General features: G+C 44.1%; 11 protein-coding genes, 1 long non-coding RNA gene and 1 other non-coding gene across 21 annotated transcripts; 11 read left to right on the top strand and 2 right to left on the bottom strand.

Annotated features, from left to right (window-relative positions):
• Positions 1 to 14,221: 14,221 nt before the first annotated feature.
• On the top strand, positions 14,222 to 21,104 carry LOC133420871 (uncharacterized). The gene is made up of 6 exons (XM_061710748.1): positions 14,222 to 14,326; positions 15,425 to 15,478; positions 18,523 to 18,870; positions 18,964 to 19,038; positions 19,133 to 19,258; positions 19,341 to 21,104. Coding segments are annotated over exons 1-6 (678 nt in total). The 5' UTR covers positions 14,222 to 14,325; the 3' UTR covers positions 19,415 to 21,104.
• A 2,950-nt stretch (positions 21,105 to 24,054) lies between these two features.
• LOC133420875 (butyrophilin-like protein 2) lies at positions 24,055 to 44,455 on the top strand. 4 transcript variants are annotated; one of them, XR_009770649.1, is made up of 4 exons: positions 24,055 to 24,189; positions 42,477 to 42,549; positions 42,860 to 43,219; positions 44,095 to 44,455. XR_009770649.1 is itself a non-coding variant. In XM_061710754.1 (4 exons), exons 2-4 carry the CDS (start codon positions 42,501 to 42,503, stop codon positions 44,289 to 44,291), a joined length of 609 nt encoding a protein of 202 aa, XP_061566738.1. In that variant the 5' UTR covers positions 24,055 to 24,189; positions 42,477 to 42,500; the 3' UTR covers positions 44,292 to 44,455. The 4 variants fall into 4 exon arrangements, 2 of the variants coding, with proteins under 2 accessions (XP_061566738.1, XP_061566739.1); XR_009770650.1 differs by having other exon boundaries at positions 42,857 to 43,219; positions 44,098 to 44,455; XM_061710754.1 differs by having other exon boundaries at positions 42,857 to 43,219.
• An 18,724-nt stretch (positions 44,456 to 63,179) lies between these two features.
• LOC133420873 (uncharacterized) lies at positions 63,180 to 74,538 on the top strand. Its single transcript, XM_061710750.1, has 4 exons — positions 63,180 to 63,271; positions 64,561 to 64,616; positions 72,872 to 73,234; positions 73,669 to 74,538. Coding segments are annotated over exons 1-4 (624 nt in total). The 5' UTR covers positions 63,180 to 63,269; the 3' UTR covers positions 73,872 to 74,538.
• Positions 74,539 to 98,785: 24,247 nt separating this feature from the next.
• LOC133420868 (NACHT, LRR and PYD domains-containing protein 3-like) lies at positions 98,786 to 141,353 on the bottom strand. The gene is made up of 12 exons (XM_061710740.1): positions 141,304 to 141,353; positions 135,122 to 135,254; positions 134,844 to 135,041; positions 134,605 to 134,721; positions 133,970 to 134,048; positions 131,167 to 131,374; positions 128,780 to 130,562; positions 128,311 to 128,484; positions 121,622 to 121,795; positions 121,253 to 121,426; positions 101,927 to 101,973; positions 98,786 to 101,796 (listed from the first exon to the last, which is right to left on the bottom strand). Exons 2-12 carry the CDS (start codon positions 135,208 to 135,210, stop codon positions 101,264 to 101,266), a joined length of 3,576 nt encoding a protein of 1,191 aa, XP_061566724.1. The 5' UTR covers positions 135,211 to 135,254; positions 141,304 to 141,353; the 3' UTR covers positions 98,786 to 101,263.
• A 14,951-nt stretch (positions 141,354 to 156,304) lies between these two features.
• LOC133419942 (uncharacterized) lies at positions 156,305 to 159,218 on the top strand. The gene is made up of 3 exons (XR_009770571.1): positions 156,305 to 156,419; positions 158,630 to 158,751; positions 158,829 to 159,218. It is a non-coding gene; the product is annotated as an uncharacterized LOC133419942 (long non-coding RNA).
• A 3,495-nt stretch (positions 159,219 to 162,713) lies between these two features.
• On the top strand, positions 162,714 to 162,785 carry trnah-gug (transfer RNA histidin (anticodon GUG)). The gene has a single exon. It is a non-coding gene; the product is annotated as a tRNA-His (tRNA).
• Positions 162,786 to 165,052: 2,267 nt separating this feature from the next.
• LOC133420402 (tripartite motif-containing protein 16-like) lies at positions 165,053 to 167,639 on the top strand. The gene is made up of 2 exons (XM_061710092.1): positions 165,053 to 165,715; positions 166,638 to 167,639. The coding sequence occupies exons 1-2, from the start codon at positions 165,053 to 165,055 to the stop codon at positions 167,637 to 167,639; spliced, it is 1,665 nt and encodes a 554-aa protein (XP_061566076.1).
• A 4,335-nt stretch (positions 167,640 to 171,974) lies between these two features.
• LOC133420791 (uncharacterized) lies at positions 171,975 to 178,826 on the bottom strand. The gene is made up of 3 exons (XM_061710616.1): positions 178,760 to 178,826; positions 173,306 to 173,665; positions 171,975 to 172,665 (listed from the first exon to the last, which is right to left on the bottom strand). The coding sequence occupies exons 1-3, from the start codon at positions 178,806 to 178,808 to the stop codon at positions 172,472 to 172,474; spliced, it is 603 nt and encodes a 200-aa protein (XP_061566600.1). The 5' UTR covers positions 178,809 to 178,826; the 3' UTR covers positions 171,975 to 172,471.
• A 4,754-nt stretch (positions 178,827 to 183,580) lies between these two features.
• On the top strand, positions 183,581 to 186,150 carry LOC133420225 (tripartite motif-containing protein 16-like). Its single transcript, XM_061709839.1, has 2 exons — positions 183,581 to 184,243; positions 185,149 to 186,150. The coding sequence occupies exons 1-2, from the start codon at positions 183,581 to 183,583 to the stop codon at positions 186,148 to 186,150; spliced, it is 1,665 nt and encodes a 554-aa protein (XP_061565823.1).
• An 8,121-nt stretch (positions 186,151 to 194,271) lies between these two features.
• LOC133420212 (NACHT, LRR and PYD domains-containing protein 12-like) lies at positions 194,272 to 235,317 on the top strand. 4 transcript variants are annotated; one of them, XR_009770588.1, is made up of 13 exons: positions 194,272 to 194,369; positions 195,674 to 195,806; positions 195,889 to 196,086; positions 196,214 to 196,327; positions 196,962 to 197,040; positions 197,263 to 197,470; positions 198,062 to 199,832; positions 200,128 to 200,301; positions 207,042 to 207,215; positions 207,411 to 207,584; positions 229,596 to 229,642; positions 229,773 to 232,291; positions 232,372 to 235,317. XR_009770588.1 is itself a non-coding variant. In XM_061709820.1 (12 exons), the coding sequence occupies exons 2-12, from the start codon at positions 195,718 to 195,720 to the stop codon at positions 230,297 to 230,299; spliced, it is 3,555 nt and encodes a 1,184-aa protein (XP_061565804.1). In that variant the 5' UTR covers positions 194,272 to 194,369; positions 195,674 to 195,717; the 3' UTR covers positions 230,300 to 235,317. The 4 variants fall into 4 exon arrangements, 2 of the variants coding, with proteins under 2 accessions (XP_061565804.1, XP_061565805.1); XR_009770589.1 differs by lacking the exons at positions 229,596 to 229,642; positions 229,773 to 232,291; positions 232,372 to 235,317 and adding exons at positions 219,627 to 219,818; positions 219,933 to 220,340; XM_061709820.1 differs by having other exon boundaries at positions 229,773 to 235,317.
• Positions 235,318 to 238,507: 3,190 nt separating this feature from the next.
• LOC133420724 (butyrophilin-like protein 2) lies at positions 238,508 to 243,605 on the top strand. Of its 3 annotated transcripts, none has more exons than XM_061710505.1 (3): positions 238,508 to 238,594; positions 238,906 to 239,268; positions 243,239 to 243,605. In XM_061710505.1, exons 1-3 carry the CDS (start codon positions 238,546 to 238,548, stop codon positions 243,430 to 243,432), a joined length of 606 nt encoding a protein of 201 aa, XP_061566489.1. In that variant the 5' UTR covers positions 238,508 to 238,545; the 3' UTR covers positions 243,433 to 243,605. The 3 variants fall into 3 exon arrangements, with proteins under 3 accessions (XP_061566489.1, XP_061566488.1, XP_061566491.1); XM_061710504.1 differs by having other exon boundaries at positions 243,236 to 243,605; XM_061710507.1 differs by having other exon boundaries at positions 238,544 to 238,594; positions 238,909 to 239,268; positions 243,236 to 243,605.
• A 7,093-nt stretch (positions 243,606 to 250,698) lies between these two features.
• LOC133420330 (tripartite motif-containing protein 16-like) lies at positions 250,699 to 253,673 on the top strand. Its single transcript, XM_061710010.1, has 2 exons — positions 250,699 to 251,361; positions 252,678 to 253,673. Exons 1-2 carry the CDS (start codon positions 250,699 to 250,701, stop codon positions 253,671 to 253,673), a joined length of 1,659 nt encoding a protein of 552 aa, XP_061565994.1.
• A 13,709-nt stretch (positions 253,674 to 267,382) lies between these two features.
• On the top strand, positions 267,383 to 270,003 carry LOC133420224 (tripartite motif-containing protein 16-like). Its single transcript, XM_061709838.1, has 2 exons — positions 267,383 to 268,084; positions 269,002 to 270,003. Exons 1-2 carry the CDS (start codon positions 267,422 to 267,424, stop codon positions 270,001 to 270,003), a joined length of 1,665 nt encoding a protein of 554 aa, XP_061565822.1. The 5' UTR covers positions 267,383 to 267,421.
• Positions 270,004 to 288,358: the final 18,355 nt, after the last annotated feature.

The raw sequence follows: 288,358 nt of genomic DNA, 5'->3' as shown, positions 1-288,358 counted from the left end.
TTTTTCGTGTAAACGAATGGCCAAAACGCATGAAAACACCACCATTTTTGCTATGGGACAAGAGATAAACAACACCGGTGCCTTCAGAGATGGTATGTTAGTTCAGTGTTTCCCAACGCTGGTCCTAACGGCTCTTGTCCTGGATGTTTTAGATCAGTGGCGGTCAACCCCGGTCTTCAGGGCAGGTAAACCAGCTGAGCTGAGGACCAGGGTTGAACTGTGATGGATGCTACCCTGCTTCAGCACACCAGATTAATGGTCCTCATTAGCTCGTTATCCAGGTCAAGTCTGATGACAGTCGTGTCTATCAGGGTGCTGATGAAGCAGGGAACCCTCCAAGACATGCAGGACTGCAGCTCTCTAGGACCAGGGTTTCTGACTCCTGTGCTACAGCGAAGGTCAGGGTCTAATTTTAGTCCTTGAGGACCAGAATTGAAGACCCAGAGGTCAGAGAGGTCACATGGTTGAGTTTTACTTCCTAAAATCAGACAAAGGACACATAAACCATTTAAAACCTGCAGGACAGAGGGCCCCGAGGACCAGGGTCACTTTTTTATTTCAAAGGAAAAAGAGCAACATACCTGTCACTGTCACAGCCCAGAGCAGGATGAGCCAAACAAAAACTTGAAACATCCTCCAGAAAACACAACTGCAAACACAAAAACAATAGCAAGGTTGCTTTATTGCTCGGATGTAATCATCTCCTTTAACTACTACTACAGGTTTGCACCTTTATTTTAGTCTCACAAAACATTCTTGTTTACTTTGACTTCTTAGTTGACTGAGAGTTAGTTTCACAGAAAACAGTAACCTTGGATTTACATTCACGTACATGATACAGAGAAAGTATCACAACTGAACAAAAGTAAATTAAATTATACTTACAGAAAAAATGTAATACATGTAACAATACAAACGTAAATTGTTGAATTATCAGGACTGTACCGATTATTTTCTGATATTCCAACTGAACTTTTGTATGAAAATAAAGAGTTGCATCTTATATTCCTGAAAATAGACAGCTTTCAATAGATGTATTACATTAATTCAGTTTTCTAGTTACTCACCAGGGCAGAACAGTTGCACTCAGCGGCTGCATGATGTCAGTAAAGCAGTCTGATATTCTCCCCCGATGCACCAAAACACCTGAAACAGTTGTTTACAGTTAGTCCATGATCAATCAATCAATCAATGACTTTATTTGTCCCCAAGGGGGCGATTAGTTTCGCAAAAAAAAAAAAAGAGAAGCACACAATGGGTAAATATACATAAAATACACATAATAAATTACAATAATATAGACCTAAGCTTCCCCCACTACCTTTTCACCCACTACCTTTTCCTTCCTGCATTTAAAAGAACAATAGCGGAGGGAACTGTGGCCGGGTGGAGAGGTTGACGGGACACGCACCTGTGTCCCATCCACCTGAGTGGCTGCCACGCCTCCACCCGGCCTGCCTTTATAACGCAGAGCTGGAGAGCAGAAAAGGGTCGGAGGAGCTGCTGTCATGCGGTGTGCTTCTGCACTGTGTTGGGGTGTTGGTGATTTAACAAAATAAAAAGGGTCTGCACGTAAGCTCTGTGTCTCTCCATCCTTCGGGCGGGCCCCCGTGGCACGCACCCTGCCACAGGAACAAAGGAGTGTTTGTATCTGTTAGTCTTTGCAAAAGGGAGTCTAAGCAGTGTACCTGATGGTAGAAACTGAAACTGTTGATGTAAGGGATGTGAGCAATCAGACAATACGGAGTTTGCCTTCTTGATCAGCTGTTTGTTATAAAAGATCTTGTAATTTTTGTTGAGCCGACCCGATGATTTTACTGCTTAGACTGACAACCTTATTGAGCAAGTTTCTGTCTTTGACTTTTAAAGATTGAAACCAACAAATGAAAGAAAAAGTGATGACAGATTCGATGAAAGAACGATAAAACATAGACATCAGGGAAGAATCCACCTGGTATTTAGAAAGTTTTCGGAGACAGAAAAGGCGCTGCTGGCTTTTCTTATATAGCGAGTCTGAATTTTTCCCAAATGACAGTTTGTTGTCAATAATAGTGCCTAAATATTTGTAAGACTCAACTATTTCAACTTCTTCGCCCTCAATCACTTTTCTTACAGGAGAGGGCTGCACGCGTCTGAAATCGATACACATATCCTTCGTCTTAAAAATATTCAAAGATAAAAAAGATTCCTCGCACCATTTTAAAAAGTATTCAAACACAGGACCATGTGAAGTCTCAGTACTTTTCAGCAGGCTCACTAGAACAGTGTCATCTGCGAACTGATGTATGATGTCTTTTACCTCCACAGATCAAGACAATTATCAGTTTTAACTGTAAATTGACATGTTAACTAGGGCTTGGCAATTATAATTAAGTAAATTATCGTAATACTTTGCTGGCCGATTCGATATCCAAAATTTGAATATCAATTTTTTTTTTTTTTTTCAAATAATAAATCATGTTTCAGACGGGTAAATCCAGTGTGACTTTATCGTATTATTGGGATTAAATAATATTGTTAATTTTCATTTCATATTGTGTAAATTATATTAAAAAAAACATGCAAATATGTCGTAACTTTATCTTATATAGTTACAATAAAACGGCATTAATCAGGCCCTGTTTCCACGTAGCAAAAACTGTGGCGTTTTCATGCGTTTTGGACGTTCATTTACACTAAAACGAAGCTCAAAGTCATCAAAAATGATAATTTCTGAAAACTCCGGCCAAAGTGGAGATTTGCAAAAACTCTGTCTTCACATTTGCTTGTAAACGGAGAGAAACTGACATTTAGGCTTCAAAACGTCACATTATGCAACAGAAACGTCACCAGCGTCATGCGTGCGACCTGTATTTACAATTTGTTTGGCCACTGTCAATATTTTCTTGTATTTTACCCGTTTTATATTCTAAAGTCACACTTAAAAGTAACTCCACTTCGTCACTCCAAACGAAAGAGTCTCGTTCCATTGTATTGTGTTCATCATGTCTTCAAATTGATATCCTATGGTTTCTTTTTTTCAGACAAAGTTCCGACTTCTTACCTTCCGTCTGACAGTTTCGGCGGTTCTCCTTCCTTCCTCAGTAAGGAAGGAAGGAGGAAGGCGGGAGAACCGCCGAAACTGTCAGGTGGAAGGTAAAAAGTCGGAACTTTGTCTGAAAAAAAGAAACCATAGGATATCAATCTGAAAACATGATGAACACAATACAACTATTACGCATAAATTATGGAGAACAATGCGTCAAAGACTTTCGCCGCATCGAAGACACTCTTAGGAAATTAGCACGCCAAAGAAACCACCTCAGATTCAACCTCCGCTGTAAAGACGAAGGCACGGACTTACAGCAACAGCTGGAGAATTTTAAACACCGGTACCCCCAGAGCAAGGAGACGGAGGAAAAAATAGACGAGCATTTCAACAAAACACACGAAGAGGAATTCACAACCACAAAAAGACGCCACATAAGGAAAATACATTTGCTGATGGAAAAGGCTTTTTGCACGGCAAAAAGCGCAACAAAACACGCCGGTTAACGAAAAATGGATACAGAACGCGTCAAAATACACACTGACAACAGACGAACGGAGTGTGTTGTCTAAAGGACTCAACTACGCTCTTACACCCAAACACATCCCATATGAAGACTTCATACTGGCAACATAACTGGCATGCAAAAAAATACCGGACCAAGGGAAAAAAGCAGCACTACGCAACGAGGTAGCAGGCATTTTAAAACCAGCGCGACCACCAGCCAGGAACATCACCATGGAGGAAGCAAGAGCCATCAATTCTTTAATGAAAAATAAGGAAATCACCATTTTGCCGGCGGATAAAGGAAGAACCACAGTCATCATGGACAAGGAAAAATATGAAAAGCAGATGCAAGACATGCTGAATGACACCAACACCTACGAAATCCTCAAGAAAGACCCAACAGAAGAAAAGAAAAATAAACTCAAGGCGCTGTTAAAACCACTACTAAATGATAATAAAATAAACAAGCAAACATACAACCATCTGATACCCACAGCAAGCATCACACCGCGCATATACGGCACGCCAAAAATCCATAAAGCAGGAACACCACTACGCCCAATAGTGGACAGCATAGGTTCAGTCACATACAACTTATCAAAAGCAATTGCAGAAATAATAAAACCCATGCTAGGACAAACAGAACAACACTGCAATAACTCAAAAGAACTGGCAAAAGAACTTCAGAACATCAAGGTGGGCCGGGAGGAAATATTCATATCACATTACGTCATTTCACTTTTCACCAAAACACCAGTACAAGCAACTTTGGAAATTGTGCAAAACCAATTACAGAAGGACAGGAAACTCAAGAAACGCACCAACTTCACCACCCAGGACATCACACGGCTACTTCAGTTCATTGCCACATCCACATACTTCACCTTCAGGAATCAAATATACCGACAAAAAGAAGGCTTCGCCCACTGTCAGCCATAATGTGCAGCTTTTTTATGGAGGATTTGGAGGAAAAAGCCATCAAATCAGCACCCGAAGTGCTCAGACCCACGCTGTGGAAAAGGTACGTGGACGACATCCTGGAAAAAATAAAAACCGGTCAATCACAGGAACTTACAGCCCACCTCAACGCAAGAGACACCACCGGAAGCATTCAATTTACCCATGAAGAAGAGACAGACAGCACCATCGCATTCCTGGATATAAAAATACACCACACAGACAGCGGAGGTATCAAAATAAAAATCCACAGGAAACCCACCCACACCGATCAGTATTTATTATGGACATCAGAACACCCCACAGCTCACAAGATGTCAGTCATCAGAACTTTACACGAACGCGAACATGAATCAAACAAGCATTAAAAGCATGCCAATACCCACAGTGGGCCATAATAAAGGAGCAGAACAAGTGAGGAGGAAAGAAACGGAACAGAAAAAGAAGAAAAACAAACCCACCAAAAAGACCGAGGACAGAGGAACCGTGACTCTACCGTATATCAGAGGAATCACGGAAAAAATACCGAGAACCATGCAAAAATACAACATCAATACACCGATCAAACCGCATAAAAAACTCAGACAGCTGTTAGTGCAACCAAAGGACAAAATAGATCACAACAAAAAATGTAACGTAATATACAAAATCCCCTGTCAATCATGTAATAAATCATACATCGGAGAAACAGGAAGGAGTTTCAACACAAGAGGAAAAGAACATCAAAAGGAATGTGAGAAGGAGACGGGAAAAATTCACACAAGAGCAATAAAAGAAAAGGCATTGCAAGAGACCCACAAGTCAGCCATAACAGACCACTGCAAAAGGGAAAATCATATCATGAACTGGGACAAGGCCAGAGTCATCAGCACTGAGGACAACAGACACCAGCGCTGGATTATAGAGGCCATAGAAATAAGGAAACAAGGTCAACATACTATGAACAAGGATGAGGGAGCGTACATGCTCTCTCACACATGGACCAGCATCTTGGAGGGAGGACAGCGGGGGGCGTGGCCGACCTGTCAAACCTGACCTGAGGTTGTTCACGCCCTCATAGTAAAAAACAGCTGATAAGGACGTTGTGACTTCCCATCACGTGACACTCCGAGGAAGGCGGGAGAACCGCCGAAACTGTCAGACGGAAGGTAAGAAGTCGGAACTTTGTCTGAAAAAAAGAAACCATAGGATATAGTCTGTCTATCTATCTATCTATCTATCTATCTATCTATCTACACACACACACACACACACACATATACATGTGTATATGTATATATGACGGTTTGCCTCCGCAAAGTCCATATATTTCTGATAATGTACACCTCGAAGGGCATTATCCCACGGTCACTTACCAAAAAACTATATAGTATATATACTATAAAAAATATTAAATCAGTTATTCATGCTTTAATGTGTTTTCAGTTGAAATCATTAGTTTTATAACAAGCCACAGCTGAGCGGCTGAGCGGACTATTTAATCTCTCGTCTGCAGCCGTTGTAATCTGGTAAATTACAAAGTTTTTAACAAGCCATAACTGGTTTCCTTGGTAACGGGAGTTATTCTAGTCCGCTCACCTCCACTTGGCTATTGTCTTTTCTCTCCTCTTCTGCATCCCAGTCATCAAAATGGTTAAATTCACCAAATAAATTAAAAGAAATTACAAAACCTCACGTCGCCGTCCTGCGGTAGCCGGAATCTCCGTTGCCGTGGTTACCACCTGGCAGTTGATCCAGCGCAATGATAACAAAGTTATCAGGCAACTTGACCGAACTTGTTTTCTAGGTGTAGGTTATCACTTATAATCTTATAAAATCAAATCTATTCAATGGGCTGTTATTGTCACATCAACTTGCTGTTGCTGAGAGTCGTGTGTGTGTGTGTGTGTGTGTGTGTGTGTGTGTGTGTGTGTGTGATAAGAGCAGCCTTCTCCTCTCGCCCCCCTGCCCCACCTGTCAAGGAAGTATGTGAGAATGAGAATGAGACATCTCCGCACGTGTAGACAATGTTGGTAATCTGCGTGAGGAGCGCGGGGTTTGGACGATGCGCGATACGTCTCTAATGCTCTGTCGAGTTGCTTATTAAAATCAAGTTAACTGAAGACAAAGTTCTCATTATCACTTGACCCCCCGCCTCCAGGCGAGAGAGAGGCGGGGGGCGAGGGATGATTCCAAGGCCACACACAACTGCTTCAAAATAAATTGTATTTCATTCATAAAAATAATAATATCTACCCACATGTAATGAATTTGGTTATGTGAAACATTTACACAAATAAAAAAAAACGGACAGTGCAGAAGAACTTCCCTGACCTTCCCTCAAGGCCATGACTCTGCTTGAGCTGCTTACTTTCATCAATGACAAAGAGCTCGCAGAAATCTACCCCGATCTGTGGACTGCACTCAGAATTGGTCTGACGCTTCCAGTGACAGTAGCGGAAGCAGAAAGGAGTTTTTCCAAGCTGAAGCTTATTAAAACATATTCTAGGTCCACTATGTCACAGGAGCGTCTCTCTGGACTCGCCATGTGGGGAAGGTGGCTCAGTTGGTAGAGCGTTCGCCCATGAACCTGAAGGTCAGTGGTTCGAACCCTAGTTCCGCCTGTGTCCACCAAAGTGTCCTTGGGCAAGACACTGAATCCCCAGGTTGCTCCCGGTTGTCAGGCCAGCGCCGTTGTATGGCAGCTCCGCCGACGACCGGTGTGGGAATGTGTGTGTGTGTGGGTGAATGTTTGCAGTGTAAAGCGCTTTGGGGCTGTAGGAATACAGCTGGAAAGCGCTATATAAGTGTAAGCCATTTACCATTTGCCATTGTAAGCCATTTGCCATCATCACCATCAGTCATACAGTTGCACAACAGATTTCATATGATGATGTAATTGATGATTTTTCTGCAAAGAAGGCTAGAAAAGTCAAGTTCTAGTTTACCACTTTACACCTGTTGTGAAAGGGTGAAAGAGCCAAGTTAAAAAATCTGCTACAGTCTAAGCACACAGTTCAGATTATGTCAATAAGCATAATTGTATTTTTTTTTATTTATTCATTTTATTTCATTCATTATTTATACATTTGAATGTGTGAAGGATTAGTGTAATTTACACACGGGTTTTTTTTATAGGCCTACACATTGTATTTCATTGATTTGTCTTATTAATTTATTTATTAAAGATACATGGCTGTGCATTAATGGGACAGTTAGCCCAGGGCGCAGAAGTAGCCAGGACCACCTCTGCCAGTTTCACTCATTGCAGTCAGTTCAGATGATTGCAATGAATACAAGTTTCTATTTATTTATTTACAGTTTTTCACAATTGTTTAAACACATTTCCTGATAGACTACCTCACTTTCTCAAAACTCTAAACACAAATGACAAAACTCACACACAAAATGCAAAATCCTACACTTCTCTTGCAAAAGCACACTCTACCCTCAAAACAGTGTTAACTCTTCACTAAATGGTATTTCCTTCTCAAATGCCAAACACATACATCATTTGAGTAGACATTTCTAAGCACCCACTGAACACTGATGTGCAGAATGGAAGACACTATAGTATGAATGGAAAACACTATATGAATGTCTCAGTAGAATCATGCTTTTGTTCTGCATGTTCAGTGTTACACCTTCTGCTGTTGGATGGAATATATCACCATATAGTATTCTTATGTATAGGCTACTCAAATAGAAAACAACACACAATTCTTTACTGTAACAACAAATACGTCATATTTTACAGTATGTAAGTAGAGTAGAAATGCTAGAAGAAGTGCAGTGTTGTAGGGGCCAAGGGTGGCATGGTGATGGAGGACGCCGTGGTGATTGAGCAACATTTATTTATTTTTCTTCTCATGTAGTTATTTTGTTTTGTTTTTTCAAATCTTGCACTATAGTGGTTACATTGTGTTACTGTAAAAGGGACAAAGACAAAATAAGCTTTGGCTTCAGTCTACACCTTTTGGTCCTTGTTTGATATACATGTAAAAAAAAAACAACTTTGTATTGACTACTGACTTCTATAACGTGACCAAATAAACATATCAAATCAAATCAATCAAATTGATGGCAGCACACATTGTTATGTTCCCTCCACGTTGGCCAGGGACCTCTGTGATGGCACGCTGGCCGATGATATTCCTCCCTCGGTGCCTTCTTTTTACAAGGTTGAACCCGCTTCATCAATGAATATGAATTCAATGGCAAATTGCTGGTTGCATATTGCACAACAGCCTTTGGAGTTTAGAAATGTGACTGACTGTGTGTTCTGTGTGAACAGCAAGAGAGGGAATTCAGGAAGAGTGTGCAGGATATTGGGAAATGTGTGTAGTGTTGTGAGAAATGTGTGGTATGGAATGGGAATTTGAGTCTAGAGCAGTAAATGTGCTTGGAGTTCAGCAGGATTGGTTTAGCCACCTGAAACTTCAGGTTGTGCACATTGTGTCTGATGTTCCAATAAATGTTTTTAAACAATTGTGAAAAACTGTAAAAGGCACACTTTATGGAAAATGTACTCTTGAAAGGTTTGTGCATGAAAGTGCAGCATGTTTCGCCCGCAGGAAACATAAACCAGTCTAAGTTTCTGCACATACGCTTACATATAAACTTTATATTCATATTCAGACATTTAAGCGTGTGAAGAGAAGCAAAAATGAGGATTTCAGACCAGTGACGCAATACAAAGTCGATAACACGCCAAAGGGATCCCAAATAAAGTGAAGATCCGTTTCTTTTTTTTTTTAACTTTGATGTCACATGTATTTGAATTGGGTCACATTCGTCACATTTAGCACTTTAAATGATTAGATCTGACTTTTCCTGATGAGAAGGTTTGTTTAGACAACTCCCTCCTACCACAATCGTGTCTTGGAGTAAATGACAGTTACCTACCTGGAACATGTGCGTAAGAAACGCGCTCCCTTCAAAAACTTTCCCCAAACTGTCTCATCTCGCAGTTTCAGCTTCACGTCCGAGTCCGCGAGCAAAGCTCGGACCTGCGACGGATCAATCCTCCCGCAAAGGTCGAGAAAACAAGAAAAAGCTTGAAAAGAACCCAGGTGTGTGAAAACGCCCCTTTTTTTCAAAAGGAGGAAGTAAGGGGCCGTTTCTTCTTTTATCACGTCATTCACAGCAAGACTGAGAACAGCGCTGATGAATTCCTTCAAGGTCAAATAGATTAAACTTTTCTTGAAAAATCCCAACTCAATTTGGAAAAACTGAAAAACTTTATTACTGCCCATGTGTTTAATGTATTAGGAGGACTACATTTTCTGCTCAGGTGTAACTACAATATTTCCAAATTACCTATGAATCTATCTAACTTTCACAGCCAACTTCTACTATCCTGGTCCATGATGTACACCAGGGGCGATTTTAGCATCAGAGCTTTGGGGGGGCTCAGCCTACCAAAGTTCATGGACCACAGAACCCCTAGGGGGGTCCGGGGGCATGCCCCCCCGGAAGAAAAATTTGTAGATTTTAAGTAAAAATGGATCAATCTGGTGCACTTTGAGGTCAAAATGAAGAGACTAGATCTATGAAGACCTATACACATCAATATCTTCTTTACTGTTCTGTGGTTTTACAGCGATGAACAAATAATTGTTTCCCTATATATATTCTGCATACAGGTTATGGTAGAATTTTGCTTGCATAAATAATACCAAAATCACTTCAGGGGAGACTCAAGTAAAGTAATATTTTGCTTTGTAGGCAAAAGTAAAATTAAATCAAATCAAATGGAACTTCCTAACTTATTGGCTGGAATAATATTCCGACAAGATAATAATATACTGTAAGCTAAAGCAGGAGTTTGCAGTCAACTAGTTGAAAAGCAGCCACTTGCGATTCTGAAGGGCTTAATTTCATTCAGAAGACAAGAGACCCGTTTGAAAATATGTTCTTCACTTATGCCCATATTGTTTCTCAAAAGACATTGCATCCATTTAGACCCGCTTTACTGCGAGCTAGCATGATGGCTGGCTGGCTTGGTGTGTCATGGTAGCCTTGCCAATCGTCACCTGTCTGGCAGGCACATGACAAGTTATTTTGTTTAGCTACTACAACGGTATGCGCTAATTTGCACATCAATATGCGCTAATTGAGTAACTAACGACTCTGACTGCTCAATGCTCACCTCACAGTCTCATCATGAGTGGGGACTGGGGAGAATGATTGTTGACTGTAAAAGGCTACTTCGTTGTGTGTGTGTGTGTGTGTGACCTGTGTGAAGTGAAGGGATTAGGCACATAGATGGAGGAGGGAGCGCCTGGCAGTAGCGGTTCTAGAAACTTTTCGGGTGGGCTGAGTCAGGGCCCCCTTGGTGGGATGAACCCCCCTAAATGTTTGTCAGCACACCCTAAGAACATAGAGGGGGGAACTCACACACAGCGCATTGAGTGGAATCAGAAACTGCTAGTAATGACCACCAGAGGGGAAAAAAAAAAAAAAAAAAAAAAAAAAAAAAAAAATTGTCTCTATTTTTTTGGGGGGGCTGAGACTTCTTTTGGGGGGGCTCAAGCCCCCCCAAAAAGGGCCTAGTGGCGCCCCTGATGTACACACACAATTTATCTCCCACAAATATTTCATTTGGAACAATAAAGATATTAGATTCAAAAACAAATCTTTATATATTAAGAGATGGGTTGATAATAATATTTTACTGCTTAGTCAACTATTGAATGATAATGGTCAGTTACTCAATTATGAAGAATTTCTTTCAATCTATGTTTTTCCTGTTAGAATATTCAACTGTGTTTGATGCAGACGGTGCTAGAAAGTTACTGTGTTTTGCTCCTAAAGCTAGAAATTGTAATATTCCAAGTTTTAATTCTGATGACATCTTTGTTGGTAATATTTGCCCTTTACTAAGTGATAAAGCTACAAATCATTGCATTAGATATATTATACAGAGAGATATTGTTTCTAAACCTGCAGCAGTTTTCTATTGAATAACTTATATAATGAGATAGATTGGAAAAAAACATGGGTCTTATCAAGAAAATGTATTATTACAAACAAAGTAAGAGAAGTTACTTTTAAAATACTTCATAGATGCTATCCAGTCAAGACTAATCTTATTAAATATAAGATAAACATTGATACACTCTGTTCTTATTGTGGTAATATGGATGAAACAATATCTCACTTATTCTGGAATTGCACATAATATGATATAATTAAGGATATAATGTAATTAATGATATAATGATATAATTTTGATACAAAAATATGGTATTTCCTGATTTTTTTCTCCTCCTTAAACCTCAAGCCTCCTATTTTATTTTGAATATAATTTACTGTCCTTAATTTGTAACTGCATTTTATCCTAAAGTTTTGTACCTTTTCTGTATATATCTGTCAATAAAAAATAGAATATATATTATATTTATTTTTATATTATATATTATATAATATATAATATAAAAATAAAAAACAAAAAAACAGCGCTGATGGAATGTCGTATACAACATTAATACACAAACAAACAATCATTATCAAGCATGCCTGGGTTTTCAGCAGGACAGAAAAATATTTAATAAAATAAAACTTACTCAGTAAAAATTTTGAAAAGTTTACATAGATCATAAGTTTCACAGCAATCACAGAGGGAGGAGATTTATTGTTTAATATATGCAGACAGTTCAAAAAAAGTTTGGTTTCTTACTAGAAAATGTAGAAATGTTTATGTAAGATTTACATAAATTAATTATCAGAATCAGAAATCACTTTATTTCGCCAAATGTACAATGTACACAGGAATATAACCTGGTAAAAACAGCCTCACTGAGCAATAAAATAACAAATTAGAAGATGCCTTAATTTAAGAGGGTGGTGGCCTGGGGGGAAAAAACTTAAATAAAATAAAACTGGGAATTCAGTTTATTATCATATTCAGTGTAACCAAACCAAACATTTTTCCAGCATAAATGAAAGCGGGGGTTAAATATGAAAACTGAAAGCGTGTCGGTTGTTTGACCGAGACGAAGGTTTCATTAACAGTAACAGTGAATACAAGTCACCTCAAAGTCTTTCTGAAGCCTTTGATTAGTCGGGTAAAATCTATGAAGCATCTTAAAGGACATTTCTTTGACCTTGTTGGTTAATAAAAACTAATTAAGTCAGTCAAAGTCCATACACAGCAAGACATATTTCATAGTGCTATAATCATGCCAAATATTCTAACCAAAGATTCTACTCATTGCACTAATGGAAAATAACAGATAGTACTACCATATCAATGACTCTGAAATAATAATTAAATAGTTAAATAGTCTTCCTACCATACTTCATGATGAAGGGGACTTATCAAAAAAAGTAGGAAACACTTCATGTCATAATTTTCCTATCCTAAGTTGGGGCTGGTCTGTTAAAGAACCAAAATTATATCCAAACATATACCCTCAAACAAAACGGAAACAAAACCAACCTAACAAAACAAACAGACATAAATGGTGGGAAAACCCCACTTAAAACAAACAAGGTAATGAAACAACACAAACCATTGCACTCAGATCTTATCATTGTCACTACGCCTTACAGACCTACGAAATTCTTAAAGTCAAATTCTATATGAGATTGCCATATTTTTAAAAAGTCTGAGGATCTGCCTTTACTCTTGTAATAAATATCATCAGGTGTAAGGTACACTAGCTTGAGAGTTCATTCCACCAGTGGACTAATACTGGGGGTTTAGATTCTTTCCAATTTAAAGTTATACATTTCCTGGCTGCCAACAGCAAGATCTATATCTGCATTGATATTTGTTCCACTTGTCTGACATACTAGTAGACATAAATGAGGTGACAGAGAGACAAATACATGTAGACATTGAGATATCAACTTGGTAACAGAATTCCAAAAAAAGGAAAGTGCAACGATTGAAATATATGACAAGTGGTTTAATGACGAGTAAGATTTGTACATAGACTTATCCTTTTTTGTGTATCTTCTCTCCTTATTTGCTTGTTTTGTTTATTTCTTCTGTTTATTGGTTTGGTGATTTATCCTTTTACCCTTCTTGTCGTAACTTTTATTGTATCTTTTTTTATATCTTTAGCTGAGCATATCTACAGTTTTTGTTCTTCGTTTTAATCTTAAATAAAGTTGTATGAAACAAAACATTCAGTTTAAATTGAATCTCCAACATCATCAACATCAACACAGACGTTTGACTTCAAAACATCCCTCAGGTGCTGCATGTGACGTCATAATATCTACAATTGTGAGGTAAAGCGGTGCAAGATGTCCTTGTGAAGCCCACTGCATAAACACATCAACAGTTCATCACAAGGTTTCATGTTGTGTTGATGAACCTTTGTGTACAAGTTCAACCAAGTAATAAATCTTATTTCATTTGGTAAAACAAGATAAATTAAATCATGTTGAGTGAGTTAAAATGTTCTATTAAATACACATTTTAGCCCACAGATGACATTGTTTTGTGTAGATTCAGGAACATACACGGGCCTAATTCCTTTATTTTCTAAAACCATCTGCTGGAAGGATCATGGGTCCGACTCCTGGAGCGTAACTTCAGCATCTTCAGCAGCCTGGACACCTTCATAGGTGGTTCTGCCCTGGAAGCATCAAATCCCCCCCCCCCCCAACAAGTTCCTCCATCACAAGAACAAAATGTACTTACAGACTAAACAGTAGTTCCAAAGTCTGGTTTGTCAACTAGATCCTCCTTAGAAAAACATTTGCAGCCCCTCCCACTTCCAGGTAAACAGGCTGCAGTCGTTCAGACACTCAACCTGCAACTCAGTCGCAACGTTTATTATGGTATATCATCAAATATAAAATGGAATAGCTACAAACAAGTGTATCAAGTTCAAACAAGTGAGTAACTTTCTAAAATGTCTGTTTCTCCATATTGATTCTTATGTGTAAATCAGCTGTGCTTTACATCTGTGTTGATACCTGACTGAAGATTTGACATTAATTCACTGGGGCTCATGGAAAGGGGTCCAACCTTAACGGACCCGATCACGTCGAGTGTCCAGAGCTCATCGTTGGGTTTTACTTACTTTTTTGTCAAATGATTTTTCAGCTCAGCTCAGCAAAGCAAAGTAAAACAGAAAGTATCACAAAGCAGAGCACATAAAGGTAGAGACGTAAACGTTTAGCTTCGACATAGACCGCTAAAAAGTGGGACTGAAATGGGGGATCTGAAGCAAAATAACTAGATTGAACTTTGTAAATCTGCAGAAACAACAAAGACATGAAGCGGATGTCATCTTTGTTTGCGTTTATAACTTTTAAGTGTTTTTGAGCTTCACTTGTTTGTTCACATTCCTGCAGTCCTGATGGTGTCTGAACGGGAAGTTTTAAACTCAAAGTTAATCATCAGATTGATATGCATGTCTGTTGGTGAGACATTGTATCAGGTTGTGTCGATCAGTGTTTTGCAACCTGCAGAATAGTGGGCCCTGAGGACCAGGAGTGTCCACCCTGGTCTAAAACCTGCAGGATAGTGGTCCCTGAGGACCAGACTGTCCACCCTGGTCTAAAACCTGCAGGATAGTGGTCCCTGAGGACCAGACTGTCCACCCTGGTGTAAAACCTGCAGGATAGTGGTCCCTGAGGACCAGGACTGTCCAACCTGGTCTAAAACCTGCAGGATAGTGGTCCCTGAGGACCAGGACTGTCCACCCTGGTCTAAAACCTGCAGGATAGTGGTCCCTGAGGACCAGGACTGTCCACCCGTTTTCACCTCTTATACCTGATGTGAATGACTCATGATTATTTTCAAGGTGCTTAAATGAGGTATTTTAAATATGTGCAGACACTGACAATAACTTCTTGCTTTAAAAAGGCCTTTTAGAAATGAATCCTTATATATTTTAAATCTATGTCTGAAGAAACCTGGGTTTTGCTTTCACTCTGGTTCACGACGCCCAGAACTTCTGTCTAATGAAGATGTGTTCTGTGTCACAGTGACAGAACTGAACTTCATCCTTGTGTTCGTTCACGTGATGTCTTCTGGGCCTGGTGAGTCAACCATCAACACACTGGAGGTACAAAGCCTCTGAAAAATGTGTTTGATTGTTCCTGTTGTGTACTGAAGACATTTTGAACAAAACAAGTTCTGGCTTCTCTCGTCAAACACCAGCCAGTCGCAGGATTCACCACTTTAACAGAAATGACCACGAAACACACGTCCATACATATACGCGTACACACTTGTCCATACATTTACACACGTATACACACGACCATACATATACACGTACACACACGTCCATACATATACACGTATACACACGTCCATACATATACACGTACACACACGTCCATACATATACACACATACACACTCGTCCATACATATACACGTATACACACGTCCATACATATACACGTATACACACGTCCATACATATACACGTATACACACGTTCATACATATACACGTACACACTCGTCCGTACATATACACGTACACACACGTCCATACATATACACGTACACACACGTCCATACATATACACGTACACACACGACCATACATATACACGTACACACACGTCCATACATATACACGTACACACACGTCCATACATATACACACGTATACACACGTCCATACATATACGCGTACACACTCGTCCATACATTTACACACGTATACACACGACCATACATATACACGTACACACACGTCCATACATTTACACACGTACACACACGTCCATACATATACACGTACACACACGGCCATACATATACACGTACACACACGTCCATACATATACACGTACACACACGTCCATACATATACACGTACACACACGTCCATACATATACACGTACACACACGTCCATACATATACACGTATACACACGACCATACATATACACGTACACACACGTCCATACATATACACGTATACACACGTCCATACATATACACGTACACACACGTCCATACATATACACGTACACACACGTCCATACACGTACACACACGTCCATACATATACACGTACACACACGTCCATACATATACACGTATACACACGTCCATACATATACACGTACACACACGTCCATACATATACACGTACACACACGTCCATACACGTACACACACGTCCATACACATACACACGTACACACACGTCCATACATATACACGTACACACTCGTCCATACACGTACACACACGTCCATACATATACACGTACACACACGTCCATACATATACACGTATACACACGTCCATACACGTACACACACGTCCATACATATACACGTACACACACGTCCATACATATACACGTATACACACGTCCATACATATACACGTATACACACGTCCATACATATACACACGTATACACACGTCCATACATATACACACGTATACACACGTCCATACATATACACGTATACACACGTCCATACATATACACACGTATACACACGTCCATACATATACACGTATACACACGTCCATACATATACACGTACACACGTCCATACATATACACGTATACACACGACCATACATATACACGTACACACACGTCCATACATATACACGTATACACACGTCCATACATATACACGTACACACACGTCCATACATATACACGTATACACTCGTCCATACATTTACACACGTATACACACGACCATACATATACACGTACACACACGTCCGTACATATACACGTACACACACGTCCATACACGTACACACACGTCCATACATATACACGTACACACACGTCCATACATATACACGTATACACACGTCCATACACGTACACACACGTCCATACATATACACGTACACACACGTCCATACATATACACGTATACACACGTCCATACATATACACGTATACACACGTCCATACATATACACACGTATACACACGTCCATACATATACACACGTATACACACGTCCATACATATACACGTATACACACGTCCATACATATACACACGTATACACACGTCCATACATATACACGTATACACACGTCCATACATATACACGTACACACGTCCATACATATACACGTATACACACGACCATACATATACACGTACACACACGTCCATACATATACACGTATACACACGTCCATACATATACACGTACACACACGTCCATACATATACACGTACACACACGTCCATACACGTACACACACGTCCATACATATACACGTATACACACGTCCATACATATACACGTACACACACGTCCATACATATACACGTATACACACGTCCATACATATACACGTATACACACGTCCATACATATACACGTACACACACGTCCATACATATACACGTACACACACGTCCATACACGTACACACACGTCCATACACATACACACGTACACACACGTCCATACATATACACGTATACACTCGTCCATACATATACACGTATACACTCGTCCATACATTTACACACGTATACACACGACCATACATATACACGTACACACACGTCCATACATATACACGTACACACACGTCCATACACGTACACACACGTCCATACATATACACGTACACTCACGTCCATACATATACACGTACACACACGTCCATACATATACACGTACACACACGTCCATACACGTACACACACGTCCATACATATACACGTACACTCACGTCCATACATATACACGTATACACACGTCCATACATATACACGTACACACACGTCCATACATATACACGTACACACACGTCCATACACGTACACACACGTCCATACACATACACACGTACACACACGTCCATACATATACACGTACACACACGTCCATACATATACACGTACACACACGTCCATACACGTACACACACGTCCATACATACACACGTACACACACGTCCATACATATACACGTATACACTCGTCCATACATATACACGTATACACTCGTCCATACATTTACACACGTATACACACGACCATACATATACACACGCCCATAGATATACACACATACACACACAGACGTTTAATAAAGACTTATGTCTGTTTGTCCTGCAGGGACACATGCAGTAAAAGCAACTAAGGTGGTCTATCTTGCGGCGGAGCACGACAACATCGCCATCAGTTGGGACTTCCATGTCCAGACTGATGTATCTTCCACCACCTTGAACTGTATTGAGATTTCACATCATTCTAGGATTCTGTTTCTGATGGTAAGGGGGGATGAAGTCGCAGAATCTCAAGATCCTCAGTTTAGAGGACGAGTTCGTTGTGACAAAGACGCTCTCAAAGATGGTCAGATTAAGTTCAGACTGTCCAGACTGACTCCAGAAGACTCTGGAAGTTACGTCTGTAAGCTGACACACTTTGACCGGACACTAAGAAGAACAGCTGTTCAAGCTTCTGGTAAGTTTACACAACTCAAACACATCTGTTGTTGGTGTCTTCAAGTTACTGTGTGTCTAATGTACCAAATATTAACACAGATGTCTTCTGCAGTAAACTTGGTCTTGAATGTGGACAACTCTCCTTCAGCTCAGAAACCTCCACCGTCAAGACCGATGGTCACTAAAAGTGAGTGAGATGTTACCCCCAATAACTTTTATAAATGTTCCCTCTGCTGAAAACACGGTAGAAACACAGCTTTTGTGATTGTGTTTGTGTTCAGAGCCACCTACTGAAGCACCATCAACAGACATGAAATGGGGTATGGTTCTAGCGATTCTTGGACTAGTTGCTGTTGTTGGACATTTGTCCTGTTGTTTGACAACTTTTTGTAGACGATATAACAAGGGTAGGTGTTCCTTATTGTTATCAACAGACTTATATATTACACATCTTTCAATGTTTAAATCAACTTCATATGTTTTGTAAAGATCAACGACAGGATAACAGGCTTCAACAACGGGACGCTCTCATCGACCTCCTGATCAACGTCAACACGCCCTGATCCAGACACTCCTCTGATGACTCCACAGACCAACCAACAGGCAGAGGACAACTTGGTTGAGGACTGACTAGAAGTCAGCTGTCTGATCTTTGATCAGGTTTGACTGACTCAGTGTTTCTTAATTCCAGTCCCTGGGACCCCTGGATGTTTTAGACCAGTAGTCTTCAACCCAGGTTCAATTCAATTCAATTTTATTTTTATAGCTCTATTACAACAAAAGTTGTCTCTAGACGCTTTCCAGAGACCAGAACATGACCTCCGAGCAATTATTACATAAACAATGGCAGGTAAAAACTCCCCTAGTGGGAGAAAAACCTTAAGCCAAACAGTGGCAAGAAAAACTCCCCTTTAGGATGAAGAAACCTGGACCAGGACCAGGACCCTCCTGCCGGAGGCCAGACTGGGGGGGTCGGCAGGCCAGGGCATCAGCAAGCACACAGCAGACATCCACACAGGCAGGTGGAAGCAGCAGTGGGGTGATCAGAGTGGGGGACTGCAGGCCAGCAGCTCCTGAAGCTCCGGCCTGCAAACATGCACAAAAGAGAAAAAAGGGGGCCAGCACAAGAAAGTACAGGAAGGATGGACAAAAATGATGGCTAGGAGATACTTATAATAAATAAAAAAATGGAAGAGGAGAAGAGAAGAAGGAAAGAGGAGAGGAGAAGAAGGGTGAGAGGCACCGCCCAGCGGATCATGTCGGTGCCCCCCTGCAGCAGAGGCCTATAGCAGCATATCTACCATGAAGCTATGTTTGAGACTAACTATTATAGTCTTGTTCTATAGCTGCAGCTATGACTACTGACTCTAACACACTAGACTTTACACAAACTAGAGGTCCTGGAAATATACTGTCCTGGATGTTTTAGATGTTCTCTGTTTCAGCACAGCGGATTTTAATTAATGGACTTCACAAGTTTGTCATTAAGGTTTATAAAATTAATTTGTATGAGGGTGTGTTACGTAATACAGGGAAACATTTAAAACATGCAGGATAGTGGTTCTCCAGGACCAGACTTGGCTATCCCTGACGTAGTCTGTGTCATTTTGCAATAGACAAAAAATTGGATTTACCTCCCTTTTCAAATGACTTAACCATTTGGTTTCAGATGCCATTGTGAAAATCCAGCACCTCCATATGTAGTTTATATTTCAGGTCTAAAGGAACAAATTAAATAGATAATAGAATATTTTGGGATAAAGGACTCAGTGAGTGAGTCATACAATACTAAATAGTTTAAACTTTTATACACCACTCAGGGAAAGTCTTCGAATTAAAACTTTTCTTCTACATGCCTTTCGAAGGCATGTAGAAGAATATTCTAAGATGTATTTTTCTTTAAACTTTTGTAACCTTTAAGAATTTTTACACATAATGTTTTATTTGTTTTGCCCCGTTAACAAATAAAACATGAAATGGGCAGCAAAATATGATGTTCACATGTGGACGCCAGGTCTCCGGGGGTTAAGCTAGTCTTGATTGATGATGTAATTTATTGAATCTTTCAACTGTACTGTAATTGTTTTAGAAGGAGCTGCTGTGTTCAGTCATCCGTTCCTAAGAACACTCAATGTGCTACTTACTGTCTTAATTTGACATTATATCCCCGTATGTTGTTGTATATATGCACTGTACAGATATATTTTTCTATCCTTTGATAAAAATGTTTTTGACATTTTTTATGTTAATGGTATTACAAGTACATATTTAAAGTCTCTTTGTACAACTGTAAATAAACATTTTCTATCCAAACTGCAGTGATTATTAGTTAGACAACAATACTTTTATTCTTTCTGTGCGTCAAACATGTTTTTCTAAGTTTATTCTTGCACTGAAGTATCAAAGTATATTTGTAAAGTAAAAGTGAAAGCCAGCGTAGCTAGTTTTGCTGCCGTTAACTGTGCAAACATTCAAACGTGTCCGAACTGGTTTCAGCCAGTCGGAGGCCGGAGGCAAAACGACAGAAAACCTTTAATCATTCAAAGATAAGTACAGAAAACCGACTGCAAACATCTTAAAGCTGTAATATTCAACGAGGATGTGATGAAACATAATTTATCAGAAGATAAACAAAAGCAGAGCATGATTTAAAGTCAACCTTCAAAATATAGAAACATCATGTGACTTATAAAACAACTCACCTTTATTAAAAATGAAACTGGATCCTACTTGAATGATGTGTCTGCACGCACGTCATCATCGGTTTGACGCTTCAGGTTTAAACAGGAGTGGACGTAGCAACCTCCAGGTAACCAATCTGAACTATTGCAGGAAACGTGTCATTGTGCGCTCCAGCTCTCACAAACCATCACAAGGTCCAAAGTAGCGCCTGCTACAGCTGGAACATCACCGACGACCAGCGGAGGCCTCCAGCGGTGAGGCTTCCCTGGATTGAGGTCCGTTGTGGAGAGGAACTTTAGACTGAAACACGTGCAATAGATCTAATTCAGTTAAATTTAATTCTAAAAAAACTTTATTTATCCCAGAAGGGAACAAATGAAGCAAGATTTTGCAGGAATCAGCGGTTAATTTAAGTACCACAAGTTGCAGTATCTTTGTCATCTGTACAGCACTTTTATCCTGATCTTTGTGAATCATATTTTTAATCTTTAAAGTGGAGAAAATATGCTTTATTTTGTTGTGACTCATCTTAGATACAACTGGAGGCAAAAAAATAGAGGAATTTATATTTAAGTTTGTTAAAATTTTAAGAATATTAAAGTTTTCTGTTTATTATCAACACTAGGGACGAGAATTTATACAATTTTTATGATTCCCATTCCATTTTTATTCTACGTAACGATTCGGTTCTTTATCGATTCCCTTATCGTTTCTCATTTGGGGAAAAAAGGACAACAATGAGGCAAATGGTGCTAATATGATAGGCAGTGTTCGTTAGTTAAATAGTTACCAGCAGAATTATTAACTAAGGACTAGGTAACATTGCTGCTGCTGCTGCTGCTGCTGCTGCTGCTGCTGCTGCTGCTGCTGCTGCTGCTGCTGCTGCTGCTGCTGCTGCTGCTGGCTTGAGAATTACTGATGTCAGTCCGGAGTGGATCGAAAACGCGACATTCATTGATTATTATTGCTGCTGTGTGCACAAATGTGTTTGCATGTTGGTAGTATTTCCTCCCTTTGATGGAATATTGACTTGGCAAGTATTGCAAGTTGTCTTGTTGTCGTCTTATTAACTGAAATGTTACCGGACTGTCGAGTGTTTGATCACTTGGGCTACTATTCTACTACTCTACTATTGACTGCTGGGTTACGCAATGTGCGCGATGAAATCGTTCGTTCCCACTGGAATCGAAAAGGGAATCGTTTACAAAATTTCCAAACGATTCCAAGGAATTGGAACACTGGGAACTGGTTCTGAACAAGAACCGATTATCGATTCCCATCCCTAATCAACACCAACAACAACCCCCACCACCCTCCTCATTTGCTTCAATATAACCTGACATGTTTGGTTCCATCTCCATTAGTGACCACCAGGGGGAGCTGGTGGCCCACTAATGTGGTACCTACATGTTTCATTTCTGGACTGGTCATCAGTGATCTCGGTGGGCTTTCGGACGTCTCAGTGTCTTACTCACCATACGCCTTTGTCTCTGGGGAACCCCGGGTTGGTCCGTTCCTGAGACTAGACCAGGGACCAGTTATGGGTGAGGCAGGTGAGTTGTGCTGCTCCACCTTTCTCTGTGTGTCAGGTGAAAACCTGCAGTTACACAATATTTCCACTAGTGCTGATTGGTTTTACAATCAGGAGTTTTAGGTAGAGATTTCCTGATTCATACTATGATATCTTAATCCTCTGGAGGAGGGGTCTTCAACCCTTGTCCTCGAGGGCCGGTCAGATTTGACTGGTGAGTCCCGCCCTCAGCCCACCCCCCCCCTTTAGGACGCTGCTCCAGGTGGGGGAGAGCACCATCTTCTGACTCTGATGAAGGTGAAAGGAATCGCCGAAACATGTCAGGTATTTAAAAAACCTTAATATTCTTGTCCAACAAAAAGAATCAGCAAATTAAATTGTAAAGCCGTGGAAAAAAAAAAAACTTTATTAAATTGTAGCTGCATTTGATTATTATTCTACATCACACAGACAATCACGAATGTAAACAAGGCATTTACAATTTAAGAGTAGATAACCTTACCTGATGTAAAGCATTTTTTATTATGTCCTAATTCCAGTCACCACGTTAACTCTCCTGCAGCCACAGACGCCGCCAGTGCTTCTTTATTTTGCCGTCAGTTTTATTCACAGGTTTCATTAGGGGTCGTCTTATTTCTGTTAGTCTTGGAGGACAAAAATCACTTCCCTTCAAACAGCTGAATTCTTTTTCAATGTTTCCAGCAAAACATAACAAATATCGGACCAAAAGTTTTGGACAACAGGTGTAACTGTTGCATTATTCACAAAACAGAAAGAACATTTCATATCAATGTCTCATCTTGGCCCCTGTTGACGTAAACAGTCGTCGTCATGTCATGGACTGTTTAAGTCTATGTGCGGTATGATGCAGGGAGGTATTTAAGACATGCAGGCATCAGAGCTGGGAAACTGGTTACAGTTAGAAAACATTCCTGGAGATATAAAAGCTACAGAACACTGATACTTTCAGTCTGATAAAGGGGCTGCAGCCTTGGGGAGAGATTTCCTCTCACCTCGCTGTAATCGTTGTTTCTCAGATATAAACGGTGTCAGAGTTTCAGCTTCTCACAGTTTGGTCAAATATTTCAAGTTCAGGACTGCTCAGCCGCACAAAGAAACATAAATGTAAGTATTTTGGATCATTGATAAAGATTTACTCACCAACGGTAGTTTGTTGATATAATTATGGAGCTTTACTAACTAACTTTGACCCTAACTGCTCAGTAATGGACCACATCTTGTAGTAACCTGCGGTTCTGTACGTGTTTAGTTGCTTCTGGAATTATTATTTTTTTAAGATATTGTGTGGCTCCAGTGGCCCTTTATTCAAGTTGCAGACAGGGAGGGGGTAGAGAGAGAGAATGGGGATGACATGCAGGGTGCTGCAGGAGGACTGTAGCCTCAGTATATGAGCCGCTTGCTTAACCCACTGCACCACCGAGCGGCTCACGGTTTGTTGCTTCTGGACTTTTAAGAGACAAACGGAGGAGGGAGAGGGCAGTTAGTGACAGATACTGGTTGCTGGGTGGTTGTTGTCGTGTTTACAGCTGACAGGAACCAGTTCAGTTACAATTAAGCTGCAGGTTATCATCACCTCTGTCCATAATTTCACGGAGAATCAGACATAACAATAGTTTAATAAACTCAGTCATGTGACAGAAATACAACTTTAGAGGCAAGAAAACGTGTTTCTGAAACGCATGATTTCCTCATTGGCAACAATCTAGACAACGATTAAACTGGAGTTTCAAATCCAAGTAAACATGCACGAGTTGACAATCGATTATTGAGTGAGGTGTGTTCGACTCCGCAACACTAGGTGGTGCCACACGCACTTTCACGTGGACGTTCTTCTGGTACAATTAGTAAACAAGCACCAAGGAGGACAACAACATGCGAAAAAATGGACGCTAACAAATGTAGCAGCTCTGTAAATGTTGTACATACTAAGCTGATCATGTTGTAGGTACGATGCAGCAAAGTCTTCCTCTTCTTATTCTATTACCATGTTGTTGTGATGCCGTGACTGTTATTATTCCTGCTCCCGCAGCTCGTCACTTCCAGAAGGGGGAGTCCTGGGGCGGTCGCTAGTTTGGTTCAGCGTGGGTTGGTACACATGCTGGAATAAATCGGATTCGGATGCATTACCTGGCACTACAAATTCGATCTCAAGAGCTTCATTTCGGTTCGACTACAGCCCGGCTAAAGTGTATACGTGGCTTTTAAAACTTCGATATCGGGACGATTAAAGCAACAATTTGACTTTCTGTTTGTGCATGTAAACGTACTGAGTGTCTGTTGTGTTTATTCAGTTTTATCCAGCAGGGTGTATGTGTCTCTAAAATATGTCTGCTCTCTTTAACGTCACATTCTCATCTTCTGCTCCACTTTCCTCCAGAATCACATTCAACATGAACTCACTACAACTATTTCACATCTTCCTATACATTTAAAGTCGTCAGTTTGAATACCAGTGAGGGCTCTCGAGTTTTTAAGTTTGCTTGGAGGGAGTTTTTAAATATTTTTGGGGGTGGGGGTGCACGCATGGAGGAATATGTAATTTAGGGGGGGAGTCAAGGGAAATTGATTTGTATAATACAATTCAACAACAGGGGGATTCACGGTTTAACCAAATAATAATAATAATAATAATAATAACAACAACATTTACAGGATTCAAACTTGAGGGACTTTACCCAGCAACAAAAAAGGCTGTGTGTTACGGATGTTTTCTTTGAACCCAAGCACACGACACCAAACCGGGTTAAACTTTAGCCAAAACTCACGGTGTGGTTTAATTGAAACAAAAAAAACTTCCTCACAGGGAACTTGAAAATCACAAGGAAAAGGCAGCCAGCAAAGAACTAACCAAACAAAGCTAACAAAGCTACAAAATGAACTAGCACCGAACAACTCTTTTACAATCTCTTTAACCTCCTTTGATGAGCTGACGAGCTGCAGACCCGCGGAGGCCTGAGAACTGGTATGTTGAGTGTGAACTTGTTGGAATGCACGTGTCTCACGCTCACTGATTTAGATTAGATTAGATTAGATCTTTATTGTCATTGTTCTATAACCACGAAATGAAAGTAAATGAAAGCTAAAAAATAAATAGATACCGTATATACCGTGTGAAAAGTTGCCATCTACACACACATATGGCGCGCCGCCTTACAACAACACACATACAAGCATACAAGGGTGCGTATTTAAAAATAGAGCGGGAGCAAAACTGAGTTTGATTGTGCTTTATTTAAGTCTTTATTACAAAGTACTAACATTTTTTAAATCACCAATGAATAATCAAAAATTAAAACAAGCGTCATTAATCAAACCCATCGTTCCTCCGCTCGGTGTTTCTAAAAGCGCTCCCGCGAGGGAGCCGCAGTGAGAGCCCCCGACAACACACATTCGGCGCACTGCGCTATTGGGCGCGCTACACATTTTGAAAAAAAAAAAAGATGTTTATATGCGCCTAATGGTCGCGAAAATACGGTAAATACTATAGTATAAAAAACATTTACACACAACATAAAATAGAACAAATAACTGATTAAAACCAATAAATAATTGAAAATAGCCTCCACATGCAGACAATCCCTCATATCAGTTTGTACTTTTTTGATAAGATTGAGTTTTGTTACAGATGTAGGATAAAATCTGTCTCTGAATCGGGTTGTTATTGTTTTTATTTCTCTGTTCTGTGTAGCCCTCGTTTACTCCTGAATTACTTGAGTGGGCTCTGAGTTCTTTTACAGTGTACTCTTACTAAAAACTTGTAATTAAATCTATTTCTAATTATTGGGGTAACAGGACAGTATATTTGGAAGTAACTCTTAATACTCAAATGTGAAAAATAGAAACTTAACTAACAGGTAAAGTCACCTTTCACCTGGAACTCAGGTTACCTTCACAGACAGTCAGACAGGGAAACATCACGTACCACTAAAATACATATTACTAATTTTTAACTTTTGTAAATTTGTTTCTAAACCTTTAGACAAAATATTTATTTAAATGAATGAGAACATAAAATTAATTAGGGCCCGAGCACTTACAATTCAAAGGCCTTATTGTATCTGTAGGAATTTTTTTCTTTCTTTCTTTCTTTCTTTCTTTCTTTCTTTCTTTCTTTCTTTCTTTCTTTCTTTCTTTTTTTTTTTTTAATTTTTCAGACGAAATGAGGGTCTTTTTTCCCCCTAAACGTGCCCAAAAAGTCACCAAATTTTGCACCAAGCCAGGCATTTGGAATTTGATTAGGGGTGTAACGATACACTAATCTCACGATACGGTACGATACACGATATTGAGGTCACGATTAGGGCTGAACGATATGGACAAAATTTCATATCTCGATATTTATGCCAGATATCTCGATATCGATACGATACGATATGACTTCGGTTCGGTGAAAACCCAGCATTTTTCAGAAAAATAAAAACATCAGAAATCAAAAGAGTGCAGTTTTATTGATTAGAACTCACTGCCAGTCGTCAACATTAACATAAAGTCACTCAATAATAAATAATCAAAATATTTTACTGTAGCTCCGCTTTAACGATAAATAACCAATGCAGTTAGAGTTGGAGTTCAGTACATGTTATTGATTGGACGCTGCAGCTGAACGGACTGTCACAACATCACTGCAGTTTCATGACGAAGTGAAGACGGATTACAGATTAAACTCATGTTTCACTCCCAGGTTTCATATTTGATTTATTTTCTGTTTCAACAATTAAATATCTAAAAATGTTAACTTTCAATCTGATCAACAAAAGAACCAGAAACAACTTTCTTAATTTATTACTGCGCATGTGCAATCCCCCCATTTGTCCAATCCTTGTTTTTCAGTATCCTCCAACGAATAGGAAATGGAGAAAAGAGTTTTCCACTCGCTGTTTTAATTCCCAATTTCGATTTTCAAACACATCAATGAATTTTTTATTATCAAAACAAAAGATGGGGAACGGATTATTTTGGTTTATTTCTCTATTTTTATTTTGTAATTTCAAAAAAAAAAAACGGATGGCTGCGAAATACACGTCGCAATTTTCACCAAGCACGACTGTCACAACACCTCGCTCTGGTCGACATCATCCTTTCTAAATCCAAAATACCTCCAAATAATGGAGGATGATTTATGTTTTGGCACAAAATTAGATTCTGCACTGCCACCGGCCGCATTATCATCCGCATTCGTCTCCTTTCTTCCGTTTGGATTTCTCCGCTCTTCTCCGCTCTCCTGTGCGTGTGGCTGTGTGCATCTCAGTCTCCCTCCCTCCCACCCTCCTATGTTTGTCATTGGTTGGCTTCAGCTGTCGATCAACAGCAAGCATGAAATAAGCTTTGTGGTTGGCTGGCCGTAGTGGTGCGTTCAAGGGCAATCTTAAAAGTAGTGTTTATGGAGACTTCTCGAGCTTTACAAGCAGGGCGAGCGGAAATATATCGTTTATATCGTTGCTTTTCCGTTATTAATGTCTTGAATGTTCATATCTCGATATAGATACGATAACGGTATATCGTTCAGCCCTAGTCACGATAACGATACGATACGATATTATAGCAGTATTTTTTTAACAACCTTGAATAAGGAACATATGACTGGAAAAAATTGTCTTTTATTTGAAAGACACAAAATACAAAACAATGCTGTACGTTTGCTCTATTGTTACAGTTTGAAATGCTTTATAACTTTTTAAGTTTTAAAGAGAAAGCCAGGCCAACCATTTTCCACAAACTGAACTAAAAGTAAATGTCAGGTTTGCATTATGCATCTTCAGTAAACATATTTTGCCACAAACTGAATAGTTTCTCTCATGTATGATTTGACTTTTTTTTATTTCTAATTTAACAACTAAAATTAAATAAATAAATAAATAAATAAAAGTAAATAAATACATACAATTTTGCATCATAAAAAAGATTGATTCATGCTCACCTTATAAGTGTAAGAGGAGATTTATTTTTGTTAAGAAGTTTATTTTGGTAATTCAAGGTTCATTATTTTATAAATATATTCTTTATATTCTGATGTAAATCAGGGACTATAATGACACCAATCAGTTTATCTGTAGTTGTTAATATGTTTTAGATTGGGCGGAGTGATACAGCACTAGGTGCTGTGTTGATGCTCTAAAATCCTACGCTGTTGAGCGGACATTAAAGTACACTGGAGCTCAGCAGAAGTTGCCTGCGTGTTTATCCTACTCACGACCAGAAAAAGGTTTAATTTAATAAGGTAAGGCTTAACTCTACACCAGCCTTACATTAGTAAAAGTTCAGAGCTCAAAACGGGACTGTAAAACGGGACTAGTTTCTTCTGAGCTGAGTAAGATTTTGGTCCGCGGGTCGAGGTGCGGTCGCGGTCGGATGCGCGTTTCTAGTCAACACAATAGATTAATATTAATAACATAATATCGCGATACACTTTGTCACCTCCACGACACGTATTGTGACGTTTTTGTGTCGCGAAATTTCGTGGCACGATATATTGTTACACCCCTAAATTTGATATTTAATGGTTTGCATTAATGGGCGTGGCCTAATGTCTCAACAGCGCCCCCTGTCACGATTAGTTAAACTGGCGGACCCAAAAGCAGAACACAACAAAGTCAAAGTCCAAGGGTGTGTATTAAAAAAATGCAGGAAAAAAGCAATCCGGAGGGCAGCGGGATTCTAGTGTGCCGGTGAGCAGGCTGAGGCTGAGTGGCAGGTAGGCAGGCAGGCAGGCAAGGCAAACGGCTGGCGGAGATTCTCTGAGGAGGAGAAGGGCAGGAATCAAAAATCACGAAGAGCACAAAATCTGCACTCACTAACTAAACTGGGGTTACCTTTGTAACCCAGAGTTTTCCAAAAATGCTATACTAGGAAATATACTGGACAGGTAGACTAGAAACGTTACCACGCACTAGGGTTGTGAAATGATCTGGCATCGGCGCCGCAGGATCTCCAAACATTTGTAGACTGGGGATGATTAGCTGACGCCAGGCAGGTGAGGAGACGAGGGAACTGGAACCAGGTGTGCCAAGCTGAGAGCTGGAGCCAAGCCTATACGCCCACAGAACACACACAAACAAATAGACAAGACACAGACACTGACAGACTGTGACAGGGCCCCCCCCTCAAGGGACGCCTCCAGGCGACCCACCAGGCCTGCCCGGGTGACTGCGGTGGAACGCAGAGACGAGGGAAGGGTCCAGGATGAAGCGCCGAGGCACCCAGCACCGCTCTTCAGGGCCGTACCCCTCCCAGTCCACCAAGTACTGCAAGCCCCTCCCACGACGCCGCACATCCAGCAGCCACCGGACCGTATAGGCAGGGTGGTCATCAATGACGCGGGGGGGCGGGGGGGGGGACATCAGGTGGAGCCAGGGGACTGGATGACACAGGCTTCAACTGGGAGACATGGAAGGTGGGATGGACCCTCCAGCGAGGAGGCAACCTCAGCTTGACCACCGAAGGATTGATGACGGAAATGATTTCATATGGACCAACATACCGGGGCGAAAGCTTCTTGGAGTCCACCTTCAGGGGGAGGTTTTTGGAGGAAAGCCACACCCACTGACCTGGTTGGTACACAGGGGCTCTGGACCGGCGCCGGTCAGTGTATCGCCCATTTCGCTCCACAGAGCCGAGGATTGCCGAACGAGCATCTTTCCACACCTTGCGGCAGCGCCGCATATGAGCCTGGACAGAGGGAACGGAGATGTCGTCCTCCTCCGCTGGGAACAAAGGCGGTTGGTAACCCAGGGACCCCTAGAATGGCGACATTCCCGTGGCCGCTGTTGAGGAATTTATCAAACCAGTTCAGAAGTCCGCTTTGTGGTTTTATGAGGTTTTATTGAGCCGGCGGTGAGCACGTCTACACAGACCAGGGGTCTGGTAGAAATGCTGACCTCGAGTGACGTTGTAATCAGATTCTTATACAAGGGGTTTAACAACAAAATGCAGGAATACACGAATCAGGCGAGAGACAAAAAGTAATTTACAGTCGGATGTGAATCGGGCCAAATGTCATTATCAGACATTTGGCATGACTGTCACAGACCTCCAAATCACCCCATAGGGTGCTCTCTTGATTAAAGTCTGTTTGAACCAACTTCCAGGTGTCGGGATCTGCCCGGGGGGTAGGAAGTTGGGTAGAAAGTTGGAGCTACCTCAAAAGGTCTTGAGTCCAGTTCAAAGCCCTGCAGGAGGTAGGACTGGGGCAACCTGCCCCTGCAGGGGGGCCAAGCTGTCACAATTCTTTATCACCGCACAGGACAGGGAGTTGTGGGCATACTCAACCCAGGCCAAGTGGGTGCTCCAGGAGGAAGGGTTCTTGGAGGCAACACAACAGAGCGCAGCTTCCAGGTCCTGGTTGGCTCGTTCCGTTTGTCCATTAGACTGGGGATGATAACCAGATGTCAGTCCCTTGGAGCTTCTGACAGAAGCTCCAAGTGCTTGACAGAAAGCTTTCCAGACCTGTGACACGAACTGCGGTCCTCTGTCCGAAACCAAGTCAGCCGGGATGCCGTGGAGACGGAACACGTGTTGCACCAGGAGGTCAGCTGTTTCCAATGCCGTAAGTAACTTGGGAAGAGCCACGAAATGTGCAGACTTAGAGAACCTGTCCACTATGGTAAGGATAACAGATTTTCCCTGGGACGGAGGGAGCCCGGTTACAAAGTCCAGAGCAATATGGGACCAAGGTCGACTGGGCACAGGCAGTGGACGAAGTAAGCCAGCAGGAAGTTGGTTGGAGGACTTTCCTCGGGCACACACAGAACAGGCGGACACAAAGGCACGAGTGTCGGCATCCATAGCAGGCCACCAAAAATGGCGCTTTAGTAGGGACAGGGTACGGCCAACCCCTGGGTGGCAGGCAAACCGGGATGTGTGTGCCCAGGACAGGACTTGAGAGCGGACAGGGTCAGGCACAAAAAGGCAATCATCAGGGACATTACACGGTTCAGGGTGGTCTCGCTGGGCTCCTCGAACCATCCATTATCTATACCCGCTTTATCCTTTTTCAGGGTCACGGGGGTCTGCTGGAGCCTATCCCAGCTCATTTCAGGTGAGAGGCAGGGGTTACACCCTGGACAGGTCACAAGTCCATTGGTTCGCTCCTCGAACTAATGACTCAATGTCCCAAGTCACTGCAGCCACAATACAGGATGGGGGTATAATGGGCTCCGGACTGGGGCGGTCCTCAGAGGTGAATTGACGGGACAAGGCATCCGGCTTGACGTTGCGGGAGCCTGGGCGGTAGGTCAGCGTGAAGCGAAACCGGCCAAAGAACAGAGCCCACCGGGCCTGACGAGAGTTAAGGCGTTTTGCAGACTGGATATAGGTCAGGTTCTTATGGTCTGTCCAAATGATGAAAGGGTGTTCAGCTCCCTCAAGCCAGTGCCTCCATTCTTCTAGCGCAAGTTTAACAGCAAGTAGCTCCCGATTTCCCACGTCGTAATTGCGTTCGGCGGGCTCGAGACGACAGGAAAAGAACGCACATGGGTGGAGCTTCTGGTCTTTGGCAGATCTTTGAGAAAGGACGGCCCCCACCCCTGACTCAGAGGCATCAACCTCGACGATAAACTGGCGTGAGGGGTCAGGGTGGATGAGTACAGGAGCTGTGGTAAACCGTGTCTTTAGTTCTTTGAAGGCTGCATCAGCCTCGGTGGTCCAGGTGAAAGGGTTGGTTGGGGAGGTGAGCCTGGTGAGGGGTTCGGCTACACAACTATAGTCCCTGATGAAACGTCTATAGAAATTGGCGAACCCAAGGAAACTCTGTAGACGCTTGACCGAGGTTGGTTGAGGCCAGTCAACGACTGCACGCACCTTTTCAGGGTCTGCCTTCACCTGGCCACTCTCCACGATGAATCCCAGGAATCTAGTAGATGGAACATGGAATTCACATTTCTCCGCTTTTATGTAGAGCTTGTTCTCTAGAAGACGCTGAAGCACCTCTCGGACATGACCCACGTGTTCTTTTAGGTTCCGGGAGAAAATCAGGATGTCGTCCAAGTACACAACGACTGTTCGGTTAAGCAGGTCACGGAGAACGTTGTTGACCAAGGCTTGGAACACAGCTGGGGCATTCGTTAAGCCAAAAGGCATGACAAGGTACTCGAAGTGGCCGAGTGGTGTTTTAAATGCCGTCTTCCATTCGTCTCCAGCTCGGACTCTAATTAAGTGGTAAGCATTACGGAGATCCAATTTGGAGAAAATGGTGGCGCCTTGTAGGGGCTCGAAGGCAGAGGCAAGTAGAGGTAAAGGGTATTTGTTTTAGACGGTGATGTTATTGAGACCTCTGTAGTCAATACAGGGACGTAAAGAGCCATCTTTCTTGCTCACAAAGAAGAAGCCTGCGCCCACTGGGGAGGATGAGGGTCGAATGATGCCGGCAGCCAATGAGTCATGGATATACTTCTCCATTGCCTCCCTCTCTGGACGAGACAGGTTGTATAACCGGCTGGATGGCAGGGGAGCTCCAGAAAGAAGGTTGATAGCACAGTCATAGGGGCGGTGCGGAGGGAGAGACAAAGCACGTTGCTTACTGAAGGCTTCACTTAAGTCATGGTATACTGGAGGTACATTGGAAAGGTCTGGTGGCTCAGAGATAATAGGGGAAATGGTACCCTCATTAGGAGAGCGAGCAGACCGCAGGCAGGTGGAATGGCAGTGGGGACTCCAGCTCACGACTTTACCCGCGGCCCAGTCAATAAGAGGATTGTGCAAAACCAGCCAGGGCTGACCAAGGACTATGGGAGCGTGTGGGGACGAGATTATGTGGAACTGGATCTGTTCGTGATGATTGCCTGACACCAGGAGGTGCACAGGTTCGGATCGGTGAGTGACTTGAGCGAGGAGGCGACCAGTCAGAGCATTGGCCCTCACAGGTGAAGGAAGCGGCTCGATGGTTAAGCCCATTTGAGAGGCAACACCCGCATCCAGGAAGTTTTCATCTGCACCAGAATCCACCAGAGCAAACAGGGACAAGGATTGAGATTGCCAACGAAGAGTAGCTGAGAACTGCATTCTGCACAAGGGTTTGGGGGAAGAGACAGCCTGGCTCACCAGAACCCCCACTGTAACTGGGGAGCCTAATCTTTTGGCCGCACGGGACAGGTAGCAATGAAATGGCCAGGATTGCCACAGTAAAGGCACACCCCTGTGCGCCTCCGGTGAGTGTGCTCTTCTGGTGTAAGGCGGGCTCGACCCACCTGCATGGGCTCCGCATCTGGAGGACTAGGGGTCAAGGCTTGTGACACGGGAGGTCTGACCTCAGCTGGTGGGTCTCTGCTACTGGGAAAAGACCTAGGAGGAATTGACTCGGCTTGCCACTGGGACATTTGGTCAGAGATGTTGATGGCAGTTGTAATGGCATCATCTAGAGAGAGCTGCCCATGTCTAAGTGCAATTTCCCTCCCAATGGCACGGCTGAGCCCATTTTGAAAAGCTGTGAGTAGGGCTTGGTCGTTCCACCCCGACTCCACAGCAAGGGACCGGAATTCAGAGGCAAATTCTCTTACTGAGCGCCTGCCCTGGCGAAGTCTCAGAAGCTGTTGAGCTGCCTGCTGTCCTCGTATGGGTCATAGACTCGCTTGAGTTCAGTGACAAGGGCAGAAAAGGATTGGACTGCAGGAGAACGCTGCTCACGGAGGGCATTGAAATAACTGAGAGGAGGACTGTAGCACGGCGAGTGCTACGGGGCCCGACCGACAGGATAGAGAGGACACAGAGTTTTGTGCAGAACCCTTTATTGCCAAACACCCAGGACACACGTGCACAAGCACAGCTTCACTCAGCAGCTTCAGCTTCAGTCTGACCAACCGTCTCAGCAGCAGCTTCTCCTCTTATAAGGCTGGCAGGGTGGAGAGGCTGACGAGCCACACCTGTGTCCCGTCAGCCTGAGTGGCTGCACCTCCTCCACCCTGCCACACACCCCCAACGCCAAACTCGCGCCGGGGCTGCTCCCCGGGTCCCGCCGTCTCGGGAGCCGTCGCTTGGCGGCCCGCAGCTTCTGCCTCTCAGCTGCGGCGCCACCAGCTCCTCCCGCACTGCTGCGGCGTACCTCAAGCGTGGCGCAGGGGTGGGTCGCTCCGCGGGCATCAATGCCGCCAGCACAGCAAGCTGCTGCTCGCCCTGGTCCTGGAGCAGGGCGGCCAGGTCCGCCATGGCATGGGCGAGCGCGTCCAGGGTCCCCTCCGTGCCTCCCTTCTCCATCCCGTTGGGCCCCACGTTGGGTGCCAGTGTAGCACGGCGAGTGCTACGGGGCCCGACCGACAGGATAGAGAGGACACGGAGTTTTGTGCAGAACCCTTTATTGCCAAACACCCAGGACACACGTGCACAAGCACAGCTTCACTCAGCAGCTTCAGCTTCAGTCTGACCAACCGTCTCAGCAGCAGCTTCTCCTCTTATAAGGCTGGCAGGGTGGAGAGGCTGACCAGCCACACCTGTGTCCCGTCAGCCTGAGTGGCTGCACCTCCTCCACCCTGCCACAAGGACCCTCCAGTAGATTAGCAGTATAGGCTATCTTAGCTTCTTCACGACCATAGCGAGACGGTTGAGCTTCAAAGCTTAGCTGGACTTGGGTTAAAAAGTCCCGACAAGTGTTAGGATTGCCAGAGTACTTAGCTGGTGGGGGGATGTGTGGCTCTGCATGAGGAACAGCGGCAGAAGCTGGAGCAGCAGGTACGGTTGGAGGTGCCTCAGGAGGTGGAGCTTTCGCCTGCGATGCAATGGTGAGAGCAGTAAGCTGGTTGGAGATCACAGTCATCTGATCAACAAGTCTTTGAAGCAGTGAATCATGGTTGCCTAAAAGCTGTCCCTGATTAGCAACGGCCTCCTTCACCCTACCAAGTTCCACTGGGTCCATATTAGGCCAGATCGTTCTGTCACGATTAGTTAAACTGGCGGACCCAAAAGCAGAACACAACAAAGTCAAAGTCCAAGGGTGTTTATTAAAAAAATGCAGGAAAAAAGCAATCCGGAGGGCAGCGGGATTCTAGTGTGCTGGTGAGCAGGCTGAGGCTGAGTGGCAGGTAGGCAGGCAGGCAGGCAAGGCAAACGGCTGGCGGAGATTCTCTGAGGAGGAGAAGGGCAGGAATCAAAAATCACGAAGAGCACAAAATCTGCACTCACTAACTAAACTGGGGTTACCTTTGTAACCCAGAGTTTTCCAAAAATGCTAAACTAGGAAATATACTGGACAGGTAGACTAGAAGCGTTACCACGCACTAGGGTTGTGAAATGATCTGGCATCGGCGCTGCAGGATCTCCAAACATTTGTAGACTGGGGATGATTAGCTGACGCCAAGGAGGTGAGGAGACGACGGAACTGGAACCAGGTGTGCCAAGCTGAGAGCTGGAGCCAAGCCTATACGCCCACAGAACACACACAAACAAATAGACACAGACACTGACAGACTGTGACACCCCCTAGAAAACTTTGTACCTCAAGCCCCACAACGGTTTGATGTACATGCACAAAAATCGGCACACACCTGTATCATGTCACAACTTAAAGAAAAGTCTCTTGGCGCCATGGCCGAAACCCAACAGGAAGTCGGCCATTTTGAATTAATCGTGTAATTTGGCGCAATTTATGCCATTTCTTCGGCCGTTAATATGCCCCGAACCGTAACGTGCACGTGTAACGTGTGTTATACATCAAAATGTGTGTCTACATCCTGCGACGACTACTTTTCTCAGTTTTTCTCAGTAGCAACGATAGACGCCAAAGAGCGCGCCCCCCCTTCTTCTGATTGGTCGATATTTGATAGTTCCTACTTTCTGCCAACTTTTGAATGGTTTGATATAGAGAGTTGTGGGTGGTGTCATCCGCTAAATGTCCAGACCTGAAGAATCTACATGCAAGTCATACAAGCACTTCCACTGCAGCCTGAACGTGCACAAGGGTGCGAGGGCCCGGTCGTCGCTGCTTGCAGCTTTAATTATTTTTAGAACCCTTTGTATAACATACTTTTACTCAATGTAGCTTTTACACCATGTTTTTGTTTAATTACCGTCTACCTGGGGACAGCAGTGCAGACAGAGAGTGTCCAGGGTGAGAAGTGTCCATTGTGATCTGTTTTGTGTTTTTAATGCAGCGGTCGCTCCAGTGGGGGGAGAGAGCAGCCCATGATTGTTTAGCAAATGGTTGTTTGACAAAAAAAGTAAATTATAGGAATGAAGTTCATCTGTTTCTGTTTGGGTTCAATGTCTCATTCAAGTGAGAGAAATGATGAAGTCCTGAACATGTTCTGTGGAGCTGCAGATGTTTGATCATCAGATACTTTCTGATTAAAGATTTCAGCCTGTAATTCACTCACACGTGTGTCAGTACCTGGACTTGTGAACGTGGACTTTGTAGTGATGTTTTAAAGGTTTATATTACAGATTTTAGTGAGAAACAGGATTTTGTCTCACTGCTTCAAACTGTTTCTTTTCACCAGTTTTTTTTTTTTTTTTTTTTTTTTTCAGTTATGATGTTGTCCTGATTTTATTAACATATGAACAAGACCATATAACCTGTATTGATTTTTTTTTTTTTTTTTTATATATATATAAATAAGTAAACAAAATTTAAATAAATAAATAAATAAATAAATAAAAAAAATAAATAAATTAATTAAAATAAATAAAAAAAAAACGGGGGGTAAAACTTAAAGAGTTAAAAGGCGCACCTACCAAAATTAGTGAACATAAATAAGATAAGTAACAAGTAAATAAGTAGTAACAAAGACAGAAGGGGTAGTCACATGATATCAGGGTAACAGCTTGTTGCATATCAGAACCTGGACATGTACCTTTCAATGTCAGGCCATGCCAGACCATAAAGCCCGCTCCGAAGAGCTTGAGCACCGTTGTCCCCAATATATTCTAGAAAAGGGTCCCAGATGCGAAAAAACAGAAACGGTTTGTCCTTGAGCCAGAAGCTAATAGCTTCCAAAGGGATGAGTTCTATAACTGACCGGATCCATTGCGAGACTGTAGGAACAGAGTCTGAAATCCACTTGAGGAGAACACATCTCCTTGCACTGAACAGCAGCACCTTGAGCAGCTTCATCGAAGAGGGACAGAGGTTCAAAGGCACAGATTGTACTCCCAAAATACAGAATATAGGTTCTAAGGCAAGTGTTTTTTTTAAATATAATGTTGATTTCTTTAACTTCTTTGGTCCAAAAGTCATAATAAAAGGACATTCAAAAATACAATGGAAATACAGACCATCAGCAATTTTACATTTGTTACAGTACTTGGAAAGCAATGGATTGAATTTATTACGTTTCATGGGTGTGATTTGAAGCCTATGTATGACCCTAAATTGCAGTTCCCTGGCTTTGTTAGTAAACAGGCAACCTGCGGAGCTTAACCAAACATCGTCCCCGTAGCCACCCTCAAATCAGTTTCCCAAAGAGACCTGGCACAAGCTGTGTTTTCACTATTTGGGATTGACAAAGCCCTATAAAACCTGGAAATTAGTTTTCTAGTGTCCGGATTTTGGATGGCCTTCTCCACAGCTGAGAGACAAAACCCTTTAGGATGTGAGTTAATAGCAGAGGTGATAAAGCTGCGTATCTGCAGGTATCTAAAATGATTATTCTGCGGGAGATTGTATTCTTCTCTTAATTGACTAAAGGACATCATAGAGCCGTCCCTTAGCAAACCAGCTACCGTCTTTATACCTCTGCTGGACCACATGGAGAAAGCCTGATCTATCCGGCCAGGAGGGAAGTCCGGGTTCAGGTGGATAGGTGTGAGGAGAGAGATGAAGCCTTCCCGGTTTTCAAGTTTCCTCATAAGTTTCCATGCTTTTAAAGTATTCTGCAACAAAAAGTTGCCTCTTATATTCAGCTGAATCCACTTCTTAGACACGTACAGAATGTTGCGGAGAGGAATAGGGGACACTGGGGCCGCTTCTAAAGTGAGCCACGTCGAGTCTGGGTCCTCTCTAAACCACTGCCATAAATAGTAACCTAAACATGCGATCTGGTAGCGTTTAATATCTGGAACCGCTAATCCCCCTTCCTCGAAAGGGCGCTGTAGCGTAGTGAGTTTTAATCTAGCCCGCTTATTTTTCCAAAGGAAGGAGGACAGTGAACTATTCAGAGCCGAAACTGATTTCCTTGTTAGAAGGGCCGGGATCATTTGGAAGGGGTACAACAACCGCGGAAGAATATTCATTTTAAAGAGGTTCACCCTACCCAGAAGGGACAGTGGCAGAGATGTCCAACGAGCCAAATCTTCTCTGATCCTGCGAATTAGGGGAATACAATTAGCTTTGTACAAACCAGAAAGGGATGGGGTTATGTGTATGCCCAAGTAGACAAAACCTGATGGGGACCAACGAAAAGGGACAGAGCAATTTAAAGACCAGGACATATTGGGAGTCAGCGGCATTGCTTCAGATTTAGAGTAATTAATCTTATAGCCTGAAAATTGGCCGAAAGAGTTAATTATCTCAACTACCCTTGCAATGGAAGCCTGTGGGTTACTAGGATAGAGGAGGACGTCGTCTGCGTAGAGGGAAATTTTGTGCCGCGTAGGACCCACCTCTATACCTGTCACTAGCGAATCCATCCTGATGGCCTCCGCCAGAGGTTCTATAGCAAGAGCAAACAGGAGGGGTGAGACTGGACAACCCTGTCTGGTGCCGCGCCTTACTGCGAACGCAGGGGACGACATGCCGTTCGTTATAACTGAGGCCCGAGGGGCGGCATACAGGAGCGATATCCACCTGATAAGGTTGTCACCTAAATTAAATTTTGAGAGAGCATGCATCAGGTACGGCCATTCAACCCTGTCGAAGGCCTTCTCTGCATCCAATGAAATCACAAGAGATCGGGCCTTCGACTGTGCCCCATGCTGAATAAGATTTAGGAGCCTTCTCACATTATTGCATGAGTTACGACCCAGAATGAAACCAGTTTGATCCACTGAAATAATATCCGGAAGGACACGCTCAAGCCTTCTGGCTAGTATTTTAGCGAGTAGTTTCCTGTCCACGTCTAGCAATGCAATTGGCCTGTAAGAGGCACAGTCATCTGCAGATTTACCTTTTTTCAAAATTAATGAAATGTTCGCGTCCATCATAGTATTGGGAAGAGTCCCAGAATCAAAGGAGTAGGTCAACATACTAAGCAAAGGATCTATCAGCATATTCTGAAAAACTTTGAAAAATTCAGGTGTCAGGCCGTCCGGTCCAGGGGCCTTATTATTTTGTAATACATTAATAGCCTCTATAACTTCCTGTCGGGTAATAGGTTTATTTAGCAGCTCTTTCTGTGTATCAGAAGCTTGAGGGAGTTTAATACGTGAGAAAAAGTTATTCATTAGAGCCTCCGAATTGCAGCCTGATTCCGAATTATACAGACCCTCATAAAATTCTAGGAATGAGTTGTTAATATCTTAGAATTATGAACTCTTTTACCAGATCTGTCTTTTATAACCGGGATGGCTTGAGAGCCAGTCTTTGCCTTAACTAGATTTGCCAAGTATTTGCTCGCCTTATTCCCAAATTCATGCATCCTTTGCTTGGCAAGTAACATGGATTTTTGTGCCTCTTTGGATAGAAGAGTGTCTAGAGCTGCAGCAGTGGCATCAATCTCAAGCCTTAAGTCCGCAGATGGGTTGAGGTTAAATTCTCCTTGCAGCTTGGATAATGTTTTATCTAGTTTTTGTTGTTCTGCTCTCAGTTTTTTCTTCAAATTTGCAGAGAATGATATAGTGAAACCACGGAGAACAGCCTTGGCGGTCTCCCAAAGCAAACTAGGAGACACACCCGGGTTGTCATTTTCATTAATAAAATGTTTAAACTGTTCAGTGAGATATACTCTAAAGTTTGGGTTTTTAAGAAGATGGTTCGGAAACCGCCACTGTCCCCTGGGGCGTTGTGCCATGCCTGACATGACCAAAAACACTGGTGAATGATCACTAATAATAATATTACCAATTGAGCAGGAAAGCACCCGGTGAAGTGCAGATTTAGGAGTAAAAAAATAATCAATTCTAGAGGAGGATTTGTGTACCCTGGAATAAAATGTATATTGTCTGTCAGTCGGATGAAGTGTCCTCCATGTATCAATAAAATTGATATCGCTACTGCATCCGAATAAGGACTGGCCATGCCCCTCGTTAGATTGTACTGTTTTACTGGACCTATCGAGGCGGGGATTTAGGCAACAATTAAAATCACCAGCTACTACAGAGGATTCAACTATCCACTCAGAGAATAAGGAAAACACCTCAGTAAAAAAGTCAGGAGAGCGAATGGGGGGGGGCATAAACATTTAAATAAGAGACTGCATCCCCATAAAGTGTCCCTTTAATCATAACATATCTACCTGAGGTGTCAGCTTTAACCTCCACCTCTGTCAGAGGTAAAGACTTATCAACAAGAATGGCTACACCTCTGCTCCTGGAAGTAAAAGAGGAGAAGTAGACCTGGCCCACCCACTCTCTCTTTAATTTGGAATGCTCATTATCATCTAAGTGTGTCTCTTGAATTAGAGCTATCTGCACCCTCTCTTTTTTTAAATAATTCAGTATTTTCTTGCGCTTAATAGGGTCATGAATCCCATGGACATTCCAGGTACACAGTCTTATTGTTGTATTATTAGCCATAACCCCAGACAGTGTATGCAAGAAGTCTGTCTAGATACCCAAATGTTACACCCATACACAACATATAACGCCTTTTGCTCAGATAAAAAAAAAAAAAAAAAAAAAAACCGTGTGGAGAGAGACAAAAACAAAAACAAAACATCAACTAACCCTCCCCCTCCAAAAACCAGGCGTCTAAAAAACCTTACACTGTGCATCCTATCAGCACTAAACCAGTGCTCCAAGTGTAACAATATATAGTGACAAACTTGCAAAACACCGTAACAAGAACCAACTGTATGAGCACAAAATGTAGCACTCACCACCCGCGATAGGATATTGGCAGCTCCAAAACTGATAGGAACCGTTTTAATATAAGTCCCACATGCTTTGAGCCGCCTGAGGTAATGCCTGCGCGGCCGTTATGAGGCAGCAACAAGCTGCGAGTACGTGGAGAGTCATCCCGTAGCGGCAGCACCGGCAGCCTGGCCCGCCGAGAGCGTCGGGGCTATAGTCTCCGTGTAAAACTTCTCAGCCTCCTCCGGTGCAACAAAGCTGTATCTCCCGCCGTTGAATGTTACCTGCAGCCGAGCTGGGAATTGAAGACCATATCTGATCTGAGCCTTTTCACCAGTTTTAAAAAGATTCTCTCTGAAGCGACGGAGGACACAGGTTTACATGGACACTAGTTGCAGCGTCATCATCTGACTTTTTTTACTGTCCATCTGATCAGAAAGGAGGTGTTGGATGAAGTCACACTGTAGATGTTTGTTGTTGTAGCTGTAAAGTGTGAACTTTGACCTCATGTGTGGGCGACTCTCCAGCTCTGTGTCCCTCACAGGGAGAAGATGATCTGCAGGATCCTGCTGCTCATCATCCTCACATCACATGTCTGTGGTCAGTTTAAATATTCACTTTATTAACTTAAACACACTTTAACATCACTAACAGATCCACGACTCAGAGCTCTCAGTCCTTATATCTATGTTCAGTTTATTACATCATTTTTATCTATAGAATCAAGTTATAATTTAATAAAAGTTGTTTTTCCAAATATGTCATTGTGGCTGATAAAAGAGCTCTGACAGCTCTAATACCACACTCACATTTTAGAGTTTCACATGAAGTACGTTACTGGTTTAAAAGTACAAAAACTACAGAATTGTGTCAACATTCTCCTCTCTTTCCCTTTCTGTCTCCTCAGCAGCAACATTTGTAGTGAATGTGACACAGAGCTCCTATCAGACAGAGGAGAACCACAACATCACCCTGGAGTGGACCTTCACCCCCAAACCTGGAACCTCCTCCAGACCTCCTGACATCTACTGTGAACTCAGAACTTATCTCAGACCCTTAGTCCTGTTTCTTGTGGTGAACGGAGTTGAGATGACCTTTTATCACGATCAACAGTTTAGAGGACGAGTCCAGAGCGACAGAGATGCTCTGAGAGAGGGACGACTAAGACTCCACATGTCCAGACTCAGGACTGAGGACTCAGGACAGTACTGGTGTAGACTGGACACAGAGTCTGGATGGGGGTCTGCCAGCTGTGAAGTCCTCGTCTCTGGTAAGTCCTCTCAGTAGAAGTTGATGAAACAGATGATTCTCACTGTTGGACTGACTGTGGTCTGAAAGTGGACCTGAGACACTGGAACCAACATTCACCACTGTGTTATGTAATGTATGTGTATCAGGAAGTTTCTTAGTAGAAGTGGATCCTTCGCTAGAGCCCCTAGTTTAACTATGTGAGTGTACAAAAACTGGATAAAATTGTCTTTTTGAATATCCATATCAGTCCAATACACTCACTCACTCATCTTCTCCCGCTTTATCCGTTACCGGGTCGCGGGGGCAGCAGCCTCAGCAGGGATGCCCAGACTTCCCTCACCCCAGACACTTCCTCCAGCTCTTCCGGGGGGAGTCCGAGGCGTTCCCAGGCCAGCCGAGAGACATAGTCTCTCCAGCGTGTCCTGGGTCTTCCCCGGGGTCTCCTCCCGGTGGGACATGCCTGGAACACCTCCCTAGGGAGGCGTCCAGGAGGCATCCGGTACAGATGCCCAAGCCACCTCAGCTGACTCCTCTCAATGTGGAGGAGCAGCGGCTCGACTCCGAGCTCCTCCCGGGTGACCGAACTCCTCACCCTATCTCTAAGGGAGCGTCCAGCCACCCTGCGGAGGAAACCATATTGCAGTCCAATACAAATGTTGGATTTGTGTCCACAGCAGCCATGAACCGTCCTCCTCACGGTGACACTTGTAAATCCAACAGAGGTAAAACAGGAAGGACAATCCTGCACCAGCATCCCTTTTAATCCACTTTTTGTACACTAACAAAGATGAAATTGTCCTGATTTTTCCGGTTCAACCTGAAGCAGTTGTGTCATTAATTCTGGACATGAACTGATTGGAAAACATGTGAATTTTATTGTGACTTCTTTTTCAGCAGCTGCTGATCTTCCACCTCAGACACCAACGATGATCCCAGAACAAGAACCTCAGGAGACGACCAGATCCTACGATGAAGCAGGAGTTGTTGCAGCAGCTGCTCTTCTTTTTTTATTTTTTATTTTTATTTTATTTTTTTTAATTTTTTTATTGAGATCAATAGCCAAAGTAACAATGGTACATACATCTTCATAACTATTTTGAAGAAAAAAAAACAATAGAACGATCACTACATTCAGTGACCGTGGTGTACCAAGTATCACTAAAAGAAAATCACAAGTCAAAGATTTTTTTCCCTTTTTTTTTAACCCCTCCAACATAGAAACATAAAAATAAAATAAAAATAAATGGATATAGTGGATGGATAAGAATTAATTATGCAAAAAGAAAAGAATAGAAAATAAATAAATAAAAAGAAAATAAAAATAAATAAAAAAATTAAAAAAAAAGAAAACAGCTCACTAAACTATTACTCTAAACACCATAATGTAAATACACACCCACACATAAATAAAATTGCAAAAAGGAAAGAAAAAGTATATGAAAACACCTGAATGAGTGCCAAGCACTAACAGGCACCTCTAAGTGGGTAACACTTTTAAGTTTGAAACATGGGATATGAAATATTGCCATCTTTGATAGAACCTTTCAGTACTTCCACGACTAGAGTACCTGATTTTTTCAAGTTTCAGAAAAGACATCATATCCTTAAGCCACATAGAAATTGAGGGACTTACAGCAGATTTCCAATGTAACAATAATGTACGCCTTGCTATCAAAGACATAAAGGCCACAACATCTCTCTGGGCTGAGTTTAAATTCAGTGAGGAATCCGGAATCCCAAATATGGCGATGGTAGGAGAGGGCTTCAGATTCATTTTAAAGACCATAGAGATAGTCTTAAAATAATTCAACCAAAAATCATATAAGCAAGGACAATGATAAAACATGTGGCCAAGGTGACAAGGAGAGCACTTACATTTATCACAGATATCGGGAACTCCAGGGTAAATACTAGCAAGACGAGCTTTAGAGTAATGAGCCCTGAAAACTACTTTAAACTGAATCAAGCTGAGGCGGGAACAGGAAGATGATGTCCTAATACGGCTCAGAGCTTTGTCCCAGGTCTCCTGATCGATTTGTATTCCCAACTCTCTCTCCCATGAATTTCTAATCTTGTCACTGGAATCGTTGTTTAGTGTTAATATAAAATTATAGATATTAGATATAAGCCCCTTTTTGTGCGGACTGTATGAAATAACACTCTCCCAGGTCTGTACTGAAGGTACAGTGGGGAAATCAGGAAATGATTCCGAAACAAAATTCAGAATTTGAAAATATCGAAATAAATGGGACCTTGGTAACTCATAATTTGAAGACAGATTGGTAAAGCTGTCAAACTGTCCGGAAGTGTATAGATCTCTAATTTGATTAATAACCTTGTCTTGCCAAATTGAAAACCCAGAATATAAAATAGAGGGTGGAAACAGATGATTCTTGGCCACAGGGCCTGAAGCAGAGGCAATCAAACAATTGTGACAACGTCTAAATTGAAACCAGACTTTAACTGTGTTGAGGACCACTTGATTATCTGTATATAGTGCAGGTTTTGCAGGCAACGAGGAAAAAATAAGAGCAGGAATAGAAGACCCCCTGCAAGATAGCAATTCCATTCTGCACCAGGCGGAGCTAAATGATTTTAACCAGTAGCAGATCTTTTGTATATTAGCTGCCCAATAATATAACTGAAAATTGGGCAGAGCAAGTCCCCCGCTGAGTCTGCATCTCCGCAGCAAAGACTTACGAACTCTAGCTGGTTTCCCATCCCAGATAAAACCGCTAATAATTTTGTTCAATGAATCAAAAAAAGATTTTGGCAGAAAAAGAGGAATTGACTGAAATAAGTAAAGGAATTTGGGTAAAATATTCATCTTAACGGCATTAATCCTACCCAAGAGGGAAAGAGGAAGATTACACCATTGCTGCAAATCAGAAGTAACTTTTGCAATGAGGGGGGAGAAATTAGCTGATGCTAGGCCAGATAATGAGCGTGTTGCGTTTATACCAAGATACTTAAATCCATTTAACTTAAGTGTAAAAGGTAAATCAGACTGTTGGAGATCACATGCAGCTGAGTTTATGGGAAAGCACTCACTTTTGTCCAAATTCAGTTTATAACCAGAAAAAGAGCTGAAATTATTTAAAATATTCTGGACATTAGGGACCGAACTCAATGGATCCGACACATAAAGCAACAAATCATCTGCATATAGGGATAATTTATGTACAGTTCCATTTCGGATGATCCCAGTGAATGAAGGGGAAAGCTCAAAGTGATAGACAGGGGCTCAATTGCAATTGCAAAGAGCAACAGCGATAATGGACACCGTTGCCTGGTACCACGGCCAAGGGGAAAATAGTCAGAGAAGATATCATTTGTGTGGACACTGGCTTTTGGGGATGAGTATAAGAGGCGGATCCAGGAAATAAATGTATCATTAAATCCAAACTTTTTCAAAACAACAAACAAGTACTCCCACTCCACCCTATCGAATGCTTTTTGGCATCCAGGGATACTACGATTTCGGGAACATGAGAGCATTGCTTTGAATAGATTATATTGAAAAGAGTGCGTGTATTGAAAAATAATTGACGTCCCTTAATAAAGCCATTTTGCTCTTCAGATACGACCAGTGGTAGAACCCTCTCCAAACGAGTAGCAATTACCTTGGCTAACACTTTTACATCAGCATTCAACAAAGACAACGGTCTGTAAGAACCACATAATGTCAGATCTTTATCCTTTTTATGAAGTAAAACTATAGTAGCCTGTGACAGAGTCAGTGGTAAAATACCTCGTTCTAATGATTCATTAAACATTGCTAAAAGTAAAGGAGCCAATTTTCCAATACATTTTCTGTAAAACTTGATGGGAAACCCATCAGACCCTGGAGCTTTATTTGATTGCATTGCTTTGATAGAATTTGTTACTTCAGTGAGGGTAAGTGGAGAGTCCAAGCCACTGGCCACCTCCGAACCAATAACAGGGCCATTAAGACCATGAAGAAATTAATTCATGTTTTTTCAGTCAGTAGGAAATTCTGATGTATATAGAGAGGAATAAAATGATTTAAATATAGAATTGATTTCTTTGGGGTCTGTTGCAACGACACTTTGGGTTAGTTGATGTGCCAATAGGCGGCTAGCTTTGTCACCATTCATAATATGAAGCCCGACTATGTAATAACAACCTTTCCGCTTCTTTGGTTGAAATTAAATCAAATTCTAATTGTAAATCAATCTGGTGTTTATACAGCTCAGGAGTAGGGTGTAAAGCATATCTTTGGTCTAAATTACCAATGGCAGTAGTCAGTTCGGCCAACCTCGCATTGCGTCTCTTATTCGAAAATGAGGAGTAATATATGATCTGACCTCTTAGGTAGGATTTAAGTGTTTCCCATAGTAATGAATATGAAGTAGATTCATTTTTATTAAACAATAAAAATTCATCGATTGAGTGAGAGATAAAATCACAGAATTCCTTTTCCGCCAATAGAAGAGAATTGAACTTCCATAGAGATGGACTGTATTTGTGAAACCCTAATATCTAACAGTAGTGGTGCATGATCCGATATAATTATACTCAAGTAGTCAGAGGAAACTACACAGGAATTTAAAGACTGATAAATAAAAAAAATGATCAATCCTGGAGTAAGAATGGTGTACCTTAGAGAAAAAAGAACATTTTTGTACAGATGGATTGCAGGATCTCCAGGGGTCAACCAAGCCATTACGATTCATAACATCAGAGAATGCTTGAGACATGGAAGATATATTCAGACTACGAGGATTGGAACGATCTAACGCTGGATCGAAGACACAATTCAAGTCGCCTCCAAAAATTACCAAATGTGAATTCAAAAAAGGTATTTTACTCAGCAGGCTATTGGCAAAACCAGCATCATCAAAGTTTGGGGCATATACATTGACTAATAAGACTTTTTTATGCATCAACAACCCTGCAACTATGCCATACCTGCCATTCTTATCAGCTATGACATCGGTGGGTGAAAACTGAACTTTCTTAGTGATTAGAATAGTGACTCCTCTGGATCTGGAGTTGAACTCTGAGTGAAAAACTTGACTCACCCATGGGCGCTGCAACCTATGATGGTCTTTAGTCTGAAGATGAGTCTCTTGTAAGAAAACTACAGAGGACTTTAACTTTTTCCAAGTGTGTAAATACCTTCGACCTTTTTACTGGATGTCCCATGCCCTTGATGTTCCAACTAATGAAACGAAGAGATGTGCCTGGCCCAGCAATATCAGAACTTATAGTGTTATTACTCATTTAAGAACATAAAAACACACACACACATATATATATATATATATACAGATGTGGTCAGTGTTGTTACTAAAGTTAAGATTGCTGTCAATAAAGGTACCTAAATATTTAAAGTCTCCTACTACCTCTACAGTGTGATCCTTGATTGTAAGGGGCTGCACAGGATCTTTTTCCAACATGACAGGTTCCTTTGTTTTCGTCACATTAATCTCCAAGAAGCTCAAATCACACCAGTTATGGAGAGAAGACACATGTCATCTATATGTCTCTCACCAACTGTATCCCCCTTCTTACAGTTTTTCTTGATTGCCTAAGCATGATTTTCAAAACAGGGCCCGTGGTTTCAAAACACTACACACAATTAGCACAACAACACACCAAATTAGCAAAACACTACAGATCCTTTGCAAAATTAAACACGCTTGTAAAAACTATACACTTCTTTTTAAAAACCACACTTTGTTACCATATGAAACAAACACGTTTCACATTACTATACTCTGTTTGCACGAGTTACACTCTGCTGTGATAAACCTAAAACACTTTTAGCACTTCTACGTCCCTATGATTAGAGTAGGCTACTATCAACAAAGTACAAATATACAGTTTTTCTTGATCGTTTTGGCCCATTTTTCCATTCACAGTTTACTTTTTCAAAACAGCTCACACAAAGCCCTTAACAGAAGCTGAAATAACCAAAACACTTTATGATGTTTGCAGAATGACACCACTTTCTCAAAACTTGTCACACATCCATCAAAAACAAACTTTTCCATCAAAACCTAGAATTTTTTCTCAATTGAACATGTGTGTTTTCTCATTTATTTACTGTAACGATGGATAACAAAATTGAAACCACAGCTATCAATATCAACTTTTGTTCAACACCCTCATAGTATTGACTATTTTACAACTGACAACATACTACAATTTGGGTTTTGTATTGAGCACTCTAACTTAGTTATATAACTTAGAAATATACTGTCACAGAGTATTTACAGTAAAATCAGAAAATGTGTATACAGTAAAATATTGTAGATCTGTTTTTGTATTGCTGAAGTTCCTGTCAACACCATTGATTTACATTTGTTCTACTGTGTACAAAATGTCAAGATTCTGACAGAAAAATATTTATTGCAGTACTTGTCATATGCACATACTGTAAGCAATCAAAATGACAGGGTTCAATATGCAGTACAACAAAGGTCAATTCTCAAAGAAAGTACTGTAAATGAAACACAATCAAATGAAACCCTGTAAATATGAAAAAAAAAAAAATACAGGAAAATTACGCATTGTCGACACGGGCCTGACGATCAGGCCACATGTTCTCGTCCACGTCCTCCTCGATCCATGCTTGGTGTCAACTTCAAGCTATTGACCTCTTTACTGTAATAGGTTGAGGACTACTTGCTTTGTTTTGCAAAGAGAGTTCACACAGGTGCTGATAATTTTTTAGAATTGAGAGAGCAGTTCCAATTGGCTGCTACAAAGTGTCTGCAATGTGTTGCCATGGTAAATCAGTTATGTTTTGTGTCTCTTTGTGAGAAGTGTGTTAACTGTTTTGAAAAGTGTATTACAGTAAAAGTCAAAGAAAATTGTGTGAAAGCAATGAGAAATAGTTAACCGATTCGCCAGAGAGGACTCTTGCTGTGCAAAGAAGGTGTGAGCATTAGATAAAGTTGACCCATGATGTGAAAAATGTGTCAAAGCAATCGAGAAAAACTGTAGTCTTTCTCTGACTCTTGTGCTTGGAGACCAATGAGCTCACCTGCTGCTTTCTATAGTGTAGATACACCTGATTGGTGTGTCTACATTTAAGCAAACAAGTGTTTGCACACCTGATGACTGTGTTGAACCAACTGGTTGGACGGTGTGCTAATTTGACAGTCAGTGCTTTGGTATTGCAAAGAAGTGACTTTATGATAGATTTTTGTGTCTAATGTACGTTTAGTGTGTTTAGTGTTTTGAAAATCACTGTGTGTAGAGTTTTGCAACAAGTGTGAGGTTGACAATGTGCTTATAGTTGTGCAAATATGGGCTGATGTTTTGCTTCTTGAGTGTAAGGTTTTGCTAATAGTGTACTACTTTTAATTTTAGTGTGTAAGCAATAGAAAAAAACTGTAAGTAGAATATTATATATAGTAAAAATAGTATATTCTCCTAAAGTGTCCTTGAGTACCTTGAAAGGTGCTGCTAAATAAAATGTATTATTATTATTATTGTTATTATTAATATCAGAGCTCTTATCATCAGCCACAATGGCATATTTGGAAATATATATATATATATATATATATATATATATATATATATATATATATATATATATATATATATATATATATATATATATATATATATATATATATATATATATATATATATATATATATAATAGAATAAAATAAATAAATAAATAAAATAAAATAAATAATAAAAGTGAGCTGAGTTAAAACACCCTCCCCCCCAAAACCCTGAACAAGTACACCCATACTTCTCCTGATGACACAGGGCCACTTGACGCCCTTTTTAATTGTATTTTAGATATTAAGTCATGGATGGCAGATAATTTCCTACGGCTCAACCAGGACAAAACAGAGGTTTTAGTTATTGGTCCTGAAGGCCAGAGAGAGAAACTTTTACCAAAACTACAAGATTTTAAACCTTCGCAATGCGTAAAGAACCTGGGTGTTATTTTTTACTCTGAGCTCACTTTTATTCCACACATAAAGAATATTATGAAGATAGGTTTTTACCATCTTAAGAATATAGCCAGAGTCCGCCCGTTTCTCTCTCAGGCCAGCACGGAGGTGCTGATGCATGCTTTTATCTCATGTCGTTTAGATTATTGTAACGCCCTGCTCTCTGGTCTTCCTAAAAAGAGTATTAATAACCTACAGCTATTACAGAACTCAGCCGCTCGCGTGCTGACGAGGACCAGAGGGCGGGAGCACATTACACCTGTTTTAAAATCGCTGCATTGGCTCCCCGTCCGCTTCAGGATTGATTTTAAGGTTCTTTTACTGGTTTTTAAGTGTCTTAACGGTCTTGGGCCATCTTATTTATCTGATCTGCTTTTACCGTTTCAACCCTCACGGACCCTGAGGTCCTCTGGCACCGGCCTTTTAACCATTCCCCAAACCACGACCAAAACCCACGGTGAGGCTGCATTCAGCCATTATGGCCCCTCTTTATGGAACAGCCTGCCAGAGAATCTCAGGGCCGCAGAGAACGTTGATATTTTTAAAAGGAGGCTCAAGACACACCTTTTTAGTTTGGCCTTTATCTGATCTCATTTACCTAGTCTTTTTAGCTATGTATTGTGTTTACTTCTTTAGCTTTGTTATTATTTTTAAAACTTTAATCCATTTTAGTGACTTTTTATTTTATGTTATTTATTATTCATCTTAAGTCTTGTATAGATTTCTCTAAAATGTTACACTTTTAGGCATCTTTTACTTTCTTTTAATCTTTTAGTTTTTAGCTCCAGTGTTTCCTCAGGGGGGTCGTTCACACTGGGAGGTGTGTCTGCTCTGCCCATGGGGGTGTCGTCATGGGGGTCTCTCAGGCCTGGGTGGCTGGGGGTGGGACTCCACCTTCTGTGTGGGGTCTGCCCTGGTCTGTCCGGGTTGGGGGGGTCTCTGTGGCGATGCTCCTTGTGGTCATGGTCGGTGGAGCCTCTCAGTGTGGACGGCCACCCATAGGTAGTGTTTCCTCACCTGGATCGTTAGTGCTAAGCCATGTCACCAGTCCACTTAGTGTGTGTGTGTGTGTGTGTGTGTGTGTGTGTGTGTGTGTGTGTGTGTGTGTGTGTGTGTGTGTGTGTGTGTGTGTGTGTGTGTGTGTGCACATGTGTATGAGTGTGAGTGAGTGTGTGTGTGTGTGTGTGTGTGTGTGTGTGTGTGTGTGTGTGTGTGTGTGTGTGTGTGTGTGTGTGTGTGTGTGTGTGTGTGTGTGTGTGTGTGTGTGTGTGTGTGCACATGTGTATGAGTGTGAGTGAGTGTGTGTGTGTACGCGTGGGGGGTGGGGTCGTATGGGATGTTTTAAATTGTGTTTTTGATTGTTATTTTATTCTGCATGTAAAGCACCATGTGTTGCATTTATATTGTATGATTTGGTGCTATATAAATAAATAAAGTTTAAGTTTAAGTTTACTAGCCTTGTCATTAACTAGTTGAGACTTCACCGATTTCAGTTCAGACTTGATAGGTAACAAGGCATCACCGAGAACTTCTTGCTGCTCCTTTTTTATGATTCCAGCAAATTCCTCTTTCAGAGAAGCCATTAAGTCCAGTTTTAGGGCATCGGTGTCCATACTGGGCGGTGACGTGGCTGATTCGGATGCGGCGGCCTGTGAGCACGGCTTCAGGTGCGTCTGAATAGTGCGGGATTTACCCTTTCCCGTCATTGCAAAATGCCCAAAAAAACTATCAGTGGGCGCAACGTGTAACCAACAAGATAAAATGATAGGTTGAGTTACAAAAAAGCACAACTGGATAACACTTATAATAGAAATTGGCAGGAGCCACCGAATACACGTCCTACTTCATCAAGCGCTCGGCCACTCCCCAGCAGCTGCTCTTCTGATTATTTATGTTAAAGTTTTGGTGAAAGAAATTGAGAAAAATTACCTGCTTTTTTGTCTCAGAGAACCCTCGAGGAGTCGTACACAAGTTTCTGATGAATCACAACGTGATGATTTTAATCACAACTGAAAATGACTCCTTTAAAGCAGCACAACGTAACTTTCAGCTTTTGTTGAGTTTGGCGTCTCCTTTGGACAAAAGCGGTAGTGCTTTACCAGTAGTGTGGCAGGGTTCCTACCATGCTCCTCAAAGTTACATAGTGCCAGTGAAGGCGATACAGACCCCTCAGACCATGACAGAGGTTCATTAAACCTGTTGGAAGTTGATGTACCATCACAATGACTCTTGAAATATTATATTAAGGTGGAAAAGTTACGTAGTGTCGCTTTAACATCTGGGGAGCTGCTGGAGTCTGTCCCAAGACCCCGTCCACACGTAGCCGGGTATTTTTAAAAACGAATATTTCCCTCCTCTGTTTATAAAAAAATTTGCATCCACACGTAACCGAAGATCTGCGTTTTCGACCACTTCATAAGCATTCTAACCTGTAGATCATCTGCACCTCCGCGGCTCTGCGGGCTCCGCGGCTCTGCGGGCTCCGCGGGCTCCGCGTCTCTGCGGGCTCTGCGGGCTCTGCGGGCTCTGCGGGCTCTGCGGAGCCGCGGGCCCTACACCTAGGGTGCGCGTCGCCGCGTACCCTACGGTGTAGGGTACGCCGGAGCCTCTGTGTCGGTGTAACGCAGTAAGCGGTGGTCAAGACCAGAGACCATTTATTTAATAAATAGAGAACAGATGCTGGATCATCTTGGGTTCTGTAGTAAACAAAAGGCGCACGTCAGAGCAGATTTGTTGTTGTTTTGGCGCATAATGTGACGTTCGAAAACGCAAATCTCCGGTTATGTGTGTCCACACGCATCTACATAAACAGAGTTTTCAAAAATCTTCACTTTGCCCGGAGTTTTTTTAAACCTTCGTTTATTTGCGTTTTCGTGTGGATGACAGGTCAAAACGGAGGAAAATATCTCCGGTTTAGCAGATATCCGCAGATATCCGGCTACGTGTGGACGGGGTCCAAGTCTCCGAGGGAAGAACCTCCACAACACGGAGAACATGCAAACTCCACCTAAAAACCTGCTGGGAGTCGAACCAGGAACCTCGTTGCTGTAAAGCAGCAGTGCTGACTTCTACACCGCTGTGCTTTTCAATCATTGTTCTTCCTAAAAACACGCTGTGATGCTGCTTCTTCACCGTTTTACTTCATATCAGTCATTACTGTCAGATATCTTTGCTCTTTACTCTAAACTCTCTGTTGTCATGGATACTAAAGTACCAGAATATCAATATAATATAATATCAGAATATAACAGTATCCATGTCAGCAGGAATAAATGTTGTTTCCAGTAGTTCCTGCTTGGGACCTCAAATGAGGAGGACAGTGAATAGTATTCATGTTTCCTGATGTGTTCAATATACTTTGTTGTTTAATATTTCTCTGTATTGTTGTTGCCATGACAACTCAATTTTCATCTGGAGATTATGAATATTTTACTTAGTATATAACTATTTCTTTCTCTTGTTTTAACCTTTTATAAAAACAGCATTACATCATGTTTTATTGCAACACAAATACACAAAATTAATCGTTTTTAAATAAACCCTGATTACAAAAACGTTGTTACGCTGTGTAAAATGTAAAATTAAAAGTCTAATTATTATCACATCATTCTGTTTCCTGTTTCCATGAAAACATGTTAATAGTTGTAGTTCTTCCAGACGTCCAGCAGATGGCGGAGTTTTACACAGACGACTTTATTCCGTTTTATCCAACTGTGATGTGGAAGTGAGTCCTGCGATGGACACGTGACCTCAGTGGCGGCCTTTGGCATCAGGGGGCCCTTTTCAATATTTAATATGGGGCCCTATTTATTACTATATTTGCCAGCTATGTGTCCTGCGTCCGTGACGCATTATAAACTGAAAGAACGCATGTACGCATCCATGCGTGACGCATGGATGCGTACATGCGTTGGTGTTAGTGGGCGGCAGCCGCTGCTGTAGTCGGTGCATGCTGGACCAAAGAAAGAGGTCACTTTCGGAAGACTACTGTTACCTTTCTTAATTTCCAGTCCTATCTCCGAACCGTAGTTGGGAGAGCTGGTATTTAAATACGGTTTCTGGCTCGTTGCTGGTAACCGGTGGTTGTCTAGGAGTCCGGGGAAAGTGAAGGAAAAAAGGACGGAGGAAAAATACTGTCCGTGCAACGTCGCAGATTTATTACAAACTTGTAAAGAGCAAACAAAACACGTGAGGGCCGACAACTGAAAGCTAACGGAGGACACACTGAAAAGTAACTGAACACGTATACCGGTCTTCCACACGCGCACACCTGCATCTCCCTCTCTCTCCTCCGCTGCACCCACTACGTCTCACACACACACACCCGAACACAGACACCGCCTTAAAGGGGACCGGCACCACTCTAGTATGTTCGTTTCATTTTTCTTGGATGTTAGCTGGTTAGTTTAATGGCGAGTAGTGATTTATTATTGTGTGTTCCTTGCGCATTTTTTTTTTTGTCAGTCAGTTGGGGGCCCCCTGGTGGCCGGGGCCTGTTTCAACTTAAAACGGTTGAAACATACGTAAGGCCGCCTATGCGTGACCTGTCCAGGTGTGCGCTGACTTTCCCCCAAAGACCCGGATGAAGTCCAGCAGATCTTTTTGGTCCTGAATTGAAATGATGGATGAGGAAAGTTAAACTGCTGCATTCTTAACTCCCACCAAGAATACAACCATTGTACGTCTCTGTTTCCCTTGAAATCTGCCCCCGACTGGACAGAACCAGAATCAGAAAAAGGTTTATTGTCAAGTACGTTACTGGACAGAGGAGGGATTTGTTTTAGCGTAGTTGCTGCAAAAGATTTTTCTATATAATTGTGTACATGGTAAATAATATATACATGGTAAATAATATATAATATATACATGGTGGGGGGGGGCGGCATGATAAATAATATAAACATGGTATATAATATAAACATGGTAAATAAACATGGTAAATGATATAAACATGGTAAATAATATATAATATATACATGGTGGGAGGGTCCTGGAGTCGTACCGGTCCTGGAGCGACGGCAGATTGCAGCCGATCACCTTCCCAGCAGACCGAATGACTGCCCTTGTCCTCGGTTGTAGCACCCTGGTGCATGATGGTCCACAGCTGTCTACAGAAGAATGGAGAACGTCACAGCCTCTGTGTTCTCATCCAGATTGTTGGCAGCCCTGAACACATCCCAGTCAGCAGAGTCCAAACACGCCTGGAGATCCTCCATCGATCTGCTCATGACAATCACATCTGGAGCCTGAATTACTTCCTGGAGAAAATCTTTTCTCTCAACTGTTTCCTGTTTCATCTTCGTCTACATGAACCATTTTTATTGAAGATATGAAATATATTGAATATGATACGTTTCTCCCCAGATAATTAGAAGATATTTATAGATAATACAATGAGACTGAGGTTCAAAGACAAAATAAGCAGCTTTATTCATCTTTAATGGTCATTAGGTTTCAGTTTATTGACACATTAAAATAACTTTATTAAAGTCACTTTGGGTGAAAAAATAATCCTGGGCAGAGAAAACCTCCACGGAGACACAGGAAGGAGCCACCAAAACAAACTCAAACATAAAGATGAACTGAAACTAAAATCCACATGTTGAGCAGCTGTTTCTGGAATAACTTCCGTCTACTTCAACTTCATGAGCTCAACAGAGGCTCCACGATATGAAAGCCAGAGTCCAGCGTGGAGCGGCTGGGTGAAGGTGGTCTGGACTCTGTGGAGGAGGGTCATGGTCTCAGAGACGCTGTAGAAGGACAGAAGACCAGCTCCGTGGTCCAGGTACACTCCAACTCTGGAGGAAGGAGGACCCGAAACACGAGTTTTAACAGGAGAAGTGGAGAGGAACATTATCTGCCCCTGAAAGAGGCGAGACTCATCCAACTAAAAGTGTTTAGTGAGGGGGGGGTTCTCCTGTAGATGGTGATGTACTGGAGGTCTCTCCAGACCAACAAGGGCTCGTTAACTCTATCTATCTATCTATCTATCTATCTATCTATCTATCTATCTATCTATCTATCTATCTATCTATCTATCTATCTATCTATCTATCTATCTATCTATCTATCTATCTATCTATCTATCTATCTATCTTTCACGCGTCAGTATTTTACTGTTCAGGTGAAATAAAGAACCACCGGGTTACAAGATGACAGATCTGCTGACAACAATGGGCAAATATACCTGGGGTTATTATGGTCTGTACGTAGTTTATCCACATGAACATTTTAGTGAATAAAAGACAGTTACAAGTTTACTTCTTTTACCAACTAATAAACAGCAGACTGGTTGTTCTGGCACCAGCTGATTGAACTGAACTGAACTGGGTTGAAAACATAAAGGAAAACACATATTTTGATGCAGAACCTCTTTTATTATTTATCTTTGACCTGATATGGATTAAATATACAAATGAACATCTAAAACTGCTTCATGACAAAGTGTTTCATCAAACTGGTCCAGAGCAGAGTCTCCATGAACAGAGAAACAACAGGAGACGGAAGCAGCAGTGTCTCCTTGTGTCCACTAGAGGGAGACTAAGTCTCTCCAGTCAGACTAGATGTTGATTCTCGGAGCTGGAAAGTCTGAACTTTGGTCTCATCTACCCCTTTTACACCAAGCTGGTTCCAGGGCTGGTGCTAGTGCTGGTGCTAGAGCCGGTTCACGGTTGGTTCTAAGTAAGAACCGGTTGAGAACCGTTTGCTTTTACACAAGCTGGTGCTGGCCAGCAGCTGGCCAGAGAGCCACGTCATCACGTTACTGTATACGTCACCATTTCCCGGTACAATTAGCTTAGCTGTTAAATAAATAAAACATAATAATATAAACCTAATGGAATACTGTAATCCAAGTCTGAATGAGTAGATGCTCCCGGGGAGCTGCGATGCGGAAGCGGGCTGAAGGCTGGAGGAACCACGGATCGAGCGGGCTGGCGTCCCCGCGAGCTGGGACACGGGCTGGGAGGCGTCCCCGCGGGCTGGGACACGGGCTGGGAGGCGTCCCCGCGGGCTGGGACACGGGCTGGGAGGCGTCCCCGCGGGCTGGGAGGCGTCCTTGCGGGCTGGGACACGGGCTGGGAGGCGTCCCCGCGGGCTGGGACACGGACTGGGAGCGGGCTGGGAACCCGCCGATCGAGCGGCAGCCTCGCGTCCAAGCCCGCGGGGAAGCGTCCCAGCGCTGGAACGCTTCCCCGCGGGCTGGGACGCGGGCTGGGAGGCGTCCCCGCGGGCCATGAATTTTTATTAAATAAATGGATGTAATAATAAAAGAGTCTGCTAACTTAACCGCCGTCTTCAACGCTCGATCGGCGGGCTGAAGGCTGGAGGAACCACGGATCGAGCGGCGGGGGACGCGTCCAAGGGCTGGAACGCTTCCCTGCGGCCACTGACATTACTGTTGATGGATTGTACCGTAGACCACTGCTGCTTCTGTTTTACATCCATTATTAAATAAATGGATGTAATAATAAAAGAGTCTGCTAACTTAACCGCCGTCTTCAACGCTCCGTTGTTTAAAAACGGCGCTCTTCCGTGTTTATTCTGCTTCGGCTGTTCAGTAACACCGTCCCCAGCCCCGCCCCCAGCCCCTGACGTAAGCACGTAGCCCCCGACGTAACTTGGTTCTTAAGTTGGACCAGCAAAGACTTGGTTCTTGTGTAGCACCAGTTTTGAGAGCCAGGAGCCGGTGCTTAGGCTGTGTAAAACCAAAGAACTGGTGCTAAGTCTGGCTCTAGCCCAGAACCAGCCCTGGAACCAGCTTGGTGTAAAAGGGGTATCGTGACTCTCCAGCTCTGTGTCCCTCACAGGGAGAAGATGGTCTGCAGGATCCTGCTGCTCATCCTCATGTTTATGACTCTCAGGCTGTTAGTTTATGCTGTATTTATAATAATAATAATAATAATAATAATAATTCATTTTATTTGGAGGCGCCTTTCACGACACCCAAGGTCACCTTACAGAATAAAAACACAAGAAATACAATTAAAAATACAATAAACATCCATACAAGCAACAATACAAATAATATAACAGTAGACAAACAAACTGGTGGGAAGTAGTGCGTGATGTCCGGTTATAGTGAATGGGCAAGTTTGAACAGGTGGGTTTTGAGTTGTGTTTTGAATGTGGTGATGGAGTGTATTTGTTTTATGTGTGGGGGGAGGGAGTTCCAGAGTCTGGGTGCCGAGCAGCTGAAAGCTCGGGCACCCATGGTGCTAAGGTGTGAGGTGGGAGTGTAAAGGAGTCCAGCAGAGGTTGAGCGGAGGGTGCGGGAGGGGGTGTAATCTTGCAATAGGTCAGAGAGGTAAGTGGGGGCTAGGTTGCGAAGGGGAAGGTTTTTGTAAATGATACTGTATTGGACTGGGAGCCAGTGGAGTTGGATAAGAACGGGGGTGATGTGATCAGATGACTTGGTGCGGGTGATGATCCGGGCGGCCGAGTTCTGTATGAGTTGCAGTTTGTCGGTGAGTTTGGTTGGGAGGCCAGTGAGGAGGGCGTTGCAGTAATCAATACGGGATGAGATGAATGAGTGGACCAGGATTTCTGTGCTGGATTGGGACAGTGCTGTTCCAATCCAAATCAATCTTTCCTGCACGCTTCAGGGTCCTGGAGGCGTGCAGGTCCTGGAGAGATGGAAGATTGCAGCCAATCACCTTCTCTGCAGAGCGGATGATACGCTGCAGCCTGCTCCTGTCCTTTACAGTAGCAGCAGCGTACCAGATGGTGATGGAGGAGGTGAGGATGGACTCAATCATGGCCATGTAAAACTGCACCATCATTGTCTTTGGCAGGTTGAACTTCTTCAGTACATCCTCTGCTGTGCTTTTTTGATGAGGGAGGTGATGTTCAGCTCCCACTTGAGGTCCTGGGTAATGATGGTCCCCAGGAAGCGGTAAGACTACAGTGTCTGCTGGGGACCATACTGGTACCATTTCAGCATAACCGCTGTCAAACATCTCTGTGAGGAAAGATGTGTACTCTTTCTGAAATTTCTCATCCTTTCCAAACCTGCGTTTCAGGCTCTGGATCAGCTGTTCTGCAATACAACGGTTAATGGACATGCTGGGATTGTTTTGCTTGAAAGGTAAGTCTAGGTAGTGGTGTCCATCTTTCATTTTTGCAGATTGATTCATAATATCCATTCATTTTAAATCTTCTCTGGAGATTTCTTCTGTTTCCATGCTGGCTCTTTCACCCCTTTTACACCAAGCTGGTTCCAGGGCTGGTTCTAAGCTAGAGCCAGACTTAGCACCAGTTCTTTGGTTTTACACAGCCTAAGCACCGGCTCCTGGTTCTCAAAACTGGTGCTACAGGAGAACCGACTCTTTGCTGGGCCAGGTCTAGAACCGCTTTACGTTGGGGGCTACGTACTTACGTCAAGGGCTGGGGGCGGGGCTGGGGGCGGTGTTACTGAACAACCAAAGCATAGTAAACACGGAAGAGCGCCGTTTTTAAACAACGGAATGTTGAAGACGGCGGTTAATTTAACAGACTCTTAAAATCTAACGTTAAAATGGATGTAAAGCAGAAGCAGCAATAGTCAACTTGCTGGATCGCAAACTTTTGCTGTCCAAGAAAGGCTTGAGAAGCCAGCATCAACACTTGGGGTGCGTCCCAATACTCCCCCTCGCCCTAGGCTCTGCGTTGATGTACGCGGCGACGCGCGCCGTACGCCGTAATTTCTTAACAGGCGTAGCTACAACTGATAGATTTCATCTATTAAACCAACATTTATCTTCCTAAATTCTTTTTTTCATCCAGCGTAATTCTCAACAAAGCTGCAGGTTTCTCCCCCGGGAAGACGGCGCAGGTTGAGCCGGCTGTGAGGAGCTGCTGTGCCCCGAGGCTGCCGGTTTTGTGCCGGATTCAGCACCCCTGCCGTGAAAAGCACCCCCTCGTCGTACACACTGTTTAGCGTCCAGTTTTGTGTTAATGATTCATGTTTAAATGCGCTCATGGATTCCACAATAGTCATACTTTCCCACAATCACAGTCACAGATAACAAAAATCGGGTAAATGGTTATTGATGTCATTAATTAATAGCCTGCTTACTGTGTTATCTTCCATAATATTTGTAAATATATATAATATAAACTCCTAAGTATGTGTTTGTGTGAGTGTGTATATATAAATATATTGAACTGTCAGTGTGTTGTTTTTTTTCTTGGTCTACTTATCATTGAATATAAACTCCTAAGTATGTGTTCATGTGAGTGTGTGGAATGAGAATATAATTTTTGTCATTGTGTGTACGACGAGGGGGTGCTTTTCACGGCAGGGGTGCTGAATCCGGCACAACACCGGCTCTCAAGTCAAATTTCTTAACAGGCGTTATTTGGATACACTGAGCCCAGGTTGGGGATCTTAAAGGGTTACTTTACCTGAAAAAATATTAAAACTTAATAAAGTGCCATATTAACAGCGCTACAGCTGAAATTAAAACAGCTTTTGGCTCTCAGCTTCCTGATCAGGGTGGGGATGAAAACGAGGGGGAGTGGTGACGTGATGACAGGGCTCTCTGGCCAGCTGCTGGGCAGCACCAGCTGTGTAAAAGCAAACGGTTCTTACTTAGAACCAACCGCAAACCGGCTCTAGCACCAGCACTAGCACCAGCCCTGGAACCAGCTTGGTGTAAAACGGTAGTCACTGAAGTCCTGATTGTACTGTTTAACCAGTAGCTCCTCCACAGAGGAGGATTAAGGTAGTCATGGGCCCCTAGGCTATTTTTTCTCTGAGGCCCCCCTTATGCATCATGTTCTCCCAGAAAAAAAGTAATTTTGTGCCATGTGTAACAGTGCACATGGCAGTAGCACTCATTTACTATAACAGCCTTTAGCTGTAACAAAAATACTACAGAAAGCATTTTAAAGTAAATCTGCAAGCTTAACAAATGTCAAGCTTTCTCAACCAAGACACATCTGCTGCAGCACACACACACACACACACACACACACACACACACACACACACACACACACACACACACACACACACACACACACACACACACACACACATAGATACCGGAACATTCTTTTAGACATTCAACTAGGTCTTGTCTTTGAAATGTTGATATTGCAGCGATTTAAAGTCATTTTGAGAAAGAAAATGAGTACAAGGAAGTAGCTGTGACCACTTTTTGGCTAGTTGAAATGTACATTTTATGGGTTGTGTTAGTCATTTATAGGTATTTAAAAAAAATAAAGGGAACTAGGCGAGGTTGTAATCTGTCAGATATGATGCTTCAGGATAAAGACCAGTCATTTTGAGTCAGAATACATTTTTGAGTTAAAAGTAAGGAGCTGCAATCATTTTTTGGCAGGTAAAAAGACCCATTTTGTCTTTAAAAGAGTTAAAAGTTGTCCTGTGAGCTCTAGTATTTACTGTATATATGAAGCTCAAGAATGAGATCAAGTCATATTTAGGCAGAAACAACTTTTCATTAACTGCATTTGGTCTTCAATCAATTTTTGGCAGGTGAAAATGCCTATTGTGTGTTGTAATGGTCCTTTAAAAGAGTTAAAAGTTGTCCTGTGAGCTCTAGTATTTATATATGAAGCTCATGAGAAGCTCAGATAAAGAAAAATGCAGTCATATTGCAAAAGTGATCATTTCTTTATTGAAAACACACCCATAAATCACATTCATTATAGTTTCCAAAGACAGGGCTAAACAAAGGCATCAGACATACCAAGCACATGTAGAGACATGTCTATCACGTCATTGTCACGCCTGATTTCGCTACAAACTACACTTTCTTTTGGGCACAGATGTGATAATTACGTAACAACAAACGTTACACTTTCTAAGACACATACCTTTGCTATAATTGCGGACGTACAGGTGTGTGTATCTGCATATTATGACCGTTTAATCCGCTCAATGGGCTGTTGTCGCTCAACGGGCGGCTGTGCGCGCTCCCGCGGCCGCAATCAGATTCTGGCAGAATCACTTTTTAGCACGAGACCTGTTGGCACGACAACGGCAGTCAAGAATCTACTTGACTTTCGACTACTTTTCTCTCGAGACACGGAAAGGACAACACCACAATTCCAGCCTCTCTGAACACTTGCTGTTCACGTGTGCTTTTCTGCTCCATCACACAAGGAGACCTACAAATGTAAGTATTTTGGAGAATGTATTCATTGATTGGTATTTGTTCAAACATGAGTTTATTTTTACGAGACTTTCATTAAAATGTTTTAAACTTTGTTAAAGTTTACTTACTTTGACACTAAACTGCACAATAATTCAACATGTTTTTAACTCAGTCATGTGACAGAAACACAATTTAGAGGCAAGAAAACGTGTTTCTGAACTGCATGATTTCCTCCATATCAACAGTTTATTGTGTTTATTCCAGTTTTATCCAGTAGGGTTTATGTGTCTGCTCTCTTTAACTTCACATTCTCATCTTCTGCTCCACTTTCCTCCAGAATTACCTTCAACATAAACTCACTACAACTGTTCACATCTACAGTTAAACTCCTCAGTTGAAATACTAGTAAAGTCTTGTAAAACAGGTTTTCTTTGTTTTTATCTTAATGATTTGAAGGTTTGAATGAAATCATCACATCTTTGTGCCAGTGCGCCGGGGTTCTCTCGTTATTATTGAACTATTGAACTAAGTTTAGCAAATGAAGCCAACATGACGACCAAAACCGGGATTCTAAAGTAAGATTTATAATTTACTGACCTAGTTGGGGCCGTAATAATCAGTGTATCATTCGCTCTTTCTATTTATCAATTGATAAAGAATTAAAGAGTGCCTTTTTATTTTGTTCATCGTATATTTTAATCTAACACAAAAAAGTAAAAAATTCCTGGTTTATCATATTAAAATTGTATTAATGTCTTTTGTGCAGTTTAGAGTCTCGTTTTGATGACAGTTGGCTTGTAGCTTGTTGTTTGTCTCAGTGGTTGGACAGAAAAACTTGCATGTCCCTCCTCCTCCGTCTCAGTACTTGTTCCATCACATTAGAGAGATGCAGCATCCCAAAGGTGTTATGCATGCTGCAACAAAGTGTGCGGGGGCGTTTTGTTTTTACTGAAAATAGACAGCAAACCTGAACTGACTGGATTTACAGAGGCTATTTCATTAGACGTTTGTTATGGGTGGTATTAGAGTACCACCTATTGGATGTTTAGTGTAACTGCACTTTCCGTTAGGCCTGGCAACCTCCCAACATGCTTTGCACTGGTGCTACTTTCATTGTACAGTGATCTGAGTCGACGCAGTAAACTGGCATATATTAACAAGCTACAAGTGTGCGGTTTCATCTTTAAACAATGTTATTCTGTAAATCATCTGTTTCCGTTTGGGTTCAATGTCTGATTCAAAGTGAGAGAAATGCTGAAGTCCTGAACAAGTTCTGTGTGGGTGACTCTCCAGCTCTGTGTCCCTCACAGGGAGAAGATGATCTGCAGGATCCTGCTGCTCATCATCCTGACATCACATGTCTGTGGTCAGTTTAAACCTTCACTTTATTAACTTAAACACACTTTAACATCACTAACCAACCCAGTCTCACAGGAAAACGTGGTACAGGCTACGTTGGTCCACAATGCAAAACGTGGCAATGTTTACGATTTGCCCTCCTAAAACGTGAGATGAGAACGCATTCCGTGGCCCATTCATTTTAATGGTTTCTTAGGTTTCGTTTCTGTCACGTGACTTTCAAGCTTTCGGCTGTGGAGGAAAAATAAAATTGCTGCCATTTCTTTGATTCTCGGTCTAAATTGCAATATTTTAAGATAGTTTCGCCATGAAAAGCAGATTTTATCATATTCATAGCAAGAAATATTGAAATTTCACAATATTTGTGTGTCTGCTTACCTCACGTCGAGCAACTTTTTTTTTTTTTTTTTTTTTTTAAACTTACTCCTCTTCCGTGGGTCTCTCGCGGTAAAAACTTCTTCTTATAATTACCCGCGGCCCATTCTGACACCATGTGTTGTCTGTCTTAATATATATGTATATAGCACACGAGGCGTGTAGCTGGTCTCATCAAGACGTTTATCTGGCTGCCATGGCAACAACAACTGACGCTTTGAGCTGGCGTGCTGCTGTAGCTACTGCGCATGTGCTAAGCACCTAGGGCATGCTGGGTAATGGAGTTCCTACACAGTAATCCATACAAAACAGGAAACCAAGTGGCTTATATGCTATTTTAATTACTTTTAATATTAGGTAGTTGTGTGAACTGTTAAGATATTATATTTTGTATAACTTTAGATTATATTATTTCAACATAGAACAACATAAAACGGCTTTTAGTGTCCCCAGGGTGAAACATTTCTTCTTTGAATTTCAGCACCCCAGTGTTTTTGTGAGACAACCCGGAAATTATTGCTGGCTCCAAAAAAAAGCATGTTGTTTTTTTATTATACCTTTTATTTGACAAGGCAATCACTAAATTAATTAATTTTATGCTGCGTAAATGCAACCTATAAATAATTATCCATACATATATGTTCCTTAGAATATATTGGACACTGGACAATGTAAACCTTTTTTTTGGTAATTAATTATTTCTGGCTTGACAGCTCGCCAGATCGTTTAGTGTATGTGGTGGTTTTATTTTGGAGGGGTGCAGCGTAAGCAATAATATTAAGACTTATTATTTTATCCGAAAACAATTGCCTTTTTTTTTAGGCGCATAACTTACTCGAAAAGTTGTGAAACTTGGCACGCACGTCCCATGTGGCGAAAAATTACGTATTCTAATAGTGTCAAAAAGGGGCGTGACCTAATGGCTCACCAGCGCCCCCTAGAAAACTTTGTGCCTCAAGCCCCACGATACGGTTTGACGTAGATGCACGAAAATCGGTACACACTTGTATCATGGCGCAACTTAAAAAAAAGTCTCTTGGCGCCATCGCCGAAACCCAACAGGAAGTCGGCCATTTTGAATTAATCGTGTAATTTTGGCGCAATTTATGCCATTTTCACGTGTCGTACTTTAACGAACTCCTCCTAGCAGGATCGTCCGTTCGACATAAAACTCGCTCAGGAGACACAAAAGACGTTAACCATGAAAAGTTATCAAAATCGTGATTTTTCGTGAAATGGCGTGGCCGTGGTGCCGCGTCAAACTTCAACACTAAACAGGAAGTGATACTAGTAGCTGATTGGCCGATATGTGATCCTCATCATCATCATCATCATCATCATCATCACCACCATCACCATCACCATCACCATCATCCTCATCACCACCACTGTCACCTTCATCATCACCTTCATCATCATCATCACCATCACCTTCATCATCATCACCATCATCATCGTCGTCATCGTCGTCATATTCATCATCATCATCATCATCGTCATATTCATCATCACCGTCATCGTCATCATCGTCATATTCATCATCATCATCATCATCATCACCTTCATCATCATCATCAACACCATCATCAACACCATCATCAACACCATCATCATCATCATCATCCTCATCACCTTCATCATCATCATCATCATCATCACCATCACCTTCACCATCATCACCATCATCATCATCATCGTCGTCGTCGTCGTCATCGTCATCGTCATTGTCGTCATATTCATCATCATCATCATCGTCATATTCATCATCATCGTCATCGTCATCGTCATCGTCATCATCATCTTCATCACCTTCATCATCACCATCATCAACATCATCATCATCACCATCATCATCATCCTCATCATCCTCATCACCTTCATCATCATCATCATCATCATCAATTGGTGGAAATTGCACGCGCGATGTCCCGTTCATCGCTGCCTGCAGCTTTAATTTCACTTATGTTTACAACATGTAGAGTAATTAATTGGGCAGCGAAGCCTCTGTGTTTTTATATAGGTTTGTCGAGTTGTTAATAAAGTCGATCACATCGAAAAGTATAGGTCCGATCTGCACCAAACTAACGTATGTCTGTTCAGGGGATGCCCCCAAACAACATATAAAAAATTCAGACTCCTAGCTAAAAGCGTTAGTGAATAGGCCCCATTCCATTAGTCAGGAGGCTCTCAGACCTATACGATTCTAAACCCTCCTAACCAGCCAGGACGTTTTGGAGGAAACACTGTTGCAGAAGTCATAGAAGTCTGAATTCTATATGTTGTTTGGGTGCATCCCCTGAACAGACAGACGTTAGTTTGGTGCAGATCGGACCTGTACTTTTCGATGGGCGGGGCTTTGAAACTTCACCTTTTCCAACATTTGAACGGACGCCGTTGCCACAAAATTTGACCAAACCAAGTAAAACTTGACCTGTGGCCTCCATATGGGGCCTTGATTGGGCTTGCCAAGTCTCAACTCTGTGAACCCTCTGCAACGCCAACTAGCTCTGTGGAAGTTGTACAGCCACGGGACCAAAAGATCCTAGCAAAGGTCCTTCTGCATTGCAACATAGTCAAAAATCAGCCTCCCAGCTCAAAGCGCAATTATTCAAAAAACACACAAAAAAAGCCCGGAAAAGGCACCACACACGGTGACCTTTGGCACTTCCGAAGGTCGCACGGGTCTGGACCTCGGCACAGTGGATGAGAGTCACCTCCTGATACAGAGTCTAGAATTTCAGACTCCTAGCTCAAAGCGTTAGTGAACTGTGCAAAAAATAGACACGAAATAGGCTTTGCAGGCCCGAAAAAGCAACACATGCGGTGACCTTTGACACTTCTGAAGGTCACACAGATCTGAAACTTGGCACAGTGGATGAGAGTCACCTCCTGATACAGAGTCTAGAATTTCAGACTCCTAGCTCAAAGCGTTAGTGAACTGTGCAAATTAGCCACTATAACAAAGAATAATATATAAATAATAATAATGTCATAATCTGTGTATATATCACGACAACGGATCACATTGACTTTGCATGGTACAATATCTGTGGTGCTCACACGGAATTATACCATTTTCCGTGTATATACAGTACCACGGAAAATAGTGGTGAGAGGTCATGGGCATTTCACAGATTTTCAAGCTGGGGGCTGGGCCTTTTAAATCTGTTTTTATTTTTTTTTACTTTATTAACAACTCGACAAACCTATATAAAAACACAGAGGCTTCGCTGCCCAATTAATTACTCTACATGTTGTAAACATAAGTGAAATTAAAGCTGCAGGCAGCGATGAACGGAACCTCGCGCATGCAATTTCCACCAATTGATTATGATGAAGGTGATGAGGATGAGGATGAGGATGATGATGATGATGGTGTTGATGATGATGAATATGATGATGATGATGATGATGATGGTGTTGATGATGATGATGATGATGATGATGATGACGATGATGACGATGATGAATATGACGACGATGACGATGACGATGACGACGACGACGATGATGGTGATGATAATGAAGGTGATGGTGATGATGATGATGAAGGTGATGATGAAGGTGATGGTGGTGGTGATGATGATGATGGTGATGATGATGAGGATCACATATCGGCCAATCAGCTACTAGTATCACTTCCTGTTTAGTGTTGAAGTTTGACGCGGCGCCACGGCCACGCCATTTCACGAAAAATCACGATTTTGATAACTTTTCATGGTTAACGTCTTTTGTGTCTCCTGAGCGAGTTTTATGTCGAACGGACGATCCTGCTAGGAGGAGTTCGTTAAAGTACGACACGTGAAAATGGCATAAATTGCGCCAAAATTACACGATTAATTCAAAATGGCCGACTTCCTGTTGGGTTTCGGCCATGGCGCCAAGAGACTTTTTTTAAAGTTGCGACATGATACAAGTGTGTACCGATTTTCGTGCATCTACGTCAAACCGTATCGTGGGGCTTGAGGCACAAAGTTTTCTAGGGGGCGCTGGTGAGCCATTAGGTCACGCCCCTTTTTGACACTATTAGAATACGTAATTTTTCGCCACATGGGACGTGCGTGCCAAGTTTCACAACTTTTCGAGTAAGTTATGCGCCTAAAAAAAAAGGCAATTGTTTTCGGATAAAATAATAAGTCTTAATATTATTGCTTACGCTGCACCCCTCCAAAATAAAACCACCACATACACTAAACGATCTGGCGAGTTGTCAAGCCAGAGATAATTCATGACCAAAAAAAAGGTTTACATTGTCCAGTGTCCAATATATTCTAAGGAACGTATGGATAATTATTTATAGGTTGAATTTACGCAGCATAAAATTAATTAATTTAGTGATTGCCTTGTCAAATAAAAGGTATAATAAAAAAACAACATGCTTTTTGCGAGCAATAATTTCCGGGTTGTCTCACAAAAACACGGGGGTGCTGAAATTCAAAGAAGAAATGTTTCACCCTGGGGACACTAAAAGCCGTTTTATGTTGTTCTATGTTGAAATAATATCATCTAAAGTTATACAAAATATAATATCTTAACAGTTCACACAACTACCTAATATTAAAAGTAATTAAAATAGCATATAAGCCACTTGGTTTCCTGTTTTGTATGGATTACTGTGTAGGAACTCCATTACCCAGCATGCCCTAGGTGCTTAGCACATGCGCAGTAGCTTCAGCAGCACGCCAGCTCAAAGCGTCAGTTGTTGTTGCCATGGCAGCCAGATAAACGTCTTGATGAGACCAGCTACACGCCTCGTGTGCTATATACATATATATTAAGACAGACAACACATGGTGTCAGAATGGGCCGCGGGTAATTATAAGAAGAAGTTTTTACCGCGAGAGACCCACGGAAGAGGAGTAAGTTAAAAAAAAAAAAAAGAAAAAAAAAAAAGTTGCTCGACGTGAGGTAAGCAGACACACAAATATTGTGAAATTTCAATATTTCTTGCTATGAATATGATAAAATCTGCTTTTCATGGCGAAACTATCTTAAAATATTGCAATTTAGACCGAGAATCAAAGAAATGGCAGCAATTTTATTCTTCCTCCACAGCCGAAAGCTTGAAAGTCACGTGACAGAAACGAAACCTAAGAAACCATTAAAATGAATGGGCCACGGAATGCGTTCTCATCTCACGTTTTAGGAGGGCAAATCGTAAACATTGCCACGTTTTGCATTGTGGACCAACGTAGCCTGTACCACGTTTTCCTGTGAGACTGGGTTGCACTAACAGATCCATGACTCAGAGCTCTCAGTCCTTATATCTATGTTTAGTTTATTACTTCATTTTTATCTTTAAAATAAAATTATATATATATATATATATATATATATATATATATATATATATATATATATATATATATATATATATATATTTCCAAATATGCCATTGTGGCTGATAATAAGAGCTCTGATATTAATTTATAACAATAATAATAATAATAATACATTTTATTTAGCAGCACCTTTCAAGGTACTCAAGGACACTTTAGGAGAATATACTATTTTTACTATATATAATATTCTACTTAAGAAGGGGGATACAGTTGGTGAGAGACATATAGAGGACATGTGTCTTCTCTCCATAACTGGTGTGATTTGAGCTTCTTGGAGATTAATGTGACGAAAACAAAGGAACCTGTCATGTTGGAAAAAGATCCTGTGCAGCCCCTTACAATCAAGGATCACACTGTAGAGGTAGTAGGAGACTTTAAATACTTAGATACCTTTATTGACAAAAAAGTTTGTTTTACTTCTGATAAAGCTTGAACGCTCTCGGGAGGAACGACATCTGGTGCCTTTTTGTGTGACTCACAGGTTGTGTGAGTTTCCTCCCATTGCGTAGCGTAGTGTGTAGCGACTTGTACTTGCAGACAGGCAAGACACAGAGAAACTTAAGTGGTATTGATAAGGAAGAGATTGGGAAAAAAGCTGCTAGGATAGTAAATTATCCTAATCACCCACTCTGCAGCGAGTTTAAATGACTTCCCTCGGGTAGACGGTACAGTTTACTAAGGCTAACCGTAACATATTTAAAAACTAATTCATTCCCAGCGCCATTAAGGCTCTGAATGAGGGCAAGTCTCGGTAGATAAACCTGTATTTTATGTACATGCCCTTGTTGTTCCTCGTTTTTTGCCACTAAGATGTTTTGCGTGTAAATGTTAAGTGTTTGTTGCTGTGTCATGTTACTGTTGTTTTTGTATTATGAGACAAAAGACAAATCTCCACTTGTGGACAAATAAACCAACTAACTAACTAACTAACTAACTAACTAACTAACTAACTAACTAACTAACTAACTAACTAACTAACTAACTAACTAACTAACTAACTAACTAACTAACTAACTAACTAACTGACTGACTTATAATAAATAAAAACAGAAAAAGAACAATAGAAAAACAAAGAAGAGATTATAATTGTGTGTGATGTGAAACAGAAGTGTTTGGAGTCTGGACCTGAACTGGGTTCATGGTCACTTTTCCAGATGTGGGGGGTCAAGAGCTGCTCTCCGTGGTGCTGAAACGGGGGGAAGACAGAGAGGTGGAGGGAGGACCTGGGAGAGAGAGTGGGGGCTAAATACGAGATCAGAGCAGTGTGTGTAAGGGGGGGGGGGGGGGGGGGGGGGGGTCTGGGTTCTGGGTTCTGGGTTCTGGACCAGATGGAGTTTATGGAGAGATTCAATAGCTGTGTGTGAGGAACCAGAGCGGCCTCCCCTCGTACAAGGGGACAAGGCAAAACTGGACCTGGGTGATGAGGTGTAAAAAACCCTCGCAGAGCGTAGAATGACAAAAAAATAAAGCTTTTTATTTTATGTAAAAAAAAGCACAAAGACATACAGGGCGAAGGGCAAAATCAGTAGTCTAAAAAAAGGCACAATGGGGCATAGCCTCCCAACAAGCTTCCTCCATTCAGCAGACCCTGCCCAATCCTCCACTCTGCCACACACATTAAAAACAGGTCAGGTGAGAAGGGGAGGGGTTGCTCACTTTCTCACACTTCCCTCCCCCTCTGGAGTCTCGCCAACCCCGTTGCGAGACAGAAAATCAGCCACTTCCTCCGGTTGCCGGCTGCTTCCTCCCGGTTGCCGAGGACGCTTCCTCCCGGTTGCCGAGGACTCTTCCTCCCGGTTGCCGAGGACGCTTCCTCCCGTTTACAAGCCGCATCCTGGTCACCGGGTCTCCAAGACTCCTGGTCACCGGGTCTCCCAGACTCCTGGTCACCGGGTCTCCCAGACTCCTGGTCACCGGGTCTCCCAGACTCCTGATCACCGGGTCTCCCAGACTCCTGGTCACCGGGTCTCCCAGACTTCTGGTCACCGGGTCTCCCAGACTCCTGGTCACCGGGTCTCCCAGACTCCTGGTCTCCGGGTCTCCCAGACTCCTCCAAACCCACGGCCTCGCTTCACACCTCTTCTCTCCAGTTTTTCAGGTGGCGCCAAAGATCCCACCACTGCCACCAAATGTGAGGAACCAGAGCGGCCTCCCCACGTACAAGGGGACAAGGCAAAACTGGACCTGGGTGATGAGGTGTAAAAATCCCTCGCAGAGCGTAGAATGCCAAAAAAATAAGGCTTTTTATTTTATGTAAAAAAAAGCACAAAGACATACAGGCGAAGGGCAAAATCAGTAGTCTAAAAAAAAGGCACAATGGGGCATAGCCTCCCAACAAGCTTCCTCCATTCAGCAGACCCCGCCCAATCCTCCACTCTGCCACACACATTAAAAAAAAGTCTGGTGATGGTGAGAAGGGGAGGGGTTGCTCACTTTCTCACACTCTGATACCACACTCACATTTTAGAATCTCACATCAGGTCCTTTACTGGTTTAAAGGTACATGTGTCAACTTGCTCCTCTCCGTCCCTCTCTGTCTCCTCAGCAGCAACATTTGTAGTGAATGTGACACAGAGCTCCTATCAGACAGAGGAGAACCACAACATCACCCTGGAGTGGACCTTCACCCCCAAACCTGAACACTCCTCCAGACCTCCTGACATCTACTGTGAACTCAGAACTTATCTCAGACCCTTAGTCCTGTTTCTTGTGGTGAACGGAGTTGAAATGACCTTTTATCACGATGAACAGTTTTCAGGACGAGTCCAGAGCGACAGAGATGCTCTGAGAGAGGGACGACTAAGACTCCACATGTCCAGACTCAGGACTGAGGACTCAGGACAGTACTGGTGTAGACTGGACACAGAGTCTGGATGGGGGTCTGCCAGCTGTGAAGTCCTCGTCTCTGGTAAGTCCTCTCAGTAGAAGTTGATGGAACAGATGATTCTCACTGTTGGACTGACTGTGGTCTGAAAGTGGAGCTGAGACACTGGAACCAACATTCACCACTGTGTGTTATGTAATGTGTGAGTGTCAGGAAGTTTCTTAGTCGAAGTGGATCCTCTGATAGAGCCCCTAGTTTAACTTTGTGAGTGTACAAAAAGTGGATAAAAAGGTCTGTTTGAATCTCCATATCATGTCCTCCTCACGGTGACACTAGTAAATCCAACAGAGTTAAAACAGGAAGGACAATCCTGCACCAGCCGCCCTTTTAATCCACTTTTTGTACACTCACAAAGATGAAATTGTCCTGATTTTTCCAGTTCAACTTGAAGTAGTGGTCTCATTAATTCTGGACATGGGCCGGAAAACATGTGAATTTTATTGTAACTTCTTTTTCAGCAGCTGCTGATCTTCCACCTCAGACACCAGCGATGGTCCCAGAACAAGAACCTCAGGAGACGAAAAGATCCTACGATGGAGCACGAGTGGGACGAATAATTGCAGCAGGAGTTGGAGTTGTTGCAGCAGCTGCTCTTCTGATTATTTTTGTTACAGTTTTAGTGAAGAAAAGGAGAAACCCTCAAGGAATCATACACCTCTGATGAATCACAACGTGATGATTTGAGTCACAAAACTGAGCGACTGCAGGACTCCTCCTTCATCTGATTGGAGGACAAGAAAACTAACTGTCATTGTCCTGAATTTGGGGGAGGAACCAAATTCAGGAGATCCAGAGCTAAATAATTATTTGATCAATAACTACAACTGATAATTTGTAGAGTTATTGATCAAATAAAACCTGCAGGTCTGTGACAGATGTTACCTGCACATCTGGACAAACCTCTGATCTCCTCAGCTCTGACTTCACTAAAGTATTTAGTGACATTATTATCATCCGTATTAGTGATGCCACAACAACGGATTCAAAATCACCAACTCTGATCCTATAACAATAATAATAATAATAATAATTAAAGCTGCAAGCAGCGATGAACGGGCCCTCGCACTCACGGCCACCGCCCCCCATAAGCATATCAGAAATGACACCACCCACGACTTCCTATGTTAAACCATTCAAAAGTTATAGCAGAAAATAGGGACAACCAATCAGAAGAAGGGGCGGGGCTAATTTTCATCAATTATGGTCAAGGACTCAATACCTAGTCCCATGACACCACCCACGACTCTTTATGTCAAACCTTTCCAAAGTTATGGCAGAGAAAAGTATTCTAGGGGGCGCTGTTGAGCCATTTTGCCACGCCCATTAATGCAAACCATGAAATATCAAATTTATCGCCAGGCCTGGCTTGCATGCAAAATTTGGTAACTTTTGGAGAAGTATCAAATATGGACCAATCAGATGAAGAGGGGGCGTGCTTTTTGGCATCTAGCGTCGTCACGGTAACACTTTTGAAAGAGAAAAGTAATGCGCATAGTCGCAAGATGGAGACGCACATTTTGAGGTCTCACACACCTGGGGGCACGTTACGGTTCGGGCCGTATTAACTGCCGAAGGAATGGCATAAATTGCGCCAAAATTACACAATTAATTCAAAATGGCCGACTTCCTGTTCGGTTTCGGCCATGGCGCCAAGAGACTTTTCTTTAAGTTGTGCCATGATACAGGTGTGTAGCGATTTTCGTGCATGTACGTCAAACCGCATTGTGGGGCTTGAGGCACAAAGTTTTCTAGGGGCACTGTTGAGCCATTAGGCCATGCCCACTAATGAAAACCATTAAATATCAAATTTATCGCCAGGCCCGCCTTGCATGCAAAATTTGGTGACTTTTGGGGAACTATCAAATATGTACCAATCAGATGAAGGGGGGCGCGCCTTATGGCGTCTAGCGTCGCCACGGTAACACTTTTGAAAGAGAAAAGTAATGCGCATAGTCGCAGGATAGAGACGCACATTTTGATGTATAACACACCTGGGTTCACGATATGGTTGGGGCCGTATTAATTCTCAAAGGAATGGCTCATATTGCTCCAAAATTACGCGATTAATTCAGAATGTTCAAAATGGCCGACTTCCTGTTCGGTTTCGGCCATGGCGCCAAGAGACTTTTCTTTAAGTAGCGACATGATACAGGTGTGTACCGATTTTCGTTCATGTACGTCAAACCGTATTATGGGGCTTGAGGCGCAAAGTTTTTTCTGTCTGAACCAATCAGATGAAGGGTGGGCGCGCTTTTTGGCATCTAGCGTCGCCACGGTAACGCTTTTGAAAGAGAAAAGTAATGCGTGGTGTCGGAGGATGGAGACGCACATTTTGATGTATAACACACCTGGGTTCATGTTACGGTTCGGGCCGTATTAACGGCCGAAGGAATGGCATAAATTGCGCCAAAATTACACAATTAATTCAAAATGGCCGACTTCCTGTTCGGTTTCAGGCATGACCCCAAGAGACTTTTCTTTAAGTTGTGACATGATACAGGTGTGTACCGATTTTCGTGCATGTACGTCAAACCGTATCGTGGGGCTTGAGGCACAAAGTTTTCAAGGGGGCGCTGTTGAGCCATTTTGCCACGCCCATTAATGTACACCAAAAAATATCAAATTTTTCGCCAGGCCTGGTTTGCATGCAAAATTTGGTGACTTTTTGGGCACGTTTAGGGGGGCAAAAAGGCCTTCCTTTTGTCAGAACAATAAGAAGAAGAAGAAGAAGAAGAAGAAAAAGAATTAAAGCTGCAAGCAGCGATGAACGGGCCCTCGCACTCACGTCCACCGCCCCCCATAAGCATATACGAAATGACACCACCCACGACTTCCTATGTCAAACCATTCAAAAGTGATGGCAGAAAATCGGGACAACCAATCAGAAGAAGGGGCGGGGCTAATTCAGGCCATTGAAGGTCAAGGACTCCATACAGAGTCTGATGACACCACCCACGACTCTCTATGTCAAACCATTAAAAAGTTATAGCAGAAAAAAGGGACAACCAATCAGAAGAAGGGGCGGGGCTAATTAAGGCCAACGAAGCTTAAGAACTCATTACAGAGTCCCATGACACCACCCACAACTTCCTATGTCAAACCATTCAAATGTTATGGCAGATAAAAGTATTCTAGGGGGTGCTGTTGAGCCGTTAGGCCACGCCCATTAATGCAAGCCATGAAATATCAAATTTATCGCCAAGTCTGGCTTGCATGCAAAATTTTGTGACTTTTGGAGAACTATCAAATATGGATCAATCACATGAAGGGGGGGGGCGCGCCTTTTGGCGTCTAGCGTCGCCACGGTAACACTTTTGAAAGAGAAAAGTAATGCGTGTAGTCGCAGGATGTAGACGCACATTTTGATGTATAACACACCTGGTTGCACGTTACGGTTCGGGCTGAATTAACTGCCGAAGGAATGGCATAAATTTAGCCAAAATGACACAATTTATTCAAAATGGCCGACATCCTGTTCGGTTTCGGCCATGGCTCCAAGAGACTTTTCTCTAAGTTGTGACATGATACAGGTGTGTAGCGATTTTCGTGCATATACGTCAAACCGTATTGTGGGGCTTGAGGCACAAAGTTTTCCGGGGGGCGCTGTTGAGCCATTTTGCCACGCCCATTAATACAAACCATGAAATATCAAATTTATCGCCAGGCCTGGCTTGCATGCCAAATTTGGTGCCTTTTGGGGAACTATCAAATATGGACCAATCAGATGAAGGGGGGGTGCGCTTGTTGGCTTCTAGCGTCGCCACGGTAACACTTTTGAAAGAGAAAAGTAATGCGTGTAGTCGCAGGATGGAGACGCACATTTTGATGCATAACACATCTGGGTTCACAATACGGTTCGGGCTGAATTAACTCTTGAAGGAATGGCATATATTGCTCCAAAATTACGCAATTAATTCAGAATGTTCAAAATGGCCGACTTCCTGTTCGGTTTCGGCCATGGCGCCAAGAGACTTTTCTTTTAGATGCGACATGATACAGGTGTGTACCGATTTTCGTTCATGTACGTCAAACCGTATTATGGGGCTTGAGGCGCAAAGTTTTTTCTGTCGGAACCAACCAGATGAAGGGTGGGCGCGATATTTGGCGTCTAGCGTCGCCACGGTAACGCTTTTGAAAGAGAAAAGTAATGCGTGTGGTCGCAGGAGGGAGACGCACATTTTGATGTATAATACACCTGGGTGCACGTTACGGTTCGGGCTAAATTAACTGCCGAAGGAATGGCATAAATTGCGCCAAAGTGACACGATTAATTCAAAATGGCCGACTTCCTGTTCGGTTTCGGGCATGACGGCAAGAGACTTTTCTTTAAGTTGTCCCATGATACAGGTGTGTACCGATTTTCGTGCATGTACGTCAAACCGTATCGTGGGGCTTGAGGCACAAAGTTTGCAAGGGGGCGCTGTTGAGCCATTTTGTCACGCCCATTAATACAAACCATTAAATATCAAATTTTTCGCCAGGCCTGACTTGGGTGCAAAATTTGGTGACTTTTTGGGCATGTTAAGGGGGGCAAAAAGGCCATCACTTTGTCAGAAGAAAAAAAAAAAAAATAATAATAATAAAAATTCCTGCAAATACAATAGGGCCTTCGCACTGCAAGTGCTCGGGCCCTAATTAAAGCTGCAAGCAGCGATGAACGGGCCCTCGCACTCACGGCCACCGCCCCCCATAAGCATATCAGAAATGACACCACCCACTACTCTCTATGTCAAACCATTCAAAAGTTATAGCAGGAAATAGGGACAACCAATCAGAAGAAGGGGCGGGGCTAATTAAGGCCAAAGAAGCTCGAGGACTCATTACAGAGTCCCCTGACACCACCCACGACTCTCTATGTCAAACCATTCAAAAGTTATAGCAGGAAATAGGGACAACCAATCAGAAGAAGGGGCGGGGCTAATTCAGGCCAATGAAGGTCAAGGACTCCATACAGAATCTGATGACACCACCCACGACTCTCTATGTCAAACCATTCAAAAGTTATAGCAGAAAATCGGGACAACCAATCAGAAGAAGGGGCGGGGCTAATTAAGGCCAAAGAAGCTCGAGGACTCATTACAGAGTCCCCTGACACCACCCACAACTCACTATGTCAAAACATTCAAAAGTTATAGCAGGAAATAGGGACAACCAATCAGAAGAAGGGGCGGGGCTAATTTTCACCAATTATGGTCAAGGACTCAATACCGAGTCCCATGACGCCACCCACGACTCTCTATGTCAAACCTTTCAAAAGTTATGGCAGAGAAAAGTATTCTAGGGGGCGCTGTTGAGCCGTTAGGCCACGCCCATTAATGCAAACCATGAAAAATCAAATTTATCGCCAGGCCTGGCTTGCATGCAAAATTTGGTGACTTTTGGGGGGGCGCGCTTTTTGGCATCTAGCGTCGCCACGGTAACACTTTTGAAAGAGAAAAGTAATGCGCATAGTCGCAGGATAGAGACGCACATTTTGATGTATAACACACCTGGGTTCACGTTACGGTTCGGGCCGTATTAATTGCCGAAGGAATGGCATAAATTGCGCCAAAATTACACAATTAATTCAAAATGGCCGACTTCCTGTTCGGTTTCGGCCATGGCTTCAAGAGACTTTTCTTTAAGTTGTGACATGATACAGGTGTGTACCGATTTTCGTGCATGTACGTCAAACCGTATTGTGGGGCTTGAGGCACAAAGTTTTCCGGGGGGCGCTGTTGAGCCATTTTGCCACGCCCATTAATACAAACCATGAAATATCAAATTTATCGCCAGGCCTGCCTTGCATGCAAAATTTGGTGACTTTTGGGGAACTATCAAATATGGACCAATCAGATGAAGGGGGGCCGCGCCTTTTGGCGTCTAGCGTTGCCACGGTAACACTTTTGAAAGAGAAAAGTAATGCGTGTAGTCGTAGGATGGAGACGCACATTTTTATATATAACACATCTGGGTTCACGATACGGTTCGGGCCGTATTAATTCTCGAAGGAATGTCATATATTGCTCCAAAATTACGCGATTAATTCAGAATGTTCAAAAAGGCAGACTTCCTGTTCGGTTTCGGCCATGGCACCAAGAGACTTTTCTTTAAGTTGCAACATGATACAGGTGTGTACCGATTTTCGTTCATGTACGTCAAACCGTATTATGGGGCTTGAGGCACAAAGTTTTTTCTGTCTGAACCGATCAGATGAAGGGTGGGTGCACTTTTTGGCATCTGGCGTCGCCACGGTAACGCTTTTGAAAGAGAAAAGTAATGCGCGTAGTCGCAGGATGGAGACGCACATTTTGATGTATAACACACCTGGGTGCACGTTACGGTTCGGGCCGTATTAACTGCCGAAGGAAGGCATCAATTTCGCCAAAATGACGCGATTAATTCAAAATGGCCGACTTCCTGTTCGGTTTCTCGACATGACGCCCAGAGACTTTTCTTTAAGTTGCCCCATGATACAGGTGTGTACCGATTTTCGTGCATGTACGACAAACCGTATTGTGGGGCTTGAGGCACAAAGTTTTCAAGGGGGCGCTGTTGAGCCATTTTGCCACGCCCATTAATGCAAACCATTAAATATCAAATTTTTCGCCAGGCCTGACTTGCATGCAAAATTTGGTGACTTTTTGGGCACGTTTAGGGGGACAAAAAGGCCTTCCTTTTGTCAGAACAATAAGAAGAAGAAGAAAAAGAAGAAGAAGAATAATTCCTACAGATACAATAGGGCCTTCGCACTGCAAGTGCTCGGGCCCTAATTAAAGCTGCAAGCAGCGATGAACGGGCCCTCGCACTCACGGCCACCGCCCCCCATAAGCATATCAGAAAAGACACCACCCACGACTCTCTATGTCAAACCATTCAAAGGTTATAGCAGAAAAAAAGGACAACCAATGACAAGAAGGGGCGGGGCTAATTCAGGCCAATGAAGGTCAAGGACTCCATACAGAATCTGATGACACCACCCACGACTCTCTATGTCAAACCATTCAAAAGTTACAGCAGAAAATCGGGACAACCAATCAGAAGAAGGGGCGGGGCTAATTAAGGCCAACGAAGCTTAAGAACTCAGTACAATGTCCCATGACACCACCCACGACTTCCTATGTCAAACCATTAAAAAGTTATAGCAGAAAAAAGGGACAACCAATCAGAAGAAGAGGCGGGGCTAATTCTGGCCAATGAAGGTCAAGGACTCCATAAGGAATCTGATGACACCACCCAGGACTCTCTATGTCAAACCATTCCAATGTTATAGCAGAAAATCAGGACAACCAATCAGAAGAAGGGGCGGGGCTAATTAAGGCCAACGAAGCTTAAGGACTCATTACAGAGTCCCATGACACCACCCACAACTTCCTATGTCAAACCATTCAAAAGTTATGGCAGATAAAAGTATTCTAGGGGGCGCTGTTGAGCCGTTAGGCCACGCCCATTAATGCAAACCATGAAATATCAAATGTATCGCCAAGTCTGGCTTGCATGCAAAATTTGGTGACTTTTGGAGAACTATCAAATATGGACCAATCACATGAAGGGGGGGCGCGCCTTTTGGCGTCTAGCGTCGCCACGGTAACACTTTTGAAAGAGAAAAGTAATGCGTGGAGTCGCAGGATGTAGACGCACATTTTGATGTATAACACACCTGGGTGCACGTTACGGTTCGGGCTGAATTAACTGCCGAAGGAATGGCATAAATTTCGCCCAAAATGACACAATTTATTCAAAATGGCCGACATCCTGTTCGGTTTCAGCCATGGCTCCAAGAGACTTTTCTTTAAGTTGTGCCATGATACAGGTGTGTAGCGATTTTCGTGCATGTACGTCAAACCGTATTGTGGGGCTTGAGGCACAAAGTTTTCCGGGGGGCGCTGTTGAGCCATTTTGCCACGCCCATTAATGCAAACCATGAAATATCAAATTTATCGCCAGGCCTGACTTGCATGCCAAATTTGGTGCCTTTTGGGGAACTATCAAATATGGACCAATCAGATGAAGGGGGGGTGCGCTTGTTTGCGTCTAGCGTCGCCACGGTAACACTTTGGAAAGAGAAAAGTAATGCGTGTAGTCGCAGGATGGAGACGCACATTTTGATGTATAACACATCTGGGTTCACAATACGGTTCGAGCTGAATGAACTCTCGAAGGAATGGCATATATTGCTCCAAAATTACGCAATTAATTCAGAATGTTCAAAATGGCCGACTTCCTGTTCGGTTTCGGCCATGGCGCTAAGAGACTTTTCTTTTAGTTGCGACATGATACAGGTGTGTACCGATTTTCGTTCATGTACGTCAAACCGTATTGTGGGGCTTGAGGCACAAAGTTTTTTCTGTCTGAACCAACCAGATGAAGGGTCGGCGTGCTTTTTGGCGTCTAGCGTCGCCACGGTATCGCTTTTGAAAGAGAAAAGTAATGCGTGTGGTCGCAGGAGGGAGACGCACATTTTGATGTATAACACACCTAGGTGCACGTTACGGTTCGGGCTGAATTAACTGCCGAAGGAATGGCATAAATTGCGCCAAAGTGACACGATTAATTCAAAATGGCCGACTTCCTGTTCGGTTTCGGCCATGTCGCCAAGAGACTTTTCTTTAAGTTGTCCCATGATACAGGTGTGTACCGATTTTCGTGCATGTACGTCAAACCGTATCGTGGGGCTTGAGGCACAAAGTTTTCAAGGGGGCGCTGTTGAGCCATTTTGCCACGCCCATTAATGCAAACCATTAAATATCAAATCTTTCGCCAGGCCTGACTTGGGTGCAAAATTTGGTGACTTTTTGGGCATGTTAAGGGGGGCAAAAAGGCCATCACTTTGTCAGAAGAAAAAAAAAAATAATAATTAAAGCTGCAAGCAGCGATGAACGGGCCCTCGCACTCACGGCCACCGCCCCCCATAAGCATATCAGAAATGACACCACCCACGACTCTCTTTGTCAAACCATCCAAAAGTTATGGCAGAAAATAGGGACAACCAATCAGAAGAAGGGGCGGGGCTAATTCAGGCCAATGAAGCTCAAGGACTCAATACCGATTCAGGTGACACCACCCACGACTCTCTTTGTCAAACCATTCAAAAGTTATAGCAGAAAATAGGGACAACCAATCAGAAGAAGGGGCGGGGCTAATTTTCACCAATTAATGGTCAAGGACTCAATACTGAGTCCCATGACACCACCCACGACTCTTTATGTCAAACCTTTAAAAAGTTATGGCAGAGAATAGTATTCTAGGGGGCGCTGTTGAGCCGTTAGGCCATGCCCATTAATGGAAACCATGAAATATCAAATTTATCGCCAGGCCTGGCTTGCATGCAAAATTTGGTGACTTTTGGAGAACTATCAAATATGGACCAATCAGATGAAGGGAAGGCGCGCTTTTTGGCGTATAGCGTCGTCACAGTAACACTTTTGAAAGAGAAAAGTAATGCGCGTTGTCGCAAGATGAAGACGCACATTTTGATGTATAACACACCTGGGTGCACGTTACGGTTCGGGCCGTATTAATTGCCGAAGGAATGGCATAAATTGCGCCAAAATTACACAATCAATTCAAAATGGCCGACTTCCTGTTCAGTTTCGGCCATGGCGCCAAGAGACTTTTCTTCAAGTTGCGACATGATACAGGTGTGTAGCGATTTTCGTGCATGTACGTCAAACCGTATCGTGGGGCTTGAGGCACAAAGTTTTCCGGGGGGCGCTGTTGAGCCATTTTGCCACGACCATTAATACAAACGATGAAATATAAAATTTATCGCCAGGCCTGCCTTGCATGCAAAATATGGTGACTTTTGGGGAACTATCAAATATGGAGCCATCAGATGAAGGGGGGCGCGCTTGTTGGCGTCTAGCATCGCCACGGTAACACTTTTGAAAGAGAAAAGTAATGCGCGTGGTCGCAGGATAGAAACGCACATTTTGATGTATAACACACCTGGGTGCACGTTACGGTTCGGGCCGTATTAATTCTCGAAGGAATGGCTCATATTGCTCCAAAATTACGCGATTAATTCAGAATGTTCAAAATGGCCGACTTCCTGTTCGTTTTCGGCCATGGCGCCAAGAGACTTTTCTTTAAGTTGCAACATGATACAGGTGTGTACCGATTTTCGTTCATGTACGTCAAACCGTATTATGGGGCTTGAGGCGCAAAGTTTTTTCTGTCTGAACCAACCAGATGAAGGGTGGGCGCGCTTTTTGGCGTCTAGCGTCGCCACGGTAAAGCTTTTGAAAGAGAAAAGTAATGCGTGTTGTCGCAGGATGGAGACGCACATTTTGATGTATAACACACCTGGGTGCACGTTACGGTTCGGGCCGTATTAACTGCCGAAGGAATGGCATAAATTGCGCCAAAGTGACACGATTAATTCAAAATGGCCGACTTCCTGTTCGGTTTCGGCCATGTCGCCAAGAGACTTTTCTTTAAGTTGTGTACTGATACAGGTGTGTAGCGATTTTCGTGCATGTACGTCAAACCGTATCGTGGGGCTTGAGGCATAAAGTTTTCAAGGGGGCGCTGTTGAGCCATTTTGCCACGCCCACTAATGTAAACCATTAAATATCAAATTTTTCGCCAGGCCTGACTTGCATGCAAAATTTGGTGACTTTTTGGGCACGTTTAGGGGGGCAAAAAGGCCCTCCTTTCGTCAGAAGAAAGAAAGAAATAAAGAAAGAAAGAAAAAAGAAAAATTCCTACAGATACAATAGGGCCTTCGCACTGAAGGTGCTCGGGCCCTAATTAAAGCTGCAAGCAGCAATGAACGGGCCCTCGCACTCACGGCCACCGCCCTCCATAAGTATCAGAAATGACACCACCCACGACTTCCTATGTCAAACCATTGAAAAGTTATAGCAGAAAAAAGGGACAACCAATCAGAAGAAGGGGCGGGGCTAATTCAGGCCAATGAAGGTCAAGGACTCCATACAGAATCTGATGACACCACCCACTACTCTCTATGTCAAACCATTCCAAAGTTATAGCAGAAAATCGGGACAACCAATCAGAAGAAGGGGCGGGGCTAATTAAGGCCAACGAAGCTTGAGGACTCATTACAGAGTCCCATGACACCACCCACGACTTCCTATGTCAAACAATTAAAAGGTTATAGCAGAAAAAAGGGACAACCAATGACAAGAACGGGCGGGGCTAATTCAGGCCAATGAAGGTCAAGGACTCCATACAGAATCTTATGACACCACCCAGGACTCTCTATGTCAAACCATTCCAAAGTTATAGCAGAAAATCGGGACAACCAATCAGAAGAAGGGGTGGGGATAATTAAGGCCAACGAAGCTTAAGAACTCATTACAGAGTCCCATGATACCACCCATGACTTCCTATGTCAAACCATTCAAAAGTTATAGCAGAAAAAAGGGACAACCAATCAGAAGGAGGGGCGGGGCTAATTAAGGCCAACGAAGCTTAAGGACTCATTACAGAGTCCCATGACACCACCCACAACTCTCTATGTCAAACCATTCCAAAGTTATGGCAGAGAAAAGTATTCTAGGGGGCGCTGTTGAGCCGTTAGGCCACGCCCATTAAAGCAAACCATGAAATATCAAATGTATCGCCAAGTCTGGCTTGCATGCAAAATTTGGTGACTTTTGGAGAACTATCAAATATGGACCAATCACATGAAGGGGGGGCGCGCCTTTTGGCGTCTAGCGTCGCCACGGTAACACTTTTGAAAGAGAAAAGTAATGCGTGGTGTCGCAGGATGTAGACGCACATTTTGATGTATAACACACCTGGGTGCACGTTACGGTTCGGGCTGAATTAACTGCCGAAGGAATGGCATAAATTTCGCCAAAATGACACAATGTATTCAAAATGGCCGACATCCTGTTCGGTTTCGGCCATGGCTCCAAGAGACTTTTCTTTAAGTTGTGCCATGATACAGGTGTGTAGCGATTTTCGTGCATGTACGTCAAACCGTATTGTGGGGCTTGAGGCACAAAGTTTTCCGGGGGGCGCTGTTGAGCCATTTTGCCACGCCCATTAATTCAAACCATGAAATATCAAATTTATCGCCAGGCCTGGCTTGCATGCCAAATTTGGTGCCTTTTGGGGAACTATCAAATATGGACCAATCAGATGAAGGGGGGGTGCGCTTGTTGGCGTCTAGTGTCGCCACGGTAACACTTTTGAAAGAGAAAAGTAATGCGTGTAGTCGCAGGATGGAGACGCACATTTTGATGTATAACACATCTGGGTTCACGATACGGTTCGGGCTGAATTAACTCTCAAAGGAATGGCATATATTGCTCCAAAATTACGCAATTAATTCAGAATGTTCAAGATGGCCGACTTCCTGTTCGGTTTCGGCCATGGCGCCAAGAGACTTTTCTTTTAGTTGCGACATGATACAGGTGTGTACCGATTTTCGTTCATGTACGTCAAACCGTATTATGGGGCTTGAGGCACAAAGTTTTTTCTGTCGAACCAATCAGATGAAGGGTGGGCGCGCTTTTTGGCGTCTAGCGTCGCCACGGTAACGCTTTTGAAAGACAAAAGTAATGCGTGTTGTCGCAGGATGGAGACGCACATTTTGATGTATAACACACCTGGGTGCACGTTACGGTTCGGGCTGAATTAACTTTCGAAGGAATGGCATAAATTTCGCCAAAATGACACGACTAATTCAAAATGGCCGACATCCTGTTCGGTTTCGGGCATGACTCCAAGAGACTTTTGTTTAAGTTGTCCCATCGTGGGACATGTATCGTGGGGCTTGAGGCACAAAGTTTTCAAGGGGGCGCTGTTGAGCCATTTTGCCACGCCCATTAATGCAAACCTTTAAATATCAAATTTTTCGCCAGGCCTGACTAGGGTGCAAAATTTGGTGACTTTTTGGGAATGTTAAGGGGGGCAAAAAGGCCTTCACTTTGTCAGGAAAATAATAATAATAATTAAAGCTGCAAGCAGCGATGAACGGGCCCTCGCACTCACGTCCACCGACCCCATAAGCATATCAGAAATGACACCACCCACAACTCTCTATGTCAAACCATTCAAAAGTTATAGCAGAAAAAAGGAACAACCAATCAGAAGAAGGGGCGGGGCTAATTCAGGCCAATGAAGGTCAAGGACTCCATACAGAGTCTGATGACACCACCCACGACTCTCTATGTCAAACCATTCAAAAGTTATGGCAGAAAATCGGGACAACCAATCAGAAGAAGGGGCGGGGCTAATTCAGGCCAATTATGGTCAAGGACTCAATACCGAGTCCCATGACACCACCCACAACTCTTTATGTCAAACCATTCAAAAGTTATGGCAGAGAAAAATATTCTAGGGGGCGCTGTTGAGCCGTTAGGCCACGCCCATTAATGCAAACCATGAAATATCAAATTTATCACCAGGCCTGGCTTGCATGCAAAATTTGGTGACTTTTGGAGAACTATCAAATATGGACCAATCAGATGAAGGGGACGCGCGCTTTTTCGCGTCTAGCGTCGCCACGGTAACACTTTTGAAAGAGAAAAGTAATGTGCGTCGTTGCAGGACAGAGACGCACATTTTGATGTAAAAAAAACACAAAAATTGCTGACAAAAAATTTCATCATAGGTACAGCCAGGCTCGAAGTCTCGACTTCTGGCACCAAAGATCGTAATGCTGTGGCTGAGCTATGTCTCAGTTATCCCTTTCACTTCGACTTACTGGCTTAAGAGAGACCAACATAGCGATAAAATGTCTGGAACTTTTTTTTCCAAATTTTTTAAATATTTGTAAGGTATAAATATTAGTAAAACACTACTATTTTTATTACTTTTTCTGTAACCATTCTACCGAGGTTCTAACCGGGCTGAGCACGGGTCTATTTCTGATGTCACCATATTACAGGGAGCTGATTGGTCGGGGAGCGGGGCCGTCATCACCCTACTCGCCACTGATTGGTCGGGGAGCGGGGCCGTCATCACCCTACTCGCCACTGATTGGTCGGGGGGCGGGGCCGTCATCACCCTACTCGCCACTGATTGGTCGGGGGCGGGGCCGTCATCACCCTACTCGCCACTGATTGGTCGGGGGGCGGGGCCGTCATCACCCTACTCGCCACTGATTGGTCGGGGGGCGGGGCCAGCAGACGTTTGAATCAGGAAGAGGGACTCTCTATGTCAAACCATTCCAAAGTTATAGCAGAAAATCGGGACAACCAATCAGAAGAAGGGGCGGGGCTAATTAAGGCCAACGAAGCTTAAGGACTCATTACAGAGTCACATGACACCACCCACGACTTCCTATGTAGAACCATTAAAAAGTTATAACAGAATAAAGGGACAACCAATCAGAAGAAGGGGCGGGGCTAATTCCGGCCAATGAAGGTCAAGGAGTCCATAAATAATCTGATTACACCACCCACGACTCTCTATGTCAAACCATTCCAAAGTTATAGCAGAAAATCGGGACAACCAATCAGAAGAAGGGGCGGGGCTAATTAAGGCCAACGAAGCTTAAGGACTCATTACAGAGTCCCCTGACACCACCCACGACTTCCTATGTCAAACCATTCAAAAGTTATGGCAGAGAAAAGTATTCTAGGGGGTGCTGTTGAGCCGTTAGGCCACGCCCATTAATGCAAACCATGAAATATCAAATTTATCGCCAAGTCTGTCTTGCATGCAAAATTTGGTGACTTTTGGAGAACTATCAAATATGGACCAATCAGATGAAGGGGGGCTGCACTTGTTGGCGTCTAGCGTCGCCACGGTAACACTTTCGAAAGAGAAAAGTAATACGTGTAGTCGCAGGATGGTGACACATATTTTGATGTATAACACATCTGTGTTCACGTTACGGTTCGGGCTGAATTAATTCTCGAAGGAATGGCATAAATTTCGCCAAAATGACACAATTTATTCAAAATGGCCGACATCCTGTTCGGTTTCGGCCATGGCTCCAAGAGACTTTTCTTTAAGTTGTGCCATGATACAGGTGTGTACCGATTTTCGTGCATGTACGTCAAACCGTATTGTGGGGCTTGAGGCACAAACTTTTCCGGGGGGCGCTGTTGAGCCATTTTGCCACGCCCATTAATGCAAACCATGAAATATCAAATTTATCGCCAGGCATGGCTTGCATGCCAAATTTGGTGCCTTTTGGGGAACTATCAAATATGGACCAATCAGATGAAGGGGGGGTGCGCTTGTTGGCGTCTAGCGTCGCCACGGTAACACTTTCGAAAGAGAAAAGTAATGCGTGTAATCGCAGGATGGAGACGCACATTTGGATGTATAACACATCTGGGTTCACGATACGGTTCGGGCTGAATTAACTCTCGAAGGAATGGCATATATTGCTCCAAAATTACGCAATTAATTCAGAATGTTCAAAATGGCCGACTTCCTGTTCGGTTTCGGCCATGGCGCCAAGAGACTTTTCTTTTAGTTGCGACATGATACAGGTGTGTACCGATTTTCGTTCATGTACGTCAAACCGTATTATGGGGCTTGAGGCACAAAGTTTTTTCTGTCGAACCAATCAGATGAAGGGTGGGCGCGCTTTTTGGTGTCTAGCGCCGCCACGGTAACGCTTTTGAAAGAGAAAAGTAATGCGTGTTGTCGCAGGATGGAGACGCACATTTTGATGTATAACACACTTGGGGGCACGTTACGGTTCGGGCTGAATTAACTTTCGAAGGAATGGCATAAATTTCGCCAAAATGACACAACTAATTCAAAATGGCCGACATCCTGTTCGGTTTCGGGCATGACCCCAAGAGACTTTTGTTTAAGTTGTCCCATGATACAGGTGTGTACCGATTTTCGTGCATGTACGTCAAACCGTATCGTGGGGCTTGAGGCACAAAGTTTTCAAGGGGGCGCTGTTGAGCCATTTTGCCACGCCCATTAATGCAAACCTTTAAATATCAAATTTTTCGCCAGGCCTGACTAGGGTGCAAAATTTGGTGACTTTTTGGGCATGTTAAGGGGGGCAAAAAGGCCTTCACTTTGTCAGGAAAATAATAATAATAATAATTAAAGCTGCAAGCAGCGATGAACGGGCCCTCGCACTCACGGCCGCCGCCCCCCATAAGCATATCAGAAATGACACCACCCACGACTTCCTATGTCAAACCATTCAAAAGTTCTAGCAGAAAAAAGGGACAACCAATCACAAGAAGGGGCGGGGCTAATTCAGGCCAATGAAGGTCAAGGACTCCATACAGAGTCTGATGACACCACCCACGACTCTCCATGTCAAACCATTCAAAAGTTATAGCAGGAAATAGGGACAACCAATCAAAAGAAGGGGCGGGGCTAATTTTCACCAATTATGGTCAAGGACTCAATACCGAGTCCCATGACACCACCCATGACTCTTTATGTCAAACCATTCAAAAGTTATGGCAGAGAAAAGTTTTCCGGGGGGTGCTGTTGAGCCATTTTGCCACGCCCATTAATGCAAACCATGAAATATCAAATTTATCACCAGGCCTGGCTTGCATGCAAAATTTGGTGACTTTTGGAGAACTATCAAATATGGACCAATCAGATTAAGGGGGCACGCTTTTTGGCGTCTAGCATCGCCACAATAACACTTTTGAAAGAGAAAAGTAATGCGCGTAGTCGCAAGATGGAGACGCACATTTTGAGGTATAAGTCACCTGGATGCACGTTACGGTTCGGGCCGTATTAATTGCCGAAGGAATGGCATTAATTGCGCCAAAATTACACAATTAATTCAAAATGGCCGACTTCCTGTTCAATTTCGGCCATGGCGCCAAGAGACTTTTCTTTAAGTTGCGACATGATACAGGTGTGTACCGATTTTCGTTCATGTACGTCAAACCGTATTATGGGGCTTGAGGCTCAAAGTTTTTTCCCTCTGAACCAATCAGATGAAGAGTGGGCGCACTTTTTGGTGTCTAGCGTTGCCGCGGTAACGCTTTTAAATGAGAAAAGTAATGTGCGTCGTTGCAGGACAGGGACGCACATATTGATGTAGAAAAAAAAAAATTGCTGACAAAAAAGTCTGGACACAGCGGGAATCAAACTCTGATCTCTGACTCCAAAGACGGGAACGCTCTGGCTGAGCTAAGACTCAGCTTCTCATTTCTATTTGACCTACTGACTTAGTAAAGACCAACATATCGATATTTAGTATGTAAGTCTGGAGCTGTTTTTTCTAATTTTTTTAAATATTTGTAAGTTATAAATATTAGTAAAACCCTACTATTTTAATTATTACTTTTTCTGTAACCATTCTGCCAAGGTTGTAACCGGGCTGAGCTGGGAATATTTCTGACGTCACCACATTACAGGGAGCTGATTGGTCGGGGGGCGGGGCCGTCATCACCCTACTCGCCACTGATTGGTCGGGGGGCGGGGCCGTCACACCCTACTCGCCACCGATTGGTCGGGGGGCGGGGCCGTCATCACCCTCCGCGCCACTGATTGGTCGGGAGGCGGGGCCGTCATCACCCTACTCGCCACCGATTGGTCGGGGGGCGGGGCCGGCAGATGTTTGAATCAGGAAGCGGGAGTCAGCGCGAGAGCGACTGGCGGCTCGTGGCGATTTTATTATAAAAAAGGGACAACCAATCAGAAGAAGGGGCGGGGCTAATTCAGGCCAAAGAAGCTCAAGGACTCATTGCAGAGTCCCTTGACACCACCTACGACTTCCTATGTCAAACCATTCAAAGTTTATAGCAGAAAAAAGGGACAACCAATCAGAAGAAGGGGCGGGGCTAATTCAGGCCAATGAAGGTCAAGGACTCCATACAGAATCTGATGACACCACCCACGACTCTCTATGTCAAACCATTCAAAAGTTATGGCAGAGAAAAGTATTCAAGGTGGCGCTGTTGAGCCGTTAGGCCACGCCCATTAATGCAAACCATGAAATATAAAATTTATCACCAGGCCTGGCTTGCATGCAAAATTTGGTGACTTTTGGAGAACTATCAAATATGGACCAATCACATGAAGGGGGGGCGCGCCTTTTGGCGTCTAGCGTCGCCACGGTAACACTTTTGAAAGAGAAAAGTAATGCGTGGTGTCGCAGGATGTAGACGCACATTTTGATGTATAACACACCTGGGTGCACGATACGGTTCGGGCTTAATTAACTCTCGAAGGAATGGCATAAATTTCGCCAAAATGACACAATTTATTCAAAATGGCCGACATCCTGTTTGGTTTTGGCCATGGCTCCAAGAGACTTTTCTTTAAGTTGTGCCATGATACAGGTGTGTAGCGATTTTCGTGCATGTACGTCAAACCGTATTGTGGGGCTTGAGGCACAAAGTTTTCCGGGGGGCGCTGTTGAGCCATTTTGCCACGCCCATTAATGCAAACCATGAAATATCAAATTTATCACCAGGCCTGGCTTGCATGCCAAATTTGGTGCCTTTTGGGGAACTATCAAATATGGACCAATCAGATGAAGGGGGGGTGCGCTTGTTGGCGTCTAGCGTCGCCACGGTAACACTTTCGAAAGAGAAAAGTAATGCGTGTAGTCGCAGGATGGAGACGCACATTTTGATGTATAACACATCTGGGTTCACGATACGGTTCGGGCTGAATTAATTCTCGAAGGAATGGCATATATTGCTCCAAAATTACACGATTAATGCAGAATGTTCAAAATCGCTGACTTCCTGTTCGGTTTCGGCCATGGCGCCAAGAGACTTTTCTTTTAGTTGCGACATGATACAGGTGTGTACCGATTTTCGTTCATGTACGTCAAAGCGTATTATGGGGCTTGAGGCGCAAAGTTTTTTCTGTCTGAACCAATCAGATGAAGGGTGGGCACGCTTTTTGGCGTCTAGCGTCGCCACGGTAACGCTTTCGAAAGAGAAAAGTAATGCGTGGGGTCGGAGGATGGAGACGCACATTTTGATGTATAACACACTTGGGGGAACGTTACGGTTCGGGCTGAATTAACTTTCGAAGGAATGGCATAAATTTCGCCAAAATGACACGACTAATTCAAAATGGCCGACATCCTGTTCGGTTTCGGGCATGACCCCAAGAGACTTTTGTTTAAGTTGTCCCATGATACAGGTGTGTACCGATTTTCGTGCATGTATGTCAAACCGTATCGCGGGGCTTGAGGCACAAAGTTTTCAAGGGGGCGCTGTTGAGCCATTTTGCCACGCCCATTAATGCAAACCTTTAAATATCAAATTTTTCGCCAGGCCTGACTAGGGTGCAAAATTTGGTGACTTTTTGGGCATGTTAAGGGGGGCAAAAAGGCCTTCACTTTGTCAGGAAAATAATAATAATAATAATAATAATAATAAAAATTCCTGCAAATACAATAGGGCCTTCGCACTGAAGGTGCTCGGGCCCTAATAATAATAATAATAATAAAAATTCCTGCAAATACAATAGGGCCTTCGCACTGCAAGTGCTCGGGCCCTAACTAGAAAATTTCTGGAAATTTTGATATGGGCATGCCCTACCGCCCATTCGACCCCTCTCGCTGCTTTGGTTTAGGGCTGTAGTGTTTGTGTTCGGGGTGGTTCTATGTCAGTTTGAGGTGTTTACGGTTGTATTGCATTCATTCCTGTGCTCCCAATAGTTATTAAAGGCGTGCGCTTTTTGGCGTCTAGCGCCCCCCACGGTGACACTTTTGACTGAAAAAAGTAATGCCCATCGAGGCAACATGGAGACGCATCTAACGATGTATGCCATGCATGGGTGCACGTTGCGGTTCAGGCTACATTAATGGATAGGTTTTTGTTTCACCGTGGTAAAAAAAACCATCCGAATGAATGGGGCCATTTGGCATGGATTTTGACATAAAATTTCCTTAAATAACAGCTTCATGAAATTTGAATATGTTGAAGTCCTCAGCGTGCCGAGTCGGGGAACATTTGTAGGATGTCTCTACGATAATCTGTTGCCTAGCAACAAGCGTCCAAAGTCAAACGGAAATAAAGAAAAAAATGAAAGGTCATTATCGCAAAAAGTGTAATAATTGGCATAATGAGCTTGGACGGTCCGTTAGTGCCAATCGGGCCGAGTGTTTGAAAGTTTGAACGATGTCTCTACGATAAAGTCTGGCCGAGCAATAAACGTTCAAATTTTTGCCTTTTTTTTTGCTTTTTGGCATCTAGCGTTGCCACGGTAACACTTTCGACTGAGAAAAGGAATGCCCATCGAGGCACGATCGAGACGCATCCAACGATGTATGCCATGCATGGGTGCACGTTCCGGTCTGGGCAGCATTAACAGATGTTTTATTCACATGCTCCCCCATACAAATGCATAGGTTTTTGTTGCCATGGTAACAAGCTCCATAGGATAGAATGGGACAATTAGGCTTCAATATCTCAAAAGCTGTAAACGACAGCGTAATGAGACCTTAGTATGTTGTAGTCCACAGCAACCCGAGTCTTTTAATGTTAAATTAAAGTCTCTACGATATCGTGTTGCCGCGCAACAAGCGTCCGAAATTCCGTTAGCATCAAAATGAGCAAAGTGGAATACCTCAAAAACCGTAATAGCAAGCTTGACGAGACTAAAATATGTTGCAGTACAAAGCGTCCCGGGTTTGTCAATGTTGTAATGATGTCTGTACGATAAACCATTGCCTAGCAACAAACGTTCAAAATAAAAGGGATTTTTTTTTTTAAATTGAAAGTTAAATATCGCAAAAACCGTAATGACTAGAATGATGAAGTTGTATGGTCCTTTAAAGACTATCGGGCCGAGTGTTTCAAAGTTTGAACGATGTCTCTACGATAAAGTTCGGCCGAGCAATAAGCGCGTGAATTTTCGCCTTTTTTTTTGCTTTTGGGCAACTAGCGTTGCCACGGTAACCCCTATTACTGAGAAAAGTAATACCCATCGAATCACGATGGAGACGCATCCAACGATGTATGCCATGCATGGGTGCACGTTGCGGTTCGGGCCGTATTAACGGACGAAAAAAAGTGCGGAATAAGAATAATAAGAAAAGGGAAACCTTTTCTGTATACCAATATATCGCCTTCATTTTCATGTTTTTCCTCATTTTTTCGGGCGTGTTTTAGTTTTTGGGGATTTTTTTTTCCCACATCCGAGCGGGGTCATGCTGTACACCCGCTGGTGTGACGTGGGACTTTTGCGACTTTAGCTTGTTAGCAAAATGCTAGCAACATTGCCCTTTGGGCCATTCTGGACGATTGCAATATGGTCATGCCATTACTTGGCATGCCCATAATAATAAAAATTCCTGCAAATACAATAGGGCCTTCGCTCTGAAGGTGCTCGGGCCCTAATAAAAATTCCTGCAAATACAATAGGGCCTTCGCACTGAAGGTGCTCGGGCCCTAATAATAATAATAAAAATTCCTGCAAATACAATAGGGCCTTCGCACTGCAAGTGCTCGGGCCCTAATAATTCCTGCAAATACAATAGGGCCTTCGCACTGCAAGTGCTCGGGCCCTAATAATAATAATACATTTTATTTGTATAGCGCTTTTCAAGGCACTCAAAGACGCTTTACATTAGTCAAAATCCTTAAAGGCAATACACATAGGACAATTACATGGACAGTACATGAGGACACAAAATGACACAGGACATTAATCACACATAATACAACAACAGAGTGACGGATGGACCGGATGTTGTTGTGGTAAATCACGTATTTATGTGAAAAAACGTACCCAAAATAATTTTCAATTTAAAATGTATTAAAAACATGCTCTACTTTGAAGAATCAACATTCTGTTTTTAAAAAAACAGCAACATGTGAAAGATTTAATTAAATAAAAGTATATTTTTTTTACATTTAAATGTGTCATTTGTTTGTCATGTGACTCGTCAACATCCAATAATTCTGTCACATTAATAAATCCAGCTGCTAAAATATCTGTCTTCTAGTTTGAGGGAAGACAAAGTTAATAATTGATATTTACTGATTAACTTGGACGTTTATCAGTTTCTTGTCAGTCATCATCACCATCATCATCATCATCATCATCATCATCTGAGTTCAAATAAAATCTAAACCTAAATGTGATAATAAAACGCTCCAAAGCCTCACGTCACCCTGAAGCCTGAATTATGGTTTCCTCGTTAAATCAAGGCAGAGCTTACAGCGTAGGTTACGCTGCACTGAGCACCCTGCGGGGTAGGCTACGCCATAGCCTGACGTGCACCTCCCAAAAAAGGGAAAAACGTGGCAAGGAGGCGACGCAGATCAAGAGGGCTGTGATTGGTTTTCTTGGTAGCAACACATTTCCGGTTCCGGTTCATGAAGCAGTAGTGAACTTTCAGCGCTCTTTTCTTCATGTGTGTGTGATTTTTTTTGCTTTGGTTTTTTGCACAATAGGGGCCAAATCCACAAAAGGATTGCGCGGCTTTTGCTGCGGCTAAACCGGTGCAAATGAGACAAAAAGAGAGCGTCTAATTCACAAAGCACCCGCAAAGGGCGAATTGCACCACAAACTGCGCTGCCAAGCAAATAGTGTCATGGTGCGCCTGTGCCATTTGCATGCAAGTAAATTAGGTAATATTCATACATTCGGCGCAAAATTGCCCCCTTTCTATGCAAATAAGCCTCATTGCAAAAACCGTCTAATTCACAAAAGCCAGCGCTATTTGCCACACGCAAAAATAGTGGAGCAAATACCGTCTTTTCGAAGCGTGTATTAAACTGCGCGCAAACTCACTCCTCACTCCCCCTCTGTCTCTGTTTCTCTCTCTCTTAAATATCATTCAAGCCTGTGTGATACTGAATGATATTAAGGGTGAAATCTACAGTCAGACATGACTGTAGACAGTCAGATCAAGTTGGGTTGTGGACTTATCTCGGATTTAAAAATAAAAATAACAGGACGGAGCTCAGGATTCATCCATACAGTAAGGGGCTGCTTTATTACAAACAATTCCACCATATAAACATATAAATCTAGAATGTGTGTGTTTAACAGCTGACCTGTAGGTGTGTGTAGCAAAACAAAGAACATGAATTACCGTCAGATCCTGATCTGATCCCGATCCGGTGTTAATGAAGTGACCGGTGCTGTGCCTTGTGCGAAAATGCGCACAGCCTCTTAACATTTGACATTTCATTAGCTTATGTCTTACATACAAAATACTAGAGAAGTACAAATACGTGAAAGTTGAGGCTGTTGTGCTCTCTGCAGTTTTCATTATGGACCAATCTGTGTGCTGAAATATGGAGAACACTGGAAACAGCTCCGCTCACTTACTCAGACAAGGGAAAATTGCACTCAGCTGCAAAACTTTATGGGCGTGTTTGCGCCGGTATATCATTAGAGCAAAATCTTTTGTGAATAGGACCTTAAAGCGGGGTAAATTGCGGGCGCAATTCACAGCGCTATTTGCGGGCGCAATCTATTCTTTGTGGATTTGGCTCCAGTTCTCCTTATCTCTTTGATTCACTGTGACCGGAAACTCTGACCACTACTGGACAGAACCAGAATCAGAATCAGAAAAAGGTTTATTGCCAAGTACGTTACTGGACATACGAGGGATTGTTTTGGTGTAGTGGCTGCAAGAGATTTTTCTAAATAATATATACATGGTAAATAATATGAACATGGTAAATAATATAAACATGGTAAATAATATAAACATGGTAAATAATATAAACATGGTAAATAATATATATATGGTGGGGGGGGGTAAGAACGTGCGTAAGTAAGAACATTCCCACGCAAAGTATAGAATTTATCAACATGTACCTGTGCGCAGAAACGCGTGTAAATGTAAGCACAAATCCGACCATGCGTACACACAAAACCTAGTGGTAGAACAGTGAAACTACAAATAGAACCCATTAAAAGAGTCACAGTGTTCAGCGATCTCAAACTTCACACATGTTCCTCGTTTCCTCTAATTAATAAAAATTCTCCATTAGTAATTTAGACATTTTGAATAATTGGTGTGACAAGCTATAAAAGACAGCTTTGGCAGGACGACCTGAAAAGAAAATACAAGTACCATGGCTTATCTTGCAGTGTTGGAGGATTTGCGCTCCGAGGGAGCGCATTTTCAAAGAGCGCGCTGATCTGTTGATCTGTGAGAGCACGGAGTGGCTGCTCAGCAGGTACCGCTTCCCCAAAAACATTCTGATGGATTTATGCCGTGATTTACAACCTACTGTATGTTGGAGCGAGAGACAAAACGCATCCCAGTCACATCCAGCTCCTGTCGACCCTGGGATTTTTTGCCACCGGAACATTTTTGGAGACATATTTCGCAGCCGACACTAAGCAAAATCATGCCGGCAGTGTTGGATGCAATAATTTCTCTGGCCCTAATTTACACCCAGTTTCCATAAACACATGACCAAGTCGAAATTAAACGAGGATTTGATGCCATCGCCGGATTCCCAAACATAATTGGAGCTGTAGATTGCACCCACATCGACATAAAAGCGTGGACATGAAAGGATTTAATTCAATCCATGCACAAATAATCTGCGATGCAAGTATGTCTCTGTCAAACGTCATTGCCCCGTGGCCTGGAGGAACGCACGACTCATTTCTTCTGCAGAACAGCTCTGTTAGTGTTTGCACCTCCAAGCAGGAGCTTTTGACTCCAACCAAATCTTAATTTATATGGATAATCTTCCAATAAATATATCAAACATGGTCAACATAATTATTTTACTAGGTAAATATCACATACATAAATGCAAATGGAATAACAGCAAACCCTCCATTGTACATCTGAAAAATGAATGTAAACTGTATGTGTTTCATGAAGTTTTAATTGACTCAACAACGTTTTGTCCCTTTTGCAGATCGAATTTCAGCCAGTTTAGAAGGCATCTGATTGGTTCTTTCCCTTCCTGCCAAGCCTCTGGTCTTCTGACCAATCCGAGCCATTCGGTGCGCAAATAACTGATTGGTTGGAGTTTTTACAGGATTACAGCTTTCAGAGAGGATTGATTTTTTTCTTTCCTTTTTCTGAACACATTATTCACTGGCTACTCTTAGGATGGAAGGACCATTTCACCCAGTATGACAATAAATGTTTTTGAATACGATTGCAATTAATACCTTTAACTAAATACTTAGTTTCACTGGAAAGATTTAGATTTAACTTTTACGTGTAACATTAATGTTTTGATCTAATCATTTAATATATTTCTAAGTGAAGAAAAATGGTTATAAATGTGCTAAAAAGTGACAATTCAAAAATCCACAAACTCTAACAAGATCTATACAGAATGTTAGAAGATGTCCCGACATAAACAACTTCCTGCAACTGACTCGTTTTTTATAACACACTTTTAATTTAATCAGTCTTTTTTACTGGAAAAACTGAGAATCCGCCTCCATTTCTATCCGAGTTTCAGACTATAAAGCTCGATCTAACATCCATCACATAATATACATGTTTACATAAACTGTTCTGTTACAGCAGATTTAATCCGTTGAACTTTTTCATTTTTCTTTTGCAGCTTATAAATAAAAGTCTATGTATAAACACATTCACGTTCTCTGGTTTTATCTTTAATGAACAGATGTTAAGATGAGTTTTTAAAGAGTTTGTTTGAGCACAGAAGATGAAAAATAGTATGTGTGTGTGTGTGTGTGTGTGTGTGTGTTTTAAGTGACGTGTGTTGTAACTTAGGCATTCACGTTACTTCATTACCACTGCATCATCCACCAGCAAGCAATATATGCAAAAGTTGTGAAACTCAGCAACAGCATCTGCTGGAGCTCATTCCTGCCAGGCTGGAGATTCACCTCATGCAAGGCCTCGAGGTGTTTCCCTCTGCATGTCTTATAGGACTCTCGACCTACACTGGGCGGCCTGGTGATGGCGGCCACAACGCCGGGTGAGGGGTGTCATCTCAGCAAATCCCTCTCTATACCTCCATTCAGTCTCCTCTATCACAGCGGGGGTTCCTGCAGGGTGACTGACAGCCTGTGGGAGGGTCTACCCTTCATAATCTTCCATCAGTCTTGGTTGTAGCATTCGTCTGTATGGACGTACATCTTCACTTGGGGAACATAAGACATTATCACTTCGTAATGACCTTATTCGGCTCCAAGGACCATATGTTTTGGAAGCTTAATGATTAACAGTTGTACACTGGCTTTCTCTGTATTTTAATCGTGAAGCGCGTGTTTCAAGACTTAAATGAAGATGCAGGAAGCTGTCAATTTCCTTTACAGAGCTTTAATCCAGTCTAGAGAGTGCACTTACAGATGTGGTGTGTGTATGTGGTTCTGGAATAAACCAAAGAATAATAGAAATCAATAAACAGCAATAAACACATGTTTAAAGGAGCATGAGGCAGGATTTATGAAAAAAATGCGTATACGTTTTAAGTTTTCTAGTAATAATGTCAGATGAAGCGTTCCAAACCAAAAAGAATGAGCCCTCTAGTGTATCTCTCCGTTGCCTTGAACAGGGTGTGTGCTGCAAAATGTGCTGCAATTCGGTCCCGAATTTCCCGCGCTGGGCTGCGGATGTGACGTCACATGACGCTGCATGAGCGTTCTCGGCGGCGCACGAGTAAACATTGGATACGCGTTTGAGTCATGGAGGCAGCTTCAACTTGAATTGGGACTGAAAACAGATGCTGACATGGCTCATTTCCTACTGACCAGGTAAGATAACATTGTAAGTCATATTTAGAGCTTGATTTGAAAATCACATGAGATTACACACATGCCGGCTTCGCTGTTGGCTGCAGGAACCCCGACGGTCGTCGTGGCGCTAACGAGTCTCATTTCTTATTCTTGCCTCATGCTCCTTTAACCCTAGCACACAATCCAAATAATAATGTTATTAGCAAGAACATCATATACATGAGATACTATGCATGATAGGATACTATCACATTTAACTGGAAACAAAGAAAACAGTCAGTGACATTCAGATAACATAACTAACTTTTGAACGATTAGTGAAGTAAATAACTGCTGGAAATACTCACCAGCAGACTTATAAAATATAACAACAAAGAAGTGCTTCCAATAAACAACAATATAACTTATGTTTCTCTGGACGCACACTGAACCACAAGCATCAGATTCATGACACAAAGTAATATAACAGCTTCATCCACATCATCCAGCTTCTCATCATTGTCTCTTCTTCTACCACGATAAGCAGCACTCAGGGGGTCGAGTGCAGCAGCCCCCCCTGGTGGCTGGATGTTCTTAAATCAACCATCTGTCATGAAAACCTTCAAAACAGTGCTACATATTTGATTATAAGTACAAATGTGGGACTTCATGAAGTGTTATGGGGGTTCATTCTGCATTAATGGGACGTGATTTGAAGATGTTCATGAGTTGCTACTAAAATGTTATATAAGTGATCATTTGAAATTGGAACAAACTAAATGGATTAAGAATAAAAAAAATTTCGTGTTGAAATATGTTTCCGAGCATGATAAATCAATTTGATAATTATTTTGAGGAAATGTTGAGGCAGCACTTTTAATCAGTGAATATCAAATGTTGTCATCAAAGGGGAACTTTATTCAAAAAGTAGCCCTTCTAGGTACAGTGTAAAATCAACAAGGCCGACCCCCGGGACCCTGAACATGAAGAAGCAGTTCTAGAAGATGGATGGATCATCTTAATCATCTTGGTGACAGCTCACACATAAACAAACACTTTACCATGACAGAGACCTGATAGTCCAGTAGTGATGTCATGGTTGGAACAGGAAGTGGGTGTGAATAAAGACCAGGATGATCCCTGGCTGCACAGCAACCTTGTGCTCAGATCTGTCAGCAGGTTGTAACTTCATCTGGGCTGATTGCAGCTCAGTGATTCCTCTCTGACATCACAGTTGGTCACATGTGCAGAAAACTACCTGCATCTGACATGAACTGAATGATCTCAGCTGATCTGAGCTGCAGAGAAACAACATGCTGCTGTTCACTGTGAAGCTCTGACTGGAGACAGACAGAAGAACAACATGTGGATCCTGGAATAACGGCAGCTTCCACCTTTAAAGGACCGGAAGAGGAAGAAGTTTCCAAGGAATCATTCAGAACAATTTCACCAACATGTGATTCAGGTGTTCTGATGGAAACAGAGACAGACGTGTACAGACTCAACTATCTTTCCAGCAGAGACAGTTTCTCTGACAGGAGGAGACTCTTGAGACTGAACTCAACACAGAGACACTGAAGAACCAGACCAGAACCCGAACCCGAACCCAGGATAGAGAGGTTCAGTGAATGTGGTGTTGAAGGTGTGGAGGGGGATCAGTCTGTCAGAGAAGATGCTGTAGAAGGACAGAGTTCCAGCAGGAACGTCCACATACACTGCTACTCTGTCAGAGACTGAGGAAGAGGAGGAGGAAGATGTTACTCTGTTATTGTGACAGACAGAGTACCCACCATCAACATAACAGTTCAGGCTCCAGGAATGATCGTTCCCTCCAAACATACAGTCATCAGAGTTTCCTTTCCTGCTGATTCTTCTGTAACTCACTGATATATGAACTACTCCGCTCCACTGGAACTCCCAGTAACAGCGACCCGTCAGAACTTCTCTACACAGCAGCTGAGGCCAGACATCAAACCTGTCTGGATGATCAGGATATGACTGATACTCCTTCACACGTGTCATCTTCCTGTTGTTGTCAGACAGTTTGATGTTGTTCTGGACTGTGTTTGTGTCAATGTTGAGTTGACAGGAATCTGATGGAGAGAACAAACAACCCAGTTGCAGTTATTATTGATCTGTCATTGATTATTGATGGACTCATGAATGAGTGATGTGTCAGTGTGAAGATGGTTGAACGTGTGAATGAAATAAAAACACACTTACACTTCCTCAGATCTGGTTTCAACCATCGTTGTCCAGCAGGCTCCACCCTGAAAGGAGGAGGGGGGTCAGACCAGCACAGTCTCTTTCAGCAAACATGGACATTACATGGCTCTCACACACGAATGAAGGAACAGTCCAACACTTGGACAGATGCACTTGAATGCAGCATCTCTGAAATCCTGTCCTGTGGTCGTCACTTTCCAGCACAGTTTCAACACATTTTTTTCATCTGATTTCTGCTAAATCAGCAGCAGGAGGAGATCGTGTCATGGATGAGTGAAGGTGCAGCTGTTATTGTGCTGTGATGGGACTGAAAACCACACTGCTGTGGTTCTGGGATGTTTACTGGGTCAAGTATGGCTCAGTTTTGAACTGCATCAGCTCTGCTGCAGCACCAAGTCAAGTCAAGTCAAGTCAATTTTATTTATACAGCACATTTCACATTACAAGCATGGACATAAACAAACAAATAAACAAAATTACAAGTTTACAATAACAGAAATAGATAACGAGTATGACAAGAGAAAAAAACAATAATAACAACCATAATTCCATTTTAACAAAAGTGCAATCACCCTGTCAACCATGAGTTTAGGCAAACGCCTGTGCAAAAGGGAAAGCTTTTAGTCTGCTTTTGAAAGTGGGCACTGTTGGAGCAGACCTAAGTTCCTGTGGCAAGGAATTCCAGAGAGTGGGACCGTAGTGACTGAAAGCCCCATGAGCAGATCTAGTGTGGATTCTAGGAATGATTAGAAGACTCTTATTTGATGATCTAAGGCAGGGGTTCTTAACGTTTCTGACCTTGGGGCCCAATTTTTTCAGTACAGAGTGGCCCGGGGCCCATTAAATATTAACACTGTATAGCAGGGGTATTCAACTAAAACATTAAGAGGTCCATTTAGAGAAAATTTACTCAAGCGAAGGTACAGAACATCATAATATGTATATATATATATATATATATATATATATATATATATATATATATATATATATATATATATATATATATATATATATATATTCAAGTAGCCTCATAGTTGTATCAACATCTGCATCTGACTGTTATATTAAAAAAAGTACATATTTGCCACTTAACATGTGTAACTTGAATCAAACATATTTTTTTCTCTTAAAAATAAAATAGATTTTATTTTATTTTTCAAATGCTATCTTATTTTATTTCTCTACCAGCAGTTTGAATTTCAGCTTTTCTTTGTTAATTGTCTCAACACATTTTTATAATAAATGAATATAAACACGTCTTAACAATTGAACAGTTTTGCAGTTTCTCTTTCTTCCCCTCTTTGAGTTATGCTTCTTCTAACGACGGAGCCGCCACCCGAGCGGCACGACCTCCCCGGCCGCGGGGACGCGTCGGGATAAATGATCACGCCGCGCTCGCTCGCTCTGGGCGCAGACCCAAGTAATCGATCCCTAATCCTGGCGGATCTAAACCTACTCTGTGCAAAATGAAGGATTTTCTCTGTAAATACACACCATTTCTCTTACTATTACACGTACAGCTAGCTGAGGGTCTTCTCCTCATTTGGTTGGGAGTTGCTATGCAGTCCGGCGGCCCACGCGGCCCACAAGTACAAAACAGAATTTTTTTGCGGCCCACTAGATGGCGCTCGCGGCCCAAGTGTGGGCCGCGGCCCTATGGTTAAGAATCACTGATCTAAGGGATCTGTCCGGAATGTATTCAGTCAGCATGTCAACTATGTAGGAGGGAGCTAAGCCATTCATAGATTTAAAGATAATAAGAAGTACTTTAAAATCTACTCTTTGTTTAACAGGGAGCCAGTGAAGAGAGGACAAAACAGGAGTGATGTGTTCAAACCTCCTGGGGCCTCATTTATCAACCGTTTGTACGCACAGATCTGTGCGTAAAGCGTGCGTACGAGCATTCCCACGCAAAGTATGGAATTTATCAACCTGTACCTGTGCGCAGAAACGCATGTAAATGTAAGCACAACTCCGACCATGCGTACACACAAAACCTAGTGGTAGAACAGTGAAACTACAACTAGAACCCATTAAAAGAGTCAGTGTTCAGCGATCTCAAACTTCACACATGTTCCCCGTTTCCTCTAATTAATAAAGATACTCAATTAGTAAATCAGCAGATAGTGTGAATAACTGGTGTGACTGCTATAAAAGACAGCTGTGGCAGGACGATCTGAAAAGAAAATACAAGTACCATGGCATATCTCGTACTGTTGGATGATTTGGAGGATTTGGAGAATTTGGAGGATTTTGAGGATATGGAGGATTTGGAGAACCGTGCGCTCCGCAGAGAGCACGTATTCAAAGAGCGCGCTGACCTGTTCAGCGAGAGAACGGAGTGGCTTCTCAGCAGGTACCGCTTCCCAAAACATATTCTGATGGATCTATGCAGCGAATTGCAACCAATGTTGGAGCGAGAGACAAAACGCAGCAAAGCCATTCCAGTGCACATCCAGCTATGTCCACCCTGGGATTCTTGGCCACCGGGACATTTCAGAGAGAGATTGGAGACATATGCAGCATTTCGCAGCCGACAATTAGCAGAATCATGCCGGCAGTGTTGGATGCAATCATTTCTCTCGCCCCAGCTTACATCCAGTTCCCATTCGCACATCAGCAACAAGTCGAGATCAAACTAGGATTTCATGCCATCGCCGGATTCCCAAACATAATTGGAGCCATAGATTGCACCCACATCGCCATAAAAGCACCATCACGCAATTAATTCAGTTACGTCAACAGCAAAGGCTTTCATTCAATAAATACACAAATAATCTGCGATGCAAATACGTCTCTGACAAACGTTGTTTCCCGGTGGCCTAGAGGAACGCACGACTCATTCATTCTGCAGCACAGCTCTGTTGGTGTGGACCTCCAAGCAGGAGCTGTTGAGGATGGCTGGCTTATTGGTGAGTGTTGCAACATTTCAAAATAATTTTCTGGGCGTTGTATGGCTTATTATAACATCTCTATAGGTGATCGGGGATATCCACTAAAGCCATGGCTGATGACCCCCATACCCAACCCGAGGACCCCGCAGGAGCAGCACTACAACCGGGCCCATGCACGCTCAAGAACCGTTGTTGAACGCACAATAGGTCTGCTAAAAGGCCGATGGCTGTGCCTGTCCAGCGCGGGGGGGACACATAGGCCTGAAAAAGTCTGCAACATCATCTAGGCTTGCTCTGTGCTTCACAACTTAGCCATGAAAAACAAGGTGTCCCTCTGCAGGAACCCCCCAGAGCAGACGAGCCCATGCCCGACGCAGAGCCTTTCCCACCCCCTAATGCCGCTGCCATTCAAACGAGAGAGAGGATCATACAGGGATATTAAGTAAGTCTGTATGGAGCCAGATCAAGGCCAAAAGTTTTGTGATTGAAAAACTGAGATTTGAACCTGAAAATTCAAGTTTTGATCATGAACTTATTTTTCTACTGTTTCTTTTTTTCAGTATCAGATTCTTTTTTCAGTTTCAGATCACAAAGAAAGGTACATGATCAAAACTTGAATTTTCAGGTTCAAATCTCAGTTTTTCAATTACAAACCTTTTTGCCTTGATTTGGCTCCATAGGTCTGCCTGTTAGCCGATCTTTAAAAAGTGAGAGATTTCGGATCGAAGGTCTGCGTGGGAAAATAATGTCAACATCATTCAACATTTTTTAGTTTATTTTTTCAACATCTGCGCTGCGCATGCAGCAATCTGTTTCAGAGATTCGTTCATCTGAAGTAGGGTGTTCGATATGGTGGTCAGTTGATCCCTTATTTCGTTGACGGATCTGGTGGTGTTGTTAGGTTAAAAAGTCATCAACATACATGAATTAACTTAGAAAAAGACACCGGAGACTTATGGAATGATTTTCAATGGCCTTCTGCAGAAGGTTGGAGAGGAATCTGAGGAGCTGTGGGCAACACGGCCCTTCTCTTAGAGCTCGTCAAACTTCTCCCAACTGGCTGTCTGCAGAGCTGGCGCTTTTATTCAGTAAGCTGACAGGAAACTTGACCATATTTGGAACAGTGAATGTATAGATGGTCAATTGACAAAAACAGGAAACAGATGGTCACACAGACATGGTATCAGATGATAGTTGAAAAGTCACACCTTATGACTTTTCAGTTAGTAAGTAACTTATCTGTGGTGTGCAGAGCAACAGACATCCTTTTAGAATTGGTCAAGGGGGTTTTGTTGTCATGAGATGGTCTTAAACCCTTAAAGACAATGAGACGGCTGTCAGACGACCCCCCTGAGTCTCTCCAAGGAAGTTTATCTGTTTAGAGCATGTGATGGGGGTCTTGGAACAGATGTGCCTAAAAACAATGGTCCATTTGACCAACCAGGAAGTCAGCAGTTTTAACCTCCTGCGTGGCAGGCGAGAATTCTACCACTGAACTACCAATGCATGTCATGAGAATAACAGGCAGTTTTCTAATTCTGATTCTGGCAGTTTCACAATGTTAAACTTGGATTAATCTCACATTTCCCTCCTTTTTTATCATTTTGAAACTTCAACAGTGTCATCATAAACATACAGGTAATGAAAACACAGAGAAGTACAAAGACAGTAATAGTCGGAATCGGAATCGGAATCTCAGTCATTATGTCAGCATGACTCAGTAATGAAAAAGTCTCTTCCATTCCTCGGACTCCTCTCCTAGTTTGTTGTCGCAAGTCAGTTTGGCTAGTCATATTCTTCAGGCTGGGCTGGCGAGATAGGCATCAGTTGATTTCTTCCGCGGGCAAAGGTTCGAGTACCGCCCGACTTCCCGCACTACTCGAGCCTGGCACGTTTCTCCGCTAGCTTTCACTGCAACTGGTGAACGCAGTAGATCATTCAGCAGCCTTTACTGCTGCCGGTGCTGTCGGTGTCCTGATCTTGGACAGCAAAAGGGCCCGTCCTGACGGGTGATGACGTTTCACCCCTCGACTCAGGATCCGGTTACCCAGTTTCAGCAGTTCCTGCTTTAGGAGAGGGAGAGAGGAAGAAACAGCAGCGTACAAGAAGACGATTCTCATGTACAGTTCGACTAATGGCCGTCATTCAGGCCATGGCTTTCTTGAGCCTTAACTTAACAGGCCATTAGTTCACTCCAAGAATCAAATCCATATGAACAACTTCAAATGGATAGGTCCTTTCATGTTGTATCTGCAACATGTCGGAAAACTCCTACTAAAAATTTTTTTAAAGGGTATTTAGTATTTAATCCTCATGATGTATCATATGTACCCCTACATACTCCCACTCCCTCCTGTTGAGCCATAGAAACTCCCTTATGGCTCAACTTAGCCACCAGGTGGAACAACTTCCTTGGAAGCACTGGTCTGCTTCACAGCATAATTTTGCATGCCGACAGGGGTGGGGGTTTTGTTGTCATTAGACCCCCTCCTTATTGACTTCTCCCTGGAAGAGTCAGGCTGCCAGAGTCAGGCTCCCCAGATAAGTGGCCCTCCCACTTCTTGACCTTCGCACCCTGGCAAGTCTGCAGGTCTGACTCAATGATTCTCTAGGGTTGGATATCTATGTCCCTCAGAGATCCCCCCTCCCATCACCAGATTAGATGGGGCAAAACCTTTAAAATTCTGTCTCCCACCGTAGATTAGACTACAGAATTTCTCATTGAAAAACGTTGTGGGTTATGATCTTATTAAAGTAACACCACATAAAAACTGTCAGTGCAGCAACTCTTCTGCAACGTAAACAGTAGGCTTCAGTGAACTTATATATATATATATATATTGTATGTATAAACAATAATTCACAGTCACAAAACATCGGACTTAAAGGAGCATTCTATCAAATAATGTCTTCTCAACTGTTGTTGAGCTCTATTTTCCCCAAATCAAAAAGAAATGCCAGAAAATTGTCAGAAAATTGTCAGAAAATTATCAGAAAATTATCAGAAAATTATCTCCAGATAAATCATGAGTACTTATAAAAGTCTTCAGGAGATTCTTAATCTTCTGTTTGCATGCTGCAACGCAAATGCACGCTCTTCTATGAAAACTCATAGAAGTCTTAAGAAAATTGTGGGATAAATTCCCATGCATAAACTACACATAGACAAAAACCCACTAACATTAAACACAACTTCAGATCATCTGCATGTGGGTTTGTGTATCAGTGCAAATGTGTAAATTACTTCTCCTCAAACTAAACTAACCAAACTCAATTGGTGCATTTCAGATGAACTCCCAAACTAAATGGTAGCAACACTGATCACAAATGTACACATTTTCAGTGTGAATAGGCTAGTATGCACTCAGAGTTCTTCTTTTCTAAAAAGATTGTTCAACGGGTTTGTTTCTCCTGCATATAATCCGAGTCAAATACAGTATTACAAAAGTAATCTGCAAATTAAATGGTGAATTAACCCAATTTAAAACTTCTATGATTCTATGCCCTCATTCAGGGCTTAAAATGATAGAACAAACTATATTTCTCCATTTTTCTATGTTTTTACCAAGAGGAGAGCTCAAAACCCCCCTTCTTCCCAACAAACACAAAAAGTTCTCCCTCAGACACAGAGCCTTACAGCCGCTCGTAAACCGGAGCATGCTTTCACACACACACAGACACACAGCTTCAGCCGTTTGTATTATTTTAACAAAACCTTCGACAGAGAAGCTCATACGAATTTAAACTTTTTACCTCTTAACATATTATCTTATAATATCCAAATATATTCTAACATGTTTCTTCTATTCAACCCCTAACTAATATTTTGTGCTACAGGCAGACCCAAACAGCCCCTCCTCCTCTATTGGAGGAACAGGCTGCATCTCCAAGCACCATAAAATCTGCTCAAGCAGATCACGATCTGAATGAGGACTTTTACGTATCTCACCTTTCTGTCTTTATTCAATTTTTCATTTTAACGCACAACTATGAGGTCAATAGAATCATATTTCTCTTTCTCTTAAAATGACAGAAACTTTCAGCTGTTTACACACACACAGAGACACAGAGAGTTGCAGCTTGACACACACACAGAGAGTCACACACAGACACAGACTTCCTCATGCTGCAGCCTGCAGCAGCCCCCACTTCTCCCAAAATCCATCCTCTCCTCACAAGTTCGCAATTTTCTTGTTTCTTCTTCTAGTCTTAAATTAGTCCATTTACTTCTTTTTAGGTTCCCTATATTATTATTTCGCAAGATTTGTCTCCATTTTCTTAAGTTTGAGGACGTCTCCCCATCAATTAAGCATCTTTTAGAGATTCTTTAAGCATAAATTTCAGCTTAACCACGCCTCTGCTATTTTTCGCCAGTTATTTTCTTTCCTAAGTTTCTCTCAGAACACAAGTTTTCCTTTTTCAACAGTTTGGTTTTAGCCTGATATTTAGTGAACAACTTAAATTTTTCCTCTCAATTTTAGAAACCCCACATTGAACAGACAGTTTTCCTGTCATAAACATCAGACAAACATTAGACAAACATTAGACAAACATAAAACACAACCATTAAAAATCATTTCCAAATAGAAACCCCTTCTCGTAATTCTGTACTTTTAAAGTCCCAGACTTCAAAAGCCGGTCCCCGACCGAGTTAGGTGTTGGTCTTACGCACTGCTCTTAGGCAGTATTTTTAGAGGCCTCTATGCCTTCATAAAAATCGTGTCCCCGACCCGCCGCCAAACACCGTTTTCGCTAACCTCTTGTTAGTATACACAGAAATTTCACTCAAAAAAGGTCTCTCACCTAGTCTCCTAGTGCCTTACCCTGGCTGGGAAATCTCGTCGTCTGGACTCTGGAACAGCGCAAGATCAACCTGGCCCCGTCCCTGAAGTCGGGAACCGGCTGTCGACAGATTTTGGATGGCCCGTTGAATCTTACGCCACCCCAATCGTCGCAGCTCGAGAGATCCTGCGGTTTCGGCACCAAAATGTTAGGTTAAAAAGTCATCAACATACATTAATTAACTTAGAAAAAGACACCGGAGACTTATGGAATGATTTTCAATGGCCTTCTGCAGAAGGTTGGAGAGGAATCTGAGGAGCTGTGGGCAACACGGCCCTTCTCTTAGAGCTCGTCAAACTTCTCCCAACTGGCTGTCTGCAGAGCTGGCGCTTTTATTCAGTAAGCTGACAGGAAACTTGACCATATTTGGAACAGTGAATGTATAGATGGTCAATTGACAAAAACAGGAAACAGATGGTCACACAGACATGGTATCAGATGATAGTTGAAAAGTCACACCTTATGACTTTTCAGTTAGTAAGTAACTTATCTGTGGTGTGCAGAGCAACAGACATCCTTTTAGAATTGGTCAAGGGGGTTTTGTTGTCATGAGATGGTCTTAAACCCTTAAAGACAATGAGACGGCTGTCAGACGACCCCCCTGAGTCTCTCCAAGGAAGTTTATCTGTTTAGAGCATGTGATGGGGGTCTTGGAACAGATGTGCCTAAAAACAATGGTCCATTTGACCAACCAGGAAGTCAGCAGTTTTAACCTCCTGCGTGGCAGGCGAGAATTCTACCACTGAACTACCAATGCATGTCATGAGAATAACAGGCAGTTTTCTAATTCTGATTCTGGCAGTTTCACAATGTTAAACTTGGATTAATCTCACAGTGTCCTCCTGGTTCTGAATCACTGCCTCCGACAGCATCCTCACCCTCCCAGGGCGCACCCAAGGCCGCCTTAATGCAGGGCTTACCTGGGTTGAAAATGGGACCGGAGTCCCGTCAAAATAAAGATGTGGACAAATCAGCATCGGAACGCCAATATAAGCAGCAGAGAAGATTTTTCTCATTTCAAACGCAAACTCAGTAACTTCTCCAAACTGGGCTTGGTGAAAAATAGACTCGAGTCACCTCACACTGATTGAGCATGACATCCTGCGTGATTTGTATTTTAAGGACATTATCAAGGCCTTTTCTTCAACCAGGCGGAAGCACTTCTAAAAAGGTAGGAAAGTGCTGTATTAATTGCTAGCTGGTGCAGGTTTTGAATTGTTGTGGTTGTGCAGTGAAATGCATACCGTATTTGCTTATATGTTTGTCATTATACTCAAAATCTTCCATACTGTTTCATCTTTTATACCTGGCTGGCATTAAGCCATGTTGCTATCCATGGTGCTGAATGGAGTGTGCATGTGTGTCTGTGCAGGTGCATGTGATTGGTTCACAAGGCCCGCCGAGGCCAGAGGGGGGAGTTATATGTTAATATATATGTTGTTATATATATGTTATATGTTTCTTTACAGTCTATGGTTAAACCTGAACATGGAACTTTATTTGCATCACAGACCTTACTATGCAGGTTTAGTTCAACATTATTTCTGTGTCCAGTCCAGCTGTCAGTTCAGCAGCAGTCTGTATTTTACAGTTCTGATAAAAAGTGGAAGTGATCCCAAAAATACAGCTTTACTGTGTGTTAATTATATTATATGTACATTTTCACACATCTTGGTTTGCTGTGTGTGGTTGTTATAAAAAGTGTATTTTGTGTTTATACTCAAGTGATACGTTAAGACGTTAAGACTATGTAAGTCGAGGGGCTGGGGGGCCTACAAAACCTCTTATCCCCAGGGCCTATCATTAGGTTAAGGCGGCTCTGGGCACACCGAATGGGTTCTGGATGACCCTGGCTGCTCCTGTTCCTCCAGCTCCTCCTCCGCCTCCGGCTCCTCCACCGTCTCCGGCTCCTGAGCGCAGGCTGGACTGGCTTGAGTGTCTGAGTTATTAAAGAAGCATCACATTGTTGTCACATTTATTTTGATTCAAATTCACACATTAAACTGTCTAAATAAATGTTTGTGAAACACCTCAGCTCAGCTTTTTATTTTACCTGCAGTGTGACTTGTTGATGGTACAGCTGGTGGGAGTGTGTTTGTGTCTCCTCCGGGAATTATACCACACAGTGCTGTGTCCCCGATGATGCTGGCAACACGGGTATCCATCGCTGACAGCTGCGTTGTTGCCTGTCCTCCGCCGGTTGCAGATGTCTCCTGTTTATGGGCTGCGACGCGTTTTTTGGCACCTCTTTGCCATGATTTCGGTGAGGGGGAGGGACTCAATTCACGCATTTTTGAAGGGAGTGTTGCTGCCATATATGGTTAATTGGAGGAGTTTCTGTATGCAAATGACCCTCACCCGGTGCGAGCACGGCAGGTAAGCACAGGTGGGATTTATCATCACTGATGTGCGTACGACCAGTGTCCGCACGTTTGATTAAATCCGGATTTTTTTGTACTTACACACATTCTAAATTTCATTCCTACGACAGAATTTAGAACCTTTTCTACGAACGGTTGATAAATGAGGCCCCTGGTCTTTGTTAGAATTCTGGCTGCAGCATTTTGAATAAGCTGGAGTTTATGTAACACTTGCTTTGTTAGTCCTGCAAAAAGTGCATTGCAATAATCTAATTTACTGGAGATAAAGGCATGAACCAGTTTTTCAGAGTCTGATTGTGACAGAAAGCATCTTACTTTAGATATATTTCTGAGGTGATAGAAGGCAGTCCTGGAGACATTTGCTATGTGTTTCTGGAAGTTAAGATCAGCATCTAAAATAACACCCAAGTTTTTGACAAGCTCACATTGTTTTACTGACAGAGGAGTTAATAGAGGGAGAATATGTTGCCTCAGAGCACTTGGACCAATTAAAATAGTCTCTGTTTTTTCTTCATTTAGCTGTAAAAAGTTGGGTGCCATTTAATACTTGATATCTGTAATGCATTGAATGAGGTCATTGACTGGGCTCAAATGATCGGCAGTAACAGATACATATAATTGTGTGTCATCAGCATAGGAATAATATTGAATATTATGATGCCGAATGATGGACCCAAGTGGTAACATATACAAATTGAAAAGTAGGGGACCTAGAATTGACCCTTGTGGGACTCCATATTCAATGCTGACATTATCAGATTCATAGCTGCCGACGGAAACAGAGAAAGATCTACCACTTAAATATGAAGAAAACCAGTTAAGAACTGAAGCCTCTGAGGCCCAAACACTGTGCAAGGCACTGAAGTAGAATGACATGGTCTAGAGTATCAAAAGCTGCACTAAGGTCGAGCAGTAACAGAATAGAGACTTTGTGGTTGTCTGTGTTAATTTTCAGATCATTGATAACTCTGACGAGGGCAGTTTCTGTACTGTGATTTTTTCTAAAACCAGACTGGTAGACATCAAACAGGCTATTATATGACAGATACCTGTGTAATTGTTGGTAGACAACCTTCTCCAGAATTGTCCTCAGGAATGGAAGGTTTGAAATAGGCCTTTAGTTCTCAACAGTGAAAGGATCAAGGTTACTCTTTTTTATCAATGGTGTTTGTGGCAGGTTGGAGAGGTGGATGGGACACGCACCTGTGTCCCATCCGGCTGCGTCGCGAAGGATGGAGAGACACGGAGTTTCGTGCAGACCCTTTTTTATTCTCACAACACCCACATGTGCACAAGCATCACCCAGGACACAGCTCCTCCGACCCCTCGCTGCTGTCCGGCTCCGCCTTATAAGGCAGGCAGGTGGAGAGAACCAGCCACTCAGGCGGATGGGACACAGGTGCGTGTCCCATCCACCTCTCCAACCTGCCACAGTGTTATAATAGCATGTTTGAGACCTGAGGGAAAGATTCCAGACTGTAGGGAGGTATTTACAATTTTGAGTACATCATCACCAATACAGTTAAAAACATCTTTGAACAGTTTAGTGGGCATAAGATCAAGCGAGCAGGTCGCAGAGCTCAGCTGTTGTACTACTTCCTGTATGTCACTGCACTGAGTAAGGGTGAAGTTGGAAAGAGTGCTGGCACTGCGGTGCTGAGCAGAGGGAGAGGGGTCACGTCCACCAGCTATATTATTCCTAATGTTCAGGATTTTAGATTTGAAGTATAATGCAAATTCATTACATTTATCAGAGGAGTGGAACTCAGTGGGTATTGGTCTCGGAGGATTAATAAGTTTGTCAATTGTGCTAAAGAGAAACTTAGCGTTATGTGAATTGTCCGTGATGATTTGAGAGAAGTACTGCTGTCTAGATTGTTTTATTTCTTTGTTATAAGTGCTGAGCATATTTTTATAGATCTTATAGTCAGCCTGCAGTTTGGTCTTGCGCCATTTGCGCTCGGATTTGCGGCAGTTCCTTTTAAGGGCCCTCACTGTTTTCACATTCCTCCATGGTGCTTTTGTCTTGCCAGAAATTTATTTGGTTTTAATAGGCACTATATCATCCATAATTTGCGTCACTAAACAACTAAAGTCATTCATCAAGTTGTCACATGAAGACAATGGAGATGGAGTAAAGTCCAGGTTAGAGTAAGAGTATGGCCCAAATAGTCTAGCAGTGTTGGTATATTTAGCAATAAAGCTACCAGCTGTGTCAGCAGCAATGGTGCGTCTTTTGACTAGTTTTGACCCAGGTATAATTTTAGTTGTCCAGGCAACATTAAAGAAGATACAAAAGTGATCAGAGGTCCCAACATCAAGAGTACACTCAATCAAGAGTGTGCCCCTGATTATGAGTAGCCCCAGTAGTATGTTGTATGAGTTCAAAAGAGGATAACAGTTCAATAAAATGGTTGGCAAAGTGATCATTGGTACAATCAATATGAATGTTAAAATCACCAGAAATAAGTATGTAGTCATATTCAACAGTAATTTGGGATAACAATTCGCTAAATTCAGCTATAAAACCTTTTCTGAGCCTTGGAGGACGGTATACGGTTAGAAGAAGACATGGATAAGCAGGTCGAATAGCCAGAGCTCAGTACTCGAAAGTAGAGTATGAGCCCACATGAATGGTTTTACATGATAGAAAGTCTGAATATATAGTAGCAACACCACCACCCTTCATATTAGTCCTGGTACTATGTGAAAATGAAAACCAGATGAGCTGCAGCAGCTCCATCTGCTGAAAGATCTCTGCTCAAAGTGTCATGGAAAAAATCTGACATTATTTGAAGCTTAACCAGCGAGTTTCAGGAGCAGGACCACGCCTCAACCACGCCTCTTCCAGCACCACGCCTCTTCCGGCATACCTTCAAATACTAACCTAAACCTCAGTTCCTCTTCGCTCTCGTTCTCTGCACGCTCGCTCTCGTTCTCTGCACCGGAGCCGCAAGCACGTCAACGCTACTACACACTCTCGTACCTCTAAGATAGTTACTCACCCATTCAGGCATGGATCTCGTGTTGCTATCGCTATTGGACGACGATCTGATTGCAGGGGATCACCAGCAAACACCAGCGGATCAAGATTCGGAGGAGGAAAACTTTTCAGCCGTCGCCGTGCCTGAAACACCGCTCTCCCGGGCCCGACAGCCGCCCAGGAAGCCGGCAAGCCGGTCAAGCTCCGTCTCCTCAGTGGTCCACATCCCGCCCGGTTAATCTCTCCTGAACATCCAGGATTACTGCAGCTCACCCGTGATGTCCTCCCCATCTCCTAGCCCACCTCCGTCATCGACGAGAAGAGGACACGGACAATCCGGAGCAGCCAATCGCCGTCGTCGCAGGTCCCCGACTCCTTCTCCTACAAGGCTAACCCAAGCCCCTCGCTATCGACCCGACAACACAGGCTGCACAACCCGCCGGCAGTCCCAGCGTCACCACGCTCCATCGAGAAACCTCGCCGGCCGGCCTTGCAAATATTTCGGACTGGACTGTCCCCACCCTCCAGAAAACACTACATGATAAAAGAATCCCTTTTCACCGCACGGACAATAAAGCAAAACTTTTCAATCATCCCATGTCAGCCTGCCATGGCCACAGCTCCGCCGACGCCAGTTCTCTTCCGGATGACATCATCACGCAAACTTTGACGGCGCGCCGTGACGTCAACGCATTAAAGGGCCAGTCCAACCAAACCCTCTGGTTCAACAGCAAAAAACTCATAAACAGAAGCAAGGTCAAAAAACCATCAGAACAAGTAATACCATGGTTTTAGGTCAATTACCTACTTCAGTAAGAGCACACAGCTTCATCATTCCTGGACCTTCAACCTCCTATCTGGATTTCCACCCACACCAGCAGTCTCCTTCCTCCTTCCTCAAGGTCCCTGGCACCGGGATGCCAGCGCCCCCCGCTGCCCACCACCAGCAACTACAGCAGCTAGATCTGGCCGGGGTTTATGGCACCGGGATGCCAGCGCCCCCCCCGTTGCCCACCTCCAGCAACTACAGCAGCTAGATCTGGCCGGGGTTTCTGGCACCGGGATGCCAGCGCCCCCCTCAGCTCACCTCCAGCACCTACAACTGCTAACTTCAGCGGGGGTTACTATCACCGGGATGCTAGCACCCCCCTCAGCCCACCTCCAGAACCTACAACAGCTAACTTCGGCCGGGGTTACTAGCACCGGGATGCTAGCACCCCCCTCAGCCCACCCCCAGCACCTACAACAGCTAACTTCAGCCGGGGTTACTAGCACCGGGATGCTAACACCCCCCTCAGCCCACCTCCAGAACCTACAACAGCTAACTTCGGCCGGGGTTACTAGCACCGGGATGCTAGCACCCCCCTCAGCCCACCCCCAGCACCCACAACAGCTAACTTCGGTCGGGGTTACTAGCACCGGGATGCTAGCACCCCCCGCTATGCTCTTTCAGCAGCCTCGACTGCCAGCGGTAGAGGGGGCTCTTGGCGCCGGATTGCCTGGATCCTCTGCTTCCCAGCTCCGTCAGTCTCAGCAGGTTACCTCGGTGGGAGCCACCGGCATCGGGATGTTGGTACCCGGCACCCCCCGCATTTTGGCCCGGTTTCCTTCCTCGACCCGTTCCGGCCCCGCAGGCAACTACTCATTTCGCCCTGTCCACAGCTGGTACCGACGTCCGTCATCCCGGCGCTTCTGCTTCCCGCCCTTCTCCGGTTCCGGCCGGCCTGCGCAGACAAATCGTGAAGGGTGGCTACATTGATCTTGCACTCCTCCTCGTGCCTTCCCTCCACCGACCACCCGCAGACGGACATCTTGAGGACCACGAGGGGTGCCTCCGCTCGGGGGGAGGGTCATCCACCCGTTCAGGGGAGCTCACGCCGACCGAGCTTGCATGCGCTTCTCTCTTTGCAGGGACGTTGTGTGTTCCATCTTTCCTTCGCGTCACCAGGAACTGGACGGCTGCTTGTCCAGCGTCCTCGGTCTGGCCCTCCGCTTCGGAGGCAGCGACTTTCGTCAGTGCCACATCCACTTCCCTTCCGAGGCTGCGGCTCGCCTTCATCAATTCGGCGAGGCCGCATGCTGGGGCGCACTGGACACCGAGTCGTGTGGCCGCATCTTCGCCGCCCGCACAGCCCTGGCATGCTCTTTGTGCGGTGCGCCGTCACACCCAGCTTCGTCCTGCTCCATTCCTGCCCACGCTGGGCCTCATTCCACCCGGGCGAGATTTTCGGCTTTCTTCCGGCTGTCAGTGGCGGCGCCGGCGCCCTTGCTTCCAGCGCGCACATCGTCCACCCCATCTGTTGGCATTCCGGCGGCCAGGGGCGTCGGTGCCGGAGGCGGGCCCGTCGTGCATCAAGGAGGCCGCTCTGTTTGTGGTGACTTTAATGATGCTGGCTGCAGCGTGTTCCAGTGCCGCTTCCTCCGCGTCTGCTCCTGCTGCGGCGGTGGGCACGCCCACCCCGCCCGCCCGCGCGGCCCAGCTTTGCGGAGGCTGGGTGAGCATCTCTCTGCACCTATTGGCATTCCCGCTTTGGAGGTGGCGCTCCGCGGTCGCCCCAGTCCGTGCTTCATTGAGTTCCTCGTCAAAGGGTTCAGTGAAGGTTTCCAACCCGGCATTGTCTCACTTCCGTCCTCATCTTTTGGATGCAAAAATCTACTGTCCGCCATAAACGAGCCGGAGTCAGTCGATCGCTTGCTCGCCAAGGAAGCTAAAGAAGGCTCCATGATCGGCCGGTTCACTCATCCCCCCTTTCCGAACTTTCGAATCAGCCCTCTCAGCATTGCAACCAGGAAATACTCAGGAAAGAAACGTATCATCATCGATCTCTCAACGTCTCATGGCAGTTCCATTCCAAGCATCACTAGCCTGATTCCAAGCGAAGACTTCTCCCTTCACTACGCCACCATCAATCACGCCATCGCCCTCATTACACTCGCTGGGAAAGGGTCGTGGCTCTCAAAAGTGGATATCACCAGCGCTTCCAAGGTTCTCCCCATTCACCCAGACTTCTGGCAATACTTCGGCGTCCGCTGGCGAGGTGCATCTCTACTTTGCAGTCAGGCTCACCTTCAGCTGCAAGAGCAGCCCCGAACTTTTCGACACCTTATCAGAGGCCCTCTGCTGGATCCTCTCCAACAGCCACGGCATCCCCTTCCTCGTCCATCTCTTGGACGATTTCCTCGTCGTTGCCCCTCCCTCGTCGCCACCCGCTTCTGGCCTGGTCACTCTGACTTCCGTTTTCTCCGAACTCGGGGTTCCGTCGTCCGCTGGGAAAGCGGAGGGCCCCCCCACTTCCCTCGAATTCCTCGGAATCACTCTCAATACAGATCTGTTTCAGGCTTCTCTTCCGACCGAAAAGCTCAACCGAGTCAGTCTTCTCATTTCCAATTTCCTCTTGGCCCCAGGCTGCACCGAATGCCGGCTCCTCTCCCTCCAGGGCCACCTCAATTTTGCCATGCGCATTGTTCCTCGAGGGCGGGCCTTCATCTCCCGCTTGCTGTCCGTCGCTTCTGCTGTCCCGTCTCTCATGTCTCCCATCTCCCTAGACGACTCGAGCCATGCCGAGCTTCGTTTGTGGCTTAACCTCCTTGCCACCTGGAATGGGATCACTTTCTTTTATGATGACCAACCGGCTCACCCCCACGACATCAATCTATACACCGATGCCGCTCCTTCAATCGGTTTTAGGGGTTTCTACGATGGCAGATGGTTCGCAGCAGGATGGCCCTCAGAGCTTGCAAACGAATACCACATGGCTTCTTCCGCTCTCTATGAGATCTATCCCATCATCTGTGGCCACAACGCCTCGACCGAACCATAGATCATCATCGTCATCGTCATTGTCATCGTCATCGCACAACGCATCGGCCGAACCATAGATCATCATCGTCATCGTCATCGTCATCGTCATCATCTTCATATCAATAAATCGTGGCCGCCATTCTCTGGGGCCACGAATGGTCCCGCAAGTCCATTCTCATCTACTCAGACAACCTCGCAGTAGTCGACATAATCAATAAAGGACGCTCCAACCCCACATCCATCATGCCGTTCATGCGCCGCCTAGTCTGGCACTCAGTCATACATCAACATATCCCTACAACGCATCGACCGAACCATAGATCATCATTGTCATCGTCATCGTCATTGTCATCGTCATCGCACAACGCATCGACCGAACCATAGATCATCATCGTCATCGTCTTTGTCATCGTCATCGCCATCATCATCGCCATCGTCATCGCCATCATCATCGTCATCGCCATCGTCATCATCTTGATATCAATAAATCAGTGGCCGCCATTCTCTGGGGCCACGAATGGTCCACTCAGACAACCCCGCAGTAGTCGACATAATCAAAGGACGCTCCAACTCCACATCCATCATGCCGTTCATCCGCCGCCTAGTCTGGCACTCAGTCATACATCAATATATCCTCCGTGCAGCACATGTCCCTGGTCACTCCAACACCATCGCTGACTCTCTTTCTCGTTTCTCATTCCAGAACCAATCAATCAGGTTCACCAACACCAGTCTTCTACTTCAAAGACCAATCACCACTGAATACTTTCGAGACCCTGGCCAACTACTCGTCATTCCGGAAAACACAGAGCACATCTTTGACAGATCCTCTTTTCGTGTCCGAGTCGGGACAAGTCGTCACCAGATTCTGGTTTCACCATCACTTCCGTCATATACTCTCCTTATCTGGCATCTCTCCCACGCACTACTCCGGTCACTCCGCCACTTAAGCCTCCCGCAACGGTATCCCAGAGCACCTCATACAGCTCATGGGCCGTTGGTCCTCCCAAACTTATTATCGCTACGTTCGCTCAGATCTTAGCGACCTCAGATCCGCTCAGTCTCATCTCCTTAAATAATCCACGGTTTTGGGGGTCCGTCGTTGCCCGGGCGCTGCGGTGGATTCCCTACCAGCTTCCCCACAACGCCTCGACCGAACCATAGATCATCATCGTCATCGTCATTGTAATCGTCATCGCACAACGCATCGACCGAACCATGGATAATCATCGTCATCGTCATCGTCATCGCCACCATCATCGCCATCGTCATCGCCATTGCCATCATCTTCATCAATAAATCAATTAAACGTATCTCGTTGATGGCATGGTCCTTGCTAGTGAATTGAAGCTTAACCAGCGAGTTTCAGGAGCAGGACCACGCCTCAACCACGCCTCTTCAGGCACCACGCCTCTTCCGGCATACCTTCAAATACTAACCTAACCCTCAGTTCCTCTTCGCTCTCGTTCTCTGCACCCCTCCTCCCCACCCCTTTCTCTTCTCCTTCTTCTCTCTCTTTCTCTACCTCATAGATTCCTAGGGGGTCCGTCGTTGCCCAGGCGCTGCAGCGGATTCCCTACCAGCTTCCCCACAACGCCTTGACCGAACCATAGATCATCATCGTCATCGTCATTGTCATCATCATCCTCATCGCACAACGCATCGACCGAACCATGGATCATCATCGTCATCATCATTGTCATCGTCATTGCCAACATCATCGCCATCGTCATCGCCATCGTCATTATCATCATCATCAATAAATCAATGAAACGTATCTTGTTGATGGCGTGGTCCTTGCTAGTGAAATGGTTTGTAACAAGAGGCCAACAGCTGGAAGGAACAGGATGAGAAGAGGGGGATATAAAACATGTGGCAGCACGGTGGCTTAGTGGTTAGCACTGTTGCCTCACAGCTAGAAGGTCCCGGGTTCGACTCCCTTTCTGTGTGGAGTTTGCATGTTCTCCCCGTGCTTGCGTGGGTTTTCTCCGGGTACTCCGGCTTCCTCCCACAGTCCAAAAACATGCATATTAGGTTAATTGGTGATTCTAAATTGCCCGTAGGTGTGATGGTGAGCATGGTTTGTCTGTTTATATGTGGCCCTGTGATTGACTGGTGACCTGTCCAGGGTGTACCCCCTGCCTCTCACCTAAAATGAGCTGGGATAGGCTCCAGCAGACCCCCGTGACCCCGCAAGGGATAAAGCGGGTAAGATAATGAATGGATGGATATAAAACATGTAAATGCGGATGAAAGGGTCACATCTCTCTTGTAATGTATACCTTCTTCTAACAGGACTAGCATTCACATGTCGGGTGCAGGTATCTGTATTTTACTCTGTGCAATTAATAAAAGATGATGAGCCACAAAACAACACGATGGAGAGTCCAGCACACTGATGTCCTTCTGTCTTCCTACCTGAGAGTGTCCAGTCTCCAGCGGGGATGCCTCAGTCCAGTAGACAAAAACTTCACTACTGACTCTCCTGGATGGTTGCAGCTCAGGTCCAGCTCTTTCAGGTGGGAGGGGTTGGAGCTCAGAGCTAAGACCAGAGAAACACAGCCTTTCTCTGAGATCAGACAGTCTGAGAGCCTGCAGACACACAACACGACACACATACAGAGACTCTGAGAGAACTGCTCTGAGACTAAAGCTGACTCTGTCCTCGTGTTCACCTGATGATGGCACTGAAGGAAAAGTCAGAGGATCAGCAGAAACACATCAACAATCCTTCAATATCAACCACAGTTGTAACGGTCAACAGCCGAACACTTGGTGGATTCTGACCTGAGAGACTCCAGGTGACAGTGTGGACTCTCCAGTCCAGGACACAGCTTCATCAGTCCTGAATCCTGCAGGGGGTTGTTGCTCAGGTCCAGTTCTGTCAGACTGGAGGACTGAGAGCTGAGAACTAAGGACAGAAGTGGACAGATGTTCCCTGAGAGGTTACAACCACTCAACCTGCAGAGGAGATTAAAGAGAAATGATGGGGTTATTTTGGAAAGTTTGTGTTTAACATTTCATGTACAAGACAACTCAAAGCGCTTAACATAAAAACATTTTCAAAAATGACTTGAAAATGTAAGAATTTAAAAGCAGTAATTAAAGACAGACATTTCCCCCTCCTTCCCGATTCGTATTCGAGACGAAAATGGGCGGAGAGCAGAGCTCAGCAGGAGCTGGTAACCCGTTGCTGTGTTGTGGCTGCAGCAGCTCCACACATAACAGACGTGGGCAAAAGATCGCTAATGGTTTAACATTTCACCGCTTTCCTGCTTGGAGGCAGAACCATGGAGGCCGAGTATCTGAGATAACAAAGAGTCGTCGGCTCGGTTGGATCACGGCTGTAACGACCAAACATAACCTTCCACAACCTTGCACAAACACTCACACAGACCGGGGTCGGATCATTCATATGGGTTTTATTCCCCACTTCTCCAGCTAAACGCAGTTGCTGGCCAGCTCTCTGCGGTGCGATCAAGATAAGCAGCAGTCTTCAGATAAAACTATTTTTTTGAGGAAAAAATATTCACTCTATTTGTAGCTGCAGAAGAAAAAAATAATCTCACGAGGAAAACAAAAATATTGCTCACGCCTTGGAGCCTCTTCCGCATAATATAGCAGTAAAAAAAAAAGATAAGAAAAGTAAGAGTAATACAAAACATGTACTGTATGTTATACTAATTTATTGAAACAAATGGCGAGTCAAACATTTACCAAAGCAGCTGCCAAACACTCCTAAACAAGGTAGCCTAAGACGTCGGTTGTGCAGAACTGCGGCAGTAAATCCTCATCGGAGCTCCACTCTTTGATAGGGATTTCATATGAACCCAAACCGTTAATAATCATTATTCTCTCCATATACCGCTCCCTGGCTTCCTTGTTTAAGGTATCCCGGTAAATTCCAGTTCCTTTCCAGCAGTTTAACATCTTTTTTTTTGCGTTCCGTCTGTTCTGTTGGTGAAACAGAAAAGTAGTTTTGAAAGTCCGTCCTCATTTCTCTTCATTCGCTATCAAAACAAATGCACGCGACGGGGACAGGATCTTTCCGGCAGTACGCGCTGGTGCTCATGGGAAATGTAGTGTTCTTTCTGGTAAAGCACTACCGCTTTTGTCCATAAGAGCCGCCAAACACAGCAAAAGGTTCAAAACATTTATTAAGAAATTACTCTGTGCTATGCTTAACTATGGGTGATGTTTGATAGAGCAAGTAACAGAAGTGAAGGTATTAGGGGATGTTGTAGAGTCAAATGTCCTGGAATAGACAAGTTGACCAATGATTTGATTAAACAGGTGATACACGCATCGTTCTTGTCAAATGTAGATTATTGCTCTGTGATTATTGCGTAGCGGTGGGGCCTTGTCTCTGACCGGAGGGGGCCTTGGGGATCTATGGGGGGGTTACTTCGTGGCGGCTGATGGGGGGGTTGTGGCCTCGGCGTCTCCGGTCCATTCCGGGGGGGGCTGGGCTGTGGGTGTGGGGGTCCCACTCGGAGGGCCCGGCTCTGCCTGGGTAGGGGGTGGCTGTCTGCGCTGGGGGGGACATTGCTGCCTTGGTCCTCCGTCGCTGGGCGGGGGCCGCATGCCCCTGCGTCTGTGGGGACTCTGGGGCCTCTGGGGTGTCCGCCGGGGTGGCCCCGGGGGGGTGGGGCCAGGTCCAGGTGGCGGGCCTCCCCTGGCCGGGGGGTGCGCGGGTGGGCGCGACGGCGGGGTGGAGTCATTCTCCGGTGTCTATGTCTTATGTCGTCAGTATGAAAGGAGGAATGCTGAACCATTTCCCCCTCCGCCTGGGGACTCCGGCAGCGCCGGGGGCACCCATGGAGGTGCGGTGGGGCCACCGGTGGGGCGGTGGCCCCACCGCACCTCCATGGTGCGGTGGGGCGGGCCGGCCCCCGTCGACTAAATGGCCGGTGGGGGAGAGTGGGCGTCTTTCCAGGACCGGCTCTGCCGGCCCTGCTTCCTGGCTTCTTGCGAAAGTATTTGGCCCCCTTGAACTTTGTGACCTGTTGCCACATTTCAGGCTTCAAACATAAAGATATAAAACTGTAATTTTTTGTGAAGAATCAACAACAAGTGGGATACAATCATGAAGTGGAACAAAATTTATTGGATATCTCAAACTTTTTTAACAAATAAAAAACTGAAAAAGTGGGCGTGCAAAATTATTCAGCCCCTTTACTTTCAGTGCAGCAAACTGTGTCCAGAAGTTCAGTGAGGATCTCTGAATGATCCAGTGTTGACCTAAATGACTAATGATGATAAATGGAATCCACCTGTGTGTAATCACGTCTCCGTATAAATGCACCTGCACTGTGATCGTCTCAGAGGTCCGTTTAAAGCGCAGAGAGCATCATGAAGAACAAGGAACACACCAGGCAGGTCCGAGATACTGTTGTGGAGAAGTTTAAAGCTGGATTTGGATACAAAAAGATTTCCCAAGCTTTAAACATCCCAAGGAGCACTGTGCAATCGATAAAATTGAAATGGAAGGAGAATCAGACCACTGCAAATCTACCAAGACCTGGCGGTCCCTCTACACTTTCAGCTCATACAAGGAGAAGACTGATCAGAGATGCAGCCAAGAGGCCCATGATCACTCTGGATGAACTGCAGAGGTCAGAGGTCACCTACAGCTGAGGTGGGAGACTCTGTCCATACGACAACAATCAGTCGTATACTGCACATTTCTGGCCTTTATGGAAGAGTGGCAAGAAGAAAGCCATTTCTTAAAGATATCCATATAAAGTGTCGTTTAAAGTTTGCCACAAGCCACCTGGGAGACACACCAAACATGTGGAAGAAGGTGCTCTCGTCAGATGAGACCAAAATCAAACTTTTTGGCAACAATGCAAGATGTTATGTCTGGCGTAAAAGCAACACAGCTCATCACCCTCAACACACCATCCCCACTGTCAAACATGGTGGTGGCAGCATCATGGTTTGGGCCTGCTTTTCTTTAGTAGGGACAGGGAAGATGGTTAAAATTGATGGGAAGATGGATGGAGCCAAATACAGGACCATTCTGGAAGAAAATCTGATGGAGTCTGCAAAAGACCTGAGACTGGGACGGAGATTTGTCTTCCAACAAGACAATGATCCAAAACATAAAGCCAAATCTACAATGGAATGGTTCACAAAAACATATCCAGGTGTTAGAATGGCCAAGTCAAAGTCCAGACCTGAATCCAATCGAGAATTTGTTGAAAGAACTGAAAACTGCTGTTCACAAACGCTCTCCATCCAACCTCACTGAGCTTGAGCTGTTTTGCAAGGAGGAATGGGCAAAAATTCTCGATGTGCAAAACTGATAGAGACATACCCTAAGCGACTTGCAGCTGTAATCGCAGCAAAAGGTGGCACTACAGTATTAAATTAAGGGGGCTGAATAATTTTGCACACCCAATTTTTCAGTTTTTAATTTGTTAAAAAAGTTTGAAATATCCAATACATTTCATTCCACCTTCATGATTGTGTCCCACTTGTTGTTGATTCTTCACAAAAAATTTAAATTTTATATATTTATGTTTGAAGCCTGAAATGTGGCAAAAGGTCACAAAGTTCAAGCGGTCCAAATACTTTCGCAAGGCACTGTATGTATTTTAATTAGGGCCCGAGCACCTTCAGTGCGAAGGCCCTATTGTATCTGTAGGAATTCTTCTTCTTCTTCTTCTTCTTCTTCTTCTTCTTCTTCTTCTTCTTATTGTTCTGACAAAAGGAAGGCCTTTTTGCCCCCCTAAACGTGCCCAAAAAGTCACCAAATTTTGCACCCAAGTCAGGCCTGGCGAAAAATTTGATATTTAAGGGTTTGCATTAATGGGCGTGGCAAAATGGCTCAACAGCGCCCCCTTGAAAACTTTGTGCCTCAAGCCCCACAATGCGGTTTGTCGTACATGCACGAAAATCGGTACACACCTGTATCATGGGGCAACTTAAAGAAAAGTCTCTTGGAGCCATGGCCCAAACCGAACAGGAAGTCGGCCATTTTGAATTAATCGTGTCACTTTGGCGCAATTTATGCCATTCCTTCGGCAGTTAATACGACCCGAACCGTAACGTGCCCTGAAGTGTGTTATACATCAAAATGTGCGTCTCCATCCTGCGACACCACGCATTACTTTTCTCTTTCAAAAGCGTTACCGTGGCGACGCTAGACGCCAAAAAGCGCGCCCACCCTTCATCTGGTTGGTTCAGACCGAAAAAACTTTGCGCCTCAAGCCCCAGAATACGGTGTGACGTACATGAACGAAAATCGGTACATACCTGTATCATGTCGCAACTTAAAGAAAAGTCTCTTGGCGCCATGGCCGAAACCGAACAGGAAGTCGGCCATTTTGAACATTCTGAATTAATCACGTAATTTTGGAGCAATATATGCCATTCCTTCGAGAATTAATACGGCCCGAACCGTATCGTGAACCCAGATGTGTTATACATCAAAATGTGCGTCTCCATCCTGCGACTACACGCATTACTTTTCTCTTTCAAAAGTGTTACCGTGGCGACGCTAGACGCCAAAAAGCGCGCCGCCCCTTCATCTTATTGGTCCATATTTGATAGTTCCCCAAAAGGCACCAAAATTTGCATGCAAGCCAGGCCTGGCGATAAATTTGATATTTCATGGTTTGCAATAATGGGCGTGGCAAAATGGCTCAACAGCGCCCCCCGGAAAACTTTGTGCCTCAAGCCCCACGATACGGTTTGACGTACATGCACGAAAATCGCTACACACCTGTATCATGGCACAACTTAAAGAAAAGTCTCTTGGAGCCATGGCCCAAACCGAACAGGAAGTCGGCCATTTTGAAATCTGATTGGTCCATATTTGATAGTTCTCCAAAAGTCCCCAAATTTGGCATGCAAGACAGACTTGGCGATAAATGTGATATTTCATGGTTTGCATTAATGGGTGTGGCCTAATGGCTCAACAGCGCCCCCTAGAATACTTTTCTCTGCCATAACTTTTGAATGGTTTGACATAGGAAGTTGTGGGTGGTGTCATGGGACTCTGTATGGAGTCTTTGACCTTCATTGGCCTGAATTAGCCCCGCCCCTTCTTCTGATTGGTTGTCCCAATTTTCTGCTATAACTTTGGAATGGTTTGACATAGAGAGTCGTGGGTGGTGTCATCAGACTCTGTATGGAGTCCTTGACCTTCATTGGCCTGAATTAGCCCCGCCCCTTCTTCTGATTGGTTGTCCCTTTTTTCTGCTATAACTTTTGAATGGTTTGAGATAGGAAGTCGTGGGTGGTGTCATTACTGATATGCTTATGGGGGGCGGTGGCCGTGAGTGCGAGGGCCCGTTCATCGCTGCTTGCAGCTTTAATTAATGATAATGTTGTAATTAAAGTTAGGGTATTCAATGTTTGAGAGATAGCAAGATTTGAAAGTGGCACCTCATCTAAGCCCCGCCCTAAGCCCTGTTTCATTTGGTCCGAATGAAACAGATTGGTCCAGGACCAGAGGCTTGGCAGGGGGGGAAAGAACCAATCAGATGCCTTCATGCCGCCCACGCCGCCCCCCCCCCCCCCCCCTGTCCCATGCGTGCACTCGCTTCCAGCCCGACGTGTTCACTTCCCACGGGTCCTCCGGGGCTCACAGTGTCCCAGTGTAACCCCCCCCCTCCCTCCCCTCTGCCACGGACCCCCAGTATGTAGTTATTATGTAGTTATTTCCAGAGCGCCTCGGTCCCCGCTGTGTGTGAGAGCGGGGAGCAGAGCGGTCCGGGCTGCTGCTGCAGGACTCTCCGCCCAGCAGCAGCAGCCCACAGGGACACGTGCAGCCGCACTGAAGAGCTGCAGCAGCTCCTGCTTGGAAGCAGTATGGGGGTCCGTGGGGATGGAGGCGTCTCCATCCCGGCGAGAGCGGAGAGCGCCAGTGCTGCTGGCGGAGCGCTGTGGTGCCGTGCAGGCTCTGTTGCCACAGCTACGCCGTAGGGTACGCCATAGGGTACGCCGTAGGGTACGCCGTAGGGTACGCCGTAGCCTATGCCGTAGCTGTGGCTCTAGAGCCTGCAGCGCACCGCCAGCCGCTCTCCACTCTCTCTTCTCTCCACTCTTGCCGGGATGGAGACGCCGGTGGGCAGGATGCACGTTTGGGTGGGCACAGCCCACCCCTGCCCCCCCTAAAACCGGCCTTGCTTACAGGTGAATGAGACATGGGGTAGTTTTGTTGAAAATGTGCTGTCCAAAATGTCCTGGAAAACTGGACTCCTGCAAATGCGCGTTCCCCAAAGTTTGTGGGGGCGTGGCTTTGGACGGAGCGCTGACGGGAGGGGGAGGAGGGGGCGGGGCTTAGAGGAGGTGCCACTTTCAAATCTTACTAGCTCTCTAAAATCATGGATAATACCTTCAAGCTGATGATTCTGACGAGACCCCAGAGAAACTACTGTGAAAGGTCAGCAGCTAACAGGGATCTAATAAAACAACCAAACAAACAGTTCTAACGGTCACCAGTTGAACACTTGGTGGATTCTAACCTGAGAGACTCCAGGTGACAGTGTGGACTCTCCAGTCCAGGACACAGCTGCTCCAGTCCTAAATCCTGCAGGGGGTTGTGACTCAGGTCCAGTTCTGTCAGACTGGAGGACTGAGAGCTGAGAACTGAGGACAGAACTGCACAGATGTACGGTGAGAGGTTACAACCACTCAACCTGCAGAGGAGATTAAAGAGAAATGATGGGGTTATTTAAAAGTTGATTGTCATTTAACAAAAAAATAAATGATATATCAATAAATGCTTATTATTTCAAATAATAATCAAGGAGCATGGATCATAGTGATCGCTGCATTTCTCTTCTCTGCATGTACAGTTCCCTGAGATGAATCATTGATGAGAACTGGTCCCACATGAACCTGAACTTAGTTGAATAGTGAATTTAACTGGTTTCCTCCAAGAACACAACATGTGATTGTAACTAAAACAGATGTGTCTGTGTTCGTCCTTACACAACTTTCTTGGAGGCTTTGACCACCGGCAGCAGCCTCCGTAGAACGTTTTCTGAAGCTGAGTATTTCTTCAGGTCAAACACCTCCAGATCTTCTCCTGATGACAGTAAGATGAAGACCAGAGCTGACCACTGAGCGGGAGACAGTTTATCTGTGGAGAGAAGTCCAGACCTCAGGGACTGTTGGACCTCCTCCACCAGAGAACCAGCGTTCAGTTCATTCAGACAGTGGAACAGGTTGATGCTTCTCTCTGCAGACAGATCCCCACTGATCTTCTTCTTGATGTATTCAACTGTTTTGTATGTATCCTGATTGTTCTGTGAACTTCTTTGTTTTGGTTCAAGCAGTCCTCGTAAGAGGTTCTGATTGGTCTCCAGTGAAAGACCCAGGAGGAAGCGGAGGAACAAGTCCAGATGTCCGTTGGGACTCTGTAAGGCCTTGTCCACAGCACTCTGATAGAGCTCAGTCTCTGTGTTTCTTTGTTCCTCCAGCAGGTTGACTCCAGAGCTGATGAAGGTCCGATGGACATGAAGAGCAGCCAGAAACTCCTGGACACTCAGGTGGATGAAGCAGAAGACCTGGTCCTGGTACAGGCTGCTCTCCTCTCTAAAGATCTGGGTGAACACTCCTGAGTACACTGAAGCCTCTCTGACATTGATGCCACACTCTCTCAGGTCTGGTTCATAGAAGATCAGGTTTCCTTTCTGCAGCTGCTCAAAAGCCAGTTTTCCCAGAGACTCCACCATCTTCCTGCTCTCTGGACTCCAGTGTGGATCCATCCCAACTCCTCCATCATACTTGACCTTCTTCAGTTTGGCCTGGACCACCAGGAAGTGGATGTACATCTCAGTCAGGGTCTTGGGCAGCCGCCCTCCCTCTCTGGTTTCCAGGACTTTCTCCAGGACGTTCTCCAGGACCGTAGCAGTGATCCAGCAGAAGACTGGGATGTGGCACATGATGTGGAGGCTCCGTGATGTCTTGATGTGGGAGATGATCCTGCTGGTCTGTTCCTCTTCTTTGAACCTCTTCCTGAAGTATTCCTCCTTCTGAGGGTCAGTGAACCCTCTGACTTCTGTCACCATGGAAACACACTCAGGAGGGATCTGATTGGCTGCTGCGGGCCGTGTGGTGATCCAGAGACGAGCAGAAGGAAGCAGGTTCCCCCTGATGAGGTTTGTCAGCAGCACATCCACTGAGGTGGACCTTCTGGGGTCACTGACGACTGTAGAGTTGTGGAAGTCCAGAGGAAGTCGACTCTCATCCAGACCGTCAAAGATGAACGCGACCTGGAACTCTTCAAAGCTGCAGATTCCTCTGGTTTCAGAGAAGAATGCATGAACTAGTTCCACCAAGCTGAACTTCTCCTCTCTCAGCACATTCAGCTGTCTGAAGGTGAATGGAAGCAGGAACTGGATGTCCTGGTTGGTTCTGCCTTTAGTCCAGTCCAGAGTGAACTTCTGTGTTAGGACTGTTTTCCCGATGCCGGCCACTCCCTTCGTCATCACCGTTCTGATGGGTCCTCTTCTTCCAGGTGGGGATTTAAAGATGTCTTCCTGTCTGATGGTTGTTTCTGCTCTGCCTGGTTTCCTGGAAGCTGCTTCAATCTGTCTGACTTCATGTTCATGGTTGACCTCTCCGGTCCCTCCCTCTGTGATGTAGAGCTCTGTGTAGATCTGCTCCAGAAGGGCTGGGTTTCCTGCTTTAATGATCCCCTCAAACACACACTGGGACTTCTTCTTCAGCTCAGACTTCAGCTGCTTTTTACACACTTTAGCAAAAGTACCTTAATAAAAGTGAAAAAAAAACAATTAGTGTTTCATAAAGTTCAACTTAATTCTCCTAAAGAATAGGGATGTGAACCGACACTGATCAGCTCTAACGTGTCTATTGTACGTAATCTGTACAATACTGAGTAGAATCACTTTTACCACCAAAACACCTCTAAACATTCAGGACGTGGAAGTGACAAGAACATCTGGGGTCCTGGAGTCTCTAGTACCAGGATGTTAGCAGTACAGCCCTGATGGGTTGTGGGTTTTTGGGTTGTTGTGTTCTTGTTATTGTTGTTGTGTCTGTGAAGTGGATTTTCCAGGTTTAGGATTTGATGATCTGATCAAATAATCTGTAGAACCATCAAGACCATCTGGAATTCAGCAGGATTCCTGGAAGAGAAAAACCTGGACTGAAATCTTCCAGTTACCTTGTGGTGTTGTTGGGTTAAACATATTAATGCTGTCCTGCACAGGGAGGGTGCTACCCTAGGGGGGGTTGGTACCATGAGGGGGTGAATGTTCTGGCTGATCTGTGAATGTGGTTTGTGTGAATGTCTCCTGAGGCATTCTGGGTCATTTATCCAGCAGCTTAAATGTTCATAGAAATCCTCTTACTGCTCTGCAGACGCTCAGCCAGCTCCTCCTGCTCCATTCTCCTCAGGAAGTTCACTGTGATCTTCACCAACGCCTCTCTGCTGCTCCTCTGCTCTTCATCCTCACCCTGCAACAGATGCTCTAGGGATTCTGGGTAATCTGGACTCAGACACCTCTGGATCTTCTTCAGTTCGTTCTTCACAAACATGACAATGTTGTCCTCCAGCAGCTGGAGCAGAAGACCACATGAAGGACACAATCAGACTGAAACCACAGACACAAACATCAGGTCCATGATGGACAGACTGACAGTCCACTGGTCTCCAGAGACCAGGGGTCCGTTTCACAAAGCAGGTTCAACAAACTCTGAGTCTAATCCTGAACTCTTAGTTGATCTACTCTGAGATCGGAAACTCTGAGTTTTCGGTTCCAGAACAGCGGATTTGAGTTAATTTACTCAACTCTAAGTAGTTTCACCTGGAGTTAAGCACGTGCGCCACAACTATCAAAAGCCAGCATTAATGGAGCCCTGATACAACGATTCACCATGGCAACCGGCGACAACAAAAGATCCACATACTTTTTCTTTTTTTTTTTTAAACTTTATTTAACATTTCAATTTACAAAATCCCTTCGAGTAAACATTAGTTTGCATCTCAAGTAGGGATGCAAATTATCGGTTATTTCATTAATTGATAGTTGATAACCTTATCGATCGATCATCGATTAGTTGATAAGCGGCGTTTTTCCCCCATCTGAGATACAAACATATTTTTTTTTGCTTATATAAAATACAAAGGACATTTTAATGTATTAATCAAATATTTATTTGATACAAAAGTAACAAAAAGACATTTTTGTACCACAAGAAATATAATATAAAGTGCACTTCAAGGCTATTAGTAGTAGCAGCAGCCATAATAGTGTAATTTGTGTCAAGCCAATTTTAAGTTCTAGTTACGTTTTAAGTTAGAGTTTTGGCAGTGTTCAAAATAAAATTATGAGACCTGCTGTATTGGAGCACATTTTCTTTTAGTTAAAACTGTAGCGGGGACAGATGTTTAGAGAAACCTATGTATGTACCGGGTGAAGGCTGATTTATGGTTCCGCGTTACAACGACGCAGAGCCTACGCCGTAAGCTACGGCGGCGATTTAAGGCGGAACCATAAATCAGGCTTTAGCGGAGCATGTCGGAGAACAACCAGAAGAATATAGAGTGGATTAAAAATAAAAGTTAAGCACAGAGCTACATGTGTCTCCCGTCTGGGCCATTGCAGACTCATTGCCTGAGCATGATATTACTAAAACCAAACATATCCGCCGTCTCTTTCTTCTGTGTGCGCCGCGGCGGCAGCGTGTTGTGTCGCATTAAATGTGGTCCGGGCGTAATACCAGCTGGTGAAATTAAACGAAAAAAATAAATAAATAAATAAATAGATTAATTGTAATCGTTAATTTTAATCGGGTAATTTCATAACGGCAATTAATTGAAAATCGATTAATTATTAACATCCCTAATCTCAAGATCCACATACTTCACACCACTGGAGTTAGAAGTGTTAATACGTGCATATGGCGAGTATGAGAGCATATTTCAGAAAAAAAAACACAGCTGTCGCAGTAAAGGAGACAATTGGAGAAAGTTGCTGCCCGAGTCAATGTGTAAGTTTGAATGCAGTATTCATTTAACATTTAAGCACACTGTCTTTTAATATTACAGATGAAAACAGTGGTGGAATGGTATTAAATGACATTTTATTGTCATTTAGATCAGGGGCGTCAATTGGGTACGGCAGCCGCCACACCTCGGCTTCAGGGGAAAATGGAAATGTTTTTTTTTTTTTTTTTAGTACATTTATGGAAAGACTCTGTGTCTATTTATATTGATGTATTCTATTAATTAATACATATAAAATAACTACAAATGCATATCAGAACAACATGATGGATTTCACTAGGTATTATCTTTCCCAACACTTGTATATCCCCCTCATATGTTGAAATGTCCCAGCGTCCCTGACGACAGTGGTCGCTATCAATCTGGTTTTTAGCGCGATCTGCAGTGTTACTAACTTACAAAAATGAAAAGGAAGCAGACAACCACGCAATAAAAAAAAAAAGAAAGAAGGCAAGTGATGGGTCCAATGTTTCCCCAGCAGCAGAAGATATTAACGAGGCTGTTAGCCACTGATGGATTAATTATGCAAGTTCATTTTAAAGTAAGATATCAAATCACCCTACCCTCTTATAAATCTGTTTAAGGGGAAATATTTGACTTTTTTTTACTCTCCCTCTCCTTTTTGCATTTGGACTTTAACTGTTTGAAGTTAAACTGGGATGTCCCTGTGATATTGTTGCACTGACATAGTGAATAAAGTGAACGAGTTAAATTGCGTTTGTTAGATAAGCCTTTTCTGCTCTCTAACTCTGCCGCTTGCTGTCCGTGGTGCAGAAAACGGATGTGTATTGCGTAAAGACCCATTGGCTGAATTGACGCCACTGAGGGAGGAGACAGAGAGAAACTCCAGGTTCGCTGAAATAAACCTGGTCCCGACCAGGTTAGGTTCAGAGCGTCTGTTACTACGGTAACTGACCGAGAGTTAAGTTAAGTTAAGTTACCTCTCTTTGTGAAACAGGCTAGAGTTACCTCTCTCTCTCTGGTTTGAGTTACCTCCCTTTGTGAAATGGAAAACTCAGAGTTTCCCTCATTTCAGGGTTAACAGACTCAGAGTTTTCACTAAACCTGCTTTGTGAAACAGACCCCTGAATGGAGACAAACATCAACAGAACAGGTGGAGAAGCAGTTGTTGTTCATGTACAGACCTGAAATATGGAGTCCAGCTGGGTCTGATGCTGCTGGACAGACGGACCGCTGGGAGGCTCTGAGATCTGCTGGTCCACTCTGTGGAGGAACCAGGAATAATTAGCTCACATCATGTCTGTCCTCACAGACACAAACACCAGCTGAAGGTCCATGAAGTCCTGTTGGGATGAGGACAGTCCATCAGTGGTGGTGAAGGTTTACTAGTCCTGCTGATCCAACAAGGACGTACACATGACCTCAGTGAGAGCTCTGCTCATTCACACATTCACAAGATCCAGTTCTGCTCCAAGAAAAGTTACGACATCAAGAAGACGGACAATGGATGGAGACATGAAGCAGCTGATGAACTCTGGATCATCATCAGGATCAGTAAGAGGAACTCTGGATCATCATCAGGATCAGTAAGAGGAACTCTGGATCATCATCAAGATCAGTCCTCTGGAAGGTGAGACCTCCAGAGGAAAAAGCTCCTGACAGGAGATGAAGATCTATGAGGAGGAAGCTCAGATCACCATCAGGTGATGGAGGACCACACGGGTCCAGGACTACACGATCTACTCAGGAAGAAACATGTGGACATTTCCTAACATGAGGACTGATCTAAATACATTTAATGCGTTTAAATACATCTCACCTCTCTGAAGAAGACTGTTGGTCTCCTTTGAAGGTAATAACATATTCCATTGACTTGTCACTCTTCAAGGACAAACAGCTGGGTTCATGTTCAAGAGAGTCTCTTTTCTGATGGACCCTGATAGAAGACAACAGTTAAATGTAAATATTCTATTTAAATGAAAAATAAGTTATACAGATAAAAATATTTAGTCTATTTAAAAAGTATTAAACAAATATTTGGCGTTTGGATACACTCACCTCTTTACAGCAGAACGTTGGTCTCCTTTGAAGGTAATAATATATTCCATTGACTTGTCACTCTTCAACGACACACAGCTGGGTCCAGGTCCAGGTCCAGGTCCAGGTCCAGGTCCAGGTCCAGGTCCAGGTCCAGGTCCAGGTCCAGGTCCAGGTCCAGGTCCAGGTCCAGGTCCAGGTCCAGGTCCAGGTTGATTCCTGTAATAATGATGTTTGGTGATGTGAGTCTTGAGCTCTGACATGCAGAAGAGTCAGGGACAGTTAGATGCTCATCTCACCTCTGAGCTTTGCTCCGACTCTCATGTTCCCCACACAGAGAGGTTTTAGAGGGAGGGACTCCCTCCTCTCCGTCCTCACACTGGTCCATTCTGCTGAATTCACGTCCACGTCAGCTCACACACACACCTTCATCTGCAGAGGAAACACACATCACTGGTGTTGTACAGAGACCAGCTGATCCTGCTCTGGTTTGTTCCTCTTTTGTGTTTTTTGCTTCTACTGAGCAGTAGAGGTCACTTGTGTTACGCCTCTGAAAAAGGGCAAGAAATAATTACGAGTGATGCAGTCTTTCCCAAACGATAGCATTTACTCAAATGCAAAACAATATTCACAATAATCACAGTTACAGAGGTTACATATCATCTGACATTAACAAAACACAAGCTGCGTCCGAAATTCCATACTTCCACCCTAAGGGCCGAGATATACTTGGTGTTCAGGTCGCATAAGCGGGTGGGTGGCGCTGGTCCCCGCCAGATACCAGCTGGTCCCGGTCAGAAACCAGCTGGTCCCGGCCAGATACCAGCTGGTCCCGGTCAGAAACCAGCTGGTCCCGGCCAGATACCAGCTGGTCCCGGTCTGATACCAGCTGGTCCCGGTCAGATACCAGCTGGTCCCGGTCAGAAACCAGCTGGTCCCGGTCTGATACCAGCTGGTCCCGGTCAGAAACCAGCTGGTCCCGGTCTGGTACCAGCTGGTCCCGGTCAGATACCAGCTGGTCCCGGTCTGATACCAGCTGGTCCCGGTCTGATACCAGCTGGTCCCGGTCTGATACCAGCTGGTCCCGGTCCGATACCAGCTGGTCCCGGTCTGATACCAGCTGGTCCCGGTCAGATAACAGCTGGTCCCGGTCCGATACCAGCTGGTCCCGGTCAGAAACCAGCCGGTCCCGGTCAGAAACCAGCTGGTCCCGGTCTGATACCAGCTGGTCCCGGTCAGAAACCAGCTGGTCCCGGTCAGAAACCAGCTGGTCCCGGTCAGATACCAGCTGGTCCCGGTCAGAAACCAGCTGGTCCCGGTCTGATACCAGCTGGTCCCGGTCAGATACCAGCTGGTCCCGGTCAGAAACCAGCTGGTCCCGGTCAGATACCAGCTGGTCCCGGTCAGAAACCAGCTGGTCCCGGTCTGATACCAGCTGGTCCCGGTCCGATACCAGCTGGTCCCGGTCAGATAACAGCTGGTCCCGGTCCGATACCAGCTGGTCCCGGTCAGATACCAGCTGGTCCCGGTCCGATACCAGCTGGTCCCGGTCAGATACCAGCTGGTCCCGGTCCGATACCAGCTGGTCCCGGTCCGATACCAGCTGGTCCCGGTCCGATACCAGCTGGTCCTGATACCAGCTGGTCCCGGTCAGATACCAGCTGGTCCCGGTCAGATACCAGCTGGTCCCGGTCAGATACCAGCTGGTCCCGGTCAGAAACCAGCTGGTCACAAGTGACGGCGCCGTTTCCTTTGCCGAGATCGCAACCAAAGCAATGTTTTTTTTTTTTATTGAAACATTATATGGCACATAAAAGTCATATCAGAATTACAAACTTTTGCCTTGGGTTGAGCAATATCAGTATTACAAAATATACACTGAGAATCTAATTATCAACATAAAATAAAGATTAATTAAAATAAATAAATAAAAAATAACTCACAAGGGCCATCTCATATTAAATCATATCTTTCAAGTAAAGAAAACAGTTTAAGGGCTTTCTTTTCTTTAACAAGACTCAAGGACTTACTCAAGAGCTTTAGCTAATGTCTCCAATGGGTCAAACATGGTTTGGTCTTAAAATATCTACATTTGTGAATGAAGAACTTTCCCAATAACACCAAATTATTATGGACAAAGTCCAAATTCTTGTCTTCAACAAAAACACCAAATATACCTGTCTTCACTGTTAAATGTAGCTGAATGTCCTTGGACTGTAGCCAGCTCTGCATCTCACTCCACAAATATTGCACTGAATCACAATGAAATAAAAGATGTTGCAAAGTTTCAATTTCCCTTTCACAAAAAACACAATTATTCAATTCAAAATTAAGTTTTAATCTCAAAAACTAATTTGTTGGGTAAATTTCATGTAAAATTTTGAAGTTTACTTCTTTTATTTTCGGTGGAAGTGGAAACGAAATATATCTCTTTCTTATTTTCCTAATCTTTTCCACTTCAAATTCCTTTAGGATATACCATCTTTTTATTGGGTTGTTGGGGTAATATTCTTCTAGCAAAATGTTTCTAATGACTTTGTTAGTACATTTAAAGTCAAAAATCTAAACAAAAATCTAAATCTTTAATGCAGAGCTGTCTCAGTTCAGGAGAGACCTTAGAGTGACGAATGTCTTCTTTAACCATCGACCTCAGAGAAACTGGTATGGCTTTTATCACTTATAATGCTTAACAGTACGTTGAATTTGGTATTTTTTGCAAAAATCCTCAAACTGTAACACATTACCAGTATCACCCAGAAAGTGTGCAATAGCCCAGACTCCTTTCGATTTTCAATTCTCTATATAAACAGATTTTATACTGATGGTGATGAGCTACAATCAGTCCCAGCGTAGAAGAAAGTCTATTCCACCCATTTTTTGGAAAATCATATTACAGTTTTTCACTATTGCTTAAACACATTTCACGATACTGCCCTCACTTTTCACAAAACTCTAAACACAAAACACTTTTCTAAAGCTACGTACACTAAACCTCACAGTTTCTTTTCAAAACCAGCCCATCACACCAAAACAGATGCTCATATGCTCAAAAACCAACCCATTACACCAAAACAGATGCTCATATGCTCAAAAACCAACCCATCACACCAAAACAGATGCTCATATGCTCAAAAACCAACCCATCACACCAAAACGGATGCTCATATGCTCAAAAACCAACCCATCACACCAAAACAGTTGCTCATATGCTCAAAAGCAAACTCTGACACCAAAATACCACTCAAGGCCTGTGAAAATGTAAACACTACTGAGCATCATTAACCACATTACCAAAAAAATTTAAAACACAATGTTCACAGTGTGAGACTGTTCTTTTTACAGTTTCACATGTGCCAGGATGCATTTGAGCAACCCTTATTTATTCTCAAATATGTTTTGGGCATTTACTATAGATTTGTGCATTTCATGGGAATAGTTACATAATGCAGAAAATGCAGTAATATCACAACTCAATGCAAAAATTAGTACCGTAAACTCCATAGAGGATCCATTACACACAATAGATACAGTACAGTAACAATTGAGAACACAATGTTCAGGGTGCGATTTCTTTTATTACAGTACGTTTGAAAATTGACACAGTATGTTGTATGTTGACACCGAAATCATGGGGCGTCATCACGTGGGGCTGGGTCGGGCCACAGGACCTCATCAACGTCACAGGCAATATTGTCCATAGCCAAACAACGTGGGAAGAATGCCCTGGCATGCCACACCCAGCCTTGGAACGCCTCCACAGCCACATCATCACAGGCCAGGTCCATAGCCCTGAGAAGGTTCTCTCTGGTGTAAGGTTGGCGGTCATAGACCTTCCACCGCCATGATGAGAAGAACTCCTCTATTGGGTTTAGGAACGGAGAGTAGGGTGGCAGACATACACTAATGAATTGCTGATTGATGTTACAGTTTTTCACAATTGTTTAAACACATTTCCTGATAGACTACCTCACTTTCTCAAAACTCTAAACACAAATTACAAAACTCACACACAAAATGCAAAATCCTACACTTCTCTTGCAAAAGCACACTCTACCCTCAAAACAGTGTTAACTCTTCACTAAATGGTATTTCCTTCTCAAATGCCAAACACATCTGACACGAACTCCTCTTCTCCTGTCTTGATCATCCATTTTTGTTTTTGAGCCTTCAGCAAACTGCACTGACTTATATAGGTGTGGTCACATCATTTGCAATAGGTGTTTTCAATTATGAGTAGTTGTGTTTACTGATTGACACCAGGTATGTTCATTGTGTTCAAGTTTTGCTGATTGTGGGTAGCATTTTGCATCACATGAGCTTCACAATGCATATTGGATCAGAGTTATATGCAAAATGTGTTTTAGCACGGTAAAATGTGTTTAGAGTTTTGAGAAAAAGGGGATGGGTTTTGTGAAAAGTGTCTACAGGTGAATTGTGTTTGTGGTTGTGGCAAAAGGGGGGTAGTTTTACTAAATGTGTTTAGGCAACTGGTCATTTGGTTTAGAGTACTGGGTTTTGTGTTTTAGCAATAGAGAAAAACTGTAGGAACAACAAACCAGAAGGAATGTCTATTTGTAAGGAAAGATTTTAACCATTTCAGTTTCAAGACACCATTCATAATATCGAAATCGATCACATTCAACCCCCCATCATCATAGTTTTTTACCATGTCAATCTTTCTTATATATTGACATCTATTTCTCCATATGAACTTAAAATTAACGGTATTTATTGTTTTGATCATTCTTGTTGAGATGGGTAAGGAGAATGCCGGATAAATGAGTCTGGACAGACTATCCATTTTTGATAATAAGACTGCCAAAAATTGAAATATCCTTTTGCATCCCTTAGAATTAGTGATGCACCGATTGTTTGGTAACCGAAATTGTTCAGCCGAAAATGGCAAAAAAACACTTTCGGTGTTCGGTGGAATAAGTGAGGAAAAAAACCGAACAATTAATAACGGCGTTGTAAAATAAGGAAATAGACTGGCCGCTCCGTCCCGTAACGTTGCGCACTACATAAATCGTTGGCCAACCAAAAACTAACCCCATAAGAATTTTACCTAACATTCACCAGGAGGTGAAACCAAAACAACATAATGCTGGAAAATTAAAAAATTTTCATTTTTTTATGTTCAATAAATATTTTCTACCTTGTAATTTTGAAAAATATTTTTTTCTTTTAAAAGCATGCCTAAATCAAATTTATTTGATTTATGCAATGGTGAAAAAATTGGCAAAATAAATGAAAAACTGCTGAAGAACCATGTTCGGTATTGTTCGGTATTCGGCCAAGTGTTTATTATTATTTTCGGTTTCGGTTTCGGCCACAAATTTTCATTTCGGTGCATCACTACTTAGAATTGACTTACACTTGTCCACATTGTTCCAAATATTCATCTTTTCAACTGCTGTTTTGTCCTTAAAGATACCAATCCCCAAATATATGACCTCCTGTTTTATCTTTATATTATACAGGGATTGTAACCAAAGCAATGTTATAATCTCCTACATCATCCAATATTGTCATGTAAATTTGTTTGTTGTTCTAATCTGCTACTGCTACTACCTCTGCTACTAAATATATATATCACTTTTCCAACTGTTGCTCTGCTTACTGCCCCCTATTGGTCACCGCCGGTACGAACCGCACGCGAGGAACGTTGCCGTTGTTGGTGGACCCGAACGGACGCGAACGCAAGCTCAAACACCAAGAAGATATACTTGCCTGTTGGTGCCTTTCGGACGCAGCAAGTTTTTCTCTGAGACATGCGCTGCGTCCGAAATCGCATACTTCCACCCTAATGAGTATGCAAAATGAGTATGTGAGATTTTTTAGTGCGTCCGAAACATTAGTAAGTACGGTAATCTTGTTTCGGCCAGAATAAACGGGAAAGAGTGGAGCGGTGCTGCTACTGCTGCTGCGACAGGTTACCATGGTAACAACTCCCCCTCCCTACGGCAGGAAGTGACGTGTGCGCTCTTAATAGTACGTCCGAATTAATGCACACTACTGATATTTACTCAAAAGTGTGCCGAATTTAAGTATACTTTTTAGTACCGGTATATACTTTTTAGTATGGCATTTCGGACGCACCCATACATCTCATTTTACTAAACGTATAATGTCTAGTATTAGCTCAAGAACTTCCGTAGACTCTCGCAAATAATCATAAAACCTACTTAATAACCAATAAATGACACTGTTCAAATGTTCAAAATACATTTACATTATGCACCTGTAGACTTGTAAACAATAGAAAAACTAGACGTAGGTACACAACATGGCACACACACACACACACACACACACACACACACACACACACACACACACACACACACACACACACACACTCGACAAAACTCTGCTCTACATTACTTTTAACCAAACATTTAAATAAACATTCTCTAACTACTCAGAAATATATCACAAACTTATTTAGACCATTTACATTGCAAATGTACTGGTAACATACCTGAAAAAGGGCGAGAAATAAAAGGCTGACGCAGTCTTCCCCAAACAAAAGCCTTTCCTCAAGTGAGGAAGTTCCCTCCTCTCCAAGGAATGTGACACAAGCAGTCGATCCCAGAACCGTTCAGATTCATTTCTGAAATAAAATACTTTTTAGCTTTTTAACATGTTTTTACTGTTTTTAAACTTTCTTGTGACTGATCTTTTTAATCATATCAGCATTTCTATGAGTTTTTTTTATCTTTTTAAGCATTTTTATGATATTACAGACCATGAACTGATTGTGATTTTAAACCTATTAACAAATCATTTGTATTATACTTTTAACTTGTCACACACTGTTTTTAACTTGTAGCAGATGAGAATATAACACTTTTAGCTTATCACACTCTCCCCTACAAAATAAATGTTGTCCCAGAAGCCCCTGCTTCATAACACAAAGCATACACTGTAGGGACATCTAGTGGTAGATATAAAATAGAGCTACGACTATCACATCACAACACACTGGGAAACGTCCATTTCTGTTTTATACGTACCTGAAAGTGTTTCTAGACATTTGCTCTCCACCTGTGTGTGTTTGTGTGTGTGTGGCTGTTTCCGAATTTGCATACTGTACTACTAGTATGTACTGATTTGGCCAAAATGTACTATGTAGTATGCTGTATGTGAACAGAAGGAAATCTGCAGTATGCGAAAAATACCCAGATGTTTTACTGATTTGGAAAAAAATTTGCAGCATGCATCAGACCAGACTAGCTCGCCTACTATATCCCAAAATGCAATGCTGCATCAGACCAGTCTACCTCGCCTACTATATCCCAGAATGCAATGCTGCATCACATCAGACTAGTCCATGGATCTATAATATTAACTGGATAGAACACCGAAAATGGCCGCCCATTCATTTCAATGTAAGTTGCTCACTCAGCGCATACGCCGAAAAATTTCCTGACTTCCGGGTTTACTTCCGCGTTAAGGGGCCCATAGAGCCTGCGCAGTTGGGTCACCTCCCATGATGCTCTGGGGCCTCCCATCATGCCCCGGGGCAACATCAATCGCACGGACACGGCCGTGACGTCACGCCGAGAAAGAGACTTTTCTTTGACTTTTCTGGCCGTTATAAAACATTTTTGACGGATATAAAGTCCATGACTTAAAAATATAGAATACAAAGATTAGTAATTGCCGGTGATTACAGCTGGAGGTTCCTGTGAACAGTTTTAGAGGCTTCTCTTTTACTATTGCGGTCTATGGGAAAAAAGTTTTCTGGGCCCCATGGGATTTTTTGTTGCAGTACCGCGGCTGGCCACTGGGAAAAATCGGCATGCCTTCTGAGTCCGAGACTTGGGGGCTGGCTGGGCTGGACCAGAGACGTTCAATAAACTGTACATACTGAATATAAAGTGAAGCTTCATGTTTTCTTTCTTTACTATATAGATGAATAAAGTTCTATCTATCTATCTGTCTAGTAAAAACATGAAGTTTCACTTTATATTCAGACAAACTAATGTGGCAGCTACAACTGTTAGATTTCATCTATTAAACCAACATTTATCTTCCTAAATGATTTATTTCAGCCAGTGGTAATTCTCCACAGAGCTGCTGCTGCTCCCCGGGGCCGGCTCTTTTGATCCCCGAAACATCGGATCAAATTTCTTAACAGGCGTTATTTGGATAAACTGAGCCTAGGTTGGGGATCTTAACGGTTACTTTGGCACCTGAAAAAATATTAAAACTTAATAAAGTGGCATATTAACAGCGCTACAGCTGAAATTAAAACAGCTTCTAGCCTGCTTTTAAATCTCAGCTTTCGCTGCCGTTTTGGTGCGAAATGCATTCTGGGATACACTGTAGCACACTGCTGTGTGAACGGTCGACTGGAGCAGCGTACTGAATCCTTCATTTAGTAGGCAGTATACAGTGCATACTTTGCAGTATGTAGCATGTAGTATCCGAATGCGGATACAGCCTGTGTGTGTGTGTGTGTGTGTGTGTGTGTGTGTGTGTGTGTGTGTGTGTGTGTGTGTGTGTGTGTGTGTGTGTGTCCACAGCAGCCATGAACTGTCCTCCTCACAGTGACACTAGTAAATCCAACAGAGTTAAAACAGGAAGGACAATCCTGCACCAGCCGCCCTTTTAATCCACTTTTTGTACACTCACAAAGATGAAATTGTCCTGATTTTTCCGGTTCAACTAGAAGCAGTTGTCTCATTAATTCTGGACATGAACCGATTTGAAAACATGTGAATTTTATTGTTACTTCTTTTTCAGCAGCTGCTGATCTTCCACCTCAGACACCAACGATGATCCCAGAACAAGAACCTCAGGAGAAGACGAGTACATTGGAATGGGAGTAGGTACATCAGCTATTGTGGTTATTTGTTTTATAAGTTTAATTAAGAAAAGGAAGAAAAAAACCGACATTCTTCGTCTCAGACGAAGGAGAAGTTTCTCTTGAATCATGAGAAGTTTATGATTGGAGTCTCAAACCGACTGCAGGACTTTCTTCCTCCATCTGATCACTTGGACGGCCTGTACCAGGAACCTTCTTTACTGTTGATGTTTTAATGAAATGTACATTTTATTTATTTATTGTTGGTGCTGATGAAATGTACTGTCAGTGAAGACAAACCTCCCTACGGGATAAATAAAAATAAATCTAAAATCTTTAAGACTTTAAGTATTAAGTTAATAATTTTGTTAAACAATCACAAACGATTTGCCTTGTACATAAAAATTGTTCTTCAAGTCATTTTGTAATTTCTGGTTTTTCATTTTAAACTTTTCCATGATTTTTAATATCAGTGTCTTGTGTGTTAAATAGAACTTATTTTAATATCAAAAGATAAAATTCAGATGTGACATATTTTAGAGAAACATGTTCAAATAAATTACTTAAATTTGAATTTGATCATCAGAGGAAGTTGATACCAGTTGTGTATAAATATTATTTTCACTCGTCAGTATTTTACTGTTCAGGTGAAATAAAGAACCGCCGGGTTACAAGATGACAGATCTGCTGACAACAATGGCCAAATATACCTGGGGTTATTATGGTCTGTACTTAGTTTCTCCATGTGAGCATTTTAGTGATTAAAAGACAGTTACAAGTTTATTTCCTTTACCAACTAATAAACACCACACCAGGTTGTTCTGGCACCAGCTGATTGAACTGAACTGAACTGGGTTGAAAACATAAAGGAAAACACATATTTTGATGCAGAACCTCTTTTATTATTTATCTTTGACCTGATATGGATTAAATATACAAATGAACATGTAAAACTGCTTCATGACAAAGTGTTTTATCAAACTGGTCCAGAGCAGAGTCTCCATGAACAGAGAAACAACAGGAGACGGAAGCAGCAGTGTCTCCTTGTGTCCACTAGAGGGAGACTAAGTCTCTCCAGTCAGACTAGATGTTGGTTCTCGGAGCTGGAAAGTCTGAACTTTGGTCTCATCGTGACTCTCCAGCTCTGTGTCCCTCACAGGGAGCCTCCACAGAACATGTTCAGGACTTCATCATTTCTCTCACATTCTGAGACATTGAACCCAAACGAAAACAGATGAACTTCATTCCTATAATTTACTTTTTTTCCAAACAACCAGAAACAGAAACTGTATTTTTTTAAAGATTAGATATAAAACTAAATCTGTTCATGAACACGTGTTTCTAAACGCATGTTTCTGCGCACATTCAGGGATCTAAACGAGGATGTTTGGTGTCGGTGTTTCTGTCAAATGATGAAACAGCTGCTTTAATTCCAGTCACCTCCAGATGTCGCTGTTTCTCTCCTCACATTCAATCATTTTGGAATCAAAACGAAAATAAAATCTTTGTTTCACAAGACTTCACTCAGGGCTCTCAGTCTCCAGTGAGACATGTGCATTCCAACAAGTTCACACCCAACACACGGCCTGTTTTTGTTCCTGGGTAAAGTCTGAGTTTCAGCTTCAAGCACTTAATCCACCATAAAGCACGGAAACCTGTATTTCTTGCATCATTTGTTAATTATTTTCAAACTTAATCATATTTTAGATCTTGTAAATTAGAGTTCGAGTCCGCCAGGTTTAAATCCTGTAAATCTTCATGTGTTTTATTGAATTTATTATCATCATTATCACCACTATCAATATTAATTGTTATTAACATTATATCAATGTTATAATCATAATCATCATTAATATTGATATTATTTTAAACTTAAAATCCTGTTTTTATGTATGTTTTAATGTCCCCAACCCCACAAATAATAAAAAAAAACTCCATCCAAACAAACTTCAAAACTTGAGCCCTCAATGGTATTAAAACTTACAAGAAAATTTTTTTCTTACCTCTAAAGTTGTGCTTCTGTAACATGACTGATTTTTGTAAAACTAACGTAACGTCAGGTTCTCCGTGAAAGCATGGACGACAACCTGTTTTAAAAGAGAGCAGACAATATCTGAGAGTGAAAACACAAATGAATGCTCTCTAATCTAAATAGTATGCTCTTGATAAATGACAGGATAATGACCCCATAACTGCATTGTGGACGAACCTTACTTGGGAACAGCGCGTCATAACGGAGGTCAGAACTACATACTTTCTGAGGGGTCTGCAAGTATATTCCACCTTTTATTGTAACTGAACTGGTTCCTGTCAGCCGTAAACACGACAACAACCACCCAGCAACCAGTATCTGTCACTAACTGCACTCTCCCTCCTCTGTTCATCTCTTAAACGTCCAGAAGCAACTAAACACGTACAGAACCACAGGTTCCTACAAGATGTGGTCCTTTATTGAACTGACTGCAAAATAAAGAAGTATACTTCTTTACATATATGTAAACATGTATTGTAGTGATGGCAGTATACTGTGTACATATACAGTATATGTACACACAGTATACTATGTACATATACATATATGTACACACAGTATACTATGTACATATACATATATGTACACACAGTATACTGTGTACATATACAGTATTTACCGGCAGTATACTGTGTACACATGTATATATATATACATATATACAATAAACAGCCATGACAACATGCAACCACATCACAGCCGACGTTACTAAAATACTCACTAGTCATTTACGCATACAGTCCAGCATCAGAACATCAACTACTTCCCTGTGCCATCACTCACATAGAAGCCAATAAATCCCACAAAACACTCACGTAAACACAGCTTAACAACGATTAAGATATAAGATAAGATCAAATCATAACTGAACACTATAAATCACTGACTTTGGAGCCTTTTCTACAGTTATCATCATGCTATCTTCAAATAAAAGTTTGCAGCTTGTAACACATCTGTCTCCCATCTGTCAATTACACGTAACTCACATGAACCTTTTTTCCACTTTAAAGATAAAAAATGTGATACACAAAGATCAGGATAAAAGTGCTGTACCTGTACAGTATGTATGTACAGTAAAAACATACTGCAACTTGTGGTACTTAAATTAACCTCTGATTTCTACAAAAACTAGCTTCATTTTTTCGTTTCTGGGATAAATGAAGTATTTTTGAAATAAATTGAACTGAATTAGATCTATTGCACGTGTAATCAGTATAAAGTACCTCTCAAGGACGTAGCACAAGATGGTAGGACTCAAATGCACGACGTAGCTCAGTTGTAACAGTAAAACCAGGTTTAATTCAGGCAAGGGTCAGTACACGGGTAAGCAGTCAAAATAGCAAAAAACGTGAGGCAAAAGGCAAGGTCAAAAAACAAGCAAGATTCAAAAATCCAAAAGGCAATGACTATGACAAAAATGCTGGTAAGTGGACTGTGAAGAACAACGAACTGGTAACGAGACAAGATACAGAGGGAAATATATGCACAGACTGATTGGGGGTGATTGGACACAGGTGTGGGAGAAACGGTCAGGGATCAGGTGCACACAGACCAGGAGGGAATATAATAGGGCAGACAGGAACCGAAGACACAGGTGAGTACTAGAAAATAAAACAGGAAGACCATACATAAAACATGAGGGACAAAATAAAATCCTAAACCCAAAACATGACAGTTCCTCTCAACAATGGACATCAATCAAGTAAAGCTTCGCCGCTGGAGGATGCTACGTCCACTCATGTTTAAACTCATGCCGCTTGTATCTCTGACGTCATTTACAATGGAAATGTTTGAATAAGGGTCATATGTAAAGTTTTAACTAACGTTAACCCAGATGCAGAAGTTTCCTCCTGCTGAAAATCACATCCATTGATAATCTCACAGCGACAGAAGCCTGTCAATGCCCAACAGTCACATCCTGGCGACTTCAAGGAGAAATAAAAAGGGAATCACTGAGATACTGAGGTTGGGCCTGATTGTCTGACGTGCAAAAAAACTTGTCTTAGTTCAAAATACGTTTAACCTTTTATTAACGAAAAAATAAGGTGAATTGATTCAATTCTGATAATGTGCTTGAACTTAGCAGCACTCAAATAATGTTGCGGTCAACAAAAAACACAGCAACCCAGCTCACCCCCCTAAATATAGGAAGGCCATCACTCATCTTACCACAATGGAACACAGTGAAGCAGTTTTAGGGCTGTGACCTAGGTTCTACCTCTGCAGATGTTGATATCCTTGTCGGTAACATTGAAGATTTGCTGCACTCGGCTTTAGATGCATGAATTCCCCACAATCCCTACTGTATCTGAGAAGCCAAAAGCCTTGGCAGGCTATACAACGCAAGCCTGAAAGACCAAGAACAGGTGAACAACTGTGCATTGATGTGTGACATCAATACAGGCCTAAAGGTAATTGACAACACCCAACTACCTGGGAATTTAAAAGCCTGGTGCTACCAGTTCGGTCCACTACCCAGCTGTTGTGGCCCCTGGGCTGTCTATGAGGTGCCCATCCCAACAGCAGAGAAGCTGGAGAGAAGATTCACAGCCCACGTCAAAAAGTGGCTTGGAATTCCAAGCTGCCACACCACCATTGGCCCATACGGAGATAGTGTTCTTAAGCTGCCCCTCACCAACTTTAAAGGGGAGTTCAAGTGTTCTAAAGCATGACTGCAGATGACCTTGAACAAATCCAATGATCCGATGATCAGTGAAAATGTACCGACCCTGGTGACTGGCCGCACGTGGAGACCAGCAAGAGCAGTGGAGGAGGCAACAGCAGCTCTCAAACAATGCAAACATTGTGGGGAACGTTCAGAAAGGAAAAGGAGGCCTTGGACTAACACCAGGCCGCCCAGCCTGGAGAAAAGCCACCGGTCCAGCACGGAGGAAGATGGTGATGGAGGAAGTGCGGCGTCAGGAGATGGCAAGATGGGCCAAGGCAGTCGCCCTCAGCAAATAGGGACTTGAGCTGGAGGGATGTATGGAAGCAAGGAGGCTGATCTTTGCCATCAGAGCCACAAATTACGTCCTTCCCACACCAACTAATCTCCAGCAGTGGTTTGGCGAAGGATCCTGGGTGCGTCCTGTGCTCCAAGCTAGCCTCCCTCTGGCACATACTCACCGGATGTAAAACCAGCCTTACCCAAGGTCGATACATTTGGGGCCACACATGTAATACCTCAACAACAATGTGGGCAAGTGTCTTTGTCTGAGAAGGGGCTACAGCTACCAGGAGCAACTCCACACCATCAGAGAGAAGCCAGTCGTGCCTAGCACATGACTGGAAGATGCTGGCAGACATTGGCAAACACCTGGTGTTCCCCTCAGAGATTTAAATTCAATTCTTCCCGCGAATCCTCTTCAAGTCCACCATTCACCGTTAATCCACCAGTCATTTCTATGTGCTTGCACAGGAATCAACATCTCATCATGTGTTTCTGGAATCTAGCAAAGATATTACAAATATCGACCCAAAGGTTTTGGACAACAGGAGTAACTGTTTAATTTTTGATAGAACACAAAGTGGATTTCACATCAATGTCTCTTTTCTGCACCTGTTTATATAAACAGTCGTTGTTTCGTCATGGACTGTTCAACTCTGTTGGGGACTGATGAAACATTCCAGCAGCTTGACCCCTGCAGGGACACAACGACGCCTTGCGGAGAATTCCAGCAGCGCTTGACCCCTGCAGGGACACAACAACACCTTGCAGATTGCTTTTGGCCTCATGTCCCCCTTAAGAAATAGACATGCAGGTTCCAGTTCCTGAAGACCCCTGCCGGGACATTGTCACGCAAGGTCCGGCATCTTGCATCCCTGCCGAGACTTCCAGCCCCCACAGAGACAGAACCATATATGGACTTCCTGATCCCTCAGGGGTGGTCCCAAAGCTTAAGGGTCACACCTTTGACTGGCTCTCACTGGGCTGGTTTATTCTTCTCATTGTTGATTGAACTTTTGTATAAAAACCCTTTGACCAAACCAATCTGGGTCGGCACACCAACTTCAGACTTGATCTGTGCTGGTCATGCCGGCTTACTGATTAAAAACTCTCTATACCACGAGCGGACTTCTAAACTGGTTTTTGATAAATTCCTCAACAGGACACAAACACCTGTACCATTGTATGATGCATGGAGGTATTTAAGAAATGCAGGAGAGTAATTCAGCCATCAGGGCTGGGAAACTGGTTCAGGCAGAAAAGCTTTCTAGTGAAATATACAAGTTCCCAAACAGAACAATGATACTTTCAATTTGACGAAGCAGCTGCAGTGATCGGGGAGAGAGATTTCCTCTCACCTCGCTTTAATTGTTGCTTCTCAGATATAATCGGTGTCAGAGTTTCAGCTTCTCACAGTTCGGTCAGATACTTCAAGTTCAGGACTGCTCAGCCGCACAAAGAAACATAAATGTAAGTATTTTGGATAATCGATAAAGATTTACTCACCAACAGTTTTTTGTTGATATAATTACGGAGCTTTTCTAGTTAACTTTGACCCTAACTGCTCAGTAATGGACCAAATCTTGTAGTAACCTGTGGTTCTGTAAGTGTTTAGTTGCTTCTGGACTTTTAAGAGATAAACGGAGGAGGGAGAGTGCAGTTAGTGACAGATACTGGTTGCTGGGTGGTTGTTGTCGTGTTTACGGCTGACAGGAACCAGTTCAGTTACAATATAAGGTGGAATATACTTGCAGACCCCTGAGAAAGTATGTATTTCTGACCTCTGTTATGACGCGCAGTTCCCAAGTAAGGTTCATTCACAACGCAGCTATGGCGCCATTATCCTGTGATGTATCAAGAGCATACTATTTACATTAGAGAGCATTCATTTGCGTTTTCACTTTCAGATATTGTCTGTGCTCTCTCAAAACTCTTCACAGTCACAAGTCCAGGTACTGACACTTCTGTCAGATCAAAGGTCACAAATGTTTTATAAAATGAGAAAGCATCAGTATGAACGTGTGAGTGAATTACAGGCTGAAATCTTTAATCAGAAAGTATCTGATGATCAAACATCTGCAGCTCCACAGAACATGTTCATGACTTCATCATTTTTCTCACTTTGAATGAGACATTGAACCCAAAGTCAAACAGATTTACAGAATAACGACGAATAAAATGAAACAGTTGCTGTAAATCCGTCAGTCCAGTTTTGCTGTTGTGACCAAAGTTGTCACATTAAGAAACAAGACGTCACCGCACACTTGTTTCAGGCCGCCTTTGTTATGAATGCCCCACCCAGACTGAGGTTATGTACTGTGGTCGAACAAGACTCAGACCGAGGGGATGGAGTCGAGCTAGCATGAATTGGTGTAACAGCGCCCTCTGGTGGATAGCAGGCAGCGGTAAATGAAACGAACACTGAATTGTGACATAAATATGGTTATAATGAGAATGAAGTAACCTCTGTTTCACAAGACATGAATGTGATTCTGATACATCAGACCCTGCTGGGTAAAACTGGAATAAAGACAATAAACACTGTTATCGTGGAAATCATGCGGTTTGGAAACACGTTTTCATGAACAGATTTAGTTTTATATCTGATCTTAAAAATTACAGTTTCTGTTTTTGGTTGTTTGGCAGAAAAAGTAAATTATAGGAAATTAAGTTCATCTGTTTCCGTTCGGGTTCAATGTCTCATTCAAAGTGAGAGAAATGATGAAGTCCTGAACATGTTCTGTGTGGGTGACTCTCCAGCTCTGTGTCCCTCACAGGGAGAAGATGATCTGCAGGATCCTGCTGCTCATCATCCTCACATCACATGTCTGTGGTCAGTTTAAACCTTCACTTTATTAACTTTAACACACTTTAACATCACTAACAGATCCATGACTCAGAGCTCTTAGTCCTTAGATCAATGTTTAGTTTACTTCATTTTTATCTATAAAATCGAGTTATAATTTAATAATAATAATAATAATAATAATAATAATAATAATAATAATAATAATAATAATAATAATAATAATAATACAAAAAACAATAGTTTTCCAAATATGGCATTGTGGCTGATAATAAGAGCTCTGACAGCTCTGATACCACACTCACATTTGACAGTTTCACATCAGGTCCTTCACTGGTTTAAAAGTACAAAAACTACAGAAATGTGTCAACATGCTCCTCTCTTTCCCTCTCTGTCTCCTCAGCAGCAACATTTGTAGTGAATGTGACACAGAGCTCCTATCAGACAGAGGAGAACCACAACATCACCCTGGAGTGGACCTTCACCCCCAAACCTGGAACCTCCTCCAGCCCTCCTAACATCTACTGTGACTTCACAAACCATCCGAAGATCCTCCTTGGGGTTTATTGCTTTCAGGGTGTTGACATCCTGAACTATCAACATGAACAGTTTGCAGGACGAGTCCAGAGCGACAGAGATGCTCTGAGAGAGGGACGACTAAGACTCCACATGTCCAGACTCAGGACTGAGGACTCAGGACAGTACTGGTGTAGACTGGACACAGAGTCTGGATGGGGGTCTGCCAGCTGTGAAGTCCTCGTCTCTGGTAAGTCCTCTCAGTAGAAGTTGATGAAACTGATGATTCTCACTGTTGGACTGACTGTGGTCTGAAAGTGGACCTGAGACACTGGAACCAACATTCACCACTGGAACATCCAGAGACTCTTTATCCAACATAATACAGATGTTGCTGCTGAATCTGTTCACATGTGAATGATTTTCACAGTTCTGATCACAAACTAGGATCTCACTAATGAGAGTTGACATTAAAACAGTATCTGTAGATACAGTAGTTGTAATGTAGTTGTTTGGTTTCCTCGGTCAGGTCATTATTACAACGCTGAACAATGAGTGGTGACTCTGCTGCCCCTAGAGGGCTGGAGGGGAATCAAACACTAACAAGTACTCTTACAGTTTACTGAGTTAAACATCACTGATAATCTTTCTTTCCTTTCTGGACAGCTGTTGAGTTCCAACCTCAGACACCAACTCTGGTCCCACACCCGAGTGACGGATGGACCGAATCCTGGTTTCTGCTGAGATTACTTCTAATAGTATCTCTGCTGTGTGTTTTTTTTGCACTTGTCATGCACATATGGAAAGGAGATATGGTCTTCAGAATGCGGCAAGATGCATTGGAATATTTCTCCCGACCTTCATCCAAGAACATGTGAACTGTCTCCAGAGATCCAGATGTCTGCAGCTGGCTGGGAGAGTTGCATGAGTTTATCAGTAAATCTCATCTAAACCATCACTGTGTTCCAGATGAACTTCTACCATTTGCAAATTCATCTCTGAGGGAGTCAGGCTCATCAAATGCTTTAGGTTTTTAATACTGTTTTCCAGCTTGGAATCAAGCACTTTTCAAGCACTTTCAATGTTCATTGTAAACTCTTCCAGAACTTTACTTGTTGTGGTAAATCACATATTTATGTTATATTTTATGTGAACATGTACCCAAAATAATTGTAAATTTCTTTGATATTTAAAACGCTATATAAGGGCGCTATATAAATCCAAGTCATTATTATTATTATTATTCATTATTATTAAAACATGCTCTGCTTTGAAGAATCAACAATTCTGTTTTATAAAATCAGGAAGATATGAAATTTTAAATGTGTCATTTGTTTGTCATGTGACTCGTCAACATCAAATAATTCTGTCACATTAATAAATCCAGCTGCTAAAACATCTGTCTTCTAGTTTGAGAGAAGACAACGTTAATATTTGATATTTACTGATTAACTTGGACGTTTATTAGCTTCCTGTCAGTCATCACCACCATCATCATCATCACCATCATCAAGGTTCAAATCAAATCTAAACCTAAATGTGATAATAAAACGTTCAAAGCCTCACCCTTAGTCTGAAACTCCCGAGCTGGAAATCAGAGAAGCCAGTTTTGTTAGTGGTAGTGTACCGACCCCCTGCTGGAGCTTATCTAGAGTTTCTGTCTGAATTTTCAGATTTCCTATCTGGTTTATTGATCAGATAAAGTCATCATAGTGGGTGACTTTAAAGGGGACCTATTATGAAAAACAAGTTTTTTCTTGCTTTAACATATATAAAGTGTAAATATTCTGAAGCTCTTCAGCATATGCCTAATAATAAAGCTCCGGGCCCGAATGGCTTTCCAGCCAAATTCTATAAGGAATTCTGGAGCATATTAGCACCAACATTTTATAAAATGATCCTAAATGTTAGGGAGAATAAAAGCTTACCCTTAAATATGAATTGTGCTAATATTAGTCTTTTATTAAAACCGGATAAGGATCCTTTGCTCCCATCGAGCTACCGCCCAATATCATTGATAAATGTAGATCTTAAAATAATCAGCAAAGCTCTTACCAAACGCACAGGAATCAACATCTCAGCATGTGTTTCTGGAATCTAACAAAGATATTACAAATATCGAACCAAAAGTTTTGGACAACAGGAGTAACTGTTTAATTTTTGATAGAACAGAAAGTGGATTTCACATCAATGTCTCTTTTCTGCACCTGTTTATATAAACAGTCGTTGTTTCGTCATGGACTGTTCAACTCTGTTGGGGACACAAACACCTGTACCATTGTATGATGCACGGAGGTATTTAAGAAATGCAGGAGAGTAATTCAGCCATCAGGGCTGGGAAACTGGTTCAGGCAGAAAAGCTTACTAGTGAAATATACAAGTTCCCAAACAGAACAATGATACTTTCAGTTTGACGAAGCAGCTGCAGTGATTGGAGAGAGAGATTTACTTTCACTTCGCTGTAATCGTTGCTTCTCAGAATTAAACGGTGTCAGAGTTTCAGCTTCTCACAGTTTGGTCAGATACTTCAAGTTCAGGACTGCTCAGCCGCACAAGGAAACATAAATGTACAGTGGGGAGAACAAGTATTTGATACACTGCCGATTTTGCAGGTTTTCCCACTTGAAAAGCATGTAGAAGTCTGTAATTTTTATCATAGGTACTCTTCAACTGTGAGTGATGGAATCTAAAAAAAAAATCCAGAAAATCACATTGTATGATTTTTAAGTAATTAATTTGCATTTTATTGCATGACATAAGTATTTGATACATCAGAAAAACAGAACTTAATATTTGGTACAGAAACCTTTGTTTGCAATTACAGAGATCAGACGTTTCCTGTAGTTCTTGACCAGGTTTGCACACACTGCAGCAGGGATTTTGGCCCACTCCTCCATACAGATCTTCTCCAGATCCTTCAGGTTTCGGGGCTGTCGCTGGGCAATACGGACTTTCAGCTCCGTCCAAAGATTTTCTATTGGGTTCAGGTCTGGAGACTGGCTAGGCCACTCCAGGACCTTGAAATGCTTCTTACGGAGCCACTCCTTAGTTGCCCTGACTGTGTGTTTCGGGTCGTTGTCATGCTGGAAGACCCAGCCACGACCCATCTTCAATGCTCTTACTGAGGGAAGGAGGTTGTTGGCCAAGATCTCGCGATACATGGCCCCATCCATCCTCCCCTCAATACGGTGCAGTCGTCCTGTCCCCTTTGCAGAAAAGCTGGTCCATGATGGTCCATGATGGTCCATGATGGTTCATGATGGTCCATGATGGTCCACGATGGCCCATGATGGTCCATGATGGTCCATGAATGTCCACGATGGTCCACGATGGTCTATGATGGTCCATGATGGTCCATGATGGTCCATGGTGGTCCATGATGGTTCATGATGGTTCACCACTGCACTGCTGCTTCTCTTTACTACTGATTTTCCAATCACTGATGGTTCATCCTGGACCTTCCGTGTGTCATCAGCACGTCGGACAATTTTAACAACATTTTAATCGTCTCATCGGCCTCCGTTGTTCTTTCACTTCATGCAGACCGATAATTTGATCCTTCACAAATCACCTGGATGTCTTCATCAACTCAGCTCGTTGTTTTCTTCTTCAGGGAAAAAACCTACCAAAGGGAAGAAAGAGAGCCCCGATAGCCGGGAGGGATGTGCAGAGGAAGAGGAGGTGGAGGAAGCACGCAGCCATGGTAACCGTCAGATGCATCATCATTTGGAAGATGATAACGTAACCAGGGATGGAAATTGATAAGATTTTTACGATTACAATTCCATTTTCTATTCTTCTTAACGATTCGGTTCTTTATCGATTCCCTTATCAATTCTCATTTGGAAAAAAAGGACGACAATGAGGCAAATGGCGCTAATATGATATGCAGCGTTCGTTAGTTAATTAGTTACCAGCAATATTATTAGCTAAGGACTAGCTAACGTTGCTGCTGCTGCTGCTGGGCTGAGAATTACTGACATCAATCCGGAGTGGATCAAAAACGCGACATTCATTGATTATTATTGCATATTGTGTACACAAATTTTTTTGCATGTTGGTAGTATTTCCTCCCTTTGATGAAATATTCACTCAGCAAGTATTTCAAGTTGCCCTGTTGTCTCTTTTTTACTGAAATGTAACCAGACCATTGAGCATTTGTATTGCTTGAGCGCCATGTTTACTATTGACTGCTGGCTTACGCAACGTGTGTAATGACATCGTTTGTTCCCACTGGAATCGAAAAAGGAAATTTTGCAAACGATTCCAAGGAATTGAAACACTGGGAATGGTTCTCGATTCCCATCCTTAAACGTAACGGTTCTTGGCGGGTGTTTGGCGGTTCCATGATCCCTCTGTCTTCCTGTCAGGTTCTGACGTCCAGGAGACGGAGCTCGGGGAACCGGAGGTGAAGCGATCCCATCAGTCTCCGGCCGCCGCCACTGATCTGAATCTGCCTCCTTTCAATCCCAGAACACCCCTGGGTGAGGACCCGCCCCCTGGTGGCTGCAGATTCACACGCCGTCCCCCCCATGTTCATGTTTAGTTACATTTATTAACGGAGAGCCCCTTGAGATGAATCATCTCGTTTTCGAGGGGGTCCAACATAAAACATACAACACAGTACAAAACACTCACGTACAACATACATAATACATAAGGCTCTCACACACAAACCACATCTGAAGAGCACAAGTAAATACTGCATATAACACAGTAATAACAAGAACAACCATAATAATAATAGTCATTGTCATCATCATTATTATACAATATATGAAAAAATAGATACATTATGTACAAAAAAAAGAAAAAAAAATTACTCAAATGAGAAGGCAATACCAATAGAGCAGGGGTCAGCGACCCGCGGCTCTTTAGCGCCGCCCTAGTGGCTGCTGGAGCTTTTTCAAAAATGTTTGACCTTTTTTTTCCTCTTTTTCTTTTTTTCCTTTTTTTGTTCTTTTCTTTTTTTCCCTTTTTTCTTTTTTTTCTCTTCCTTCTTTTTTCCTTTTTTTCTCTTTTTTTCTTCCTTTTTCCTTTTCTTTTTAATCTCGACATTTCAACTTTTTTCTTGACATTTCAACTTTTTTCTCGACATTTAAACTTTTTTCTTGACATTTCGACTTTTTTCTTCAACATTTCAAATGTTTTCTCAACATATCGACTTTTTTCTCGACATTTCGAATTTTTTCTCGACATTTCGAATTTTTTCTCGACATTTCAAATTATTTCTCAACATTTCGACTTTTTTCTCGACATTTTGAATTTTTTCTCGTCATTTCGACTTTTTTCTCGAGATTTTGAAATTTTTCTCAACATTTCGACTTTTTTCTCGACATTTTGAATTTTTTCTCAACATTTCGACTTTTTTCTCGAAGTGCATAATGAAAAAAAAAATCTTCCCCCAGTTATAACTAATATAGATACATGCAGCATGTGTTGGGTTCATTCTATTTGTCTACTCTATTTGTTTTTTGTGTTTTTGGTCCAATATGGCTCTTTCAACATTTTGGGTTGCTGACCCCTGGTCTAGAGGCAACTACATGGTTTATTGAGGTTGGAAAATAGTGAGTTTTTAAAGAGATGTAATGAATTGAGTTCTCTTATATTGATGGGTAGGTTGTTCTAATCTGATGGGGCCTTGAACTTAAAAGCACGTCTACCAATTTCTTTAAACGTCAAAGGAACGAAAAAGAAGGGTTGCTGAGTGTTTCTGAGGATGTATATGGAATCAGATATTGTTTTAGGTAGGATGGATAACTAAAGTGGATACATTTGAATATGAGTTGGAGCCATGGATCTATTATAAAACTGGATGGGACGTCAAAAATGGCCGCCCATTCATTTCAATGTATTCTGCTCAGCCAGCGCATCCGCTGAAAAAATCTCTGACTTCCGGGTTTACTTCCGCGTTATGCGGCCCAAAGAGCATGCGCAGTTGAATCACCTCCCATGATGCTCTGGGGCCTCCCATCATGCCCCGGGGCAATGACGCGAGTATTAATATAATATGTATTAATATAATATCTTAATTAATGTATATTATTACATGTATAGTATTACATATATTATTAATGTATTAATATAATATAATTATATAATATATATTAATATAAACATCCGTGGAATGCACGGACACGGCTGTGACGTCAGCCGTGACGTCACGCCCAGAAAGAGACTTTTCTTTGACTTTTCTGGCCGTTATAAAACATTTTTGACGGATATAAAGTCCATGACTTAAAAATATAGAATACAAAGATTAGTAATTGCCGGTGATTACAGCTGGAGGTTCCTGTGAACAGTTTTAGAGGCTTCTCTTTTACTATTGCGGTCTATGGGAAAAAAGCTTTCTGGGCCGCACGGGATTTTTGGTTGCAGTACCGCGGTTGGCCACTGGAAAAAATCGGCGCGCCTTCTGAGTGGGAGACCCGGGGGCTGGTTGGAGCCAGTGGTGTTGTCTTCTTGAGCTGATTAAACCAGTTTAATGATTGATACATGGAGCAGTGGTGAGTTTGGTTTGGGCACCGTAAGACAAATCTAAAGAGATTGTTGTAAATGACATTGAGGGGTTGAAGATGTGATTCATAAGTGTTCTGGTAGACAACATCAGCATAATCTAAAATAGGTAATAACAGTTGTGTGAATTATTTTCCTTGTTTGTAGAGTGAAACAACATGTTTCTGCTCCCCTCCAGGTCGTGAGTTCCTGGTTCCCAGATGGGGGTTCTTCTGTAAGATCTGCTCGGTTCCCTACCTGAAGGACGACGCGGCGGAGGACCGGCACTGCCGCAGCCAGGAGCACCAGGAGAACCTGCAGGTGCCCGAACACGCCAGCGTCAACGCTCAAATCCACCCACCTGCTCCTTTTCTTCAAGTTTCTCTTCTGCTTTTCAGAAATATTATCAGAAATCTTCACGAACGGCAACACAGAACTCTCCGGGTTCTGCTTGTGACTGACGGACCGGACCGTTGCATCCCCAGCGCCGTGACGGAGCGGCCTGCCGCCCCCGAGCAGCCGTCCCTCACCTCAGTGCTTCCATTCCTCCGACAGCCGTCTGTACTTTTACACTCCATTTGCTGCTAACTCCTTTTTTTGTGGGGGGAGGGGGGGTCTTTACCTAACTATCAAAGTTGTACAATCATGTGAAAGTTATGTTATGAGATGTTTTTCTTTGAAAATGTTATCAAAATCGAGTCGTCTGGAGTTTCCTCTGACCTTTACGTTGGCCAGTGACTTTCCGTCTTTTATTAAAGGAACGTCACATGAATTGTTTTTGTGTTTCTTGTCTGTACAACCTTTAAATGCAAAGTATTTTCCAGTAAAAATAAATGTTGTTTTTTTTAATATCTTTTCAAGTTAAAATTGTGTGGCATGTTTTTCGGGGTGACGGGGGGTTCATTGAAAGGAAAGTTCCAGAAATATGTTACTGGGATGTTCCATTAGGTCCTGATGGTGAAATATGAACATCTCTGTTCACTTTGATGGACGTAAACGAATTGGACCCCCCCCTCGTCTCAGTATCCCACATTTGTCGCGTGTCAATGAGGCCAAGGCCCCGGACAAAATAATCTAAGATGGGCCCCCCTGCGCCCGGATCTCTCCTTCTCCTCTTCCTCTCCTCTCCCTCTGCTCTTCAGGTTTTTATACAAGCTAATGGACATTAACATTAGAGCTAGCCAGTTACGAGTTACAAGGTTGGTAAACGTTGGCTGCGCTGTTTCTTACCTTGCTCTACGCTGACTTTATTAATTCCAGCTTCACCGTCACCACCTTTTTAAAATATTTGTGTAGAGAATCTCTGAGGCCTCTATTTTCTTCTTCTCCTCTTTTTTTCTTCTTTTCTGAGCACCGGACTTGTGCTGATCGGACATTTTGACCATTCTAATGGTTGAATTAAATGATAACATCAAATTTTGATCAGCGGCCAAACCATTTTTCTGTTGGGGTGGGGGGGTTCTTGACCACTATTTCAAGGACAATTAGGAAGAAAACAAATAAGCTTTTATGTAACTCAAATACTACATATTTTTTCCACAAATAGGCATATTTTGAAACAATGAAATAAAAAATAAAAATTAATGAGGGCCCAGTTCTGAAGAAGTTACTCAATCCAAGGAAGTCGTTTCCAGAAAACTCAAAAGAAAACTAAAAAAAAAAAATAGAAAGAAACATTAGTCTCACCATCAAATGGGATTTCTGAGCCAGTAAAGATCAACAAAACAGAATCATTATCCAAACAACAAAACAAGAACACTGACAATGCAATCTCAGATCATCACCAATGTGAGGATGTTGAAGAATATAATCAACATCAGGAGATCATCAAAAAGGACCTCATTATTCCAGGTGAGCGGGCTCTACAACTGGATATCCCAAACCTAGAAGATGTCATCACTTCAAGTGACGACTTCAAAACAGAAAAGAAGCCATCTTTATAGAGACTGTTGAAAAGATTCCTCACTCCCGCAAGTAGACGCCGATACAGGATCAGGATAATATCAAGAAGACACAAGCTGGAATTGTGAACTATACTATATTTGTAATCTGTTTTTTTTGTATGCACTGAAATGATTTGTCTGAGTCGTTGCAACACGTGTGTTTGCCGATGTTTCCACATGTTACCATAAAAGAGGGCTAGTGGCGCAATGGATAACGCGTCTGAGTACGGATCAGAAGATTCTAGGTTAAACTCCTGGCTAACTCAAAAAATACTAATATTTAATATTCTCCCAGTCACAACCTTGGTAGTGTACACGTTTCTTCTTCTCTGTCATTTATTTATTTACTTGCTTTTCTCATTTGTCTCTGTGTATGCCCGGAAACGTACACTTCAAAGGTGCCGCAGGATAGGCCGTCTTCCATAATGTTTCCAAAGCTGCCCCCGGCTCATGCTTATGTTTGTCTTTCAGTGTTGGGGGTAACGCGTTACAAAAGTAACGCAATTACAGTAATGTATTACTATTTACTGTAACGCAGTAATATAACGCATTACTTATACATTTTCGGTAATATTTTACTTGTTACAATCTAAGTAACGCGCGTTACAACGCATTTGAACCCGTTTAGCTGTTGTTTTTTAAAGAATTCACCAACACCGCGTCCGCGAGACATCCCAACAACAGAAAAAAGCGTTGGGAACGCGGCGGAACGTAGCGCCGCTGGACACTGTTTGTGTGGGGACTGTTCAGTGAGCAGAGCCGGCAGGGAAAAGTCAACAGTGCGGCGTGTCCGCGTGTAACTTAAATCTACCATGGTCTCAGCGATAGGGCTCGGCCAAGTGAGGCTTTATTAATATATGGGCTTTATACATTTATTAAATATATATGAGCGCGGAGTCGGCGAGGAGCTGCGCGCGGCGAGGAGCCCGAGCCGGGCTCACAGTCAGTCGCGCTGTGAGAGCGGATTTATGGTTCCGCGTTAAATCGACGCAGAGCTTTCGCCGTAGGGTACGCAGTAGTTCGCGTAACCCACGGCGTATGGCCTGCGTTGGTGTAACGCGGAACCATAAATCAGCCTTAAACCACACCTGCTGCCCATCAGGAGGAGAGGTTAAAACAGCTGCGAGTTGATTGCTGGTTCGTTTTGTTAACTCTGAGAGCTTTATTGGTTTGTTTGTTAGCTTGCTGGTGTTTTTTTTCTCTCTGGGAGTTATTTATGAAGAAGTTCTGAGTTCCGTGTGAGCAGTATTCGAGTTGAGGGGGGGTGAGGGGTGATGTGATGGCACCCCCCCTGAAATAAAAACGGTCCAAATCATCCCCCCCTGAAATAAAAACGGTCCAAATCATCCCCCCCTGAAATAAAAACGGTCCAAATCATCCCCCCTGAAATAAAAACGGTCCAAATCATCCCTGAAATAAAAACGGTCCAAATCAACCCCCCCTGAAATAAAAACGGTCCAAATCATCCCCCCTGAAATAAAAACGGTCCAAATCACCCCCCCTGAAATAAAAACGGTCCAAATCATCCCCCCTGAAATAAAAACGGTCCAAATCATCCCCCCTGAAATAAAAACGGTCCAAATCACCCCCCCCTGAAATAAAAACGGTCCAAATCATCCCCCCCTGAAATAAAAACGGTCCAAATCATCCCCCCTGAAATAAAAACGGTCCAAATCATCCCTGAAATAAAAACGGTCCAAATCAACCCCCCCTGAAATAAAAACAGTCCAAATCACCCCCCCCTGAAATAAAAACAGTCCAAATCATCCCCCCCTGAAATAAAAACGGTCCAAATCATCCCCCCTGAAATAAAAACGGTCCAAATCATCCCCCCTGTAAAACTGCCATCCCTCCTTTCCATCCCTTATGTCATTTCATCAATGAATGTGGTTTTACTGCTATTTCAACATTTAGAGTCATCACCAGAAAAATAACACCAGAAAAATAACTTATTTGACAATTTTCACTTGAAATAAGTAGAAAAATCTGCCAGTGGGACAAGATTTATCTTTTTTTGCTATTTTGTTGAAAGTAACTCAAAAGTAATACACAAGTAGTGTAACGCATTACAATTCAGATATAGTAATATTGTAATGTAACTAATTACTTTCAAATGACAGTAACTAGTAATATATAATGTATTATATTTTGGATGTAACTTCATGGGACCTCTTTTATTCATTCTCTTCCTTCCTCATATCTCATTCGAGGCAAATGCCCTTACCTGACGACAGGGGCGGCACACCTCCGCACACTCTTCTTCCAACCTCACACCGTGTTCACTGACATAACTGCAGAAACCGAGCACATATCTAAAGCTGGGTACATGTACCCTTTCAAGCTGTGATCGTATAGTGGTGAGTACTCTGCGTTGTGGCCGCAGCAACCCCGGTTCGAATCCGGGTCACAGCAACCCTGTGGCAGCCAGAGTGCTTCGAAGATTTTTGGAAAAAGAAAGAAAAGGTGCCACGGCCACAACAAAATCCACTAGGGTGTTTGGATCAGATTTTCACACCATTCACACTTCAATTGATTGGGGTGGGGAGGGGGCGTGCTACGGCCCGGACACTTAGCCAAGGACAATGCACTCTGCCAGTGGTAAGGAGCCGGCAAAATAAGGGAGACAATAATTCATTTAAATGTTTCCTTTTCCCAGTTTTAGGCTTTGGTAGAAGAATACACAAGTCATGGAGCTGTCAACATGCATCCTCCTTCGATAACGCACTAACATTGTAAATAATTCTTCAATCCCATGATGTACACAGTATCTGGTTCAATGTTAAAACTGGAACTCAAGACGAGGAACAATGTGGTTGTGCATATCTAAAACAGGAGTTATTCATATTACATTTTTGTATATATTTAGAATGTTCATTACCTATATCAAATCAAATCAAACTGTATTTATATAGTACTTTTCATACTCAATAGCACAAAGTTCAGGTTATTGTACATTTTATTGTAAATGTCAGTCATTAAAACCCAAAACATATGACTAAACATATGCCATTTCTTTCCTGGGACAAGTCATGTTTTGAATACATGCAATAATCATATAGATCATTTTCCATCCTAAACTGAGTTGTCTCTAAATAGAATTTCTACTCATAGGAAGTACAAATATCAATGTTGCAGTCCACTATTAGTATGTTACCTAGACTCAGCTTATACTGAAACTTTTATTCAATACATTCAGTCTATACTTAAACTTTTGAGCGAAATATACTTAAGTAGGACAATGTATAAAAATATTTGTGTCTTATGTATACTTAGCTTGTAGTTGTACATTTATTCTTGATAGTAGCCTTTTATACACTTTTATACCAAAATATAAGATTATTCTCATCTGACCCCCCGCCCCCCAAATCCATCCATCCACAAATGGATGGATAGATGGATAGATAGATGGAGGTATATTACCCTGAAACTGAGAAATAGCTCAGTTAAGGAGCCCTCGTTGGTCTGGAGAGACCTCCAGTATATCACCATCTACAGGAGAACCCCCCCTTTAGAGAGCATTCAACTGCAGATGAGCTGAACTGCTTCTCCTGCCGGTCTGAAAGAACCTCCTTCACACCTCCCACCAACACAATAGGACGACACCATCTCCTGCTGGCCCACACCGTCCCATCAGAACCCCCAATTCACTCAACACTTGTCGGCTCTTTCACGACCAGATGATGTTCCTCCCAAAGAACAAGATGGAACCACCTGAAATTTACCATTTCATCAAAAGCTAAAGACGTTCTCTTCAAAACAATGACCCACATCTGCCAATATATAGAATTAATGCACCTTAAGCTCAGTATTGATCTAAATGGATATAATAGTAGTAAAAGTGGAATCAAAACTCAGGGAAAACTTTATTTTCTTGATAGTAAAAGTAGAATATAAACTAGTAAAAGTGGAATCAAAACTCAGAGACGACTTAATTTCTTTCTTCAATTGTTTCTGCTTTATTTTGGGAAGTATTTTACCACCGGTAGGATCATAATTTGTTGCTGTCAACTTTAAACTGTAATAATATCCACTTATTCACCTTTACAAAGAACTCAAAACTGGAATTTCTGTTGAATAATGTCGTAATTTTGGATAAATATATTTTATAAAGGTGTAAATTAATGATTATTTACAACGCTACTTTGTATATTATTTCAACATTTGATGTTAATATGTAACATATTAACATCAAATGTTGAAATGAAATAATACATATTATATGTTGTGTTTGTCTGTGAGGTTTATTTAACTGCTAAAGGTTCAAAGGCTTTTGGTAACTGCTTATACATTTTGTCTGGACTATAAAGTTTTAAAAAGGGGATTTTTTTGCGGAACCAGAACTGTAGAAATGTCTTTGGTTTTTATTTTATTTTTTTAAGTGTAGACAATGAAACTATACTGACATGAAATAAAGTGACTCTTTCATGCGACAACAACATAACAGTTAATTTATTTGTAATTTACGACGAGAAAAGTTTGAATTTTGGCGGGAACTTTTTTTTTTTTTTTTTTTTTTAATTTTAGCGGGAACTTGCTGCGGGAGAAGAAAGGGCGTGGCGTCACTTCCGGTGACGGCGCGGCGCTTATAAACCCCGCAGGTCGGGGATTCGAGCCCAGTGATGTAAAGCGGACTGACGGACTCGCAGCTCTCTGAACTAAAACGAACTTTTTGAGGAGAAATGTCGGAGAAAAGAGTCAAAGTGGACGGAGAAATGATCTGTTGTTCCATCTGTCTGGATCTACTGAAGGATCCGGGGACGATTCCCTGTGGACACAACTACTGCATGGACTGTATTAAAACCCACTGGGATGGAGAGGATGGGAGGGGAACCCACAGCTGTCCTCTGTGCAGGAAGACCTTCACGCCCAGACCCGCCCTGGTGAGAAACAGCATGTTAGCAGAGTTAGTGGAGGAGATGAAGAAGACTGGACTCCAAGCTGATCTCTGCTATGCTGGACCTGAAGATGTGACCTGTGATGTCTGCACTGGGAGGAAGGTGAAAGCTGTCCAGTCCTGTCTGGTCTGTCTGGCCTCTTACTGTGAGAAACATCTCCAACCTCACTATGATGCTCCTGCTTTTCAAAAACACCAGCTGGTGGATCCCTCCAAGAAGCTCCAGGAGAACATCTGCTCTCTCCACCATGAGGTGATGAAGATCTTCTGTCGTACCGATCAGCAGAGTATCTGTTATCTGTGTGCAATGGATGAACATAAAGGTCATGAAACAGTTGCAGCTGCAGCAGAAAGATGTGAGAAGCAGAAGGAGCGGGAGGTGAGACGACAACAAATCCAGCAGAGAATCCAGGACCGAGAGAAAGACGTGGAGCTGCTTCAGCAGGAGGTGATTTTGATTTGATTTATTTATTCAGCACTGTATGAAAAACAGAACAAGTAACATACAAATGTAAAAAAGATATTGGTAATAAGCTCGCTGAGGCAAAAAGCCCAAGGGGCTTAAATACGAGGCCTCTACCTGTAAAATACAGCAAAAGATTGTACAAAGATTTAAAACGTGCAGAATACATGATTGCAGTCTAAAAACAAAGACAAAGCAAAAAAACAGAAGTATATAGATTTAGATATTTTTTTACAGACATGGTTGATGTGGTTTCTCCAGCTTAAACGGTCATGGATAATTACGCCAAGGAAGGTTGTTGATGTAACCTGAGTGAGCGGGTCATCTCCTATAGACAGGCCGCTGTTAGATTTACAATATATTTTATTTTTTGATGTAAATATAATAAAATTTGATTTTTTTTTTTATATTCAGTGATAGTTTGTTAAGTTCAAACCATTTTGAAATGTTTTCTAAATCATAGTTACCCTTTCCCATTAGAGATGAAAAATCATTATGTGAAATAAATAAGTTTGTATCATCGGCATAAAGTACAGGAAAGAAGGAGGACAAGGCTGCGGCCAAATCATTTATATAAATCTAAAATACCAGGGGCCCGAGTATAGACCCCTGGGGGACCCCGCATTTTCTGATTCTCTGATGATTTACCATCAATGATAACAAATTGCTGATGGTTATGAATATAATTGAAAAGCCACACATGAGTGATTCCAGCAAATCCATAGTGTAGTAATTTTTGAAGGAGAATATCAAAATTAACTGTGTCAAAAGCTTTGGATAAATCAAGAAAGATTCCCAAAGCGTATTCATTATTATTGATTGCAGTGTGAATTTTATCAACCAATTGAAGTAAAGCCATTTCTGTAGAATGATGTTTCCTAAATCCATATTGGTGTTGTTTACACAGGTGGAGGACATCAACGTCTCTGCTGATAAAGCAGTGGAGGACAGTGAGAAGACCTTCAACGAGGTGATCCGTCTCCTCCAGAAAAGCAGCTCTGATGTGAAGCAGCAGGTCAGATCCCAGCAGGAACATGAAGTGAGTCGAGTCAAAGATCTTCAGGAGAAACTGCAGCAGGAGATCACTGACCTGAAGAGGAGAGAAGCTGAGCTGGAGAAGCTCTCACACACAGAGGACCACAACCAGTTCCTCCACAACTACCCCTCACCGTCACCCCTCAGTGGCTCCACACTCTCATCCAGCATCCAGATTCGTCCTCTCAGGTACTTTGAGGACGTGACAGCAGCTGTGTCAGAGACCAGAGAGAAACTACAGGACCTTCTGAGAGAGACGTGGACAAACATCTCACTGTCAGTGGCTGAAGTAGATGTTTTACTGTCGGAACCAGAACCAAAGACCAGAGATGGATTCTTGAAACATTCTCAAGACATCACTCTGGATCCAAACACAGCTCACAAACATCTGTTTATATCTGATGCCAACAGAAAAGTGACTTTAATGAAAAAAGAACTGTCTTATTGTGATAATCCAGGCAGATTCACTAATTGGTGGCAAGTGCTGAGTAAGCAGAGTATGAGTGGACGGTGTTACTGGGAGGTGGAGGTGAGAGGAGAAGCAGTTTGTGTTGCAGTGGCGTACAAGAACATCAGCAGAGCGGGGAACCTGCAAGGTTGTGGGTTTGGATATAACCAGGAATCTTGGGCGTTACAATGTTACACAGACGGTTACACACTGCGGTACAACAACATTAAAACTCCTGTTTCAGGTCCTCCTTCCTCCAGAGTTGGAGTGTACCTGGACCACGGAGCTGGTCTTCTGTCCTTCTACACTGTCTCTGAGACCATGACCCTCCTCCACAGAGTCCAGACCACATTCACCCAGCCGCTCCACGCTGGACTCTGGCTTTCATATCGTGGAGCGTCTGTTGAGGTCGTGAAGTTGAAGTAGACGGAAGTTATTCCAGAAACAACTGCTCGACATGTGGACTTTAGTTTCAGTTCATCTTTATGTTTGAGTTTGTTTTGGTGGCTCCTTCCTGTGTCTCCGTGGAGGTTTTCTCTGTCCAGGATTATTTTTTCACCCACGGAGAATTGTGTTATTTTCTGTAATATGTCAACATACTGAAACTTTATGACCGTTAAAGATGAATAAAGCTGCTTATTTTGATCCTCAGTCTCATTGTATTATCTATAAATATCTTCTAATTATCTGGGGAGAAAAGGATTATATTGCTGCCAACAGTGTTATTAATAAAGAGTTGTTAATAATTATCTTACGATAATTATTAATAAAGATTACTTATAAAAATGAATGAATCAAAGCGGGGCACCACCTGACTTATCAGTGACTACGTTTACTTGCAGTCGATAACCCTTTTCTAACCCGAAAATTAGCAATAACCTGGTTTTGCACGGCCATGTAAACACCAAAAACCCCTTTGAATAACCGGAATTTGCTCATATTCAGGTTTTTAATAACCCCTAATTTAATATTACCCCTGTACTCCTTTTCTAACCCGAATATTTGGTCATGTAAACGCCTAACGGGATATCCCCATCACAAGGAACAGGAAATTGTTTTCTGCGCATGTTCTTTTCACAAGGAATCTTGCTCTTTTGAGTCCATGAAGATCTTATAAACATGGCGAAACGCAAGCCCAGGAGGAGACTAATCACTTCATAAATGTAATGAAGGATATGAACATGCCATTCTGTGGGGGGTGCTGAGTGAGTATGGAGTCCGGGGCCCTCTATTAAGGGCTGTCCGGTCTCTGTATGATCGGAGCAGGAGTCTGGTTCGCATTGCCGGCAATAAGTCAGACTTGTTCCCGGTGCATGTTGGACTCCGTCAGGGCTGCCCTTTGTCACCGGTCCTGTTCCTAATTTTTATGGACAGGATTTCTAGGCGCAGCCAGGGGCCGGAGGGGATCCGGTTTGGGAACCTCAGGATTTCATTTCTGCTTTTTGCAGATGATGTCCTGTTGGCTTCATCAGACCGGGACCTCCAGCATGTGCTGGGGCGGTTTGCGGCCGAGTGCGACGCGGCAGGGATGAGAATCAGCACCTCCAAGACCGAGGCCATGGTTCTCCATTGGAAAAGTGTGGCATGCCTTCTCCGGGTGGGTGGAGAAGTCCTGCGTCAGGTTTAGGAGTTCAAGTATCTCGGGATCTTGTTCACGAGTGAGGGAACAATGGAGCGTGAGATTGACAGGCGGATCGGTGCAGCGTCCACAGTTATGCGGTCGATGTACTGGACCGTCGTGGTGAAGAAGGAGCTGAGTCGAAAGGCGAAGCTCTCGATTTACCGGTCAATCTACGCCCCTACCCTCACCTATGGTCATGAACTTTGGGTAGTGACCGAAAGGACGAGATCGCGGATACAAGCAGCCGAGATGAGTTTCCTCCGCAGGGTGGCTGGACGCTCCCTTAGAGATAGGGTGAGGAGTTCGGTCACCCGGGAGGAGCTCGGAGTCGAGCCGCTGCTCCTTCACATTGAGAGGAGTCAGCTGAGGTGGCTTGGGCATCTGTATCCTGGACCCGGGAACGGATAAAGCGGGAGAAGATGAGTGAGTGAGTGAGTGAGATATGAACATTTTGGCATTTGTAGACGGTAGAAAATACTGGGATAAGTAAATTTACAAAAAGGTGAGCGAAAAGTTACGCAAAGCAGGATTTGTACGAACGCCAGACCAGATCAAGCACTGCTGGAAGATGCTGAAAAAGGCGACTTCTACTGGGCTGTTCATTATCCGCCGTGCTGCTGTTATTGTTGTTGTTTTGGATTTGGATACAGGAAGAAGAAGCGGAAATGACGGGAATTGCAACATGACGTTCTCCGTGCGTCGCTGGTTTGATCCAGATATCCCAAATGATTAATTACCATGTATACAGGGATAACCCTGTTTGCTCACGCATGGAAAAAGATTATTCCCAATGTTTCAGTAACCGGAATATTGACCTTAACCCCAATTTTGACTGCATGTAAACGTAGTCAGTGAAGGAGGTTAAATGACTGTCCTGGAGAAGCTCCAGCACCAGTTCTAAGCCAACGACTCTGCGTCTGTCTGGAAAGGGCTCAGGCAGACCCCCAACTACAAGCCTAAACCCCCTCCATCAACGACCGACGCCTAGCCAACGACCTGAACGAGTTAAGATAAGATGAAGATAAGATGAATCTTTATTGTCTCCCTTAGGAGAAATTTGTCTTGGACACGAGAGGCACAGGCGACAATCACACTCCAACAAACATAGAAACACAACCCCGAAGACTTTACCCACACATAAAATCAAACCACACTATGGTTAACCCACATCAGTTTCCACGCCCAGTTCCCAGAAAACCTATTACACACTACCCCTGAGTAGAAGAAAAAATGATGCACAGAGCCCGACTGAACTTATTGCACAGATGTCCACATTATTGCACAAATGACCTACGCAAGAGAACCTACACATTATTGCAGAGCCCGACTGAACATATTGCACAAATGTCCACATTATTGCACTGACCTACACAAGAGAAACCTACACATTATTGCACATTTCTTTCCTCACGTCACTCCCAATCACACACACACACACACACACACACACACACACACACACACACACACACACACACACACACACACACACACACACACACACACACACACACACACACACACACACACACACACACAGGCACACAGGCACACACAGGCACACACAGTTCATCTCCTACTGTTCAGTAATTTGATTGATAGTGGGACAAATAAAATTTATACCTGTTCAATTTACACATGGGTTGCCTGAATCTTACAGGATGTAGTATGACCCTCAGTGACTTTTTGGCCTTGCTTCATCACTGTCTGCTCAAAAATCTCCTGGAGAGAGGATGGGGGCAGCAGACCGATTATTTTTCCTGCCCTTTGTAATACTTAGACTTTTAGATTTACATTTTACACAGCATAACGTTTTTGTGATGATGATGATGATGATGATGATGATGATGATGATGATGATGATGATGATGATGATGATGATTAGAAGACTATCGCTTTCAACATCCATATGAATGTTAAAGGGGACCTATTATGAAAAACAGGTTTTTTTTTGCTTTACTGTAACATATATAAAGTGGTCTCCCCTCAGCCTGCCAACTCAGAGAAGGAGGAAAGCAACCAAATTCTGCAGTGTCTGTACAGCCGCCCGGATGAGCCGTCCAGTGTGATGTGGCTTCTACGAGCCGTTCAGATTCTGCTCCCGTCGTTACGTAACCAAAATGCAAACCACGCCCACAACTATAACACCGTGTCCTGCATGCTCTCTATCCACACTGAAACCGTTAATATGCAGTTCTGTTATTAATTGTTGTTCAACTCTAACAGGCCATATTATTGTGCTGAACTTGCTAACTACCCTCCCTCAATGGTTTAACAGTAGCTAGAGTACATTAACAGAAGCTAACAGTAAATTAACGTCTGCTCAGCATCCTGACAAAACACACAAAAATAACGGTCAGAAACTTCCAGCTCCCTGTCCATCTCCCTCCAGCCAGCTGCCACTTTATTGAGGTTTTTGTAGTGAAATGAGGAGGTATTCAACTAACTGGATCAGCCGTTCCTCATCCATGACCGTTTCCTACAGCACTTTCAACCGGCTTTCAACGCGAGCGACAAGAAAAAAATAGAAGCAGGACGTCCGACAAATGTTCAGCTCAAAATGGCGCGTCGCATCGAGCTGCGCAGCGTCGCTCGCGGCCAGTTAGGACAGTCCAATAGAAAATAAAGCAATGGACTTGATTTTGACATTTTTTCGTAGCGGTGTATCGCGTCATTCAGGCAGCCAATCAGCATAGAGCCTCATTATCATAGCCCCGCCTACTCAGAATCCCACATAGATAATGAGGTTAGAGAATGAGATGATAAAGACATGGTTTAGAAGCTGAATTTCTAATTCATTTAGCAAAAACAATCAAAAGCTTGTTTTTAAGACATTCAAGGCCTGTTTAAAATAGGTATTAGATGCCATAATAGGTCCCCTTTAAAGTCACCCACTATGATGACTTTATCTGTACTGATCAATAAACCAGATAGGAAATCTGAAAATTCAGACAGAAACTCTAGATAATGACCAGCAGGGGGCCGGTACACTACCACTAACAAAACTGGCTTCTCTGATTTCCAGCTCGGGACTTTAAGACTAAAGGTGAGGCTTTTGAACATTTTATTATCGCATTTAGGTTTAGATTTTATTTGAACCTAGATGATGAGGATGAGGATGAGGATGATGATGAGGATGAGGATGATGATGATGATGATGATGATGATGATGATGATGATGATGATGATGATGATGATGATGATGATGGTTGTGATGACTAACAGGAAGCTTGTAAACGTCCAAGTTAATCAGTAAATATCATGATAATAATGTTGCTAAATACTTTAGTGAAGTCAGAGCTGAGGAGATCAAAGGTTTGTCCAGATGAGCAGGTAACATCCGTCACAGACCTGCAGGTTTTATTTGATCAATAATTCTACAAATGATCAGTTGTAGTTATTGATCAAATAATTATTTAACTCTGGATCTCCTGAATTTGGGTCTTCCCCCAAATTCCGGACTATGGCATGTTATGTGATGTGATGTGATGTGATGTGATGTGATGTGATGTGATGTGTTATGTTATGTTATGTTATGTTATGTTATGTTATGTTATGTTATGTTATGTTATGTTAGTTTTCTTGTCCTCCAATCAGAGGTTGAAGGAGAAGTCCTGCAGTCGCTCAGTTAAGTGACTCAAGTAATCGAGTTGTGATTCATCAGAAACCTGCATACGACTCCTTGATGGTTGATTCTCTGAGACAGAACAGCACATATTCTTCTCCTTTTCTTCACTAAAACTGTAACACAATAAATCAGAAGTGCAGCTGCTGCAACAGCTCCTAATGTAATTAATCCTCCATCTCCTGCTCCATCGTAGGATCTGGTTGCTGAAAAAGAAGTAAAACTATGTTTCTAAACTTGCTCTTGGCCACAATTCATGATGGAACTGTTTCAACTTGAGAGTAATTGTTTGTAAAGTCAAAGAAATCATTCAAAGAGCCGCCGTCACTGTTTGATTCACCTTCAGCCACCAGGGGGTGCAACGTCACTACTATTCACTCAGGATCAATACTATCACTGCAGTCTTCAGTGATGGTATTGATCCTGAATCACTACAGTCTTCAGATATTGATCCTGAATCACTGCAGTCTCCAGTGATGGTATTGATCCTGAATCACTGCAGTCTTCAGATATTGATCCTGAATCACTGCAGTCTTCAGTGATGGTATTGATCCTGATCAACCAGATCAGTTTAACATTGGGAGAGTACAAAAAGTGTATTTATAAAAGGACTGTTAGTGCAGGAGTGTCCTGTTGACTTCCAGGTTGCTTTAACACCCCACCACCACCTGACTATCAGATAAAGGAGAGTTCAGAGTCGCTGCTTCTCCAGAACCGTGGTACTGATCCAGTTCCAGGATGCAGCAGCCGTGAACTCTCCTCCTCATTATATTATATTATATATAAATTAAATTAGTCCTGATGTTGCTACATTTGCTCTGTTCTAACTCACAACTGAGGACTTACCAGAGACGTGGAGTTGACAGCTGGCAGAGTCCCATCCAGACTTTGTGAACGCTTCACACCAGTACCATCCTGAGTCCTCAGTCGTGAGTCTGGAGATGAGGAGTCTTAGTCGTCCCTCTCTCAGAGCATCTTTGTCGCTCTGGACTCGTCCTGCAAACTGTTCGTCTTGATGCTTCAAGTTCTTAACACCATCAGACATTTTAAAGACAACTAAGATCTTCAGATGTTTTCTGAAGTGACAGTAGATATCAAGGAAGCCAGAGGAGGGTTCATGTTTGGGGGTGAAGGTCCACTCCAGGGTGATGTTGTAGTTCTCCTCTGTCTGATAGAAGTTCTGTGTCACCTTCACAATGGTTGCTGCTGAGGAGACAGAGAGGGAAAGAGACGAGAATGTTGACACATTTCTGTAGTTTTTGTACTTTTAAACTAGTAAAGGACCTGATTTGAAACTGTAAAATGTGAGTGTGGTATCAGAGCTGTCAGAGCTCTTATTATCAGCCACAATGACCATCCATCCATGCATTGTCCGCCGCTTATCCGTTCCCGGGTCGCGGGGGCAGTAGTCTCAACAGAGATGCCCAGACTTCCTTCACCCCAGACACCTCCTCCAGCTCTTCCGAGGGGAGTCCGAGGCGTTCCCAGGCCAGCCGAGAGACATCGTCTCTCCAGCATGTCCTGGGTCTTCCCCGGGGTCTACTCCCGGAGGGACATGCCTGGAACACCTCCCTAGGGAGGAGGGACATGCCTGGAACACCTCCCTAGGGAGGCGTCCAGGATACAGATGCCCAAGCCACCTCAGCTGACTCCTCTCAATGTGAAGGAGCAGCGGCTCGACTCCGAGCTCCTCACCCTATCGCTAAGGGAGCGTCCAGCCACCTTGCGGAGGAAACTCATCTCGGCTGCTTGTATCCGCGATCTCGTCCTTTCGGTCACTACCCAAAGTTCCTGACCATAAGTGATGGTTGGTGCGTAGATTGACCGGTAAATCGAGAGCTTCACCTTTCGATTCAGCTCCTTCTTCACCACGACAGTCCGGTACATCGACCGCATAACTGTGGACGCTGCACCGATCCGTCTGTCAATCTCCCGCTCCATCGTTCCCTCACTCGTGAACAAGACCCCGAGATTTTTGAACTCCTCCACCTGAGGCAGGGCTTCTCCACCCACCTGGAGAAGGCACGCCACCCTTTCCCGGTGGAGAACCATGGCCTCGGTTTTGGAGGTGCTGATTCTCATCCCTGCTGTGTCGCACTCGGCCTCAAACTGCCCCAGCACATGCTGAAGGTCCCGGTCCGATGAAGCCAACAGGACAACGTCATCTGCAAAAAGCAGAGATGAAATCCTGTGGTTCCCAAACCGGATCCCCTCCGGCCCCTGGCTGCGCCTAGAAATCCTGTCCATAAAAATTATGAACAGGACCGGTGACAAAGGGCAGCCCTGCCGGAGTCCAACATGCACCGGGAACAAGTCTGATCTACTGCCGGCAATGCGAACCAGACTCCTGCTCCGATCATACAGAGACCGGACAGCCCTTAATAGAGGGCCCCGGACTCCATACTCACCGAGCACCCCCCACAGAATGGCACGAGGGACACGGTCAAATGCCTTCTCCAGATCCACAAAACACTTGTAGACTGGTTGGGCAAATTCCCATGAACCCTCGAGCACCCTGCGGAGGGTGTAGAGCTGGTCCAGTGTTCCGCGACCGGGACAAAAACCGCATTATTCCTCCTGAATCCGAGGTTCAACTATTGGCCGTATTCTCCTCTCCAGTACCCTGGCGTAGACTTTCCCGGGGAGGCTGAGAAGTGTGATCCCCCTATAGTTGGAGCACACTCTCTGGTCCCCCTTTTTAAAAAGAGGGACCACCACCCCGGTTTGCCACTCCAGCGGTACTGTCCCCTTCCTCCATGCAATGTCGCAGAGGCGTGTCAACCAAGACAGCCCTACGACATCCAGAGACTTGAGGTACTCAGGGCGAATCTCATCAACCCCCGATGCCACTGAGGAGCTTATGAACCACCTCAGTGACCTCGGCCCGGGTGATGGATGAGCACGCCCCAGAGTCCCCACTCTCTGCTTCCTCAGTGGAAGGCATGTCAGTCGGGTTGAGAAGATCCTTGAAGTACCGTATTTTCACGACCATAAGGCGCACATAACATTTTTTTTTCTAAAATGTGCCGCGCGTCCTATGAAACGGTGCGCCGTATCTATTACCTAAATTACGGTAATGTGAGGCGGAGCCACCATGAGAACGGTAAAGGGAGAAGGGGGCGTGTGAAGCACCCGTGAGTTGCGGCTGTGTCCGACTGAAAGCAGTAGCGCTGGCGGAAGAAAGGAAAATTTAACATTTTCATGGAGGTCCGTCCTGGTGCTTTCGCTTCATGAAACGGTGCCAGCGCAGCAGCAGCGCCCGGCGGATTATATGGAAAAGATGGAGAGCTTCCGCTCATTCTGCAGCCGGCACATCACCGACATGGACGAGGTGCCGCTCATGTTCCACATCGCGGAATCACACGGTGGAGTTAACCGGGTCCACCGCGGGGGAGCGGACCGGGTCCACCGCGGGGGAGCGGACCGGACCGGGACCCGGGACGACCGCGGGGGAGCGGACCGGCGGGACCACTGCGGGGGAGCGGACCGGGTCCACCGCGGTCGGGATCCGAACAACGGGGTATGAAAAGTTTATTTACTGTTGTGCTTGCCTGCCAAGCTGATGGACAGAAACGGCCGCCGATGGTGATTTTTAAAAGAAAAACGTTGCCTAAAGAGACTTTTCCAGCCGGAGTCATTATAAAGGCAAATGAAAAGGGCTGGATGGATGAAGAGATGATCGAGTGGCTGAGACAGGTATATGTGCGGCGACCCGGTGTTTTTTTTTTTAATTCTTTAATGCGGAAACAGAAGATGAAGACTTGAAGATGAAGACGGGGTGGCAGTAGCTCAGGTGGTAGAGCGGGTCGTCCAATGATCCGGAGGTCGGCGGTTCGAATTCCGCTCCATCCCAGTTACTGTCGTAGTGTCCTTGGGCAAGACACCTTACCCAGCTTGCCGTGTATGAATGTGTATGAATGTTGGTGGTGGTCGGAGGGGCCGTTTGGCGCGGAATGGCAGCCACGCTTCTGTCAGTCTGCCCCAGGGCAGCTGTGGCTACAAAATGTAGCTTACCACCACCAGTGAGAATGTGTATGAATGAATAATGGTCTAAGTGTAGCACTTTTAGATTCATTGAATGGAAAGTGCGTTACAAGTTAAATGCATTATTATTATTATTATTATAAGACTTTGAAGGGTTTGATTGATGTGAAAAGTGAAATAAAATATCAAAGTTTTGCTCCCGATCTATTTTTAAATAAGCACACTTGTGTGTGTGTGTGTTCTGCAGCGCGTGTGTGTTTTGCGGCGCGCGTGTGTACAGCTCCATCTGTGTAGACTGCGCCTTTTGGGTCGGTGCGCCGTATGTGTGTTTAAAATCCAAAAACGACACACAAAACTGAGGGTGCGCCTTTTCACACGGTGCGCGGAATGGTCGTGAAAATACGGTATTCCTTCCACCATCTGACGATGTCCCCAGTCGAGGTCAACAGCTCCCCACCCGCACCGTAAACCGTGCCGGCAGAGTACTGCCTCCCCCTTCTGAGGCGCCAAATGGTCCGCCAGAATTTCCTCGAGGCCGACCGAAAGTCTTCCTCCATGGCCTCACCAAACTCCTCCCAGACCCGAGTTTTTGCCTCCAGGACCGCCCGAGCCGCGGCCTGCTTGGCCTGCCGGTATCCATCTACTGCATCAGGAGTCCCACAGAATAACAGAGCCCGGTAGGACTCCTTCTTCAGTCTGACGGCATCCTGTACTTCCGGTGTCCACCACCGGGTTCTAGGTTTGCCGCCACGACAGGCACCGGAGACCTGGCGATCACAACTTCGAGCGTTGACAATGGAGGCAGAGAACATGGTCTACTCGGACTCGATGTCCCCCGCCTCCCCCGGGATCTGAGAGAAGCTCTCTCGGAGGTGGGAGTTGAAGATGTCCCTGACAGAGGGCTCGGCCAGACGTTCCCAACAGACCCTCAAAATCCGTTTGGGTCTGCCCGGTCTGTCCAACTTCCTCCTCCTCTGCCAGCGCACCCAACTCACCACCAGGTGGTGATCAGTTGACAGCTCAGCCCCTCTCTTCACCCGAGTGTCCAAGACATGCGGCCGAAGGTCAGATGAAATGACAACAAAGTCGATCATTGACCTCCGGCCTAGGGTGTCCTGGTGCCACGTGCACTGATGGACACCCGTATGCTTGAACATGGTGTTCGTTATGGACAAACCGTGACTAGCACAGAAGTCCAACAACAAAACACTGCTCAGGTTCAGATTGGTGAGGCCGTTCCTCCCAATCACGCCTCTCTAGGTATCACTGTCATTGCCCACGAGAGCGTTGAAGTCCCCCAGTAGAACAATGGAATCCCCAGTTTGAGCACTATCCAGTACTCCTCCCAGGGACCCCAAGAAGGCCGGGTACTCCGCACTGCTGTTCGGCCCATAGGCACAAACAACAGTGAGAGACCTTTTCCCGACCCGAAGGCGCAGGGAAACGACCCTCTCATTCACTGGGGTAAATTCCAACACATGGCGACTGAGCTGAGGGGCTATAACCAAGCCCACACCAGCCCGCCGCCTCTCACCCTGGGCAACTCCAGAGTAGTGGAGGGTCCAGCCCCTTTCAAGGAGCTGGGTTCCAGAGCCCAAGCTATGTGTGGAGGTGAGCCCGACTATCTCTAGCCGGTATCTCTCAACCTCACGCCCAAGCTCCGGCTCCTTCCCCCCCAGCGAGGTGACATTCCATGTCCCTACTGAGAGGGTTTTGGTCCAGGGATTGGGTCATCGAGGCCCCGCCACGACTGCTACCCAGATCACATGGCACCAGCACATCACGGTCCTTCTTGCGGGTGGTGGGCCTACGGGAAGGCAGGCCCACGTCGCCATTTCGGGCTGAGCCCGGCTGGGTACCATGGGCAAAGACCCGGCCACCAGGCGCTCGCCATAGAGCCCCAACCCCAGGCCTGACTCCAGGGCGGGGCCCCGGTGACTCCGATCCGGGCAACATAACGGCCCTTTGATTTTTCTTCACCATAATGAGCTTGTGAACCGCTCTTAGTCTGGCCCGTCACCTAGGACCTGTTTGCCATGGGAGACCCTACCAGGGGCGTAATGCCCCAAGACAATATAGCTCCTAGGATCACTCGAGCACACAAACCCCTCCACCACAGTAAGGTGGCGGTTCAAGGAGGGGAGCCACAATGACATATTTGGAAAAAACTAAGTTTTCTTAAATTATAACTTGATTTTATAGATAAAAATGAAGTAATGAACTAAACATAGATATAAGGACTGAGAGCTCTGAGTCATGGATCTGTTAGTGATGTTAAAGTGTGTTTAACTTAATAAAGTGAAGGTTTAAACTGACCACAGACATGTGATGTGAGGATGATGAGCAGCAGGATCCTGCAGATCATCTTCTCCCTGTGAGGGACACAGAGCTGGAGAGTCGCCCACACAGAACATGTTCAGGACTTCAGCATTTCTCTCACTTTGAATGAGACATTGAACCCAAACGGAAACAGATGATTTACAGAATAACAGCTAATAAAACAGACGCTGTAAATCCAGTCAGTCCAGTTTTGCTGCCTACTTCAGTAAAAACAAGATGCCACTGTATACTTGTTGCAGGCCTTTGTTATGGATGCTGCACCTCTGTAATGTGGTCGAACAAGACTGAGAGAGAGGGGGGGGGGGGGGGGGCAGGGGGCGGGGATGTAGTGTCAGGCAAGGGAGCAGGAGGCAGGAGTTCTCAAAAAAAAATCTATTAAGGGTTAACGAGACACAGGGGCAGACAATCAGGGCAGATGGGAAACAGGAAAGTCAGACAAGAACTCAAACACAAGGACATGGGCTTCACAATAAAACAGGACATTTTTCTGTCCAACCACTGAGACAAACAACAAGCTACAAGCCAACTGTCATCAAAACGAGACTCTAAACTGCACAAAAGACATTAATAAAATTGTAATATGATAAACCAGGAATTGTTTACTTTTTTGTGTTAGATTAAAATATACGATAGACAAAATAAAAAGGCACTCTTTAATTCTTTATCAATTGATAAATAGAAAGAGCGAATGATACACTGATTATTACGGCCCCAACTAGGTCAGTAAATTATAAATCTTACTTTAGAATCACGGTTTTGGTCGTCATGTTGGCTTCACTTGCTAAACTTAGTTCAATAGTTCAATAATAACGAGAGAACCCGAGTGCACTGGCAAGAAAGATGTGACGATTTCATTCAAACCTTCAAATCATTAAGATAAAAACGAAGAAAACCTCTGTTTCACAAGACTTTACCAGTATTTCAACTGATGAGTTTAACATAAAAAGATGTGAATAGTTGTAGTGAGTTTATGTTGAACGTGATTCTGGAGGAAAGTGGAGCAGAAGATGAGAATGGGAAGTTAAAGAGAGCAGATGCACTTCTTAGAGACACATAAACCCTGCTGGATAAAACTGGAATAACTGGATAAACACGTGTTCTTGCCTCTAAAGTTTTGTTTGTGTCACATGACTGAGTTTCTAAAACTATTGTAAAGTCTGATTCTCCGTGAAAGGATGCACAGAGGTGATGATAACCTGCAGCTTTATTCTAACTGAACTGGTTCCTGTCAGCTGTAAACACGACAACAACCACCCAGAAACCACTATCTGTCACTAACTGCACTCTCCCTCCTCCGTTTATATCTTAAAATTCCAGAAGCAACTAAACACGTACAGAACCGCAGGTTACTACAAGATGTGGTCCATTACTGAGCAGTTAGGGTCAAAGTTAGTTAGTAAAGCTCCGTAATTATATCAACAAACAACCGTTGGTAAGTAAATCTTTATCAATGATAATACTACTGAAAATACTTACATTTATGTTTCCTTATGTGGCTGAGCAGTCCTGAACTTGAAGTATCTGACCAAACTGTGAGAAGCTGAAACTCTGACACCGTTTATATCTGAGAAGCAACAATTACAGCGAGGTGAGAGGAAATCTCTCTCCCCAATCACTTTAGCCGCTCCGTCAGACTGAAGTATCATTGTTCTGTTTTGGAATTTTTATATTTCACCAGGAAGCTTTTCTGCCTGAACCAGTTTCCCAGCCCTGATGGCTGATTTTTTCTTTTCCTTGTCTGCACATATATTAATGGTTAATACCATGCTGGTAAGAACCTAAAGCATATATATGTGCATTTTTTATATAAAATATATACGATGTATTATTATAAATGTCACATATTTATTTTATTAATATATATACATATACATATATTATTATTATTTATTTATTTGTATTTTTTTGGGGGGGGGGTACACTCCTAGTCCAAGACGCAAAAAAACACATGGAAGCGCACAACAAGCACTGGAAATCTGCAAGAGAAAAAACAAACAGACACAGGAACAGGCAGAGACACGAGCAGCAACTGTCCCAGGACTCAATCACAGCTAGGCCACCGCGACTATCTGACCCCCAAAACTGCAGAGCGAGCATGCAGGTGAACGAGTAGATGTGTATGTGTGTGTGTGTGTGTGTGTGTGTGTGTGTGTGTGTGTGTGTGTGTGTGTGTGTGTGTGTGTGTGTGTGTGTGTGTGTGTGTGTGTGTGTAATAATCCTATCAAAGTTCCACTTGAAGTGTATCTATATTGGGGGAGGGGGGGGGCAACCCCGCCACCCGAGAGACCAGAGGCCGACAAGGAAGAACCCGGAACCCAGGCCACCAGGAACCCCACAGAGGGGAGAAGAGGGCGGGAGGCAGCCCACCCACGACACGAGAAGAAGCATCCAGGGATCCCGCGGCGGCGGACCGGGACCCAGGCAATCCCCGACCACCCGGTCCGGTCCGGACATGCGGCCAGGAGGCCCTCACCCTTCGGGCCAACGACCCCCACCCGGCGAGGGGCCAGCCTGCCCGGAGAGACAGAGCCGGCCCGGCCGCCGACGCGGGCAGGTGCACCCGCCCCCACAAAAGTGGCTCTCCAGGGCCAGAGGGGCCGGAGCGGACCGGAGACGGGCCCGGAGAGAGGGAACCCCCCAACAGGGCGACACCCGTGCGGGCCAGACAACGGAGAGTCCAGACCCAGACATCCCATTCATCCATCCATTCACCCATCCATATTCTATTCTATGATAATAATAATAATAATAATAATAATAATAATAATAATAATAATAATAATAATAATAATAATAATAATAATAATAATAATAATAATAATAATAATAATAATAATAATAATAAAGTGTTCTTGTCAAGTGTATCTCTATTTAATGTTGAGTGTGCGGTGTCTAAGATGTTATTAAAATCTTGGGGTGGGTGGAGTCATGTAGGGGGGCAAGAAGGGGAGCGGAGGCCAAAGCCAGGAGGCAGGACCAGTGTTTAACACTTTATTCAACGGGTAAAGTGTTTTATTTTCTTATTAAGTTGGGGGGGCTTTGTAGGCACTTTTCAGTTGCTGTAAACTTGTGCATGTTTTTGTATTCTGAGCTCCAACGTGGATGTTGTTTGAGATCTGCAGTAACTGTCTTCAGGTCTTCAGCATCCGTCCGTCCTGCAGTCCGTCCTGTTGTGGACTGAAGAGAGCCGAGTGACGGGGACCAAGCAAGGCTCCAATGAAGGGGGGGGCTCAGTCTAAACCCTGGTTCCTCTCCATCTGTCTACCTGGTACTTTGTGATCATATTTCTACATATGTGCATGTTTGTCAGAGGAAAAGCTCTCTGCACATTTCCACCACTGAACTTCCCTGGGAGGTCGTCAGCAGATCATCCATAGAAGTGGAGACGAGGTCCAGTACAAGCAGGACAGAACCAGCCCCACAAAGGAGATCCAGTCAGTTCAGGAGCTGCAAGAAACTGAGAAATAGCTCAGTGAACGAGCCCTCGTTGGTCTGGAGAGACCTCCAGTACATCACCATCTACAGGAGAACCCCCCCTTTAGAGAGCATTCAACTGCAGATGAGCTGAACTGCTTCTCCTGCCGGTCTGAAAGAACCTCCTTCACACCTCCCACCAACACAATAGGACGACACCATCTCCTGCTGGCCCACACCGTCCCATCAGAACCCCCAGTTCACTAAACACTTGTCGGCTCTTTCACGGCCATGATGTTCCTCCCAAAGAACAAGATGGAACCACCTGAAATTTACCATTTCATCAAAAGCTAAAGATGTGCTCTTCAAAACAATGAACCACATCTGCCAATATAAATAATTAATGCATCTTAAGCTCAGTATTGATCTAAATGGATATAAAAGTAGTAAAAGTGGAATCAAAACTCAGAGATAACTTTATTTTCTTGATAGTAAAAGTTGAATCAAAACTAGTAAAAGTGGAATCAAAACTCAGAGATCATTTTATTTTCTTCAATTGTTTCTTCTTTATTTTAGTATTTTTACCACCGATGGGATCATAATTTGTTGCTGTCAACTTTAAACTATAATAATATCCAATTTTTCACCTTTACAAAGAACTAAAAACTGGAATTTCTGTTGAATAATTTCATAATTTTGGATAAATATATTTAAAAGGTGTAAATTCATGAATGGTTCCCCATATTTCGTAATATGTTTTAAAAGAACTTGCTATTTATTGAAACACCTTAAAAGGCTTAAAATCTGAAAATGAATTCATTTGATTTCTCTCATTCAGACCCCAGATTATTATATTTACGTTTTATATAGTATTATTATTAACATTTAGCCTAATGTTTACAGTTTATTTACAACTTGACTTTGTATATTATTTAATTTCAACATTTGATGTTATCTATGTTGTGTTGGTCTGTAAGGTTTATTTAACTGCTAAAGGTTCAAAGGCTTTTGTAAACTGCTTGTAATTTTTGTCTGGACTATAAAGTTTTAAAAAGGGGATTTTTTTACCGAACCAGAACTGTATAAATGTCTTTGTTTTTTATTTTATTTTTTTAAGTGTAGACAATGAAACTATAACTACCATGAAATAAAGTGACTCTTTCATGCGACAACAACATATCAGTTAATTTTATTTGTAATTTACGACGAGAAAAGTTGGAATTTTGGCGGGAACTTGCTGCGGGAGAAGAAAGGACGTGACGTCACTTCCGGTGACGGCTCGGCGCATATAAACCCAGCAGGTCGCGGGTTCGAGCCCAGTGCGGTAAAGCGGACTGACGGACTCGCAGCTCTCTGAACTAAAACGAACTTTTTTGAGGAGAAATGTCGGAGAAAAGAGTTGAAGTGGACGGAGAAATGATCTGTTGTTCCATCTGTCTGGATCTACTGAAGGATCCGGGGACGATTCCCTGTGGACACAACTACTGCATGGACTGTATTAAAACCCACTGGGATGGAGAGGATGGGAGGGGAACCCACAGCTGTCCTCTGTGCAGGAAGACCTTCACGCCCAGACCCGTCCTGGTGAGAAACAGCATGTTAGCAGAGTTAGTGGAGGAGATGAAGAAGACTGGACTCCAAGCTGATCTCTGCTATGCTGGACCTGAAGATGTGACCTGTGATGTCTGCACTGGGAGGAAGGTGAAAGCTGTCCAGTCCTGTCTGGTCTGTCTGGCCTCTTACTGTGAGAAACATCTCCAACCTCACTATGATGCTCCTGCTTTTCAAAAACACCAGCTGGTGGATCCCTCCAAGAAGCTCCAGGAGAAACTCTGCTCTCTCCACCATGAGGTGATGAAGATCTTCTGTCGTACCGATCAGCAGAGTATCTGTTATCTGTGTGCAATGGATGAACATAAAGGTCATGAAACAGTTGCAGCTGCAGCAGAAAGATGTGAGAAGCAGAAGGAGCTGGAGGTGAGTCGACAACAAATCCAGCAGAGAATCCAGGAGCGAGAGAAAGACGTGGAGCTGCTTCAGCAGGAGGTGATTTTGATTTGATTTGATTTATTTATTCAGCACTGTATAAAAAACAGAACAAGTAACGTACAAATGTAAAAAAGAGATTGGTAATAAGCTCGGCTGAGGCAAAAAGCCAGAGGGGCTTAAATACGAGGCCTCTACCTGTAAAATACAGCAAAAGATTGTACAAAGATTTAAAACAGCAGAATACATGATTGCAGTCTAAAAACAAAGACAATGCAAAAAAACAGAAGTAGATTTAGATATTTTTTTACAGACATGGTTGATGTGGTTTCTCCAGCTAAAACTGTCATGGATAATTACACCAAGGAAGGTTGTTGATGTAACCTGAGTGAGCGGGTCATCTCCTATAGACAGACCGCTGTTAGATTTACAATATATTTTATTTTTTGATGTAAATATAATAAAATTAGATTTTTTTTATATTCAGTGATAGTTTGTTAAGTTTAAACCATTTTGAAATGTTTTCTAAATCATGGTTTCCTGAAAAATCATTATGTGAAATAAATAAGTTTGTATCATCGGCATAAAGTACAGGAAACAAGGAGGACAAGGCTGCGGCCAAATCATTTATATAAATCTAAAATAACAGGGACCCGAGTATAGACCCCTGGGGGACCCCGCATTTTCTGATTCTCTGATGATTTACCGTCAATGATAAGAAATTGCTGATGGTTATGAATATAATTGAAAAGCCACACATGAGTGATTCCAGCAAATCCATAGTGTAATAATTTTTGAAGAAGAATATCAAAATTAACTGTGTCAAAAGCTTTGGATAAATCAAGAAAGATTCCCAAAGCGTATTCATTATTATTGATTGCAGTGTGAATTTTATCAACCAATTGAAGTAAAGCCATTTCTGTAGAAGGATGTTTCCTAAATCCATATTGGTGTTGTTTATACAGGTGGAGGACATCAACGTCTCTGCTGATAAAGCAGTGGAGGACAGTGAGAAGACTTTCAACGAGGTGATCCGTCTCCTCCAGAAAAGCAGCTCTGATGTGAAGCAGCAGGTCAGATCCCAGCAGGAACATGAAGTGAGTCGAGTCAAAGATCTTCAGGAGAAACTGCAGCAGGAGATCACTGACCTGAAGAGGAGAGAAGCTGAGCTGGAGAAGCTCTCACACACAGAGGACCACAACCAGTTCCTCCACAACTACCCCTCACCGTCACCCCTCAGTGGCTCCACACTCTCATCCAGCATCCAGATTCGTCCTCTCAGGTACTTTGAGGACGTGACAGCAGCTGTGTCAGAGACCAGAGAGAAACTACAGGACCTTCTGAGAGAGACGTGGACAAACATCTCACTGTCAGTGGCGGAAGTAGATGTTTTACTGTCGGAACCAGAACCAAAGACCAGAGATGGATTCTTGAAACATTCTCAAGACATCACTCTGGATCCAAACACAGCTCACAAACATTTGTTTATATCTGATGCCAACAGAAAAGTGACTTTAATGAAAAAAGAACTGTCTTATTGTGATAATCCAGGCAGATTCACTTATTGGTGGCAAGTGCTGAGTAAGCAGAGTATGAGTGGACGGTGTTACTGGGAGGTGGAGGTGAGAGGAGAAGCAGTTTGTGTTGCAGTGGCGTACAAGAACATCAGCAGAGCGGGGAACCTGCAAGGTTGTGGGTTTGGATACAACCAGGAATCTTGGGCGTTACAATGTTACACAGACGGTTACACACTGCGGTACAACAACATTAAAACTCGTGTTTCAGGTCCTCCTTCCTCCAGAGTTGGAGTGTACCTGGACCACGGAGCTGGTCTTCTGTCCTTCTACAGCGTCTCTGAGACCATGACCCTCCTCCACAGAGTCCAGACCACCTTCACCCAGCCGCTCCACGCTGGACTCTGGCTTTCATATCGTGGAGCCTCTGTTGAGCTCATGAAGTTGAAGTAGACGGAAGTTATTCCAGAAACAGCTGCTCAACATGTGGATTTTAGTTTCAATTCATCTTTATGTTTGAGTTTGTTTTGGTGGCTCCTTCCTCTGTCTCCGTGGAGGTTTTCTCTGCCCAGGATTATTTTTTCACCCAAAGTGACTTTAATTGTGTTTTTTTTTAATGTGTCAACAAACTGAAACTTTATGACCGTTAAAGATGAATAAAGCTGCTTATTTTGCCTTTGAACCTCAGTCTCATTGTATTATCTATATATATCTTCTAATTATCTGGGAAGAAACGGATCATATTCAATATATTTCGTATCTTCAATAAAAATGGTTCATGTAGACGAAGATGAAACAAGAAACAGTTGAGAGAAAAGATTTTCTCCAGGAAGTAATTCAGGCTCCAGATGTGATTGTCATGAGCAGATCGATGGACGATCTCCAGGCGTGTTTGGACTCTGCTGACTGGGATGTGTTCAGTGATGCTACAGAATAACAGTGAAGGAAGGAGTCCGGAGAAGTCCACGTTCAGCAAGGCAGTGAAGGAGGATAAAGGACTGTACTGGAGAAGCTCCAGCACCAATTCTCAGCCAACGACTGTGTCTGTCTGGAAAGAGCTCAGGCAGACCACCAACTACAAGCCTAAACCCCCTCCATCAACGACGACGCCTAGCCAACAACCTGAACGAGTTCTACTGCCGTTTTGAAAGACAACGGGACAGTCCTGCAACCATCCCCCACAACACCTTCCAACAGCCCCAGTGCTTCACCTCCACCCCCCCACCACCTCTGGGACCACTCTTTCAATCCAGGAGAGGGACGTCAACAAACTCTTCAGGAGACAGAATCCCAGAAAGCTGCTGGACTGGACTCTGTCTCACCAGCCAGCTTGCAGCGCTGCTCTGATCAGCTGACGTGCCACGTTCCAGCCTGCTGCAAGTTACATACGTTGAAAGATTAGTCCCACCAAAGAATACATTTTTTTATTTTTATCCAGGCTGGAGCTATGAGGTTCAGAATTTACACCTCACAGATCATGCGACCCAACAGGGTTAAAAATGAAACTTAATCCTATGACAAAACCAAATTCATTTTTGGAAAGGCCTTGACCTGTAGATTGACATAAGTCAGAATGAAGCTCATACATGCCTCCTACTTTGAAATAATGACCATTGAATCTTGACCTTGATGCATTTTTAAAGGGTTATAATTTTGCGATAAAACTATAGACTATAGACTATAGACATGAAACCAACTGTTATGGAAACCTCTTGATCTAATGTATCATGCCAGAGTAGTCATCACTAGGTGGCGCTATAATATAAGGGTAAAACATGGTTAAAATTAATTTTCACACATTTAACAATTATATATTTAAAATATATTAAAACAAATGTGTGTATCATGCCCTTAAACTACTATGCACACTCTTAATTTAGTATTAACAACCTCCATTTCTGTGAAAAAAAACAATATTAGCTAAGAACTACACTTCCCTAGAGTCACATAGCGCCATATATCTGTAGTCACATTGGTTTGGTTAACGTGTAAAAACGTGTAAAAATGTTTTAAAAAACATATATCAATTGAATATATCTATTATGTAGTGCATCTGAAATAGAAACTACATTTTATAGAGATGATGTATGCTAAAGAATTGTAAATATGTTTGTTTATTAGGATACTTTATTTAACATCATGTAACTGACTGATCTATTCACAGTGATTCCATATAAGTTGTAAATGTAGGATACCTGTGTACGGTTTATTTTAACATTTACCGTTCAAAAGCACTATATTTAACGGTTTGATTGATTCCACGTCCAATGAAATGTTAAGTAAAGTTTATAAAAAAAAAAAACAGATCTGCGATCGGGGCAGTGGTCACATGATCAAGATCTCCGCTCGTCACTCTATGACGTAGAGGGGATGCCCAGGGAATTCCCTGTGTTTGACGGAATGGGAGAATGGTTAAAATAATAAATTTAAATAACGCCTGTCTCCACTTCCTGGTTCAAAAGCAATTAAAAATGATATTTTGTGGCTGGACGACGCTCTGGCTAAGGTCTGGTTAGGTTAATGCACCACTTATGATTGGTTAGAAGTAGGAAACGCTTGTGGTTTTTTGCTAAAAATAATAATTTCACATCACTTACGCCACCTCCGTCGTCATGGCGGCAGCAAACAACATGGTTAAATACTCAAATTTACGTTAAATACTAAAAAACACGGTTAAATACTCGCCGTCAAAATACTGTTAAAAATCATCAAAACACCATTTAAACACTGTTAAAACAGCGTTAAAAACATGCTTTTACAAACTGACAGTAACAAACAGTAACTTGCGCGTCAAAAACGTATAACTTAGCCACTATAATAAAGAATAATATTGTGGCAGGATAAGGCTCGACTCCAGAGCTTGATAAAACACGTCTTTATTCCGTGACAGCGGAATCCAACTGACAAAAGACTGACAGTTAACAACTAACTGCAAACAAACACTCATTGCTAAGCAACCAATAAACACTTGTGACCACGCCCCCTTCCCTGTAGTCCTGATGGGTGCGAGGTCCATAATTGTGTCCACCACAATATATACATAATAATAATGTAATAATCCGTGTATATATCACGACCACGGATCCCATTGACTTCGCATAGTACTATATCCGTGGTGCTCCCATTAAAACCGCAATAAAACACTGCTAAAACAGCGTTATAAACATGCTTTTACAAACTGACAGTAACAAACAGTACCTTGCGCGACAAAAACTCATAATTTAGCCACTATAATAAAGAATAATATATAAATAATAATAATAATGTCATAATCCGTGTATATATCACAACAACGGATCCCATTGACTTTGCATGGTACAATATCCGTGGTGCTCACACGGAATTATACCACTTTCCGTGTTGGTACCACGGAAAATAGTGGTGAGAGGTCGTGGGCATTTCACGGATTTTTGTGAGATCAGGTTGATCCGTACCCAGAGGAGGCGTGGGGATTTATGGTTCTTGGTGATCAGTTTAATCTAGAGCGGTTCAGAGCTAAATTTGTGTTTGATGAAGTTGCTGTACGCATATTACCGTGTAACGCCGGCAACTACCGGCATTATTATGGTTTGTTTATTTTGTGGCGCCATCTTCGCCAGTTATTCACGGTTTAAATGCCGTGTTTGTCATCCGGTCTGATTGCACGTGGCGTGGCGAGGGCGCCGCCATCTTTAAATACCACAGGGCCACGTCCAGCCACGTTGTTTTGAACCATAGATGATCGTTTTGTATCACGTGTTTATTGTTTTGATTTCTTTTCCATTCATGCAGTTAACGTTTCATTTTTATTCTTATTGTTTTTCTTGATAGTTAGTGTTTATGTTTTTAATGTAGTTGCCATCAGAGTTTATTTTGGTACCGGTTTTTACCATCTGCTTGGTACCTGATGTAAATAAATTCTGATTGATTTTAATGAGAAGTTGTTTGTGATGTTTTACACAAATTCCCGTCACAATGGCTGTTTGACAGAGCTAGAGCCGAACTGGTAATTGCCTTCAACGATTATTCTGTAGTGATAATAGTAAAATTTCCTACTCTGCAGAATAATATCTATTCCTGAGACTGATTTCTGCTGTTAAGTTATAATTTTTCCTGGTTAAGGCCCAGGTGGTGCCCCTACAAGAATCAAGTAATTTTGATAATTCAATTTGATAAGTAATCTACTTTATTAATTATTAATAATTGTTGAATAAAACTATTAATAGTTCTTGATAACTGAACAGCGCTACTTGTTGCACAACACTGTCCACCTAGAGATGGCAAACTTCCTAACCACAGACTCATGCATAAATGCCATACACAGATTCATCTGCAGAAGAGGACCAGTTTTAGGTATCAGGACAGACTGTGGGACAAACTTTGTTGGAGCCCAAAAGGATCTACAGGAAGCTTTGAAAGAGTTGAATCATCAGAGGATTCAAAACACCTTTTCAACAGAGGGAGTAAAATGGATCTTTAACCCTCCTTTTGGAGCCCACCACAGCGTTGTCTGGGAAAGACTGATCAGAATAGTCAAAAAGATCCTCACATCTGTTCTAAAACAACAAACACAGGATGACGAAACTCTATCAACAGCACTGTGTGAGGTGGAAGCCATCCTGAATGACCGACCGATAACCACAGTGTCAAGTGACCCCAATGATTTGGAGCCACTAACCCCAAACCACCTGCTTCAGCTGAAAGCAGAAACAATTATGCCACCAGGGGTCTTTGATATAACTGATCAATATTCAAGAAAGAGATGGAGACAAGCCCAGTATCTTGCAGATCTATTCTGGAACCGGTGGACAAAAGAGTATCTTCCACTCATGCAATAAAGAAGCAAGTGGAACAGCATAAAAATAAACCTGAGTCCTGGAGATCTGGTTTTCATCGTCGATAACACAGCACCAAGAAACTCATGGATGTTGGGTCGTGTTGTGAAGACATTTCCAGATGCCAAAGGCTTCGTGAGAAGTGTTTTGGTTAAAACGAAGCCCAACACAATTCAACGACCTATAGATAAGCTCTGTCTTCTAATGGAGGCAGCATGAAGAACTGAGGGGGGCTACGGTTGTCCAGCCTCCCCAACAGACTTTATTCCTATAGAATTTGATTAGACTAATGGTCCAGTAACATACTTGTACATTATGTAATTGTTCTATTTTGGCTCTTTTGAATATTATTTATGTAATTGTCTAGCTAAAGCCCACAATTAGGGGCCGGGATGTCGGAGCCATATTCGTACTGTTTGTATTTTGTGAAGGTGGTGCATCCAAGTGGTATTGGTGATAATGTTGACTGATTATTGAAAATGGTTGATGGATTCTGTTTGTTATTGTGACTATTTTCTGCGGCTCATGGCCTCCTCCTCCTGGTCGGACCGCCCCCCTCCTCCTGTGATTAGGGAGAGGTACAGTTGGGTGTGCTGGCTCTGGTTTTTGTGTTGAAGGAGTTAGGAGTGAGACAGTTTTTCTACCGCTAAATAAGTTGTGTTTTTTGATCATTGTAAAGTCAACCACGGAGAATATTTATGTTGGGAAAATAAATTCAAATTTGTTTTAATCTGATCTCCGCGTGCTTAAATAATTTAGCGAGTCATATATCTCCTCCTCAGACTACTTTGCTATTTAAATTTTTTTTATTTAATCCAAGAATAGCCATTACATTACGACTTTATTCTCGTAATATTACGACTTTATTCTCGCAACATTACGACTTTATTCTCATTATATTATGACTTTATTCTTGTAATTTCTCCGTCGTAAGTCAGAATCTGAGTGTCAGTTTTGCAATGTATACAAACATATACCAACAGTATATACATAATATAATCCCCCCCCCACCCCTCCCAAAAAAAAATCAAACAGTCAGTGTGGAAAGTTAATACAAACAACTACATTAAGTACTTGGTGTGAGAGATCTATCGATATGGTTTAGATAAGGCTGCCAAATTTTCAAAAGGGTGTTTTATCGTTTTCTGGAACAATATGTGATTTTTTTTCCAGGGGGATGCAATTATTCATCTTAAAAGACCATCTGTCGATAAATAGAGGGGAATCAGATTTCCATGACACTGCAATGCACTTTTTGGCCAAACACAGAGCAACTTCCATGGATTTGAGTTGTGCACTGTTTAGAGAAGTTCTCCAGTAAACCCAGTTCAGGGTCCAGTGGAAACTAACTCCTGTGATCCTGGCTAAAGTGGAGCAGATATCAGGCCAGAAAGGCCTCATTTTGATGCAGAGCCAGGTACAATGCACACAATCTGAAGCACATCAGAATCTGAGTGTCTTTGTTGGGACGTTCTGATTCTGCCTTTGGAGCTTTAACAGGTTCTGGTACATGAAAACGTTTTCCTCTCAAGTGTCACGACACCTCGCTCATCTCCGGAGTTAAATCAGTGAAATAACTAATTGGTGTGAAATTCAAATCAACCTTCCACCCACCTCCACTGTTATGGTTTTGATAGTTCTTGTTTTATTTTGAAGCCCATCGGTGCGTCCGAAATGCCATACTAAACAGTATACTCAAAAAGTATGCTTAAGTTCGGTACACTTTTGAGTAAATATCAGTAGTATGCATTAATTTGGACTCACTACTCAGAGCCACACGGCACTTCCTGCCGTTGGGAGGGGGAGTTGTTACCATGGTAACAGCAGCACTTCCTGCCGTTGGGAGGGGGAGTTGTTACCACGGTAACAGCAGCACTTCCTGCTGTTGGGTGGGGGAGTTGTTACCATGGCAACAACACCTGTCACAGCAGCAGTAGCAGCACCGCTCCGCTCTTTCCCATTTATCCTGGCCCAAACAAGATGACATAATATAATATTATTATTATACTTAATATTATACTTATGACATATATACGTATCTGCATATCTGCATATCACTTAGCAACCAATCACCGCTGCATTGCATTGTGGGAAGTTTCTGCTTAGCTAGTGTCCATCAATCCACACTAATACATTTCTCCAGAATGAGTATGGATAGAAATACTATTGAGTACGTTCTAATGTTTTGGACGCACTAAAAAATCTCATATACTGTTTTTGCTACTCATTAGGGTGGAAGTATGGAATTTCAGACTCAGCCCATGTCTTTGTGTTTCAGTTTTGTCTTGATTTCCCTGTTTCCCTGTATCTGCCCTGATTGTCTGATTGTGTCTCGTCAACCCCTCTGTATATCTGGTCTTGTCTTTCCCTGATGCTCCCGGCTGCTCCGTACTGTTTGTTCCTCTGTGGTTTCAGCTCAGGTTTTTGTGTTTTGTAATGTTCATGTTCTGGGTTCTTGCCATCCTGCTCAGCAGCGCTTTTTGTTTGTTTGATTAAATAAAGTAGCATAAGAAAATAAGAAATTAACAAAGGGAAAAAACAGAAAAGTCTGAGTGTGGCAACTCCACCGTAGCATGGACGGGTGTATGGATAAAGCTGGTAAGAGGTCCGGGAATTGAAGCATCCCAAATCACTGTGTACCTGCTGGATCTACTGCCCTTACTTTTTAAGAACTCGTGCTTTCTATTATTTTACCTCTTTTCTTATCATTTTATTTCATTTTATTTGTTATTAATGTTTTAATTGTGTCTTGCCGCTTTTCATGTTGATGTAAAGCACCTTGTGTTGAATTGTGCTACACAAATAAACTTGCCTTGCCTAAATAAGGCTCCGTTTCCTCGTAGCAAAAACAGTGTTTTTTTCATGCGTTTTGGTCGTTTGTTTACAGAAAAAGGCTTTTTCATGCAAATAGACGATTTAACAGCAGGAAGTCAGAATGTGCTTCCACGTAGATCTATGTGTACGATGCTTCGGCGAAAGAAAAAAACCAAATGAAAATACCCCGTCAGATCACGCTTCCACATAGATAAATGTTGATGTCTATGTGGAAGCATGATCTGACGGGGTATTTTCATCTGTCAAATCATCCTACCTGCATTTATATGGTTTTTTTTCTTACGCCGAAGCGGAACACATAGATCTATGTGGAAGCACATTCTGACTTCCTGCTGTTAAATCGTCTATTTGCATGAACAAGCCTTTGAAAAAAAGGAACTGATATAAAAGAAACGGGGATCGTACGGTAGTATTTTCTGCCGAGGTATGACACCTCGGCAGAACACCGGCTCGACACGTCTCATTCATCCTGACGCACGGCAGAAAAAGGCTGCAGGAAGCCGCTGTGCATGCTCAGAAGGCTCATTCATATGCAAAAACATACCATTTATGGTATGAATTGGGCAACCTTCCAGCTGGACTGTGATTTACAAAGAGAACATTGTGTGCAAGTTTGCTTGCACACAGTTTTTTAATTCAGGATTTTTTTGTGCGCACGCCATTTTTGGCTTTTGGGCGCACGTGCACTTTTAGTATGAATCCTAGGCACTCTTTTATAAATGAGGCCCCAGTTCATTTACTCAATAATTTAGTTGAAATTCATTCATAACTTTCAATATAAATGGTCACGTTCGTTTTTTTTAATTCAGCCAGATTATTTATTAGACTATTCCTCCTCCTCTTCCTCCTCCTACCTGTCCATCCTCCTTCACCTCCCCCTCCTCCTCTTCCTCCCCCTCCTCTTCTTCCTCCTCCACAGGTGCAGCTCTGACTCATTCCAGGATCAGTTCAGTTGCGTCTCAGTGGGTTTTCTTCAGACTGCAGAATCTTCATCTTCAACTCTTTGGACTTTTTGAAAAAACTGTAAGTTTGAACTTTTTCTTCTCGAACTTTCCTGTTAGTTTCTGCTCCGTCATGGTTTGAGAAGGTTTTCTCTGCAGACTTTGGTCATTCTTGTGTCTGAAGACAAATCTGATTGTTAGATGACGATATTATTATTGGTTTTATTTTTTATCTGTTGTAGCCGTTTTGCAACAATGTGATTTATGTTTAAGAAGATTTATAACTTTTGTAAGATTCCTTTGGTTTTATATTTATTCTAACCAGTGACTAGTCCCAAAGCAGAATATTGCATTTCTATTGGCTGCTGTATGTAGAATAAATATACGGTAATTCAGTGAAAGTTTACAAGTCACTGGACCTTTGAGCAACACAGTCTTTAGACCAGCATACTTTATAAACGTTAAGGATTTGGTTCTGTATTTAGTATGACTTTTCAGTTTTTGAAGTAAATATAGAAAAGAAGAACTTTGCGCTAAGACCTTTCTTTTCCGTCATCGGTGCAAAAACCTTTCTGGTCCAAAGCTGGTGAGGCAGCAAAGCTGCTGCCACAGATCAGAGACACAGTGATGATCGATGATGATTAGTTTTTTTCATCAAGGAAAGTGTGAGGTGTTTTTATTTCCTGGAATTAAGCTGTCGTTTCCAGCATTAAAGTCAGTTTGGTTCCTCGAAGAAGTTGTTCTTTGGTGCTTGTGTAACTACTGAAGACGGCGTCTCTACATCCAGAAGTCTTTGTGACTGAACTTCCAATAGTATCAATGTCGACACAGAAGCTCCCAGAGGTTCATGCAGACGGGGTTAAAAACAACAGGCTGATTAACTGAAACATTTTTACTGAGAGAGGTAAAAGGAGTTTCTTCTCCAGGTCATAAGAGTTCTTAATCAAGAGAGACACACCCAGCACTCTGGACTCTAAACTCTGTCAATCATCACGCCTCATATCACATTTATTACTCGTTTGAACTGGATACGGCATGTTTATATCTCCTTATCTTTGCACATTGAACCGTTGTCTCTGCAGATAAACCTCTGAGCGTCCTCAAATTTACAGTAACAAGATTGTCAAGTTTCTGTAGTAAAAACTCTGTTCACAGAATCACATCATTGTTGTATCACACTTGTTCCAGCTAGTTAGAGCATGTTAGTCCTGGTGGACTGACTTGTTGGAGGACAGGCTGATTACTTTGGGACCCTTTCCAACATTTGAAGGGTACAAAAAGAACAAAAAAAAAAGAGCCAAGTGACCTCTACTGCTCAGTAGAAGCAAAAAACACAAAAGAGGAACAACCCAGAGCAGGATCAGCTGATGTGTGTTTCCTCTGCAGATGAAGGTGTGTGTGTGAGCTGATGTGGACGTGAATTCAGCCGAATGGATCATTATGAGGACAGGGAGGAGGGAGTCCCTCCCTCTAAAACCTCTCTGTGTGGGGAACATGAGAGTTGGAGCAAAGCTCAGAGGTGAGATGAGCATCTCTAACTGTCCCTGACTCTTCTGCATGTCAGAGCTCAAGACTCACGTCACCAAACATCATTATTACAGGAATCAACCTGGACCTGGATCTGGACCTGGACCTGGACCTGGACCTGGACCTGGACCTGGACCTGGACCTGGACCTGGACCTGGACCTGGACCTGGACCTGGATCTGGACCTGGACCCAGCTGTGTGTCCTTGAAGAGCAACCAGTCAAAGGATTATGTTATTACCTTCAAAGGACACCAACATTCTGCTGTAAAGAGGTGAGTGTATCTAAACACTTCCAAAGATTTATGTTTAATACTTTTTAAATAGACTAAATATTTTTATCTGTATAACTTATTTTTCATTTAAATAGAATAAGTACATTGAACTGTTGTCTTCTATCAGGGTCCATCAGAAAGGAGACTCTCTTGAACATGAACCCAGCTGTTTGTCCTTGAAGAGCGACTGGTTAAATGATAGATTAATATTCTTTAAAGGAGACCAACAGTCTTCAGAGAGGTGAGATGTATTTAAACGCATTAAATGTATTTAGATCAGTCCTCATGTTAGGAAACGTCCACATGTTTCTTCCTGAGTAGATCCATGTAGTCCTGGACCCCTGTGGTCCTCCATCACCTGATGGTGATCTGAACTTCCTCCTCATAGATCTTCATCTCCTGTCAGGAGCTTTTTCCTCTGGTTGACACATCTGGAGGTCTTACCTTCCAGAGGACTGATCCTGATGATGATCCAGAGTTCCTCTTACTGATCCTGATGATGATCCAGAGTTCCTCTTACTGATCCTGATGATGATCCAGAGTTCCTCTTACTGATCCTGATGATGATCCAGAGTTCCTCTTACTGATCCTGATGATGATCCAGAGTTCATCAGCTGCTTCATGTCTCCTTCAGTTGTCCGTCTTATTGATGTCGTAACTTTTCTTGGAGCAGAACTGGATCTTTTGAATGTGTGAATGAGCAGAGCTCTTCCTGAGGTCATGTGTACGTCCTCGTTGGATCAGCAGGACTAGTAAACCTTCACCACCACTGATGGACTGTCCTCATCCAAACAGGACTTCATGGACCTTCAGCTGCTGTTTGTCTCTGTGAGGACAGACATGATGTAAACTAATTCTTCCTGGTTCCTCCACAGAGTGGACCAGCAGATCTCAGAGCCTCCCAGCGGTCCGTCTGTCCAGCAGCATCAGACACAGCTGGACTCCATCTTTCAGGTCTGTACATGAACAACAACTGCTTCTCTATCTGTTCTGTTGATGTTTGTCTCCATGCTGGTCTCTGGAGACCAGTGGACTGTCAGTCTGTCCAACATGGACCTGATGTTTGTCTCCATGCTGGTCTCTGGAGACCAGTGGACTGACAGTCTGTCCATCATGGGTCTAATGTTTGTCTCTGTGGTTTCAGTCTGATTGTGTCCATGTGGTCTTCTGTTCCAGATGCTGGAGGACAACATTGTAATGTTTGTGAAGAACGAGCTGAAGAAGATCCAGAGGGGTCTGAGTCCAGATTACCCAGAATCCCTAGAGCATCTGTTGGAGGGTGAGGATGAAGAGCAGAGGAGCAGCAGAGAGGCGTTGGTGAAGATCACTGTGAACTTCCTGAGGAGAATGAAGCAGGAGGAGCTGGCTGAGCGTCTGCAGAGCAGTAAGAGGATTTCTATGAACATTTAAGCTGCCGGATAAATGACCCAGAATGCCTCAGGAGATGAACAACATTCACAGATCAGCCAGAACATTCACCCCCACATGGTACCACCGCCCCCCCTAGAGTAGCACCCTCCCTGTGCAGGACAGCATTAATATGTTTAACCCACCAACACCACAAGGTAACTGGAAGATTTTAGTCCAGGTTTTGCTCTTCCAGGAATCCTGCTGAATTCCAGATTGTCTTGATGGTTCTACAGATTATTTGATCAGATCATCAAATACTAAACCTGGAAAATCCACTTCACAGACACCACAACAATAACAAGAACCAACAACCCACAAACCCACAACCCATCAGGGCTGTACTGCTAACATCCTGGTACTAGAAACTCCAGGACCCCAGATGTTCTTGTCACTTCCACGTCCTGAATGTTCAGAGGTGTTTTGGTGGTAAAAGTGATTCTACTCTTTTTTATACAGCTCATCGTAACGTTAGAGCTGATCAGTGTCGGTTCACATCCTGATTCTTTAGGAGAATTAAGTTGAACTTTATGAAACACTAATTGTTTTTTTTTCCACTTTTATTAAGGTACTTCTGCTAAAGTGTGTAAAAAGCAGCTGAAGTCTGAGCTGAAGAAGAAGTCCCAGTGTGTGTTTGAGGGGATCATTAAAGCAGGAAACCCAGCCCTTCTGGAGCAGATCTACACAGAGCTCTACATCACAGAGGGAGGGACCGGAGAGGTCAACCATGAACATGAAGTCAGACAGATTGAAGCAGCTTCCAGGAAACCAAACAGGGCAGAAACAACCATCAGACCGGAAGACATCTTTAAACTCCCAGCTGGAAGAAAAGGACCAATCAGAACAGTGATGACGAAGGGAGTGGCCGGCATCGGGAAAACAGTCCTAACACAGAAGTTCAGTCTGGACTGGGCTGAAGGCAAAACCAACCAGGAAATCCAGTTCCTGCTTCCATTCACCTTCAGACAGCTGAATGTGCTGAGAGAGGAGAAGTTCAGCTTGGTGGAACTAGTTCATGCATTCTTCTCTGAAACCAGAGGAATCTGCAGCTTTGAAGAGTTCCAGGTCGCGTTCATCTTTGACGGTCTGGATGAGAGTCGACTTCCTCTGGACTTCCACAACTCTACAATCGTCAGTGACCCCAGAAGATCCACCTCAGTGGACGTGCTGCTGACAAACCTCATCAGGGGGAACCTGCTTCCTTCTGCTTGTCTCTGGATCACCACACGACCCGCAGCAGCCAATCAGATCCCTCCTGAGTGTGTCTCCATGGTGACAGAAGTCAGAGGGTTCACTGACCCTCAGAAGGAGGAATACTTCAGGAAGAGGTTCAGAGAAGAGGAGCAGACCAGCAGGATCATCTCCTACATCAAGACATCACGGAGCCTACACATCATGTGCCACATTCCAGTCTTCTGCTGGATCACTGCTACGGTCCTGGAGAACGTCCTGGAGAACGTCCTGGAAACCAGAGAGGGAGGGAAGCTGCCCAAGACCCTGACTGAGATGTACATCCACTTCCTGGTGGTCCAGGCCAAACTGAAGAAGGTCAAGTATGATGGAGGAGTTGGGACGGATCCACACTGGAGTCCAGAGAGCAGGAAGATGGTGGAGTCTCTGGGAAAACTGGCTTTTGAGCAGCTGCAGAAAGGAAACCTGATCTTCTATGAACCAGACCTGAGACAGTGTGGCATCGATGTCAAAGAGGCTTCAGTGTACTCAGGAGTGTTCACCCAGATCTTTAGAGAGGAGAGCAGCCTGTACCAGGACCAGGTCTTCTGCTTCATCCACCTGACTGTTCAGGAGTTTCTGGCTGCTCTTCATGTCCATCAGACCTTCATCAAGTCTGGAGTCAACCTGCTGGAGGAACAAAGGAACACAGAGACTGAGCTCTATCAGAGTGCAGTGGACAAGGCCTTACAGAGTCCCAACGGACACCTGGACTTGTTCCTCCGCTTCCTCATGGGTCTTTCACTGGAGACCAATCAGACTCTCTTACGAGGTCTGCTTGAACCAAAACAAAGAAGTTCACAGAACAATCAGGAAACAGTTGAATACATCAAGAAGAAGATCAGTGAGGATCTGTCTGCAGAGAAAAGCATCAACCTGTTCCACTGTCTGAATGAACTGAACGCTGGTTCTCTGGTGGAGGAGGTCCAACAGTCCCTGAGGTCTGGACTTCTCTCCACAGATAAACTGTCTCCTGCTCAGTGGTCGGCTCTGGTCTTCATCCTACTGTCATCAGAAGATCTGGAGGTGTTTGACCTGAAGAAATACTCAGCTTCAGAAAACGTTCTACGGAGGCTGCTGCCGGTGGTCAAAGCCTCCAAGAAAGTTGTGTAAGGACGAACACGGACACATCTGTTTTAGTTACAATCACATGTTGTGTTCTTGGAGGAAACCAGTTAAATTCACTATTCAACTAAGTTCAGGTTCATGTGGGACCAGTTCTCATCAATGATTCATCTCAGGCAACTGTACATGCAGAGAAGAGAAATGCAGCGATCACTATGATCCATGCTCATTGATTATTATTTGAAATAATAAGCATTTATTGATATATCATTTATTTTTTTGTTAAATGACAATCAACTTTTAAATAACCCCATCATTTCTCTTTAATCTCCTCTGCAGGTTGAGTGGTTGTAACCTCTCATCGTACATCTGTGCACATCTATCCTCAGTTCTCAGCTCTCAGTCCTCCAGTCTGACAGAACTGGACCTGAGTCACAACCCCCTGCAGGATTTAGGACTGGAGAGGCTGTGTCCTGGACTGGAGAGTCCACACTGTCACCTGGAGTCTCTCAGGTTAGAATCCACTAAGTGTTCAACTGCTGACCGTTAGGTTTGTTTGTTTGGTTGTTTTATTAGATCCCTGTTAGCTGCTGACCTTTCACAGTAGTCTCTCTGGGGTGTCGTCAGAATCATCAGCTTGAAGGTATTATCCATGATTTTAGAGAGCTAGCAAGATTTGAAAGTGGCACCTCCTCTAAGCCCCGCCCCCTCCTCCCCCTCCCGTCAGCGCTCCATCCAAAGCCACGCCCCCACAAACTTTGGGGAACGCGCATTTGCAGGAGTCCAGTTTTCCAGGACATTTTGGACAGCACATTTTCAACAAAACTACCCCATGTCTCATTCACCTGTAAGCGAGGCCGGTTTTAGGGGGGGCAGGGGTGGGCTGTGCCCACTCAAACGTGCATCCTGCCCACCGGCGTCTCCATCCCGGCAAGAGTGGAGAGAAGAGAGAGTGGAGAGCGGCTGGCGGTGCGCTGCAGGCTCTAGAGCCACAGCTACGGCGTAGGCTACGGCGTAGGCTACGGCGTAGGCTACGGCGTAGGCTACGGCGTAGGCTACGGCGTAGGCTACGGCGTAGCTGTGGCAACAGAGCCTGCACGGCACCGCAGCGCTCCGCCAGCAGCACTGGCGCTCTCCACTCTCGCCGGGATGGAGACGCCTCCATCCCCACGGACCCCCATACTGCTTCCGAGCCAGAGCTGCTGCAGCTCTTCAGTGCGGCTGCACGTGTCCCTGTGGGCTGCTGCTGCTGGGCGGAGAGTCCTGCTGCAGCAGCCCGGACCGCTCTGCTCCCCGCTCTTACACACAGCGGGGACCGAGCCGCTCTGGAAATAACTACATAATAACTACATACTGGGGGTCCGTGGCAGAGGGGAGGGAGGGGGGGTTACACTGGGACACTGTGAGCCCAGGAGGAGTGGACACGTCGGGCTGGAAGCGAGTGCACGCATGGGACAGGGGGGGGAAGGCATGAAGGCATCTGATTGGTTCTTTCCCCCCCTGCCAAGCCTCTGGTCCTGGACCAATCTGTTTCATTCGGACCAAATGAAACAGGGCTTAGGCTTAGGCTACCTTGTTTAGGAGGCTTAGATGAGGTGCCACTTTCAAATCTTGCTATCTCTCAAACATTGAATACCCTAACTTTAATTACAACATTATCATTAATTAAAATACATACAGTGCCTTGCGAAAGTATTTGGACCGCTTTAACTTTGTGACCTTTTGCCACATTTCAGGCTTCAAACATAAAAATTTTTAATTTTTTGTGAAGAATCAACAACAAGTGGGACACAATCATGAAGGTGGAACGAAATGTATTGGATATTTCAAACTTTTTTAACAAATTAAAAACTGAAAAATTGGGTGTGCAAAATTATTCAGCCTCCTTAATTTAATACTGTAGTGCCACCTTTTGCTGCGATTACAGCTGCAAGTCGCTTAGGGTATGTCTCTATCAGTTTTGCACATGGAGAATTTTTGCCCATTCCTCCTTGCAAAACAGCTCAAGCTCAGTGAGGTTGGATGGAGAGCGTTTGTGAACAGCAGTTTTCAGTTCTTTCAACAAATTCTCGATTGGATTCAGGTCTGGACTTTGACTTGGCCATTCTAACACCTGAATATGTTTTTGTGAACAATTCCATTGTAGATTTGGCTTTATGTTTTGGATCATTGTCTTGTTGGAAGACAAATCTCCGTCCCAGTCTCAGGTCTTTTGCAGACTCCATCAGATTTTCTTCCAGAATGGTCCTGTATTTGGCTCCATCCATCTTCCCATCAATTTTAACCATCTTCCCTGTCCCTACTGAAGAAAAGCAGGCCCAAACCATGATGCTGCCACCACCATGTTTGACAGTGGGGATGGTGTGTTGAGGGTGATGAGCTGTGTTGCTTTTACGCCAAACATAACATCTTGCATTGTTGCCAAAAAGTTTGATTTTGGTCTCATCTGACGAGAGCACCTTCTTCCACATGTTTGGTGTGTCTCCCAGGTGGCTTGTGGCAAACTTTAAACAACACTTTATATGGATATCTTTAAGAAATGGCTTTCTTCTTGCCACTCTTCCATAAAGGCCAGAAATGTGCAGTATACGACTGATTGTTGTCGTATGGACAGAGTCTCCCACCTCAGCTGTAGGTGACCTCTGACCTCTGCAGTTCATCCAGAGTGATCATGGGCCTCTTGGCTGCATCTCTGATCAGTCTTCTCCTTGTGTGAGCTGAAAGTGTAGAGGGACCGCCAGGTCTTGGTAGATTTGCAGTGGTCTGATACTCCTTCCATTTCAATTTTATCGATTGCACAGTGCTCCTTGGGATGTTTAAAGCTTGGGAAATCTTTTTGTATCCAAATCCAGCTTTAAACTTCTCCACAACAGTATCTCGGACCTGCCTGGTGTGTTCCTTGTTCTTCATGATGCTCTCTGCGCTTTAAACTCTGAGACTATCACAGTGCAGGTGCATTTATATGGAGACGTGATTACACACAGGTGGATTCCATTTATCATCATTAGTCATTTAGGTTGTTGTGCGCGCCCATATGCTCATGTGAACTCTGAACTTATAAAATGTATGAACACTTTGTGAATGTGTATATTCAACTTTGAAACTGCTCAGCTGAAAATCGGCTGTAATGTGCCTCCAAAAATGGCCACCTGGCCATGAACTACAACCCCCAGCATGCCTTGCGTGGGGGGGTGGCACCTACAAGCGGCGTGCATCCAATCGCAATGAGGCACCGATGACGTCACCGCAGCGCGCGTAGGATCAACACGCCGCGCTGCTCCTCCATTCTGTCTCTTTTTCCTTCATTCAGCTGGCGGGTCAGCACGTCTTTTTGGCTCCGGGCCAAAGGGACCACGACCTCCCCCCCAAAGGGGGGGATAAGAGGAGAGGTCTGCAGCGTGTTCCGGCCGGAGGATCAGCGAGGATCCACGGCGCTGCATCCCTCTCTCCCCTTTTTACTGCTCGTTCATCTTGCTCTTTTTTCCTTCATCAACCGGTGGGCCAGCACGTACTTTTGGCTCCGGGCCAAGGTCCCATCTTCCTTTCTCCCCCCGGCTGGGGGGAGGTGTAAGGCCCCCATCGGGCCGCTCCGTTGGACCTGCAGCCCGTTGAAGCCGCGGTGCGCGGAGCCGCTCCCATCAGCTCTCGGTCTCAACTTTTCATCCGGAGCTCCGACTCCTGCTTCACGTGTCCCCGGTCCCTGGGAGCTGGAAAGGGGGGGGGAGCCGCTTCGAAACTCGGCCCCGGCCCAGGGTGAGACCCGTTCCTCTTTCATAACCTCTCTCTCTGCTCTTAAGTTCACCTGAAAGGACCTGTGGACAGCCTGCCCCGCGCAGAACCGAGACGCATCCCGCCGCCCCGTCCGGGGCCACGCGCTCAGCCCGACGGGCACCCGCACTGTGAAGAAGTGGACCGGCCCCGCGCGCACCCGAGACGACGTGATAGCCTCCGGAGCGGGGGGGGAGCGCCGGCTGCTTCACGCTGTAGCCCCGTCGTCCTCTCGTGATTCCAGAGTCAGGAGGAGGAGCGGGAGAGGCGGGAGGACTCTTGGATCGGACTCCGACCAAAGACCCGGCAGGAACCCCTGATCGGCACCCGGAGACCCGAGGAGGCGTGAGGTTTTGAGACCTGGGTGTATGAGTTTAACTGGGAGTGTTACAGAGCTAAATCTGTGTTCAGAGCTGAGATTACCTCAGCATCATTATCATGACTGTTGTCATTAATGTGTAGTCACCACTTTCTGCTAGTCATTCATGTTTTAAAGTGCTGTTTCGCCCGTTGATCACGGTTTAAACACCGGGATCACCATCCGTTCTAATTGCACGTGGCGTGGTTACAGTTCCGCCATCTTTAAAATACCACAGGAGCCCGGCTTCTTTAAACACTGCAGCCATATTTTAAACCGTACATGTTCGTGATATCATTTTTATTATTGCTTTGATTTCTTTTTCCATTCCATGCATTTAACTTTCATTTCATTTTTATTGATTGTTGTTTTCCTAGTTAATTAATTGTTTTATAATACTTAAGTTCTGCCATCAGGTTTATTTGGGGTGTTGCGTTTATCATCTTTTGACACCTGTATGTAAATAAATCCTGATTGATTTTTAATGAGTGGTTGTTGTTATTTCATACAAGATTTGGTCACAAATTGATTTGTTTAAAGCAGAACCAGTGTTCGGATATCACTCCTTCAACTGTTATCCTGTAAGTGATAGTAGGATTTGCTGTTATGCAGGATAATTCAAATCATATGAGACTGATTTTCTGCTGTTTAGTTATCATTTTCCCCCGGAGTAAGGCCCCGGGGTGGTGCCCCGACGAGAATTATTATCATTTTGATAATTCAATGTGATAAATAGTCCACTTTTTTAATTATTAATAATTCTTTAATAGAATTATCATTAGCCTTCGATAACTGGACAGCCAAGCTACCTGAGTTGCACAACAAGGTCAACACTGGATCATTCAGAGATCCTCACTGAACTTCTGGACACAGTTTGCTACACTGAAAGTAAAGGGGCTGAATAATTTTGCACGCCCACTTTTTCAGTTTTTTATTTGTTAAAAAAGTTTGAGATATCCAATAAATTTTGTTCCACTTCATGATTGTATCCCACTTGTTGTTGATTCTTCACAAAAAATTACAGTTTTATATCTTTATGTTTGAAGCCTGAAATGTGGCAACAGGTCACAAAGTTCAAGGGGGCCAAATACTTTCGCAAGAAGCCAGGAAGCAGGGCCAACAGAGCCGGTCCTGGGAAGACGCCCACTCTCCCCCACCGGCCATTTAGTCGACGGGGGCCGGCCCGCCCCACCGCACCATGGAGGTGCGGTGGGGCCACCGCCCCACCGGTGGCCCCACCGCACCTCCATGGGTGCCCCCGGTGCCGCCGGAGTCCCCAGGCGGAGGGGGAAATGGTTCAGCATTCCTCCATTCATACTGACGACATAAGAAATAGACACGGGAGAATGACTCCACCCCGCCGTCACGCCCGCCCGCGCACCCCCCGGCCAGGGGAGGCCCGCCACCTGGACCTGGCCCCACCCCCCCCCCGGGGCCACCCCGGCGGACACCCCAGAGGCCCCAGAGTCCCCACAGACGCAGGGGCATGCGGCCCCCGCCCAGCGACGGAGGACCAAGGCAGCAATGTCCCCCCCAGCGCAGACAGCCACCCCCTACCCAGGCAGAGCCGGGCCCTCCGAGTGGGACCCCCACACCCACAGCCCAGCCCCCCCCGGAATGGACCGGAGACGCCGAGGCCACGACCCCCCACCTGGGCCGTCCCCAACCACCCCATCAGCTGCCACGAGGTAACCCCCCCATAGATCCCCAAGGCCCCCTCCGGTCAGAGACAAGGCCCCACCGCTACGCAATAATCACAGAGCAATAATCTACATTTGACAAGAACGATGCGTGTATCACCTGTTTAATCAAATCATTGGTCAACTTGTCTATTCCAGGACATTTGACTCTCTACAACATCCCCTAATACCTTCACTTCTGTTACTTGCTCTATCAAACATCACCCATAGTTAAGCATAGCACAGAGTAATTTCTTAATAAATGTTTTTAACCTTTTGCTGTGTTTGGCGGCTCTTTTGGACAAAAGCGGTAGTGCTTTACCAGAAAGAACACTACATTTCCCATGAGCACCAGCGCGTACTGCCGGAAAGATCCTGTCCCCGTCGCGTGCATTTGTTTTGATAGCGAATGAAGAGAAATGAGGACGGACTTTCAAAACTACTTTTCTGTTTCACCAACAGAACAGACGGAACGCAAAAAAAAAGATGTTAAACTGCTGGAAAGGAACTGGAATTTACCGGGATACCTTAAACAAGGAAGCCAGGGAGCGGTATATGGAGAGAATAATGATTATTAACGGTTTGGGTTCATATGAAATCCCTATCAAAGAGTGGAGCTCCGATGAGGATTTACTGCCGCAGTTCTGCACAACCGACGTCTTAGGCTACCTTGTTTAGGAGTGTTTGGCAGCTGCTTTGGTAAATGTTTGACTCGCCATTTGTTTCAATAAATTAGTATAACATACAGTACATGTTTTGTATTACTCTTACTTTTCATATCTTTTTTTTTACTGCTATATTATGCGGAAGAGGCTCCAAGGCGTGAGCAATATTTTTGTTTTCCTCGTGAGATTATTTTTTTCTTCTGCAGCTACAAATAGAGTGAATATTTTTTCCTCAAAAAAATAGTTTTATCTGAAGACTGGGATTGATCGCACCGCAGAGAGCTGGCCAGCAACTGCGTTTAGCTGGAGAAGTGGGGAATAAAACCCATATGAATGATCTGACCCCGGTCTGTGTGAGTGTTTGTGCAAGGTTGTGGAAGGTTATGTTTGGTCGCTACAGCCGCGATCCAACCGAGCCGACGACTCTTTGTTATCTCAGATACTCGGCCTCCGTGGTTCTGCCTCCAAGCAGGAAAGCGGTAAAATGTTAAACCATTAGCGATCTTTTCCCCACGTCTGTTATGTGTGGAGCTGCTGCAGCCACAACACAGCAACGGGTTACCAGCTCCTGCTGAGCTCTGCTCTCCGCCCATTTTCGTCTCGAATACGAATCGGGAAGGAGGGGGAAATGTCTGTCTTTAATTACTGCTTTTAAATTCTTACATTTTCAAGTCATTTTTTAAAATGTTTTTATGTTAAGCGCTTTGAGTTGTCTTGTACATGAAATGTTAAACACAAACTTTCCAAAATAACCCCATCATTTCTCTTTAATCTCCTCTGCAGGTTGAGTGGTTGTAACCTCTCAGGGAACATCTGTCCACTTCTGTCCTCAGTTCTCAGCTCTCAGTCCTCCAGTCTGACAGAACTGGACCTGAGCAACAACCCCCTGCAGGATTCAGGACTGATGAAGCTGTGTCCTGGACTGGAGAGTCCACACTGTCACCTGGAGTCTCTCAGGTCAGAATCCACCAAGTGTTTGGCTGTTGACTGTTACAACTGTGGTTGATATTGAAGGATTGTTGATGTGTTTCTGCTGATCCTCTGACTTTTCCTTCAGCGCCATCATCAGGTGAACACGAGGACAGAGTCAGCTTTAGTCTCAGAGCAGTTCTCTCAGAGTCTCTGTATGTGTGTTGTGTTGTATGTCTGCAGGCTCTCAGACTGTCTGATCTCAGAGAAAGGCTGTGTTTCTCTGGTCTTAGCTCTGAGCTCCAACCCCTCCCACCTGAAAGAGCTGGACCTGAGCTGCAACCATCCAGGAGAGTCAGCAGTGAAGCTTTTGTCTGCTGGACTGAAGGATCCCCGCTGGAGACTGGACACTCTCAGGTAGGAAGACAGAAGGACATCAGTGTGCTGGACTCTCCATCGTGTTGTTTTGTGGCTCATCATCTTTTATTAATTGCACAGAGTAAAATACAGATACCTGCACCCGACATGTGAATGCTAGTCCTGTTAGAAGAAGGTATACATTACAAAAGAGATGTGACCCTTTCATCTGCATTCACATGTTTTATATCCCCCTCTTCTCATCCTGTTCCTTCCAGCTGTTGGCCTTTTGTTACAAACCATTTCACTAGCAAGGACCACGCCATCAACAAGATACGTTTCATTGATTTATTGATGATGATGATGACAATGACGATGGCGATGACGATGGCGATGATGTTGGCAATGACGATGACAATGATGATGACGATCCATGGTTCGGTCGATGCGTTGTGCAATGAGGATGATGATGACAATGACGATGACGATGATGATCTATGGTTCGGTCGAGGCGTTGTGGGGAAGCTGGTAGGGAATCCGCTGCAGCGCCTGGGCAACGACGGACCCCCTAGGAATCTATGAGGTAGAGAAAGAGAGAGAAGAAGGAGAAGAGAAAGGGGTGGGGAGGAGGGGTGCAGAGAACGAGAGCGAAGAGGAACTGAGGGTTAGGTTAGTATTTGAAGGTATGCCGGAAGAGGCGTGGTGCCGGAAGAGGCGTGGTTGAGGCGTGGTCCTGCTCCTGAAACTCGCTGGTTAAGCTTCAATTCACTAGCAAGGACCACGCCATCAACGAGATACGTTTAATTGATTTATTGATGAAGATGATGGCGATGGTGATGACGATGGCGATGATGGTGGCGAGGACGATGACAATGACGATGACGATGATTATCCATGGTTCGGTCGATGCGTTGTGCGATGACGATTACAATGACGATGACGATGATGATCTATGGTTCGGTCGAGGCGTTGTGGGGAAGCTGGTAGGGAATCCACCGCAGCGCCCGGGCAACGACGGACCCCCAAAACCGTGGATTATTTAAGGAGATGAGACTGAGCGGATCTGAGGTCGCTAAGATCTGAGCGAACGTAGCGATAATAAGTTTGGGAGGACCAACGGCCCATGAGCTGTATGAGGTGCTCTGGGATACCGTTGCGGGAGACTTAAGTGGCGGAGTGACCGGAGTAGTGCGTGGGAGAGATGCCAGATAAGGAGAGTATATGACGGAAGTGAGCGGTGAAACCAGAATCTGGTGACGACTTGTCCCGACTCGGACACGAAAAGAGGATCTGTCAAAGATGTGCTCTGTGTTTTCCGGAATGACGAGTAGTTGGCCAGGGTCTCGAAAGTATTCAGTGGTGATTGGTCTTTGAAGTAGAAGACTGGTGTTGGTGAACCTGATTGATTGGTTCTGGAATGAGAAACGAGAAAGAGAGTCAGCGATGGTGTTGGAGTGACCAGGGACATGTGCTGCACGGAGGATATACTGATGTATGACTGAGTGCCAGACTAGGCGGCGGATGAACGGCATGATGGATGTGGAGTTGGAGCGTCATTTGATTATGTCGACTACTGCGGGGTTGTCTGAGTGGACCATTCGTGGCCCCAGAGAATGGCGGCCACTGATTTATTGATATCAAGATGATGACGATGACGATGGCGATGACGATGGCGATGATGATGGTGATGACGATGACAAAGACGATGACGATGATGATCTATGGTTCCGTCGATGCGTTGTGCGATGACGATGACAATGACAATGATGATGACGATGACAATGATGATCTATGGTTCGGTCGATGCGTTGTAGGGATATGTTGATGTATGACTGAGTGCCAGACTAGGCGGCGCATGAATGGCATGATGGATGTGGGGTTGGAGCGTCCTTTATTGTTTATGTCGACTACTGCGAGGTTGTCTGAGTAGATGAGAATGGACTTGCGGGACCATTCGTGGCCCCAGAGAATGGCGGCCACGATTGATATTGATATTGATTGATATGAAGATGATGACGATGACGATGGTGATGACGATGATGATCTATGGTTCGGCCGATGCGTTGTGCGATGACGATGAAAATGACGATGACGATGATGATCTATGGTTCGGTCGAGGCGTTGTGGCCACAGATGATGGGATAGATCTCATAGAGAGCGGAAGAAGCCATGTGGTATTCGTTTGCAAGCTCTGAGGGCCATCCTGCTGCGAACCATCTGCCATCGTAGAAACCCCTAAAACCGATTGAAGGAGCGGCATCAGTGTATAGATTGATGTCGTGGGGGTGAGCCGGTTGGTCATCATAAAAGAAAGTGATCCCATTCCAGGTGGCAAGGAGGTTAAGCCACAAACGAAGCTCGGCACGGTTCGAGCCGTCTAGGGAGATGGGAGACATGAGAGATGGGACAGCAGAAGCGACGGACAGCAAGCGGGAGATGAAGGCCCGCCCTCGAGGAACAATGCGCATGGCAAAATTGAGGTGGCCCGGGAGGGAGAGGAGCCGGCATTCGGTGCAGCCTGGGGCCATGAGGAAATTGGAAATGAGAAGACTGACTCGGTTGAGCTTTTCGGTCGGAAAAGAAGCCTGAAACAGATCTGTATTGAGAGTGATTCCGAGGAATTCGAGGGAAGTGGGGGGGCCCTCCGCTTTCCCAGCGGACGACGGAACCCCGAGTTCGGAGAAAACGGAAGTCAGAGTGACCAGGCCAGAAGCGGGTGGCGACGAGGGAGGGGCAACGACGAGGAAATCGTCCAAGAGATGGACGAGGAAGGGGATGCCGTGGCTGTTGGAGAGGATCCAGCAGAGGGCCTCAGCCGAAGGTGAGCCTGACTGCAAAGTAGTATGCACCTCGCCAGTGGACGCCGAAGTATTGCCAGAAGTCTGGGTGAATGGGGAGAACCTTGGAAGCGCTGGTGATATCCGCTTTTGAGAGCCACGACCCTTTCCCAGCGAGTGTAATGAGGGCGATGGCGTGATTGATGGTGGCGTAGTGAAGGGAGAAGTCTTCGCTTGGAATCAGGATAGTGATGCTTGGAATGGAACTGCCATGAGACGTTGAGAGATCGATGATGATACGTTTCTTTCCTGAGTATTTCCTGGTTGCAATGCCGAGAGGGCTGATTCGAAAGTTCGGAAAGGGGGGATGAGTGAACGGGCCGATCATGGAGCCTTCTTTAGCTTCCTTGGCGAGCAAGCGATCGACTGACTCCGGCTCGTTTATGGCGGACAGTAGATTTTTGCATCCAAAAGATGAGGACGGAAGTGAGACAATGCCGGGTTGGAAACCTTCACTGAACCCTTTGACGAGGAACTCAATGAAGCACGGACTGGGGCGACCGCGGCACCTCCAAAGCGGGAATGCCAATAGGTGCAGAGAGATGCTCACCCAGCCTCCGCGAAGCTGGGCCGCGCGGGCGGGCGGGGTGGGCGTGCCCACCGCCGCAGCAGGAGCACACGCGGAGGAAGCGGCACTGGAACACGCTGCAGCCAGCATCATTGAAGTCACCACAAACAAAGCGGCCTCCTTGATGCACGACGGGCCCGCCTCCGGCACCGACGCCCCCGGCTGCCGGAATGCCAACAGATGGGGTGGACGATGTGCGCGCTGGAAGCAAGGGCGCCGGCGCCGCCGCCGCTGACAGCCGGAAGAAAGCCGAAAATCTCGCCCGGGTGGAATGAGGCCCAGCGTGGGCAGGAATGGAGCAGGACGAAGCTGGGCGCGACGGGGCACCGCACAAAGAGCATGCCAGGGCTGTGCGGGCGGCGAAGATGCGGCCACACGACTCAGTGTCCAGTGCGCCCCAGCACGCGGCCTCGCCGAATTGATGAAGGCGAGCCGCAGCCTCAGAAGCGAAGTGGATGTGGCACTGACGAAAGTCGCTGCCTCCGAAGCGGAGGGCCAGACCGAGGACGCTGGACAAGCAGCCGTCCAGTTCCTGGTGACGCGAAGGAAAGATGGAACACACAACGTCCCTGCAAAGAGAGAAGCGCATGCATGCTCGGTCGGCGTGAGCTCCCCTGAATGGGTGGATGACCCTCCCCCCGAGCGGAGGCACCCCTCGTGGTCCTCAAGATGTCTGTCTGCGGGTGGTCAGTGGAGGGAAGGCACGAGGAGGAGTGCAAGATCAATGTAGCCACCCTTCACGATTTGTCTGCGCAGGCCGGCCGGAACCGGAGAAGGGCGGGAAGCGAAAGCGCCGGGACGACGGACGTCGGTACCAGCTGTGGACAGGGTGAAATGAGTAGTTGCCTGCGGGGCCGGAACGGGTCGAGGAAGGAAACCGGGCCAAAATGCGGGGGGTGCCGGGTACCAACATCCCGATGCCGGTGGCTCCCACCGAGGTAACCTGCTGGGACTGACGGAGCTGGGAAGCAGAGGATCCAGGCAATCCGGCGCCAAGAGCCCCCTCTACCGCTGGCAGTCGAGGCTGCTGAAAGAGCATAGCGGGGGTTGCTAGCATCCCGGTGCTAGTAACCCCGGCCGAAGTTAGCTGTTGTAGGTTCTGGAGGTGGGCTGAGGGGGGTGCTAGCATCCCGGTGATAGTAACCCCAACCAAAGTTAGCTGTTGTGGGTTCTGGAGGTGGGCTGAGGGGGGTGTTAGCATCCCGGTGCTAGTAACCCCGGCCGAAGTTAGCTGTTGTAGGTTCTGGAGGTGGGCTGAGGGGGGTGTTAGCATCCCGGTGCTAGTAACCCCGGCTGAAGTTAGCTGTTGTAGGTGCTGGGGGTGGGCTGAGGGGGGTGCTAGCATCCCGGTGCTAGTAACCCCGGCCGAAGTTAGCTGTTGTAGGTTCTGGAGGTGGGCTGAGGGGGGTGCTAGCATCCCGGTGATAGTAACCCCCGCTGAAGTTAGCAGTTGTAGGTGCTGGAGGTGGGCTGAGGGGGGCGCTGGCATCCCGGTGCTAGTAACCCCGGCCGAAGTTAGCTGTTGTAGGTTCTGGAGGTGGGCTGAGGGGGGTGTTAGCATCCCGGTGCTAGTAACCCCGGCTGAAGTTAGCTGTTGTAGGTGCTGGGGGTGGGCTGAGGGGGGTGCTAGCATCCCGGTGCTAGTAACCCCGGCCGAAGTTAGCTGTTGTAGGTTCTGGAGGTGGGCTGAGGGGGGTGCTAGCATCCCGGTGATAGTAACCCCGGCCGAAGTTAGCTGTTGTAGGTTCTGGAGGTGGGCTGAGGGGGGTGTTAGCATCCCGGTGCTAGTAACCCCGGCTGAAGTTAGCTGTTGTAGGTGCTGGGGGTGGGCTGAGGGGGGTGCTAGCATCCCGGTGCTAGTAACCCCGGCCGAAGTTAGCTGTTGTAGGTTCTGGAGGTGGGCTGAGGGGGGTGCTAGCATCCCGGTGATAGTAACCCCCGCTGAAGTTAGCAGTTGTAGGTGCTGGAGGTGGGCTGAGGGGGGCGCTGGCATCCCGGTGCTAGTAACCCCGGCCGAAGTTAGCTGTTGTGGGTTCTGGAGGTGGGCTGAGGGGGGTGTTAGCATCCCGGTGCTAGTAACCCTGGCGAAGTTAGCTGTTGTAGGTTCTGGAGGTGGGCTGAGGGGGGTGTTAGTATCCCGGTGCTAGTAACCCTGGCTGAAGTTAGCTGTTGTAGTTGCTGGGGGTGGGCTGAGGGGGGTGCTAGCATCCCGGTGTTAGTAACCCCGGCCGAAGTTAGCTGTTGTAGGTTCTGGAGGTGGGCTGAGGGGGGTGCTAGCATCCCGGTGCTAGTAACCCCGGCCGAAGTTAGCTGTTGTAGGTTCTGGAGGTGGGCTGAGGGGGGTGCTAGCATCCCGGTGATAGTAACCCCCGCTGAAGTTAGCAGTTGTAGGTGCTGGAGGTGGGCTGAGGGGGGCGCTGGCATCCCGGTGCTAGTAACCCCGGCCGAAGTTAGCTGTTGTGGGTTCTGGAGGTGGGCTGAGGGGGGTGTTAGCATCCCGGTGCTAGTAACCCCGGCCGAAGTTAGCTGTTGTAGGTTCTGGAGGTGGGCTGAGGGGGGTGTTAGCATCCCGGTGCTAGTAACCCCGGCTGAAGTTAGCTGTTGTAGTTGCTGGGGGTGGGCTGAGGGGGGTGCTAGCATCCCGGTGCTAGTAACCCCGGCCGAAGTTAGCTGTTGTAGGTTCTGGAGGTGGGCTGAGGGGGGTGCTAGCATCCCGGTGATAGTAACCCCGGCTGAAGTTAGCTGTTGTAGGTGCTGGGGGTGGGCTGAGGGGGGTGCTAGCATCCCGGTGCTAGTAACCCCGGCCGAAGTTAGCTGTTGTAGGTTCTGGAGGTGGGCTGAGGGGGGTGCTAGCATCCCGGTGATAGTAACCCCCGCTGAAGTTAGCAGTTGTAGGTGCTGGAGGTGGGCTGAGGGGGGCGCTGGCATCCCGGTGCCAGAAACCCCGGCCAGATCTAGCTGCTGTAGTTGCTGGAGGTGGGCAACGGGGGGGGCGCTGGCATCCCGGTGCCATAAACCCCGGCCAGATCTAGCTGCTGTAGTTGCTGGTGGTGGGCAGCGGGGGGCGCTGGCATCCCGGTGCCAGGGACCCTGGCTGAAGCTGGCCGCTGTAGGTGCTGGGGGAGGGCAGCGGGGGGCGCTGGCATCCCGGTGCCAGGGACCTTGAGGAAGGAGGAAGGAGACTGCTGGTGTGGGTGGAAATCCAGATAGGAGGTTGAAGGTCCAGGAATGATGAAGCTGTGTGCTCTTACTGAAGTAGGTAATTGACCTAAAACCATGGTGTTACTTGTTCTGATGGCTGTTTTTTGACCTTGCTTCTGTTTATGAGTTTTTTGCTGTTGAACCAGAGGGTTGGGTTGGACTGGCCCTTTAATGGGGGCGTTGACGTCACGGCGCGCCGTCGAAGTTTGCGTGATGACGTCATCCGGAAGAGAACTGGCGTCGGCGGAGCTGTGGCCATGGCAGGCTGACATGGGATGATTGAAAAGTTTTGCTTTATTGTCCGAAATATTTGCAGAAGGCCAGCCGGCGAGGTTTCTCGCTGGAGCGTGGTGACGCTGGGACTGCCGGCGGGTTGTGCAGCCTGTGTTGTCGGGTCGATAGCGAGGGGCTTGGGTTAGCCTCGTAGGAGAAGGAGTCGGGGACCTGCGACGACAGCGATTGGCTGCTCCGGATTGTCCGTGTCCTCTTCTCGTCGATGACGGAGGTGGGCTAGGAGATGGGGAGGACATCACGGGTGAGCTGCAGTAATCCTGGATGTTCAGGAGAGATTAACCGGGCGGGATGTGGACCACTGAGGAGACGGAGCTTGACCGGCTTGCCGGCTTCCTGGGCGGCTGTCGGGCCCGGGAGAGCGGTGTTTCAGGCACGGCGACGGCTGAAAGGTTTTCCTCCTCCGAATCTTGATCCGCTGGTGTTTGCTGGTGATCCCCTGCAAACAGATCGTCGTCCGATGGCGATAGCAACACGAGATCCATGCCTGAATGGGTGAGTAACTATCTTAGAGATACGAGAGTGTGTAGTAGCGTTGACGTGCTTGCGGCTCCGGTGCAGAGAACGAGAGCGAGCGTGCAGAGAACCAGAGCGAAGAGGAACTGAGGGTTAGGTTAGTATTTGAAGGTATGCCGGAAGAGGCGTGGTGCTGGAAGAGGCGTGGTTGAGGCGTGGTCCTGCTCCTGAAACTCCCTGGTTAAGCTTCAAATAATGTCAGATTTTTTCCCATGACACTTTGAGCAGAGATCTTTCAGCAGATGGAGCTGCTGCAGCTCATCTGGTTTTCATTTTCACATAGTACCAGGACTAATATGAAGGGTGGTGGTGTTGCTACTATATATTCAGACTTTCTATCATGTAAAACCATTCATGTGGGCTCATACTCTACTTTCGAGTACTGAGCTCTGGCTATTCGACCTGCTTATCCATGTCCAAGGCTCAGAAAAGGTTTTATAGCTGAATTTAGCGAATTGTTATCCCAAATTACTGTTGAATATGACTACATACTTATTTCTGGTGATTTTAACATTCATATTGATTGTACCAATGATCACTTTGCCAACCATTTTATTGAACTGTTATCCTCTTTTGAACTCATACAACATACTACTGGGGCTACTCATAATCAGGGGCACACTCTTGATTGAGTGTACTCTTGATGTTGGGACCTCTGATCACTTTTGTATCTTCTTTAATGTTGCCTGGACAACTAAAATTATACCTGGGTCAAAACTAGTCAAAAGACGCACCATTGCTGCTGACACAGCTGGTAGCTTTATTGCTAAATATACCAACACTGCTAGACTATTTGGGCCATACTCTTACTCTAACCTGGACTTTACTCCATCTCCATTGTCTTCATGTGACAACTTGATCAATGACTTTAGTTGTTTAGTGGCGCAAATTATGGATGATATAGTGCCTATTAAAACCAAATTAATTTCTGGCAAGACAAAAGCACCATGGAGGAATGTGAAAACAGTGAGGGCCCTTAAAAGGAACTGCCGCAAATCCGAGCGCAAGTGGCGCAAGACCAAACTGCAGGCTGACTATAAGATCTATAAAAATATGCTCAGCACTTATAACAAAGAAATAAAACAATCTAGACAGCAGTACTTCTCTCAAATCATCACGGACAATTCACATAACGCTAAGTTTCTCTTTAGCACAATTGACAAACGTATTAATCCTCCGAGACCAATACCCACTGAGTTCCACTCCTCTGATAAATGTAATGAATTTGCATTATACTTCAAATCTAAAATCCTGAACATTAGGAATAATATAGCTGGTGGACGTGACCCCTCTCCCTCTGCTCAGCACTGCAGTGCCAGCACTCTTTCCAACTTCACCCTTACTCAGTGCAGTGACATGCAGGAAGTAGTACAACAGCTGAGCTCTGCGACCTGCTCGCTTGATCTTATGCCCACTAAACTGTTCAAAGATGTTTTTAACTGTATTGGTGATGATGTACTCAAAATTGTAAATACCTCCCTACAGTCTGGAATCTTTCCCTCGGGTCTCAAACATGCTATTATAACACCATTGATAAAAAAGAGTAACCTTGATCCTTTCACTGTTGAGAACTAAATGCCCATTTCAAACCTTCCATTCCTGAGGAAAATTCTGGAGAAGGTTGTCTACCAGCAATTACACAGGTATCTGTCATATAATAGCCTGTTTGATGCCTACCAGCCTGGTTTTAGAAAGAATCACAGTACAGAAACTGCCCTCGTCAGAGTTATCAATGATCTGAAAATTAACACAGACAACCACAAAGTCTCTATTCTGTTACTGCTCGACCTTAGTGCAGCTTTTGATACTGTAGACCATGTCATTCTACTTCAGTGCCTTGCACAGTGTTTGGGCCTCAGAGGCTCAGTTCTTAACTGGTTTTCTTCATATTTAAGTGGTAGATCTTTCTCTGTTTCCGTCGGCAGCTATGAATCTGATAATGTCAGCATTGAATATGGAGTCCCACAAGGGTCAATTCTAGGTCCCCTACTTTTCAATTTGTATATGTTACCACTTGGGTCCATCATTCGGCATCATAATATTCAATATTATTCCTATGCTGATGACACACAATTATATGTATCAGTTACTGCCAATCATTTGAGCCCAGTCAATGACCTCATTCAATGCATTACAGACACCAAGTATTAAATGGCACCCAACTTTTTACAGCTAAATGAAGAAAAAACAGAGACTATTTTAATTGGTCCAAGTGCTCTGAGGCAACATATTCTCCCTCTATTAACTCCTCTGTCAGTAAAACAATGTGAGCTTGTCAAAAACTTGGGTGTTATTTTAGATGCTGATCTTAACTTCCAGAAACACATAGCAAATGTCTCCAGGACTGCCTTCTATCACCTCAGAAATATATCTGAAGTAAGATGCTTTCTGTCACAATCAGACTCTGAAAAACTGGTTCATGCCTTTATCTCCAGTAAATTAGATTATTGCAATGCACTTTTTGCAGGACTAACAAAGCAAGTGTTACATAAACTCCAGCTTATTCAAAATGCTGCAGCCAGAATTCTAACAAAGACCAGGTGTTAAGGTTTGGTATTTTAAGGACCCAAGTGCAGGGGAGAGAGGGAGGCCGGAGGCAGGAGTTCTCAAAAACAAAAAGGATTTAATCCACAAAAGGCAAAAACAAGGCGCTGCAGAGCAGGATCAAAAAACACAAAACTAACAGGGATAAAGACCAGGAGCACATGGAGGGAAGAACCAGTACACACCGACAGGGAACCAAGGAATGACAAGACAAGATATACTGAAGGGATAACGAGACATGACGAGACACAGGTGCAGACACAATCAGGGCAGATGGGACACAGGCGGGGCAAGACAGAAACTGAAAGTCAAAAAACTGGGGGGGAAGTGTCAAACCCTGACAGTACCCCCCCCTCAAGGGACAGATCCCAGATGTCCCCAGAGTCCTAACCCAGGGTGGGCGGAGGGGTTCTGGAGGAGGGCCCAAGCCACACACGGCCAAAGACCCGGGTCCGTGGCGCTGGCTGCGGGGGTACCCGGGTCCGAGGTGCCGGCTGCGGGGGTACCCGGGTCCGGGGCGCTGGCCCCCCCTCAAGGGACAGATCCCAGATGTCCCCACAGTCCACATCCAGGGCGGGCTGGGGGGGAACACGGGTCCTCGGAGCTGGCTGAGGGGGGGCACGGGTCCTAGGAGCTGGCTGAGGGGGGGCACGGGTCCTCGGAGCTGGCTGAGGGGGGCACGGGTCCTCGGAGCTGGCTGAGGGGGGGCACGGGTCCTAGGAGCTGGCTGAGGGGGGACACGGGTCCTCGGAGCTGGCTGAGGGGGGGCACGGGTCCTCGGAGCTGGCTGGGGGGGGTCCGGAACCATCACCGGAGGAGGAACTCGAGCAGGAGCTGAGGCGTCCAGGACCACCGCTGGAGCCAGAACCGGGGGCCATGCGTCCAGGACCACCGCCGGAGCAGGAACTGGGGGCGATGCGTCCAGGACCACCGCTGGAGCAGGAACAGGCTGGGGCTGGCGCTGACGCCGTCGCTTCCCCTGGGGCTGAGAACCCCCGGGCCCGCCTCGAGCCAGGCGTGTTCCCCAGAAGGGGGGAACAGGCTGGGATGCGTCCAGGACCACCTCTGGAACAGGAAGAGGTGCGTCCAGGGCCCCCACCGGAACAGGCTGGGGCTGGGGCTGGCGCTGACGCCGTCGTCATAGCCTCCCCTGAGCCTGCAGGCTCCTGGGCCCACCCAGAGCCAGGCGTGTTCCCCAAAAGGGGTCCCAATACTCCCCCTCCTCGGCCCGGCGCAAAAACTCCCTCAACGTGAGGCGCTCTCCCGCTGGGTCCATTGTGGTCGGTCCGTTCTGTTATGGTGTGGTTTTCTCAGGACCCAAGTGCAGGGGAGAGAGGGAGGCCGGAGGCAGGAGTTCTCAAAAACAAAAAGGATTTAATCCACAAAAGGCAAAAACAAGGCGCTGCAGAGCAGGATCAAAAAACACAAAACTAACAGGGATAAAGACCAGGAGCACATGGAGGGAAGAACCAGTACGGACCGACAGGGAACCAAGGAATGACAAGACAAGATATACTGAAGGGATAACGAGACATGACGAGACACAGGTGCAGACACAATCAGGGCAGATGGGACACAGGCGGGGCAAGACAGAAACTGAAAGTCAAAAAACTGGGGGGGAAGTGTCAAACCCTGACACCAGGGGCCTCATTTATCAACCGTTCGTAGAAAAGGTTCTAAATTCTGTCGTAGGAATGAAATTTAGAATGTGTGTAAGTACAAAAAAATCCGGATTTAATCAAACGTGCGGACACTGGTCGTACGCACATCAGTGATGATAAATCCCACCTGTGCTTACCTGCCGTGCTCGCACCGGGTGAGGGTCATTTGCATACAGAAACTCCTCCAATTAACCATATATGGCAGCAACACTCCCTTCAAAAATGCGTGAATTGAGTCCCTCCCCCTCACCGAAATCATGGCAAAGAGGGCGAAGAAAAGGAATTACACCGACGCTGAGATCGAGGTTCTGGTGGGAGAAGTGGAGAGCAACCAGAGATTACTTTTCGGAAACTTGAATGCAGGTGTGACCAATAAAAAGAAGAGTGCTGCGTGGGAGAAGGTCACAGATGCCATTAATTCTGTTTGGTCAGAGTCAAGATCACCCTCAGAGATAAAAAAAAAAGTGGTTTGACATCAAACTAGGTGCCAAAAAACGCGTCGCAGCCCATAAACAGGAGACATCTGCAACCGGAGGAGGACAGGCAACAACGCAGCTGTCAGCGATGGATACCCGTGTTGCCAGCATCATCGGGGACACAGCACTGTGTGGTATAATTCCCGGAGGAGACACAAACACACTCCCACCAGCTGTACCATCAACAAGTCACACTGCAGGTAAAATAAAAAGCTGAGCTGAGGTGTTTCACAAACATTTATTTAGACAGTTTAATGTGTGAATTTGAATCAAAATAAATGTGACAACATTGTGATGCTTCTTTAATAACTCAGACACTCAAGCCAGTCCAGCCTGCGCTAAGGAGCCGGAGACGGTGGAGGAGCCGGAGGCGGAGGAGGGGCTGGAGGAACAGGAGCAGCCAGGGTCATCCAGAACCCATTCGGTGTGCCCAGAGCTGCCTTAACCTAATGATAGGCCCTGGGGCTAAGAGGTTTTGTAGGCCCCCCAGCCCCTCGACTTACATAGTCTTAACGTCTTAACGTATCACTTGAGTAGCCCTGCATTAAGGCGGCCTTGGGTGCGCCCTGGGAGGGTGAGGATGCTGTCGGAGGCAGTGATTCAGAACCAGGAGGACACCACCAGATCCGTCAACGAAATAAGGGATCAACTGACCACCATATCGAACACCCTACTTCAGATGAATGAATCTCTGAAACAGATTGCTGCATGCGCAGCGCAGATGTTGAAAAAATAAACTAAAAAATGTTGAATGATGTTGACATTATTTTCCCACGCACACCTTCGATCCGAAATCTCTCACTTTTCAAAGATCGGCTAACAGGCAGACCTATGGAGCCAAATCAAGGCAAAAAGGTCTGTAATTGAAAAACTGAGATTTGAACCTGAAAATTCAAGTTTTGATCATGTACCTTTCTTTGTAATCTGAAACTGAAAAAAGGATCTGATACTGAAAAAAAGAAACAGTAGAAAAATAAGTTAATGATCAAAACTTGAATTTTCAGGTTCAAATCTCAGTTTTTCAATCACAAAACTTTTGGCCTTGATCTAGCTCCATACAGACTTACTTAATATCCCTGTATGATCCTCTCTCTCGTTTGAATGCCAGCAGCATTAGGGGGTGGGAAAGGCTCTGCGTCGGGCATGGGCTCGTCTGCTCTGGGGGGTTCCTGCAGAGGGACACCTTGTCTCATGGCTAAGTTGTGAAGCACAGAGCAAGCCAAGATGATGTTGCAGACTTTTTCAGGCCTATGTGTCCCCCCCGCGCTGGACAGGCACAGCCATCGGCCTTTTAGAAGACCTATTGTGCGTTCAACAACAGTTCTTGAGCGTGCATGGGCCCGGTTGTAGTGCTGCTCCTGCGGGGTCCTCGGGTTGGGTATGGGGGTCATCAGCCATGGCTTTAGTGGATATCCCCGATCACCTATAGAGATGTTATAATAATAATAAATATATGATATTTATATTATATATGTATATATATATAAATATATATTTATTTATATTATAATAAATAAATACGACGCCCAGAAAATTATTTCGAAATGTTGCAACACTCACCAATAAGCCAGCCATCCTCAACAGCTCCTGCTGGGAGGTCCACACCAACAGAGCTGTTCTGCAGAATGAATGAGTCGTGCGTTCCTCCAAGCCACCGGGAAACAACGTTTGTCAGAGACGTATTTGCATCGCAGATTATTTGTGTATTTATTGAATGAAAGCCTATGCTGTTGACGTAACTGAATTAATTGCGTGATGGTGCTTTTATGGCGATGTGGGTGCAATCTATGGTGTCATAACCCTGGCTCAAAGGCCATGACAAAAGAAGGGGAAAGGACGCAACGTACTAGTAAATTAAGATATTTATTAAGGTAAACAAATAAGATAAGGAATGGGATGTGTAAAGTCAGTAAAATCAGTAGTATGCATGTGGATGTGTGTAAATGTGCTGTATGGTGTTGTGTGTGCAAAAGGCTCAACAAAACCAAAAGGAGTGCTGCCAGGATGAAAAGAGAGAGGAAGAGAGACTGAAGCCCCAGCCTTTTCTCTTCCTGAGGAGCACCCAGCCCAGGTGCTCCAGATCTAGCAATCAGCTGGCTCCACCTCGAAGAGGAAAACAGAGAGAGAGGGACTGAGACACAATATAACATAGGCCATCACACCCCCCCCCATAAAGTCAATGTTTCCCATGGAACCATTGGCCTTCACCCACAACCAAAGAACAAATCACACTAATGACAAAACATAAGCCTATCACCGTCATCCTGCCTGCAGCCCACCACTGTGCCCCACCTCAGCAACCCTGGTACCTGAGAAGCAGATTAAGAGGATGAGAGCACAGAGCAGTTTAACAGGCAGAACAGACAGTTATTTGACTTGAATAACACAAGGACAAACTAACACAAAGGTGCACGTGATAATGCATCTGCAATAACATTGTCTGTTCCTTTTATATGTCTAATGTCCAGGTCATAAGCCTGCAAAAATAGAGACCATCTTACAAGCCTCTGATTGGGACACCTAAGAGACCGAAGAAATGTCAGAGGGTTGTGGTCAGTGAAAACCACCAGGGGTGCTCGAGCTCCTCCAACATAAACTTCAAAATGTTGTAAGGCCCAAACAAGTGCCAACGCTTCCTTCTCTATTACAGAATAGTTTGACTGATAACTATTAAACTTCCTAGAGAAGAAGCTGACTGGTCTCACCACACCCTGGTTTCCCCCCTGCAGCAGGACGGCACCTGCTCCCACCTGGCTGGCGTCCACTTGGAGCATAAATACCTGGTCAAAACATGGAGCTGCTAATACAGGAGAAGAACACAGTAAAGATTTTACACTATCAAAAGCTTGCTGGCATTCAGCTGACCAGACAAATTTAGCCTTGGCCTTTAACAATTCAGTCAATGGGAACACAACAGTGGAGAAGTTTTTGCAAAAACACCTATAATAACCCACTAAACCCAGGAACCTTTGCAGTTCTTTTTTTGTAGCGGGTTGTGGATATTTGGCCACAGCCACGACCTTGGCCTGGACTGGGGCCACACAGCCCTGTCCCACCACCCGGCCGAGGTACGTCACCGTAGCTCGCGCAAAGACGCACTTGGCAAGTTTGACAGTAAGGCGCACTTCAGCCAACCGGTCAAACAGCGCCCGAATACGCTGAAGATGCGAGTGCCACGTATCGCTATAAACAACCAGATCATCGAGATAGACTGAGCAACCCTGCAAACCCGACACTATCTGGTTCATTAGTCGTTGGAACATCGCAGGGGCATTCTTAAGCCCAAAAGGCATAACCTTATAACTGTACAGGCCAGACGGAGTGATGAATGCACAGACCTCTTGCGCACGCTCAGACAGAGGCACCTGCCAATAACCCTTAAGCAGATCGAACTTGCTGACAAATTTGGCCGAGCCTACCTGGTCAATACAATCGTCTATTCGTGGCAATGGAAATGAATCAGACTTTGTAACAGCATTTACTTTGCGGAAGTCTGTACAAAATCGAGGTGTGCCATCATGCTTCGGCACCAAAATACAAGGCGAAGACCAACTAGATGACGACGGAGCAGCTATATTATTTTGGAGCATATACTCAATCTCTGCATCTAAATGCTCACGTTTACCCGGCGCCACCCGGTAAAACTGTTGTTTAATGGGCCGAGCATCTCCAACATCCACCTCATGCTCAATCCAGTCGGTCTGCGTGGGAATGTCACTGAACAAACAGGGATACTTACGCACCAAACATGTCAGTTCACTGCGCTGTGACGCGGACAGGTGACCCAACAACTGGTCCAAATTATCAAGCGATTTCGAATTTCTTAACCGCCCGCACAGCAAGCTTTCATCCGGCTCTGGCACACCGTCACATTCATCCGCCACCGAAGCCACAGCAAGAGCCGGGCGCACCCCGTCACTCAGCTCCTGACTCAAACCCGGCTCAGCACGGGTGTAATACGGCTTCAAAAGATTTATATGACAAAGACGTTTAGCTTTCCGCCGACCGTGTGTTGCTATAATATAGTTCAAATCAGAGACCTTTTCAACCACACTGTATGGACCTGTATATTTTGCTTGGAAAGGCGAACCAACGATAGGCAAAAGCGCCAGAACCTGGTCGCCTGGACTGTAGTCATGACGCACGGAACGACGGTCATACAACTTTTTCATTTTTTCCTGGGACACAGACAATTTTTCCCGTGCCATACAACCAGCAACAAACAAGCGATGACGGAACCCGTTTACATATTCCAACAAACTGCTAGGTGGGTCAGTATCAACGCAGTCCCCCTTCAGCACTGCTAACGGACCCCGCACAACATGTCCAAAGACCAACTCATTTGGGCTAAATCCTGTGCTTTCTTGCACTGCCTCTCGCGCAGCCAACATGAGCCACGGGAGCCCCTCTTCCCAGTCTCTATCCATCTCCGTGCAATAGGCACGTAGGAGAGACTTAAGCGTCTGATGGAACCGCTCGAGGGCCCCCTGGCTCTGCGCATGATAAGCTGTCGATTGGTTCTGTCTAATACGCAGCAGCCTCAACACTTGCCCAAACAAGTTAGATGAAAAGTTTGACCCTTGGTCACTCTGAACCACTTTGGGGATACCAAACACTGAAAAAAACTGCGACAATGCCTTAACCACAGCCTTAGTTGTAATCGACCTCAAAGGATATGCCGCCGGATAGCGGGTGCTCTGACACATCACCGTCAGCAGATATTTACAGCCAGACGTGGACGGCGGCAACGGACCCACACAGTCCACAATGAGGTGCGTAAAAGGCTCACTCGCAACCGGGATAGGTTGCAGCGGCGCCGGCTTGAGACTCTGATTAGGCTTTCCAGTTAGCTGACAAACATGGCAGGTTTTAATGTACGCGGACACATCACGCTTAACGCGCGGCCAAAAGAAGTGTTTCAAAATGTTCAAATACGTTTTGCGCACACCAAAGTGTCCACACTCATCATGTGCCACCTTCAAGACAAGAGGACGAAACTTCACTGGCACTACCAACTGGAAAACGTCACCCTTCACACACTCATTAACAACAGGGACCCACTTCCTGAAAAGCACGTCATTATGCACCAAGTAACCATGTGCAGCACTAGATATTTCCGAAGCAGACAAGGCACGCTCAAACACCTCTTTCAATGACAAATCATTACGCTGCTCCTGTACAACTTCCCCGTGTGACAAGGATAAAGGCAGTTCAGATAACAAAGGAACCTCTAGAGCTACATCACTGCTACTGTCAGGCCCTACCGGATCAGCTTTGCTCATAGCTCGCGTAATTACGCATGATGACGAAACGTCTGGCAACACACCGGAGCTCTCCTCAGACACAAACTCAGACTGACAAGATGTAACTACAGGCGATGGAGGCGGGTCGGCGAGAGGTGTGGACGGAGTATCAGACCAAACCCGTCTACCAGCAAGGCCGTTGCCCAAAATCAAATGCACACCATCAATAGGCAACGCCGGCCGCACCCCAACAGCCACCTCGCCTTTAACCAGCTCACATTCAAGGAACATTTTATGCAATGGAACAGGGAGAATTTCTAACCCCATCCCCCGACTGAGAACACGGTCACCAGTGTCAGACTCTTCAGACAAAGGTAAAACGGAGTCAACAATGTAGGAATCATACGCCCCAGTATCCCTCAGAATTTTTATGGGGACCTTCACATCACTCCCTACAAGTGACACAAAACCATCACGAACGAAATGAGCATAAGCTGCCAACACATCTGGTTCACAGGAGTGAAGAACAAACCCCTCCGACACACAGCAACTCTTAACAGGTGCAGCAAAGGCAGCAGGCCTAACACCAGATCTCCTTCCCCCGGCTTTAGATTTTAACACAGGACAATCTGCCTTCCAGTGCCCCTTCTCATGGCAATAGTTACAAACATTGCCACTGTCAAAACTGCCACCTGCCTTGGAGTCAAACCTCCCAAAACCAGCTTTCTTTGAACGCTGCCTCTCAAACGTGTCATCAGCCCCAGTTCCCCGACCCCCAACATCACGAGCAACAGGGCGCTCCCTGAAACTGCTTTTATGAAGCAACATATACTCATCCGCTGATACAGCAGCATCAGCAGCAGTAGTGACTTTCTGCTCTATGATGTACGTGGCTATGCGTTCTGGCAAAGAATTTTTCAACTGCTCCAGAATCATCAGATCACACAAACTGTTAAACTCAGTGACGTCAAGCGCAGCTAACCACCGCTTAAAGTGAGTGGACAGGTCCCTAGTGAACTCCACATAGGTCTGACCATTTTTCCTCTCCCAGGACCGAAATCGCTGGCGATATGCCTCCGGCACGAGCTCGTATACTTTAAGCACCGCCGCTTTTATCTTAACGTAACTAGAGCTGTCCTCAAGGCTCAAAGACGAATAAGCCTCCTGCGCTTTCCCTGAGAGGACACACTGTAACATCAGGGCGCAGTCTGCATCAGACCAATTTCTAGCCTTGGACACACGCTCAAACAGTAGAAAAAAAGTATCTGGATCCCTTGCATTAAACTGCGGCAGCCAACGCAAATTGTTTATATCAAAGCGATCCACAGAAGACTTAGACCCCTGCTCGCCCTTAACAGACACATGCTTCTGCAACTCCAACTGTGCCATCTCTGACTCATGGCGAAATCTCGCTATTTCAATCCATGTTTTACTTTCCAATTCATGTGTTTTACTTTCCAATTCATGCGTTTTATTTTCCAATTCATGTTTTCTAAGTTGTAACAACAAAATCTCCCTCTGCTGCTCAAAAGTTAACCCGTGTTGCACAGCCACCGTAGGTGCAACAGAAGCAGTGGCCTCACCAAAATTTGAATCAAAAACCACTTCTTCCTCGCCTGACATGAGCTCAAGCGACACCAACTTAGATTTTATAGCAGTTTTAATATTATCCTTGAGACGCCTGTCTCCCACAACCTCCACTGAAAAATGATCTGCAACCGCGAGCAACTGCTCCTTTGAAAGCGCATCCAAAGCCTCCTGAGACGGATTGGCAATAAATGCGTCCACCACAGACATGATAAATACTCAGACCGAACAACAAGAACAAACTTTACGCACACAACCGGACCCGACAAGCAACTGTGCGCACCAAAGAGGAATAATCCTCCGCTCGGCTTGGAGTTCCCCGCTATTTTTTCCAAAACAAAGTGAAAAGGTTAACCCAAAAATAATGAAACAAAAGGAGATGGAGATCCCAGCCAAAAAGAACAAAAGAAGGGTCAGCACAGGGCCAGCCACGCAATGGGCCGTCGGACCACGTACTTTCCCCACTAAATAAGAAAAACCAAGGTAAACCTATAACCAAACAAAACCGATAACAGGACCACCGGCAATCTCCAACCCAAACTAAAATAAGAAAAACTCCGCACCAATTCACAGACAACTACGCACAGCCACCCTGTCGGTCCAGCTGAAAATAGCGAAAACAGGACAGACAAGCCAAAAAGCTCCCTCAAAAGAAACAGGTAAGTAACCCAAAACTTCGTGCAAAGCCACAAACAAACTTAGTTACTTACCCTGCAAAAGCACTCCAAACTTAAAGTCCTTTCCCTTAAACAAACAAACAACCGTGCAGCCACCTGCACTAACAAACAAAACTGTGGGCGCGCACTCCAAACTAATTACGCACACCTGTGCCAAACCAGACTGCAGCCCAAACAGGCCCTTAACAAGCTGCTACAACTTTATCAAACCTAAAGCTGCAAGCACCAAACTGCACAACTAGGTATTAAACAATGGCGCATACTTCACTCATTAAAGCTTACCTAGATGCAAAATAACCGGGAAAAACACGGCACGAGCCCCCATTTGTCATGCCGGTTACTGACCAAACAGCTATGGACGAGCCCCCATTTGTCATAACCCTGGCTCAAAGGCCATGACAAAAGAAGGGGAAAGGACGCAACGTACTAGTAAATTAAGATATTTATTAAGGTAAACAAATAAGATAAGGAATGGGATGTGTAAAGTCAGTAAAATCAGTAGTATGCATGTGGATGTGTGTAAATGTGCTGTATGGTGTTGTGTGTGCAAAAGGCTCAACAAAACCAAAAGGAGTGCTGCCAGGATGAAAAGAGAGAGGAAGAGAGACTGAAGCCCCAGCCTTTTCTCTTCCTGAGGAGCACCCAGCCCAGGTGCTCCAGATCTAGCAATCAGCTGGCTCCACCTCGAAGAGGAAAACAGAGAGAGAGGGACTGAGACACAATATAACATAGGCCATCACAATGGCTCCAATTATGTTTGGGAATCCGGCGATGGCATGAAATCCTCGTTTGATCTCGACTTGTTGCTGATGTGCGAATGGGAACTGGATGTAAGCTGGGGCGAGAAAAATGATTGCATCCAACACTGCCGGCATGATTCTGCTAATTGTCGGCTGCGAAATGCTGCATATGTCTCCAATCTCTCTCTGAAATGTCCCGGTGGCCAAGAATCCCAGGGTGGACAGGAGCTGGATGTGACTGGAATGGCTTTGCTGCGTTTTGTCTCTCGCTCCAACATTGGTTGCAATTCGCTGCATAGATCCATCAGAATATGTTTTGGGAAGCGGTACCTGCTGAGAAGCCACTTCGTTCTCTCGCTGTACAGGTCAGCGCGCTCTTTGAATACGTGCTCTCTGCGGAGCGCACGGTTCTCCAAATCCTCCATATCCTCAAAATCCTCCAAATTCTCCAAATCCTCCAAATCATCCAACAGTACGAGATATGCCATGGTACTTGTATTTTCTTTTCAGATCATCCTGCCACAGCTGTCTTTTATAGCAGTCACACCAGTTATTCACACTGTCTGCTGATTTACTAATTGAGTATCTTTATTAATTAGAGGAAACGGGGAACATGTGTGAAGTTTGAGATCGCTGAACACTGACTCTTTTAATGGGTTCTATTTGTAGTTTCACTGTTCTACCACTAGGTTTTGTGTGTACGCATGGTCGGAGTTGTGCTTACATTTACACGCGTTTCTGCGCACAGGTACAGGTTGATAAATTCCATACTTTGCGTGGGAATGCTCGTACACACGCTTTACGCACAGATCTGTGCGTACGAACGGTTGATAAATGAGGCCCCAGGAGGTTTGAACACATCACTCCTGTTTTGTCCTCTCTGCACTGGCTCCCTGTTAAACAAAGAGTAGATTTTAAAGTACTTCTTATTATCTTTAAATCTATGAATGGCTTAGCTCCCTCCTACATAGTTGACATGCTGACTGAATACATTCCGGACAGATCCCTTAGATCATCAAATAAGAGTCTTCTAATCATTCCTAGAATCCACACTAGATCTGCTCATGGGGCTTTCAGTCACTACGGTCCCACTCTCTGGAATTCCTTGCCACAGGAACTTAGGTCTGCTCCAACAATGCCCACTTTCAAAAGCAGAGTAAAAGCTTTCCCTTTTGCACAGGCGTTTGCCTAAACTCATTGTTGGCAGGGTGATCGCACTTTTGTTAAAATGGAATTTTGTTTGTTATTATTGTTTTTTTCTCTTGTCATATTCGTTATCTATTTCTGTTATTGTAAACTTGTAATTTTGTTTATTTGTTTGTTTATGTCCATGCTTGTAATGTGAAATGTGCTTTATAAATAAAATTGACTTGACTTGACTTGGTGCTGCAGCAGAGCTGATGCAGTTCAAAACTGAGCCATACTTGACCCAGTAAACATCCCAGAACCACTGCAGTGTGGTTTTCAGTCCCATCACAGCACAATAACAGCTGCACCTTCACTCATCCATGACACGATCTCCTCCTGCTGCTGATTTAGCAGAAATCAGATGAAAACAATGTGTTCAAACTGTGCTGGAAAGTGACGACCACAGGACAGACTTCAGAGATGCTGCATTCAAGTGCATCTGTCCAAGTGTTGGACTGTTCCTTCATCCGTGTGTGAGAGCCATGTAATGTCCATGTTTGCTGAAAGAGACTGAGCTGGTCTGACCTCCCTCCTCCTTTCAGGGTGGAGCCTGCTGGACAACGATGGTTGACACGAGGTCTGAGGAGGTGTAAGTGTGTTTTTATTTCATTCACACATTCAACCATCTTCACACTGACACCTCACTCATTCATGAGTCCATCAGTGATCAATGATGGATCAATAATAACTGCAGCTGGGTTGTTTGTTCTCTCCATCAGATTCCTGTCAACTCAACATCGACACAAACACAGTCCAGAACAACATCAAACTGTCTGACAACAACAGGAAGATGACACGTGTGAAGGAGGATCAGTCATATCCTGATCATCCAGACAGGTTTGATTACTGGCGTCAGCTGCTGTGTAGAGAAGTTCTGACGGGTCGCTGTTACTGGGAGGTCCAGAGGAGAGGAGGAGTTCATATATCAGTGAGTTACAGAAGAATCAGCAGGAAAGGAACCTCTGATGACTGTGTGTTTGGAGGGAACGATCATTCCTGGAATCTGTACTGTTCTGATGATGGTTGGTACTGTGTCTATCACAATAAAAGAGGAACACCTTCCGTCTCCTCTTCCTCAGTCTCTGACAGAGTAGCAGTGTATGTGGACGTTCCTGCTGGAACTCTGTCCTTCTACAGCGTCTCCTCTGACAGACTGATCCCCCTCCACACCTTCAACACCACATTCACTGAACCTCTCTATCCTGGGTTCGGGTTCGATCTTGGTTCTTCAGTGTCTTTGTGTTGAGTTCAGTCTCCAGAGTCTCTTCCTGTCAGAGAAACTGTCTCTGTTGGACAGATAGTTGAGTCTGTACATGTCTGTCTCTGTTTCCATCAGAACACCTGAATCACATGTTGGTGAAACTGTTCTGAATGATTCCTTGGAAACTTCTTCCTCTTCCGGTCCTTTAAAGGTGGAAACTGCCGTTATTCCAGGATCCACATGTTGTTCTTCTGTCTGTTTCCAGTCAGAGCTTCACAGTGAACAGCAGCATGTTGTTTCTCTGCAGCTCAGATCAGCTGAGATCATTCAGTTCATGTCAGATGCAGGTAGTTTGCTGCACATGTGACCAACTGTGATGTCAGAGAGGAATCACTCAGCTGCAATCAGCCCAGATGAAGTTACAACCTGCTGACAGATCTGAGCACAAGGTTGCTGTGCAGCCAGGGTTCATCCTGGTCTTTATTCTCACCCACTTCCTGTTCCAAACAGGACGTCACTACTGGACTATCAGGTCTCTGTCATGGTAAAGTGTTTGTTTATGTGTGAGCTCTCACCAAGATGATTATGATGATCCATCAATCATCTAGAACTGCTTCTTCATGTTCAGGGTCGCAGGGGTCGGCCTTGTTGATTTTACACTGATTTTACAAAAAGTCTACTTTTTTTTTTTTGAACATTATCTTTTTTTATTTTTTCAAAGAGAACAAAACAGACACAAAACACCAAACTAAACAGTTGCCAGTTCACAAAGAAAGAAAAGACAAAAAAGGAGATAACAAAAATGACCGTATAAATATATATACACATACATATATACACATTTAGCTGTATAAAAGATATAAAAGGCTGTCAGTCCAGACCATACCCAAAAAGACCAGGGATTAGCCAAGAGGCCGGGAGAGCTGTGCGTCCGTATAAGCAGGAGAGGCGGGGGAAAAATAAAGTTCAAGTTGGTCCGAGCACGATAATCACACACCAGGCACAGTGTTCATAGCAAGTGAAATCAAGTCCGAGGCAAAGGTTTATCCTTCCTGAAGTGTTCAATGAAGGGTCCCCAGACCTTGAGAAATGTAGGCTGGGAATCAGACAGAGTGTAACGAATTTCTTCGAGATAGATGCATGTGACCATGTCATTTAACCACCTATTGAAACATGGAGGAGAGGATGACTTCCACTCCCGCAAGATGACTCGTTTTGCCACAACCAAACCAAACAGGAGGGCTGTTTGCAGTGCTTTGGGAAGTGTTAGAATAAATTCAGAACAGCCAAGTATCACAGAAAGACCGTCAGGGAGCACTTGCCTATTATATACATCACTAAAGTACTTAAAAATATTATCCCAAAAAGTCCTGAGCTTAGGGCATGCCCAGAAAAGGTGGCCAAGCGTCCCGCTAGCAGACTTACATCTATCACAGGTGGGAGATACTGTGGGGAATATTCTATGCAATTTGGTTTTAGAGAAGTGAAGGCGATGAATGACTTTAAACTGGATGAGCTGAAGTCTGGCGTTGATAGAGCATTTCTGCACCCTGTCCAGTGCATCTGACCAAAGCTCATCTGAGATGTCTTCACCAATATCCTCAATCCAAGCTTCCTTAAAGGTATTGTGACATCATTTTTAACATGCTTTTAACACTATTAAAAGTGTTGGCCAACATCCCTCAAATGTGTCTAAAAGAGTGTAACAAGAAAAACTGGCTTTTTATTACAGTGTTTTTTTTGCGCCGTGAAAAATGCTTCCTTTCCCCCCTTTCCTGTCAATCATTGCTCCGCTCCTCCTCCAAACCTCCTCCTCCTCCAGCCATACGCTCACAGCGGCGTCGGAGCGACAGGCGAAGCATGCACGGAAAAGCAGGAGGGCGAACCACAGCAAACAATCATAAAAATAAAGGCATGCAAGCAGCACTGTCCCCTTATCTTAAGTCCAGTCAGTGGCCGCGGGTCTTCTTAGCAGTTTTCCTCCGGTGATTAGAACAAAAGAGGCTCTAAACAGCTCAGTGTTAAGCCTCATTTATGGTTCCGCGTTAAATCGACGCAGAGCCTACGCCGTAGGGTTCAGCGTATGGTGCGCGTCGCCGCGTAACCCTACGACGTAGGCTCTGCGTCGGTGTAACGCGGAACCATAAATCAGCCTTTATGGTGCGCTGGAGAGGAGAGGAGACAGGGAGCTGGGTGGAGGGGGCGGTGATTTAGCGGATCGTTACGTAACGATCCGCCACCAAACCACACGCGCCGTTTTTGCATAGTTATGCGGAAAATCCCAGAAAGCACACAATACACTGAATGTTAAAAGTTTGTTGTTTTTTGGGTGTAATTGATGTCAAGACACCCAACAAAACACAAAAAATCAAGAAAAATGTGTTTTTCATGTCACAATCCCTTTAAAGTGGGAGGAGGGGGCTTCAGAGCGAAAAAGATCTACGAACTGGGAGATCAAATGTTTAGCGGTGGGAAGTCTTGTCATAAGTGCATAAAAATTGTGTTGATCGGGCATGGATTGAAATTGATGGAATGCCTGTCTGACAAAATCTCTGATCTGAAAGTATCGGAATAGATGGCTAGAGGGAAGATCAAATTTGGCTTGTAGTTGTGCAAATGATGCAAAATGGTTATCAACGTAAAGATCCTTCACAGTGGACAAGCCCCTGTCCGACCAGCATGTAAACACTTTATCCAGCAAACCTGGTTTAAAATTAGGGTTCTGACATATTGGGGCATAAATGGAGAGATCCTTGAGGCCCAGCACACCCCTGATTTGTTTCAGTATTCTGTATGAATTGCGCAAGATAAAATCACTTTTGAAAAGTTTAACGGACAAATTTAACTCTGAAAATAAAATGGCTGCCAGGGAGGCCCCCGTGAGCGATAGAGCAGCACGGGATTCGATTTCAGGCCAGGAGGGGCAAAGGGAGCCCACCTGCCGAGACACGGCCGGAGTGTAGTTCCAGTAAACCCAGGCTCTAGCATTACAGGCCCAGTAGTAGTGCCGGAAAACAGGTAGACCGAGGCCACCAACAGTCTTGGGTTTCTGCAAGTGCAATTTCGAGATGCGAGGGGGTTTGTCGGCCCAGATAAAGGGAAAAATAATGGAGTCTAACTGTTTAAAAAAAGCGGCTGTAAGAAATATAGGGACATTTTGGAATATGTGGAGAAATTTGGGGAGTACTACCATCTTGATTACATTAACACGTCCAATTAGGGAAATGGGGAGGAGTTTCCATCTGTCTAACATTATCTTAAGCTTGTCAATCATACCGGAATAATTCAGTTTGAATAGAAGCTTGGGGTTCCTGGGAATATTAATCCCTAAATATTTAAAGTGGTCAGTAGTAATCTTAAAAGGTAAATGGTCAAGGAAACCGGAATCAAGGTCATCGGCCAGGGGCATAAAAACACTTTTGTCCCAGTTAATGGTGAACCCGGAGAGCTGGCCGAAGTTTTTAATGAGGTCCAGCAGAGGGGGAAGAGCAGTACTTACATCCGATAGAGTCAGGACCAAATCGTCCGCGTATAAGCCAACCGTGCATTCAGTAGTGCCACAGCTGATTCCAGAGATTAAAGGGCTGGCTCTGATGGAAATAGCCAAGGGCTCGAGGGCCAGAGCAAAGAGCATAGGGGAGAGGCAGCAACCCTGTCTGGTGCCGCGATGCAGCAGAAAGGGGACAGAGCAATCGTGGTTAGTCAGTACTGAGAAGAAGGGCTACTTTTTGAATAAAGTTCCCCTTTGATGACAATATTTGATATTCACTGATTAAAAGCGCTGCTTCAACATTTCCCCCAAATAATTGTCAAATTGATTTATCATGCTAGGAAACATATTTCAACACGAAACATTTTTTATTCTTAATCCATTTAGTTTGTTCCAATTTCAAATGATCACTTATGTAACATTTTAGTAGCAACTCATGAACATCTTCAAATCACGTCCCATTAATGCAAAATTAACCCCCATAACACTTCATGAAGTCCCACATTTGTACTTAGAATAAAATATGTAGCACTGTTCTGAATGTCTGCATGACAGATGGTTGATTTAAGAACATCCAGCCACCAGGGGGGGCTGCTGCACTCGACCCCGCTGAGTGCTGCTTATCGTGGTAGAAGAAGTGAGACAATGATGAGAAGCTGGATGATGTGGATGAAGCTGTTATATTACTTTTTGTCATGAATCTGATGCTTGTGGTTCAGTGTGCGTCCAGAGAAACATAAGTTATATTGTTGTTTATTGGAAGCACTTATTTGTTGTTATATTTTATAAGTCTGCTGGTGAGTATTTCCAGCAGTTATTTACTTCGCTAATCGTTCAAAAGTCATTAGTTATGTTATCTGAATGTCACTGACTGTTTTCTTTGTTTCCAGTTAAATGTGATAGTATCCTATCATGTATATGATGTTCTTGCTAGTAACATTATTATTTGGATTGTGTGCTATGGTTAAAGGAGCCTGAGGCAAGAATAAGAAATGAGACTCATTAGCGACACGACGACCGTCGGGGTTCCTGCAGCCAACAGCGAAGCCGGCACGGGAGCGCGTGTGTAATCTCATGTGATTTTCAAATCAAGCTCTAAATATGACTTACAATGTTATCTTACCTGGTCAGTAGGAAATGAGCCATGTCAGCATCTGTTTTCAGTCCCAATTCAAGTAGAAGCTGCCTCCATGACTCAAACGCGTATCCAATGTTTACTCGTGTGCCTCGTGTGAACGCGCATGCAGCGTCATGTGACGTCACATCCGCAGGACAGCGCGGGAAATTCGGGACCGAATTGCAGCACATTTTGCAGCACACAGCCTGTTCAAGGCAACAGAGAGATACACTAGAGGGCTCATTCTTTTTGATTTGGAACGCTTCATCTGACATTATTACTAGAAAACTTTAAACGTATACGCATTTTTTCATAAATCCTGCCTCATGCTCCTTTAAACATGTGTTTATTGCTGTTTATTGATTTCTATTAGTCTTTGGTTTATTCCAGAACCACATTCACACACCACATCTGTAAGTGCACTCTCTAGACTGGATTAAAGCTCTGTAAAGGAAATTGACAGCTTCCTGCTTCTTCATTTAAGTCTTGAAACACGCGCTTCACGATTAAAATACAGAGAAAGCCAGTGTACAACTGTTAATCATTAAGCCTCCAAAATATATGGTCCTTGGAGCCAGATAAGGTCATTACGAAGTGATAATGTCTTATGTTCCCCAAGTGAAGATGTACGTCCATACAGACGAATGCGACAACCAAGACTGATGGAAGATTATGAAGGGTAGACCTTCCCAGAGACTGTCAGTCACCCTGCAGGCATAGGCGCCGGAAGTGGGGGTGCGGCAGGGGCTGCAGCACCCCCTGGAAAAATTGAAATGACAATAAAAGATTATAAATATATAAATATTTGTGGTTGCTGTTTCTGTTCCACAACATTGTAAGCCACATTTGAGATGAAGGCTGAATATATGGGTAATTTTAATTAAAAAAAAGAAAAGTAGCCAGTCACACCCCCCTGGTCTGCGGACCGCTCAGGTGATCAGAACCGCAAATGTTGTTTTTAAACATCCGCATTTTTGCCCACCAATTACAAATGCACAGCCAGCAGCGCTCCTTTCAAAACACAACACAAAGCTCCAAGTCAAGACCAAGATGGATATACGTTCATTTTTTAAACCAAAAGAGAAACAGACACAAAACATTGCCGAAGCTGCTGCCAACAGCTGTGCTACCAGTGACAGTGAGTCGGAGGAGAGCGACTGCACCTGCAGCCACCGCGTCAGCGACCCCCCCCAGTGTCTAACACCGGCTCACCTGATGGTGCAGCCAGCCATATGAGCAGCGATGACCCGGGAGGAGGAGGAGACTGCACTGCCGGTAATCCTGCTATTATATTGGTCAAATTATGCTCAAATCATTGTTACGCAACTGTTTTGGGTGAAAAACAAACTTCAAAATTTTCGCGCGCCCGCGAGGATTCCTCCCTGTATAGGTTCACCAAATATTTTCGGTCACCCGCCGCCTATGTGACTATGATAATAATTCTAGTCATGTTCCTTTTTTACTGTAGATGGTTGGTTCGCTATTGGTAAAGCTTGTGCGCACTGTCAGCTGTTCTTCATGCAGGGGAGGGGCAAGTGATTTCTTAAGGGAGAACCCCCGCACCCCGCACCCCCTGGCAAAAACGTCTTCCTGCGCGCCTGCCTGCAGGAACCCCCGCTGTGATAGAGGAGACTGAATGGAGACAGAGAGGGATTTGCTGAGATGACACCCCTCACCCGGCGTTGTGGCCACAACCACCAGTGTAGGTCGAGAGTCCTATAAGACATGCAGAGGGAAACACCTCGAGGCCTTGCATGAGGTGAATCTCCAGCCTGGCAGGAATGAGCTCCAGCAGATGCTGTTGCTGAGTTTCACAACTTTTGCATATATTGCTTGCTGGTGGATGATGCAGTGGTAATGAAGTAACGTGAATGCCTAAATTACAACACACATAACTTAAAACACACACACACACACGCACACACACACACACACACACACACACACACACACACACACACACACACACACACACACACACACACACACACACACACACACACACACACACACACACACACACACACACACTGTTTTTCATCTTCTGTGCTCAAACAAACTCTTAAAAAACTCATCTTAACATCTGTTCATTAAAGATAAAACCAGAGAATGTGAATGTGTTTATACACAGACTTTTATTTATAACTGCAAAAGAAAAATTAAAAAGTTCAACGGATTAAATCTGCTGTAACAGAACAGTTTATGTAAACATGTATATTATGTGATGGATGTTAGATCGAGCTTTATAGTCTGAAACTCGGGTAGAAACGGAGGCAGATTCTCTGTTGAACTGCTTTCATGTTGTTGTCTTTCCAGTAAAAAAGACTGATTAGATTAAAAGTGTGTTATAAAAAACGAGTCAGTTGCAGGAAGTTGTTTATGTCGGGACATCTTCTAACATTCTGTATAGATCTTGTTAGAGTTTGTGGATTTTTGAATTGTCACTTTTTAGCACATTTATAACCATTTTTCTTCACTTAGAAATATATTAAATGATTAGATCAAAAGATTCATGTTACACGTAAAAGTTGAATCTAAATCTTTCCAGTGAAACTAAGTATTTAGTTAATATGCAAATTCAAACCATCAGTAAGTATCACTGAGTCACCATGGCAACGCACAGTAAGAGGGAGAGATCTTGATACATAACCTGAAAGTGCAACAGAAACCGTCAGCACAAAGAACAAACAAGTCTAAACTGACTTTAACAAAACAAAATGGTAACTTAAGCGACAATAAATATTGTATTTTAAACCAGAACATCAGAGTCTCATGGCTGATTTAAATCCTGAACTTTAAAAAAAAGTAGAACTACGATGATCATGATGGTTAGTAATCTGTTTTCATTTGTTTTTGAGAAATTGGCCAACTTTTACTATTATTGTATTTTTTTTGTTAAACAAAATATAAACGTGTGTTTAGACTGCTGTTTTCGCCACGGAGATGTGAACAAAGATGACAAACAATCAAAAACAACAGCTTGTATTTAAATCCTTAAACATTAACAAAAGTACAACTTTTCCTTCAATGGATAGTAAAAAATAATAAAAGGATGCTCTTGCTGCTGCAACAATGTTCACTTTTATTTGTTTCTATTTAATGTGTACTGGCCCTTTAAGAAGAATTTCCCAGTTTTGTTTACAGTCGACATGGAGTTCCAGAAACACGTGAAATGCCATACTAAACAGTAAAGTATACTTAAAGGGGACCTATTATGGCATCTAATACCTATTTTAAACAGGCCTTGAATGTCTTAAAAACAAGCTTTTGATTGTTTTTGTTAAATAAATTAGAAATTCAGCCTCTAAACCATGTCTTTATCTTCCCAGTCTCTAACCTCATTATCTATGCAGGATTCTGAGTGGACGGGGCTATGATAATGAGGCACTGTGCTAATTGGCTGCCTGAATGACGCGATACCCCGCTACGGAAAAATGGAGGAAGCTCCGGCCGGCGGAGTTACACTGTGTCCTAACTGCATGCGATGCGAGCCAGCGTCAGCGACAAAATCAATTCCATCCATCCATTTGCTTTATTTTCTATTGGACTGTATTGGATTGGATTGTAATTATATGAAGTTCATCTGTTTCCGTTTGGGTTCAATGTCTCATTCAAAGTGAGAGAAATGATGAAGTTCTGACATGTTTTGTGAATCTCCAGCTCTGTGTCCCTCACAGGGAGAAGATGATCTGCAGGATCCTGCTGCTCATCATCCTCACATCACATGTCTGTGGTCAGTTTAGACCTTCACTTTATTAACTTAAACACACTTTAACATCACTAACAGATCCATGACTCAGAGATCCTGGTCCTTATATCTATGTTTAGTTTATTACTTCATTTTTATCTATAGAATCAAGTTATAATTTAAGAAAATTTTGTTTTTTTCCAAATATGTCATTGTGGCTGATAATAAGAGCTCTGACAGCTCTGATACCACACTCACATTTTAGAGTTTCACATCAGGTCCTTTACTGGTTTAAACGTACAAAAACTACAGAATTGTGTCAACATCCTCCTCTCTTTCCCTCTCCGTCTCCTCAGCAGCAACAATTGTAGTGAATGTGACACAGAGCTCCTATCAGACAGAGGAGAACCACAACATCACCCTGGAGTGGACCTTCACCCCCAAACCTGGAACCTCCTCCAGACCTCCTGACATCTACTGTGAACTCAGAACTTATCTCAGACCCTTAGTCCTGTTTCATGTGGTGAACGGAGTTGAGATGACCTTTTATCACGATGAACAGTTTTCAGGACGAGTCCAGAGCGACAGAGATGCTCTGAGAGAGGGACGACTAAGACTCCACATGTCCAGACTCAGGACTGAGGACTCAGGACAGTACTGGTGTAGACTGGACACAGAGTCTGGATGGGGGTCTGCCAGCTGTGAAGTACTCGTCTCTGGTAAGTCCTCTCATCAGAAGTTGATGAAACAGATGATTCTCACTGTTGGACTGACTGTGGTCTGAAAGTGGACCTGAGACACTGGAACCAACATTCACCACTGTGTGTTATGTAATGTGTGAGTGTCAGGAAGTTTCTTAATAGAAGTGGATCCTCTGATAGAGCCCCTAGTTTAACTATGTGAGTGTACAAAAAGTGGATAAAAAGGTCTTTTTGAATTCAATTCAATTCAATTCAATTTTATTTATATAGCGTCTAATACAACAGAGTTGTCTCTAGAAGCTTTACAGAGGCCCATACCCAGAACATGACCCCCGAGCAGTTATTACATAAACAATGGCAGGTAAAAAACTCCCCTAGTGGGAGAAAAACCTAAAGCCAAACAGTGGCAAGGAAAAACTCCCCTTTAGGAGGGAAGAAACCTTGAGCAGGACCAGGCTCGTAAGGGGGGACCCTCCTGCCGAGGGCCAGACTGGTGGGTCAGGGACGGCAACAGCACAGCAGGCAGGTGGAAGCAGCAACGGGATGACCAGGGGTGGGGACCGCAGGCCAGCACGCAGCTCCCGAAGCTCCGGCCCAATCAGCAAGTCCCAGTTTGGGGTGCAGGGTCAGGGAAAGACTTGTGCTCCGTAATGCAAGCTACAAGCCACCCACGACCACCTGCAGGACAAAAGAGAGAAAAGGGAGGAGAAGGGGGGGCCAGCAACGGGATGACCAGGGGTGGGGACCGCAGGTCAGCATGCAGCTCCCGAAGCTCCGGCCCAATCAGCAAGTCCCAGGTTGGGGTGCAGGGTCAGGGAAAGACTTGTGCTCCGTAATGCAAGCTACAAGCCACCCACGACCACCTGCAGGACAAAAGAGAGAAAAGGGAGGAGAAGGGGGGCCAGCAACGGGATGACCAGGGGTGGGGACCGCAGGCCAGCATGCAGCTCCCGAAGCTCCGGCCCAATCAGCAAGTCCCAGTTTGGGGTGCAGGGTCAGGGAAAGACTTGTGCTCCGTAATGCAAGCTACAAGCCACCCACGACCACCTGCAGGTTCCGGTGTCCGGCAAAGGATGCTGCAACATGGACAAAAGAGAGAAAAGGGAGGAGAAGGGGGGGCCAGCACAAGAAACTACAGGAGCGACTCTGACACACTAAAGTTTACACTACCTAGAGATTTACCAACACCAGCTAGAGGTTTACTAAACACTAACTATAGGCTTTACTAAACAGAAATGTTTTAAGTTTAGTTTTAAAGGTGGAGGTGGTGTCAGCCTCCTTAACCCAGATTGGAAGTTGGTTCCATAGTAGTGGTGCCTGATAGCAGAACGCCCGCCCTCCAAATCTACATTTAGATACTCTAGGAACTACGAGTAAACCTGCACTCTGAGAACGGAGAGCTCTGACAGGAACATAAGGCACTATCAGGTCTTGCAAATAATGCGGAGCTAAGCCGTTTTGGGCTTTATACGCAAGTAATAACATTTTAAATTGGATTCTGAATTTTACGGGTAACCAATGGAGCGACGCCAACACTGGAGAGACGTGGTCTCTCCTGCTGATTCCTGTCAGTACTCGTGCTGCTGCATTTTGGATCAGCTGGAGCCTATTCAGCAAATTACTTGGACATCCTGCTAACAACACATTACAGTAATCTAGTCTAGAAGATACAAACGCATGAACTAGTTTTTCTGCATCACTCTGCGAGAGGATTTTCCTAATCTTTGCAATATTACGGAGATGGAAAAAGGCTATTTTACAAACCTGATTGACATATGGTTTAAACCAGGGGTTCCCAACCTTTTTTGTGCCAAGGACCAGCAGAAGTAGGCAGGCAGGTGAAACGCCCGTGGCAGGTGGCCTCTCGCGCGCCGCCAAGCTCACCAGCAGAGCGGTCCACTCTTGTGCCGCGGTAGCACATACACAATGAATGGGAAAGCCGGCGGCGGTCGCCGCTTTGCGCCCTCTATGTGAAAGGGGCTTAATACTGTTGGCCCCTGAAGGTTACATTGGGCCCCATAATGGCCCCTGTTTCAGAAAAATCCTAGAACCGCCAGTGCCAAGTTTTCTTACCCGCAGCTGCTGAGACACAAAAAAAAAAAAAAAGCTGCGCTGAGACCCTGCCGTGCAGCGCGGCTGTACGCAGATTGTATGAGGTGAAGTGAAGTGAGATGCCTCACTCCATTGGGAAAAAAACGTCTGGTGACAATTGCCGACAATTTTGATTATCACTTTTTGTCGACAACGTCAACGAATCGTTGCAGCCCTAATTATGATCGGAACACAAGCCATTCCACGGCCCGGTAGCAACGCCTCTACGGACCGGTACCGGTCCGGGGACCGGGGGTTGGGAATCACGGGTTTAAACGACAAATCCTGATCGAAAATAACACCAAGGTTTCTCACAGTTGCACTGGAAGCCATCGCAACACCATCTAATCCCTTCCTAAGATGCTCTGGACCAAGAATGATAACCTCTGTTTTATCTGAATTTAGAAGCAGGAAATTTCTGGACATCCAGTCCTTGATGTCCCTAAGACATGCCTGAAGTTTAACTAACGGTTCTGTTTCATCCGGCTTCATAGACAAGTAGAGCTGCGTATCATCAGCATAACAATGAAAGTGTATGCCGTGATTCTGGATTATACTTCCCAACGGCTGCATGTATAAACTGAACAAGATTGGCCCTAGCACTGAACCCTGCGGAACACCATAATCTCCATATCAATCCACTAAAAATGTAAAAAACTGTCCTCACGGTGACACTAGTAAACAGTGTTGGGTGTAACACGTTACAAAGTAACGCGTTACTGTAACGAGATTACATTCGCCAGTAACGCAGTAATGTAACGCGTTACAGTTGTCATTTGGGTAATCCCGTTATAGTTACTCTAAGACAAGAAAAAATACGTTACTTTAGTTACTTTAAGCTTTTCAACTACATGTAGAACGGGAGAACAGAAAAGAAAATCAAACTTGCCTTTCATGAGTCTTCACGCGTTGCGCTGCAACAGATCCATGGCTGCAACACTTGTCTGACTTGAGGCTGATTTATGGTTCCGCGTTAAATCGACGCAGTGCCTACGGCGTCGCCGCATACCCTACGCCGTAAGTTCTGCGTTGGTGTAACGCAGAACCATAAATCAGCCTTTAACGTGATCTTAAGGGATTTTACGGGAGTTTACGGGACTTCTGGTGCTGATCTGGGCACTGCAGTAATAAAGTTCCAACTACAGGACTGTCTCAGAAAATTAGAATATTGTGATAAAGTTCTTTATTTTCTGTTATGCAATTAAAAAAACAAAAATGTCATACATTCTGGATTCATTACAAATCAACTGAAATATTGCAAGCATTTTATTATTTTAATATTGCTGATTATGGTTTACAGTTTAAGATTAAGATTACCAGAATATTCAATTTTTTTGAGATAGGATATTTGAGTTTTCTTAAGTTGTAAACCATGATCAGCAATATTAAAATAATAAAAGGCTTGCAATATTTCAGTTGATTTGTAATGAATCCAGAATGTATGACATTTTTGTTTTTGTAATTGCATTACAGAAAATCACAATATTCTAATTTTCTGAGACAGTCCTGTACATGTTGTTCATTGGCAATCGAGTTATGGTGCAGCTCAGGTGATATTGCGGAGTAATCCAAAAGTAATGTAACTAGTAATGTAACTAGTTACTTTCAGCAACCAGTAACTAAGTAGTGTAAGGGATTACTTTTTTTTAAAGTAACTAGTAATATGTAATGGATTACTTTTTTCGAGTAACTACCCCAACACTGCTAGTAAATCCAACAGAGTTAAAACAGGAAGGACAATCCTGCACCAGCCGCCCTTTTAATCCACTTTTTGTACACTCACAAAGATGAAATTGGCCTGATTTTTCCAGTTCAACTTGAAGCAGTTGTCTCATTAATTCTGGACATGAACCGATTGGAAAACATGAGAATTTTATTGTGACTTCCTTTTCAGCAGCTGCTGATCTTCCACCTCAGACACCAACGATGGTCCCAGAACAAGAACCTCAGGAGAAGACGAGTTTCTACGTTGGAATGGGAGTAGTTACATCAGCTATTGTGGTTATTTGTTTTATAGGTTTAATTAAGAAAAGGAGGAAAAAAGTGACGTTCTTCGTCTCAGACGAAGGAGAAGTTTCTCTTGAATCATGAGAAGTTTATGATTGGAGTCTCAAACCGACTGCAGGACTTTCTTCCTCCATCTGATCACTTGGACGGCCTGTACCAGGAACCTTCTTTACTGTTGATGTTTTAATGAAATGTACATTTTACTTATTTATTGTTGGTGTTGATGAAATGCAATGTCAGTGAAGACAAACCTCCTTATGGGATAAATAAAAATAAATCTAACATCTTTAAGACTTTAAGTAATAAGTTAATAATTTTGTTAAACAATCACAAAACGTAATTTCTGGTTCTTCATTTTGAACATTTTCCATGATTTTTAATATCAGTTTCTTGTGTGTTAAATAGAACTTATTTCAATATCAAAATATAAAATTCAGATGTGACATATTTTAGAGATATGTGTTAAAAAAATCCCTTTTATTTGAATTTGATCATCAGAGGAAGTTGTTACTAGTCGTGTATAAATATTATTTTCACTCGTCAGTATTTTACTGTTCAGGTGAAATAAAGAACCGCCGGGTTACAAGATGACAGATCTGCTGACAACAATGGCCAAATATACCTGGGGTTATTATGGTCTGTACTTAGTTTCTCCATGTGAGCATTTAAGTGAATAAAAGACAGTTACAAGTTTATTTCCTTTACCAACTAATAAACACCAGACTGGTTGTTCTGGCACCAGCTGATTGAACTGAACTGAACTGGGTTGAAAACATAAAGGAAAACACATATTTTAATGCAGAACCTCTTTTATTATTTATCTTTGACCTGATATGGATTAAATATACAAATGAACATCTAAAAGTGCTTCATGACAAAGTGTTTTATCAAACTGGTCCAGAGCAGAGTCTCCATGAACAGAGAAACAACAGGAGACGGAAGCAGCAGTGTCTCCTTGTGTCCACTAGAGGGAGACTAAGTCTCTCCAGTCAGACTAGATGTTGGTTCTCGGAGCTGGAAAGTCTGAACTTTGGTCTCATCGTGACTCTCCAGCTCTGTGTCCCTCACAGGGAGAAGATGGTCTGCAGGATCCTGCTGCTCATCCTCATGTTTATGACTCTCAGGCTGTTAGTTTATGCTGTATTTATGTCACACTTGCTTTATTATCTGTTTGTGCTTCCATGAATATGTCTGTAAAAGCTAGCGATTATTAAAGACACAGAACCAAACAAACTACTGTCCTACAAGCGTTTGACCAAATATATCAGGGTAGTTTTGAAGAGTTCTTGAGTAAAAGTACCAAAATCAGACCATTAAAGAACTCTGTTACAAGTAAGCGTTAAAGTATGTGGAAAGTGGAGACGAGGTCCAGTACAAGCAGGACAGAACCAGCCCCACAAAGGAGATCCCGTCAGTTCAGGAGCTGCAAGAAACTGAGAAATAGCTCAGTTAACGAGCCCTCGTTGGTCTAGAGAGACCTCCAGTACATCACCATCTACAGGAGAACCCCCCCTTTAGAGAGCATTCAACTGCAGATGAGCTGAACTGCTTCTCCTGCCGGTCTGAAAGAACCTCCTTCACACCTCCCACCAACACAATAGGACGACACCATCTCCTGCTGGCCCACACCGTCCCATCAGAACCCCCAGTTCACTAAACACTTGTCGGCTCTTTCACGGCCATGATGTTCCTCTCCACTGCTCTTCCCCTTGTCTTTGAAAAGAAGATTGATGTTGGAAAGATATTCTGCTGCAGCTTCTATCCTCCAAGAGAACAAGATGGAACCACCTGAAATTTACCATTTAATCAAAAGCTGAAGACGTGCTCTTCAAAACAATGAACCACATCTGCCAATATAAAGAATTAATGCACCTTAAGCTCAGTATTGATCTAAATGGATATAAAAGTAGTAAAAGTGGAAGCAACACTAGTAAAAGTGGAATCCAAACTCAGAGACAACTTTATTTTCTTCAATTGTTTCTGCTTTATTTTGGGAAGTATTTTACCACCGATGGGAACATAATTTTTTGCTGTCAACTTTAAACTATAATATTATCAAATTTTTCACCTTTACAAAGAACTCAAAACTGGAATTTCTGTTGAATAATTTCATACTTTTGGATAAATATATTTTATTTAAATATATAATTATTTAAAGGTGTAAATTAATGAATGGTTCCCCATATTTCCTAATATGTTTTAAAAGAACTTGCTATTTATTGAAACACCGTAAAAGGCTTCAAATCTGAAAATGAATTAATTCGATTTCTCTCATTCAGACCCCAGATTATTATATTTACGTTTTATATAGTATTATTATTAACATTTAATTAATGTTTACCGTTTATTTACAACTTTACTTTGTATATTACTTCATTTCAACATTTGATGTTATCTATGTTGTGTTGGTCTGTGAGGTTTATTTAATAGTGATGGGACGAGCGGCACTGGTGCATCAGCACTGTGCCGAGAGCTCAAGAGGGAAACCTCGTATCGGTGCGTGTATTGCTTTAAGAAAAAGTCACGTGACCGATACAGGAACTGTATCGTTTGGATGTGCCGCGCAGGCCCATGGATGTATTATATAACTGGATACCGGATCGAAAATGGCCGCCCATTCATTTCAATGGAGTTTGCTCACCCAGCGCATCCGCCGAAAAAATTTCTGACTTCCTGGTTTACTTCCTGGTACACGGGCCCATAGAGCATGCGCAGTTGAGTCACCTCCCATGATGCTCTGGGGCCTCCCATCATGCCCCGGGGCAATGTGAACGAGCGCTGCGCGCTCTGGACAAGCGCTGCGCGCTCATGAGTCCTTCAGACCGGTAATGATAGATGTACACAATGAAATTAGGGATTTATAGGGCAAATCAACCGATGCTGTTCTCAAACTGTGTTTTTTTTTAATTAAAGATAAAACGAGTCATTTTTATTTAAGATGAGACACCCCAGGTTAATAGGCTAAAATAGGGTAAAAATGTAAATAGCAGGTATCACCATGAAACTTCCCAAGTTTATTACTTACATTAAGACAAATATTTTTTGTATTACAAGTTTTGTCAAGTATTATGTTTAAATATGTCAAATATTATGTTTAAATGTGGTTAATTTGTGGAGTTTGATTTTTTTGAGTAAGGATAAAACGAGTCATCTTTATAAAAACAAACAAACAAAAAAACACATGGGATTCCCCACAATAACACAAGCTGTCATATGCTATTTATCTATATACCTTTGGGTAAATCTTTTTGTCTATTAATGATCGTGCAGTCCGAATGTTAGGCGTAATTAACTTTGCATTTTCTCTGATTCTTTTACAGCTTCTGGGCTCACATTAAGTGTTATTCCTGCCTGATATCTTATTTTCACAAACCATACACCGTTGGCTACAACGGAAATGTCTAAGTACAAGAATGACAAACCATTATTATTCTTGCTATTAAACATTTCCGTCTGTGATCCCCCTGGTCAGGGCGTTTAGACCGAGTGTGACCTGAGCGTCCCACCTGAGCTCTGTGCCATAGCGCGCAGCTCCAGCTCAATGAATGACAGAGGGTCTCCTGCTCAGCTGCTGCTCAACACTGATCAGAGCAGCTCCCCCTCGTTTACTGAGGTTTTATTATAAACCCAATGTCTTTTGTCATGGAAAAAAAAATTAAGAGACCACAAAAACACACCTTTGAGCCGTGTTTTCCACTTTTCGGAGTGATTATTCCGCCGAACGGTTTAGATTCAGCCATGCTCGTTCCCGAGACACACACGACCGCGCTTTGCGAGTGCACGGACAAAGCCGTGACGTCACGCCCAGAAAGAGACTTTTCTTTGACTTTTCTGGCCGTTATAAAACATTTTTGACGGATATAAAGTCCATGACTTAAAAATATAGAATACAAAGATTAGTAATTGCCGGTGATTACAGCTGGAGGTGTCCTGTGAACAGTTTTAGAGGCTTCTCTTTTACTATTGCGGTCTATGGGAAAAAAGCTTTCTGGGCCCCATGGGATTTTTTGTTGCAGTACCGCGGCTGGCCACTGGAAAAAATCGGCGTGCCTGCTGAGCGCGAGACTGGGGGCCTGCGCAGCAAGCTTTTTTCCCATAGACCGCAATAGTAAAAGAGAAGCCTCTAAAACTGTTCACAGGACACCTCCAGCTGTAATCACCACCAATTACTAATCTTTGTATTCTATATTTTTAAGTCATGGACTTTATATCCGTCAAAAATGTTTTATAACGGCCAGAAAAGTCAAAGAAAAGTCTCTTTCTGGGCGTGACGTCACGGCTGTGCCGTGCACTCGCAAAGCGCGGTCATGTGTGTCTCGGGAACGAGGATGGCTGAAACTAAGCCGTTCGGCGGAATAATCACTCAGAAACACATTGCATTGCCAATTTGCACCAAACAGAAATGTTTAATAGCAAGAATAATAATGGTTTGTCATTCTTGTACTTAAACATTTCCGTTGTAGCCAACGGTGTATGGTTTGTGAAAATAAGATATCAGGCAGGAATAACACAAGTCTAAGACCCTGTCCACACGTAGCCGGGTATTTTTAAAAACGAATATTTCCCCCCCTCCGTTTATAAAAACATTTGCATCCACACATAACCGAAGATCTGCGTTTTCGACCACATTCATAAGCATTCTAATGATCCTGTAGATCATCTGCGGCTCCGCGGAGGCGCAGGTGTGGGTGTTTCCACTGAGATCCTCCTGCACACACACACCTAACGCACTTCAAATATGTATTCTTCTGTTGCTCTTTCATTTGGAGGCAGCGCCCTGCACGGGACTAAATGAGGGTCAATATTAACAAAATGAGCTTGTGGCGTGAGATCCCCACCTCACAATAAAACTGACCTCCATCAGGTTTGAGCAAATGTGCAGGGAGAGAGATGTGTCGTAGTTGTTGCGACGGTGCCGTGGAGTTTTAGATGTCATGTGTTTAACATCATCTTAACCCTTAATCCTCAGCTTATTTTATGACAGTGCTCCCGGGGAAGCTGCACCTCCGCAGCTCCGCGGGCACTGCGAAGCCGGGCAGTGCCCGCAGGGCAGTGGGCAGTGGGCAGTCCGCGGCTCCGCGGCTCCTACGCCGTAGGGGGCGCGGAGCCGCGGAGCCTACGGCGTAGCCTCTGTGTAACGCAGTAAATTAACCACATTTAAACATAATATTTGACATATTTAAACATAATACTTGACAAAACTTGTAATACAAAAAATATTTGTCTTAATGTAAGTAATAAACTTGGGAAGTTTCATGGTGATACCTGCTATTTACATTTTTACCCTATTTTAGCCTATTAACCTGGGGTGTCTCATCTTAAATAAAAATGACTCGTTTTATCTTTAATTAAAAAAAACACACAAATGAACCATGTAGTCTATAACCATGACTTTGAGAACAGCATCGGTTGATTTGCCCTATAAATCCCTAATTTCATTGTGTACATCTATCATTACCGGTCTGAAGGACTCATGAGCGCGCAGCGCTTGTCCAGAGCGCGCAGCGCTCGTTCACATTGCCCCGGGGCATGATGGGAGGCCCCAGAGCATCATGGGAGGTGACTCAACTGCGCATGCTCTATGGGCCCGTGTACCAGGAAGTAAACCAGGAAGTCAGAAATTTTTTCGGCGGATGCGCTGGGTGAGCAAACTCCATTGAAATGAATGGGCGGCCATTTTCGATCCGGTATCCAGTTATATAATACATCCATGGTGCCGCGCCAAAGTGTGTTTATAAGCAAACAAACTGTATCAACATGTCGTGGGTTTGTTGAATGGAGTTTTGCTTTATTAGATAGATAGATAGATAGATAGATAGATAGATAGATAGATAGATAGATAGATAGATAGATAGATAGATAGATAGATAGATAGATAGATAGATAGATAGATAGATAGATAGATAGATAGATAGATAGATAGATAGATAGATAGATAGATAGATAGATAGATAGATAGACTTTATTAATAAACTCAGGGTCCATTTACTCATTCACTTATTATGGATCGTTCTCGTTGGTTTCTCTCGGTGTGGAATAATTTTGATCTGGTGACGCCAAACAAGGTAAATCTTTTTCTCCTTTATATACTATTTATTACGGTGACGCATTGCACTCACTTTATCAGTTTATCAAGTGAATGACCTGTTATACATATGATAGTCAGTTAAAGAGCCTTACAGTTGCTTTATTCATGTTATCATGTAAATATGAGACTGATCCTGATCTCGTAATCATGAGATAGGGTGTCTATTTTTTTTAACAAGTGAAGTTTCTGGTAAGAGGTTTGAATTTTTTTTAGATAAATTAACTTTTTATGTTATTGTATTTTCCAAGGCTGGGGAGCTGGTGTGCAAGAGAAGAAATCGCCTTGGAGCAAAGACACTCCAAAAACGTTTGTTTCTGAATAAAAATCCATGAACTAATCAGTTTTTTGTCTTTTATTTCATATGATTTAAGATAAGATAAGATAATCCTTTAATAGTCCCACGGAGGGGAAATCTGCAGTTTACAGCAGCAAAGGGGATATGGCAAAAAACAAGAGGCATCAATAGAAATAGTAATCACACAGTAATAATAACACATTATAAACAGTAAACTGGTATATGATGGTCCTTCATGGGGCGGGAGTCCTCCATCATGGATGACAGTTTAGCCATCATCCTCCTCTCTCCCACCACCTGCACTGTGTCCAGAGTCCATGTCCATTTAACAGTTAAGTTGACAATGTGCACATAAGTTAAAAAATTGTAACTCTGAATTTTTACTCTAATTTGCTATATTTTACATACCAACTCAGTTTTAGCATTTACACAAACAATGAATTTCTTTACCTGCAATGATTTTATAACTACTGCAGGGGTCGCTATTGGGTGACCAACACAGTATCAATACAGTGCCGACACAGTTTGTTTAGTGTGTCAATACACTCCTTGAGGTATCATCGTCCCATCACTATTATTTAACTGCTAAAGGTTCAAAGGCTTTTGGAAACTGCTTGTAAATTTTGTCTGGTTTTAAAAAGGGGATTTTTTTACAGAACCAGAACTGTAGAAATATCTTTGGTTTTAATTTTCTTTTTTTAAGTGTAGACAATGAAACTATAACTACCATGAAATAAAGTGAGTCTTTCATGCGACAACAACATATCAGTTAATTTATTTGTAATTTACGACGAGAAAAGTTTGAATTTTGGCGGGAACTTGCAGCGGGAGAAGAAAATACGTGACGTCACTTCCGGTGACGGCGCGGCGCTTATAAACCCCGCAGGTCGCGGGTTCGAGCCCAGTGCGGTAAAGCGGACTGACGGACTCGCAGCTCTCTGAACTAAAACGAACTTTTTGAGGAGAAATGTCGGAGAAAAGAGTTGAAGTGGACGGAGAAATGATGTGTTGTTCCATCTGTCTGGATCTACTGAAGGATCCGGGGACGATTCCCTGTGGACACAACTACTGCATGGACTGTATTAAAACCCACTGGGATGGAGAGGATGGGAGGGGAACCCACAGCTGTCCTCTGTGCAGGAAGACCTTCACGCCCAGACCCGTCCTGGTGAGAAACAGCATGTTAGCAGAGTTAGTGGAGGAGATGAAGAAGACTGGACTCCAAGCTGATCTCTGCTATGCTGGACCTGAAGATGTGACCTGTGATGTCTGCACTGGGAGGAAGGTGAAAGCTGTCCAGTCCTGTCTGGTCTGTCTGGCCTCTTACTGTGAGAAACATCTCCAACCTCACTATGATGCTCCTGCTTTTCAAAAACACCAGCTGGTGGATCCCTCCAAGAAGCTCCAGGAGAAACTCTGCTCTCTCCACCATGAGGTGATGAAGATCTTCTGTCGTACCGATCAGCAGAGTATCTGTTATCTGTGTGCAATGGATGAACATAAAGGTCATGAAACAGTTGCAGCTGCAGCAGAAAGATGTGAAAAGCAGAAGGAGCTGGAGGTGAGTCGACAACAAATCCAGCAGAGAATCCAGGACCGAGAGAAAGACGTGGAGCTGCTTCAGCAGGAGGTGATTTTGATTTGATTTATTTATTCAGCACTGTATAAAAACAGAACAAGTAACATACAAATGTAAAAAAGAGATTGGTAATAAGCTCGGCTGAGGCAAAAAGCCAGAGGGGCTTAAATACGAGGCCTCTACCTGTAAAATACAGCAAAATATTGTACAAAGATTTAAAACATGCTGTTTTGGGAGAAATCTCAATTAGGTTCTAGGAGTGGTCGGCTGTACCAAAATGAATCACACACACACACCTCGCCTTTGCTATAAGATATCAATACATTTATTAGCAAAAAGCAAGCATTTACATAGAAGACATCCACAAAGCTGCCAGTTTGCTAGGATAATTTGCCAAGTTACCCCCCCGCAAACAGCAGTACACACAAAACCAGCAGATTGCTAGGATAATTTGTCGAGTTACCCCCCGCAAACAGCAGTACACACAAAATTAAAAAACAAAACAAATAACATACAAATGTAAAAAAGAGATTGGTAATAAGCTCGGCTGAGGCAAAAAGACCAAGGGGCTTAAATACGAGGCCTCTACCTGTAAAATACAGCAAAAGATTGTACAAAGATTTAAAACATGCAGAATACATGATTGCAGGCTAAAAACAAAGACAAAGTAAAAAAAAGAAGTAGATAGATTTAGATATTTTTTTACAGACATGGTTGATGTGGTTTCTCCAGCTTAAACTGTCATGGATAATTACACCAAGGAAGGTTGTTGATGTAACCTGAGTGAGCGGGTCATCTCCTATAGACAGACTGCTGTTAGATTTACAATATATTTAATTTTTTTATGTAAATATAATAAAATTTTATTTTTTTATTTTTATATTCAGTGATAGTTTAAACCATTTTGAAATGTTTTGTAAATCATGGTTACCCTTTCCCATTAGAGATGAAAAATCATTATGTGAAATAAATAAGTTTGTATCATCGGCAGAAAGTACAGGAAACAAGGAGGACAAGGCTGCGGCCAAATCATTTATATAAATCTAAAATAACAGGGGCCCGAGTATAGACCCCTGGGGGACCCCACATTTTCTGATTCTCTGATGATTTACCATCAATGATAACACATTGCTGATGGTTATGAATATAATTGAAAAGCCACACATGAGTGATTCCAGCAAATCCATAGTGTAATAATTTTTGAAGAACAATTTCAAAATTAACAGAAACGCTTTGGATAAATCAAGAAAGATTCCCAAAGCGTATTCATTATTATTGATTGCAGTGTGAATTTTATCAACCAATTGAAGTATAGCCATTTCTGTAGAATGATGTTTCCTAAATCCATATTGGTGTTGTTTATACAGGTGGAGGACATCAATGTCTCTGCTGATAAAGCAGTGGAGGACAGTGAGAAGACTTTCAACGAGGTGATCCGTCTCCTCCAGAAAAGCAGCTCTGATGTGAAGCAGCAGGTCAGATCCCATCAGGAACATGAAGTGAGTCGAGTCAAAGATCTTCAGGAGAAACTGCAGCAGGAGATCACTGACCTGAAGAGGAGAGAAGCTGAGCTGGAGAAGCTCTCACACACAGAGGACCACAACCAGTTCCTCCACAACTACCCCTCACCGTCACCCCTCAGTGGGTCCACACTCTCATCCAGCATCCAGATTCGTCCTCTCAGGTACTTTGAGGACGTGACAGCAGCTGTGTCAGAGACCAGAGAGAAACTACAGGACCTTCTGAGAGAGACGTGGACAAACATCTCACTGGCTGAAGTAGATGTTTTACTGTCGGAACCAGAACCAAAGACCAGAGATGGATTCTTGAAATATTCTCAAGACATCACTCTGGATCCAAACACAGCTCACAAACATCTGTTTATATCTGATGCCAACAGAAAAGTGACTTTAATGAAAAAAGAACTGTCTTATTGTGATAATCCAGGCAGATTCACTAATTGGTGGCAAGTGCTGAGTAAGCAGAGTATGAGTGGACGGTGTTACTGGGAGGTGGAGGTGAGGGGAGAAGCAGTTTGTGTTGCAGTGGCGTACAAGAACATCAGCAGAGCGGGGAACCTGCAAGGTTGTGGGTTTGGATACAACCAGGAATCTTGGGCGTTACAATGTTACACAGACGGTTACACACTGCGGTACAACAACATTAAAACTCCTGTTTCAGGTCCTCCTTCCTCCAGAGTTGGAGTGTACCTGGACCACGGAGCTGGTCTTCTGTCCTTCTACAGCGTCTCTGAGACCATGACCCTCCTCCACAGAGTCCAGACCACCTTCACCCAGCCGCTCCACGCTGGACTCTGGCTTTCATATCGTGGAGCCTCTGTTGAGGTCATGAAGTTGAAGTAGACGGAAGTTATTCCAGAAACAGCTGCTCAACATGTGGATTTTAGTTTCAGTTCATCTTTATGTTTGAGTTTGTTTTGGTGGCTCCTTCCTGTGTCTCCGTGGAGGTTTTCTCTGCCCAGGATTATTTTTTCACCCAAAGTGACTTTAATTGTGTTTTTTTTTTTTAACGTGTCAACAAACTGAAAATTTATGACCGTTAAAGATGAATAAAGCTGCTTATTTTGCCTTTGAACCTCAGTCTCATTGTCACAGAATAACAGTGACTACGTTTACTTGCAGTCAATAACCCTTTTCTAACCCGAATATTAACAATAACCTGGTTTTGCACGGCCATGTAAACAATAACCCCTTTGAATAACTGGAATTTGCTCATATTCCGGTTTTTAATAACCTCTAATTTAATATGACCCCTGGGTTACTCCTTTTCTAACCTGAATATTTGGTCATGTAAACGCCTAACGGGATATCCCCATCACAAGGAACAGGAATTTGTTCTGCGCATGTTCTTTTCGCAAGGAATCTTGCTCTTTTGAGTCCAGGAAGTTCTTATAAACATGGAGAAACGCTGTTGTTGTTTTGGATTTGGATACAGAAGAAGAAGAAGCGGAAATGACGGGAATTGCATCATGACGTTCTCCGTGCATCGCTGGTTTGATCCAGATATCCCAAATGATTAATTACCATGTATACAGGGATAACCCTGTTTGCTCACGCATGGAAACAGATTATTCCCAATGTTTCAGTAACTGGAATATTGACCGTAACCCGAATTTTGACTGCATGTAAACGTAGTCAGTGAAGGAGGTTAAATGACTGTCCTGGAGAAGCTCCAGCACCAGTTCTCAGCCAACGACTCTGCGTCTGTCTGGAAAGGGCTCAGGCAGACCCCCAACTACAAGCCTAAACCCCCTCCATCAACGACCGACGCCTAGCCAACGACCTGAACGAGTGAAGATAAGATGAATCTTTATTGTCTCCCTTAGGAGAAATTTGTCTTGGACACAAGAGGCACAGGCGACAATCACACTCCAACAAACATAGAAACACAACCCCGAAGACTTTACCCACACATACAATCAAACCACACTATAGTTAACCCACATCAGTTCCCACACCCAGTTCCCAGAAAACCTATTACACAATACCCCTGAGTAGAAGAAAAAATGATGCACAGAGGCCGACTGAACTTATTGCACAGATGACCTACGCAAGAGAACCTACACATTATTGCAAACCTACACAAAAGAAACCTACACATTATTGCAGAGCCCGACTGAACATATTGCACAAATGTCCACATTATTGCACTGACCTACACAAGAGAAACCTACACATTATTGCACATTTCTTTCCTCACGTCACTCCCAATCACACACACGCACAGACACACACACACACACACACACACACACACACACACACACACACAGGCACACACAGTTCATCTCCTACTGTTCAGTAATTTGATTGATAGTGGGACAAATGAAAATGTATACCTGTTCAATTTACACATGGGTTGCCTGAATGTTGTGCCTGAAGGCATTAACACATACTCCTTATACAGGATGTGGTTTGGGTCAGCAGTGACTTTTTGGCCTTGCTTCATCACTGTCTGCTCAAAAATCTGCTGGAGAGAGGATGGGGGCAGCAGACCGATTATTTTTCCTGCCCTTTTAATCAAATTCTGGAGTTGTGATCTAGATTTAATGGTCAAATTACCAAACCAAGTTGCAATACCATAACGAATAATAGATTCAATGGTTGCTCTGTAGAACAACAACATTATGTGTTTAAGCAGTTCTACTGCTGCTTTGAAAGACAACGGGACAGTCCTGCAACCATCCCCCACAACACCTCCCAACAGCCCCAGTGCTTCACCCCACCACATGATGATGATGATGATGATGATGATGATGATGATGATGATGATTAGAAGATTATCGCTTTCAACATCCATATGAATGTTAAAGTGGACCTATTATGAAAAACAGGTTTTCTCTTGCTTTAACATATATAAAGTGGTCTCCCCTCAGCCTGCCAACTCAGAGAAGGAGGAAAGCAACCAAATTCTGCAGTGTCTGTACAGCCGCCCGGATGATCCGTCCAGTGTGATGTGGATCTACGAGCCGTTCAGATTCTGCTCCCGTCGTTAGGTAACCAAAATGCAAACCACACCCACAACTATAACCCTGTGTCCTGGATGCTCTCTATCCACACTGAAACCGTTAATATGCAGTTCTGTTATTAATCGTTGTTCAACTCTAACAGGCCATATTATTGTGCTGAACTTGTTAACTATCCTCCCTCAATGGTTTAACAGTAGCTAGAGTACATTAACAGAAGCTAACGGTAAATTAACGTCTGCTCAGCATCCTGACAAAACACACAAAAATAACGGTCAGAAACTTCCAGCTCCCTGTCCATCTCCCTCCAGCCAGCTGCCACTTTATTGAGGTTTTTGTAGTGAAATGAGGAGGTATCATAGAGATAACTTCTCATTTCAACTAACTGGATCAGCCGTTCCTCATCCATGACCGTTTCCTACAGCGCTTTCAACCGGCTTTCAACGCGAGCGACAAGAAAAAAAAATAGAAGCAGGACGTCCGAGAAATGTTCAGCTTAAAATGGCGCGTCGCATCGAGCTGCGCAGCGTCGCAGCGTCGCTCGCGGCCAGTTAGGACAGTCCAATAGAAAATAAAGCAATGGACTTGATTTTGACATTTTTTCGTAGCGGTGTATCGCGTCATTCAGGCAGCCAATCAGCATAGAGCCTCATTATCATAGCCCCGCCTACTCAGAATCCCACATAGATAATGAGGTTAGAGAATGAGATGATAAAGACATGGTTTAGAGGCTGAATTTCTAATTCATTTAGCAAAAACAATCAAAAGCTTGTTTTTAAAACATTCAAGGCCTGTTTAAAATAGGTATTAGATGCCATAATAGGTCCCCTTTAAAGTCACCCACTATGATGACTTTATCTGTACTGATCAATAAACCAGATAGGAAATCTGAAAATTCAGACAGAAACTCTAGATAATGACCAGCAGGGGCGGTACACTACCACTAACACAACTGGCTTTTCTGATTTCCAGCTCGGGAGTTTAAGACTAAAGGTGAGGCTTTTGAACATTTTATTATCGCATTGAGGTTTAGATTTTATTTGAACCTAGATGATGATGATGATGAGGATGATGATGATGATGATGATGATGATGATGATGGTTGTGATGACTAACAGGAAGCTTGTAAACGTCCAAGTTAATCAGTAAATATCATGATAATAATGTTGCTAAATACTTTAGTGAAGTCAGAGCTGAGGAGATCAAAGGTTTGTCCAGATGAGCAGGTAACATCCGTCACAGACCTGCAGGTTTTATTTGATCAATAATTCTACAAATGATCAGTTGTAGTTATTGATCAAATAATTATTTAACTCTGGATCTCCTGAATTTGGGTCTTCCCCCAAATTCCGGACTATGGCATGTGATGTGATGTGATGTGATGTGATGTGATGTATTGTGTTGTGTTGTGTTGTGTTGTGTTGTGTTGTGTTGTGTTGTGTTATGTTATGTTAGTTTTCTTGTCCTCCAATCAGAGGTTGAAGGAGGAGTCCTGCAGTCGCTCAGTTTAGTGACTCAAGTAATCGAGTTGTGATTCATCAGAAACCTGCATACAACTCCTTGATGGTTGATTCTCTGAGACACAACAGCACATATTCTTCTCCTTTTCTTCACTAAAACTGTAACACAATAAATCAGAAGTGCAGCTGCTGCAACAACTCCTAATGTAATTAATCCTCCATTTCCTGCTCCATCGTAGGATCTGGTCGCTGAAAAAAAAAAAAAAAGAAGTAAAACTATGTTTCTAAACTTGCTCTTGGCCACAATTCATGATGGAACTGTTTCAACTTGAGAGTAATTGTTTGTAAAGTCAAAGAAATCATTCCAAGAGCCGCCGTCACTGTTTTATTCACCTTCAGCCACCAGGGGGAGCAACGTCACTACTATTCACTCAGGATCAATACCATCACTGCAGTCTTCAGTGATGGTATTGATCCTGAATCACTGCAGTCTTCAGATATTGATCCTGAATCACTGCAGTCTCCAGTGATGGTATTGATCCTGAATCACTGCAGTCTTCAGATATTGATCCTGAATCACTGCAGTCTTCAGTGATGGTATTGATCCTGATCAACCAGATCAGTTTAACATTGGGAGAGTACAAAAAGTGTATTTATAAAAGGACTGTTAGTGCAGGAGTGTCCTGTTGACTTCCAGGTTGCTTCAACTCCCCACCACCACCTGACTATCAGATAAAGGAGAGTTCAGAGTCGCTGCTTCTCCAGAACCGTGGTACTGATCCAGTTCCAGGATGCAGCAGCCGTGAACTCTCCTCCTCATTATATTATATTATATATAAATTAAATTAGTCCTGATGTTACTACATTTGCTCTGTTCTAACTCACAACTGAGGACTTACCAGAGACGTGGAGTTGACAGCTGGCAGAGTCCCATCCAGACATTGTGAACGCTTCACACCAGTACCATCCTGAATCCTCAGTCGTGAGTCTGGAGATGAGGAGTCTTAGTCGTCCCTCTCTCAGAGCATCTCTGTTGCTCTGGACTCGTCCTGCAAACTGTTCGTCTTGATGCTTCAAGTTCTTAACACCATCAGACATTTTAAAGACAACTAAGATCTTCAGATGTTTTCTGAAGTGACAGTAGATATCAAGGAAGCCAGAGGAGGGTTCATGTTTGGGGGTGAAGGTCCACTCCAGGGTGATGTTGTGGTTCTCCTTTGTCTGATAGAAGTTCTGTGTCACCTTCACAATTGTTGATGCTGAGGAGACAGAGAGGGAAAGAGACGAGAATGTTGAAAAATTTCTGTAGTTTTTGTACTTTTAAACTAGTAAAGGACCTGATTTGAAACTCTAAAATGTGAGTGTGGTATCAGAGCTGTCAGAGCTCTTATTATCAGCCACAATGACCATCCATCCATGCATTGTCCGCCGCTTATCCGTTCCCGGGTCGCGGGGCAGCAGTCTCAACAGAGATGCCCAGACTTCCTTCACCCCAGACACTTCCTCCAGCTCTTCCGAGGGGAGTCCGAGGCGTTCCCAGGCCAGCCGAGAGACATAGTCTCTCCAGCGTGTCCTGGGTCTTCCCCCCGTGTCTCCTCCCGGAGGGACATGCCTGGAACACCTCCCTAGGGAAGCGTCCAGGAGGCATCCGGTGCAGATGTCCAAGCCACCTCAGCTGACTCCTCTCAATGTGAAGGAGCAGCGGCTCGACTCCGAGCTCCTCACCCTATCGCTAAGGGAGCGTCCAGCCACCCTGCGGAGGAAACTCATCTCGGCCGCTTGTATCCGCGATCTCGTCCTTTCGGTCACTACCCAAAGTTCCTGACCATAAGTGATGGTTGGTGCGTAGATTGACCGGTAAATCGAGAGCTTCACCTTTCGATTCAGCTCCTTCTTCACCACGACAGTCCGGTACATCGACCGCATAACTGTGGACGCTGCACCGATCCGTCTGTCAATCTCCCGCTCCATCGTTCCCTCACTCGTGAACAAGACCCCGAGATTTTTGAACTCCTCCACCTGAGGCAGGGCTTCTCCACCCACCTGGAGAAGGCACGCCACCCTTTCCCGGTGGAGAACCATGGCCTCGGTTTTGGAGGTGCTGATTCTCATCCCTGCTGTGTCGCACTCGGCCTCAAACCGCCCCAGCACATGCTGAAGGTCCTGGTCTGATGAAGCCAACAGGAAAACATCATCTGCAAAAAGCAGAGATGAAATCCTGAGGTTCCCAAACCGGATCCCCTCTGGCCCCTGGCTGCGCCTAGAAATCCTGTCCATAAAAATTATGAACAGAACCGGTGACAAAGGGCAGCCCTGCCGGAGTCCAACATGCACCGGGAACAAGTCTGATCTACTGCCGGCAATGCGAACCAGACTCCTGCTCCGATCATATAGAGACCCGACAGCCCTTAATAGAGGGCCCCGGACTCCATACTCACCGAGCACCCCCCACAGAATGGCACGAGGGACACGGTCAAATGCCTTCTCCAGATCCACAAAACACATGTAGACTAGTTGGGCAAATTCCCATGAACCCTCGAGCACCCTGCGGAGGGTGTAGAGCTGGTCCAGTGTTCCGCGACCGGGACAAAAACCGCATTATTCCTCCTGAATCCGAGGTTCAACTATCGGCCGTATTCTCCTCTCCAGTACCCTGGCGTAGACTTTCCCGGGGAGGCTGAGAAGTGTGATCCCCCTATAGTTGGAGCACACTCTCTGGTCCCCCTTTTTAAAAAGAGGGACCACCACCCCGGTTTGCCACTCCAGCGGTACTGTCCCCTTCCTCCATGCAATGTTGCAGAGGCGTGTCAACCAAGACAGCCCTACGACATCCAGAGACTTGAGGTACTCGAATCTCATCAACCCCCGATGCCACTGAGGAGCTTATGAAACACCTCAGTGACCTCGGCCCGGGTGATGGATGAGCACGCCCCAGAGTCCCCACTCTCTGCTTCCTCAGTGGAAGGCATGTCAGTCGGGTTGAGGAGATCCTTGAAGTACCGTATTTTCACGACCATAAGGCGCACATAAAACCATTTTTTTCTAAAATGTGCCGCGCGTCCTATGAAACGGTGCGCCGTATCTATTACCTAAATTACGGTAATGTGAGGCGGAGCCACCATGAGAACGGTAAAGGGAGAAGGGGGCGTGTGAAGCACCCGTGAGTTGCGGCTGTGTCCGACTGAAAGCAGTAGCGCTGGCGGAAGAAAGGAAAATTTAACATTTTCATGGAGGTCCGTCCTGGTGCTTTCGCTTCATGAAACGGTGCCAGCGCAGCAGCAGCGCCCGGCGGATTATATGGAAAAGATGGAGAGCTTCCGCTCATTCTGCAGCCGACACATCACCGACATGGACGAGGTGCCGCTCATGTTCCACATCGCGGTCCACCGCGGGGGAGCGGACCGGGTCCACCGCGGGGGAACGGACCGGACCGGGATCCGGGACGACCGCGGGGGAGCGGACCGGCGGGACCACCGCGGGGGAGCGGACCGGGTCCACCGCGATCGGGATCCGAACAACGGGGTATGAAAAGTTTATTTACTGTTGTGCTTGCCTGCCACGCTGATGGACAGAAACGGCCGCCGATGGTGATTTTTAAAAGAAAAACGTTGCCTAAAGAGACTTTTCCAGCCGGAGTCATTATAAAGGCAAATGAAAAGGGCTGGATGGATGAAGAGATGATCGAGTGGCTGAGACAGGTTTATGTGCGGCGACCCGGTGTTTTTTTTTTAATTCTTTAATGCGGAAACAGAAGATGAAGACTTGAAGATGAAGACGGGGCGGCAGTAGCTCAGGTGGTAGATCGGGTCGTCCAATGATCCGGAGGTCGGCGGTTCGAATTCCGCTCCATCCCAGTTACTGTCGTAGTGTCCTTGGGCAAGACACCTTACCCAGCTTGCCGTGTATGAATGTGTATGAATGTTGGTGGTGGTCGGAGGGGCCGTTTGGCGCGGAATGGCAGCCACGCTTCTGTCAGTCTGCCCCAGGGCAGCTGTGGCTACAAAATGTAGCTTACCACCACCAGTGAGAATGTGTATGAATGAATAATGGTCTAAGTGTAGCACTTTGAGATTCATTGAATGGAAAGTGCGTTACAAGTTAAATGCATTATTATTATAAGACTTTGAAGGGTTTGATTGATGTGAAAGGTGAAATAAAATATCAAACTAAGTTTTGCTCCCGATCTATTTTTAAATAAGCACACTTGTGTGTGTGTGTTCTGCAGCGCGTGTGTGTTTTGCGGCGCGCGTGTGTACAGCTCCATCTGTGTAGACTGCGCCTTTTCTGGTCGGTGCGCCGTATGTGTGTTTTAAAATCCAAAAACGACACACAAAACTGAGGGAGCGCCTTTTCACACGGTGCGCCGAATGGTCGTGAAAATACGGTATTCCTTCCACCATCTGACGATGTCCCCAGTCGAGGTCAACAGCTCCCCACCCGCACCATAAACCGTGCCGGCAGAGTACTGCTTCCCCCTTCTGAGGCGCCAAATGGTCGCCAGAATTTCCTCGAGGCCGACCGAAAGTCTTCCTCCATGGCCTCACCAAACTCCTCCCAGACCCGAGTTTTTGCCTCCAGGACCGCCCGAGCCGCGGCCTGCTTGGCCTGCCGGTACCCATGTACTGCATCAGGAGTCCCACAGGATAACAGAGCCCGTTAGGACTCCTTCTTCAGTCTGACGGCATCCTGTACTTCCGGTGTCCACCACCGGGTTCTAGGTTTGCCGCCACGACAGGCACCGGAGACCTGGCGACCACAACTTCGAGCGTTGACAATGGAGGCAGAGAACATGGTCCACTCGGACTCGATGTCCCCGGCCTCCCCCGGGATCTGAGAGAAGTTCTCTCGGAGGTGGGAGTTGAAGATGTCCCTGACAGAGGGCTCGGCCAGACGTTCCCAACAGACCCTCACAATCCGTTTGGGTCTGCCCGGTCTGTCCAACTTCCTCCTCCTCTGCCAGCGCACCCAACTCACCACCAGGTGGTGATCAGTTGACAGCTCAGCCCCTCTCTTCACCCGAGTGTCCAAGACATGCGGCCGAAGGTCAGATGAAATGACAACAAAGTCGATCATTGACCTCCGGCCTAGGGTGTCCTGGTGCCACGTGCACTGATGGACACCCGTATGCTTGAACATGGTGTTCGTTATGGACAAACCGTGACTAGCACAGAAGTCCAACAACAAAACACTGCTCAGGTTCAGATTGGTGAGGCCGTTCCTCCCAATCACGCCTCTCTAGGTATCACTGTCATTGCCCACGAGAGCGTTGAAGTCCCCCAGTAGAACAATGGAATCCCCAGTTTGAGCACTATCCAGTACTCCTCCCAGGGACCCCAAGAAGGCCGGGTACTCCGCACTGCTGTTCGGCCTGTAGGCACAAACAACAGTGAGAGACCTTTTCCCGACCCGAAGGCGCAGGGAAACGACCCTCTCGTTCACTGGGGTAAATTCCAACACATGGCGACTGAGCTGAGGGGCTATAACCAAGCCCACACCAGCCCGCCGCCTCTCACCCTGGGCAACTCCAGAGTAGTGGAGGGTCCAGCCCCTTTCAAGGAGCTGGTTCCAGAGCCCAAGCTATGTGTGGAGGTGAGCCCGACTATCTCTAGCCGGTATCTCTCAACCTCACGCCCAAGCTCCGGCTCCTTCCCCCCCAGCGAGGTGACATTCCATGTCCCTACTGAGATGCCAGAAAATCACGGTCCTTCTTGCGGGTGGTGGGCCTACGGGAAGGCAGGCCCACGTCGCCATTTCGGGCTGAGCCCGGCTGGGTACCATGGGCAAAGACCCGGCCACCAGGCGCTCGCCATAGAGCCCCAACCCCAGGCCTGACTCCAGGGCGGGGCCCCGGTGACGCCGATCCGGGCAACATAACGGTCCTTTGATTTTTCTTCTCCATGTTGAGCTTGTGAACCGCTCTTAGTCTGGCCCGTCACCTAGGACCTGTTTGCCATGGGAGACCCTACCAGGGGCGTAATGCCCCAAGACAACATAGCTCCTAGGATCACTCAAGCACACAAACCCCTCCACCACAGTAAGGTGGCAGTTCAAGGAGGGGAGCCACAATGACATATTTGGAAAAAACTATGTTTTCTTAAATCATAACTTGATTTTATAGATAAAAATGAAGTAATGAACTAAACATAGATATAAGGACTGAGAGCTCTGAGTCATGGATCTGTTAGTGATGTTAAAGTGTATTTAAGTTAATAAAGTGAAGGTTTAAACTGACCACAGACATGTGATGTGAGGATGATGAGCAGCAGGATCCTGCAGATCATCTTCTCCCTTTGAGGGACACAGAGCTGGAGAGTCGCCCACACAGAACATGTTCAGGACTTCAGCATTTCTCTCACTTTGAATGAGACATTGAACCCAAACGTAAACAGATGATTTACAGAATAACAGCTAATAAAACAGACGCTGTAAATCCAGTCAGTCCAGTTTTGCTGTCTACTTCAGTAAAAACAAGATGCCACTGTATACTTGTTGCAGGCCTTTGTTATGGATGCTGCACCTCTGAAACCTCTGTTTCACAAGACTTTACTAGTATTTCAACTGATGAGTTTAACATAAAAAGATGTGAATAGTTGTAGTGAGTTTATGTTGAACGTGATTCTGGAGGAAAGTGGAGCAGAAGATGAGAATGTGAAGTTAAAGAGAGCAGACGCACTTCTTAGAGACACATAAACCCTGCTGGATAAAACTGGAACAACTGGATAAACACGTGTTCTTGACTCTAAAGTTTTTTTTGTGTCACATGACTGAGTTTCTAAAACTATTGTAACGTCTAATTCTCCATGAAAGGATGTACAGAGGTGATGATAACCTGCAGCTTTATTCTAAGTGAACTGGTTCCTGTCAGCCGTAAACACGACAACAACCACCCAGCAACCACTATCTGTCACTAACTGCACTCTCCCTCCTCTGTTTATCTCTTAAAAGTCCAGAAGCAAGTAAACACGTACAGAACCGCAGGTTACTACAAGATGTGGTCCATTACTGAGCAGTTAGGGTCAAAGTTAGTTAGTAAAGCTCCATAATTATTTCAACCAACAACCGTTGGTGAGTAAATCTTTATCAATGATAATACTACTGAAAATACTTACATTTATGTTTCCTTGTGCGGCTGAGCAGTCCTGAACTTGAAGTATTTGACCAAAATGTGAGAAGCTGAAACTCTGACACCGTTTATATCTGAGAAGCAACAATTACAGCGAGGTGAGAGGAAATCTCTCTCCCCAATCACTTTAGCCGCTTCGTCAGACTGAAGTATCATTGTTCTGTTTTGGAATTTTTATATTTCACCAGGAAGCTTTTCTGCCTGAACCAGTTTCCCAGCCCTGATGGCTGATTTTTTTCCTTGTCTGCACATATATTAATGGTTAATACCGCGCTGGTAAGAACCTAAAGCATATATATGTGCATTTTTTATATAAAATATATATGAGATATTATTAAAAATGTCACATATTTATTTTATTAATATACATACATATACATATATTATTATTATTTTTTATTTTTTGGGGCGGGGGGGGGCGGGGGGGGGGGGGGGGGGGTGGTCATCCACTGCTAGTCCAAGACGCAAAAAAGCACATGGAAGCGCACAACGAGCACTGTAAATCTGCAAGAGAAAAAACAAACAGACACAGGAACAGGCAGACACGAGCAGCAACTATCCCAGGTCCCAGGACCCAATCACAGCTAGGCTACCGCGACTATCTGACCCCCAAAACTGCGGAACGAGCATGCATGGAGGAGGGGGGGAGCAACCCCGCCACCCGAGAGACCAGAGGCCGACGAGGAAGAACCCTGAACCCAGGCCACCAGCAACCCCACAGAGGGGAGAAGAGGGCGGGAGGCAACCCACCGCCAGCGAGGCCAGCCCCCTCCCAGTGGCAACAGAGGGGACCTGCGGGCGGGGCCCCCACGACCATGGGAAGAGGCAGCCAGGGATCCCGCGGCGGTGGACCGGGACCCAGGCGAACCCCGGCTACCCGGTCCGGGACGGACCTGTGGCCAGGAGGCCCTCACCCTCCAGGCCAACGACCCCCATCCGGCGAGGGGCCAGCCTGCCCGGAGAGACAGAACCGCCCCAGCCGCCAACGCGGGCAGGAGCACCCGCCCCCACGAAAGCGGCCCTCCAGGACCAGAGGGGCGCCCTGCCGCGGAGGCAGCGGGGGGGACCGGAGACGGGCCCGGAGAGAGAAAACATGTCTTAAACATCCAAACCAAAATCTAAGATTATTCTCATCTGACCCCCGCCCCCCAAATCCATCCATCTACAAGTGGATGGATGGATGGATGGATGGATGGATGGATAGATGGATAGATAGATAGAGGTATTCAGGGCTTGGGGGGTTAGGGGGGGGCTTTGTAGGCACTTTTCAGTCGCTGTAAACGTGTGCATGTTTTTGTATTCTGAGCTCCAACATGGATGTTGTTGGAGATCTGCAGTAACTGTCTTCAGGTCTTCAGCATCCGTCCGTCCTGCAGTCCGTCCTGTTGTGGACTGAAGAGAGCCGAGTGACGGGGACCAAGCAAGGCTCCAACGAAGGGGGGGCTCAGTCTAAACCCTGGTTCCTCTCCTTCCGTCTACCAGGTACTTTGTGATCATATTTTTACACATGTGCATGTTTGTCTGAGGAAAAGCTCTCTGCACATTTCCACCACTGAACTTCCCTGGGAGGTCGTCAGCCGATCATCCATAGAAGTGGAGACGAGGTCCAGTACAAGCAGGACAGAACCAGCCCCACAAAGAGATCAAGTCAGTTCAGGAGCTGCAAGAAACTGAGAAATAGCTCAGTTAACGAGCCCTCGTTGGTCTGGAGAGACCTCCAGTACATCACCATCTACAGGAGAACCCCCCCTTTAGAGACCATTCAACTGCAGATGAGCTGAACTGCTTCTCCTGCCGGTCTGAAAGAACCTCCTTCACACCTCCCACCAACACAATAGGACGACACCATCTCCTGCTGGCCCACACAGTCCCATCAGAACCCCCAGTTCACTAAACACTTGTCGGCTCTTTCACGGCCAGATGATGTTCCTCTCCACTGCTCTTCCCTTGTCTTTGAAAACAAGATTGATGTTGGAAAGATATTGTGCTGCAGCTTCTATCCTCCAAGAGAACAAGATGGAACCACCTGAACTTTACTGTTTTATCAAAAGCTAAAGACGTGCTCTTCAAAACAATGAACCACATCTGCCAATATAAAGAATTAATGCACCTTAAGCTCAGTATTGATCTAAATGGATATAAAAGTGGAATCAAAACTCAGAGAAAACTTTATTTTCTTGATAGTAAAAGTGGAATCAAAACTCAGAGACAACTTTATTTTCTTCAATTGTTTGTGCTTTATTTTGGGAAGTATTTTACCACCGGTGGGATCATAATTTGTTGCTGTCAACTTTTAACTATAATAATATCCAATTTTTCACCTTTACAAAGAACTCAAAACTGGAATTTCTGTTGAATAATTTCATAATTTCGGATAAATATGTTTTATAAAGGTGTAAATTCATTAATGGTTCCCCATATTTCCTAACTTGCTATTTATTGAAACACCGTAAAAGGCTTAAAATCTGAAAATGAATTAATTCGATTTCTCTCATTCAGACCCCAGATTATTATATTTACGTTTTATATAGTATTATTATTAACATTTAAGTAATGTTTACAGTTTATTTACAACGCTACTTTGTATATTATTTCATTTCAACATTTGATGTTATCTATGTTGTGTTGGTCTGTAAGGTTTATTTAACTGCTAAAGGTTCAAAATCTTTTGGAAACTGCTTGTAAGTTTTGTCTGGACTATAAAGTTTTAAAAAGGGGATTTTTTTACGGAACCAGAACTGTAGAAGTGTCTTTGGTTTTTATTTTATTTTTTTTAAGTGTAGACAATGCAACTATAACTACCATGAAATAAAGTGACTCTTTCATGCGACAACAACATATCAGTTAATTTATTTGTAATTTACGACGAGAAAAGTTTGAATTTTGGCGGGAACTTGCTGCGGGAGAAGAAAGGACGTGACGTCACTTCCGGTGACGGCGCAGCGCTTATAAACCCCGCAGGTCGCGGGTTCGAGCCCAGTGCGGTAAAGCGGACTGACGGACTCGCAGCTCTCTGAACTAAAACGAACTTTTTGAGGAGAAATGTCGGAGAAAAGAGTTGAAGTGGACGGAGAAATGATCTGTTGTTCCATCTGTCTGGATCTACTGAAGGATCCGGGGACGATTCCCTGTGGACACAACTACTGCATGGACTGTATTAAAACCCACTGGGATGGAGAGGATGGGAGGGGAACCCACAGCTGTCCTCTGTGCAGGAAGACCTTCACGCCCAGACCCGTCCTGGTGAGAAACAGCATGTTAGCAGAGTTAGTGGAGGAGATGAAGAAGACTGGACTCCAAGCTGATCTCTGCTATGCTGGACCTGAAGATGTGACCTGTGATGTCTGCACTGGGAGGAAGGTGAAAGCTGTCCAGTCCTGTTTGGTCTGTCTGGCCTCTTACTGTGAGAAATATCTCCAACCTCACTATGATGCTCCTGCTTTTCAAAAACACCAGCTGGTGGATCCCTCTAAGAAGCTCCAGGAGAACATCTGCTCCCTCCACCATGAGGTGATGAAGATCTTCTGTCGTACCGATCAGCAGAGTATCTGTTATCTGTGTGCAATGGATGAACATAAAGGTCATGAAACAGTTGCAGCTGCAGCAGAAAGATGTGAGAAGCAGAAGGAGCTGGAGGTGAGTCGACAACAAATCCAGCAGAGAATCCAGGACCGAGAGAAAGACGTGGAGCTGCTTCAGCAGGAGGTGATTTTGATTTGATTTATTTATTCAGCACTGTATAAAAAACAGAACAAGTAACATACAAATGTAAAACAGAGATAGGTAATAAGCTTGGCTGAGGCAAAAAGCCCAAGGGGCTTAAATACGAGGCCTCTACCGGTAAAATATAGCAAAAGATTGTACAAAGATTTAAAACATGCAGAATACATGATTGCAGTCTAAAGACAAAGCAAAAAAACAAAAGTAGATAGATTTAGATATTTTTTTACATACATTGTTGATGTGGTTTCTCCAGCTTAAACTGTCATGCATAATTACACCAAGGTAGGTTGTTGATGTAACCTGAGTGAGCGGGTCATCTCCTATAGAAAGACCGCTGTTAGATTTACTATATAATTTATTTTTTGATGTAAATATAATAAAATTTGATTTTTTTTTTTATATTCAGTGATAGTTTGTTAAGTTTAAACCATTTTGAAATGTTTTCTAAATCATTGTTACCCTTTCCCATTAGAGATGAAAAATCATTATGTGAAATAAATAAGTTTGTATCATCGACATAAAGTACAGGAAACAAGGAAGACAAGGCTGCGGCAAAATCATTTATATAAATCTAAAATAACAGGGGCCCGAGTATAGACCCCTGGGGGACCCCGCATTTTCTGATTCTCTGATGATTTACCATCAATGATAACACATTGCTGATGGTTATGAATATAATTGAAAAGCCACACATGAGTGATTCCAGCAAATCCATAGTGTAGTAATTTTTTAAAAAGAATATCAAAATTAACTGTGTCAAAAGCTTTGGATAAATCAAGAAAGATTCACAAAGCGTATTCATTATTATTGATTGCAGTGTGAATTTTATCAACCAATTGATGTAAAGCCATTTCTGTAGAATGATGTTTCCTAAATCCATATTGGTGTTGTTTATACAGGTGGAGGACATCAACGTCTCTGCTGATAAAGCAGTGGAGGACAGTGAGAAGACCTTCAACGAGGTGATCCGTCTCCTCCAGAAAAGCAGCTCTGATGTGAAGCAGCAGGTCAGATCCCAGCAGGAACATGAAGTGAGTCGAGTCAAAGATCTTCAGGAGAAACTGCAACAGGAGATCACTGACCTGAAGAGGAGAGAAGCTGAGCTGGAGAAGCTCTCACACACAGAGGACCACAACCAGTTCCTCCACAACTACCCCTCACCGTCACCCCTCAGTGGCTCCACACTCTCATCCAGCATCCAGATTCGTCCTCTCAGGTACTTTGAGGACGTGACAGCAGCTGTGTCAGAGACCAGAGAGAAACTACAGGACCTTCTGAGAGAGACGTGGACAAACATCTCACTGTCAGTGGCTGAAGTAGATGTTTTACTGTCGGAACCAGAACCAAAGACCAAAGATGGATTCTTGAAACTTTCTCAAGACATCACTCTGGATCCAAACACAGCTCACAAACATCTGTTTATATCTGATGCCAACAGAAAAGTGACTTTAATGAAAAAAGAACTGTCTTATTGTGATAATCCAGGCAGATTCACTAATTGGTGGCAAGTGCTGAGCAAGCAGAGTATGAGTGGACGGTGTTACTGGGAGGTGGAGGTGAGAGGAGAAGCAGTTTGTGTTGCAGTGGCGTACAAGAACATCAGCAGAGCGGGGAACCTGCGAGGTTGTGGGTTTGGATACAACCAGGAATCTTGGGCGTTACAATGTTACACAGACGGTTACACACTGCGGTACAACAACATTAAAACTCCTGTTTCAGGTCCTCCTTCCTCCAGAGTTGGAGTGTACCTGGACCACGGAGCTGGTCTTCTGTCCTTCTACAGCGTCTCTGAGACCATGACCCTCCTCCACAGAGTCCAGCTCACCTTCACCCAGCCGCTCCACGCTGGACTCTGGCTTTCATATCGTGGAGCGTCTGTTGAGCTCATGAAGTTGAAGTAGACGGAAGTTGTTTGTTTGAAGATGTGTTTTTTTAATGTGTCAACAAACTGAAACTTTATGACCGTTAAAGATGAATAAAGCTGCTTATTTTGATCCTCAGTCTCATTGTATTATCTATAAATATCTTCTAATTATCTGGGGAGAAACGGATAATATTCAATATATTTCATATCTCCAATAAAAATGGTTCATGTAGACGAAGATGAAACGGGAAACAGTTGAGAGAAAAGATTTTCTCCGGGAAGTAATTCAGGCTCCAGATGTGATTGTCATGAGCAGATCGATGGAGGATCTCCAGGCGTGTTTGGACTCTGCTGACTGGGATGTGTTCAGTGATGCTACAGAATAACAGTGAAGGAAGGAGTCCGGAGAAGTCCACGTTCAGCAAGGCAGTGAAGGAGCTAAACGACTGTACTGGAGAAGCTCCAGCACCAATTCTCGGCCAATGACTCTGTGTCTGTCTGGAAAGAGCTCAGGCAGACCCCCAACTACAAGCCTAAACCCCTTCCATCAACGACCGACGCCTAGCCAACGACCTGAACGAGTTCTACTGCCGCTTTGAAAGACAACGGGACAGTCCTGCAACCATCCCCCACAACACCTCCCAACAGCCCCAGTGCTTCACCTCCACCCCCCACCACCTCTGGGACAACTCTTTCAATCCAGGAGAGGGACGTCAACAAACTCTTCTGGAGACAGAACCCTGGAAAGCTGCTGGACCAGTCTCACCAGCCAGCTGGCAGCGCTGCTCTGATCAGCTGTCTCCAGTGTTCAGGGACATTTTCAACACCTCACTGGAGATGTGCCACGTTCCAGCTGCTGCAAGACCTCCAGCATCATCCCTGTTCCCAAGAGGCCAAGGACCACAGGACCTACGGACCTCAGACCCGTCACCCCGACCTCTGTGGTTAGGACTCTGTCATGACCAGTGACAGTGTGGAGTCTTCCGGCTTCCTGGGATCCATCATGTCCCGGGACCTCAAGTGGAGCTGAACATCTGCTCCCTCACCCAGAAAGCCCAGCAGAGGAAGAAATTCACCCTGCCAGAGACGATGCACTTCCACATCACAGTTGGATAAAACGGAATAAAGCCGTCTGTGTAAAACTCCGCCATCTGCTGGACGTCTGGAAGAACTACAACTATTAACATGTTTTCATCGAAACAGGAAACAGAATGATGTGATAATAGACTTTTACATTTACATTTTACACAGCGTAACAACGTTTTTGTGACGATGATAATGGTCATGATGGTGATAGTGATGGTGATGACTAAAAGATTACCGCTTTCCACATCCACATGAATGTTAAAGTCTCACCCACTATAATGACTTTATCTGTACTGATCAATAAACCAGATAGAAAATCTGAAAATTCAGACAAACTCTAGATAATCACCAGCAGGGGCCAGTACACTACCACTAACAGAACTGGCTACTCTGATTTCCAGCTCGTGAGTTTCAGACTACGGGTGAGGTTTTGGAACGTTTTATTATCACATTTAGGTTTAGATTTTATTTGAACCTAGATGGTGATGATGATGATGATGATAATGAAGATGGTGATGATGCTGATGACTGATAGGAAGCTAATAAACATCCAAGTTAATCGGTAATTATCAATTATTAACTTTGTCTTCTCTCAAACTAGAAGACAGATGTTTTAGCAGCTGGATTTATTAATGTGACAGAATTATTTGATGTTGACGAGTCACATGACAAACAAATTACACATTTAAATGTAAAAAAGATACTTTTAATTAATTAAATATTTCACATCTTCCTGTTTTTGTAAAACATAATGTTGATCCTTCAAAGTAGAGCATGTTTTAAACATCATAAAGGAAATTACAATTATTTTGGGTACATGTTTTCACATAAATACATGATTTACCACAACAAGTAAAGTTCTGGAAGAGTTTACAATGAACATTGAAAGAGCTTGAAAAGTGCTTGATTCTGAGCTGGAAAACAGTATAAAAACCCTGTAAAGCATTTCATGATCCTGACTCCCTCAGAGATGAATTAGTAAATGTTAGAAGTTCATCTGGAACCACGGTGATGGTTTAGATGTCTAAACATTCAAGAAGCTTTATTCATCCTGAGGGAAATGATCTTTCTGCTGTCTGAAGATTATATCTCCTTTAAATATAGTCATAAAAAGTCCCAAACCAACACCCAGCAGAGGTTCTATTAGAAGTGAACCGAACCAGAACCAGGATCTGGTCCATCCGTCACTCTGTTGTAGGATCAGAGTTGGTGATTTTGAATCCGTTGTTGTGGCAACACTAATACCGATTTAGTGAAGTCAGAGCTGAGGAGATCAGAGGTTTGTCCAGATGTGCACGTAACATCTGTCACAGACCAGCAGGTTTTATTTGATCAATAACTCTACAAATGATCAGTTGTAGTTATTGATCAAATAATTATTTATCTCTGGATCTCCTGAATTTGGTTCCTCCCCCAAATTCAGGGCAATGGCCGTTAGTTTTCTTGTCCTTCAATCAGATGTTGAAGGAGGAGTTCACTAAAACTTTAACACAAATAATCTGAAGAGCAGCTGCTGGAACAACTCCTACTGCAATTAATCCTCCATCTCCTGCTGCAGCGTAGGATCTGGTCTTCTCCTGAGCTTCCTTTTCTGGGACAATCGTCGGTGTCTGAGACTGGAGATCAGCAGCTGCTGAAAAAGAAGTAAAATTATGTTTCCAAACTTGCTCTTGGCCACAATTCATGATGGAACTGTTTCATCTTGAGAGTAATTGTTTGTAAAGTCAAAGAAATCATTCAAAGAGCCGCCGTCACTGTTTGATTCACCTTCAGCCACCAGGGAGAGCAACGTCACTACTATTCACTCAGGATCAATACCATCACTGCAGTCTCCAGTGATAGTATTGATCCTGAATCACTACAGTCTTCAGATATTGATCCTGAATCACTGCAGTCTTCAGTGATGGTATTGATCCTGATCAACCAGATCATTTTAATGTTGGGAGAGTACAAAAAGTGTATTTATAAAAGGACTGTTTGTGCAGGAGTTTCCTGTTAACTTCCAGGTTACTTCAACTCCCCACCACAACCTGACTATCAGATAAAGGAGAGTTCAGTGTTGCTGCTTCTCCAGAAAAATTCCAGCAGTATTTTACAACCAAAAATACCAGCATCAGAGCTCTGATAACCCCTCCCTCTTTTCACCCCTCTATCTCTGTCACCTGCCCTGCCACTTTTAGTCAGTCATCGTGTCCAGTAGATAGTGTTCCTTCACTTCTCATAAACAGACAATTGAGACTACAGGTCCCAGCATTTTAGCAATTATGAACGATAGCCTTGCTTCTGGTGTCGTGCCTAAGAAGTTTAAGCACGCTGTTGTTCAGCCATTGATTAAAAAACCCAATTTAGGCACTTCACTACTTTCTAACTACCGACCAATTTCGAAAATTTTAATCCAAGATTCCGGAAAAATTTGTGCTGCAACAATTACAGTCTTTATTAGATACACATGGTATCCTGGAACTTCTCCAATCTGGTTTTAAAGCTCTCCATAGCACTGAATCAGCGCTACTTAAGGTTTTTAATGATTTGTTGTCAATCACTGACTCTGGAGATTCTGCCATCCTGATTGATCCTCCTTGGTCTTACAGCTGCATTTGACACTGTAGATCACGGCATCTTAATCTCCCGTCTGGAACACTGTAATGCATGGCATCAGAGGCACTGCTCTGAAATGGTTTAGATACTATTCTAAACTTCCCCTATACATGCTCCCCCTGGGATCCATTCTTAGAAAATATAACATCTCTTTTCATTTCTATGCTGATGAGATGCAAATTTACATGCCACAAAAACTCCCACTATTTTAAAAGTTTACTTCACTGTATGGTGGATGGCTTTAAACGTTTTAAACTTTAATGAAAATAAAATGGAGGTCCTAGTTTTTCATCCCAGTGCTGCCTGTGACTCAGCTGGTTCAAAATGCTGCAGCTCGCCTCTGAACCAGAACGCGAAGGCGGGATCATATTAAACCTGAGCTTGCAGCTCTTCATTGGCTCCCTGTCCATTAAAGGATCAATTTTAAAATTATTTTATTTGTCTTTCAATCTTTACATGGTCTTGCACTTTTCTTGTATCCCAGGTCTTTTAAATGTCCATAGACCTTCTGGGGCTCTTAGGTCAGCTGACCAACTCCGCCTAACATTTCCCCCTCAAGGCTAAAGAGCAGGGGCAACCGGGCCTTTGCAGTAACTGGCCCCAAACTCTGGACCGAGCTGCCGCTGCACATGTCTCATTATCATTCAATCTCATTTTAAATCCCATCTTAAAACTAATTTTTATTCACTAGTGTTCTGACTCCTATCAGTGACTGAAGTTATGTTTCCCCCTGTTGGTGATTTTGAGTTACTGCAGTTTAATGATCCGATACCTGCAGAGTGCATGCAGACTACTCAGTGCTCCACCACAGAGAAGTTGGTTGTCTGAGCCTTAAAGTGGAACCAACAGTGAGTAACCTGTACTACATAACCTATAGTTGAGAACGTTTGTTTTAGTTGTTTGTGGCACTGTGATTTTAAGAATAGTTTTTGAGACGTTTGTTTTGAGTACGAAAAACCGTGCTAACGATGCTAATGCTAACCGCGAGGCTAACCGCTAGCATTAGGCTAGTTAAGCTGCTGTGGCTAATTCAGTTCTTTGTGAAGCCTCATTTGTGTGTTATTGCAGTTTACTGTGCTTATGTTCTGCTATGTTACTCACCTGTAGAAGCATAGGCTACTGTAAAAAAGGATGCTGACTTTATTTAATAGAGTATTTTATTTACCTGATTTATAACCTGGAAAGGAAGAAAAAGTGTGTTGTTGCATCCATTTAATTGCATTTGTAACATTGTGTTTATTTTATTGTGTTGCAGTTTTACAAAAAATATTGACTGAGAAGATTCAGTAAAGCGACTTGAGTCAAATCTACTGGGTCTCTCAAATTTGTTCGCTATCTGTCAGCCAGGACAGAATAACTAGCATTTAACTTGCCATGATTGTTTTATTTTATTTATGTGTTTTATGTTTTACGTTGTTCTGTTTAGTTTTGGTTATTCTTTCGCTTGTCCAGCACTTTGGTCAGCTGTTGTTGTTTTGTAAACTGCTTTATGTATAAACTTGAACTTGAACTTGAACTGATCCAGTTCCAGGATGCAGCAGCCGTGAACTCTCCTCCTCATCTTCAGTCTCCTGACAGTCGTGTATCCAACATTCAGTAGTTAGCAGCTAGTCAGAGTTGAGGACAAAACTGTCTTCCTGAGACACTTTCTGTGGACTCAGAGTTGACATCATCTTGAGTCATCTGCAGGTGTCGTATTCAGACTCTGAATTAGAGGATTAATATTTATGACTTATGTCAGAAGCTTAAATTAGTGCTGATGTTAATAATAATAATGGCTTGGTTTTATATAGCACCCTTCAAGGCACCCAGAGCGCTTTTTTACAGAGACCATTATTAATTCATACACATTCTACGTTTGTAGCCACAGCTGCCCTGCAGACTGACAGAAGCGTGGCTGCCATATTGCGCAAAACTGCCCCTCCGACCACCACCAAACATTCATACACATTCAAACGAGGAAAGATGGGTAAGGTGTCTTGCCCAAGGACACTACGACAGCAACTGGGACGGAGCGGGATTCGAACCGCCAACCTTCCGATCATTGGACGACCCGCACTACCACCTGAGGTACTGCCAGAGCAAATGTTGCTACATTTGCTCTGTTCTAACTCACAACTGAGGACTCACCAGAGACGAGGACTTCACAGCTGGCAGAGTCCCCTCCACACTCTGTGGCCACTTTACACAAGTACCGTCCTGAGTCCTCAGTCCGGAGTTTGGTGATGAGGAGACTTAGTCGTCCCTCTGTCAGAGCATCTTTGTCGCTCTGGACTCGTCCTGAAAACTGTTCATGTTGATACTTCAAGATGTCAACACCATCAAACATATAAAGGACAGCTGATACGCCCAGATGGTTTCTGAAGTTACAGTAGATGAACAGGAAGCTGGAGGAGTGTTCAGGTTTGGGGGTGAAGGTCCACTCCAGGGTGATGTTGTGGTTCTCCTCTGTCTGATAGGAGCTCTGTGTCACATTCACTACAAATGTTGCTGCTGAGGAGACAGAGAGGGAAAGAGACGAGGATGTTGACACATTTCTGTAGAAATGATCATCATAATGAAGTCATTGTTGAAGTGTTTAATGTGCAAAAGAAAACACAAAATATTCAGTATATTTCTAATTTTACTGAAATATGTTCCCTTTTAATAGAGCACTTTTACAGTGTAGTTTTTGTACTTTTAAACTAGTAAAGGACCTGACGTGAAACTCTAAAATGTGAGTGTGGTATCAGAGCTGTCAGAGCTCTTATTATCAGCCACAATGATATATTTGGAAAAACAACTAAACATAGATACAAGGACTGAGAGCTCTAAGTCATGGACCTGTTAGTGATGTTAAAGTGTGTGTAACATAATAAAGTGAAGGTTTAAACTGACCACAGACATGTGATGTGAGGATGATGAGCAGCAGGATCCTGCAGATCATCTTCTCCCTGTGAGGGACACAGAGCTGGAGAGTCGCCCACACATGAGGTCAAAGTTCACACTTTACAGCTACAACAACAAACATCTACAGTGTGACTTCATCCAACACCTCCTTTCTGATCAGATGAAAGTTTCCTTCAAACACAGAGATAGTTCAGACAGAAACATCCTCCTGTTGTAACCCACCTTTGGTCTGTTGATGACGGACAGAACAACAACGGACTCCTTGAGTCTCTGCTGAGGTGTTGATGTTCAGGGGGACGAGCTCTCGCTGTCAAGGGTCTTTTATTTTGGAATCCCACCGGAGGAAGTCCTGGACTCTGCTGGACAGTAAAAAGAGTCAGATGATGACGCTGCAACTAGTGTCCATGTAAACCTGCGTCCTCCGTCACTTCAGAGAGAATCTTTTTAAAACTGGTGAAAAGAAACTGTTTGAAGCAGTGAGAAAAAATCCTGTTTCTCACTAAAATCTGTAAATATAAACGTTTAAAACATCACTACAAAGTCCACGTTCACAAGTCCAGGTACTGACACTTCTGTCAGATCAAAGGTCACTAATATTTTATAAAATGAGAAAGCATCAGTCTGAACGTGTGAGTGAATTACAGGCTGAAATCTTTAATCAGAAAGTATCTGATGATCAAATATCTGCAGCTCCACAGAACATGTTCAGGACTTCATCATTTCTCTCACTTGAATGAGACATTGAGCCAAAATGGAAACAGATGAACTTCATTCCTATAATTTACTTTTTTTGCCAAACAACCATTTGCTAAAGAATCATGGGCTGCTCTCTCCCCCCACTGGAGCGACCGCTGCATTAAAAACACAAAACAGATCACAATGGACACTTCTCACCCTGGACACTCTCTGTCTGCACTGCTGTCCTCAGGTAGGCGGTAGTTAAACAAAAACATGGTGTAAAAGCTACATTCAGTAAAAGTATGTTATTCAAAAGGTTATAAAAATAATTAAAGCTGCAAGCAGCGATGAGCGGGCCCTCGCACCCTTGTGCACGTTCAGGCTGCAGTGGAAGCTTGTATGACTTGCTGTCATGGTTTCTCAGTTGGATATGTTTTTTACTTGTTAACTCACTCTCCTGTCATTCCAGACCCTGCCACCCTCATCAGCCAGAAATCCATTCATTCCCTTCACCTGTGCTTCCCCAGCCCAGCCACACACCTGGTTTCCCTCATCAGCAGTTCCCCTCATATACCGGCCCATTTCCACCTTCTAGTTTGCCAGATTTTCGAGTGTTTGTGCCTCACTTTCCAGTGTTCCCGATTTCTGATCAGTTTTCTGCCTGCCTGCCTGCCTGTCTGGGACCCTGCCTGATTCCGGTTTTTGGACATTTGCCTGCCCCTTTGGATTGTTTGCCTGATCTGCCTGACTACCCGGTTTTGACCCCTGCCTGCCTTTGACCCTGATTAAAGCCTCTTGGACTCTGATTGTGTTTGGTGTCGTGCATTTGGGTTCTCTGTCTTTGAGCCGTGACACTTGCATGTAGATTCTTCAGGCCTGGACATTTAGCGGATGAAACCACCCACAACTCTCTATATCAAACCATTCAAAAGTTAAGGCAGAAAGTAGGAACTATCAAATATGGACCAATCAGATGAAGGGGGGGGTTGCGCTCTTTGGCGTCTATCGTCGCCACGGTAGCGCTTTTGACTGAGAAAAGTAATGCGCGTCGTCGCAGGATCTAGACACACATTTTGATGTATAACACACCTGGGTGCACGTTACGGTTCGGGCAGTATTAACGGCCGAAGAAGTGGCATAAATTGGGCCAAAATTACACGATTAATTCAAAATGGCCGACTTCCTGTTCGGTTTCGGCCATGGAGCCAAGAGACTTTTCTTTAAGTTGCGACATGATACAGGTGTGTACCGATTTTCGTTCATGGGGCTTGAGGCACAAAGTTTTCTAGGGGGCGCTGTTGAGCCATTTTGCCACGTCCATTAATGCAAACCATTAAATATCACATTTTTCGCCAGGCCTGGCTTGGTGCAAAATTTGGTGACTTTTTGGGCACGTTTAGGGGGGCAAAAAGGCCCTCATTTCGTCGGAAAAATTAAAAGAAAGAAAGAAAGAAAGAGAAATTCCTACACATACAATAGGGCCTTTGCACTGCAAGTGCTCGGGCCCTAATTAATTTTATGTTCTCATTCATTTAAATAAATATTTTGTCCAAAGGTTTAGAAACAAATTTACAAAAGTTAAAAATTAGTAATATGTATTTTAGTTGTACGTGATGTTTCCCTGTCTGACTGTCTGTGAAGGTAACCTGAGTTCCAGGTGAAAGGTGACTTTACCTGTTAGTTAAGTTTCTAGTTTTCTCATTTGAGTATTAAGATTAGGATTATGATGCACGGTGAGAAGGGATCTGTGGCTGATGTGTTTTGTGGTTGATTTACATTCCTGTTGAAACCTGAAAGAAAAACCACCTGAACTTTGTTTTATTTTATTAAATTTTTCTTTATAAAAAGAAGGTTTTGTCCATACTTTACCTGGTGTTAAGAGTTACTTCCAAATATACTGTCCTGTTACCCCAATAATTAGAAATAGATTTAATTACAAGTTTTTAGTAAGAGTACACTGTAAAAGAACTCAGAGCCCACTCAAGTAATTCAGGAGTAAACGAGGGCTACACAGAACAGAGAAATAAAAACAATAACAAGCCGATTCAGAGACAGATTTTATCCTACATCTGTAACAAAACTCAATCTTATCAAAAAAGTACAAACTGATATGAGGGATTGTCTGCATGTGGAGGCTATTTTTAATAATTTATTGGTTTTAATCAGTTATTTGTTCTATTTTATGTTGTGTGTAAATGTTTTTTATACTATAGTATTTACCGTATTTTCGCGACCATTAGACGCATATAAACATCTTATATTTTTTTCAAAATGCGCGGCGTGCCCAATAGCGCAGTGCGCCGAATGTGTGTTGTAGGGGGCTCTCACTGCGGCTCCCTCGCGGGAGCGCTTTTAGAAACACCGGGCGGAGGAACTGCCCCCCGAGCGGCAGCCAACCCCCGCGGGCGGGAGCTCGGCTGCTCAGCGTGGCCAGAGAGCTGCGCGCCCGGCTCGTTCCCATCGCAGCGCTGAGCAGTTCTCCTGGTCTCAGCGATCCGGCTGCAGATGAAGCCCGACAGGCTGAGTCCTGACAACTGTTGCATATTTGATTTAGCGTAGCTGTTTAATTCAGAAACGCAGGATGAGGACTTCGATGGGTTTGATTAATGACGCTTGTTTTAAGTTTTGATTATTCATTGGTGATTTAAAAAATGTTAGTACTTTGTAATAAAGACTTAAATAAAGCACAATCAAACTCAGTTTTGCTCCCGCTCTATTTTTAAATACGCACCCTTGTATGCTTGTGTGTGTGTTGTTGTAAGGCGGCGCGCCATATGTGTGTGTGTAGATGGCACCTTTTCACACGGTGCGCCGTATGGTCAAGAAAATACGGTATCTATTTATTTTTTAGCTTTCATTTACTTTCATTTTGTGGTTATAGAACAATGACAAAAAGATCTAATCTAATCTAAATCAGTGAGCGTGAGACACGTGCATTCCAACAAGTTCAGATGCAACACACCAGTTCTCTGCAGCTCGTCAGCTCATCAAAGGAGGTTAAAGAGATTGTAAAAGAGTTGTTCGGTGCCAGTTCATTTTGTAGTTTTGTTAGCTTTGTTTGGTTAGTTGTTTGCTGGTTGCCTTTTCCTTGTGATTTTCAAGTTCCCTGTGAGGAAGGTTTTTGTTCCCTATTACCCCTTTTACACCAAGCTGGTTCCAGGGCTGGTGCTAGTGCTGGAGCTAGAGCCGGTTCGCAGTTGGTTCTAAGTAAGAACCGTTTGCTTTTACACAGAGCTGGTGCTGCCCAGGAGCTGGCCAGAGAGCCACGTCATCACGTCACCACTCCCCCTCGTTTTCATCCCCACCCTGATCAGGAAGCTGAGAGCCAAAAGCTGTTTTAATTTCAGCTGTAGCACTGTTAATATGGCACTTTATTAAGTTTTAATATTTTTTCAGGTAAAGTAACCCTTTAAGATCCCCAGCCTGGTCTCAGTTTATCCAAATAACGCCTGTTAAGAAATTTGCTCTGAAAATTTCGGGATTTCTGCCTGCCTGCCGGCTCCGGAGCTGATTTATGGTTCCGCGTTAAATCGACGCAGAGCCTACGGCGTAGGGTACGGCGTACGGCGCCCGTCGCCGCGTAACTTACGCCGTAGGCTCTGCGTCGATCGTCACAGCCGGCAGCCCCGGGGGACAGGAGCTCCTCTCCTCTCCTCCTACGTAACATACGCCGTAGGCTCTGCGTTGGTGTACCAGAACCAGAACCAGAACCAGAACCGCGGGCTGGGAGGCATCCCCGCGGGCCAGGCATTTTTATTAAATAAATGGATCGAGCTGCGCTGCCTCGGCGGGCACGCAGCCCGGCGAGGCAGTGGCAGCATCGCGTCCAAGCCCCCGGGGAAGCGTCCCAGGGCTGGAGCGCTCCCCCGCGGGCTGGGACGCGGGCTGGGAGCCGCTGCATCGGCGGGCTCCGTGCCCGCAGACGTTACTGTTGGTGGATTGTACCGTAGACCACTGCTGCTTCTGTTTTACATCCATTATTAAATAAATGGACATAATAATAAAAGAGTCTGCTAACTTAACCACCGTCTTCCACGCTCCGTTGTTTAAAAACGGCGCGCTTCCGGGTTTATTCTGCTTTGGTTGTTCAGTAACACCGTCCCCAGCCCCGCCCCCAGCCCCCGACGTAACTGGTTCTTTGAGCTGGACCAGCAGCTCAAAGGGGCTGGCGTAGCACCCGTTTTGAGAGCCAGGAGCCGGCGTTTAGGCTGTGTAAAACCAAAGAACTGGTGCTAAGTCTGGCTCTAGCCCAGAACCAGCCCTGGAACCAGCTTGGTGTAAAAGGGGTATGTGGGAGTTTTTTGTGTTTCAATTAAACCACACCGTGAGTTTTGGCTAAAGTTTAACCCGGTTTGGTGTCGTGCGCTTGGGTTCAAAGAAAACATCCATAACACACAGCCTTTTTTGTTGCTGGGTAAAGTCCCTCAGGTTTGAATCCTGTAAATGTTGTTGTTGTTATTATTATTATTATTATTATTATTTGGTTAAACCGTGAATCCCCCTGTTGTTGAATTGTATTATACAAATCAACTTGCCTTGACTCCCCCCCTAAATTACATATTCCTCCATGCGTGCACCCCCCACCCCCAAAAATATTTAAAAACTCCCTCCAAGCAAACTTAAAAACTCGAGAGCCCTCACTGGTATTCAAACTGACTATAGGAAGATGTGAAATAGTTGTAGTGAGTTCATGTTGAATGTGATTCTGGAGGAAAGTGGAGCAGAAGATGAGAATGTGAAGTTAAAGAGAGCAGACACACTAGATATCGAAGTTTTAAAAGCAACGTATACACTTTAGTCGGGCTGTAGTCGAACTGAACTGAAACTCTTGAGATTGAGCTTTTAGTGCCAGATAATGCGTCCTAATCCGAGTTATTCACGCATGCATACCAACCCATGTTTAGCTGAGCTGCTGACTGCCCTGGGACCCCCCTTCTGGAAGTGACCAGCCGCGGGAATTATAACAGTCACGGCATTGCAACAACACCGTAACAGAAGAAGAAAAAGGAGGCTTTGCTGCATCGTACCTGCAACATGATCAGCTTAGTATGTACGACATTTACAGAGCCGATGTGAAAGTGCGTGTGGCACAACCTAGTGTCGCAGAGTTGAACCACCTCCAGTTTAATCCTTATCCAGATTGTTGCCAATAGCTGGATTTAGATGTGCATGGAACTACACTGAGTGTTATGGAGGAAATCATGCGGTTCAGAAACATGTTTCCTCTAAAATGTACAGAGGTGATGATAACGTGCAGCTTTATTGTAATTGAACTGGTTCCTGTCAGCCGTAACCACGACAACAACCACCCAGCAACCAGTATCTCTCACTAACTGCACTCTCCCTCCTCCGTTTATCTCTTAAAAGTGCAGAAGCAACAAACCGTGAGCCGCTCGGTGGCACAGTGGGTTAAGCAAGCAGCTCATATACTGAGGCGACAGTCCTCCTGCAGCGGTCGCAGGTTTGAACCCCGGCCTGCGCACCCTTGCTGCATGTCATCCCCATTCTCTCTCTCTACCCCCTCCCTGTCTGCAACTTGAATAAAGGGCCACTGGAGCCACACAATATCTTAAAAAAATAATAATTCCAGAAGCAACTAAACACGTACAGAACCACAGGTTACTACAAGATGTGGTCCATTACTGAGCAGTTAGGGTCAAAGTTAGTTAGTAAAGCTCCGTAATTATATCAACAAACAACTGTTGACGAGTAAATCTTTATCAATGATCCAAAATACTTACATTTATGTTTCCTTGTGCGGCTGAGCAGTCCTGAACTTGAAGTATCTGACCAAACTGTGAGAAGCTGAAACTCTGACACCGTTTATATCTGAGAAACAACAATTACAGCGAGGTGAGCGTAAATCTCTCTCCCCATTGCTGCAGCCCTTTTGTCAGACTGAAAGTATCAGTGTTCTGTAGCTTTTCTTATCTCCAGGAATGTTTTCTAACTGTAACCAGTTTCCCAGCTCTGATGCCTGCATGTCTTAAATACCTCACTGCATCTTACCGTGGTACACATATTCACAAAGAGACTTAAACAGTCCATGACATAACGACGACTGTTTACGTCAACAGGGGCCGAGATGAGACATTGATATGAAATGCACTTTCTGTTCTGTGAATAATGCAACAGTTACCCCCGTTGTCCAAAACTTTTGGTCCGATATTTGTAATGTTTTGCTGGAAACATTGAAAAAGAATTCAGCTGTTTGAAGGGAAGTGATTTTTGTCCTCTAAGACTAACAGAAATAAGACGACCCCTAATGAAACCTGTGAATAAAACTGAGGGCAAAATAAAGAAGCACCGGCGGCGTCTGTGGCTGCAGGAGATTCAACGTGGTGACTGGAATTAGGACATAATAAAAAAATGCTATCAGCTAAGTTTATTTATCTACTCTTAGATTGTAAATGCCTTGTTTACATTAGTGATTGTCTGTGTGATGTAGAATAATAATCAAATGCAGCTACAATTTAATAAAGTTTGTTTTTTTCCACGGCTTTACAATTTAATTTGCTGATTCTTTTTGTTGGACAAGAATATTTAGGTTTTTTAAATACCTGACATGCAAATTAAAAACAACATATCAATAAAATTTGTTTTTTACCTTTGAAATCGTCCTAAATATGTTGTGGTGTCATTGAACCTAATTGTTTACTTTTATGAGGCCATAATAACCAGTCCAGAAATTAAACATTTAGGTTCCACATTAGTGGCCCACCAGCTCCCCCTGGTGGTCACTAATGGAGATGGAACCAAACATGTCAGGAGGGTGGTGGGGGTAGTTGTTGGTTGTTGATTAGGGATGGGAATTCAGAACCGGTTCGCAGTGATTCAATTCCTTGGAATCGTTTGGAAATTTTGCAAACGATTCCCTTTTCGATTCCAGTGGGAACGAACGACTTCATCGCGCACATTGCGTAACCCAGCAGTCAATAGTAGACACAGCGCCCAAGTGATCAAACGCTCGACAGTCCGGTAACATTTCAGTTAATAAGACGACAACAAGACAACTTGCAATACTTGCCAAGTCAATATTCCATCAAAGGGAGGAAATACTACCAACATGCAAACACATTTGTGCACACAGCAGCAATAACAATCAATGAATGTCGCGTTTTCGATCCACTCCGGACTGACATCAGTAATTCTCAAGCCAGCAGCAACAGCAGCAGCAGCAATGTTACCTAGTCCTTAGTTAATAATTCTGCTGGTAACTATTTCACTAACGAACACTGCCTATCATATTAGCACCATTTGCCTCATTGTTGTCCTTTTTTCCCCAAATGAGAAACAATAAGGGAATCGATAAAGAACCGAATCTTGAAGTAGAATAAAAATGGAATTGGAATCATAAAAATTGTATCAATTCTCGTCCCTAGTGTTGATAATAAACAGAAAACTTTAATATTCTTAAAATTTTAACAAACTTAAATATAAATTCCTCTATTTTTTTTTGCCTCCAGTGGTATCTAAGATGAGTCAGAACAAAATAAAGCATATTTTCTCCACTTTAAAGATTAAAAATATGATTCACAAAGATCAGGATAAAAGTGCTGGACAGATGACAAAGATACTGCAACTTGTGGTACTTAAATTAACCGCTGATTCCTGCAAAATCTTGCTTCATTTGTTCCTTTCTGGGATAAATAAAGTAATTTTGAATTAAATTTAACCCGGCTCGTTCCCATCGCAGCGCTGAGCAGTTCTCCTGGTCTCAGCGATCCGGCTGCAGATGAAGCCCGACAGGCTGAGTCCTGACAACTGTTGCATATTTGATTTAGCGCAGCTTTTTAATTCAGAAAGGGAGGATGAGGACTTCGATGGGTTTGATTAATGACGCTTGTTTTAAGTTTTGATTATTCATTGGTGATTTAAAAAATGTTAGTACTTTGTAATAAAGACTTAAATAAAGCACAATCAAACTCAGTTTTGCTCCTGCTCTATTTTTAAATACGCACCCTTGTATGCTTGTGTGTGTGTTGTTGAAAGGCGGTGCCCCATTAGTGTGTGTAGATGGCACTGTAGGAGCCATTGTTTGTCTGCTTATTTCAGTCTTTTTGTTTATTTACAAGTTGTCACTTGGTGGCAGGTTAGATGGTGGTTTGGGTCCACGTCACTACCGGTGCAATTGGTATTTAGGTGCAGGTGTTATGGGCGGCCAATTAATGCATGGGTGACGGGGAGACCGCACGGTTTTTTACCGCTCTTTAAAGACAGCTTTACTACCAGCCATCACCATCACAATTAATTCAGATCACTCCATAAACAGTTCTGCCATACTATAAACATGCTTGGAAATATACAGTAATGATAATAAATGGGAACCTCACCCGACAGTGGACGTTGCAGTGTACTTTTCATTCATTCACTCATCCATCAGCTGAGCGCGTCAAAAAAGGAAGTCCCGTCCCGCACCCAGCCGAGTGGCTAATTGTTTGACAGGATAGTCGCTATACAAGTAAAAAACCCTGATCTCACTTGGATTATTGGAGCATTTGGAAATGCGGATTGCAGAGCTGCTAACCTCATCTGTTATCCCTGGCCGGTAAATGTTCATCAACCTCATCTGGCGGAAGGTAGGAAAAGTTTCCTGTCATAACGCGCCTGGAGGTCCCCAGTTTGCATGTAAGCAAGTATAAGTGTAATTGATTCATGGACTGGAAACGGCGAAGCGCTGTATGCGGCAGTGGGCTGCTATGAACATGAGGTCCTGCATTAACGGCCAGATTTGATGACTTTCAATGCAAAGTGGTGGAGGATTGAGGCATTGTTGAACGGGATTGTGTTGTCTGGACAGACTGGAGGTGCAAACGCTCTGCGCAGCTGGCAAAGGGCGCAATATTGATCCGTGAAACTTCTCAAAATACACATCTGTTGAAATGAAATGAGTGATTTACGTATTAATATTGATGAAAGTGAGAAGGAAATTGAATGTGATGTGGAAAAAAGAATAAGAAAGCGTACTGTCAAAGGGCTCATGATGGAGATTGAAAGGCTTCAAAAAGAAAGGAATGTGAAGTTTAAAGAAGCAAGCAAATTAAAAGCACAAATCACTGCTCTCTTGACTTCCAGGGAAAATGTCTCTGTTGTTAAACAAAACCTAAAAAGTTTTGAAACATTGTGTCAAAAAGCTTCTGATCTCCACAACACATTGCTTACTGAGTTTTCTCTCCCAGAGGAGGAGCAGAGAAAACAGGAAACATGGTTTCACACAAAGAGGTCCTGCAATGAGGTTTTTGTGGAAGAAATATCAACATGGTTGAAGGGAAATGGAGTTGATTGTGATGAAAATGCAACTGATGATGAAAATGCTGCTGCTGCTGATTGTGGTGAAAATGAAAATGCTGGTGGTGATAAAAATGCAAAATTTAAATGCTGTGATGACATCAATCCAGGTGACAGTGTGTCTAATGTGTCAAGTAAAAGGTCGAGCAGAAAAGACCACTCTCTCAGATCATATGCTTCCAGTGTTTCATCTGCACGTTTAAGGGCAAAGGCAGAGAAAGCGGCTTTAGAAGAGAAAGCTGCTGCTCTGCAAAGGAAACATGATTTGGAGGAACAAGAGGAAAAACTCAGACAAGAAACAATCAAATTAAAGAAAAGGAAGGAACAACTGGAGCTTGATGCACAAATAGCCATTGCTGCTGCAAGACTTTCTGTGCTGGAAGGCAGTGATGTTGGCAGATGTTCGGATGGCATGAATTCTTACGTGAGCAGAGCACTTAACGTACCAAGCCATGAATTCAACCCAAAGGCCAGTGAGTTCGTGCCGAAAAGAAACACCACAGCTTTGCATCTAAGCCCGACTCTGCCACCCATTACTCCAATAGGTGACGTGCGACCTAAAGTTTACATTAAAACACGCCTAAAGGAGGAAGAGGGGACATCACTAAAAAGGGATATCACGCTCAGGCCACAGTTGCAACCAAACACAGGAATGTCTCATGCCCTACATCATCAGTCTGCACAGAGCAGATCATCAGTGCAAAATACAGTGGACCAGGATGCTATTTGTGGAATTATGCAGAGGCAGAATGAAATCACCAACATGCTCGTACAACAACAACTGTCAGCTACTTTACCACAAAGAGACATTATCATATTTGATGGTGACCCATTGCAGTTTGTCTCCTTTATGAGAACGTTTGAGCATTGCATTGAAGAGAGAACTAGCAGTTACCAAGACTGTTTGTATTTCCTGGAACAGTACACCAGGGGGCAGCCCCGGGAGCTGGTGCGAAGCTGCCTTCACATGACACCGCAACAAGGGTATCAAACAGCAAAATGTCTTTTAAAGGAACATTTCGGCAATGAGCACAGAATAGCAACAGCATACATGAACAAAGCATTTGGATGGCCTGTAATTAAAACAGAAGACATACAGGCACTGCAGGAGTTTGCGCTGTTCCTAAGAGGTTGCTGCAACGCTATGACAGAGTTACAATATATGGAGGAGTTGAACGTTCCATCTCACATGAGGCATGTCTTAATGAAGTGGCCATACAAGCTGCGGGAAAAGTGGAGGTCCACAGCTTGTGACATACAGGAGCGACGAGGCTACAGAGCTACATTCCTTGACATGGTGTGCTTTCTGGAGAAGCAAGTCAAAGTCTTGTCTCATCCACTGTTTGGTGATATTTCAGATGTTCGACCAAACACCTCGAAGTCTATAAATGCAAGCAAACTGCTACCCAGGAGCAACATCAAAGGAAGCAGTTTTGCAACCACCATTTCAGCAACCGACCATGCTGTAACCAAACCCCCAGTGCACAAGATTCCCAGACAGTCAATAGCATCAAAGGAGTCATCCTCAGAATCTTGTCTCTACTGTCAGGAGTCACACCCATTGCTCAATTGTTCAAGGCTGAACAAGCTTTCTCAAAGGGAGAAGATTGAGTTCCTGAGAGGAAAAGGAATGTGCTTTGGATGCTTGAAGGCTGGCCACATGAGTAAGGAGTGCAGGAGCCGTCTGACCTGCAGTGAGTGCAGTCTAAAACACCCTACTATATTGCACATCCACAGCAAAGACAAGAACAAGGAATCAGAAACACCTGTCAGCAGTGCCCTTGTCTCCTTAAAGGCATGTGGTTGTACTGGGGCCGGAGATGACAACTGTACTCTTTCCATCGTGCCAGTAC

This window comes from Cololabis saira, chromosome 20, assembly GCF_033807715.1.
Source record: "Cololabis saira isolate AMF1-May2022 chromosome 20, fColSai1.1, whole genome shotgun sequence".
Taxonomy (NCBI): domain Eukaryota; kingdom Metazoa; phylum Chordata; class Actinopteri; order Beloniformes; family Belonidae; genus Cololabis; species Cololabis saira.
The sequence above is the reverse complement of the archived record's forward strand: the minus strand, read 5'-3'. Positions and strand labels throughout refer to the sequence as shown.

Bases quoted from the DNA above. Each gene is read 5' to 3' on its own strand.
- LOC133420871 (XM_061710748.1), top strand. The intron at 19,039-19,132 runs GTGAGTGAGATG...GTTTGTGTTCAG, and splicing joins AAGACCGATGGTCACTAAAA to AGCCACCTACTGAAGCACCA. The intron at 19,259-19,340 runs GTAGGTGTTCCT...TGTTTTGTAAAG, and splicing joins TTGTAGACGATATAACAAGG to ATCAACGACAGGATAACAGG.
- LOC133420225 (XM_061709839.1), top strand. From the start codon at position 183,581: ATGTCGGAGAAAAGAGTTGAAGTGGACGGAGAAATGATCTGTTGTTCC. The intron at 184,244-185,148 runs GTGATTTTGATT...TTGTTTATACAG, and splicing joins TGGAGCTGCTTCAGCAGGAG to GTGGAGGACATCAACGTCTC.
- LOC133420868 (XM_061710740.1), bottom strand. From the start codon at position 135,210: ATGGACCAGTGTGAGGACGGAGAGGAGGGAGTCCCTCCCTCTAAAACC. The intron at 134,049-134,604 runs GTGAGATGTATT...GTTCCTCCACAG, and splicing joins CAACAGTCTTCTTCAGAGAG to AGTGGACCAGCAGATCTCAG. The intron at 130,563-131,166 runs GTAAGAGGATTT...ACTTTTATTAAG, and splicing joins GGCTGAGCGTCTGCAGAGCA to GTACTTTTGCTAAAGTGTGT.
- LOC133420873 (XM_061710750.1), top strand. The intron at 64,617-72,871 runs GTCAGTTTAAAC...CTGTCTCCTCAG, and splicing joins CCTGACATCACATGTCTGTG to CAGCAACATTTGTAGTGAAT. The intron at 73,235-73,668 runs GTAAGTCCTCTC...CTTCTTTTTCAG, and splicing joins CTGTGAAGTCCTCGTCTCTG to CAGCTGCTGATCTTCCACCT.
- LOC133420224 (XM_061709838.1), top strand. From the start codon at position 267,422: ATGTCGGAGAAAAGAGTTGAAGTGGACGGAGAAATGATCTGTTGTTCC. The intron at 268,085-269,001 runs GTGATTTTGATT...TTGTTTATACAG, and splicing joins TGGAGCTGCTTCAGCAGGAG to GTGGAGGACATCAACGTCTC.
- LOC133420330 (XM_061710010.1), top strand. From the start codon at position 250,699: ATGTCGGAGAAAAGAGTTGAAGTGGACGGAGAAATGATGTGTTGTTCC. The intron at 251,362-252,677 runs GTGATTTTGATT...TTGTTTATACAG, and splicing joins TGGAGCTGCTTCAGCAGGAG to GTGGAGGACATCAATGTCTC.
- LOC133420875 (XM_061710754.1), top strand. From the start codon at position 42,501: ATGATCTGCAGGATCCTGCTGCTCATCATCCTCACATCACATGTCTGT. The intron at 42,550-42,856 runs GTCAGTTTAAAT...CTGTCTCCTCAG, and splicing joins CCTCACATCACATGTCTGTG to CAGCAACATTTGTAGTGAAT. The intron at 43,220-44,094 runs GTAAGTCCTCTC...CTTCTTTTTCAG, and splicing joins CTGTGAAGTCCTCGTCTCTG to CAGCTGCTGATCTTCCACCT.
- LOC133420791 (XM_061710616.1), bottom strand. From the start codon at position 178,808: ATGATCTGCAGGATCCTGCTGCTCATCATCCTCACATCACATGTCTGT. The intron at 173,666-178,759 runs GTCAGTTTAAAC...CTGTCTCCTCAG, and splicing joins CCTCACATCACATGTCTGTG to CAGCAACCATTGTGAAGGTG. The intron at 172,666-173,305 runs GTAAGTCCTCAG...CTTCTTTTTCAG, and splicing joins CTGTCAACTCCACGTCTCTG to CAACCAGATCCTACGATGGA.
- LOC133420212 (XM_061709820.1), top strand. From the start codon at position 195,718: ATGGATCATTATGAGGACAGGGAGGAGGGAGTCCCTCCCTCTAAAACC. The intron at 196,087-196,213 runs GTGAGTGTATCT...GTCTTCTATCAG, and splicing joins CAACATTCTGCTGTAAAGAG to GGTCCATCAGAAAGGAGACT. The intron at 199,833-200,127 runs GTAAGGACGAAC...TCTCCTCTGCAG, and splicing joins AAAGCCTCCAAGAAAGTTGT to GTTGAGTGGTTGTAACCTCT.
- LOC133420724 (XM_061710504.1), top strand. From the start codon at position 238,546: ATGATCTGCAGGATCCTGCTGCTCATCATCCTCACATCACATGTCTGT. The intron at 238,595-238,905 runs GTCAGTTTAGAC...CCGTCTCCTCAG, and splicing joins CCTCACATCACATGTCTGTG to CAGCAACAATTGTAGTGAAT. The intron at 239,269-243,235 runs GTAAGTCCTCTC...CTTCCTTTTCAG, and splicing joins CTGTGAAGTACTCGTCTCTG to CAGCTGCTGATCTTCCACCT.
- LOC133420402 (XM_061710092.1), top strand. From the start codon at position 165,053: ATGTCGGAGAAAAGAGTCAAAGTGGACGGAGAAATGATCTGTTGTTCC. The intron at 165,716-166,637 runs GTGATTTTGATT...TTGTTTACACAG, and splicing joins TGGAGCTGCTTCAGCAGGAG to GTGGAGGACATCAACGTCTC.